Here is a 288,358-nt window from a genome sequence, read left to right as displayed (position 1 = left end):
AGTTATCCCCTCACTCTCTCCCTGGCAGCCAGAGCACATGCCCATGAGTTCAGGCCGAAGCTGAAGATACTTCTGCCTGGCAACCTGAGCCTGGAGAAGGCGCTGTGGGGCAGGGAGGTTGTAGCGATGGCTGCGGCAATGGGTGGTGGGTGATCACATCCTGCTATAGGCTTCCGGAGACCCCGCCCCCCATTGTCTCTAGTTCACACTTCAAACCTGCATCTGTACGTAGTGAATGCTTCTACTGTTTTATGAATCCCTATCCATACATAAAAGGGCCAGAGCTCCTTTCTATTGCTTGCAAGCAGGAATGCAAGTGGGAGTAAATGATAACCTTTTCTAGTTGTGGGATTGAAAACTGTTGGGCTATGAAGGGGCTGATAAACAGCACCTTTGTATTTCTTACCCAAGTTCCTGGCCAATATAATTTTACTTATTTATCTTGTTTTTATCTCTCCCAACCACAATGGTAGCACCCTAGTTCCATGAACAAGGGCGTTTTTGACTCTTTTGTTCGCGGCTGTATCCTCAGCGTATGCGATAGTACCTGCTTTATAATAGGCTTTCAATAATTATTTGTCGATTGAGTGACTGAGTAAATGAGAAAGGCATTCAAAATAAAGACAACTTTATTACAGATATAAGATTCCATCAGCAATTGAGCCAATGTATATGGTACTCTCAGTTGTTCATTTTAAAATGCGTAATTTCATGGTATGTGAATGTTGCCTCAATCAAAATGACAACAAAAAAAAAATTCTATTCTTGGCAGAATACACAGAAACATACTAATCTATTGGAAGCAGTTAGCCACCAAAGGATGTCGGGACAGACAACAGTGTGCTGAGGTTAGAAAGCCAATGCTATGAAAGCCATTCAGTTAATAGGCGTTTATTGAGCACCTACTATGTGCTAGGCTCTATTCCATGGACTTGGGACACATCAGTGAGAAATAGCAAGCAAAGTCCCTCCTCTCATGGAAACTGTTCTAAATGGAGGATTCACAATAACTAAGAGGCATTTTATATAGAATTGTCTAAGGTGATAAGTGCTATTAAAAAAAACCACAATAGTACAGTGGGGGGGGGGGGGGATTAGGAGTGCTGATTTTCTTTTCTTCAATTTTAAACAGTGTAATCCGGGTAAGTCTCATTGAGAAAATGACATTTGAGCAAACATTTGAAAGAGGTGATGAAGTTACCCATATGGATAACTGCGGAGAGACTGTTCCAAACATAAATAATATACTTGGTGTCTTCTAAGAAGAGCAAAGAGGGGAGACTGGAGTAGGAAGGGAGTCAGAAAGGTAACAGGGAGATCCAGCTCTGTCGTGTCTTACAAGACCACCATAGGTTTTGGACTTTTTCTGGAATTGCCTGGCAGTTGTTCTTTTTTTAAGCATAGGAATGGACAACCTGACATCATATTTATAATGATTACTCTGGCGAGAAAATTGGGAACAAACTAAAGAGAGGCGCAGATGGAGACAGGGAGATGACTCTGCCGTCTCCTGCCGTTGCCTTGGTGAGAGATGAGAGTGTGTAGGACCAGAATAGCAGCAGTACAGGTGGGGAAAAGTAGTCAGATTCTATATGTTGAAGATGGTACTGACACTATTTGCTTACTGGGCTGCCAGTTCGTTGTGAGAGAAAGAAAAAAGGTAAGGATGACTCTAAAGCAAGCATGTCAAACTCCTGGCCTGCGAGCCGCATGCGGCCCTCAACAAATATTTTTGCGGCCCAGCCAATGTAATGGTATGTAAGAAATGTTTTAATAAAAATTTTGTAACTTAATTTTTACAGTATCCTGTTACACATAATTATTAATAACGAACTACAACCTTCATTAATGACTGATTACTGTAATCATGTTGCATCCATTTCCCTTATGTACCTTACGCGCAGGCACACTCTCTCACTAATACTAGCAGTGAATATTTTAGCAGCAGATACCCATGTTCTTAGTCTTGGACTGACTTATTTGGTGAGCGCAACAGGAAATATTTTGCTTTCAGAGAACAAGAAAAAGAGGTTTATTTGCGTCCCGTATCTTAATTTGTGTAGTTATTCCGTGTCTGTGAAGTTAATGTTCAAGAAAAAATATTAATTTTTATTAAAATGTTCCTTTATATTAATGACTACTCATTTATTTTAGCCCTTTGTATTCAGCATGTCTCTATCAAAACAAATCCATGTTTCTATGAAAACTGAAGCTTTTGTTTTTTTGCAGTCCACATAAACTTAAACCTTGTTTATTTGGCCCGTGTTAGCCCTTGAGTTTGACACGCTCGCTTTTAAGTGTTTACTTGGAAACGGGAAAGATGGAGTGACGGTGAACTAATATGGGAAGACCATGGATGGAGTAGGTTTGGGGAGGAAGGTCAGGGATTGTGATCTGGAAGATCTCCTTTACATATTTAAAGGGAGATGTCATACAAATGCCATATGATTTCACTTATATGTGGAATCTAAAGAACAAAATAGAAAACAGACTTAGAGTTGCTGAGAACAGACTGATGGTAGCCCGTGGAGAGGAGTTCAAGGGGCTCTGTGAAAAAGGTGAAGATTAGGAAGTGTGAATCGATATGTATAAACGAGCCATGGGGGTGTGAGATACAGCGTAAAGAATAGAGTCAATGATATTGTAATCACTATGTATAATGTCAGGTGGCTGCTGGAAACACAGGAGGGAGCACTTTGTAAACCATGTGATTGTCTGACCACTCTGCTGTACATCTGGAACCAATACAAAATAATATTACATGTAAACTGTAATTGAAAAATAAAATTTAAAAAAAGCAAAGGAAGACATTGCATAGGCTGTTGGATATATAAGGTGGAAGCTTGGGAGAGAAATCTGAGCTTGGATGTATACATTTTAAAATATATATATATATATATATATATATATATATATATATATATATATATATATATTATTGATTTTTTACAGAGAGGAAGGAAGAGAGACAGAGAGCTATAAACATAGATGAGAGAGAGACATCGACCAGCTGCCTCCTGTACACCCCACACCAGGGATGTGCCCACAACCAAGGTACATGCCCTTGACCGGAATTGAACCTGGGGCCTTTCAGTCCACAGGCTGATGCTCTGAGCCAAACCGTTTTTGGCTTGATTGTATACATTTGAGAGTTGTTGGAATTGAAGTTGTATTTAATGTTATGAGACTGGATGGGTTCACCAAAGCAGTTGTGTGTAGATAGGGAGTGAAGAGCAGTGAGAGATAAGTAGGCCCCAGCTGCCCAAGGGGATGAGAAGGAGCAACCAACCAGGTAGGAGGTGAATCTCCTGGAGTTGCCGTGATATGTAGTGTAATGAATAATAGGGTGACCCAGTGGGTCAAACATTGCTGTGTGTTCAGTTAGGCATGGACTGAGAATGTACTGCTGTATTTGTCCAGGTGATTAGTAGGGACCCTTCTAAGATCAGTGTTAGGGCAGTGGTAGGAGGAGATTCTGCTCAGGTGAGTTTAGGAGAGAGATTGCAGACAATGAGTGCAAATAATATTTTGGATGAATTTTGCTACAAAACATGAGCTGTAGGGAGCAGCTGGCAAAGGAAGTGGTTTCAAGGGGGCTCTGGTGGCATACAACAGCACACACAACAGCAGTTTTTAGGAAATATTTTCTCTGAGGCAGCAGAGTGCTATTCGATGCTACTCTTTTCTCTAATAGATATTAAAGAATCTCTAATAAATACTAAAGAATAGTATCTATTAACATCAGGCACCAGGCAGATTTATATTGAAGATCTTGTTAGGGTTGTCTGAGAATAGAATCTAGAGGAAGAAAATAAGATTTAAAGAAATCAAATTACCCTGGTCCTAAGGGCTGGTTCTCCTAATTGACACATTTCTGGACATTTAATAATCTTATATTTATTCTCTTTTACAATTTACTATAACATCTGACCCAGTGACCTGAAAGATTTAATGCAGCTGCTGAATATGCCTCATTTCACTGGGCAATGGCTTAAGCTTGATGATTGCTATGCTAATGTTAGGTTGGTTTCCTTGGGACTCTCGTCTTTATCAATTAAAATCAAAGCATTATATGGCCCCTTGGGTACATCTATGATTATCATGATTCCATCGCTATGAAAATAAGAAAAGTCATGTTCTGGAACATTTTGACTATATTTACCCTGTTTTGCAATGAGAAGTGGGTTAAAGACAAACTATTAGAACTAAGAAGAAATTAAGACAGCTATTTAATTCTAAACCTTCCAAATTTCATACTGGGTCTCTTCCCTCAACAAAACAGGAGAAAACCCAGTAGATGATTGTGGTACCAAGCTACTTGATTTCTGTACAGCATCAACACTGTGACTAGTCTCTCTTCTTTGGGTTTCAAGATATTAATTCCTTCCTGATTATTACATTACTCCATTCTGGCAGCTCCCCAAGCTCATTGGGGGTTCTTTTTCTTTCTCTACTACTTATGTGTAGATGTCTCTCTTCTTTACTGATATTAGATATACTGGCCCACAGTAATACAATTTATTGTATGGCTTCGAATCTACTATTGTTCTGGCCATGTTTAAATATCTTTGTGCAGAGTTCCAGGCCAGTAAATCCAATGGCTGCTGGACAACTTTGTATCATGTTCCACAGACATCTTAACTCAATTGTTTTTGAAGCCAAGGTAACTGATCTATAAGACAAGTGAAAACTAATTTCAGTATCTACACAGAGCCAGCAGAAGCAACTCATGTACTGTGGCAAAGTCACCCATGCTAACTAATATGTCAATTTTCTTTGCATTAGTCTGGAATTATAATTAGCGCACTGTGCAAATATCATAATCCCAGTCTGATAGAACCTTTCATAGGTAGTTATGTCTTCGATGAATGAAGCTCAGCAAATGAATTAATTTATGTAATAAAGTTTGACAGATAAAAATCTTTCAAAACAGGGGAAATAGAAGAAAAGTTTTTGGTGGCAGGAAAACTATGAGAAATTGTACATAAAATGGATTTTGTACCTTGAAAGCCAGAAAAAGAACAGCATTTGCTGATTTGACAGTAATTTGCAGTTATCAGCTGGCCTTTGCCTCTCCTTTTGGATTTGGTCCTTCTTTTATGTTTGGCTTATGCCTAGCAGTGAGTAACCCAAAGATGCTCAAGCAAATCTCCCATTCATGAGCTGTCCAATGCCCCCGTCCTAACCCATACAATAACCTTGATTCCATCACCCTGAATGGCTGGGGGACTTCCCATTGTGCAGTTGATTATCTTGATAGTATGGTATGGTCAAGCTGAAAGAGAACGCACAGAGATTTGTCTGCTTGGTTTACCATACATGAGTGCCATCACTAAGACCGATAAGAGTTAACCATCTTTGGGGTCAGTGATGTTACCTTCTGCAACTGGGCCAGCAGTGATGGCCACACCAACACCGACAATGTGACCACTCACTTGTATGCAGAACAGGCTACTTGTCTCACTCTATTTCCTTCACTGAAGTCTCAAAACAGAGACTTCAGTGATAAATACAGAAATGTAGAGGAGAATTTGAGAAACCTGAGTGTTTTGGGGCTAACATTGAAAAGTGTGCTTCCATTTACCACTTGTGTGACCTGAGCAATTCGTCTCTCTTAAGTCTTGCTTTCTTCTACAGAGTAGGATTCTAACATCTATTTTGCTAGGTTGTTTTAAATCTATGTAAGTAAAGTCTCATATACAGGGTGGGACAAAAGTAGGTTTATAATTGTTTGTATGGAAAATGATACAATCATTAATAAATACAAATATAGGAATAAACTCTGTGTTTTGCTTATTTATAACTGTAAACCTACTTTTGCCCCACCTTGTATACCAGTTGGACCTTTTCATGGATTGAATGTTTGTGTCCATGAAAAATTTGTATGTTGAAATACAACCACCAAGGTGATGGTATCAGGAGACGCATCTTGAGAGCTGATTAGGTCATGAGGGTGGAGCCCTCATGAATGGAATTAATGCCCTTATAACAGCAGCCAGAGAAAACGCCCTTGCCCCTTCTGCCATGTGAAGTTACAGTGAGAAAACAGCAATCAGTAGGAAGTGGGTTCTTACCATACACTAAATCTGCCCGCGCCTTAATCTTAGACTTCCATTCTTCACAACCACAAGAAATAAATTTCTGTTGTTTTAATGCATTTCATTATAATAGTTTGATGCATTAAGATAGACCTTTTCTTAACATTCTGTTGTGTGAGTCTGCTCTCATTATGCTCCTTTGGCACGTTATCCTCCTTTATACATGCCCATTCCTTCTCCTAGCCCCATTCTATCACTAGATCTTTTCTCAGATACAAATATCCATTTCTCTTAAGGACAATGCTTACTTACTTCTCAAACATCTACTTTAACTGCTGTGATAAAGAATAATTTCAAACTGATAATTACCTATCTTCCGGTTCTCTGATGTAAGCAAAATCTATCTGTTTCATTATCCTCCTGGTGAGTTCCATTTGCCTCTCTATAGATTGCAGGTGCAATTTTTCCATTTGTGACCATGGGAGTTCTTCCTGTGAAATCAATTCAGAGGAACTCCAGCTGGGGAAGAAAAGGGTGTCGGGAAGAAAAATAAAAGCAGAGACATTTGCTCTCAAAGATGTTCTAGGCCTTCCAATGCTTCCTTGGGAAGCTTCCGTAACAATAAGGAACTCCTGGTTGGCATCAACCATAAATCTTTTTATATATTTGAGTTGTAATTACTTCATCGTTATTCCATCTTTGATCTTGGTTTAAACAAATACCACCATTAACCATCAAAAGGTTATTAAATTCGCCCAAACCGGTTTGGCTCAGTGGATAGAGCATCGGTCTGCAGACTGAAAGGTCCCAGGTTCGATTCCGGTCAGGGGCATGTACATTGGTTGCGGGCACATCCCCGGTAGGGGGTGTGCAAGAGGCAGCTGGTCGATGTTCCTCTCTCATCAACGTTTCTAGCTCTCTATCTCTCTCCCTTCCTCTCTGTAAAAAATCAATAAAATATATTTTTTAAAAAAGGTTATTAAATTAATTTGGATCACTATCTGTCTTATGAAATGGAAAAATCAAATGTTGAAGAGAAGGATAGAGGGACCTAAATTCAAGAAAACAGCGAATTACTTCTGGTTTTGTCACACAATCTGCATGACTTTAAAGTAAGTCACTTGATCTCTTGAAGCCTGAGTTTTATCATCTATAACACAAGGATAAGTCCAGGAATTAAATCAGAGGATGGATAGGAAAGTTCTTGCCTATAGTAGTTTGCCTCGAATGAAGTGTCAGAGAAACAATGGTGTGCTCAACTTTCTAATATACATTTTTATTAATAATTTTTTTCTTGCTAAAATATTTTAAATGTTGTTTTTTTCTACTTGACCACAAAGCAGCTATCAACTAAGAAACCAACAAAGCAGCTCAAATATCAGAGAAAAGCAAAAATAACTCAGTGCTTTTTATTACATCAACAACTGTAACCTGTGAAAACTAAATAAAGGCCATTTAACTTAAGAACTGATACCATTCTTTGAACAACAAACAAACCTTTTAATAAATATCAGTGCTAGTAAAAGAGAATCGAATATGCTCTGTACATAAATAGGAACCTTCTAGAATTCTTTTTGTTTTCCTTTAATTCTATTAAAAATATCTTCACCCAAAGATATTTTCCCCATTGATTTTTATTTTATTTTATTTTATTTATTTATTTATTTATTTTTGTAGAGAGAGTGGAAGGGAGAGAGGGGAAAGAAGAGAGAAACACTGATGTGAGAGAGATGCATTGATTGGTTGCCTCCCACAGGAGCCCTGACCCTGGCACTTTCCCTTCACTGGGAATCGAACTTGACACCCTTTGGTGGGCAGGCCAATGCTCTACAGCACACATGTCAAACACAAGGCCCGCGGGCCAAATCCAGCCCTCCAGGCCTTGCAATGTGGCCCGCACTGCACTGTCATCACTGCACTCCGCTGTCAGTTTATGACATTGTCAGTTTATGACTGTTCAGTAAACCATTCGGCCCGCGATTTAGGCTGGATTTTAGATTTTGGCCCCTTCTCTGATTGAGTTCGACACCCCTACTCTACAGTCTACACTATGAGCAACACCAGCCAAGGCCATTCTAGAATTTTTTTACCAGGCTCTTATTCACCTTGAGATTTCAATGTTGTTTTAAAAGCCAAATGCTTTGAATGTCCTGATATTTGCCTACAGACTTTTCTCTTATTTTCTTCAGGCTAGCTCAGTTATTTTCTATTTTAGTATATGTAAGATTTCTGTGCAGAATTTTTTTTTTTTTTAATATAAACCATGCTTTAGGTAAATTTAAGAGATTTTTCAAAGCTGTTTTGATTATATACAAGCATGGCTTTATCTCCTGAGACAACAATTAATTTGTCCAACACTGATCCCCTGCAAGCTGACCTCCTACTAAAATAACTGGTTTGCATTGAACCTCCATGCAAATTAGTTTTGTGTCAGTGCTTCACAATTAATCCTAGTCAACTGCAAGTTTGGACATCAACCTTCTATTCCCAGGTCATCATGGTAGGGAGGGGCTGGGATTACCATCAACAATGAATGCTTAAAGTGGAAAGATAGGATTGGAGCCAGGGTTCTGTCAACAGATATTGCTATTGTTTCTTGGCCCCCGATCAGCCAGGGAAGGCGCCATGTTCCCATAATCATGCAACATAAGAGCCCTAGAGTACAAAGGTTGGGGTCCCTCCCTTAAAATATTCAATACAGGCCTGCTGTTCACAGCCCAGGCAGGTCTGGTATATGTGATGATGGGCTATTTGCACTGGTTTGTGTGATACCCATTGATTTCGGATCCTCTATTCTTTCTAAGTCACAATCCCATTGAATTAATGTCTCGTCATCTGTCTGTCCTATCCCAGTGAAAGCATAACAGATGGAATAGTAAGTATAAATACATTTTATGCATTAAATACTTTTTATTTTGAAGATGAGAATTTCTCTAATTGCCTTCTTTATCTTTTCAAACAGAGTTAGAAAGGTAAGGAAGATATAAAAGCAAAACCCTAACCCTCAGTTTTTCAGTCTCTAGCCAGCACTGTTCTGCCATGTTGCTACATGATTGAAATCTAGAACTTCTTATATCTGTCATGTGATGTTTTCAGAGTGTGGTTGACCACAGGTAACAAACCATGAAAAGGGAAACCATGGGTCAGGGAGCACGACTGTATGTTCCTTTCATCTCTAGGGTGGGAGCGGCTGGGGTTCACAGTTCAGGTGAGAATAAATCCCAGCACTGTGGCCTCAGGCAGGAATTTTTACCTTCTTTATGAGAATGTGGTAGCTACATCATATTCTTTTGCCAGGCATGTTTTCCTTTCCTCATTGTGATCATTGAGCTCTCCTTTCCTGTGGAGGCCTTCTTCATAGGATTTTGTTGAGTCTGACCACGTCTCTCAACCACAGAGAGGGGCAGGTGACCAGTTCTGGCGAGAGCACTCTGTTTAGGTGATTGGTTCAGGAAGGGAGCTATGGAGCCATGCCAGAAAATCCGGAGTCTTCCTCAGGACTTTACTTCTAGAGCTGTTAGGGAAAGGGCGTCCTTTCTCTCTGCTAGATTGCCAGCTCTGAGGATGACGTTGTCTTGGATCTCTCTGGTCATCCTTCATACACACGAAGGGAGCCTCTCGGAGGAGAAAGCCAACACAGAGGGAAGCAGAGCTGAGAAATGAAGTGTCAGCAATTCGATGATAAACTTTTAATCCTGTGCACTCAAGCCAGGCCTGAAGGCAAGGCTGTAGACGTTCCAATGATTTGAGCCAACTCAATTCTCTTCTGCTTAAAATCAATTCAATTCTCTTCTGCTTAAAATAGTTTCAGTTGGATTTCTGGCAATTTCACCCCTCAGAAAATACTTATTCAAATAGATTCTCACTATGCCTTGGCTTTTTTTTTATTTGTAAAATTAGAGGTGATGAGGTTCACTACAGCATGGAGTAAGACTTAAATTCAAATGACGTGTGTCAACTGTGCGGCACATGCTACATCCTCAGCCAGTGAACTCAACAGCAGACAGCAAGCTCTCAGATTTCCTCCACGACAGGACTTCTCACTGTGGTGCGTCTCTGCATGGCTCCCCGCCGATGGCTGTTGTTCTCGACTTCTCCTGTCTTCATAGGATCCTAGAGCTGCCTGTTCCCTAGCTGATTGGTCAGGGAGCCACCTCCTGCTCTCAGAGAGCAGATGTCCTTAAGAAGTGAAGGTCTCTGTCCTGCCGAGCCCTGGAATTGTGAAAGATCTCACCTACAGAAGACGGCAACCCCCACAAGAATTCCCAAGAAGACCACATTGAGGGCACAGATGAGCTGATTTTGGTCCTGGTTCAGGAACATCTGGAGGAACAGCTGTGGATGGACCAGAAAGTGTTTACCTCCTTTGCAAAGAAAAGTAGGGGGAAGGCAGGGAGTGCAGCATGACAAAATAGAGATCTGTTCCCATGGTCCAAAGTTGGGGTGGAAAATAATTGAGTAAAAACACAGCTTGTTTTTAAATCAAATAGCTTAAAGGGTAATGAGTTGGGAGGGTAGCAAAGAGGACTAAAGTCTTTAAGCCATTAGCCCTGTGCCTCCCCTCTGCTGTACATAGTTGTTATAGGGATCTATAAAGTATATATGTGTCTGATCTTGAAATTTCCTTCACCAGCAAAACCTAAACTTCTTCCTTTTTATTGGAAGGTTAATTCCATTGGGGTATGGTATTACTGATGCCCTGAAAAAGTCCTTAAAATTTACTATACTTTCTCTAGTCAGTATTTTTTCTTTCTTTTGGCAAGATTGAAATGACTGTACTATGATTTTTTTTTTCACAAATAAATTCAATAGTTTGGGCTTGAACCTTACAAATTTATGATCATGGCTTTGAAAAGAATTTTATTGTTTAAAAAAGTGCCTGCCTCATACTTCCCAAAACTAGGAAAAACAAAACTTAAGCATGCTTGGAAAAAAGGAGACTAGTTGCAATTTTATGGTTGAAACTCTAACTATAATAACCACGTATTTTTTTTTAAAGATATACTTTATTGATCTTTTACAGAGAGGAAGAGAGAGGAATAGAGAGCTAGAAACATCGATGAGAGAGAAACATCAATCAGCTGCCTCCTGCAAACCCCCTACCAGGGATGTGCCCCCAACCAAGGTACATGCCCTTGACTGGAATTGAACCTGGGACCTTTCAGTCCACAGGCTGACGCTCTATCCACTGAGCCAAATCGGTTTCGGCTAACCATGTATTTTTTTTTTTTCCCCTTGTAGTCAAGGTTCTTTTTTTTTTTTTTCTTTCCTCATAAGCCGATGAAACTTGAAGAAATGAAGAGTTAGAACCTGAAAAAAACAAAAACAAAACAAACAAACAAACAAACAAAAAAGAAAAAACAACAAAGAACAAAACTGGCTGCATAGGCATGTTAGACTAGTTATTAAAACACGATTTCTAATAATCTTTGGGGAAACTGTAAAAAAAATCAATTCTAGAATACTCATCAATGGTAGTAGAAAAGAAAAATTCAGGTTTATTTTTAACTAAGAAATTAAGCCTTATAAAACATATGGGTTTAGCTTTATAAGAAACAATCTCTAGACAAACATAGATGAATGATTCAACAGCAGCAGGGCACCCGTTTATGTAAATACTGAGCTGTTGGATTAAAAAAAAACAAATTCAAAGAAAAACATTATTAATCAGCTTGAGTTTTTCCCCTCCTCTCAACATTCTAAAAGAACAAACAGACCAACATGAAGGAATGCTTTCAACAAGAACAACAAGCAGAGATGATGTAGAGTTGCCCTTGATAAAACTTTCCAGAAATTTCGAGACTTTCTCTTAGCTATTCTTCATTTTGGTGTATCAACTATGTGAAAATAGTCAAACATCAAAAGACTTAATGTCCTAATTGCTTTTCCTTTACAATATTGCTTGTTGAACTTTTGGTTGACCCAGCATATATACTGCTTATTAGATGAAAGTAGGAACTAAATACATACCTGGCTTAGAGAATACCGTACATACCAACATTCAGAGTACCTTACTGAACAGTGCCTGTTGTAGAAAGCCACAATTAAGAGTCTCTGTTCAGGATCTTAGAGGAACTAAATATGCAGTCAAGTGGAGATTTAAGATGTTCTTCCAATGTTCTAAAACATGTTCACATAAAATAGGAAATGGGCGGAGAATGATTTTTGTTTTTCTTGATTTTGCACCATAATTTTCTTCACTGAATGCCAAAATCAGTGCAAATATAGCTGTTCTGAGAGTCACAGGACAGACTCCAGGTACCTGTAAGATAAATGTTCAGTCACCCACATCTTACCAAGCAGGAGACAGGGCCATGGGCTCAGTTACTTTGTGACTAATCATTTTCATACTCTTCCCTTTAGATGGTTTTGCTTACACATGAAGAAGGCCATTGCAGGGTTGGGATGGGAGGAAATTCTAGATATGAAAACTGCATGTTCCTAAAGTGCAGTATTAACCATGAGGCCAATGCATTTAGATTATTGAGTGAATGATGTTAATTTGAAACTATATTTGAATATCTTCATACATGTCTTTGTTAGGGCTAAATGTGTATTTAAATATATTTGCCATGCTGAAGATGCTATTACCTTTATTCTTATAAATAAACTAGAGGCCCAGTGCATGAATTTGTGCACCAGTGGGGCCCTTTGGCCTAATCTTCGGGATTGGGCCGAAATCAGGTCTCCAACATCCCCCAAAGAGTCCCGGATTGTGAGAGGGTGCAGGCCAGGCCAAGGAACCCCACCAGTGCACCATTGGGGCTGGAGAGGGATGTGAGAGATTGGCTAGCCAGGGAGGGACTGAGAGAAGGCTCAAGGATATGTCTGGCCCAACTCATTCAGTCCTGATTGGCCGGACTCCGGCAGCAATCTAACCCACCAATTGGAGCATCTGCCCCCTGGCAGACATAGCGAGCATGTCATAGCGAGCAGTTGAGTGGCCTTAGCATATCATTAGCATATTACACTTTCATTGGTTGAACAGATAACTGGATGACTCGACACTTAGCATATTAGGCTTTTATTATATAGGATAGTTTTAAGTACATATAAAAAGTTCAGTGAGTTCTATTAGGTAAATAATTTCTCAAATACATTTAAAATACATTTATAAAAATCTAATCCATATTGGGAAATATTTATCAGTAAAAATAGTTACATAAAAATAATTTCCCAATAAGACTATTACTTTTAATAGATTTAAAATCTAACTAATATGATAGATAAATAGATCAATCAAATTTCTAGATTAAGGGCTTATATTACTAAATATTATATTACTTTATATTACTAAATATTATATTACTTTATATTACTAAAAACTGGTCATCTTAAATGTGTGTATATGTCTGGAGACTCAACTTTAGAAAAAAGTAAGCATTCTAGTTGGCTTAGTTTTATATTTATATTAAATCTTCATAACATTTAATAAGCAGTTATTTATCTGCTATTAGGAATTCTAGAAATAACTACTGGAGAATTTATTGCAAATGAGGTTTTGTAAACTATTACAGAGTAATCCTTTGGCAAATGAGATTAGTTATAAATTTTTTCTTGTATTACAAAAATTAATTAGCAATTTTCTACAAATAGCTAGTTTTTCAAAAGTGTTTTTAGTAGATATGGTCCTGTGTGCAGTTTAAAATATTGTGTAAACATTATAACAGTAAAAAAAATTTTAATTACTTTAATTACCTGAAATCTTCTCTTTTTAACAAATCAAACTGTTTTCCTATTATCTGCTTTCTTCTCCTTATCTATATGCATACAATATTTTAAACAGTTTTAATTCTATAACATATATTTATAAGGTATATGCATATTCTATTAAGTCATACTTAAAGTACACTATTGCTATCTATATATTGGCTGTTGTGTTTCGGATGAGGTTTGAATGAAGTGCTTTAGACTGTGTGCTTTTTGGATATCTACATTAATAACTGTGGAAAGCAAATGTGGGTCTTGGGATTTTTAAAAAAATTTCTTTATTGATTAAGGTGTTACATATGTGTACTTATTCCCCCATTATTCCCCCCCACCCCCAACTCATGCTCTCACCCCCCTGTTGTTTGTGTCCATTGGTTAGGCTTATATGCATGCAGCATACAAGTCCTTTGGTTGATCTCTCCCCTTTAACCTCACCTTCCCCTACCTTCCCTCTGAGGTTTAATGGTCTGATCTATGTTTCTCTGTCTCTGAATCTGTTTTTGTTCATCACTTTATGTTGTTCATTATATTCCATAAATGAGTGAGATCATGTAATATTTATCTTTCTCCGACTGGCTTATTTCACTTAGTATAATGCTCTCCAGTTCCATCCATGCTGTTGCAAATGGTAAGAACTCCTTCTTCTTCTTCTTCTTTTTTTTTTAAATTTTTTTTTTTTTTATCACAGTATAGTATTTCATTGTGTAGATGTACCAGAGTGTTTTAATCCATTCATCTGCTAATAGGCATTTAGGCTGTTTCCAAATCTTAGTTATGGTGAATTGTGCTGCTATGAACATAGGGGTGTATATATCCTTTCTGATTGGTATTTCTAGTTTCTTGGGATATATTCCTAGAAGTGGGATCACTGGGTCAAATGGAAGTTCCATTTTTAGCTTTTTGAGGAAACTCCATACTGTTCTCCACAGTGGCTGTACCAGTCTGCATTCCCACCAGCAGTACACGAGGGTTCCTTTTTCTCTGAATCCTCGCCGGCACTTGTTTGTTGATTTGTTGATGTTGGCCATTCTGACAGGTGTGAGATGGTATCTCACTGTCATTTTGATTTGCATCTCTCAGATGATTAGTGACATTGAGCATGTTTTCATATGCCTTTGGTTTTCCTTCTGTCTTCTTTAAAAAAGTATCTATTTAGGTCCGTTGCACATTTTTTGATTGGGTTGTTTATCTTCCTTTTGTTAAATTGTATGAGTTCCCTGTAAATGTTGGAGATTAAACCCTTATTGGTGATAACATTGGCAAATATGTTCTCCCACGCAGTGGGATTTCTTATTGTTTTGTTGGTGGTTTCTTTTGCTGTGTAGAAGCTTTTGATTTTGATGTAGTCTCATTTGTTTATTTTCTCTTTAATAAAGGAGCAGTATCAGTGAAGAAATTGCTTTGGCATATGTCTGAGATTTTTCTGCCTATGGATTCCTCTAACATTTTTATGGTTTCCCGTCTTATTTTTAGTCATTTATCCATTTTGAGTTTATTTTAGTGTATGGTGTAAGTTAGTGGTCTAGTTTCATTTTTTTGCATGTATATGTCCAATTTCCCCAACACCATTTATTGAAGAGACTGTCTTGACTCCATTGTATGTTCCTGCCTCCCTTGTCGAAGATTAATTGGGCATAGTGGTTTGAGATATTAAAACATTTTAAAAAAATGTTGAAGCTATATATTTTTTTGTTACTTAACCTTAAACATTACATTTTCTGACCATAAAGATGAAGGGTAGTATGACAAACAGAAAGTTGGACAACAGCAAGAATTGTAACTTCTGATCTTATGAACTTCTTGCAGTAATTGAATCTATAATAACCCAGACGTAAAATTATGTTGATACTATCCTTGTCCTGCTGATGTGATACACACTGAAGAATTTCATTATATCAATCAGCTGCTTATTGACTTTCCATTCTGTAGGGAGTCAAAAGAGAAGAGAAAATGCAAAACAGACATGCTCTGCTCCTAACTATTCATGAAGCCCAAATATATGCAATTATTAGCTCTTTTTTTATCTTTATTGATAACTTTTCTTTTTAAAAAATATATTTTTATTGATTTCAGATATGAAGGGAGAGGGTGAGAGACAGATAGAAACATGAGAGACAATCATTGATTGGCTGCCTTCTGCTCACCCCCCACTGAGGATTGAGCACACAACCTGGGCATGTGCCCTGACAGGGAATTGAACCATGGTTCATAGATCAATGCTCAACCACTGAACCGCACCGACCAGGCTAATAACTTTTTCTGAATGTAGTAAGCACTGTATCAAATACTTGGCCAATGTTTTTACTTTAAATTCTCCTAATGAGCCTACAAATTAAGACCCATTTTGCAGGTGAAGAAATTAAGATTCCCAGAACTTGAGAACCAGAAAAAGTTACCTCTTTATGGAGCAATGCTGTAGAGCCAGGATTTACCGTATTTTTCGGACCGTAAGACGCACCGGACCATAAGACGCACCAGTTTTTAGAGAAGGGAAATGAAGAAAAAAAGATTCTGAAACAAATAGTGTCCTAAAATATTTTATGTGCATTAAAACCCAACATCACAGTCATAAACACATGTAATCAACCCTGTAAAGTAAACAGCAGCATTTAGAACCATTTTAGAGCCGGGCAAGCACACAGAGACCACACAGAGCCGGGCAAGTAAAAAAACTTTTTTTTTACAGTATATGTGTAGGCTATATTTGGACCATAAGACGCAGGGACTTTTCCCCCCCCACTTCTGGGGGGAAAAAAGTGCTTCTTATGGTCCGAAAAATACGGTAAGTTCAGGCAGGCTGACTCTACAGCAGGTACATAAAACCCCTAAAATGCCTTCCACCTAAGAATGGAAAGTTTGAGAACTCCCCAGCTGTTGAAAAATATCTCATCACTGTCATTATCCAAGGATTTAAATGTCAATGTCAAGACCATTAGTCTGGATAGAGCATTCCTCAGCCTGTCTTAGAGGTATCTCATTTCTCTTACTATTATGATTTTGTGGACTTTATATACAATATACTGTGGAGCTACCTTGCATATAGGACCATGACATGGTCCTTCACCATTTGCTCAAGGGATTGAGTTCCTCTTTCTTGAAAGGCCTGGGATATATTTAGGGGGAAATAGATAAAAAATATGACTCACTCTTCTTTATGTAGATGATCTAAACTAGGGGTGTCGAACTCAATCAGAGAAGGGGCCAAAATCTAAAATCCAGCCTAAATCGCGGGCCGAATGGTTTACTGAACAGTCATAAACTGACAATGTCATAAACTGACAGCGGAGTGCAGTGATGACAGCACGGTGCGGGCCACATTGCAAGGCCTGGTGGGCTGGATTTGGCCCGCGGGCCTTGTGTTTGACACATGTGATTCTAAAGACTTATGAGACAGAAGAGAAAGTAGTACAGATATTGCCTTCTTCGTGTTACTGCCCAGCCACTATTGCAGCATACTTAGCCTTTGCCACAGATGATGGATATTGTATACTAGAGATTTCAGAACGTGTGCTATATGACATGTCTGGTACCAAGAGTCTGGAATGGCAGGGAGGGGCATGTGGATCATTCCTCCCAGGGATAATTGATAACAGTTAAATCATGATATGTTGCTACTCTAGAGTCTAGAGCCACTTAAGGGAACATTTTAGCTCAGTCTCTTGTGGAGTTAGTGAAGAAGAAAGCAGCAATTCATCTCTAACCACTGAGAATGCAGGAGTATTACTATCATAACTCCTTTCGAGAGGCATAGTACGAAAGTGTTTCCTCTCCAAGGATCAAGTTCTCTTTCAGTAAGGACTAGATTTGGCAAGTGTATTGACATTGCCTGGGTCAATTGTGCTTCTCATTTTGATATCTATATTTTGTTCTTTCTATGATATATTATTCTGGTAAGTACATCTTTTGTGGTAATATGACAGGTGTCATCCAGTTCTGTTAAGTCTGTTGAACTCTCTGTAGACAACATAATCAACTGGAAAAACGTTATCAAAATGAATACATCTGCTGTCTTACTCACAGTGGAAGTCTTTCAAGAAATAACCAGTGAAAGCATGTTCAAGATGTGTTCACGAGACAGAAATGGAGTAAAGTTAGCTAGAAATAAGAATACAAATTTCTTTAAAACATCTTCATGATATTCTGCATTTATGCATTGTTAAATCCCAGTTTGATTCATCACTCTACTTGGCTCTGTTTACATAATTTTAAAATGTGTCTGACTGAAGAAATCATAATAATTACTGGAGAGCCATCTGCCCCTTTGCATCTCCATCAGCAGAGGATGATGTGCTCTAGCATTTTAAGTTATTTAATTACCAACTAATGAGAAAATTTTAGAACTAATATAGATTTTGTAGTACAATTTATAGTCTAATTATGTAACATTGTACATAATTATGGAACATATTTTTCAATAACTTTTTAAGAATGTATACCCTGGGTAAAAGAAACTCAGATAAATGCATTAACTTCTTGTAGAGAAACTTCATTAGGAAAAAAAATCTAAGAATTTATATGACTCATTAAAGATTTATTAAGTATTTACAATGAGTTATCAATTTGATTTACTATCTAGAGGGACTATGACTTTAAATTATGTGATGAAGGATTAGGAGCCAGTAAAAATTAAGATTATAATAAATATTGTACTTGCTCCTGAACAGTAATCACTTTAGATCACTGATTGAAATATCAGTGAAACATAATGATAAGCTGTTTTATATAAACTATTAGTGTGGCATGTGTTTCACAATAGGCCTGCATTAACTTGCCAGCAAACTCTTCCTCAGTATCTTTACTAACTGGTAGCAGGGTTGTGGGAAATTACATGGAGGATAAGATAAGTTCTTTTTGCTAAAGTCTTCAGCTTTAAATGGTTCTTGAACTGGATTAGGCTGAGTAGGAATCAGGCAAATAGATAAGTTGTTTAATTTACTAGATATTCTAACGGAAATATTTTCTAACTCTCCCTGTCTCTTTTTTTCCCCCTTCAACCATTGCCATTGATTATTTCCTATGGAACTATATGTTATATCTATATTGATTTAATACAGACATGTTCATGGTCAACATTTTATTTATTTCTGTATTCCTTCTAATTTAAACCTAAAGCTTTAGATTCGCTATAGGAAGCTTTCTTTCACATATAAGAACGTATTTGGCTGGGGGGCTAGATGAAAGAAGATGAAGGGATTAAACAAACAAACTATATTCATATAATCATATATATATGATTGGTGATAACCAGAAGGAAAGGGGGTGGGGATAAGGTAGAGATGGGCAGAAGGGGAGGGAGAAGTGGGGATGGAAAGAGACTGCTCGGGACAATGGGTGCACAATGCACTGCGCAGATGATGTTTTATTGAGTTGTACACTTGAAACTTGTATGGTTTTGTGAACCAATGTCACATCAATAAATTAAATTTTAAAATAAAAGATTTTTCTCTTCCTTCATGTCTGTGTTTGAAAGTTAAAATCAAGCTATCGTATGCTGTAGGGGAAAAAAGTTAGATCAGAAATTGATGGTTTGAATTTTAGTTTAAGGTGTCCTTATAAGGAACCAATAATTAAAGAATGACTATCTGAGAATTGTTTAACCATTCTTGGTCTGGGTTTCCTTCTTTGTTGAACTGAGGAGATTGGGTCAGGTAACTGGTGGGTATTTCCTCTGGATCTTTTCCCTGCACTCACTAGTCTTCTTTTCGTTTGGATAACCCAAGTGGTTTTTTGTTTGTTTGTTTGTGTTTGTTTGTTTTTTTGCCTCAGAGATCTTGCATTTTTAATTCCTTCTTCATGGATCACTTTTTCTTTCATTGTTTCTATGACTGACTCCTTCTCACCCTTCCCATCACGCTTTGTTACCTCTTTAAGAGGACTTCCAGGAGCATCCTAATATAGTTCCATCCCTATAGTCTTTATAGCAGCATTCCTTACTCTTTTTTATCACACTAATTACAATTTATAGTTATTTTAATTATTATTTTATGTAGACAGTCTTCCTGAGGCTGAAGCTGTTAGATGCCATCTAATATCCATTACTAGTTCTTCCTTATTAAGAAGCTCTTGATATTATCAGAGTACTGTTGTATCCAGGTAAACAAAAATACCTCCTTCCCAAAGTCCTCTTCCCACCAGGAGTGGTGCTTTGATACGGAGCTGGTCAGTCAGTCGTAAGCTGATGGTTTCTGGGAAAGCACTTTTTTACCTGATATTCTCCTACTTCTAGAACTCCTCTGTAATTCCTACTTAAAATGTGGAAATTATGTCGGGAGAGTTTTAACAGCAATTTTGTAATCATGAGTATGAAAGCCATGAGCAAAGGTTGGAGGATGGGACAGAAAGAGAAAAGTCTGGGGTCCTTGGCAATAGCAACTGGAGAGCGATCAGCTGTATGAGGCTTGGTCTAACTAACTTAGATTTTTAAAAAATTAAACTTAAATTCTTTATGCGTAAGCCATTGGTTTCCAGTTTTGTTATTTGACTGTCTGCTGCATTTTTCACAGTTACATTTCTCTCCTGAATGCAAACTGAGAAGAACACACATTTCTGTCTTATAGACTCAGCATCTTATAAATGCCTGACATCAGTAAGCTCTTAATTAATATTTGTTAATTTATGGCTAGAACTTGAAACACACACACACACACACACACACACACACACACACAAAACACACATTAAAAAAGCGCCAAATCACACCTTAGGGAAACATAATTTAAGCATGTCTAATATTAATAGTGTTAATACCTTTAAAATATGAAGATTTGTAAAAAGCAATAGGAAAACCATATGATTCCAACAGAAAAAATGGGCAAAATATACAGAACACCATTTCAGGCAATAAGATTAATAAATCATCTGTTGTCTCTATCAAAGGAGTTTTGTGATTAAATAGAAAGTAGCTATGTCCTAAGTAAGTATTTGAGCAAGTGTTTTGGCATTGGCTTAGGTAGAAACTATAAGCAGGCAATGGAGATAATCAGAATTCAGTCCTCATTTCAAAGAATCCTAACTTAAAGTCATTTACATTGCATCAGAAAATATTTCTTAAAGCTTCAATAGGCTTTGATGTAAACATACCTAAGAAGTTGGAGAATATAGAAAAAGATGGAAGAAAGGAGAGTGGCTAAGTGGAATGGCCGAATTGCTAATTCTATGATGTATGAAAGAAACAAATAATTATCCGAATGACTCTCTGGGGGATTCAGTTTGGAAAGTAACGAGCTCAACACTCTATTTCCTTCCTTTGCTGTTTTGTGTTAGATCTGGTCCAGCTGAGACTGAAGTTACTGTGTTGCATTGTATATTCTCATCTGAGCTCCTGTGTTTGTCTATACCAGTCCAATTAAATGGCCCTGGTGGAAATGATAAATTCTGTCCCTGACACAATTTAATAAAAATAGCTGCCATCTGCAAAAATGCCTATTGGGTACCCATCTTCTATTGTGGATTAGCTCCGTGAATTCTCACAGTGGTTCTGGAAGCTAGATATTATTATCTCATATTATTTTTTTTCACATTTCAAGGGTAGAGAGTCAGAGGCTCAAAAGTTAAGCTATAACTGTGACAAGGTATGCTGGCCTACCTATTCCAAAGACCATGGTGTTAGCATCACACATGCAGCTTAAAATTTTTTTTCTCTCTCCTTTTGAGATTTAGCTTGCCTGTGCAGATGCGATGTGAGCTTTTCATTAAAGACAGGGGTGAAGAAGAGTTATCACACATGTATGGCACTTGCAGATTTTAGTGTCTCCGATTTAGGAAAGAATTGTCATGATGCCACTCAATATTCCACCTACCTCTGGTGAAAGGACGATTAGAAGATTAGAAAATTTGACATGACTTTGATGTGTTAAATGCTAAGTAGGGCTGCACAGGATGAAAATTCTTTGGAAGAAGACTGAGAGTATAACTACTTTTGCAGGTGTTTTAGAGCGAAAATCTGTTCACTTAGTGGTTCCACATTTTTGGGAAGGACCGCAACTAGGAAAAATTTTAGTGTTTTTTTTTTTTTTTTTTCCCATGGAGGGAGCATGAAAATGCCAAAAATGTAGAGGCAATTATTTTGATCAGGCATTTATGTTACTCATTTGATGGCAAAATCAATTTATAATTCCTAGAATCATTTGTCAAAAGCTTGGAAATATAGCACATTGATAATTGCAGCAAAAGCAATTATATCTGGATTCTTGATTAAGAAGAAAGAAAATGAGTATTACCCATTAGTTAAAATTATGTGAGTCTCAGTTCACATATGCACTTATTTTATTGATGAGAACAAGGTGATTTGACATGCATAAAATTCTGTTGCAGTTGGGTGATGGAAGTCTAAACTTTCTCCACGTCAAGGGAAGGTAAATTGAAGCTTTGTTGGTAACTCATTCAATGAAATGCATAGGTAAAAAATTAGAGTTTCCAAGAAGTAAAATGTTATTCTATGGGGACACATGAAATTATTGGGGAAAAGGAATTTGACTTAGAAATCCTTCACATAGCTTTGGAATATAGGTCCATAATTGGCTATAATCTAAATTATAAATATGTTTAATAGTTGACAACAAAAGTCAAGTTCTTAATCATCCAACAGCTTGATCCAGACCTTTTCTGAGGCACTGCTGGCCTTTGACACTCTTCCTCAATGTCTGAGTTGATACTGAGAAGCACTGAATATCCTGGGACTGCATCTGTGGCAAGTCTGCTCCAAAATAAGACTCATCTCTTTTAAAACCATGGATTCCTTTCCATGAGGCATGCAAGAGGTCTTTTGGAAACTTTCTGCGTGGGCCGGAGCTCATTTTCATTACCGTATTTTTTCCCCCCTACCACATTAGGACAATTCATTAGAAAATCCATCACATTTATTTGAAGTAACCAATTAATCCTTTGAGACGCAATAATTAACATGCAAATTGTACCACATTAAGAGTGTCGGGAGAAATGAATTAACTGCAAAATGTACAGCCTTTCAGAAATTAAAAATACATATATTGTTTTACTGTCACAGATCTTAAAAAACAAAACAAAACAAAACAAAACAAAACAACCAAAAAGCAAACAAATGATTTTTCTTCTGCGGTACATTTTATTATCTCTTTGCCTAGAAGGACCAAGACCGATGACCGTGCCTGTCCTAAATGCATTACATCAGGATATTACACATGAGAGTCAGATTGACAAAAGACCTGATGAGGCAAATAACAATATACATACAAACTATGAACTCAGAACAGAATAATTATATAAAAAAGTAAATAATTATCATTGCCATTTCCTTCTCAGACATACTCACAGGGAAATTAAGATCTGAGGGGTCATTTTGAGACCAACAGGCAAGGTCTTTACTCATGCATGCAAATTCTGTGCTACAATTAGGTTTTAATTTTTTTTTTTTCCTGACAACTGGACAATGTTAGGGAGATAGGAATATTGCCATAGAACACCTGTAAAATAGAGCTCAGTACTCTCGGAGGGCTTTCTCTATGCAGTTTACTGCTCTCATTGCCTAGCACCCCATCCAAACATCACAGCAGCTCTGTGACATGGGAACTGCCATTACTGTCTTATAGGAGACTGACCTGAGTACAAGGTGGTTTGACATTTGGAAGGCTGCTGAGAGAGCAGGGCCAGGATCTGAGCGCAAAGATTTAACACTGGAGACCACGTGCCTGGTCCCTGTGCCAGCTCTGAGAAAGGTGACAGAATGTCATTGGCAGTTCTCTGAGGTTAAATATTAAGGTATTGGAAGATGAAAGAGAGAAATATTGCCGTTTAGAAATTTTATCCTGTTTACTTCTTGCTGTTATTGTTGTACATATGCCATGGAGATATGCAGTAAGGATGAATACACTGCTGCCCTGTTTCTCCACTGAGCCTGGGAAGCTTTAAGTGTGTCATCTCATTGTTTTACCCTCCATTTTCTCAATAAGGGATTGAAAGAAGCTGCGTTTGTCTGCCTCAGGTAAATGAGACATATTGAGGTGGTTACGTAGATATTGGTGGCGGATATTTGCAAGAGAATTAATTATCAAAATTATTTTTGAAAACAGTTACTTTCTATAGAACTACCCAATACTAGACTTCTCTTTCTTTCTTTCCTTCTTTCCTTCTTTCCTTCTTCCTTTCTTTCTTCCTTTCCTTCTTCCTTTCTTTCTTTCTTTCTTCCTTCCTTCCTTCCTTCCTTCCTTCCTTCCTTCCTTCCTTCCTTCCTTCCTTCCTTTCCTTCCTTCCTTCCTTTCCTTCCTTCCTTCCTTCCTTCCTTCCTTCCTTCCTTCCTTCCTTCCTTCCTTCCTTCCTTCCTTCTTTCTTTCTTTCTTTCTTTCTTTCTTTCTTTCTTTCTTTCTTTCTTTCTTTCTTTCCATCTACCATAATTATTCATCATTATCATTATCATCATCCCTCAGTCATCATCATCCTGTCCTCACCACCACCCCACACACCCCCGCCAAATTTTGAGACAACTGCTTGGAATGCTATACTTAAGGAAGAAGTCAATTTTTACCTTAGATATTAATTAATACAGTTAACAAGGGCTTATTATGAATGTAGTCCATATAAAACCTTGCCTTAGATGCTTTGTAATAGTACTTTTAAAAATGTTCTTTCAAGAGCTTATAGTTTCTTGGGTTAATAAATCAGACACACAATTGTAATCCAAGGACCTTTGGGATAAATCCTCTCAAAAGTGCAGAATTGTGTATGAACTCATAGGTTATTTCCAAGTGGGAATTAGGGAGAGGGAGGTGGGAAATCTGAGGATGAGCATTAAGATGGGGGCTTTTGAACTGAGTTTTGTGAGAAGAATCAGTTGTCTGTGTTCATATAAATCTATGATGTAACAGCTTTGCCAAATTTCTCTTAAATATGGAATGATTATTTTCTACTGTGCTAGGTGATCAGTATAGCACAGCTGGAACCTCAGCTTCATTGCTTAGTCACTGCATCATGTTGGCCAAATAGCTATGCTTCTGTTTTCTCACCTGTGAAATGCTGATGATGGTAACATTGACCTTAGAGGTTACTCTGAGGATGAAATGAATTAATATGGGCAAAGCAATGCTGGCACTGTGTAGAAGTTAGCTATAAGATTATTATTTGAGTGGGGGTGGCAAATTCTAATCTTAAATATTCATATATATATATATATATATATATATATATATATATGAATAGGTTTTAAGGCAAGAATCATATTGTAGGTTTCACATTCCTTTGTGTTTTGTTTGGAGAAAAGTGTGATTTTTGTTTGGACTTTAAATCACTGCTATATCTTATTTATAAGGCATATTTATAGGCCAGATATAGAATGATAATATTTTTGAGAACTCATGTACATTAAATGTTGAATTCTCTACTTTGCCTTAGGTGTCTTATGTTTTAATAGGAGCACACATAGGAGCACACATATTGTCCCCCAATATTGCTTATAGAAAGTGGAAAAAGAACTAGAAGTAAAACAGAGCAGAACCTATTGAAAATTAATTGGTCCTACAAGAGGATTAAAAGTAATCATTTTCTGCTCTAGCTGGTTTGGCTCAGTGGATGGAGCATCGGCCTGCAGACTGAAGGGTCCCAGGTTCGATTCCGGTCAAGGGCATGTACCTTGGTTGCGGATACATCCCCAGTGGGGGGGGTGTAGGAGGCAGCTGATTGATGTTTCTCTCTCATCGATGTTTCTGACTTTCTATCCTTCTCCCTTCCTGTCTGTGAAAATCAATAAAATATATATTTTTAAAAGTAATCATTTTCTGTCCCACATGTTTATGTAGTAAAGAAGGCTTTTAGGCTTGGTTTTTCCCGACACTGAAAACTGTTATCAACACTAAAAAATCACAGGGCTGATTTCTATAGGAAACTTCTCATTAGCAGTTAGTTATCCATCTCTCAGCCCATCCAATATTGTTAACCCAGGCGAGAGAGTAAGTCCTTCATTTCCAGTCTCCTATTCCAGAAGCTTGTTGATTTATTTTTCTAGGGCTGCTTAGATTTTTCTAGTAAAAAGCCACTTAAAAAAATCTTGCCTAAATGCATTCAGGTGCATTCTAATTGGTTTTCTTCCTTCTATGGAAATTTGCACAACAAGAGGGACAGCTGGAGACAAAGTTTATTAACTAATTGGAAATCTTGGGCTTGGGAGCTACTTGGAAAAAGAACAGAAGGGGAAACTTGCGTGATATGAAATAAGACCAGTACTCTTCTTGACAATGAGATATAATATTATTCCATTTGGCCATTGACTACTTCCTTTGTGGAGCTTCTGGCTCAAAAATAGCCTGGAAATCAGATTAAATCCCGCATGATACTCCAGAATGGTAAATGTATGTATCTCTTGGTATTTGATATTTGCGGGCTGAGACTGCTGTGTTACAGATTTCAGAACTCTCTGCTTCAAGTGACAGTCACTCACCTCAAAATCGTTTAAGCAAAAAAGGGAATTTATTTAATTGGGAATTCCAAGTGTGGATCTAACTTGAGGGAAGCCAGGAACCCAAGTAATGTTTGGGTTCTATCTTCCTATACCTGTAACCCTCCTTCCTTTTGTGGACTGGATGCATGTTCTGGCTAGTGTTCTATGTGGCAGGAAAGAAGACCCTCACAACCCCAAGCTTACATCCTTATGGCTTGAGATTTAAAAGGAAAAGGGAATCCCTCTTCCTAAAATATATATTATTTCTGAGAGAAGAGCTCTCCTGATTGAGCTTGCTTATATCAAAAAGTTTCCTCTCTCACATACGATAAAAATCTTCTCAAACTTTAACATATATACTAGTACATATCGTGCTTATTACTTGATGCCTTGTTAAAATGCAGGTTCTAATTAAGCCCACTTTTACATTGGTTATATGGATAACTTTACTCTCAAGGCCAGGAATCAAATAATGTGATTCATACCAATGAAATAAATAGAAATCAATGAACTGTACGAGACTGTTACTTTATAAAAGAAAATGCACATGCTTGGCCAGTGTGGCTCAATGGTTCAGTTTCGACCTATGAACCAGGAAGTCACAGTTTGATTCCCTGCCAGGGCACATGCCCGGGTTTGGGGTTCAATCCCCACTAGGGGGCATGCAGGAGGCAGCTGATCAATCAGTCTCTCTCATTGTGTTTCTATCTCTTTCTCCTTCTCCCTTCCTCTCTGAAATCTTTCCAGGCCCTTCCCCAGAATCATTTAGTTAGAATTCCCAGAGATGGTTCCAGGCCTAGGTATATTCCAAAACTGACCAAATAATGCTGATGAACCACCTGGGTTAAGAACCGCCCCAGTAGAAAAAGACCCACCGGCAAATATTATGAATTTCTCCATAGAGCTATAGCAGTTAACAGTCTGGCAATGATGCAGGGACCACATGGGCATGCCCCCCCCCCCCCCCCCCCCCAGGCTCTGCCACTCAGTGGCACTCAGGCCGGACTGGAACCTCTGAAGCTAGAGACAGAAGGCAGAGGGGCAATGGTGTTTGTGATGGAAATGTTTGCCGTAACATCAAGTTCAAGAGGAGCAAGTTTACTGCGTGGCAGCACCAGTAATTCCCTCCCCAGAGCGGTTCTGCAGGATAATTTTGGGTATTTTTCCTGGAAGATAACCTGGAGCTAGGAATTCTGTGAGCTGCCCCACATCATTAAGCAAACACACACGCTTCTGCCGGTGCTTGCTCTCTCGGCGTCAGCCTCTATTACTGCGGCTACGAATTCTCCCGCTTTGCCACGGTTTCAGCTCTCCCTTTCCCAAAAGCAGAATGTGCGAGATCAGGACCTATATTTAGAAGCATATCAAATTTAGAAACAAACGAGGCAAGACATCCTTGTTCAATCTAAGACAAACATCCCTCTTCAGAAGTTCATGAAGATGATTTAAACAGAAGCTGCAGCTAAGGAGGTGGATTTGTAAAGGAGGTGGATTGCTCTTACATTTTCAAAGCGACATTCGATTTTTTCTTTTTTTTTTCTGATGGTGACTCCTGTTTTTGCAGCTCAGCCCAGTTTTAGTTTTCTTGAATAATTATTCACGTAACTGTTTAATGCCTGCCTCCCTGGGAGGCTGTGAGAAGGGCTTATCTTGTTGCTCTGATATGCCTGTACTTAGCACATAAGAAGTGATTGATAACAATATTCTGAGTTAAATGGGGAAAGAATGAATGAATAGAATATGGTAAATGCAATTTGGGGGGGGGTTCAAATTTTTAAAATAATTTTATTTTACATTCAATATTATTTTGTATTAATTTAAGGTGTACAGCATAGTGGTTAGACGGTCATATACTTTACCAAGTATTCCCCCCAATATTCCCAGTCTCCACCTGGGACCACGCCTGGTTATTACAGTATTACTGACTATATTCCCTATGCTGCATTTTACATCCCCGTGACTGTTTTGTCACTGCCCCCAAGTTAAATTTTAATATACTATTGACAACTTCTTTATCTGTTTCCTTTTTTCCATGAAATGGCCAGAGTGAAGAACTGCTAAGTTCTTTGGTGTGTAGATATAGTAGTACTGACCAATATTAAAAATGTCTGAAAAATCAGTAAAATGACCATTTTAGTCTGAGTATTTTTAAATGTAAAGAAACACTTTAAAATCTAATGTATCTGACATGATTCATTAGGAGTGAAGAAGTACATATTCTATTTTCATATCTCCAAACCAACAAAACGACTTTAGATATACAGATAGATTTAAAGTTCTCATTTAAAATTCAATTGTTTCGCCGAAACCGGTTTGGCTCAATGGATAGAGCGTCGGCTTGGGGACTGAAAGTTCCCAAGTTCGATTCCGGTCAAGGGCATGTATCTTGGTTGCAGGCATATCCCCAGTAGGGGGTGTGCAAGAGGCAGCTGATCGATGACTCTCATCGATGTTTCTAGCTCTCTATCTCTCTCCCTTCCTCTCTGTACAAAATCAATAAAATATATTTTTAAAATTCAATTGTTTCACGATTTCAAAAAATTGCAAATCCTTAAAATGTTTAAGGCCCTTTCCCAAAATTTCCTTTAAGAAAGTCATTAAATCTTCCATATTTGATGAGCAAATTAATCGCCAGAGCTTTCTTCTAGATATCTACCTGGTAGTATCTGCTCTAATACATGTTTCTTTCCTTAAAAATCTTTTTCAGTCTTTAAATAAAATTACCACTTCCTCCCAGGATCTTTTCAATTAAACAATTCATCTACCTAGACAGTGTTTATTTCTTCCTCTTCTAGATTAATAGTTATTTGAAATTTTTTACTCAAAAGCATTTCTTGATTTAAAAATATTTTCATTGGTTTTAGAGAAAGAGGAAGGGAGAGAGAGAGAGCAAAGCATGGATGCCGGAGGGCAACGTTAATCAGCTGTTTACTGAATGTCCCCAACTGGGAATCAAGTCCATAACCGATGACTTGACCTGGAATCGAACTGGCAACCCTTTGGTGCCTGACCAACTGAGCCACACCCATCAGGAGGTACAGTTTCCATTTATTTTCCTCTGCCAGAGAACTGTTCTTCACTCCTTAAGCACTTAGCTCCTTATATCGGCTTTGGTGGAGGTCATGGGGCAGCACCTGCATGTCTAAATTGGGGTGGGGATGCTCAGTCTTTGTGAGCTTCACGAGAACGATTCCTGACTCCCTTACTGTGAATGGCACAGCTCACACGGTAATGCAGCTTCACATACAGCTTGGGAAGCACATAGGTGTCGAAGACACGCGCTTCAGAGATGTTCCCAATGGCTGTGGCCTCTACTATGCTTCACAGGACAAACTTCTTAATGGCCTTGTCCTTGGGCACGCACCGGGTGCAGTTGGTGCAACGAATAGGCTGCCCATGGCCTCGGCCTTTTTTGTCATGACTGTTATTCCTTCTTTTCTAAGTCATCTTGGAAACGAGGACCTGAGAGAACAGGGACTTGATATTTTTGATACAAGTGAAATCTGAAGTAAAATATGCAGTAGACTTCCATGATTGGTGGCTTACTTTGCTGGCATTGAAAGGGATGTGTGGGGGTGGAGATGGTGAGAATGAATGAGGTGGGTCAACCTTTCTTGAGTATCTCTGTAGAGAGGCTGGCTTCCATGTGACCCCTCTAGATCTGATTTCCTCATTTTTTGTTCTTTCTACACTCCAATCCATATTTTTTAATACTACCAGTCCCTGCCTGAATAAATGACCCTTACCCCATTCCCAGGGAACAAAAGGTATGTGGGGCATTCTTCATTCTTCTTGACCTGTTATTATGTTATAAATTCTATGATTTAGCTTGCTAGTGCTGCTGTAACAAACTAGTAGGTGGCCTTTACCAACAGAAATAATTTTTCTCACAAATTTGGAGGCTAGAAGTCCGATAGCAAGACGTCAGCAAGGTTGATGATATCTGAGGCTTTTCATCTTGGCTTGTGGATAGCAATCTTCTCCCTCTTTGTTAAAGTAGTCTTTCCTTTGTGCTTGTCTGTATCCTAATCTCTTCTTAGAAGGGCACCAGTTTTAATGGATTAGGTTTATCCTAATGACTTTATTTAGCCTTAATTACCTCTGTATCTCCAAATACAGTCACATTCTGGGTTACTGGGTTTTAAGACCTCAACATATGAATTTTGGGGTGATACAGCTTAGGGCATAATACTGTACTATGGGAAACCCTTTCACATCCTGTGTGGCTCAGGGTTCTGGTTCAGGGTTTGGGTTCTGAAGAAGGGCCAAGCGCAAATTAAAGAGAGACTAGAAGAAATTTAATTTGACAATATGGGGAGCCAGATGGCAGCCCACCTCTAATGGGAGGACCGTCACTAGGCTCTGGCCTGGCTATCCCTTTTATTGAGACTATGGGATATACCCACTACCCTTAAGCAGGTTTGGGATACACCCATAGCTCTTAGGCAGGTAATAAGCGGATTATCATTCAGTAAGGATTTACACGATTACACGATGGGGAAGTTGCCTCAGTTACCATTGTCTCAATTAGATAGGGAATGGTTGGCTCTGACCTTTCAGAGCTTCAAGATTGACCAGCCTTTTACGTCTTTCTATTAGTGAGACAATGATCGGTTTCCGGCATCAGCCTTGTATATCTTGCTTCTCTGCACTCCAAGAGCCTATTGGTGAGTTGTAAGAACATAAAAATATTTGTTGTTTCTTCTTTATTGTCTTCATTCTAGAAAAAATGCCAATTTTCCACAAGCAAATGATTGAGCAATAATGTTATGTATGAAGAGAAGCACATGGATTTTAAATCCATATTTTACTGCTTCTACACTTTGCCAGGAACCGGGCTGAGCGCTTGCTACAGTTACTGCCACAGGCACTGATGGTGTCGGTTCGTGTAAACAGAAGCAGACCTGCAGAGGGTGTGGGTCGGGTCAGCCATTGATAGCAGTGACAGCACTGAGAAGCAGGAATATTTGTGTCTAAAAACCACGATCTAATTAAGATGACTTTTCAATTTAATTTGGACTAAACTGTTTCAGTGGATGTGTATACTACTAATAATTTGTACTGCTTATGGTTGATGGAGGAAGAAAGTGGAAAGAGTGAAATGGTGGACTGCTCTGAAGCTGGCCCGGGAGTAACTACCGCAGGCCAAGGCAGGCTCCTCTTATTGCCATAGAGGAATCAGTGGAGAATTAAGGGACCTGAACCTGTGTTCCTGCCCTGAGGCTCTAAGACCTTCTCTAGGGCAGGATGAGAGGGGGAGTTTCTCTGCTACACCCATTAGAGCAGAGCTCAGGCCACCCCGGTCTCTAGGTTTTAGCCCACCCCTGGGAGAAGAGGACCAGTTCCTTTGTGTCCTTTGGTCATAGTACTCCTTACAAAATAAATGACAAAGCGAGTAGGGCTAGGAAAGAATTTCAATGGATGTAGATTCCCTCCCCCTTCCCATGTTTAAGGGATAATTTTATCTGCAGAAAGGCAAATAACCAATCTAATAATTCTGATGATTATAATCATAATGACAATGAAATGGTGGAAATTATTACCATGTGCTATGTTGTAAGCAGTGCATATAATTCTATTAGTGAGAAAAAAAATCTTGACAAACTCATTGAAATGGAATAAATCACAAAATTAATTAAATCTATTTGTCATTATTCCTGGCATATTTTATTTTTAGATTTTATTTATACCAAAATAAGAAATAAGTTTATTTATGACACAGTGAGTTAGTTATGTGAACTCTAAGTCATATAAATTACTGTCTTCAGGAGTAATGCAGAAAATGTCTTTTGCCACTTTATTATTTTCTTATTAATAATTAAATTTTAACCGAGAGTTTGGAAAGAACACATTAATACAGTGGTTATTTTCTAGACCAGAGGCTACAGCAAGAGGATCATAAACTGAGAGTAAATAGAATCATGTAGGGTGTAATTGGGAGAATGTGGGAGTGATCTGAGTCTGGGGATTCTGAACCAAGAGCTCAAGGTTCTGAGACTATTAAGGAGAGATTGAAGGTTTAGGCTTATGTAACAACAGAAAAGGAGAGGTGTGTAAAAATAATATTATTCAGGAATAATACATGTTCACCATCTCCAATAGAGATGAATTAGAGATGCATTTACATTTCAGGTTTTAATCAATTTCTTCAACCTTAAAATTACAAAATCCAGGTAAAAATTAATAAAGGAAGACCATTTATTAATTCATTTAATCAACGTTTCTTGAACAGACCTATAAGCCAATGTATAGGCATTGGACATGCCTCAATAGATAAGAGAGATAATCATTAGCTTATCTATTTTAAAGCGTTATAGAAATTATATAATACTAGAGGCCTGATGCAGGAAGATTTGTGCAAGAATGGGCTTTCCTTCCCCTGGCTGCTGGCACTGCCTTGGCTCAGGCGGGAACCGCCTTCTCACTCTGGCCCGGACCCGCCTTTCTGCCTTCCCATGCTGACAGAGGCCCAGAGCAGCTGGGACAGTGCAGAACACCTGCCTTATCATTCCTGCCCCACCCCCAGCGGCTCTGCACCTGTGTATGCAAATTAACCCACCAACTTTGTTGGGTTAGTTTGCATACTCCTGATTGGCTGGGTGTTGCAAAGGTGCAGTCAATTTGAATGATACTCTTTTATTAGTGTATGTAGATTATCTTGTTTGGTAAAGAGGGATTTGTGGAATAATTCTTAATTCATCAGAATCCTTCCTCTTCTAATATTCAGTTTATAAAGACGCTAATTCTGGCTCAGTGGGGGTGTGAAGATGTTAATTATCATTAATGACTAGTGTGTGTGTTAACCATAAAGTTGGAAGCTATTTGTATTGTTTGAACAACATATTGGCCAGGTTTACCTCTTAGAACTGCAGATGACCATGAGAGAGAAGATGCTAGTTGAAAATGTTAAACATAAAGTGGAAGATGATAACCTTTAATAATAAAAACTACCTGCCAAGGCAGGTAGACAGAAAAGATGAGTGCAATTGGGCACATGGGTAAGTGAAGAGCATTGAAGCTCACCCTAGACACAGGGTCTGATCACTGGACCCACAGGCCAACCTATGGCTGTCAGAAGAATGAGAAAAGAAGTTGAGGAAGCCTCCTTAGCATGGAACAGCTCCATGGTCTGTTCCCACTCAGAATCCGTGAGGAGCAAGTCCTCCAGTCCTCGTCTAGATGGATCTCAGAAACTGCTCCGCTGTGCCCTGTGCTGCCACCTTCAGCGGTTTCTAGCCTTCCACAATTTTAAAGTCCAAGCTCTATTTTGTACCCCAGGTAATAAGAGGGAAGGAAGAAGGCAAAGGTGTCAGCTTTTTTCTCTTAAACAGCTTTGGGACCAACTCTCCTTTATGAAAGTAAAAGGAACTTCAATTGGAGTTTTGAAGTATAAATCCAACTCACCTCACTTGCTACAATACTGCCTTATTACCGGGGTCCCCAGTCCCAACTATTCCAAGGCCTCCTGGATGGCAAATTTCCGGCTTGTATTTTGGCCGCTAGTGTCCCAGACTAGTTATTATATTTTATTCATTTATTAATTCAATTGAAATTCAAAAACATTTACTAGGAACTATGTTCATTACTGACAGTGGGTGGTTCAATAAGCATAGTCCCTGGTTTTAATTAAGAAACCTAACAGATGAACTAGTAGGCGGCATAGAGTGATATAGATATATGATAAAAAAAATATCTAGAGGATAAAATGGAGGCACATGAAAGAATAATCAGATGCCATCGTTGAAATGACCTCTGGGTGAGCTTGAAAGCCCCCTCAGTCAACCCCAGTGGCCATTGATAGTCCTGGCTCTGGTAAGTTCAGGCCAGGCTTGCTTCTCATAACAAAGTCCCATAGCTTCTTAGATTAATTGTTCCTGCCTCCAATATAGCAAGGAAACATCACTGCAAAGTGGTCTTTGGTGCTTTAATTAACCAGGTTTTTGGTGATCTATCATAATCTCAAATTAAGTGTCAAAAAAGTATCACAATAGAATGGAAAGGAATATTTTTTTCTCTCCTCAGAATTCATTGAAGATTGAAAACTATAAAAAGACAGCTTAGATCTGGCTTTGTTGTGTGCTTAGACATCGTCAATTTGGGAATAGGGATGCCTCACAGCCATTTAAAAGCAGAAACAAAAACCTCACCTGCTACTTGCGTTTTAAGAAACCGGCATTCAACATGTTTTGAGGAATTGACATATGGCTTCATTTTCAGCATTTCAGCAGCTGAGAGTTGTCTGGGGGTATAGACAGCCACGGTGGCTTTATGGCTATAGTTTTAAAAAAAGTATTGACTACCGCTATCATAGGACATGTGATTCTATGGTTATGGGAAAGTCATCAGACCTGAGATTGGGAAGTGGGTCATATTTTCAAATATCGACTGCTTTTTCCCTGGCTTGGCAAAGCTTTTAGAAAGATAAAATGAAGGTTGTTACAAATAGACAAACGTTTGTCAGTGACCTAACAATAAAAAGTTTTAGGTTAAGAGCAAACTCATCTTGAAAATTTGTCTTACTGTTTCTTCAGTAGCCAAGTTTTCCAAAGATAGGCACTGTTGGCTGTTTTAGGTTAGTTGGTAGCAAAACATATTAATATTATTCAAATGCTATCATCTCATTTCACTCTCATGTGCGCTGTTTAGTAGAGGATGGATTCAAATGTAAATGAAATTAGGTGGCTTTTTAGTCTCAAAAGGTGGCATGGGGCAGAAATGAGACTTGAGCACACCAAATGCATGTGATTTCCATTATATCACTCTACACTTGTGCAATAAATGCTGACAATGTTTTAGCATTTTTGCCCCGCATTATACCAAGTATCACTCTAGGAGTGGATGGCTTGATTTCCTCAATTTTGGCAGTATTCTCTAGGCTTGTAAAGGTGACTATACCAAACAAAAGCTCAAAATCTGAAACTATAAAACCCTTCTGACCAACATATTGCTTAGAATAAAGCATTCTCAAAAACTGTGAAGGGTTGGATTTTACCTATTTGCAAGCTCTGAAGTGAGCCTGCCATGAGTTCATAGAGCCTTGTGGAAGACAGAATTCTCAAAGCCATAGCAATGGCTGGAGCATCAGCCTTTTTGTGTGCCATTTCTCCAAGCCTCAGTTCCTATAGGGTGATACTGAGGGGGCCAGGTAATACCTGCAGGTGCAATGGGTCACATTTTAGGAGGGAACCTTGAACTTAGAAAACACAAATCTTTATTTTTAATTTTTATTTTATTATTATTTTTATGCTCACCCGAGGAGTAGATTGACCCTGTACCCAGGTATGTGCCCTGACTAGGAATTGAACCTGTGACCTTCTGGTACACAGGATGATACCCCAACCCATTGAGCCACACCAACCAGGTGAAAATTCAAATCTTTTATGGTGGGTAGTAAGCATGCCTGCCTTTTACTCCAGAGGGAAATACTACTTCTATCTTTCCAAACTGTTTCCTATACAAACATCCTTAAAGATGTAGTCCAAAGCTTAGTACTGGTAAGCAGCTTGCAAGATGCTAGATAAAAAGAGGTCCATGGAGAACTGTATCCCAATACATATGCAAATCCTTTGTGTGTTAAGAGGATTCTGTGCCCAATTCCCATATGTAGGGAGGGAGGTTTCCTAAAACTATGCAACAAACAAGTCTCTGGCACCAACTGGATGTCTTATAAGTCAACCCAATTCTAATACTCTCTACCTGGAGATAGCATTCAATTCCACAGGTTAAGGGATGAGTCCCACAAGACTGATGTGGCTATTACAAATTCCAGCAGAATACCTCTCTGGTTTTATCAATTCAAAAATATAAATTATTGTATGTATTTTATCATGCCAAGAAATGAACTTACATTTGCCATTTATTTTGGAAACACATTTAAGCCACTTCCCATTTAACATTAGTTCTTTGCCTTTTTTTGTTTTTTGTTTTTGTTGTTGTTGTTAAACCTCACCTGAGAATATTTTTTCATTGAGTTTTAGAGAGAGTGAAAGGAGAGGGAGAGACAGAGAGAAAATCTTTGTGAGAGACACATTGATTGGTTGCCTCCTACATGCACCATGCCCGGGGCTGGGGCATCTGCGACCAAGGTACGTGCCCTTGACCGGAATCGAATCCTGGACCCTTCAGTCCACAGGCTGACGCTCTATCCACTGAGCCAAACTGGCTAGGATGGTAGTTCTTTACCTTTGATTTTGGTGGGTGGCAAAGATCTCCATCCCCTAGAATTGACTTTTATTTTGCTTTTAAGGACTTTCTAGGTTCCCTAAAACTACAAAGAACAATAGCTGTTAAAATGTACTTAACAACTTGGTTTTATAGAAAAATTAGAGATAATTTTGTCTATTTGGAGCCCCAGCCTTAGTGTCATGAGGCTCTGATTTCTCTCCCCTCACTGCCTACTCCCCAGCTGTATGACAATCAGATGAATGCTTGTACCCTCCTTGCCTCAGTTTCCCTACCTATGAGAATGGTAATAAGTCCCACTGCTCAGGGCTGTTTTGAGGACAGAAAACCAAATTTCATGTTTACAAGAGCCTCTCCATGGAGTCTGATTTCCTCTCAGTGGGGGAGTGAGTTGATTTTGATTCTAAAATTAATTATAAATAATTAAAAATCAACTAAAGGCCAAATACTTTATAGGGTAAAAGGGAGAAGTATTCGATTCTTCTCTATTGCAATTAATGTAGATTTTTAGGAAATTGCTCTTTTTGCTATTGGCATTTTCTTATAATTTTAGTCAATGAACCCAAATAAATATTTTTTTTAAAAGTAGAAGTTGCTGAAATGGGGCTAAAAGGGGAGAAGATTCAGATTTGGATGAACAGGGCATACATAGGCCTCAGTTTGCTTCTTAGGGGTGAGAGAGAAGGCAATGGGGGGCAACTTAGAACAGTGGTAAAGCAAATGTGGCTTGCGAGCAGCGGTTTGCTGCTCTGTTGACTAAAGAGTGTGCCAACCACCGGACTAGATTAAATGTTACCGTGTAGTTGGAAGCTGTGAGGATTAGGCCATTGTGGCCCATTGTGTGCAAAGAGGTAGAGGGTGTCTTTGTTTCCTGCTCTTGGGCAGCAGCACTGGAAATGCAATCCCTGAAGATTGCCCAGTTTTCACTTCTGATCCTAAGGGTGTGCAATGCTCAGAGCAGCCCTTTTCCATCTTCTCTCCCACGATCTCACAGGAATAATTTGCTGCTGCCCTAGGCCTTGCCAAAGCTCAGAGTCTAAACCTGCACACACACCAAGGAGGAGGGAGTCCCGGTGCAAGTTGAGAGCTGATAGCATCTTTAAAAACCTGCCTCCCTTTATTCTGTCTTTTAGACTCCACATAGGAGTGAAATCATATGGCACTTGTCTTTTTCTCTCTGACTTATTTCACTCAGCACAGTACCTTCTATTGTGTTCATCCAATGTGTGGCAGATGCACGATTTCATTCTTTTTTAAAAAATTTTTATGGCTGAGTCGTATTCCATTGTGTACAAGTAGAACAGAAACAGACTCATAGGTGCAGAGAACATGTTGACAGTTTCTAGATGGGGAGGGGGTTGGGAAGTATATGAAAAAGGTGAAGGAATTAAGAAGTACAAATTGGTGGCTACAATACAATCATGGGGATGTAAAGTATAGCATAAGGAGTACAGTCAATAATATTGGAATAACAATGTATGGTGTCAGGTGGGCACTGGATTTGTCAGGGTGGTCACTTGGTAAGTTATATAAATGTCTAATCACTGAGTTGTACGCTTGAAATTAGTATTGTATATCAACTGTACTTGAAAAATAAATTGTTTTCTATAGAAAGGAAGGAAGGAAGGAAGGAAGGAAGGAAGGAAGGAAGGAAGGAAGGAAGGAAGGAAGGAAGGAAGGAAGACTAGAAGAAGGAAGAAAACCCGCCTCCTTTGAGCTGGAAGCGTTGAGAGACCAGAGTGTTACACAGCGCGTCTTGGAGAAGGGGGTTTGTTTGTGCTTCGCTCTGTGTCCAGAGCTGTTTGTAGGATATATCCCTGTGCCATGTTGGTCTGGAGCCTCTGCTTGACAAGGGCTGCTTCCCAGGGACCGCTGCCACCTGCTCGACTTGGTTAGTGCTGTCTCCCAGGGTTCTGAGACGGCTTTGTCACTGCAGTGCACTCGTTAAGGCCCTCAGTCTGCCTGCCACCATTTGTTCAGGCTGTTCCATTTCCCTGACAGTCTCTTGTCGGAACTATTCTGCTGGGGAATGAGGTTCTTCATCTCCTGCCTGGAATACTAATAAAGGCAACGTGGTTAAAGAACCTCAAGGGAAGTCTCGTCACAGCATCTGGTACCAACCTTGAGAGCTGTAGTTAGTACCCTAGGTCAGTGTTTCCCAAACTTTTGACATATGTGTACCCCTTCTATAATTTTCATAACGCTGAGTACCCCTCGTACTCATGAGAACGTAGAATTAGGCGCAGCTAAGCACAATGCAGTGCATATCCCCACCAAACTCCGGTGCAACGCGTACCCCCACCAAACTCTTCCCGTACCCCTGGGGGTACGCGTACCACACTTTGGGAAACACTGCCTAGGTGAACGTGCTGCAAAGGTGTTTACCATTGACTGCGACTTGACTCGACTAGCTTGTGGTCTTGCTCTCACCAACACCAGGGGCCCGCTCAAGGACTTCTGGTTTTCAAGTCCCCTGCTAGCTTGGTTCAGACACTTCTGACTATTGGGATGTCCAGTCAGGGCCAAGGCTGCTAGTTGGCTTGTACAAAGAGGAGAGAGACTCCATGTCTATGGCTATAAGTTTGAACTGTTCTAACCCTCTTTCTTCACGCCTCCTGGACAATCTATATTTCTTCCCCTTTAGTCAGATTCCTTTGCCTTTTCAGCAGATCTGCTTCCATACAGGATTATAAATTTTAACTGGGCACTTGAAACTTTTTTTACAAGCTGATATTGATTCTAATTTAGCTCCCACCAAAGCCTTTTTTGTTTCTCTTTCCAGTTGTATTGATGCTTCCCTAAAAGAGACAACTTTACGAAAGGGGAAGACCACAGGCTTTGGAATCTCCCAGGTCTGGTTTCAATTCCAAGCAATGTGGACTTGGAATTAATTAATTTTGCCTGAGTCTTCTCATCTCAGAAATGGGGATAATATTTTTCTATCTCACAGGATTACTCTAAGGATTTAAAAAATGATGGTTAGAAATCACTTGAGTCCTGGCCAGGTAGCTCAGTTATTTACAGTGTCATCTTGATATGCCAACATTGTGAGTTTGGTTAGGGCACATACAAGAAGCATCCAATGAATGCATAAATAAGTGGGACAAAAAATTGATGTTTTCCTCTTTTTTTCTCTCTCTAAATCAATAATTAAAAAAATAAAAAAAGATCACTTGACATATCAGAGGCATTAGGTTTCCTTCTCTTCATGTTTGTAATGATTGCCACAATTAATCATCCTTAGAGATGATCTACCATCTGTTTTCTGTATGTGTCATGCCAAAGAAAATGGTGCTGAATTATATATAGAACAGCTACAACTCAGCAGCACTGTCTGGTTAAAAAGTGAATGAGACCTTGAATTAACTAGAATTTTTCCATTCCTGTGCTTTTGCAGATCAAGATACGTGACAGAAGTTGGGCCATGATCGTCACATCAGCTGAAATAAACAGGGAGAATTTAATGGCATGCACAGAGGCTGATGTGTAGAGTGGTCTCAATTACATGTAGATTATTGTACTGGGGTCACCAGTGAAATGTTTTCATATTGACTCTCAACACATCTAGACCCTTAGTTACCAAAAATATTATATTTATTATTGCCTGCCATGTTTGAATGAGCTAGGAGATTCTGATGATCAGAAAAATTCCAGTTGATCCAAGTGTTGTAAAATAAATAGCCAATAAGTGATAGTCACCATTGCTTCATGTTAGCATCCGAAGATTGGTTGCCAGAGGTGTATATTGACTCTTTGATAATTAATTTCAAGATCATAGTAGCAAACATCTAGAAGCTTCTAATCAGAGATTAATAGCTAATTAATCCAAGATCTCATAAGAAATTTTAGCCTCATTAGACCTCAAACTATAGATCTTTCTGATTTAAATGTCAAAGATTTGCTTGTAATTTATAGTCATCTATAGTTAAAATCTAAGTAGAAGAAAGGTAATTGATGACAAGATGCATTGGTGCATTATCATTTCTGATTCAGAGAGAGTCAACTTATTCATAAATTATGCATATATGCATAACCCATGAACACAGAAAATTGGGTTGTGAAGGCCTAGGGTGGGAGGTGGGGGGTGGGATGAGAAAGGTCAATGGGGGGAAAAGGGGACATATGCAATATTTTCAACAATAAATATTTTAGAAAATATACATAAATTATAATCACAAGTCTCATAGTTTCTTAGATGCTTTCCAATGGATTGGCAAATTCTTTAATGACACTAAAAGTCTGACTCAAGATTTAGTATATTTGGTAGTAATTAGGTTTGTATATAGAGTCTCACTGGAAAACATCAATTCCTAATACACTGTGATTCTTTTTATTAGGCTGGTCCTAAAAGATAATCTATATATATAAAAGGCTAAGCGACTATCCGACTGTCCATCCGACCAGTAGCTATGACATGCACTGACCATCAGGGGCAGATGCTCAATGCAGGAGCTGCCGAGCTGCATTGACTTGGCAGCAGTGGATTTTTGGGTGATGCACCCCGGAACCAGAGAGGAGGGAGCCCGATTCCAGGGGGCATCACCTGAGAACTGGCCTCTTGCAATCTGGGACTCTCTGGGGGATGTTGGAGAGCCAGTTTCAGCCTGATCCCCACAGGCCAGGCCGAGGGACCCCACCTGCTGGAGGGACCCTGCTCATTCTGCAGGTGCCTTTTGAGCCGCAGCACTGCCCCAGGTGTGGCCAGCCAGAGAGAACTGCGGGAGGTTGGCTCCAGGGTGTGTCTGGCCTGTCTTGCCCAGTCCCACCCCATCAGCCACCTTCTAATTAATTTCCTTTCAATGTTCATGAATCCGTGCACTGGGCACTAGTAATTAATCTATTCTACTATAGGTTGATCTTGGTCAGGGTGGTTCACTTATATATCTCATTTTTTATTGTCTATAGTCAAAATATTTTTATTGTCTATAGTCAAAATATTTTATTTTCAAAATATTGCATATGTCCCCCTTTCCCCCATCTATAGCTAAGAATTGTAATACTAACTTTAGTAAATACAATCTACAGGTGACATCAAAGTATATTTTGGTCACTTATGGAGGTGTGTGTGTGTGTGTGTGTGTGTGTGTGCTTTTTGAAATGTCATGTACTACATCTAGGAACAGGAAAAGCTGGCTCCAATATTGAAGACCAGAGCTGGTAGTGAGGAGTACTGATTTGTTGGTATAGGACTCAAACGTAGTAGAAATTCAATGAAGACTAAGTTTATTTCCTGTTTTTCTACTTTTCATGTTTTATCTCTATCCTTTTGTAGAGATAATATATCTATGTATCAGTCCAAGGGAAGAAGGAAAGGAAGGAGAAAATGACAAGAACTGTATATTCATTGAACAACCAATGTCAAAATAGTGGAGGATTAACCAGCAATTACATACATTCCTAAGCCAAATTTTGCCAAGGAGATTCTACCAGCCTTTCATATAAAAATATTTCTGCCATTAATCCTCAAGTACTGTAAAAGCCATTTGAGCCTAGAGTGTCTTAGAAATGTTTGAAGACAAGAGATCATGACTCTACACAGATACTTGACTTAATGGAGCCTGCACAAAGTCTTGCGACTTGTCCATAGATTTATCTAAAGGCAGGGATCTGGAAGTCAGTATCAAAATTAGCTCTAGCGAATTAGTTTAATCCAAGTGAATTCAGGATTCTAGCCCTCTCTGGCTCTTAAACACCCATCTAGAGTCCTGTTTTGGTTAGGGTCTCATCCCAAATTCAGGTAGGCAACGAGGAACCAGAAACAGATTATTAATGAAGAAGCCAAATCTGAAAAGCCACCATCTTGTAAGGTAGCAGATTAAATCTGAGTTGAGCAGCAGACAGCAAAGAATATTCATGTTGATTTACTTTAATTAGAGAATCATAATGTCATGATTTGGAAGCGAAGACTCTCTTTCTGTGGGATTTGTAACAGTGGGAAATCTTGAGCATCTCTGATAAATTGGAAAGAGCTTGAACATGAGTAATGAAAATGATGAAGGAGCTGGAAGAACTGACTTATGGGGGAAGATGAAAAGAATTTAACATGGATAGCTTGGCTGAGTGAAGAAGAGATCCTTTGATTAATAACTAGGCATTCTTGAAGTGCATAAGCACTAAGAAAAAAATCAGTACATTTTGGGTGTGGAAAACATGAATAATGGAATCAATTAAGCACAGTAAAATAAGCTGAATGTCAAATGTAAAATATCTATTTCTGTTTTTTTTTTAGATCTGCCTCTTGAGGTACTTTCAATGTTAAACATTTTCTAGTAAAAAGTTCTTAATATTTTCAATCTCATTTTTTTTTTACACAAAAGAAGCAAAATCTCCCAAGAGTTTTGAAAAGATACATTTTGTTCATAGGGACATAGTGGTTAGATTTTAACTGTGGTTGGGAACCAAGCCAATCAAGATCTTCAGGACAAAGTCTCTTAAATCGAATATTATTGCTCTTACCACCATAGAGGAGGTTCTGTTTTTTTCCTCTGGGAAGTTTGTCTCAGGCCTCTGAGGGAGGCAGAGGAAAACAGTTGATAAGGCTTTGACATCCATTGGTCCAGGACAGCCTGAATGCACATTGTCATCTCTTACAAGGTGTCTAGTTCCATTCAAGGTCTGGTGTTAAAAAACTTTAACAAAATGTCATCATAATTATTCTAGGGGCTTGATTGCTGAGACAGAAGCTATAATGTGCCTAACTAGGTGGGGGAGGAGTGATTCAGGATTCCAGGCAGATTGGCATGGCAGTTTAACGTTCAGACTTGGCTATCAGTCAACCCAATAAATCTTGAAATCCAGGACCACTTACTAAGTGTTTAATTTTAGGCAAATACCTCACCTTCCTAATTCTCAGTTCCCTCTTCTGTAAAACAGGGTAGTTCCAAGGGTTATTGTCAGAATTATATCAAAGATTATATGTATATAGCTCAGTATACTACCTGATTCATAGTAAGTGTTTAGCATTTGGTCTTGTAATTAGTAGCCCTGCCCTCTACCCTGACTATATTCTCTCACAATGACCACACCTCTCCTTCTAAAGTGGGGACCCATGATGGGCCATTCTAGAGGGAAGTGGGGGGCAGGAGATATTGCCATCAGTCTATGAGAAAGCATGGGGTATTTCACATCAATGAAACCCTTTTACAGTAAACCCTTAATGATTTAAACTAAAATCTGAATAGCCTGATGTCTACATTATAAATAAAGTAGAAGTTCAGTTTTATTTTATTTAATTATAAATAATGCTTATATTCTTCTTATCCCAAGTCTTGATTTGCTAGTTTGCTTTGTATTCTTTCTGTTACTCATTTTAAAATTCTCATTTATGTTTTACTATTGCTTTTGTGGTTCCTGGTTTCATTATAAACCACCCCAAATGCTTAGAGTAAGAAGTAAGAATATAGACAAATAAGTATACATAGTTGAAATATTTATAAAACAAAAGTATATACCTATATTTTAGGAATATGTGCTCATGGCATTAAAGAATATAAAAATTGTTGTCAATGAAAAAATAGCGAATTAATGATGCTAATTCACCCTGTGGGGAAGGAAGAACAATTTAGGAAGATGAATGCAGATGACTTTAACTATCCTAGCGTATTTTTTTTTTTTTTAATGGATAGAGGGAAATCAGTAGGGTGTCAGTTTCTGTTCAATAACATGCTTTTCATGCTGAGTGATCCTGGGAAGGTTGGCGTAAAGAATGACTACTGAGATGACTGTGATAGATCCGAAGGTGATGAGAACTCCAAGGCACAGCTGGCTTCTGCATGTGTTGCTTGTGCCTTGGTTCTCTGTGCTTCAGCTTGTACCTTCTGATAGTGCTAATGTTCCTCACTCTTGTGAATTTTTTCCATCCTTATTATCTTATTTTCTGGGAACTCATTGTACATACAAGGGTTCTATTAACAGCTTTGACATCTAACGTTTTTAACACCAAATGCTTTCCAAGCAGCATCTAATCTGATCACTAAATTTCTTTTTTTTTTTTTATCACTAAATTTCTTGATTCCATCTTCCTAAAATCTTTGTGATTCTACAGTCAGACTCAGAGCAGAATCAATTGCATTGAAAGTCCATCTCCTCCAGGAAGGTTACTCCAACAATGATGTCAGAAGCTAGATTTGTAGATACAGGATTTGGCTGAACTTTCCTGCCTGGGTCATTGTTGTGAGGACAGGCTATGTGTTAGAAAAGCCTAGAAAAGGACTGGAAATTAGAGGCTGAAATTGGAAATAAGGATGTTAGGCAAACCAGCTGTAGAATAGGAAAAGGGCTCAGGAACACAGATGGGATAGGTTTGCTAGGACTAATCAGATATATGGGCAAGGAATTAAGTCTGGTAAACAAGTAAACATCAGAAGTCTAAGCCAGATGAGGATATGCAACGAGGAAACTGAGACTTGGAGCGCATAAGCTTCATGCTCACGGCCACAGAGCTGATAATTGGCAGAGCTGGCTTCAAATCTAGGTCTGTTTTTTTGGGTGCTACTGTCCTTGACCTCTGTTAGACACTTTTGTACAAATTTCAAAATTCCTTTTACTCAGGTGAGCAAATATATGTAAATTCCTTCACTTGTCTATTTAAACTTTATCTCTCTCTCTCTCTAGTCCCCATTGTTTCTGATGCAAAATTTTAATTTAGTCATTACCAGGAAAACTCAGTCATGTTCAAGTCTATTGTCTGTCATTTCAGGTTTGAGGTTATTCAACGACACCCCTTTAATGCTATGCTCAGAAGGCTGTTATGCAGAAGGTGGATTGATGTTTATTTCATGACTTGGATTCATCTGGTTGTCCATTCACTGGACTCTCTGGCTCTTCTCTACAGCACTGGTACCTGTCACATTTTAACAGCATTCTCAGCTGAACCCCTACTAGACAGACACTTTGTAATTTCTGCATTAGCCCCCTGCTGTAATTTTTCTGTAACCCACAGACATTGTCTTTCAGCCAACTGCTACCTCCAGTCTGGAGATCAACCACCTTTGGGCTGAAGGACTCCTGGGTTGTCCCTAGCCCTCTTCCTTTTAATCTGTGGTGGCCCCATCACACTGGCACAACCAGCTGCTACCAAGGACTTTCCCTGAAACTTGAGGCCCGTGTTCTCCCATCTTTGAATCCAACGACTTAATTGGAGGGCTCAGGTATTTTTGGCTCCTCATGGAGACTAAACTTGAAGCAAGGGGTTCAGACACAGCGATTCCACCTGACTCATTAATGGTTAACTTCCATGGTTTGTGTCTATTCTGTCTCTCATGTCTCTCTTCCCCAGCCCACAGCATTCTCTATCTAGACTGATGTGTAGGTGGAGCTCTGATTCAGGCTGACAATATCTACTTCCTAATCCTTCAGTCTTATTCGTGGATATGAAGTGTTTGGGTTTGCTTGTCCAGTTGTTCCTTTTGAAACTCACCCTGAGAGCCATTTAGCCACTGAGCTCCCAGCCTAAGCTAAGGAGGTCACTTCTGTGGGAGGGCTGAAGTGGAATTATACTCCAGTTTCTGCTTGCCCATTATTTTCTAACTTCAGTAAAAATAGTTGCACCTTCTTAGAGCTATCCTTTTGAGAGGTGATTCCAACAATTAATCATTTTATTGTGTAGACGATGCTGATGTTAAAGGGGTTGCTTAAATACTTGGGACTTTCTAAGTTCAGTAAAAGTTGCCCAATTTGCTAATCTGCTGTTACGTCAGGAACCTTGACATTTAAGACACATAAAAGGGGATAATTATGTAAGTAATAAAGTTGACAAGTACTGTGGCAGTTCATAGAGTCCCTGAGCCAAGTCTATCTTAGTGCAGGTGTTAAGAATTCAAGGGTAAAAAAAATGGCATTGACACGGGATGCTGATTATGTGGGTTTGTGCATCTTACACTATCAATCATCCCTCTATGCACAAGGAAAACTCCTGTTACAACAATCTTGAAGCAATTGCCCAGATTCTTGTTTGTATTTAAATGGTTTTAATTCTGACCTCTTCCTTCATGTCCATATCCAAGCAGAAACCAAATTCTATCTCACAAATATTTAGCCTGACTCCTCCATCCCTGTTATTACTGTCTTAGTTCAGACCCTTATCTTCTTTTGTTTGGAATATTATAATAGCATCTAGACTTTTCCTGCTTTAGATAGTCCATGCTCTGCTTATGCACAGGTGTTCTTTATGACAAGAAGATGGAAATTCAGAGAGAATCCGCTGGTCACTATTAAAGTAATATTAAATGGATCACATTCCCTTTTTTTGAGTCAGAGTTTTAGAATATGTTGGTATAGTAGACCATTATTAATATCTGCCCAACTGTCCTCTCTACTTCTGGAATAATATTCCCCTTCATTTTGAAAATGTGTCCAATCTCTTATATTATGTGATCTTGGTGAAAGTTTTGCATCATAGTAACCTACTTTCTGGGCATGGGGGTGGACATGGAACCCAAGCTAAGCCAATCCATTACAGGATCTTTTCTAATTTGACTAAAGGAAGGACAGTGATCTCTTTCAGTGATGAATGAAGCTGTGATATGAAGTGAAGACCAGTAAACGGTTATGCTCTGACCCTCTAAACAAAGCCAGTTTAGAAAGAAAGAAGTTGAAACTCCAGAGAACCTGACTTGAGAGGTTGGAGAGCATTCTGGTACTGTTGTAGGTCTCACCCCAATTGTCTCTAAGTCCAACCATAGCCTAGAGCTAGCTGTTGGCAGCTGATTTCTTGGCTCCCAAATCCCTCCTTTTGCCATGCAAGGTTATGTTATGTTTCTAACATCTGCAGCAGAAGCTGATCTGGTGAGTTTAATGACTCAAGATCCACAGAACTAAGGACTAACCAATATTTTATTTTCCACTATCATCTACACTCGGACTCAAAAAATGCCCAACTATTTTTATGATAGTCTAGATTAGAACACCACTTCCTCAACTTCTAGGAAAAGAGGGTCATTAAGAGTTATCTTCTCCCATCCTGGGCTGAATATCAGGATCCCAGCTTTCTCAGTGTGGCGAAAAGGCATTAGAGTGTAGAAAAAAAAAAAAAAAAAAAAAAAAAAAGTCTGTTTCCTGGCAACTCAGAGTCCAATGTGCTCTTGTTGCTTTAGGTGCATCTGAGATTCTACTGAGGGACTAATGGGCCCCTGCAGTGGCCAGTTTGTTTTCATGTTTTATCTGTTTTCTTTTGGAAAATGTTGAGCTCTCTACTTTGTTTTGTGATGTCTAAGGGGATTGTGTTCGTGTGGATTTTGGCAAGTTTGCTTGACCCTGGATTCCTCCAAGTGTCGTTCTCTGGGGCAACAGAATATGCACTGAAGACTCTTAAAAATACAAGAGACTTTTTGGGGCAGCCCTTGATGGATTGCTAGAATGAATATATTATTATTTGAACATTTTGAAGCAGAAACAAAATACTTAAAAATACAGCAATGATAACTCTCTGTAATAAAACTAAGGTGTCTTTTGGTGATCTTTTTAAGATTCCTATTGCCATTATCACCTTTGTGTGAAGTGTTTATTCAGTAGAATCTAATGGAGGTAATCTTGCTGAAACTCAGGGACACCAAGATGTGTATAATATATTTCTCAACATCTAGGAGATTGAGATTTTGTAAATAAGCTAGGGCACATATTGGTACAACAAAAGTGTGCTCAGGCAATACAAAATAGCCCCCCAAAGTTAGCATGAATAGTAAAAATAAATACCAAACCAGCAACATTTCTCTGGCTTACCTGCTATGTATATTTTGGCCTATTATTACCCCTGAAATTTCTCCCAACTAGTTCAGGAAGCTCTGAGGGAGTCTGAGTTGTGCTAAGGACACAGGTTTCTGGTCTGTTAGGTGGAGTCTATGGGTTCTCATTGTGCATCACTGGGCAGGTCCCTTGGCCACCCTGAGAGGCTGCCATGCTCTCTTTCCTGCTTTTGGTTCTTCAGGGATGTCCCTTGCCAGCACTGATCTGCAGTGCTGTCCTCCCATCTTCCTTCCACGTGTAGCTCAGCTCAGCTTCCGAACCAGGCTTCCCTGGTTTTCTCCCTTATTACATGGAAATCTGCCTCCTGAGTGCCCAGCTCAAGAGAGGAAAATGCCTTCTTTTTTTAAATATATATTTTATTGATTTTTTTACAGAGAGAAAGAGGGGTGGAGAGTTAGAAACATTGATGAGAGAGAAACATTGATCAGCTGCCTCCTGCGCACTCCCTACTGGGGATGTGCTCCCAACCAAGGTACATGCCCTTGACTGGAATCGAACCTGGGACCCTTTAGCACGCAGGCTGATACTCTATCCACTGAGCCAAACCGGTTAGGGTGGAAAATGCCTTCTGTGCCCACTTGTTGCTTTGGCCTAATGCCTGGGCTAAAAAGATACAGCACTTAGTGTGTTCTGTGCCTTACAGAGATTTTAATAAAGCAGTACTTCTATTTGTTTACTTTATAAGTCTAAATCTCAGGTATTTTGGTTAAGTTCTGCTGATTGACAGCTGGGAACAATGGAAAAGCATACTTCAGGTGGGACTTCTCTCCAATACTCACCTAATGGGCCTGGATGGCCTTGTTGAAAATGAACTACTTTCACAAGATACTTCTTTGCCTTTGTAGGCATATAGCATTCATGCTTTCTCAACCTCAATGTCCCTCTTCCTATGTATTTATTTGATAAAAATATATTGTTATCTACAATGTGTCAGTTACCCTGGTAGCCATTGGGCATAGAATGGTTGATGAAATATTTCTGTTTCTATCATCATGCATCTTGGCATAAAGTTTTACAGCCTAAAACTGTCTAAATATTCAGTGGATAAATAGCTCATGCTGACTTCTACCCTCTACTGCAGAACAGATGAACGACAGAAGGTTGCATTTGTTAAATGCCAAGGAAAGAAGCCCCCGAGGACTTAAGAGGAGCAATGGATTATTAGAAAGGCTGGATTAAGCTTGTGAAAGAGATGGCAGTTGAGCTGAGACATTGAGAAAATTCGAAAACCAAGTGAATGGAAATGAGCAGGAGAGGCATTCCAGAAGGAATATATATGCAGGTCCAAGAAGAGAGAGGCAGTACAGGTTTGCACGTGTGCAAGCAAGGAGGAAGGCTCGGGACAGTTTGAACTTAGTATGGATGCATCTGACTTTGGGGTAGTTAGTTATGTTCTCTGAGACTTAGTTACTTATTCTATAAAGTGTTTGTGTTTTTTTTGTTTGTTTGTTTGTTTTTCATACGGATTATAAGAGCACAAAGTACAGAGATGTAGGTGAAGCCCTAAGAATCATGTCTGGCAAATATCTTGCCAGTTTGGTTGAAGCAGATGATGTGTGTATTAAAAGAAAGTATTTATTTAAAAATTTTACTTATTTCAGAGAAGAAGGCAGAGGGAGGGAGGAAGGGAGGGAGGGAGAGAGAAAGAGAGAGAGAGAGAGAGAGAGAGAGAGAGAGAGAGAGAGAGAGAGAGAGAGAAAGAGAGAGAAACAGCAACGATGAGAGCAAATCATCCATTGGCTGCCTCCTGCATGCCCCCTCTACTGGGGATCAAGGCCAAAAACTGCGCATGTGCCCTGACCTAGAATCAAATCCTGGCTTCCTGGTTAATGGGTTAATGCTCAACCACTGAGTGATACCTGCTGGCAGGATGTACCTTTTTGGTAATTTTTTTTTGGGAGGTTACTTATTACTATAAGATAGGTGAAAATGACTAAGGAGCACTCTGCTTTGTTACCCACAAGAGAAGAGGGGAAAAATGGGATGGAAAATAAATGAAGGAAATGGACTATTTCCTTGTACTTCTTCCAACCTCTTATCAGGTGTGTTGAGCACCTGAGTCACTCAGCCCAGTTTAATCTGTGCACAGGACACACGCTGGACCAGCTGGGGCTGGGAATGGACACTTCCGTTCTCTCACTGCTCTCACTTTGCCCAAAAAGCTGAGAGAAATACTCGTAAGAGACGATCTGACCATAGCACTGTTACTGCAACACATCAGGTTGGCTTTACTTGAAATATAAAAAGCTATTTAATAAACCTGGCTCATTTGTTTCTCTTCCCCTCATAAAACACCAGCATCTAAACACTCGGTTTTATTTGCTCCAATTTTGTCCTGTCCTTTATTTGTGGCGAAATAAACTTCCCTGACTGATTCCACTTGCTCAGTCCCAATCTGTTTCCTTTATAATTAGTTTACACCCAAAATCAATCGTGGTGCCCTATGCACTGCCGCTTCCCAGTGAAGTTGCCATTTTACATTGAAAGGGAAAAATAGATCAACCCTCACAATTCTCTTTCATTTGGACTCTGCACACACAGGGCTTGAAAGCAAGTCCTTGTTGAAACCTCACCTGAGTGGCTGTGGCAGCCACAGCTAGGTCAGAGTAGCAGAATCCTAAATAATATGTCTGGCTCTGTTTAGTTCTCAGTGTCTGTTTGCTAAAAAGAATGCAAACGCATCCCTGAAAAGTTATTGAGAGGAAAGCAGAGAATTTTCACTAGGAGGGGGACATTGTATAGTTCCGAGGAAAACTAAAACCAGGAAGACAGTGAGGGCATTTGGTAAACACAGAAGAATAAAGACAAGAAGTAGGCAAAAGAATTATCTGGGATAGGTTGACAGTTTGCAAACAAGACCAATTGCAGACTTTGGGTGGTGAGTTAAAGGGTTGTCTGGATTGAATAACATGGAAGCGATGGAAACTAAAGGATTGATTGTAAGGGGAAGACTCAAATGGAATTATAGTTTCATTCCAGTCAGCTTCTTTTATTTTGAATTACTAGCACATCGAAGAGCTCCTATCACAATTTAATTAAGCAAGACATCCCTGAATTTGTATTCCCTGTGCTTTTGGTTCCTAATATGACTTCTTAGCCTTTCTTCTGATATTAAAGCCCTGAGACCCATTACATTGCAGTTAATTGATGAAGCATCTCACAAAAGTGTGCCAGTGGGAACCCTGAGGGCTGGGATGTGTCCTGTGCCCTGCCCAAGACTAGCACATTTCCGGTGTTTCATGAAAGTGATGACATGGAGCCCCTTTTTGCTCGGTAAAACAGGCTTCCGGCTCATTTCTTTGAGTATTCTTTAGACTGACAGTCTATCCTTTTACTTCCTCTGAAGCATGAATTACCTCTGATATTGAAGAAACATTAAAAAACAACAACAACAACACACACACACACACACACACAAAAGCAAAAAACAAACAACAACAAAAATACCTGCGAAGCCATGGGACTTTGATTCCTCAGGGGTTTTCCTGCTAACACCGCATATTTCATGATGAAAGAGCCCCAATCAGGGTGGCACCGTCATGACCATAACTGACAGACTGACAAGCTGGGCTCAGCCTGATGAATCGCGGAGGGCCGCTATGTTTTCCATACCCTGACGGTATGAGCTTCTCCTGACGGATGTCTGTCAGGCTGCAGCAAGAAGACTGAGCTTCGGGGACGCCGCCGATGCTGCTGTTTTGCAAGTGTGGCTGGATGGGAAGGTTGGCCTCACTTTCCCTGCTACGTGAACTATTCTCCTGGCCTGAGCCCTGAGATATTGTCATTATCCCAATTCCTGAAATTTGAGTCACTGTCAGTCACAGAAATGCGATTGACCTTATGTTCTAGTACATGGAGGCAGCCTACTCAAAAGGGTAGAGATCCGAGAATCAGAGAGGCACATGTTAGGTGTGTGAAAGTGCTCCAACATCAATGAGTCCGTGATTCTAAATCAATTAGTGGAGACTTCTGTTCCACAAAATTGTTGTGAGAATGGAATAATGTGCCTGGAATCTATGAAACGGGACCAGCTATGCACTGAATGTTGATGTCCCACCACATTCACGTGTTGAAACCCAACCTCCCAGGTGATGGTATTAGGGGTGGAGCTTGTGGGATGGGATTAGGTCATGAGGCGGGAGCCCTCCTGAATGGGATTAGTGCCACTGTCAAGCTCAGAGAGCTCTCTTACTCCCTCCCACCGGGTGGGTGAGGACACAGCAGAAAGGTGGGCTGTCGATCAACCAGGAAGTGATGCCTCACCAGACACTGAATCTGGTGGAACCTCGATCTTGGACTTCCCAGTGTCAGAAACTGAGGAATGAATGTTTGTTATTTAAACCAGCCAGTGTATGGTAGTTTTTGTATTCACCTGCCTCAGGGGGCCTTTAACAATGTCTACAAACATTTTTGGTTGTCATGGCTGCGGGCAGGTGCTACTGGCTAGAGGTAAGGAAGGACAGAGAGACCAGTGGCATCAGGGTCAGCCGGGAATTGGTTAGAAATGCAAACTCTCAGGCCCCACCCCAGGTCTGCTGAGTCAGGAACTCCAAGGGTGGCACATAGCAATCCATGTTTCTGCAAGCCTCCCAGTGGCTTGTTAGATACGTTTCAGACTCTAGTCCTGGGGTCCCATTCTCTGAGAATTCCCTTTTGCCTTCTGAGCACAGTCACTGGGCACAGCACAAGGACTCTCTGCTGTCTGAATCTGCCAGTTCCTGTCCAGAGTGTCCTACTGTCCATTCCTTCAAACACCTTTCAATGCTTCCCTGTGAGGAAACCAGCAGAAGGTTCACAGATTCAACAACGGAAAGTTCAAATCTCTAATCATGCTCTCCCATCGAAACGAGAGCATTGACTAGTCTTCCCCGGGAAATTATTTTTCCCTGACCAGAGCTGTGACATCTTTGTCCCCAGTTGGGATGTAAAATGTCCTTTTGTGTTATCGTCAGTGTGTAAGTCCCTAATTCACAGAGTTGAAGAGCAAAGAGGGAGGGCAAGAGACCTTTTCGGTGCTTTTAGGTAAATAGTAACACTAATGACAAATTTGTAAAGTATGTTTCAAGGTATAAAGCTCTTTTATATCTTAAAATGTTAACTTCCTTATCTGTAGAGTGGGGATAATAATATTTAGCTAATAGATCTTTTCAATCAGGTGAGAAACTGATACAGAAACATTACATGACACAAGTGATCTGTCCTGTAAAGAGATAACTTGGGCCCTGACCGGTTTGGCTCAGTGGATAGAGTGTTGGCCTGCAGACTAAAAGGTCCCAGGTTCGATTCCAGTCAAGAGCATGTATCTTGATTGTGGGCAAATCCCCAGTAGGGGGTGTGCAGGAGGTAGCAGATCAATGTTGCTCTCTCATCAATGTTTCTAACTCTCTATCCCTCTCCCTTCATCTCTGTAAAAAAATTAGTAAAAAAAAAAAAAATTTTTCTTTTTTTAAAGAAGAGATAACTTGGGCCTGGTTCTTTCTGTCACTGTCACTTAAAAACAAAGACACCATCTGCAATTGCATGATACTGAAGAGTATCAGGCCAAGTGAAATAAGTCAGTGAGAGAAAGACAACTGCTATGTAATTTCACTTATATGTGGAATCTAAAGAACAATATAAATGAGCAAACAAAACAGACACAGATTCATAGATACAGAGAACAGACTGATGGGGAAGGAGGTAGGTGGGATGGGTGCAAAAGGTGAAGGGATTAAGAAGTATAAATTGGTAGTTACAAAATAGTCACGGAGATATAAAGTACAGAATATGAAATATAGTCAATAATATTGTAATAACTATGTATGGGGCCGGGTGGGGACTGGAAATAGTGTGGGGTACACTTTGTAAAGTTATATGATTGTCTCACTACTAGACTATTCACCTAAAACTAAAATCTATATATCTAAACAGGTAATATGCAAATTAGCTAGGTGTCACAACAGGCTCAGGAGGAGGCTGGATCATGATCGCTCAGGAAGAGCTGCATGCACAGATGGGCAAGGTGTAAAGGGGGGGTGAACTACTTGCCGCCCCCACCCCAGCGGACACACACCAGGGTGGGGGCGTGCTCCGAGCGGCTGTGGCACAGCTCAGAGCACGCCCCCGTGGGGGGTAGCATCGGCCGGAGCGAAGCAGCCTTGGTCCCAGATGCCTGGCAGCAGCTGGAGCAAAGTAGCCCTGGTCCCAGTGGGTGGCGGTGGCAGCCAGAGCAAAGCAGCCCAGGTTCCTGGTGCCAGAGGGAAGCCGGTGCCTGCAGCCAGGGGAAGGAAGGCCTACTCTTGCACGAATCTCCGTGCATCTGGCCTCTAGTAAAATAATATTGAATGTAAACTGTAATTGAAAAATAATAATTCATAACATTAAAAACGAACACAAAATTCATTTGTTCCCAGTTCTTAATACCGAGCAGGAATGGCCCAGCCTCCAGGCGCCAGCACATCCACCTGCTATGTGCTTAGGAAACAAATGTGCTTCTTTCCTCTTCTGCCGCTGATCCATGGCCTCACTATAAGTAACTAAATTGTGCGGCCCAGGGGGCCCTGCTTTCAATTCTCTCCGTGAATGCACAGAGAGGAGAAGCCAGAATTCTTACTCGGGCTAATTAGAGCTGTTAGAAAAAATGAGCGGTGACAAATACAAACCATCAGGGCCACGGCACGGTCAGCAGAGGGAGGACAGTGGAGGCGGGGCTGCTCGGCTGCAGATGCACTGGAGGTGAAGGTGTCCTTCCTGTGATGGCGCGATGCCTGCGCCTGAGGATCACCAAGGAAAGTCAAGCTCCGCCCACATGGTGGACAACTCCTTCTGTATTTGGATGCTGAATATGGCCTGGCTCAAAAACTGGCGGATGCAACACATCGCTGACAAATAGTTATTCAAAAGGCAGCAAAGGTAGATTTCATGGAAAAGACTGCAGGAATCTGGAAAATTCCACTGAAACCTTGATCTGGCAGCAGGATGGGAAAGAATGCGCTTGTGCACGTGTGCGTGTTTATAAATGTGTGTGCCGGCTTGTGTGTGCATGTCAGTGTATGTGCATGTGTCATTGCATGTGTGTGCATTTTAAGATTTCTTTTTTGTGCCCTTTAGAATCCCCACAGATGTTTGGGGAGACAAATGTTGAATGATGAGTAGGCATGTCAGTTTGTCTTTAAAAATACATGCATTTCTGGGAACCATGTAAATGGACATGCTCATTTTGTGAAAGTACATGCTCCTTGATATTGCTTATTTTATTGCTTAGCAATAAAATAAGCAATATTTCTGTGTTTAATGTGATTGCATTTTTTGGACCTTAGGCATTGTGTCATGGTGTGCTTTACTATGTATCTCAGAAAAAAAAATATGTTCTGTGTTTTATGTGATTGCATTTTTTGGACCTTAGGCATTGTGTCATGGTGTGTTTTACTATGTATCTCAGAAAAAAATATGCTTTATACCCACAAAGCTCATGGTCCAATAGTACAGGAGGCCTAATCTCCCTCCTCCCGGAAGATTTTATACTTTGCTTGAGAGCACATGCTTTCCTGGTTCCCCTCAAGCTCCTGGCCACTCCTTAGTCCCCTCCACTGGCTCCTTCTTATCATCTCAAACTCTAAAAGGCTGGAGCATACAGGCTCAGTGATCTACATTCCATACTATTCCCTGCGTGAATATCCCATAGCTTTTAATGCCATCTCAATACAGATTAATCCAACATTCAAATTTTCATTCCAGAATACTGCCTTTCAGTCAGGGGCAGCTCTGCTCAGCAAGGCAGTAAAGTTTGCAGTCACCTCACCCTTGACTCTTCCTTCCACACTCACATCTAATCCCTCAGCAAATTTTGCTGGCTCTGCCTTCAAAAGAGCTCTAGGATCTGACTGTTCCTTCACATCTGCACCGCCCACCACCCTCCCAGCCTCTATCGTGTCCTGCCTGGATGACCTCAACGCCTCCTCCTTGGGGTCACCCTGTTTCTGTTGTTGCTCCTGGTAGACATTTTTATTTTTATTTTTTTTAATTTATTGATTGATTTTAGAGAGTGAGGAAGGGAGAGAGAGCAACATAGATTTGTTGTTCCATTCATTTATGCATTCATTGCAAGATAACTGCAAGAGGGACCCTTTGCAAAAGCAAGCCAGAGCATGTCTCTGCTGCTCAAAACCTGCAAGTGGCTTCTCAGTCCACACAGACAAAAGCCAAATCTGTATCAGTGGCCTAAACACTTTACAGCGTCCTTTGTCCCAATCTGCCACATTGCTTCTCTGATCTCATCTACAGCTTACCCCCACCCCTGTCCACAATTCCAGTGGACTCCTTGCTTTTCTTTGCACATGCGAGGTATATTCCTATCTTGGAGCCCCTTTATTTCCTGCCTGGAATACCCTACTCCCGGGTATCTCACTTCCATATCTCCTCATGTTCTTCTTGGTGAGGCTGCCTTGACTACCCATCCTGTTTTTCAATGCATCCCTAACCTCCCTTCCTTTATTTTATCTTGACCTTTGTGAAAATTATTGCCACCGGAACTTCTGTGTGTTTATCTATTTGTTCATGGTTTCTTTCTCCTTGAACTGGAAGGTAGCTTTCCAAAGACCAGAGTGTTCATTGGTGTATCCCATGTGCTACAATGGTGCCTGATACTTAGCAGGTGGTCAGTAAATATCTTTTGAATAAATTAATGAGTAAATAAATAGGCTTCGAGTGAAATGTTTGCAATAAATGAAATAGAGTCAAAGGAAAGGTAAAACAAGTAAAGGACTGTAAATTACTAGAACTATGATGAAGAAGGCTTCAGTTTCTTGTCTCAACAAAGAAATTATAAATACATCTACATTATTTGAAATGAACATTCTATTTAATAGTGTAATGTAATGAGGAAAAATAGAATTATGCCTAGTGATGAATTTTTAAACATTGTTCTTAAAAACAATGAAAATTAGAGTTAATTTTGCGTGGGCCAGGCTTTAGTTGACTTCAAAATGTGAAGGCCACGGGCTTAAAGAGCCTTTTTCGGGAACATGACTTTCACTGTGTTGCCCTGAGTGGATGGTCTCTCAGGAGGAGCACAGCCAGTAGCCTCTAGGACCCGAGAGAAAAGCAAGTTCCAGACCCCACCCCTCTCATTGGCTGAATCAGAAAATCCTGGGGCTCAGACATTTGCATCTTAACAAGTCCTCCAGGTGGCTGAGGTGCAGGCGAAGGTTTGAGAACCAGGAGTGGAACCAAATCTGGCTAGATGGAGGACATGGCTTTCCTTCAAAGTGAAGGCTCTTTTCCAATCATATTCCTTGGATTACTGGCTTGGTGTGAATGGGGGCAGTTGTCTTCTTTATTCTTCCTTGCCTCTCATGGGCCATTTTTTCCCTCATTTCTCCAACAACACACTCACCATCATCATCATCATCAGACCAGACTTAAAATATTCGACAAATGAGTGACTACACTCTTTTATTTGTCAAATCCTTTGTCTTCTGTCCCATGTACAAAAGGTAAATATTTTCCCCATCTTAGAATACAAAACAAAAATTTAAAAGCCCTCTCTTAAACTCCCTTTCCCTTTTAGTCATGGCCCCATTCCTTACCTTCCTTTTACAGCCTAAACACTTCAGAGCATCTAAAAATAGTTCTCTAAAAATTCTCCTTTGATTTTCTTCTGAACTCACTAAATTAGACTTTTACTGTTACTGCTCTACTAAAACTGCTCTGGCCAAGGTCACTTCACTTTGCTGAATCCAAACAGCGATGTTTACTTCTCATCTTACTTGACCTACCAGCAGCATCTGATGGTTTATCACATGTTCCTCTAAATACCTTCTTTATTTGACTCCACATCCCCATGCTCTCTTGACTTTCTCCAACTCAGTCTCCTCCATTAAACTCTCTCATATACCTGACAACTAAACTCTTCCCTAGTCTATCTATACACGTTTCTACATGATTTTATTGGGTACCGTGGCTTTAAATGTCATTTATATGCTATGACTCCCAAATTCCTGTCTCTAGACCTAACTGGGACCCTGAATTCTAAAGTTCATACCTGTGAATATCTCAATATCAATTTTGTTGATCATTAACATCTTAGGATTAATATGTCCAAACCGAGCTCCTGAATATTCCCTCCCAGACCTATTTCTTTAGACTTTACTATTTCAGCTGATAGTAACCCCATTATTCCAATTGCTGAAACCAAGCCACAACCCCCGGGCATGGGCCCCAACCTGGAATTGAATCATGACCTCCTGGTTCATGGGTTGATGCTCAAGCAGTGAATCATACCAGCTGGGCTTAATGCAGTATTTTAAAAAAGTCAATATTCAAGCAAAAATCTGTGATAAATAACATATCAAGATTTTAATAAAGATAGGATTTAGTATTCCTGACTTCCTTTAGCTTTGGTCTCCATGATGGCTGCACTCGGTGTTGATTTTATCTTTTGGTACTTAATACCCATTTGTTGAGGGAGTGAATAAATGAAGGTCAGTAAAGGCATGCTAGAGGAGGAGGAACATAGGTCTTCAAGACCTTTCTTTGTGCCTTGGCTTTAATAACTAAAGCAACCAGCTCTTACTATGTGCCAAATACTAATCAAGGTGTTTTATAGTAATGATATGATAACTTATTTAAATCTTCTCCAAAGCCTATGAATAGTATTATTGTGATCATCCCCATTTTACAGATGTGGACATTGATGTCCAGAGAGCTGGGAGGACTTGTGTGAGCTGGTATAATACAAAGTGGCAGAGCTGGGCTTGATAGTGGCTGTGTCAGATCTTCTGTGGATAGGAGGTCTGATGGGTTTGCAAGGCACCAGGAGACATTCCAGGAAAAGGGAATCTAAGCAAATTCCTTTTACTATTGTACAGCAAGTTCACACGGACACCAAAATAAATCATGAAAACATAGGAAAAAACAGATGTCACGATCCAAACCCTAGGCTGGGGAAACTAATGTGGAATTATTTTACAAAGCATGTCAAACATATGGAACAAGTTACAAAGCAGGGCCATTATAGATTTAAAAAAAATACCATTGGCTTCGGGACCCAGGGTGTACTATAAAAGAAAGAAAAATGAAGGCAAGAGAGAAATTATCCTATTTTCTGCAGCAGTGGAGAGAGGTTTGCTCTGATAGGATTTTTTTTATCATTATAAACCTTTTCAAAATGATCTTTCCTAGTGAGAAATTATTTATGGGATCCCTCTGAGTATGCAAGCCATGCACTAAGCTCTAAATGGTGTGCGTGGAAAGGATGGAATCACAGGTGGGGATCACTTGCTAGAGATTACTTGCAAGTCTATTCATAGCAACTGCCTTTGGCCTCAGCCACGCTCATTTGGAGTGTATGATATAAGGGCTCTGTTGAGGGTTATCGTTGGGAAGAAGACTTGCCATTTAAAATGTGGAAACAACTTCTCAGGGAATAACATTAACACATTCAATCGAATGTAATCTCTCAACCCCCCGCCCCCTGCTTTATGTAGCCTAGGGAAGCTTTATTGCATTTTGTGAATGTTGGCGGGCCCATACATAAAAGTCTTTGGGAAATATGTTAAGGCGAACAGTGTGAGAGGGAGTTCCTATTTGTAGTCTCTCTTTTTTTAAAAATGGTATAGTACTTGAGTAGTGACATAGGTTTGAATTCCAGGCCCTCCTATGAGAATGTAGGATTTCCCTCTCCTCTCCCCAAACTTGGTCTGCAGTAGCAGGTTTCACAAGGGCCCTGGAGCCATAAGCTTTCCCTACTGTGCTCCTGAGCCAACCACCCTGGAAGCTCTACCTAGGGGAAAAAAACACACACACACACCCAGACACATCCAGCCTCATATTACAAGTGGGAATTTATATTCTAATCTGACTTCCTTTAAGATGTGTAGAAATAAAGTCAGAGTTTCTTTCCCTGCTGCTGATTTTTATGTAAATGTCTGGGGCTCTTTGAAATCCCAGAGGGGACTGACACCTGCTTTGTTGTCTTTACCAGCCCCCATGAGTGCTTGTCCATCCACTCTGTTTCCCCCCATGTGTTCCCGAGAAGCAGACACTCAGCTCTCCTTGGCTTTCCATACATGTGAGGAATGACCCCATGCTAATTCACTAAAAGTCTGGTGGAAATAACAGAGGCATTTTACTTATTTTTTAAATATATTTTTTATTGATTTAAAAGAAGAAAGGAGAGGAAGAGAGAGATAGAAACATCAATGATGAGAGAGACTCATTGATTGGCTGCCTCCTGCACACTCCCTACTAGGAATTGAGCCCACAACCCCTGGGCATATGCCCTTGACTGGAATCGAACCCAGACCTTTCAGACAGCAGGCCGACTCCCTATCCACTGAGCCAAACCAGCTAGGGCTAAAGGGGTTATTTTAAAATAGTGATTTAAAAAAAAAATAGAGCATTGACCTACTGTGCCTTTAAATTTATTTTTTTAATTTTAATTTTTTATGTCAGAGAGGAAGGGAGTGGGAGATAGAGATAGAAACATCAATGATGAGAGAGAATCATAATTGGCTGCCTCCTGCATGCCCCACACTGGGGATCAAGCCCTGACAACTTGGGCCTGTGCCGTGACCAGGAGTCGAACTGTAACTTCCTGATTCATAAGTTGATGCTCAACCACTGAACCATGCTGGCTGGGCCCATTTTTCAATGTAAAGTGCAAACTAATTTGCTGTCTATCAACAAGAAAACAAGTGAGCTGAGAATATGCATGGCAATCTTGCTAAAATCACTCTGCTCTCAATTAGCTGTATGATCCTGCATAACACACTTCACTTTTCTTGGCCTTGGGCTTTGCTTCTGTTTTTCTCTGTAATTCACTTTCTCTATATATGCAATTAATACACTTACATATACAGTTTCTTTCATTCATTCATTCACATTACCTCTGGTGCCCATGATTCAGTGTCAGATGAGATTAAACTTAATTGCTATACTCTTGGAGTTTATAGTCTAGTAGGAAGAGGGATATACATTAATAAAAAATCATGAGAATAAGAAAAAATATAAATCTAATAAATCTAAAGGGGAGAGATGCTTTCAGTTATGCAAACATTTAAAAGGGAAAATTGAATTAGTCCATCAGGGATATTTTATTTTATGCAAGTGATAGTTTAGGAAAAATAAAACATTTACAATCACATTTTTTCCACTCAAAAATAGTTTTATTGAATGTCATAGAAAAAAATGTTATGGCCTGTTTCATAATATAAAGAAAAAAAATTCAGTGACTTCTATGAGAACTTGTAAGCAGACACCCAACTTTGTTAGGAAAAGCTGAGCTTCTAAGATCTAAGTATGAATGGATCTCGTGTGTGAGAGAAAATGCAATGCACTTGTGAGCAGGCTTGAAGATATGGGATAACGAGAGGGAGTGAATGTAGTGGAGTGGGCAAGATGACAAGCTGTGAGACAGCATGAGATGTCCCTTCTCACAATCTCTTAAACCTTAAAGCTACTGAACTCACACGGTGCTTCAATGGAAATTGATGTAGAGGTTGGACTTTGCAACTCTAGACAGGAGGCCAAGAAACAGATGCTTAAAGATGTAAATTATTGGGAATCTGCAGAAAGCAAGGCTGGGTCTTTGGGCTTCACAAAGGTATAGCATTGGATTTAAGGTCATGCTTAATAAAATGACTGTGGGCCACTGGTCCGGCAACACTACAATTTAACCTGTGTGTTATGTTAGATAGGATACTCCTAAAGAGAAAATTGGCTCCACTTTTTAGCTACTCAAGTGGTATTTGATGTCTTAGATGCCTGTACTCAAATCCTCTCAGCCTCACCTGGCTGTGAGCTTCAACTCACCCCATGACAATAGCATCTTCTCTCACTGCACATTTCTTTCTACAGTGCCTGCTCTCTTATCAACAAGCATTTGTTTGTTATTAGCAGAGGCACAAAAGCAAAGCTTTGGTTTCAAGCCCCACTAAATTTAATAGAAAAGCTATTTTAAGCTAAAAATATTTTAAGATAAAAAACTTCAAGGTATTCATCTCATTTATATCTAATTTTAAGAGTCTGAAACCCTACACTCCTAAAGGATCAAAGTCTATGGCTGTTTGACAAAGTTCATATTTATTAATTCCTGTAAGTTATTAATTCCTTTTTTTTTCACTAGCAAAAAATAACAACAAAAAACATAAAAAGTAAACGAAAACTCTGGAGTTTATAAATTCTTTTAAATTGATATTTTATTTCATAATATCACCATACAGTGGTGATGTTTCTATATAATTACATAACCTATGCATCTTTATATAATTACATGACAATATTTAGCTCTACATAGAACAAAATGACATATGTGTAAGTATATATATATATGTAATATACATTATACATATATAAATAAATACAACATATATACATAAACAGATGTCTCACCTGGATTTCCTTGAAAATTGAGCTTGACACAGGCTTTAGTGCTAATGCTTTATTGGAAGAGAATCCTAGGGTAATTAGAGAGGAGGGTTAGGGAAGTGTGCAGAGAATAGTGGGAAGCAAGATGATGTGTTACCATGCTGAGCACAGCTACACCAAGGGCCACAAAGAGACATAGGCACTCCATCAGCAGTGTACCACTTGTAGCATTGTTTGGACCACCAGCATGGCAAAATCCTGCATCTAAGCAGCGCATTAAGGAAATAAGTGAGTTGACATTTATTTGCAGTTCTCTTCCATTTTCTGCTTTCTGTTGGTCAAAGCTTGCCTCATGGAAGTTGACTGCCCCCACACTTAAAAAGTTCTATCACTTGGTCCCCTTGACACCTTTGGGGAAGCCAGGTCTTACCTCATGCTATGTGTGCTTCTGGAACTGAAGTCTTGGAATGGTGGGAGGAAACAGGGACTCCAGATATGTGGCTTGCTTGGCTTCAGATATAATACTCTGCACCTGTGGTAAATAGAGTGTATGGAAGCCCCTGATTTTCCATGCTTCTCTGTATTCACATCTTTTGGAAGTAGATGCTTTCCTAACACAGACTCTGGACTTGCTTTGTCTCTTGCTTTGGCCCAAATGACCTTGACAATTTGACCTAAACAGGGGGTTTAAAATGCACTTACACATTTCCACTTCCTCTCTTGCCTCCGATTGCCTTGAAAATGTACACTAGGTGGCTGACGACCACACTTGGGCTAGCCTGTTGGAGGATACAAAAGACAAGTGAGAATTCAGGGAGAAGAGCTGAATATCTAGGCTATCCTATACCAGCCTGCAGGTAGCTGACCCCCAAACAGGTCAAAGAGCCCAGCCAAGATCCGCAGTCACTCACCCATATGCAGCTGATGAGCCCAGAGGAGACCAGGATTGTCATGCTGACCCATAAAATAGTCACCAATAATAATAAATGGCTATTGTTTTAAGCCACTGAGTTTGGAGGAGGCGGGTTACATAGCAATGGCTGAAATAGGGTCCCTATTTGGGGTGAATTTGTGATCTAGTCTTCTCATAGGAAGTCTATAAGAGAATTAAGCCTATAGGCAGAGCTTGAGCTATTATATACTTAGCAACGTACTCAGGAAATATTCTTATTGTATTTTATAGTTGCTCAGAAGGAAAGGAATAGACAATAATTGAAGGGCTGCTTTGGAGTAGGGTTATTTTTATTTGGGAGAATGTAAACACATCTCATCTAAAAATTGAACATATTCTGGGTACATTTAACCCCAATGTTTGTTTTATCATGGCATTCCAAAGCCATTTCCACATAGGTAGGGGGATCTTGGGCTGGCATTCGAAAGTATTTCCCAACAAACCATTGCGTCCACTGCTACTTTGAGGTCTCCATGCAGACATGGGAGTGGAAATAAGTGCACCGGGGACCTCAGAAGGTTTGGCAGTGCATCTTAGATGCTTATACAAGCCACCCAAGCTAGGAATCTGGGATGGAAATCTCCTCAGAATAACCATTCTCACGAAATTTCCAATCCCTCTTGTTGTTGGCAGAATTAAAAATTCCGTGGAAATGGCTCATGTCGCAAGACTTGTGTGTGGTGCTGGCCTGCACCAAGGAGAGGAGCGGCCCAGGAAAGGAAAACCAAACCACTGTGGCTGCATGTTTTCACGCCTTTCAAAAGGTTTGGGTTTGGCTCGAACCAAGAAAGAGCACTTGGGGTTTTTATTTCTGCCAGCTCCTTCAAATGCCATTCACCTGACTCATGAAGCTTTGAACATCAGCAGGAAACAAGTCGCGGCGGGGGAGGGGGGGGGAATACATTTTCAATATTCCTGATGTTCAAACATACTTTGAGCAAGACTCCTTGCTGGGAGAAAGCAGAATACAGATTACCATTGGAGCAAGATGTACTCATATCATTTTTTCCTGGAAGGTGGAGTGGCAATGCAGTTTACTAATCAGTCAGTATTTTTTGTTGTTGTTGTTGTTTTTAATATATTTTATTGATTTTTTTACAGAGAGGAAAGGAGAGAGATAGAGAGTTAGAAACATCGATGAGAGAGAGTCATCGATCAGCTGCCTCTTGCACACCCCCTACTGGGGATATGCCCGCAACCAAGGTATATGCCCTTGACCGGAATCGAACCCGGGTCCCTTCAGTCCCCAAGCCCACACTCTATCCATTGAGCCAAACCGGTCCCGGCAAATCAGTCAGTTTTTTATGTGCCAGGCATAGAGGTGGTCCTAAGATATACAAGACTTAGTTTCTCCCTTTGGGTGGTTCACATGGTTGAGTAAGATGGACAAATCTGGACTGGGATTATCTTGCTCATTCCCAAATGTCACTAGAATTTTAATAATGTATACATTTAATAATGTATACTACTTGTGTTTTTGAGAATGTTTCCATTTCTCTCGTCTCACTATTGCATAAGCTAATTCTACTGCTTGGAACATCTTACCACCTATTGTCTGCTTGGCAAATTCTAATTCTGTCCCAAATTCAGCTTGGACATCAACTTAAATCTTGCCAAACATAATGAAAAATTCCCTTATCTTTGCTACCTTTCTACTTTGTACATGTTTATATTATTGCACTTATCATACAAAATTGTGCTCTTAGCACAGTACCTGGGACATAGTAGATGTTTGGTAAGTGGAATTTCTACAATAGACCATTGTACAAAGTTCCCTTTCTGAAACACATGAACGCCCAATCAACAGGAGCCTCATCCTTATCTCAGCCTCATCATACTCATTAACCCTTTGTCATTCCCAACAGGACTTCTGTCTCAGCAGCTTCCACACACTTCCCGTCCTCCAGGCCACCCTGTCAGCCTTCTCCTAAGCAAATATAAAAGGTCAGCAGATGCTCTTGCGTTAGTTCTCTATTTTCTTTTTCTAAAGATCAACTGGTCTAATTCTAGGTTGCCAATTTAGAGGGATCTCAATTTCTGGACTCTAGCACCATTTATAGCACCAATTTACTTGACATGTAATAACATGGTAATATTTGGGCTTGAAACACAGAAACGCTAATTCCCCATGAAGTTAAAACAGGATAGGGATAATCCAATTTAATTTACTTTTCAAGTGGCCAGTGGCTGGGCACTTCATCAGATTACAGCATGAGGCAGGACTAATAAAGCCAAGGTCAGGGGCTCCCATCTCTGTCTGGTCCAATTAGTATTGTTATTTTTCACATCCCCCTTCTATTTCCTTTCATCTCAGATCTCTGACGAAGTAGTGCAACTGTGCAAAGGGATGTCTAGAAAAGGAACATCCTTTTATTTCTTTATTGCTGATAGTTTCTGTGCTATTCCTGTGCGTGTGTACGTGTGTGTGCCTGGGAGGGTCATTCTGGTAGATGCACAAGTGTCTATCCTCCTAATCTCTCGCTCTTATGTGACTTGAAAAGCATGCCTTGTTTTCGTCAGATGGAAGGATTATCTTACTTTAATGCTGGCATTTAATGTACATTATCACATTTATTATCACATCAAAAACAGATGTTCAAAATTGGGGCTAGAAATTCTATAACACGGATTGTATTACCGCAGGGCCACCCTATGCTCACTGCTCAGTTGTGTTTTGTTAGGGCTTTCACAGGGCAGTAATGTGTTTCCGTGAGTCTTGGTCTGGTATCAGATGACATGTGGAATAATTTTGGTGGGGTGAGCAGATCGGTAGGGGGTTATACAAAGCAGAGCAATTTGCTTTCCCCAACAATAAGAAAATATGTGAAGCATTAGTGTTCATAGTTAAGACATCTCTCTCTTCTTATCTCCTCTCTCTTCTCTCTCTCACTCTCTTTCATCCTTTATCTTTGTCTATGTTATCCAAAACGTATTGCCAGTTTTTCCTGTCTCCAAATATCCCTCCACCTTTATCCAGAAACAGAATCTACCTCTAATTGCTAACTCTCTTAGGTCAGCGAAAGCTACTTGAAAACTTCCTCTTATTTGCCTTTCTCACATTGCTCTGTACTGATCAAATTAAAACAAGCAGGCGTAGAAAAACTGATAGCCTTCTTGATTTGAAAAATGATAACCAATGTAATTTAGATAAGATTAAAAAAAAGGGGGGGGGGAGAGAATGAATAAAAGCCTATGTGGAACCAAGCCAGCGATTCATCTGTTTGCATTAATAGGTTCCAGCGATGATACCACAGGCACGGAAAGCCTGCTCGCCACTGCACTTAGCAAGCACACGAGCTTAAAAATAAACTTTGACAATGTAGATCTCTTTGTCCTTTCAGGAATGGAAAACATTATGTACTTCAAAGCATACTAAGCCCGTTTTTAAAATGTAGTTGGGATATTGTTACTCTGGCGATTGGGAGGGTCTTCGGGCTGCACACAGTACATGGGCGCTTCGCGGGTCATAGAACTGGACCCGCAAGCTGGTGAGAAACATGACGGAGGCAGTTTTGATCTGCGCATTTCTAAGGAAGAAACTCCTGTCTTGTAAGTTCCCTGGAATCACCGGGATATAGTTCCTCTCTTTCCAGTCAGGGACTTTTTCAGGAACCCAACTGCAGAGGCAGAGCGTTTGAGTAGCATATTTCACTCGCGCACAGCAGCGTGCGTTCGGTTTTGAGTGTTTCTGGACAGGAAATTGATCTATAGGGTAGCACTCACACACAGAAAGCAAACAGTATGGGACGATGGCTTGTTAGTACAAGTGACTCCGTTTTGGAAATTACGGACAAGAAAGCTTGGAGGAAGAACGGCGTTCAAGATCAAAAGCATGATGACTCCTGATGAAAACATCCCCAAATGATGAACCCACGCGCAAAAAGGAACTTCTACTGTGAGTAACTCAGCGATAATCAAGTATTGGGTTTGTTTTCACGACGTCTAGAGTATGTGGAGTAGATTTCCAAGCAAGCACTTGTCTCAGGGAGTTTTCATTATGGGCAAGTCTATAATTAAACTCGTTGGGTGGTTCCAACAGAGGGTTAGTTACTGAGATTTTTTTTCCATTACCTTGCCATCTGCAAGAAATTGCATTTTTTAAAAAAATGTGGACACATTTTATACACTAGGCATGATATAGCAACTTTTAATGGTGTGATGTGTTACTCTGGCAATGGGAAATTGATCACCATAAGTATCTATAAATTCCATCACATTTTTATTCTGGACATTTAAACTTTGTTTACTTTGATTTCATACTATTCTGATTTCTGTAGTCATTTTTTCATATAAAGGAGAGGGAGAGAGAGCACATTATATATAGATACATTATTTGTAATTTGAGAGAATATTAACAATTTCCTTGATGAATCTTATTTGTATAGTAGGTCAGCGATGGCTTAGAGTCTTGGAAGTGGGGAAGAAAAGATATGAGAGTTGAAACTAAAACTTGGGAACTAATACCTTTTTCATTTTTACGTTTTCATATTTATTTGGAAAGTCATTTTTTCGAAAATTGTTTAGATGTCTCTATATAAGACTTGTCGGTTCATAGGAATATTGTTGTGAACCAAGCTAATCAAGAGCGTGACCCTATAAAACATCAAATATTAAGTATAGCTAAGTCCCTCTTTAGTGCCTGGCATTCTTAACAGATAGTTTTTGATTATTGAATATATGCTGGTGTTGGGTAACAGGACAGATATCCTGATTGTACAGTAATCATTTCATATCAGGATTTTACTTTGCAGACTTATCTATGTGTATGATGGAATTCTGTTTAACACAGAGCTGTATAATAATGTGTTTACATTATATCAAATTCTAAATGATTTCTATTCTTGGTTGCTTTTCTTTTGAAACAAAAAAAGAAGAGTTTGTTAAACTTATTGTCTATTTGAAAAGATATAAAGTTTTGGGAATAATTCAGTATATGCAATACCAGCTTATTTCTATTTAGCATGTATTTCCAGGCAGTAGTGTGTGGCATTGGGACTTGGAATTAGCAATTTTGGAGCCCCCTCTGCTGAAGATTGATGGGTAAGCCAAGACACTGGCCAAACTCTGAAATCGGGGAGCTCATTTTTTTTTTTTTTTAGAGGCATGAAAATAAACTATGAAGTGTGTTTATAAAGAAACTCTTGGAGGCAAGCCAAGTATTTCTGGAGAGAAGCAGAAAATATGGAGAAAGGTATTGAGTGGGAGAGAGCTGGAGAGGTAAGATAAATTCACCAGTGATGCCATCTCTATCTCCTATGGTATCAGATAACACTTTTATAATACTCATAGATATTTGCTAAGTGCTATACATGTGGTTTTATTTCATCTTATTAGAAGGGTAGTGGGATCCTTTGGGTAGGAACAGACAGAAGCTGTAACTAAGCAACAGTTATCACCAAGGTAAAATACGTTTGGATAGTCATAAATAACATATGGAATAGGCTTAAATTATCCCTTAAAAGTTCAGTTTAGTCTCCTTCTTAGAGGTATATTTTATAGGTAGTTTATCTAGGTAGTTCTACCTAGAATAAGATATTTTACAGGAATCACTTGGAAGTTCTCGTCAAAATTAGAAGGTCGGTTCTGCATGAACACATTTTCAAGCTAAAAATCATCTGGATTTATTGTGCAGAACTCTGGGACCTCAAACAAGAAATGATGCAACATCAGCTACGTCTTAAGGCTTCCTCTTTTTAAGGAAAGGGAAGGCATGTGATTACAATATGAAAGCCAAGTAAGTAATGTATGATAGGATGATTAAGATTTTTTAGGACTATCTTCAAAGGAAAAATGTAGGCTTAGACCCCCACCAGGCTCAGGATGTGGCTACTGATGACAAATGATAGCATGAATTTTTATGACAGCTTGTAAATTTTTTTCTAGTTAGTTGTTTGACATTAGCAAGATCGGTCAGAACTGTCCAAAGATTTGTTGTGTCACGAGGAATGAGCTTCCTGCCACTGGGAGAGGAGGAGGGAAAAGTAAATACAGGAGGGCCCCAAACACATATATGCACACTCTCACAGCTGATAGCGCAGTTTTGAAAATGAAATGTATTTTAATAAACATTGCCTTTATCATTATGCAAAGTATATGTATACATTTGGGGGGGACACCCTATATTTTGAGTTAAACAAATATACGTTGGAATTCCAGGTCCCCCAATTCTAAAATGTGTGACCTTGAGCAAATTACTTAAACTCTAAGTGTCTGGCTCCTCATATATATAATGGGGTTAATAATTTTTCTGCCTTAGAATTATTGTCAAAATGAAATGAGATCATTTATATCAATAATTTGGCCTGTCACAAGTGTTCGATATGATGACTAATCTACATGACCTTTCTAACTTTGTGGTTTTAATGATTCTAGCTGTTTAAAATAAGCTATATTTTAATTTTAAATATATATGGATATATATGGACACTATCCAAAGATGTAACTCAATAGAAATATTTATTCTTCACCTAGTGGGTTCCTAATATAAGAAAATCATAAAACAAAGCTACCTCACATGCAGTAGAAAAGTATGTAAGGCAATCAGAATGCATGAATTGGAAATAATGAAGTTTCCTTAAAGATATTTTACATGTGATAGGTGATGACATCAATTTGATTGACTGTCCTACAATCCTTGATGATTAAGGCAGTGGAAATGCTGGAGTAGCTATCACTTATTAATTTTCCCCTTTCATCTTGTGTCTAATCATCTTAAGAAAGCCTCTGTAATCAGGAAAGCCATTCTCGGCAGAAATGAATGGCTTTTTGAGAGTTTAAAGACTGAGATGTTCATCTTCAAAATATTTCCTGTGACATCTTTCTAGGGTGACTACAGAAGTCAAAGATTCATGGGTGGGGTTTTTGCTGATTTATTTTATTGTGTCCGTTTGATAGAAGTGCAAAGCACTTGGCAGAACCACCATTCTTATACTACTGCAGACACTGGCTTCAGCAGAGCTTCACATCACAGACAGGAAATGACAAACCTAGCTGTTAGATTTATTATATGGAATGTCGCTATGATTAGAGAGGATGTCAGTAGTGCCTATTGACAGAAATATTATTTTGCATGTATAGAGTGTCATTTTTCTTTTCAAAACATTTCCACATATATTATTTTTTTTGTCACCCTTGAAGTAGAAAGGGATACTGCATTTATTCCATTTGCTGCACTATACGAACAATAAGCCCAGAGTTTATGCAGAATTGTCTAAGGAGAAAGTGGATTATGAACTAACGAGGCTTTGATCTAGTATAATTAGTCTAATGGTTTTATAACCATCTTGTATTTTTATCCATAAATGCTTGATTCACTCAGTCCTTTTATACTTTAGCAGGAACCTTAAACTCCTATTTTGTATTGTACCATCATCCATAGAGGCACAAATAATCAGACACACACAAAAGATATAGTGCAATGAGCTTTAACCTCAGTCAGCTGTGCAGAAAAACCTGAGCATCTGGAATTCTCTGTCTTCTCTACTATCAGAATCTCCCAGACACTTCAAGAGAGTAAATGTGTTCATATTTACTCATTTTAATTTTTTGTTTTGCAAAGGATTCAGGCTACTATTGTACTCTTGGCTGGAATGACATGGATCCAAACAATTGTATTTTACATATTTCATATCATTTATATACTAGAGGCCTGGTGCATGAAATTTGTCTATTGGGGGGAGAGGGCGTGGGGAACCTCAGCCCAGCCTGCATCCTCTTGCAGTCCGGGAGCCCTTGTGAGATGTCTGACTGCCATAGAGGTGGGAGAAGCTCCTGCCACCACCACTGAGCTCCAAAGCTATGAGCCCAGCTTATGGATGAGCGGTGCTCCCCCATGGGAGTGCAATGACCACCAGGGGGCAGCTCCTGCATTGAGTGCCTGCCCGCTGGTGGTCAGTATGCATCATAGTGACCGGTTGGTTTGCCTTTTGGTCGCTTTGCATATTAACCTTTTATTTTATAGGATTTTATATCTGTACTAATAAAAGGGTAATATGTGAATTGGTCATGACACCCTCATAGTAACAACCAAAGGGCAGGCTGGGGCGACCTGTCCAGCAGGGGGGTTAGTGAGGGATGACCAAATGACTGAACAGCAGGCTGTGTGGGGCGACAAGGTCAGCAGAGGGGGCAGTGAGGGGCAACCAGGCCAGCATGGGGGGCAGTGAGGGGTGGCCAGGCCAGCGACCAGACTGGCATGGGGGCGGGCAGTGAGGGGCAATCAGGCAGGCAAGTGAACAGTTAGGAGCCAACAGTCCCAGATTGTGAGAGGGTGCAGACTGGGATGAGCACAAATTTCGTGCACTGGGCCTCTAGTATACACATAATATTCTACACTATTATATTATGTCACATTATATGACAAATTAACCAAGTTACAATATCAGGTAAACTTCTGCTCCATGTCTCTTCAAAGGCTAATAAACTAGATCTTATAAGCATAGATTTTAAAACTTGGGGCATGACTGTGTTTGTTGATTTCAGTGTAATAATCAGAAGTCTTTCTTAGTGTGACTGATGACTTTAGCTAGCAGGTACCACAATTTACAGGTACAGGAGGAACAGAAAACTGTATAGTGGTAGGGTCCACATATCTTGCACAACTTATCCCCTAGGTGACTTTAAAATGAAATGTGTTGATTTTTTGCCCCGTATCAGTAGCTTTATCTGTGCAGTTTTTAAGAGTCTCATGCTCTACCGACTGAGCTAGCCAGGCACTTGCAATCTGTGCAATTTTTAAATGTGAAGTTCCTAATTTTCTTTTCATTGAAAATCTTAAGATTGCTGCATGTTCTGTTTACTACTTTTGGCTGGTGGCATTTCATGAAAAAGTAGGCTTAAAGGGGAAATCACAGAATAGAGGGCTTAGGTGCATTTTGATTTGAATAGAATAAAACTTAGAGAAGATCTTGTTTGTGAACATTGCTAAGACTGTATTAGACTTTTTTTTTTTTCTCCTATGAGAGAAACAGCTTCTAAGGTTAGGCTAAGTGCAGCTGAGCTAATAGAGCTGTGATTACAGGTCATTAAATAGTATGATGCTGAAGTGTTTTGTTTCCATTATGCTGTTTTTATTCTTTTGGAACTTGAGGTCAGAGGTCAAGATGAATTGAACATTCATCTAGAAAAGCAACCAGTAACTTTTAATATCTTGAGATTTTAGAATTCTGAGTGGTGTGACCCTTTCAAAGTTCTTGCTTTTTTTTCTTTTTCTTCATATTTTAAAGGTTTATTTTATTTTTGAAAAAGGTATACAGGGATTCCCACTCCTTCAGGGTAAGATAGTCCGCTCACAGAACACAAATTTTTGTTATATATATATATTATTTTTAAAATATATAAAGTAAAATTCACTAATTTTGTATGCTTAGTTCTGTGAATTTCCATATATAGAGAGTCTTGTAACCACCACCACAATCAACATACTGAACAACTCATTCAACCCAAAAATAATCTATCTTGCTGCCCTTTTGTAGTCAAAACCTACTCCATTCTTAACCCCTTGAAACAGGACCACTTACCTTTTTTCTGTCTCTATAGTTTTGCCTTTTCTTAAAATGTCATATTAGTAAAATTATAATTTGCAACCTTTTGAGTCTGTTTTCTTTCACTTAGTGGAATGCATTTGTAATTCATCTATGATGTCATGCCTATCAGCACTCTATTCCTTTTTATTGCTGGTCAGAATTTTACTTTATCAGAGTTTGCTGATTTATTCATCAATGAAGAACATTCATGCTGTTTCCAGTTTGGGGTCATTATGAATAATGACATACTTTAAGCATAATATATTTTAAACATAGTTTTTTGTGTGGGTGTAAGTTTTCATTGTTGTAGGGTAAATGAATACCTACAAGTAGGATTCCAGGTCCTGGGGTAAGTGTACATTTAAATTTGTAAGAAATGGTCACAGTTTTCCAGTGACTTTACCATTTTGCATTCCTAACAACAACATAGGAGAGTTCAAGTTACTCTGCCTCCTAGTCAGCACTTGGGATTGTTAGATTTTAAAAAATTCTTAGCTATTCTACAATGTGTGTAAAGACATCTCACTGTTGTTTAAAATGTTATCTTTTCATCTAACCTTGCCAGCTGGGTTAACTTAGGTAAGTTACTAAACCTAATTTTCAATCTGAATATCTTATTTGATAGAATATCTGTTCAAATAATTTGTCAATTTAGCTGAAATTTATTTTTGTATTATTGATGTTGAGAATTATTTTTAAATTGTGGGTATAAGCCCTTAGTTGAATTTGTGATTTTAAAGATACTTCTACTGTAGTTTTTCTTTTATTTTCTTAACTATATTTAAATATATACTGTATATATATATTTGATTTCAGAGAGGAAGGTAGAGGGAGAGAGAGAGATAGAAACATCAATAATGAGAGAGAATCATTGATTGGCTGCCTCTTGCACACCCCCTACAGGGGATCAAGCCTGAAACCTGGGCATGTGCCCTTGACCATAATTGAATCTGGGACCCTTCAGTTGTTCTGTCCACTGAGTCAAACTAGTTAGGGCTTAACGACCTTTTATAGAGTTTGGTGTTGTTCTGTCCACTGAGTCCTAGGCTGATGTTCTGTCTACTGAGTCAAACTAGTTAGGGCTTAACACCTTTTATAGAGTTTTAGTTCTTATAACTTATAGTTGATCTATTTTTCTTCTCATATGGACCAAGTTCTTAGTGTTGTATCTAAAAATTCTTTTCTTAACCCAAACTCATGAGAATTTTCTTTTGTTATTTTTTAGAATATTTATAATTTTATATTTTACATTTGGGTCCATTATCTACTTTGAGTTAAGTTTTTCATAAGGCATGGATTGAAATACATTTTTTTTTCATATGAATGTCCAATTGTTTCAGCACCATTTGTTGAAAATATTTTTTTTTAGTTTTATTTTTTTAAATTGATTATGGTATCACATAATTGTCCTCATCATCCCATTACCATCCCAAACCCCTCTCTACATATGCTCCCACCCCCCTGTTGTCCATGGCCACTGGTTAGACTTATATGCATGCACACAAGTCCTTTGATTGATCTCTCCCTTTACTCCCACCCTCCCATACCTTCTCTCTGAAGTTTGACAGTCTGATCGCTGCTTCTCTTTCTCTGAGTCTGTTTTTGTTCATCAGTTTATGTTGTTCATTATTTTCCCTAGATGTGTGAGATCATGTGATCCAAGAAATACCCTTATAAGAATCGAAACTGAGACAAGCCATAATGGTTATGTTGAGAGGCAAATGAATCAGTCTGTAGTGAGTTCCTTTCTGGGCCAACAGTTCTTTTGAGTCCCAATTTCAATGTCAAACAGTTCCTTATGTGTACATGTCAGCAATGATATTTCAGATCTGGTTGGTGGACAAATGGTGGTGATGTGTCCAACTGTCTCTGGTTTGGTCCTGGTTTGGTCCTTCAGAGACACACAGCTGCTATCTGCTAGTATGGCGAGGTGTTGTCAGTGTCTTCCATCTCTGAACTGTTTCTCTTCTGTCTTCATGGCTGGAGCATTCCTGTAAATTCCTCTCTGTTGCAAGAATCCAGATGGTCTCGGAATTGTTTTCTGAAAATATACAAACATATTCTCAACCAAAAAAGTTAATAAAGGGATATTTTCTATAAATTTGAGTTGGGATCCTTTTTCATTTTAATTTTTTTGCCCAAATGATTTTCCTCTGGCTTGTTTTGACACCATGTGTGTTGTTTTCATGGGTATTTTGCTGTTAGCATTTCGAATGAAGGTTAATTTTCTAAAGAACAATGTTGAAAATATTTTATTCATAAAATCCTTTGCACTTGTGTTCAAAATAAGTTGACTATATTTTCAGATCTATATCTGAATTCTCTGTTTTGCCCCATTAATTTATGTGTGTATGCTTTCACTAATACCATATTATCTTGATTAGGATGGCTATACAGTAAGTCTGACATCAGGTAGTGTGAGCCCTCTAAATTTGTTCTTCTCTCTCAGAGTTGTTTTCTGTCTCCTTTGCCTTTTCATATAAATAATTTTGAATCAGCTTAACAGATTTATACTAAGTATTTCATTTTCTTGAGCTACTATTAATGGTACTTTAAAAATAAATTTTGAGTGTTAAACTGCCTTACATCATTTCCAGGATTAATTCCACTTGGTTCTGAGGTTGAGGTGGTGTGTGCGTGTGCGTGTGCGTGTGTGTGTGTGTGTGTGTGTGTGTGTGTGATTAAATTTGCCAATAATTGTTGAGGATATATATATATATATATATATATATATATCGATATATATATATATGGTGTTCAGCTGCAGTTTCCTTTTTCTTGTATTGCCTTATTATTGCTTTTGTGTCAGGATAATGCTGACTTCATAAAATGTCAAAAATTCTGCTTTCTGGCTCTCAGAATGTAAAGATGTTAACAAGTGTTATTTTAATAGAGAGAAATTAGTGCTGAAGAACTGGGTGGTAATCTAAAGCATGTGTAATAAATAAAAGCAGTGGATCACATAATTCATAAAATTCAGTGAGACTATCTCAGGAAATTGTTTAACATGATAATCTATGTATGATGTAAGTTATAAAATTACATCCATCCAGATCACCTCTCATCCCCACCTTCCCGTCGTAAGGTTATGTTTATATAAGGAATCCATCTGGTAATTTTTCCACAAACTAATGAGAGTATGGTTAGTGTTTCCATGCCTATCCTGAGCAGTATAATAGGTATGTTCCACAGAGAGATGGATTTCCCAGAGGTAGGGGAAACCTGTATTTATCCTCCTGTTTTCTTGATGGTACAATTGCAGGTTGCTTTGATGGTATTGTGATGCCAAATATAAGAATATCAATTTAAGGAAGAGAGTCTAAACTCTGAGATTAGAGCAAGGAAGACTGGTTTGGTGGATGTCAATCCTTTTAGTTCAGGAACAATGTGGGAAGTCAGTATAACATAATACAATGGTTATGAACTCTGTAGTTAGATTGCCTGGCTTGACCTTGCCAGCTGGGTTAACTTAGGTAAGTTACTATACCTCTCATTGTTCATTTTAAAAATAACTAGTTTAAAGTTTCTTTCCCATTTTCTTCTTATCTCTGGTTTCCCTGGTGTGAGTTCTCTGTTTTGTTGGGCTCCAAGTCTCTGGGTTGTCTTCTGTATATTGGACTCCTGAATTTTACATTCTGGAATTATTCACTTTAAAAGGTTTAACTTCCTGCAGTAATCCTTTGTGTGAACTGGGTCCAGTAGCAGTCAAGAGCAAAGGGCTCATGGTAAAATCGAAAGGGCTAGAACAATGGCCCAAGTGGTGAACTCTCACAATCAATGAACTAGGGCTCTCTTCTAGAACGGGATGACTCCTAAGTTCACACTTTGACACACTTCTTTAAAAAACAAAGCACTTTTGACATTCAAGTTTTGAAAATAACATGTTTGTGGTTTAGTCCTTGCATTGGCATTGTTTGCAGTTGTTTTTAATTATAGAGCTCTATTATTGGTGTTTAAATTTTATTTTTATTTTAATTAGTAAAAAAAAAAGGGTGAGATGTAGAGAGCCTCCTAAGAAGACACATGGACATTCTTTTAATTCTTATCAGCTGAGCCCGAGGGCACTGGCAGAATCCTCTTATCAGTACTAATTTCTTAATCCATGTGCTTGGAATGAGGAACAAATAGGACCTGGATTCACCAAGGTCTCAATATGCTAAATCTTGTACCAAAAAATAAGGAGCTTACCCAGATTTTGATGAATAGAATCTGGGCACACCCAAAACTCCTTTAGACCTTAAACTCCCCTTTGGAAGCCAATATAAATAAATAAATAAATAAATAAATAAATAAATAAATAAAAATACAAAAAACACCAAGGGAATTAAAAAACCTGATGAACTATATTAACTGTTTAATATAATAGAATCAGAGGTATGGAAGGGGAGTGGACTGATGATTCTCAGGAAAAAGGAGTGGGGGGTGCGGGAAGAGACTGAACATAAACTGTGCACCCATGGATGAGAACAATGGGGGGTGGGGAAAGGGCAGAGGGTGGGGTAGGAACCTGGTGGAGGTTCCAGGTTCCTACCCCACCAGGGAATGAGAAACTTTTGTAATAATATGGAACAATAAAGGTTTATTTAAAAAACAAAAACAAAAAAACAAAAAAAAAAGCACTTCATGCTTTGTGAAATTTCTAAAAATTGCTTTGGAAATATTCTAAAAATTGATGAGGAGATGAACATGGACCATCTTATCATTTCATATAGTGAAGAAGTGCTTCAGACTAATAAGGCTGTGCCATTGGTTCATCAAATTTAAAAGGATACTATTAGATGAAATTGGGAAAATTTGAGTAGGATAATAATTGCAATAAACTGAAATTCTTCAAATGTTTTGATCCATGAGATTATAATGATAAGAAATAAGTTAACTGGAGATTCGTGGAAGGCCTTTTTATGAAATTGAGGGATAAGTAGGAAGAGCTAGTGATGACAATGGGGAAAGTATAAGTACACAGCTGGGAGATGGAAGAGCTCAGTGTTGTGTGGCTTGAAGATAGTGGGTGGAAGGGAGAGAGGTCAAAATGAGGTAAGAAAAATACACAGGGCCAATCATTCAGAACCACGTGGTCATGCTAAGGACTTGATCTTTTATTCTAAATGCAATAGAAACTTTTTGAAAAGTTTTATGCAAGAAAGGGATGTGATCACATTTGCAGTTTTAAAAGACCACTCTGGCTGCTAGATGGCCAATGGACTGGAGGAGTCAAGAGCAAAATCAAAGAGACATAGAGATAGAAATAGATTTAGAGATAGAGATAGGGGTAAGAGATGTGAGATGAGAAATTCAAGGGAGGAATGGAGAGAGAGAGGAAGAGATAGAGAAAGAGAGAGAGAGAGAATATATGAGATTGAGTGAGAGAGTAGGGGCCACTGCAAGTGAGAGATGAAACTGGCCAGGCCTGAAAAGCACTTAATGGAATTCCATTCTCTTTCAACATGAAAAAAGCAAACTAAGAAAGACCTATTGCTCTCTGGAGTATAATCTATGTCCTAAGTATCTAATAAAAACAAGCCCTTTCATCTTTATTCTACTATTATAAAAAACTGGATGTAGCAGGAGGATTTTGTTCAACAGGCGTCATCATAGACACATTGACTGGTTGCTTCTCATTTGCACACAACCGGGGCTGGGGATAGAACTTGTAACCTAGGTACATGCCATTGACAAATCAGTGACCCTTTGGTCCTTGGGCCACTGCTGTAACCACTGAACAAAACTGGCCAGGCTGTGAGGACATTTTAAAGGATGGTTTTGTGCTGTGAACGCCATTAATAATGTTTGGGATCAAATTTATAGAATAAGTGTATCTATTAAATAGCTTTGAAATATTAATAAGGAAAGATAAAGCCTGAATACAAAGGCATTTAGCTCTCTTTCTTGAATAGCTTGCAAATTGGCTAAAACCTAGTGACAACACTTACTTTCTTGTAGGGTTCATATACTACCTCAGAAGCCAACTTCAAAAAGGGAATTCCAAAAACATTTTCAATATTAGTATATTGTAGTGGCTTTCCAGTGTCATTATTGCAAGATGTACTCATTTTGATGTGTGAATTCCAAAAAGTTTGCTTTCTACTTTATTCTGTGTTCCTACCATCTTCACTCAAAAAAGTAATTGGGATTAAAGAATCCTCAAATAAAATGTCATACATGACACATCACTTCTTAATTTCATTTTATAAGTCTCCTGATCTGCCTAACTAATCTTCTATAAGCAAACATGTTTTGATAATGATGAAAAGATTTGACTTAAGCATTTCAATGATTTTTAAATTATCTAATTTTTTAAAAAACACAAAATGTATATTTTCCTTGATAGGTGATGGTTGGTTATTGGCTATTAAGAACATATTTTTTAAATTTACAGAAATTGTCATCTATCTTTGGACAGTGAAAAAGTTATGCTTGAGATAGTCATGTGATGTGCTTATGAGTCTTAGTCTATAAAGCTGAATGTTTAAGGAATATAATTTGATTTTTCTAGTAAGCAAAGTTGATTTTTGTTTCAAGTTTCCTATTTTACCTGGTAGAAATTTAATCATGATCAATTTGGGGGTTCTTTCATTGCTTCAGGGTCTTTTCAGTCAATTCAGTGTTTTCCCAAATCCTGGGGTTGCTTCTAGGTTCCGGAGCTTTCTGTGGTTCACGTTCTTGTCATGACATCTGCCTTGGCAGCATTTGCTGTGTCATCTCTCATCACTGAGTCCTCATAGGTGGTGTCTTCTTATCCTAAATATGAGGCCTCTTCAAGTCTGCTCGGCAGTTTCTGAGCCCCTCTCAGGAGACACCAGCAATGTGTGGAGGTTCTCTTGTGCATTCTGGGTCCACAGGGGATTCTCTGATGCTCTTTGGTGCCCTTTGGTCAGATACCGTTTGCAGTCATTGCTTCTCTAGCACCACCGTGCTGAGCGGGGCACAGGACATTTTATTTTATTTTATTTTTATTTTTAAAATATATATTTTATTGATTTTTTACAGAGAGGAAGGGAGAGAGATAGAGAGCTAGAAACGTCGATGAGAGAGAAACATCGACCAGCTGCCTCTTGCACACGCCCCACCGGGGATATGCCCGCAACCAACGTACATGCCCCTGACCAGAATCGAACCTGGGACCTTTCAGTCTGCAGACCGACGCTCTTCCACTGAGCCAAACCGGTTTCTGTGGCACAGGACATTTTAAAGAAATGTGCTGCCGTAATTACTGGGGTCTTCTGAAGCAAGTTTCAGGTCCCAGGCTTTGCTGGAATCCCAAACCTGCCTTGGGGAGACGAATCCTTCCCCTGCTAGAGCTGGCCGGGGTTCACAAGAAGTTAGGAGCATCTAATCTTTCTTCCTCTCTCTGATTTTTCTCTCCTTTTCCAGCACAGGTAACCTTTATGTTCCCTAAAATAGAAAATTAAAAAAAACCTTGGGTTTTATACATTACTATTTTTCCAATTTATGTTTACATGAGGACTTTGGTTTTTGAAACTCCAGAATCAGTCACTTACTTCTTCATCCTTCTCTCCTTCCCGGAGCCTGGGAGTCTGGCTGGAAGAGGCTTTATCACTGGGGTAGAGTCTCAGAAACACACAGGAATCCCTAGGAATGAAGAGAAAGAGCTCAGTCATACAATACTCATGTATGAATAGTATGGTTGTTTACACGTGGCTTCCCACAGCCTACAGATTTTTAAACTGAAGGGAGTGAGCCAGGGGTCTTCAAACTACGGCCCGCGGGCCACATGCAGCCCCCAGGGGAGTCTGATCCTGCCCGCCAGGTTTTTTGGGCAGTGAGCGCAGCCAAGGTGTTACAGTAGGAATTAGTAGTTCATATAGTCCGGCCCTCCAGCTCTCTGAGGGACCGTGATCTGGCCCCCACTTTAAAAAGTTTGAGGACCCCTGGGCCAGTGAGCCTTCCCTTTTAATGGAGCTATTGCTACTGTGAAATAGCTGCGTACTATATTCCTTTCAAGCGATCCATCTTGCATTATATGAACTTTCTTTAAGGCTCAGTTTGTATTTTTGTTGTATTTACCCCCCACCCCCCTCCACACATATTCTTGAAAAAAATGGGCTCTTTGGACTCCAGCCAGCCCTCTATTATAAGGACATCTTTCTTTGTCCCCTATTTGACAAAGAGAATCACTGCTGTGTGCGCCAGTTGTGCATAGCTGAACGAGTCAGTTCACTGAGCCTTTAATGAATCACCTTTTAATATCTGTCCCCTGGCCACAAATATGTCACTTCAATGGTATTTCGTAGTTTGAATTCAGTTACAGGGGAGCATTGTGAGAATGGAGGGATGACAATATTTTAGATTAAATGACTCCACCGCAGTTACAGTCAATAGTGGAGGCCCTAGTCAGTGACCGTGGCCATGTTACAGAGCTGGGATATCAGGATATGCAATACAGCTGAAGTCCATTAAGCAGCAAATGTATTTTATTTTTTTAAATATGTTTTTATTGTTTTCAGAGAGAAAGGGAGAGAGAGAGAGAGATAGAAACATCAACGATGAAAGAGAATCATGGATTGGCTGCCTCCTGCACGCCCCCCACTGGGAATGGAGCCCACAACCCGGGCATATGCTCTTGACTGGAACCGAACCCGGAACCCTTGAGTCTGCAGGTCGACACTCTATCCACTGAGCCAAACCAGCCAGGGCAGCAAATATATTTTAAGAAGCACCAAATTCCTAGATTTGTTTTAACATGTACTTTACTAATGGGAGTGATTTAAAACAATCACAGCCCTAACAAGTAGTTTTTAGTTTGCAAGGCCCTGCTTTCTAGGCGAGAGAATTTAGGTGACAGAAGTTGCTGATCTGCTGCAGCGATGTGATGCTTGTTCCCAGAGAGCTGACTCTAAATTTTATATGATGTCCTATTTTATTTGTTTGGCTTTGACTCCCATCCACTGCACCCCCACCCGCTGCCTTTGATGTTCTTGTTGTTGGGATATGGGTGAGAGGAGGGGCCAGCTGCACATCAGCTCTGGGGGGTTTTCTCATTCCGCTGCCCGGAGTGGGCGGGAGAAAAGGCATGTGGCCCCTTGTGGCTGGGGGCGGCTATTTCGCTTCTGGCAAAGTAGTGAGGGCATGAGCTTCCTAAGGCAGGTAGGTACAGGGACCTGCTGGGGAGAGTGCTTCTGCAGACACATTCCCACGCTGACACCCTGTGGGGTCCTTTGGACCCGAGGACAAGCCGCACAGACTAAAGCCGTCTCTGGATGGGGCCAGTGTTTGCAAGCTGGAGCCAAGGTGAGGGCCGTGGCAGGAATCAGCCGGCATGCGTGTCAGCTTCTTACAGCGTTAGGTCACAGTGTTAAGAGACCCATTGTCACAGGTGCTGGGTCCGCTTGCTCAGAGAACAATCCTGGCATGGAAGGCCATGCACTCCGAGGCCACTTGAGGCTTGTTAACACTGCTTTCATACAAAATGCTTGTGCGAGCCCGTGCCCCAAAACAAAGGCTGTCCAGGAGATGACTTGTGGTGTTCTGCCCTCAGCCTTTCTCACGGTATTCCTCTGACTTCTCAAAATCTGACCGAAGCAGCTTCTTCACAAAGCTTTTCAGGCCTGAAATCCCCACTGAACAAATGTCACTTAACTATCCAAGAGTCCTAAATGAGAAAAAATATCTCAGGGATTCATACATTTTTTATACCATTTAAGAGAGACAGTTGTGATAGCTATACATCACAACTGTCTCACTGTTGTCTTCCTATCCATTCCCACCCGCCAGAAGTAATATATTCGCCGGCAGACTGGCCTTCCACGTCTTCCTTCTGGCTCAAACAAATGTGCATACCTCTAGGAGTTTCTTTTTTTTTTTCACGGAAATAAAATCGTATTATACCCTTTACATGGCAAGTGTGTATTTGGCTTAATGATACATCCTGGTTAGGAGCCAGTATGTCTAGTGGTGCAGAGCAAGGCTCCAGGGTTTCACTGCCCAAGTTCAAATCCATGTCCTGGAGCTAAACAGCCCTGTCACTTCGGGCAAGTATGGTAATTCAACCTCTTAGTTTTCTCATTTGTTAAATGAGGATAATGATAGTTTGAATCTCACAGGGTTGTTGTGAAGGTTAGATAAGTTAGTATGTATAAAATGTGTAGAAAAGCACACTCAATACACTTAGCTATACATTGCTGGTAGAGGCTAGAAAAATATGCATATACACACAAACGTATCAATTTATGTAGATGAGATGACCATAGGTTTTCATTTCAGAATAATATTCCTTTTTTATAGTTCTTTTGCTTTTTTCCTTCTCCCTATATTTGCTTCTCCTACTCCAAACACTTGAAGTAGCATAAACATTATGTGCCAGCCTTCGGACCAAAGGGTCCCGGGTTCGATTCTGGTCAAGGGTATGTACCTTGGTTGCAGGCTCCTCCCCAGCCTGGGCACTAGTTGGGGTTCATGCAGGAGGCAACCAATTGACGTGTTTCTCTCACATCGATGTTTCTCTCTGTCTTTCCCTCTCTCTTCCACTCTCCCTAAAAATCAATGGAAAAATATCCTCAGGTGAGGATTAACAATAAACCAAAACAAACAAACAAAATATTAGCAAGTAAAAACCCCCTTAACTCATGTAGTCTTCTATGTATTGTTCTGTAATGTTCCTGATGATTATCAAACCAAGTCGCATATACATATGCACATATATATATATACATATACACATATGCACATATATGCACCCATAAATCATTTTCATTGTTTGCTCTACAACAGTGAGATTATATACTACACACATATTTTTGGGAGAGGGGCATCTTACCTTTCTCACTTATTGCCTTTGGAAATCCCTCCAGCTAACAGATATAAACAATTATGTTGTTTTCATGGATTATTCTCTGAATTATCTGAAGAATATTATGTTCTGTAGACTAATATAATGTTTTTCTTTGTATACACATTTTTGTCAACTTGGATGCTACAGTAAACATCTGGGCTCACATATTTTTATTTACTGATGGTTATATTGCTGTGGGCCATATACTCAGGGGAGAGATTGCTTGGTCAAAAGGTTTATGTATTTTTAATCTTAATAAATGTTGCCAGATTGCTTTCCAAAGGAGCTGTATCCATTTACATTTCCACCAGCAATGCAGAAAAGACTTTTCCACATATCCCCACTGACAGTATGACCACTATTTAAAATTATTGCCAGTCTAATAGGTTTAAGTTGGTTTATTGTTAACAGTTTCCATTTCCCCATTAGTAAATTTAAAAATATATATTTGTTGGCCTTTGCAGCTGTTCATCTGTGAATTGCCTATTTATATTCTGTTGCTCATTTTTCTCTTAGGCTATTGTCTGTTTCTTGTCAATTTTTAAAGCTTTCTTCAGATAATTATAGCTTTTAAACCCTTACCTGTCATTTGTTATACAAACATGTTTTTTAAATCTATTATTTGCTTACTGCCTTTATTTATAGTATCATCTACCACAAAATAGTTCTTTATTAGCTTCTGTCCAGGTCTTCCCTAGAAGTTCTAATAAAATATTGAAATGATATTTATATAAAATCGTTTACCTATCTTTTGTATATGACATGAAATAGGATTATTTAAAAAAAATTTAAGGATAAATATTCAGTTTGGGGAGTAGTTTTGTGAATATTTTTTCTCTCCCAATTAAATTATACCCTAGTCAAAGATTAATAGAATTCATAAACTTCCCAACTGGCATGGCTCAGTGGTTGAGCATTGACCTATGAACTAGGAAGTCAAGAGTTCTATTCCTGGTCAGGTCACATACCCGGGTTGCAGGCTTGATCCCCAGTAGGGGGCAAGCAGGAGGTGGCTGATCAATGATTCTATCTCATTATTAGTGTTTCTATCTCTCTCTCCCCCTCTCCCTTCCTCTCTGAAATCCATAAAACAATAAATAAATAAATAAATAAATAAATAAATAAATAATTAAAAATCTAAAAGATTCATAAATCGCATAGATTCCCTGCCTTTCTCATTCAATTCAGTTTATATTGTTAGTTTAAAAGGAATGTTTACTCTTTTTTTTCTGAAAGTACATGTTACCAAAGTAGAGAAAGTCCATTGATTTTAGTCTGCTTTACTGGTATCCAGCCATTCCATAAATTCTTTTATTAATACTCATAGTTTTTCTCTTTTTAAGTTCTCTAGGACTTATAGATACATAATCATGTAGTCAATAAGATAGATATAGTTTTATCTCTTCATTTTTAATACTTATACCAAATACTTAATTTTCTCATCTCATTGTTTTCACTAGACTTTCCAAACTAATATTGAATATAGTGATAACAAGATCTTTGCTTAATTCCTGAGTTTTATTTGTTTATTTATATTTATTTTTGACATTGAGAATACTTCTGACTTTTAGTTTTAGTAATATTTAAATGGTTATATTTCCTATCACACTTAAAGATTTTTATTGAGATTGGCTGGTAATATTGTCAAATGTCATTTCAATATCTATTAATATGGTCATATGAGTTGTTTTCCCTCAACTTGCTGAAACACTAAATTATGATGATAAATTTTCTAATTTAAACCTCTCTTTGCACATCTAGAATAAGCCCTACTTCATTCAAGATTTTTGTTGATATGTATCTGGATTATATTTGTTAATATTTTAGTTAGAATTTTTGCATTGACATTCCTGAATGGGATTGATCTATTTCAATCAATATTTGCTATTTAATTTATGGTTGCTTCATATAAAGTTAGGAAATTTTTCATATTTCCTGTGGTCTGAAATAGTATATATTATATTCTTTAAAGGTCTGCTAGACTTCAGCTATAAAAATATCTAATGGATCTTACTTGCCTTGTGTGTTCACTTCTATATAAATTGCCCAATAAAAGTTTTCTTTAGTTTCGCTACTCATTTACTCATATCCCCCCACCCCCACCCCCACACCCCTGCCCCCACTTGCTGGTACCTCAGGAGACAAAGGCTACTTAAGAGTTGATGGTAAACAGAATTGGTGTGTGTTAAGGTGATAACCCCTTTCATTTCAGTGTCCAAACTTCATTCTTTTAAAATATATATATTTTTATTGATTTCAGAGAGGAAAGGGGAGGAAGACAGAGAGAGAAACATCATTGAGGAAAGAGAATCATTGATTGGCTGCCTCCTGCACGCCCTCTATTGGGGATTGAGTCCACAACCTGGTCATGTGCCCCTGGCTGGAATGGAATGAGGAACCCTTCAGCCCTCAGGCCAACACTCTATCCACTGAGCCAAACCAGCTAGGGCCAAATTTTATTCTTTAAATTTAAATTTGTGAACATTGTCTAGAAGGCTCTGTTTATAGATTATCACATTTCTGTACTATAACAAACTTCAGAATCATTTCTTATTTTTTACCTCCATATATTTGATCCATCCCCAAAGGGACAGAGAAACTGAATTAGTTGATTGTCCTCCTGAAATAAGAAGCTTTTTCCTTTGTTTCTCGGTAAGTTTTAAAGAAATTGTTTGTTATTTATAATATCTAGTCAAGGGGCATGGTTATCTGACATTCACTCTCAATTTGACCCTTTATCACTGAAAATTCTGAAAAATATTTAATTCCAAGCACTTCTGCTTCCTGAATGCCACTTTGCTTCCATAACTCTTCTCTCTCTCTTCTATTATAAGGTCATTTACATGAAAATGGTATCTTAAGATGGCTTATCAATATGTTATGATTATTTTCACCTGCAGCAGAGAATACTTTCACATCTTTGATTGTTGCCATGGAAACAATTATGCTATCAAAGAAAAGAAATAAGATTTCAGCTAGGGTAGAAATTAGGTTGAACAGATAATGCAGAAGAAATGAAAAGGTGCCTACTATTTGTTCCTGAAAGAAAACAAGATATAAATTAGTTAGTAATTAGTCGTTTTGTCTTAAGACTATCTATAAGCCTTTTGTGTGCGTTTTGCCCGGACAATAAAGCTAAAAATAGTGCCATGCTATGTTTTTAAATTTATCAGCTGCATTGAGTTACATACAAGCAATTATTCTAACTTGAATATACTCCTGTTTTAACAAGCTAACCCATATCTTAGACTATGATTTTTCCAGCAAGGTGGGGACAACTTCATACGCTCATAAAATTTGAAAACAAAATTAATCTTGAAAGATAAAGGGTAGATTGATCAGCCATTTATCACAGGAGCCAATGAATTATATATGAATTTTCTTGGAGTCTCCATTTGGGATACTCTTTTCTAGTTTGCTAATAAAACCCATCCATTTTTATGTTTCTATTATCATCCAAACTAGAAATAATTTTCAAATAAGTATTGGATATTGCAGAAAAGTAAATTTATACTTTAAATTGTAAAGTATGCCCTTACTGGGGATCATTCACTGAGCCACACCAGCTGGGTGACCACAAAATTTTATTTATTTATTTATTTATTTATTTATTTATTTATTTATTTATTTGATGTTGTTTAATTATCGCCTGAGGATATTTTTCCATTGACTTTTTAGAGAGAGTGGAAGGGAGGGGGAGAGAAACATTGATGTGAGAGAGACACATCAATTGGTTGCCTCCCACACAGGCCCCAACCAAGGGGATTGACTCTACAACCAAGGTATGTGCCCTTAATCAGAATGGAACCCAGGACCCTTCAGTTTACAGGCTGACGCTCTATCCACTGAGCCAGACTGGCTAGGGCCAAACTAGAAATAAATAATTTTAAATAAGCATTAGGTATTGCAGAGAAGTATTGTAAATTGATGCTTTAAATTATAAAGTACGCCCTGACTGGGGATCAGCCCCTGAGCCATACCGGCCAGGCTACTTCAAGATATTTCAGAAATCATCGTCAGAAACCACACAGGATTCTATTTACTGGACTGTTCTGGAACTTTTCTCTTGAAGTTCTCTTTCCACAAGTGCTTTTCTGTTTTGGGGCTATAAATAGTTTAGTACTTGGATTCTTGCCATCACATACAATTTGCTTTCTAATAATTTTTTCAGTTATGCTCTGGAGAGCTCATTGACTAGAAGTTCCTGAGATTTGAGTGTTATGGGCAGAGAAAGAATGAATGAAGCTCTTTCTATCCTTGTCTGCTGCCTCCGAGGAAAACTAACTTTCGGCAGCTCGTGGCAGTAGACTAGGGACTGAGCAGTCCGGCTGAGTCACGGGGCACAACTTTACGGAATGCCGTTCTTCAGGTAAACCATGGTGTAACAGAAGAAGCTCTGAGTTGAGTGTTTAGTAAGTCCAGTTCCTCTGCTAAGTACTTTACAGTAGATGACAGCAATATGATGCTTTTGAGCCATACAGTCTGGGGTTGAATCTCCACTCACTCACTATGACTATTATGGAATGTTGGGCTAATTAACCTCGCCCTGCCTCTCGCCATTCTTGATAGGAAAAACAGTTCTCTTTTCACCTGACCGGCTTGTGGCAAAGCACATAAGCAATACTCGGTACTATTTGCAATTACCTTTACTTCTTAAAATAAACCTATAAAGAAAGTGCTGTTATTACTTACAGATGACAAAGCAGATGGTTAGGTTAAATAGCTCGTCCAGGTTTCCTATGGAAAGATTGGAGTATAAACCCAGGGCTGTTAGACTTTGAAGACATTGTACTTTCTTATTTTACCAGATGTGGCTCTGCTTCCAGGTAGAATGTGATACTGGGAAAGGCAGTTAACCCTTCCGGGCCTCCATGTACACAACTGTCTGATGGATGGGGATCCTTGGGCTTAATATAAAACAAGATGAACCCGCTCAGAGGAAGTCTCTGCTTATGAAGGGGGGAGTCACTGTCATTAGAAGTGAACTAGCATGAGACTAGGAAGCCATTTGGCGTTTTAGACACAGCGTGGTTATTGCTAGTGGTGAGGTCTTGGCCAAATCAGTGTTCTCATGTCTAATTGGGATTCAGCCAGCTGTCCATTTTCAGTGGCCGCCAGCACTATATCAGGTAAGAGTAATATCCACAGATATGTCAACCCCTGAAGGCGGTTGGAGGATCAAATAAAACATTTGATGTGAAACTGCTGATTACACAGGTCCTGTGCTCTGTGGACAAGAGGGGATGTCTTCTGGGTGGACAGCTCTGCCATCCCTCCTGACTCAGAGCTGGCCACGCAATCAGGTCTGATCAAGGTTTGGACTACTGATTCCAGGCTTGTCTTCGTGTGTGTGTGTGTGTGTGTGTGTGTGTGTGTGTGTGTGTTTTCTTTTGGTTTTGAATAGATTTTAGAGAGAGAGAGGAAAGGAGAAGGAGAGAGAGAAACATTGATGTATGAAAAAAAACATCGATTGGCTGCCCCCCAGACACCCGACTGGGAATCTAGGCCGCAATCTGGGTATGTGTCCCGACTGGGAATCAAACTGGGGACCTTTCGATGCCTGGGATGAAGCTCAGCCAACTGGGTGACACTGGCCAGGGCTTGTCTTCTTTCTATGCTTTTGCATTTGTATGTTTCACACCTTCCTTCCTCGTCTATTATCTCATTTCTAGCTGAACTGAGAAAACTATTAGATGTTCAGCATCAGCGGTCAATGCTCCAGGAACCGAATATTCAGAGGATTATGCCACATTCCATTTTGCTATCTTGTTACATTTTTGGAGCTTAAAGTAAGTGACTCGGCCACTTCTTAGGGATTTACTTTCAGTCAGTCATTTTCCTCACTAAACCTCAGTTTTCTTATCTGTAAACTGAAAAAAAAAAAAAAATAACACACTTCCAAAAGTTAAATATGATAATATAATTCAATATGAGAGTACATATAAAGAGCTTAACAGTGTCTGGCTCATACTATGTGCTAGCTGATAGTTAGCTGGTGAGAAGAGCTCAGAGAATATGAAACTTGAATGTGCAATTTTGTTTATAATTCTGATCCAAGGTGATAGGAAAGACCAACTTTTTTTCCCCTAAGAGAATGGTCTTATTTTCTGTGGGAATTCACAGCTTCACAAACAATATTTATCAAGACATTCATAGGACATAAAGACAAAGAATTAGTACTGAAAAAAAATCATTTAATTACATGTGGGCATGGCTGATCCAAAGAGGGTGTTTTATTGGAGATGCTGACTCAGGAAACAAAATTATAAAGTGAGAATAGTAATAGTTATTTTATAAGGTTGAATACTAGAAGTTATGGTTGCTTGGCAAAGTAATCAATTAATTGATTCAATTAATTGATCAATCCATAGTATCATGAAGGAGTAGGGTTACAAAAGGACACGATTTGATGGGGAGACATGAAATTGAGCCATAATTGGGGAACCTGGTTAGCCGTCATTGTGTTCTATAACTAGGTACCCAGGAGTTAACTTGTGCGTGTTTGTGTGTGTGTGTGTGTGTGTGTGTGTGTGTGTGTGTGTACAGAGTTAAAGACAAATTGGGGATTAGCTAAACTATGATGCAGTAACTACTACCAATAAGATAAACCTTTGTGGTCGCATATAAAACTCAGTAATGGCCTGGGGGAGTAATTTGTCTGGGTGTTTGTACCATTAATTATGTCCCTGTAGAAGCTGCTGGAGGGATCTAATCTCTTTTCTGAAAGTGACAAGTTTCCTTTGCAAACCAAAATTCAAAGAGCACTGTAATCTTGCTTTGTTACTGCTCATCAAAGGATGACCTTGTGAGTAATACATGAGAAAATAATTTTTAAGGATTATAAATATCTTGGGTTTTTCCTAAATGCATATGAAATGGCTTAAAATATGCATGTAATATTTGCTTAATTTAGACAGCATCTGAAATTCTGCCCTTGAATTATTATCTGAAAGTCCCTTCCTATCATCTATATGTAGTTTGGCTTTGAATAACTTTTAAAAAAATAAAAAATGCCCTTGAATCCTATTAACCAATGTCACCCCTATAAATATAATTTTTAAAAAAGGCCCCTGAATAGTTATAATAGTAATCCAAAGTGGTCTGTATGTTCCCGTAGGTTTTCCTGGGCTCTCACCTATACACAAAAATTTCCATTCTGTTGTTCCTAGTTTTGCCTCCCTAACAAAGGCATGACTTCTGCAAGTGTTGATGTGTTCCATGAATATGTCCCTTGATGCTAATAACAGTGCAGTCGATTTGTAGTAATTACCTTGTGGAAGGTCTCACCATTGGCAAAACACAAACATCCATTATATTGTAAAAAGAACTCCAAAATGTAACACATAAAATTCTACAGCTTTCTGTGTGATGGATTACACATATCAATAATTCAAGAAGTCGTGGAAAATTCTACTATAGCAAGAACTGGTTACAAAACAGGAATGACTAACAAGCATTTACATTTTACGTTATACTCAGACTTGACTTGTACATTCTAGGTCATACCCAGAAAAATAGAGCCTAATGGAATTGTCCCCTGAGGTGAATGGAAATCTCTATTAACTAATGTATTTGATTTGGAAAATATGATTTGAGAAATATAACAGCAATATATTTTATATAGAGATAGCCCTTGGTGAGAGATGGTGTGAGAGAGAGAGAGAGAGAGAGAGAGAGAGAGAGAGAGAGAGAGAGAGAATCATTTAAGAAAAATTCTTAGTGTTTTAGATATGGTTGGGAACCATATTGGACTAAAGTCAAATCTGATCTTAATATATAAAAATATGGAATGTAGGGAGACTGTTTTTTCTGATATAGAATACTCATTCTGATGTTTGTACTTTCAACTTTGAAAGATCACAGGCAAATAACTATATATAGCAACAGCAGAAGAAGCTGAGCTTAGAATAAACACATACAGGTTATGTTGAATTAGTACCACATTCATAGGCTCAGATCAGTTTTCTTAGACTTTTAAATCCTGTGCTCTTTTATATAAACAAAATATTATGTCCAGTTATATTACATAAAAATTCAAATTATATAAATAACATGACAAAAATTAGGGCTACAGGAAAGTAACATATATATCAAAAGATATATTTCTTGACTGTACCATGTGATATAAATTTGAGCCTTGACTTTGCTTGCTTGGCAATACGCTTTTTTACCCAAGGAGGTATTGAAGTTTGAGCAGTGTGGGTCAATTTCAATGTTAAGCTTGTAGCAAAAGAGAACCTAATATCTATCTCTATAGTGATTTTTTAGCAATTATCTAAGATTATCAAGTCAAACTTCATTTCCAAAAGTCTTAGCTAGAGCACAGAAAAGATTGAAAATGGCTAAGAATATGGTTCCTTACACGTTTCAAAAGTGGAAATTTCAGCGTCATGACAGAAAAATGGTGCTTGAGCTCAACTTGCAGGAAAATTAAATATAATTTCATGTTCTCCTTTAAAAGATTTTCCTCAGAATATAGACAGCTATATTGGCATCAATTCCTATAGTTGGTTTGGATGATATTAATGAAAACAATACCTTATTGAACACTTACCATGTGACTATTGTGCTGAGCATTTTGCATTCATTTTTGAAAGCTATAGAAGTTTGATTTCCAAAGAAATTAATTCTCAAAGCAACTGAGTGAAGCAACTTGGATTATTATCTTCATTTTAAGATGGGTTTAACAAGGTATAGGAATTGAGGCTTAAGAGAGATTAAGTAACTTGCCCAAGATCACACATTTAGCAGATGACAGGATCTACATTCGAACCTAGAACACTTTGATTCCTATGGCTCGACCTTGCTTATGACTGCACAATATACATAACAGTATTCAGCAAAAACAGGGCTCCCTCTGTTAATGCATTAAAACTCCAAATTGCTCTGAAAACGGTTTCCTACTCTTCTGACAATTTTTTTTTTTTTTTTTTACATTTGGAATCATCAAACTTTCCTGCTTTGCTTTAACAATGTGGAAACTATAGCTTTTACGTCACAGATCAGGGCACATGCCTGGGTTGTGGGCACAATCCCCAGGAGGGGGCATGCAGGAGGCAGCCAATCAATGGTTGTCTTCATTGATGTTTCTATCTCTCCCTCTCTCTTCCTCTCTGAAATCAATAAAAAGACATATAAAAACAATATGCTCACCTTCGAACAGAAAACACATTTTTCAGTCATTTATTCATTCAACAAATACTTATTAAGTACCTACTATATCCCAAGTGAATTATCTGGGCCAGGGACCTTATAGCTATAAACATGATGGACAAGGGCCCTCAGTGATGGAGCTGACTTTATATTAGGTAAAACAAAAATAAAAAATAAAAGGTAATATAAGTCAAATAAAGATGTACCTACAATAATAATAAGCAATGCAGGTGGAATGGCACATAGTATTTGGGGAAAGGGGGAGTTATTTACATAGGGACGGTCCGGGAAGAACCTGCTGAGAAATGATATTTGAACAAACCTTGAATACTACAAAAGAGTCTGCATTCCAAGGAGAGTGTGTATAAATATCCTGAGGTGGGAAAACCTGGCATGTGTGAAAAATAGCATCCAAGCCAGAGAAACGAGAGAACCGTGAACAGGGGAGAGCGCCGGGGGCTGAATGATGAGCAGCTCCCAACGGAGTGAAAAGCCATGGATTGGAAGGTTTGGAGAAGAGAAACGATACAATCTGATGGAGGTTTGTAAAAGATTGTGCTGACTATAGAGCCCAAGGTGGACCGAAGGGGCACAGTGAGGAGCTATTGCAGTGGTTCCAGTGAGTGCTGAGGACTTCGGTCTGGGGCAGATGGATGGGGGTTTTGGAAGAGACATTTAGATTTAGGAATTTCAGCTTTCAGGACTCGCTGTGAAGAGTCATTTGTTCTCAACTAGGAGTGATTGTCACGCTCTCCCTCCCTCCCTCCGCCCTCGGGATATTTGAAAATGTTCAGGGACATTTTCTGTTGTCATGACTGGGATGTGCTACCAGCTTTGGGGGTCAGGGATGCTACTAAGCATCCTACAGGCCCCACAGCAAAATGGACCCAGCCCCAAACGCCAACAGGGCCGAGGCTGAGAAACCCCGGATTAGATGTTGCGGGAAAGCAATCCATGATTAATTCCTAGGTTTTGGACATCAGCAAGAAATGGGTTTTTTCGCCATTAATTTTGTGACGGGAGAAGGAACAGCTCCCAGGCCAACCTGAACATTTTTTTTTTTTTTTGAGAGGTCTTCAAAGGCTGCTCTGTTTTTGGAACCATCCCTCCACTGGGAACACATCCTTCATCGTGTGATTATAAAAGGTGCTCTGTTCCGTCCATGAAGTTTTGCAGCGCGACTGTTATGTGGAATTAAGGAGTGTGCTGCAGATGCGGATAATTGCAGGCATTTCTTTTGAGTCCTTGCCATGGTGCTCGATTCCTGTCTTTCTTTTCTGTAAATGGTAGTTATGGTACAGTTGTCTGTCTGGGTAGGTTCAGGAGATAAGCCATAGGTTTTGTATTTCCCCCCAACCCAGAGGGATGAGAGCTTTTCATGGCTTCACTTGCAGGGATTTTTGGCATTTGGATTTCCGGGTTCAACCGTTTGATGATGAGCTTGAGGCTCCCATCTAGATTATGGAGGCAAGATGAATAAATCCATGGAGAGACATGGAAAACTGGCAGGAGGATGCCACCTGTCTCCTGGCAATTCTCCTTGGATAGCAGCGACAATGACATATCTTTCCTAGGCATTCTGGGTGATTTGTAGGGTGGTATCAGAAGTCAATTAGTCAACCGACAAATGTGTGAGGACGTGAGGTTAGACATTGGGAAATTTGTTCAATGAGCAATGAAAAAAATCTGTGAACAATAGAAAATGAATACAACTGAATAAATATAGGTGTGAAAAGATAAAACGAACAAGGCGAATTATAACTGCTTGCGGAAGGTGTTAAATGTGTTTTATTCAATAAAATAGAAAATTCACCTGAAAAAAAAAGTGATGTTTCATGCTTGAACGCAAATCACAATTGCCACTGGAAATCCTAGGAAATGGAAAAATAAATGGATCCTGCCTCTTCTTGTGTGGTGTTTCTAGCTTACAGCCATAGGAAGAAAGCACTTGATAGATACTTGTTGACTATTGTGCTTTGGTTTCATGTTATTGTCACTTTTTAAAAAAAAAGCATGACTTTTCAAAGATGTCTCTTCTCAGAAAATCAAAGTGGGCCTCCACCTTAAAAGGATGACAACATAGACACCGTAAAGTCTGTAATTTTTGAGCCGAAACTATGTTATTTGGAGCTTTGCTATTTCTGCTAGTTTTAATTCCGCGATTAAAGAAATCCATGGTTGCTGTGATTTCTCTCTCAGACGTTAGCTCTGACTGCCAAAGCCCCCAAGCCAGTTTGGGAAGCATTTGAGAGGTCTCAAAGCCTGCTTTGTTTTTGGCACCATCCCGCCACAAGGAACACATACTCCTTCACACGAGTGTAAAAGGTGCCATATTCTGTTCAGTGTAACTGAGCTCCCCTCCCCCCCCCCCCCCACACACGTGTTCCCAGTGCACATTGGAGGTGGTTGATTCTCCCGTGGGCTGTAGTGCCCACCTGCCAGTGTTCTGAGATTACCCAGGGGCAGGGAGGCACCAACCCTGAGTGATTGTGCATGAGCAAACGTCTGTGAGTCTTGGGTTGAGGTCCCTAGTGTGTCTTTCTATAAATGGAATGTGATATGCAAAGTGATAAGGCAAACCACAGTAATGTGTGGAGACTAGAAAAGGATTACCTGATTGAAGATATATATATATATATACACATATATTTTTTTTAAGTTAAAAGAGGGCTTTTTAGTCTTTTTCTACACAAACCAACTATGTTTTGTTCTCTATGCACATGTATTTTAAACCATTTTTCAATTTTTTTCCTAGCAAGTTCTTTCCACTAGGTTTGTTTTTACTTGTCTTTAATGAATACTGTGAATGTTTAAGAAACAATATCTTTAAATCACTAATATGGATATTGAGCATATGATTCAAGTGCTAGATTACTCATTTGAATAGTAAACACAGAATTAAAATTCCAAGGGAATTAAATTAGATGAACTGCTTACTTAAGGATATTACACAAATATCACAATTAAACATGAAATCTAAAATACAACAGAATTTTGAAAGTGTGACCATGAATGATCTGTTCACATTGTTAAGAAATGTCCATGGCACATCATCTCTTAAATTATATTACCATTATTCGTGAGTAAAACAATAGAGTGAGACCTAAGATTTATCAGTGTCTTGGTGTCTTTTTACCTTCTTCAGACAAGTGTTGTATGTCTTCCAAACACTATCTGTGATTAGAAATCCTCACTTGCCCTGGCTGGTGTGCTCAGCTGAGCAACATCCTATGCACCGAAAGGTCACCAGTTCGATTCTTGGTCAAGGCACATACCCAGCCTGCGGGTTCAGTCCCTGGTTTGGGTGCGTATGGAAGGCAACTGATCTATTGATGTTTGATGTTTCTCTCTCACACCAATGTTTCTCCTGCTCTCTCTCTCTACCTCTCCCTTCCTCTCTCAAATCAATTTTAAAATTAAAAAAGAAAAGAAATGCTCAGAATGTCTTCCCATTTCAGGGAGACAAAGACACATACCAGTTCCTCAAGCTCTGAGAAAGGACTAATAAATAAGTATTGATTGCACACTCACTGCTTTAAATAAGATACAGTCAGGCATTCCTGAAGAACTGCTTCCGTAGGAGCAGGTGTATTCTCTGGAAGTTGGGTGGTCTAGCAGAGAAAAGGAATGAGCTTGCCTCGTTGCTGTTTGAAGAGCGTTGATTTTATTATGAGGACAGACATAAAATAGGCCCCAGAATGCCCCCGGCTGTCTTTCCTATGGGTCTTACTCTCCCCTAAATAAAGAAAGATAATATTTCTAGTCTTTCTTCTCTCCAAACTTCCCTTCCACCCTCCATTCATTGAAGTGGAAATCCTTTTCCTTTTGGTTGGATTTCTGTATCTAGTAGGAATGCTGTTCGGGCAAATAGCAGGAACTCTCGTCACCAGCCAATGACTTTCTGGGCTACCTGAGCAATGGCTGCAGCAAATTCACATGGAAATCTAAATTCAGGGATCATATTTTGCACTGTCCTTGAAGGATTCCTGTTTGGCAGCTTAGCAAATTACTGGAAACATTTTTTATATACAATGACTTACGGGTTACAAATCCTAAAGCATACATTTGAAGCCTAAGGCCACCTGAAAGCTAAATCACTCTGAGTTTAATTTCTTAAACTGTGTCATGTGACTTGAGGACTAAAAACCATGGAAAACCAAGAGCACAAGGAGATCTAGAGTAGCTAGTTTCCTAGCAACCATATTTATTACTAGTGTTTATCAAAAGTGCTGACTAAACATGCAGTCCTGGCATAATGACTTTCTGAAAGTTTGTTAAGAAAAAGAGAAACAGGTTAAGACAATAATTTGCCCTAGTTACCTAAATGTTTTAATGTATAGAACTGTTGGAAACAAGTAGCATTTATAACTTGTAAATGTAAGAGGGAATGTGCCTTAAAAGCTCACTCAAGCTGTGGAGAGAACAGAACCGGATCCAACTCCCGGAACCACCTTTGCTGTCCCTGGAACTCATCCATGGAATTGGAATAATATTAATAATTAGTTAAACTTTTTGTCGTAAGAGCTAAATGTAAATGGCTTATCCCCTGTCTAGCTCAGAGTGCGTGATATATGTTTATTATCTATATCATCCCTTTTTATTTTTTTATTTTTATTTTTAAAGATATATTTTATTGATTTTTTACAGAGAGGAAGGGAGAGAGATAGAGAGCTAGAAACGTCGATGAGAGAGAAACATCGGCCAGCTGCCTCTTGCACACCCCCTACCGGGGATGTGCCCACAACCAATGTACATGCCCTTGATCAGAATCAAACCTGGAACCTTTCAGTCTGCAGACCGACGCTCTACCACTGAGCCAAACCAGTTTCGGCTATATCATCCCTTTTTAGATTTATACTCTGCTGCTCATTTCCCAGCTTGCCCTTAGCCTTTCTCCAGCTGTCTTTATGATGCAGCTGAATTACCCAGTAGCCAGATTCAGCCCGTGCTTGCAGCGATAGCAAACCAGAGGAACAAACATTTTTTTTTTTAAAAAGAATGAAGTTGATCTGTACATATGGAAGCATAGAAATGTAATAGGATAATCATAATTTTTTGAACATGGGTTATTCTTACCTTTTGATTGTTTCATTTTGAGTGATACATGGGCAATGTAGGGAAGCAAACATGATCTTTTCAGCACTTACCACCCTCGTTGAGTGTGTGACTAAGTTTCCAGAAGTGCAGGGCGGCTGACTGGAGGTCAGGCAGAGCTCGTAGTCTCCACGAATGGCACAGCTCTGGGCGTGAGAGCTGAGACAGGACCCACGTGGGCGACAATGAAAAAGGGTGGCTCCTGCCTTGGTTTGTCTTTACATGTTATAGGGTTTTGTGGAGTAGAAGCTGCATGGACCTGCTTTTTAAGTTTTGACTCTCCCACGGGAGTTTTTTTTTCCCTGCTCTAATAGTTCATGATGTGTATTTTCTATTTGTAACCGTATCCAATTTCAGATTAGTAATAGCAAGAGTGGGGCGAGGGACCAAGCAAGGCAGTCTGACGAAAGTAGAAGGAAGGAGAAGAGAGAGAAGGAAGGGAGGTAAATAGGCCAGGAGAATGCCAGCAAATGACAAGAGGAAGGAGAAAGAGAAGGAAGTGGAGGAGAGAAGAGGAATAAGAAGAATAAGAAGAATAAGAGGAAGAATAAGAAGAGGAAGAAGAGGAGGAGGCAGTGAGTGTGAAGGAAGGATAAAGGAGCCAAGAGCACTTGAGAATAGGTTGAGGACACAGCCTGTTTTCACACTTGGCCCCCCACTTTCTACCCTGCAATCTTGGGCAGGCTGCTTCATCTCTCCAAGCCTACGGATGCTTTCAAAGGGCTGATCCTATCTCCCCAGGGAGGTTTGAGAAGTAACTCCAACCATAGAGGTGTACTGGCTTAATAGTGATGATTATGATGTGATAATGACGATAAAGAGCAAAAATTAACAAGTATAAAAAGTGAAAAAAAAATTGAAAAGGAGATGAAGAAGAAGCCTGAGAAATAAAAAAGGGGGAAATGTGAACATGAACAAATGCCAGGTGAACCCAATTGAAACGTTGCCCCCAACTGTCTTCAAGGAATACCACGTGTTTCTCTTTCCCATGGCCATGTCCCCACACCAGACAAATACTTTCCGTTTGCCTGTTCACTGGCTGGCAGAGGTGCTCACTCATTTGTGCTATTTGCCCTCTTCTTTTTTCTTTCTAGTAGGGACAGGACTGCATCCTACACTTGTGCCTTTTAGTACCAGGAGCTGAAACTGAACTGATGACAGAATCTAGGACCATAGTTATGCAGAATTGGAATGCATATATGCTGACTCTAACTCTATATATCTTCCCAGAAAATGCCCAAAGCAAAAAAAATTATTTTTGGTTTCTCTTTCCCTCACCCATCATTAAGTCCCGTTCACCTTACCTCTAAAACATGCACACAAATCAATTAAAAATAATTTATTGATTTTGCCCTGACCAGTTTGGCTCAGTGGATAGAGTGTCAGCCTGTGGACTGAAGGGTCCCAGGTTCGATTCCAGTCAAGGGCATGTACCTTGGTTGCGGGCACATCCTCAGTGGGGGTCTGCAGGAGGCAGCTGATGGATGTTTCTCTCTCATTGATGTTTCTAACTCTCTATCCCTCTCCCTTCCTCTCTGTAAAAGAAATCAATAAAATATATTTTAAAAATAATTTATTGATTTTAGAGAAGAAGGGAGAAGAAGAAAGAGATCAATGTGAGAGCACAACATCGATCAGCTGCCTCCTGCATGCCCCTCACCGAGGATTGAGCCCACAACCCAAGCATGTGCCTTTGACCAGGAATCGAATCAGCAGCCTCCCATGAGACGATGCCCAACCAACTGAGCGATTGTGGCCAGGGAAAAATCCACTTTCTTTACACTGAGTAGCCAGATTATTATGATCTCTGAACAGATAATAATCTGGCCACTCAGTGTATTTGTATCTAAAATGGGTACCAAAAATATTCTAGACTTTTGCTGGAGATGAACCACCTATTTGTCCTGAGCTTTCTATCAGCCAGTACAAAGGGGAAAACTGATCAGGTGCATCATTTATAGTATCTTTGATATTAAGTAAATGAGGTACTTAAGAGAAGTACACTGAGTGCCTAGATTATTATGCGTTCAGAGATCATGATAATCTGGCCACTGAGTGTATACTATGGTAACACCATCCCAAGCCACATGGGCGACCGCCCAGATTCTACCTTTGCTTCCACTTTTGCCTTCTTCAGTCTTTCTCCAAAGATAAAATTATCCCCTTACCCCATTAAAATTGCCTAATGGCTTCCCTCTGCACTGGTGTTAAACCCAAACCCTTTCTCCTTGTTTACAAGGCTGTACATAATCACCCCTGTTGACCTTGCCAATTTCATTCTGCTTTTCTCCTTGCCATTTACCCTCAGGCCACACTGAAGATGTTTTTCTCCTGTTGCTTGAAGTTGCCAAGTTTTGTATTTCCCCCTTTAGGGCCTTTTGAATGGCTTTTTTTTTTTTTTCTTTCTCATTTTCATATTCTAGACTCCTTCTTGTCATTTGGAGTTTAGCTTAAAATCACTCTCTGAGCAACTTTAGAGTGCCACCCATGTAAAAGCCACCCAGTCTCCTGGATCACATAAGCATGTTCTCACTTTTGTTTTTCTGGTGTGTGGTGTGTGTGTGGGTATATGTGTTTATTATCTATAAATAAACATATATGTATGTCTCCTTGTCTCTAGGATTTCAGCTCAAGGAGATCAGAGACCTTGGTTGTCTTACTTGTAGTCTTTTCCCAGTGCCAAGAGTGTGTCTAGTACTAGTAAATAACAGAAACGAAATAAGAAATATATTAAGTTTATGATTCAGTCTCTGAATACAGAATCCTTGCCAGTATTTAAAATTCTTTATAGGTAGGCTCTGGCAAGGTAGCTCAGTTTGTTGGAGCATTGTCCCGATATACCAATATTGTGGATTCGATCCCCCCCGTCAGAGCACATACAAGAATCAACCAATGAATGCATCAAAAAGTGGAACAGCAAATGTCTCTCTCTTTCTTTTTCTTTCTTTCTCTCTCTCCCCTTCCCTTCTTCTCAAATTAATAAATAAAGAAAAAAATTAAAAAATTTATTTACAGGTAACCAGCATTTTATTCAAGCCATTAATTCGGAAAGGCTTTCCATCCTCCTCCTAATTATATAAGTTCATGACTAGTGAAATATGCTGTCAATAGTGAGAAAAATAACAAAACACAATTTTGAAAAAAATCCTATATAAAAAAAAGGGTAATAGGCAAATTGACCCTAACAGTGAAATGACTGGTTGCTATGAGATGCACTGACCATCAGGGGCAGACACTTAATGCAGGAGGTGCCCCCTAGTGGCGAATGCCCTCCCACAGGGGGAGCTCCACTCAGCCACAAGCCAGGTTGACAGCTGCCACCTCCGCAGCGGTGGTGGGAGTCTCTTCCACTTCCTTGTCTGTCCCCGTGGGAAGCAGGCCTAAGCCATCAGTTGGATATCCCCTGAGGGCTTCCAGGCTGCTAGAGGGATGTCTGACTGCTAGCTCTGGCCTGATTCCCCCAGGGAACGGGCCTAAGCCAGCAGGTAGACATCCCCCAAGGGGTCCCAGACTGCGAGAGGTTGCAGGGTAGGCTGAGGGACTCCTTGAGTGCACAAATTTTTGTGCACCAGGCCTCAAGTGTTTACACACACACACACACACACACACACACACAAACACATGGGCTTTCAAAGTACAGCTCATATAATATAACTTTTAAAACAAAATGTTGCCGTAAATCAGTAGAGTTAAAAGGCAGAGAAATGCTGAAAGGGAAACATTTTTTTTTAAATATCTAACAGTTTAAAATGCCGAATCTGGGCAAATTTGGTCACAGAATCTTATAGACCGGCCATCTGAGATAGACAAAAAGAGGAGGTAAAAGAAAGGCTGTCTGCTCTAGCTCTAGAGAAGAAGAAAGATAGATAATATGGAAGGCAGAAAGTCAGAAACGCATCCCTTTTACCCCGCTTTGGTCTGAACCCAAGGGCTGCAGATGGGTATGTTATAGAATCCCAGAGTTCTCTGGCCCTGCTCCCCTTCTGTGAAGAGATTTCCCCCACCCCACCCCCACCCCCCGGAAGGTGCTAATGCAACACAGAGCGGTGAGCTTGGAGCCTCCAGCACAGTTGATAGGACAAACCATCATAGTCAGCGGGGCCTTGGGGTACTGCAACCTGGACATACAGAGGGCGTCTGGATGGCAGTGTGCAACCTGGCTTCACTTTCCCTGTGGCCTGAGGCCTACAGACCCGGTAAGACTCAGGAGGTGTGCAGAGCCAGCCAGCAAGAGCTCAGGGGAGGCTAAGTAAGCAGGCAGGGCTTGACCCAAACTGAACAGAGGAGAAAGACTCAAGGTATAGAACCAGAGAGGTCAAGAGTTGATACCCCCTTTCCCTTTCCCTCCCTCTCTTTCTTTTCCTCATGCTGTGAAGAAGGTGAGGGATTTGGAGGAAGACCAGAGTAGTTTTAGAGAAAATTATGAACCTATATTTTCTCTACATAACTGAGTTACTTGAGTAACCCATTTCACAATGTTGATGCCTTAGGTGTTCACTGAATTCAAATTACCTTCTCCCGAAAATATGAGACTAACAATATTAGCACAGAATCTGATTTCTTAACTTTATCATATTTGGTGTGGATATAAAATTATGAAAGAATACATTTGGAAAGATGGAGCTCTTTAAATATTCAGTTTGAGAATATGTGATTATACAACTAGATGATTATATACGTGCATTTTAATTTCTGTGTATGATTATATACATGTATTTTAAATTTTTTATTGCGATCTGATTACAGAAGACATATGCATATTAGAAAAAGTTGATTTACATACAACCATGTATTAATACAAGTAAATCTAATACAAAATTGTTTGCATGTTGTATATTCTATTTTTAACTTTCTTTTTTTTAAGTGGATGTTATTGTAGCTAATTTGTATATCACGCTATGTACTATGCTCAATTTCTAAGCACTTTAAATATTTATTTAATCATATTGAGAACATTTCTCCATGCCATTAAAATATCTTCAAAAACAATTTTAAGGTGTAAGTAACATTCAGTGATATGTATACCTTATGATTTATTTGCCCACAGATCTGATGTAATAAATATTGTGCTTATACATAAAACTTTGTGCACAATACCCCATTAGTCAAGATATAGTAGCTTGTTAACTAGCTCACGTGAGACTGACAGTTTAGTATTTTGGACTCATCTGCTACCATCAATTATCACCTCCAAACAAGATGGCCTTTGCTTATTTTCAGAATGTTTTGAAGCATCTGCGTTAAGCTTCTACATAAAAGAAATGAGGTTGGGCAGACTTAAAATTCTGAAATTAGACATAAATGTGATTTCTCCAGCAATTATATAGTTTATTTTTCAAATTAAGTCTCAATGTTCTCGTTAAAAGTTCTTTTATATTTTTGTGTATTTTTTTACTTAGAAATATGACATCACATGTGTCTATGTTTAAAAGTATCCAAAAAAAATTTTCAAAGAATGAATTTTTCTTTTCTTTTTTTTGATGTGGGATTTTTATGATTCAAAAATTACTCATTCCGCTTTAAAATATTATGATAGTCTGTCAAATATGCAAACAGTCTTGTGGATTAAAAATTAATAAATTCACAACTCTTGGGGGCCTTCTGTAAAAATATTTTGAGTTCATTTGGATAACTGGATGGATTTAAAAGGGCTATAAATTCTTTAAAAATATCTCAGAAGTACTTTTTTCCTCTAATACCAATAACAAAAAAGGTTGTCCTTATAATTATTTTTAACTATTGAGGTTAAACCCAAGTCACTAGCTCAAGTTGTTTCCTTGGGAACAGATTACTTAGGAAATAGGCAAGGAGTATGTGAAAAAAAGAAGGCTTTTCTAGGGTTTGTTTTATTTTTTAAAAGGAAATAATCTTGACGTTTTAGGAGATTTAATTAAACACTCATTTTTAACTCTAAACATTATAAATTATAAGGCAGTTTGAAGTAATTTTCCAGCATAAAAATAGGTGTTAACAATCTGCGAGACAATATTATGAGTTTAATGGTAACATCCTGTCTTTCTGCTCTAGCCAATACATGGTTTACATTAAGTACTACACAGGGATCTGACGAAGTTAATTGTCTAAGCCTGCTCAGAAGGCCAGAAATGACTCTAAGGGAATCAAACCGTTATGCTGGAAACCAAAGACATAGATAAGCGTGTGGAACTTCAATTGAAAGAGAAGAGATGAGTTCTGGGCAATAAACAAAGAGAATTGGTAATGGTTTGAATAGCTATAACTTTTTTTTTTAAAATACCACGTCAGATCAATTTAAACACCTTGAGATATAAATATGAGACATGATCAGCTCATGAGCCCAGTATGAATAATACTTTAGTCATTCTACAACATTTATGTGTAGGTAGAACACAGTAGGAAAGATGAATATGGTATTAAGCTTCAAAAAGGGCAATTCTGAGGAGGTAGGTAGGACAAACACAGACTCTATAAGAGCCCTAAGAAATGCATAATAAAATCCTTAAGCTAGTGTTCATAATAATTAGATATGAGATGGGTTAATCCCACATTCAGCACTGTTAAGTGATTGTTGGTTAGGCAATTGTACAAATAAAATTACAGGAGACTTGTTTAAACCAAAAACCTATTTTTATTTTTTTATTTTTTAAGTGGCTCAATGATATGTTTATTACAACCCTTAAAATAGGGTTTAGTAATTTTGAAGGAGATTTTTTTTATTGTTTGAAGTATTACTAATAGTAGTACATATGTCTCCTTCCGCCCCCCCCCCCTTGACCTCCTCCTGTCCTCCCTTACCCCCAGTACATGCCCTCACCTGCCCCCTCCCCTGTGTCTTGTAACCATTGGTTATGCTTAAATGCATGCATACAAGTCCTTTTGTTGATCCAAAGACCTATTTTTAAATCTTCTGGTATTTTAAAGCAAATTTCGGTGATCCCAAATGTATTTATTCATTCTTCAAACATTGATTTCAACATTCACTATATGCTTAAATGCATGCATACAAGTCCTTTTGTTGATCCAAAGACCTATTTTTAAATCTTCTGGTATTTTAAAGCAAATTTCGGTGATCCCAAATGTATTTATTCATTCTTCAAACATTGATTTCAACATTCACTATATGTTGGACACTTGTCAGAAATTGTGGGGTACAAGAAGTGAAAGATATAGACCCTGATTTCAAAAGAGGATGAACACACCAGAAAAAACAATGACTATAACATAGTCAGATAAGAATTCTAAAAGGTACACCAAGAAATTGGACAAACTAGAAGAAATGGATACATTCCTAGAAACATACAATCTTCCAAGCCTGAATCATGAAGTAATAGAAAATCTAAACAGATTAACTTACTTGCAGGGAGATTGTATCAATAATCAAAAACCTCCCCACAAACAGCAGGCTGAACTTGGTATTAGAAGGAGGAGGAGTCCAGCAAGTTTCCTGTGAGAGAAGAAGAGACAGAGAAGGTAATGCTGAGTCTTGGAAGGAGTTCTGAGAGTTGAGTGGAAGGTAGCCAGTTGGATGTGGGTCAAAGAGTGAGAAGATCTCATGCAAATGAATTGAAGCATTGGAAACCTTGGCCTGCTGGAAGGAATATAGCAGCCATAAGGTCAGGGATAAGGGTCGTAACGCAGCAGCGAGATAGAACATGAAACTGGAGAAACATGCAAGTGAAGGGCTTTTATTTCTTGCCAGTAGCTTGAGTTTTATCCAAAGGCTGTGGGAAGCCACGGGAAGGTTTTCAGCACGATGGTATTCTGACCACGGCAACGAGACAAGATTAAAACGATATATGGTGGGAGCAAGGGCACCAACTTGGAATTACTGCAGCAATCCAGGTGAAAAATGATGAGGCAACATGTTCGTCTTGCTTAACCAGTCCCCATCCACAGGTCCATGCATGCCGGCATTTGGGATTTTTTCCATTCAACATGCCATGAGCATTTGAAAGCTACTTTTCCTACCTCTTCCAAGAGGTGCTGTGTTAATAATAATAACTCTTCGGAGAGTAACTGTGTTAAATAAAATAATTCTTATCTATTGAACTCTTACCCCAAGCAGACACAACTCTAAACCCTTTATATGTCACCAGTTATGTCATTTACATAACATCCCTGTGAGTAAAGCACTATTATTATCTCCATTCTAGAGAACAAAAAGAAAGGAACAAAACGGTCCCAAAGCAGATAGATGATAGAAACTTGATTCAGAGTCTGTTTTGACCAATTTGCCATACTGCCTCTTTGCTGGCATTACTGTCTTTAGTAACATAGCTGTTTGAGTAATTTCTCTCCTTTGTCCTGATCTCTCTCTCCAGCTTCATGTTGATTGTGTTTTGGCTTACTGAACTGTCAGTGACCCACAACAGTGTTCAAGTTTCTGCCCCGGACTTGACCCCAGTGGACCCTGTGGGTAATCCCTCAGCTGGAGTCACCTGCCTCCAGTTAAGACTTGACTGCCTATACCAGGCTGGTGTGGCTCAGTGGTTGAGCATTGACCCATGAACCAGTAGGGCATGGTTCAATTCCCTGTCAGGGCATTTGCCCGGGTTGTGGGCTCGATCCCCAGTGGGGGGTGTGCAGAAGGCAGCCTATTAATGGTTCTCTCTTATTATTGATATTTCTGTCTCTCCCTCTCCCTTCCTGTCTGAAATCAATAAGCAATATATTAAAAAAAAAAAAAAAAAAAAAAAAAGAGAGAGAGAGAGAGAGAGAGAAAAAAGAGTTGACAGCCTAAGCAGTGCCCAGCCCCACAATGGGCATGTTGGCGGCATTGGAGATCACGATGTAGCTGGCCATGATTTCTGGGCTCTATAGACCTGGGCCAAGGACCAAGGCCATCTTCTCTTTTTTCTGATTATTAATTTATGTTATTGAATTTTCACTTAGAAAGACAGGTTTATTTCCTTTTCTTCAGTTCTGTGGAGGTGAAAATGACTAACAAAATTTAAATATAGCCGAAACCGGTTTGGCTCAATGGATAGAGCATCGGCCTGCAGACTGAAAGGTCCCGGGTTCGATTCCGGTCAAGGGCATGTACCTGGGTTGCGGGCACATCCCCAGTAGGGGGTGTGCAAGAGGCAGCTGATCGATGATTCTCGCTCATCGATGTTTCTAACTTTTTATCCCTCTCTCTTCCTCTCTGTAAAAAAATCAATAAAATATATTTTAAAAATTAAATACAGTATTTCAATATACAACGTGATCGTTTTATATTTGTATGTATCGTGACATACTACTATTTACCACCGGCAAGCTAATTAACATATCGATCACCTCACCTAGTTACTTCTCTTGGCTCTCAGAATAATAGTTATGGTATCTCTGGAAATTTATTTTGGTCTCTGGGTTGTCTCTGTTGCCTGACATTTTTGGTTTTCTATTGTCCCAATCTTTTTCTGCATTAAGGGATTTCCTCTTATGTTGGATAATTCATTTATATGAGAACTAATAGCAGTGTGGGTGCGTGGTGGGGGATCTCGTGGGGAAGTGAGTCTCTGAGTGGCAGCTTCACAATAAGGACCAGGCAGATAGTGAGCTACCGTCTTCTTCTCGGGCTGTCAGCTTCTCCACAGAGGAATTCCCTGATCCTCACTCTAGGGAAGTGGCTTAAGCCTACTGTCAGCATTCTGGAAGCAAGGGAAGGGAGTGTTTCTTTAAACTACCTTAAAAATAGACAGATTCTTCTTCAATGTGAGCTGTAGTTCCTCCAATTTATTGGGATTAGTGAGACTTCTGTTCATGAGCAATTATTTGGACCATTCCTATAATCTACAACTGCTACCAGATGCTCTAAGACTTGAAAGACTCTAACAGCCATCCGTGCAGATGATTAAATCACTTTATCAACCTGCCATAATGGTTGAACATTTTACCTTTCAACGCTGTGAAGAAAGCTTCCTTGCAATGCACCTCTGTTGCCTGACAGAGGTACCCATCATGAATTAATATGCATGTCATCTAGTCAATTTTTCCTGAGGACCCACGGCAGACCAGATCCCTTTTGATTAGGAGGAGGTTAGAGAAAACATACAATGCATGATACACTAGCCTTCATTTCCCCAATGGGGCATTGTAACCGGGGTTTAGGAACCTGGAAGGAAATAGAGAAAGAACCCCCCAAAACAGGCATCAGAAAAACTCTTCCTTCACAATATTTTCAAGGGAAAACCCAGATTAATAGCTGATGAGATCTGTAAAGGTGAGAGTTCTAAGGTGACCAGAGTGGCCAGAGGTCCATAGAAGGTGTTGGGAAAGTCTCATGTATGAATCTCCTTGAGTAGAGTTCTAACATATGACAAAATAACATGCTGTAAGGAATGACATGACTGAGGTGGGCGGGGGTGGGGGGAGGGAATCATATATAACATTATCTATAATGTTTTTAGCTTTTTTTGTTGTTGTTGTCATCTAAGTAATTGACTAGAGTCCCATGTGCTCCTGCCAAGGGAATCAGCGAAATGAGGTTCTACATGAATCATTCAAGCTAAAGTTCTGCCTTCACCTGAAATAGCTGAAATTTTCTGATAAGTGAGACACCGGTATGTCAGTTTTGCATTTTAAAAGCTTTTGTGCTATGAATAATTGCCTCCGTGTGTGTGTGTGTGTGTGTGTGTGTGTGTGTGTGTATTTAATATGGATCTAACCACAGAAAATAAATAACTGGATTTCACATAGTGCAGAAAATTCAGGAAGGGGCCGAGCCTTAGACACTGGATGTTTGGCTCTATCACCTTGGTGATGAGGCTGCAGAATCCAGTGTCTAGAACAGAGCTTGCTTCCCTGGGTGATTCCAACACGCTTGGACTTGCTCAGTAATTTCTAGGGAGCGCATGGTTTGGGCACCCAGCTGCTCAGGGCAGGGATGCAGTTTACTTGGAAATCCAGGGCTTGCTCAGGTACAGCTGGGAGCCGGGCCAGGAAAGAAGAACACCAAACTTCTCCCGAGTCCACTCTCCCAGGAGGCTGGGAAACGGAGGCCACTCTCTTTTCCTTCAACATCAAGGCCAAGTTTCAGCTTCATCGAGGGCAGGCTTGTTTAATATCCAAGTGTCCAGGCTGAAGTCCATCTCTGGTAATTGTATTACTTATATTTGAATTCCTTGCTAGTTTCCAATACAAAAGGTCTAGCTTCCTCTTCCTGCTATGGTTCCCCTCCCCCAACCCCTATATCTCTCTTTTCTTATTGTGTTTGTGGGTTGTGCAGTGTTGTGGTACAGTGCTTACATATCAGCTGTGTTTTATCGAACAGAATGGATTATTATTTCATCTGGGGAAACTGAAAAGTAAAGGTGATGAGGGATCATAAATTTGCAGGTATTACAATAGGAGGGCTTACTTAAAGGCGCCTTGCATTAGCAACCCACGGACTAAGGTGGTCTGGAAGAAAAGTTGAGAGGAAAAATGTCTTTTCTGAAATGTCAAAGGAGAAATGCCCACCTGCTTTCCTTGCCAAATGCTCCACGCTGAGCGTGAGTTTGGTGACTGCTGGATTGTTCTCAGCATGAATATTCTGGCCAGTGTGCACAGATCACTCCTTGTCTGTCTGTCATTTCTAAACCCTGGCTCTTAACTCAGGCTTTTTTGACCCGATGCAGCAGTCTGTAGAGAGGGCTAGTAACGGTAGAATGACAGGGCAAAAAGGCATGAAAGAGAGTCTCTGCTCCTCTCTCTCTGCCTCATATTTATAGGACCTTCCTTCATTTTATTACTTAAGGCCAAGTATTAGTTTTAGGATAATACAGAGGACCAGGAAAATGGGTCCCTATGAAAAAGCTCTGTATAGCTCAACATGGATAAATCTTGACATCATAAGTTAAAAAATTTTTTTAATCCTTACCCAAGGACATGCTCTTTATTGATTTTCTTAGGGAGACAGTGAGAGAGGGAGAAAGAAATATCAATGTGTGACAGAGAAACATCAATTTGCTGCCTATTTGTATATGCTCTGGCCCAGGGATTGAACCTACACCCTGGATATGTGTCCCGAGCAGAACTGAACCCAGGACCCTTTGGTGAATGGGAAGATGCTCCAACCAACTGAGGCACACCAGCCAGGGTGACAGCATACCTTTTAAATGGGGAAAGAAAGCCAATTGAAAAGAATTCACTTAACATGATACCATTTATGCGAGTTTTAAAATACTTTTTATTTTTATGAGTACACACATACATTGGAAAGATATATTTATATTCAACACAAGGATGAACACCTACTCCAGGAGAATGGTTATTTGGGAAGAGGGAGACAGAAGAAAGGGACTGTATTTGAATTCTGTTTTCCCTCAAAAACGGAGAAAACTATATCTGAAGCAAATATGGCAAAATCTTAGTACTTTTAAAAATTCATGTTTTTGCTATTTTCTGTTCTTTTGGAATGTTTAATAATAAAAGTATTGCAAAATTTATATTAAAAAAAAAAAGCCTCTGAGGTTGCCGAGGTTACTTGAGTTTATTCAATAAGCCTTTATTAAGAAATTCCTATCAGGCACTGGGGACACAGACATGAAGGTGACACAGTCCTACCCCCAGGAACTCCAGCAAGGAGAGATGTAACAAATACCCACAATAAAGTGTGGTAACCACAATCATGTTATGCCTAATGGTATCAAAGTAGAATGACTGACTCTGTGATTGATGACTTTACTAGACAATGTTGAGGAAATCTGCACAAGATTAATGACAAAGAAATCATCATGAGTTGATTTTCAAAAATAACTTACTTTCTCATTTCATATTTCAAACAAATTACTAACATCGTATTCTCAGAGGTGTTCAGAATATCACTGGCAAGGGCTCTCATGTAATTTATTTAAATTAATATTTATAATGTACCTGAGCAGATGTTTCCTTTGTGGTCCCTTCCAAGTCTGCTTTATAATCTTATTTTTCATAGAGATATTGTCTTCCAAGGTAGATAATCAAATCTCTATAGACAGAGCTATCTGGTTTTCATATTTGTATTGCCCAACCTCTGGAGCTTTTAGTATATTTCTACATAAGCAATAGTGATGGTTCAATTTTTGTTCAATATCTACTATGTGTTATGGAATCATGGGAAAGGGACACTTAATCCCAAACTCAATATTTGAGGCCAACGGCAGAATGGAGACACCTGGAGTTAAGATCTACACTTTCCAAAATATGCAGATACAGAATAGAAAGAAGGTAATGCCATGGATGAAAATGGTGTGAATGACACCCATTATTTCGGGCCAAAGAAACACAACAGTTAATTACCAATAAGGTTGGCAAGGCATGTTGAAATATAAACAATATACTATTGGTTCCCCTTCTTGAGAAAATGTTAATGGAAAACACTAAAGGTTTTTTTTTTTTTTCCTACCCAACTTTCATCCAAAGTAAAACCACCACCAAACTCAGCCTTCCACTGTTGTGTAGATATTGGAAGAAAAAAAAAAAAGAAAGAAAGAAAGAAAAGAGAAAAAGAAAAGCCAGTTTGTTCTATTTATAGCTGTACTTGGTCAGCAACAATGTTAACAGATTTTCAACAATAACTGTTAAAAATAGAACGGTAAATATTTGACATCTCAGTTTGAATTAAAATGAGCATAGTGTGATATTGGGATAATAAGAGATCTTTGATAAGCCAGCAAAGAGGGAGCAGGCATAATATCTGAGTCACAATAGTGAATACACATTACACCTGTTGGCTCAATAGAAAATTTCTTTCCTGGGGCCCTTATTGTGTTTCTGTGTTATTTGCATACATCCGTTTCCATATCAACCTACAATGTGGGGTTAGCAAAAGTTTTACTTTAATTGAAAGTATGCTCTAAAAAGGAAGAGTTTTATGTGTGAACACAAAACAACATGGATAACAATAAAAGTGGGGGCAGGGAGACAAGTAAAACCAGGAGCATTTAAAGCAATCATAGTTGCTAAGGAGATAGAAAGTCAAGTCAACACAATTGAAGGAACGGTTTCAGATAGCAACTGTCCAAAATATTGGCCATAGTCAAAGGGAGAGCTAAGTATGTGCGTGGTAGAGAAAGTGGCAGCACAGGATCTATAACGGTGAGAATGGAATGTTATGCCTGTGTCTGGGCTCCCACTGTAGCCTTGTGAGCCCACATACTATCTCCTTTTCTCACCTAACTGGATCCCACTTACTCATCCTTTGTTGGCTGTATCCTGGTAGGGACTCTGGGACAAGCTCCCTGCCCAAGAAGGAAGTTTCTGAGTTGCAAAGTCCTTTTCTATCCAGAACAGAAAGGCTGGAATTTGACTTCCTTTCCCCCCCGCCCCCCCCCCCCCCGCAGCCTCGATTTCCTGATTCCTTCCTGAATCCCAATTGCTGGTTTGGTTCCTAAAAGTCAGCTTCCCTGTTTGCTAGGCCAAGCCTTAAAAGATACTAGGCCTTTTCTTTTTTGTTTCACTTCTTATCTCAGACCCAATTTTCTTCCCCTTCTCTTCATGATCAGTTGCTATCAATGGGAATGATAGTATTAATGGGGATTGGTGTTTATTGAATTCTTACTATATTTCAGGCACTGTTCTAAACAGTTTTCAAGTATTAACTCTCTGAGGTCCTTTTAACAAGTTGAGGTTGATTTTTTTTTTTCCATTCCTATTTCACACATTAGGAAGAAACAGCTAAGAAGTAACTAGGCCTGGACCTGAATCTAGGCATCTGGTAATCTTCACCAATGACTATGCTGACTTTCATGATAATAGGATGACTTGAGTAATGAAGGGCCTGGAAGAAATATGGTGACTTTCATTGTAACAAAAATACTTTGATGCGAGTTAAATGCTTTTTGATGATAAATGTCAGCGTTACCATGAAACCCTTTGACTGTCCTAAACGCTGGTGATTTTGTGTGTTGTGATAGTGGTGGTATTGTATTCAGACATTTTAATACCTAGTATGTGCTCTAAGAAATAAAAAAGAATTCAGATGGAATGCCCTCTGAGAGCTTTCAGTCTACTAGAGGAAGCTAGACACAGAGACAGATGTAAAAGGTGATATGAGCATGAATCAGGACACGTGGCAATTGTGATCAAATTTATCAGAAGTAAAGAACAGGGAAGGTTCACAGAGTGCTGTCAGGATATATGATCAGGTAACTGTCCTGATCAAATTACAATTGTCTAATTGTGTGCTTTTTGTCTTCTAAAAGAGTATGAAGAAGCAGATTTCACAGGGACTTGGGGCCAATCTTAACTTTCCTCATCAGATCCTGCTTTTAATTTAAATCACTATTTCAGGGGATTATGTATCGATAGTATTATTGCAGGTCCTACTCTGGTTTGAATTGTTTTCCCAGTTCATAGGATTATTGGCAGAATTGGTTAGGTTAGTCCTGGTGTTCTGTAGAAGTATCTTGTGACTCTCAAGGTCTGCAAGAAGCTTGTAGAGATTGTGACAACCATGAGTGAACCTTGTGCCCTCTGCTATTACCTAATGGTGCACATTCATCATCGCCTGGGGAAGTTTGTGATGATGATGGGTGAGAAGGTCTGTATGTTCAGTGGTTGCTTAGGAAAGGTCTCAGGTGCTCCCTATAATCCCAGAGAACCCACAGGAAATGTAAGTTAATTCATTACAGTGGCAGTGCAGGGAATGCTTGGGCACAGCGTGTTGAGTGGGGAAGGGCTGCTTCTTACGTCATGTAGCCCAGGACCTGGAGCTCCAGGGAAGGGGAGCTGATGCAGGGGGAGTCCCATGTGTGATGGAGCAGGGAAGGTAAGCATTCCTGAAACAGGGCAGCAAGGTAAGGTTTGGGGTAAAGTGAGAGAGACCAATACATGCAAGTGTAGGGTGAGATCGACCCTGTATTTTAAATTTTGAACTTCTGTTCACTGTAGATTTTCCCCCCATGAATATCAGTGTTTAGAACATGTATTAGAATATTTATCTGGATCATTGTGTTTTTGACATCTTGAATATTGCACTGAGGGGAGTGCTTTGCCTCCCCCCCCCCCCCCCAGCCCTAGTGCTGGGGACTGCATGATTGTACTCATTGGATTGTGTTGTAGATGTGACCTCATAGGGCTTCTGGTGTTACCTTAACCCAGAGGCTGCCATCCAGGGCCTTTGGCACCATGTTCATCCTGTGGACATGTATTATTGGCACCAACATTGTTTATTTTGGAACACTGAGCTGCCTCCATTTGGAAGTGGAAAGGTGCCTCCTAAAACAATGTGGATAATCTGACTTCTCATGGAAAATTGGACCTGTGCTTTTTCATGGCAATAATCAACCATAGCTGACTAGACCACCTCTTCAAGTTCACTGGGCCCGTTTCATAAGTTTATGTTACTGCCCAGTGCTGGAGGCATTGAGCTTCTGAGCCCTGATTAACTATATTCAATAATATGGGCTTTCATTCATTTAATAATTATCTAGCCTTGTGCCTATTATGTATAAGATGTGGCTAAGGAACAAGATGACATGGTACCTTTTCTTTTGGATCTTATTTTAATCTCTTAGGCAATGTTATAGGTTGCACTGTATCTCCCTAAAAATGTACACTGAGATCCTAGCTCCAGTACCTCAGAATCTGACCTCATTGGGCCTTTACAGAGGTAATCAAGTTACCATGAGGTCATTGGAATGAGCCCTAAGCCAATATGGCTGGTGTCTTTAAAGGGGGAGAAACTGGGACTCAGACACAAACAGAGGGGAAACAGTGTGCAGACACACAGGCAGAAGATGGCCATGGGCCTGGAGTGATGCGTCTGCCAGCCAAGAATGCCAAGGACTGCTGGCAAACACCAGAAGCTAGAAGCCACCAGGGAGGGTTCTCACCTAGAGCTGTCTGATCAGCCTGGCCCTGCTGACACCCTGACTGCCAGCCGAACCGAAGCAGGACATTTCCGGTGTCTTTAGGCACCCAAGTATTTGGTATTTTGTTTCAGCAGCCCTAACAGGCAGTTACTAAATAATGATTTAAACACGTCAATTTAATGGCAATTGTGGCCAGAATCGTGAAGGGCAAGAACAGAATGCCATGAGGGTGCATGTGGGTGGGATGGCTGGTCTTGTTAGGAGGTTATGGGGTCTTTCTTGAGGAAGATGGTTTTAGCCGAGGGCTGACAAAATGAGCAGAAGTCTTTTTCTAATAGTGAGGGGAACAGGCACAGCCACAACGAGGTGGATTGATATGTGCGAAGGCTCTAAGGAAGTGGTCGGCAAACTGCGGCTCGCAAGCCACATGCGGCTCTTTGGCCCCTTGAGTTTTTAGCAAAGGCCACCTTAGAAGTACCCTAATTACGTTAATAACAATGTACCTACCTATCTAGTTTAAGTTTAAAAATTGTGGCTTTCCAAAGAAATTTCAGTCATTGTACTGCTGATATTTGGCTCTGTTGACTAATAAGTTTGCCGACCACTGCTCTAAGGAAAGAAAGAGTAGGGTGTATTCAAGAAACAAGAAACTGGTGGCTGAACTACAGGCAGGAAATTGTGGGACCTAAAGAAGGGGGCCCCTATATAGTGGAGTGTATTGACTTACTTTGGGGAAATTATATAACTTTTTGAGAATAATAACAGTTCTTAGCATGGCTATTATGAGGATTAAATGAGATAGTAAATGAAAGAATCTTAAAAGAATGGCTGGCACATATGGCTCCATAGATGTTACCTCTTGTTTGAGTCCAATTGTTCATGTGGCTAACATCAGTATTGACAGGGCAATGATATCCAGGACCCTGGGCTGGCTGCCCTTAGCATGGTTGATCTCTATCCTTAAGGCAATGGGAAGCTAGTGCATGTTTTTAATCAGGACTTCAATTTATCCAAATTTTATTTTTAAATGATCCATCTGGCCCCAGGGTGGAGAATGGAGGCCAGTGGAGACGAGGCCACTGGAGAAAGTTCCTGAGGACGGGTGCTGGGGGTGGCAGTTCTGCCGTGGTCACTTTGTAGAATCTGGAGATCACACATCCCTCTTAAGAAAATTTGGAAATCCACAAAATTCTGCTTTCCTCTCTATTTTAGGGTTTCTTCTAGAACAAATACGCCCTGGGTGATGCATGGATTTTTATCTCAATTCTTCCTTAAACTTAGCACTTGCAAGTTTTTGGAAGAATTGTAGATACAAATAATTATAGATTCAAAACAATTATAGATATAAAGGAAATCCAGATTAATGCATGGTGAAATTAAGATCTTTGGTTGTTGAACCCATCCAAAAGTGTCTTTAGGAGCTTCTAAAATACTCTCATTCTCTATTTGCTTCTTTATTGCTTTTATGTATTATGACTTCAGTTTAGAAGAGAAATTGAACTGATTTGTTCTTTATGAAGCCACATTCACTGCTATCAGAATTTGTGATCTTAGGGGAAGGCAAAATGCTGGGCTGGCAAATGTTCACAACAAGTATGTTTTAAATTAAGTACTGGATGTGCTAAAAATTCATTAGGTAATGAAAGCAATCAAGAAAGATTGAAAATGCTCTAATTCTCTCTGGATTTATGGTTGACTTTAATACAAAGTATCCTCTTTGTTATAAGTACTGTAGTTTGCCTAATAGTGGCAGACTTAAAAAAATTATCTAATGAGTTCATTTTTTGTGGAGAACTTACCTGTGATACCAGAGGTGGAAAGTGTTTAAGGTCTAGAAACATGTAAGCAAAATGTTCATTTACAAGTGACAGTTTATGATGCTCAGCTTTGAAAGGGAAAAGGAAATTTGGAGCAGAATTTCCTCTCTGTAAACTAAGAAAATTCTAATCTTTCCTGAATTTACTCTATTATAATAGAGTGCCATTTTATAAGAATTCATTTTTTTTTACAATGCCCTTATTCATTATCTTATTCCCTGTTGAAGAAAATTATATATGAATATTAGCTTATTTTTAATAAACTCTTGTGTGTGTGCACTGATTAGAGCACTCATGTTTATATGCAAAAGACGGGTGTTTTGACTTACATGAGTTTTCAAATGAAAAAAATCACATGGGACTAAGAAATACCATTATAAAAGAGATTCTTGTTTACACTGAAAAATCTTACCTTCGTATTTTCTTTCTTTTATTGACTATTTACTTTTATTTTTATTTTTTAAATATATTTTATTGATTTTTTACAGAGAGGAAGGGAAATGGAGAGAGAGTTAGAAACGTCGATGAGAGAGAAACATTGACCAGCGCCTCCTGCACACCCCACAGCCAATGTACATGCCCTTGACCGGAATCGAACCTGGGACCTTTCAGTCCGCAGACCAACGCTCTACCACTGAGCCAAACCAGCTTCGGCTTACCTTTGTATTTTCTTATATGTACTTATTTGAAAGGATCAATGCATAAGACCATTTAAAATGGCATTGCTAAGTTATGTATTCTAGGGTGACTTTAATTTTATTTTTTACAAAGCAAACTGCTCAACTCTGGTAAATTTTGCTAAGGTTTCAAATGGCAGTTTTTCATATTTCAAGGTGAGGTGCTTTAATTAGAAATCTTTTCAGCAGCTCAATGATGTTTACCAAATAGACATAGACATAATTTTACCAGTGTCATTCTTTCCTTATTGTAACCCTATGATTACAGAAACTCAGTGTATCTTCTTTGCTTGTGTACATCCTTAAGTGCTAGAAACATACCTTCCTGGTACACGGAAGGTGCCTAATAAGTTGCTACTTGGATGAATGAAGAAATATGTTTCCTGTACCATCAATGACTTACTGCATGTAGGTGGTACTGTGAATGGAGAGAACTTCTGAACTGTGCCCCTTTGAGACTGCGAATGAATGGTGATATGTGGGAGTGCATATCACCATTGGCTCAGCTGGGGAGGATCCATTTCCATGTTCTCTTACACAGCTACTGGGGGACCTCAGGAGATCCACTGTCATGCTTACTCAGGTGAACCTCTCCTCAGGGCATGGCGGCTGACTTCCATCAGAGGTATCCATCCAAGAGGGGGTGAGAGAGCACTCAAGAATGAAGCCAAGGTCTTCCTATAACCTAGTCATGGAAGGGATGGATGTCTGCATCACTGGTGCTGTATTCTCTTCATTAGCAGCCCGCATTCAAGGGAGGGCATAACCTAAGGGCATGCATATCAGGAGGCAGGGATCATTGTGGGTTAACTTGTAGGCAAACTATTTCTCACCTGGTCCAATTCTTTGCATTGCAATGTTTCGAATAAGACTCTTGATTTCTAGTGTCAGAAATCTCAACACAAACTGGCTATCCAAACAGGAAATGTGTGCGCCTTATGGTGTGGTGTGATATAGGGGACTGGGCAAATGTCACCTGGATCTGCTCATCTTGGTTCTGCTGGCTCTGTATCAGCTCCCTTCTCAGACAGCTTCCTCTCTATTGGCACGTAAACCTCCAAGGCTCTCAGGTGCAAAGTCAGTGGCATAGGATGAAAGTCTCTTTTCCCAGAAACTCTGGCATAAATTCCATTGGCTGAACAGTTCACAGATCCTTGCCTAAACCAACTGAGAGACGGAGGAATCATGACTGCATTGGTTCAGACCCAGGACACACACTGCACCCACAATCAGGGAAGGGTTCCACAAGCTGTGAGGGGGAAGGTAAGTGCCCTCAGACCACAACAGGCAAGCTTTCACTGAAGTATTGTCTGTCTCGTTGCCACTCCCCCACCCCCCCGCACCCCCACTGAGTTTGCAGGCAACTAGAACCTCTTAGCCAGGTCTTCGCTTACCCTCCAACATAAGAGTCTATCAGAGTACCTTGTATTCTTTATTGCTTGTATTCAAGTTTGAAATTTGTATTTATTTGGCACCTTCCCTCTTTTTCTTTTTTTAATCCTTTTAAAAAAAAATAACCTGAAGATTTTCCCCCCATTAATTTTCAGACAGAGTGAAAGGAAGGAAAGAGTGGGGAGGGAGCAAGAGAAACATCAACGCAAGAGAGGCACATAAATTGGTTGCCCCCACCACGGCCAGGGATTGGACTTGAAACTGAGGTTGTATGTGCTCTTGGCCAGGAATCCAAGCTGGGATCCTTCAGTCTGCTAGCTGATGCTCTATCCACTGAGAAAAACCAGCCAAGCCTAGCAGCTTCCCTCTTAATGAAGGCAGCAACCTTATTATAGCCACAGAACTCCTGCTTGGCATTCAACAAATAGTTGAAGAATGGGATTTATTCTTCCTTATCTTAGACCTATGCAATTTTGTTGTCCAGAATATCAAAGAAATGGCAAGGTTTCTTATAGAATTGGAATTTGTTGGTGGTCTTGCTTGACCGGGAGCCCCCTGGTTCATGGGGTTAGGCCAAGCACAGGAGTGAATAAAACTCTTCTGAGTATCTACAATATTAAGCATATATATTGTCTCACTTTCATTTTTACAACAATCTCTTGTGAGGATAATGTATTATCTTTATTTTTTAGATGAGGAAACTGATGGCTAGAGATCTAAAGGGGGACTCCCTCAATCTCAGATGGTTCAGAAATGGTAGAGTTAGGATACCACAGAAGTCACTCGGATGTCAAAATTCCGGATCCGATTGGAATTATGGGAAGACTGTGGCGTGTTCATTTTTTTTTTTAATTACCCACAATACTCAGTGACTGACACTAAAAGTCAGAAATCAAAATGAACAGCTCTGAGGGCACTGCAATGAGGGCAGCATATGAGATAAGTTCATGGGTGTCAAGTGTCCTTACAGCAGAAAAGAAATGGAGTTTACTTAGTCTTTCTGTTCCACTTTTGGTGGAATTTATACGCATTGAGTAATGCAGGCATAAAATTAAACAGGATAAACCATCCCATTTCCTTGTTTCTCCAGTTACAATGATATGCAAACCAGTCTACTTCCTTTTTTGACTCTTACTCCAAAGACCATGAATAAATATGTGTTTGGCACAGAGGCTCTTAAAGGGGCAGGAGCACTTACGTGAGGGGCCTGTGCAGGGACTGCAGAGGAAAGCAGGGATAGATGACTGGTTTCTTGGTCCTTTTGAATTATTTGCGAGGCTGAGGCTGGCTTGGTGGAGTGATTCCTATTAATGTTACACTTTGAAATTTGTTTTTAAAATCTTGTTTTAATGCCTCTGTAAAGTATTATCCACCCCTCCCCACTCACATGTGCTTAATGTGAGAATAAGGCAGAATGGAACATGGAGGACAGCTGCTACATATGAATTGATGAAGAAAAGGAGAGAACGTGGCATTTCAGCATGGGGATTGGTGGCCAGTCCTACATCCCATGAGTCTGGGAAAAGGAGAGCATTCACTATACACACTGAGAGTTAACCCCCCACTGCAGTAAGCACAGGTCAGTTAGACCCAAGACCAGTGCTTGGCAAGGCGTGGTTAAATTTGCCAAAGACACAGAGGGAACATAAAAAGAATCACCAAGTTGTTGAACAAAAGGGAAAAAGTAAAATAAGCAACCAAACAACCAAAATACACATCCCAAAACACAGTACCCACAGTGTTTGGGACCATTTCCCCTAGAGAACCAATAACCTGTGACAAGGTAGAAACCAGTGCTGAGGCGGTACATTCATCTCACGTCCTATGCATGTAGGAGGATACTCTGGAGGGAGACCCGGTGAATGTCAACAATCACACGTTCCTGAGATGTCTACCAAACACCTTTTTAGTGTCAGTCACTGGGTATTGTGGGTACTATGGGGAATAGGAAGCACGACACAATGTGCCAAGTGCCAAGTCAGTGTGACCAGACAATGTGGCAAATGCAAAGATACAAGCTCAGGTTGCCCTGGGAAGCAAACAGGCAGGATTCAGGAAAAATTTTCAGACACCTGGGAATCTGAAGGATAATATCAGTGATGTCAACTAGACGAGGCTATAGTGCCCAGTTATCCAATCTAACACTTGCCCTAGGTGTTGCTGTGAAAGTATTCTTGTAGGTGTGGCTAACATCTACCATCAGTTAACTTTAGGGAAAGATTACCCTAGCTCCGTGGTCGACAAACTGCGGCTTGCGAACCATATGTGGCTCTTTGGCCCCTTGAGGGTGGCTCTTCCACAAAATACCACTGGGCGAGTCTATTTTGAAGAAGTGGTGTTAGAAGAAGTTTAAGTTTAAAAAATTTGGCACTTAAAAGAAATTTCAATCGTTGTACTGTTGATATTTGGCTCTGTTTGACAAATGAGTTTGCCGACCCCTGCCCTAGATGATGTGGGGAGACCTTATATAATCAGTTAAAGGTCTTAAGAGCAAAAACAGAGGTTTCCCAGAAAGGATGAAATTCAAGCCTAAAGTATCAACTCAACTGAGTTTCCAGAGTTGCCCTAGGAGCAGTGGTCGGCAAACTCATTTGTCAACAGAGCCAAATATCAACAGTACAACGATTGAAATTTTTTTGGAGAGCCAAATTTTTTAAACTTCGACTTCTTCTAACGCCACTTCTTCAAAATAGACTCGCCCAGGCCTTGGTATTTTTGTGGAAGAGCCTCTCTCAAGGGGCCAAAGAGCCGCATGTGGCTTGAGAGCCGCAGTTTGCTGACCATGGCCCTAGGGGTTTCCGATGGATTTGCCAGTCCCACAATCCTTCGAGCCAATTCCTTAAAATAAATCTTTCACACACACACACACCCTGTTGGTCTGTTTCTCTGGAGAACTGCACTGATACAAGAGTCTTAGTCCTGTAGGCTTGGGCCAAGGATGGGGAAGGTGTGTGAGGGAGGGACAGCACCCAGGAATCCACGTGATCAGGAAGCACATGGTATGTGACTGAGAGAGCCTGAGAGGGTTTTAAGTCTGGGAGTGAGAGGTCCGGATCCACAGTTTAAAAAAGCACATCCCATTTTATTCTTCTTGAGAGCAGAAGTGAGGCAAAACGTGATTCAATTCCGGCAGGACGGAATTCCTAACCAGCAAGTCCTTCTGACTAGCAAGCAGAAAGAGGTGCTGAGTCTCTTGGGGGAACTGAAAAACGTGCTTTGATGCTTTTAATCCCTGGTGGGCACAGCTTTGCCAAAGAATGGCATTGTTCTTTTTACAACCAAGAGTCTCCCTGCTCTGCCTCCCCTCCTTGGGGGCTTGGGGCTGGCACCGGTTTCTCACTAGGACGCTCCCCTGTCACCGGGCAAAGACTCCAATCTGGCGGAGCAGCCTCGCCTGAGGATAAACTGTCTCCCCCGGTGGAGGTGGGAGGGTGGAGGTCAGCTGGGGATTTCGGCTGCCAGAGTGGGAAGGGAGAGTTCACCAAGGGACAGGAGTTCCGCCGAGGCTTGTGTGTGGTGGGAAGACTCGCCTACCACCGCAGCAGCCCCAACTCTGCGGCTCCCGCCTCTGCAGGTTCCATTCCCGCACGCTCCCCAGGTCAGCTGCCTCCCCCAGGTCAGCTGCCCCCATGGGGCAGCCAGTCTGGGCGGGGTCTGGACCTGGATGGGGAGGGAGGTGTGCGGGAGCGCCCGGCCAGACCGAAGTCTGAAGTCTCCCACCCCGCCAGCAAAGGGGTCTGGCTCCCGAGAGCCTAACGGATTTTCCTGCCGTCCCCTCTGCATCCCTGATGCTCTCGCCCTGGCTCCCGGTGCGTTCCCCATCCTTTAGGTCCGGAACATTGTGCTCAGAGCTCCTTGCCCCCTGGGCCAAGCACCCTTAGAGAGGAGGTGTGTGTGTGTGTGGGGGGGGAGGTTTGCTGGTGACTTAACCCTTCCCTAGGCGCAGGCTTAGAAGAAGCCAGCGCCCTCGGGACAGCCCCCATCTGGGGGTCTCAAGGCGCCAAAGGGGGCACTTCTCCAGCCAACCCTCGGGGGGCCAAGGACTCCGGGGACCCTCGCCCCCAGAGTTGGGTTCTATACCCCGCACCCCGACTGGGAAGAAGCGCGGTGGAGCCCCGCGTGCCCAAGAGAGAGAGAGCGAGCGAGAGGATCGGGGAGGGAAAGGGGAAGGGGGGGGGGGGGCAGGGGCAGTGCCCAGAGGAGCGGCGGCAGCAGGTGAGTCCCCGGGCTGAGTCCCCGGGCGGGAGGCGGGCCAAGCGGGGCTTGGGGAGGGAGCCCCGGGCTGGGGCGACGCAGGCGAGGGCTGGGCTAGGAGGGGTGCGGGGAGGCGAACCGGGCGGAGAGAGGGGGTGAGGGGAAAGGGCGGGACGGGGGGGGGGGGGAGGAGGGAGTTCCGAAAGGAGGGAGACGAGCCGGCGAGGGGCGAGGGAGCCAGCTGCAGGGGAGGAGAGCCTCGGAGGGCCACCGAGCCGGTGCCGCAGCTCGAGGGGCACGGAGGGCTCGCGGGGGGCTGGGGGGAGGGAAAGGGGGGTGCACAAAGACATGCGAAGGGGGGCTGAGCGAGGCTCGGGCACAGAGACGCCGGGGCTGCTCCGACCGCCCCCCCACCCCCCGCACCGCGCCGGGGGCCGGGCCAGCCCGCAGCCCGCAGCCCGGGGCGGAGCGGGGACCCGGGCGGCCCGCGCTCTCGGGGTGCCCCGGGCCCAGCGGCAGTTGCGCGCGGGGGCGGCGGCGGGGCCCGAGCCCAGCCTGGCCCCGGCCTCGCCCTCTGCCCAGCCCGCGGGCGTCCCCTCCTGCCCGCGATCCCGTTGCTTCTTCTCACGCTGCCCCCACCCCCTCCCGCGTCCACCCCGCGCTCTGCTCTCCCCGCCGCTAAAACAAAGCCGGGGAAAATGCCCGCCCGCGCAGCCCGGAGCGCGCAGCCCGTCTCCGAATGAGAAGTGAGTACCATCCCGTCCGTCTTTTGGCACAAAAAGCATTCTGCAGGCTGCATGCCTCATGCTGCTCAGCGCCCCGCCGGAGACACCCGGCTGTAGCGCAGGAGGTGAGACCCCGGGGACCCCGCCGCCTCCCGCCCTGCTGCTCCGGGGAGAGGGGTGCTGACGCCCCGCGGGCTGCAGGCGGACCTTGCCCACCTCCCTCTCCCGTCCGGGGTGCTGGGTCTTCATCTGGGGCTGGAGGCAAACCTCAACCCTACCCCTGCGCCTCTCCTGCCGCCTCTCCCCCGTCTCCCGCAGGTGCCTGCAGGGTTTTGCATCTGCCTTGGGAATGGGTTTGGGTTTGAGACACCGTGTGTGTGTGTGTGTGTGTGTGTGTGTGTGTGTGTGTGTGTGTGTGTGTGTATGGGTGGGGGGGCAGTTTCCGAAGGAGGAGGAGGGTCAAACCCTTGGGAGCAGCAGCCGGCAGGCAGGACGCCTGGTGACCCTGGGCACACTTGTTGCCCGTGGCCGTGGCCCGTGGCGCGGTGGGACGGGCAGTGGTGCTGAAAAACGCTCCTTCCTCCTGGCACTGAGTGTGAGTGGTCCATTGACTCCGGGAGCAGAGCGAAGGAAGGCATACCTGAGTGGGGAGGGGAGAGCAGGACTGAGGAAGGAGGCTGATGTGCTGGGGGCAGAGAAGGGAGGTCCTGGCGGTGCCCAGGGCATGCGGAGGGGGCCAGTCTCTGGCTCCTTGTGCTCAGTAGCTTCTCTTGCTGATCTCACCCCGAAGGGCTGGAGGTGGGAACCAGAGGGTTTCCCATATGAGACAGAGAGAGGAAAGGCTGTTGTTGGTTTTTTAAATTTTTTTTTTCCATTTTGCTATCTCACCAGTTTCTGCCCATTCGGTCTGCCAAATGTGCATTATATGTATTTCTGTTAATTGAAGGACACGGCAATAGCTTAAAATAAACCCCATCAGGAAAGGTATGAGCTACGCACACACACACACACACACACACACACACACACACTTTTAAAAATATACCTATCTCCCTCCTCTGAAAGCATATGATGATGTTTAGTTTGGGGGCTGGGATGGAGGGCTGGGATCTGGGGAGCATCCAGGTAAATCCTCTTGGTGTTTTCTGGTTCTGCAGACTGGAAACCACTGACAGGAACAATCAGAAACAGGAGAGAGCAGAGAACTGCAGAGAGAGGCGTGGAAGCTTCCTCCTGAGAGATAATGTTGAGCTCCTATGTGATTTCGTTATTTTTATTCTGAAAAAAAAGGGGGGGCCTTAATTTTAAGTTATGACCTTTATTTTTCACTCAAACTAATAAGGCAGCATGGAGGTCTGGTGGGGTGGTTAGACAGCAGATGACAGAGATGTTAGCTATTTTCAGCATTTCTATTTAAAAGGTTTTTTGTTTTTGTTTTTTTTTGTTTTGTTTTAATGAAAATCCAAAACATATAGCCAGTTCTGATTTTGAGTAAAGTTGTCTTTATGAACACGAGATATTAAAAGTGTCTGTTAGTTTGGGGCTTTATTCGGAGCAGGTGAGAGTCCCAGGAGAGACACGTGTGCATACTTATACTTAATTGCTGCAAGGAACGTATGTGGAGATCCCTGTAACCTCATCAGAGCCCTGGCTTCCTCTCTTCAAAGTCAGAAGCATTCAGAGCTTCGCTGGTTGAGGTTCCCTCTGTTATCCGCCATCATTTCACAACACTGCTTAGCACTGGTGCTTCAAATAGCTTTATTTGCAAAGCTTCTTTTTTTTTTTATGGGAAACTGAAGGTTTAGTTTACGAATCCAAACTGTGGTAGTCCTAAATTTAACTCAGTGGTAGTCAAGAGGGCAAGGTATGTAGCCATGTGAAAATTGACACTCTCTATTTCCTTCTCATCCTCAAGTAATTTAAGTTTCCTGTAGGGTATTTGGAGGCAATTCCATTGGGATTTCCCTTATGCTTACCCAAAAGTGTCTTTTAGATTAAATTATCATTTTATTAGACTTGTATTATATATACTATTTCTACTTGTTTCTATAACAATTATGGGCAATAGGTTGATTATTCTAGTTGAGTTGGTGGCTTTTTAAAATTTCCTTTTTTGTTGGCCATTCTATTACCCCTTTTGGTTCAATGTTATTTTCCCAATCAAATATATTGTAATAGATGGCTTATTTTCCCCTTAGCAAGTAGAAGTCTGGTATCTCTTGTATTAGCTAAAAAGGAATCCATTAATGATATTTTTGAACAGCTCAGATGAATAATAAATGGATTTAGAGTCACCTCAGAGTATATGGGAATTTGTAAGGGAACACATAAATTCATTCTAATGGAGCAATTAGCTTTGCACAGAGCATGTAGGGTCCAAGGTGTGAGACAAGGTTTTAAACTTTTTTTTCCCTTGATGATGTTCACTGTTGAAATGGGAGGAACTTGTCATGTCTTGGCTGCACCAAAGATTTTGCCACAATGGGTAGCGATACTCTTGTTTTTATACACATGTCAGAGACTGAATAACAAAACATAGAGAATGCTTAATCATGAGCCCAATTTAGAAGAAAAGGGAAAAAAAAATGATTGGGCTACTGTGGTTTATTTGCCATCATCATGTATTACCAGAAAATTACTAATGTCTTACTTTGAGCAATAATGTCTGGGTCATAAATTCACTTATAATACAATTCCTTTATTACAATGAATTTTTTTTTTTTTTTTTTTAGGCAAAAGTAGAGAATGTTATTTACGTTGATTGCTGTGGTATAGAGTGTTAAGGACTTGGGAAGGGGAGTATCCGGGAACCTTCCTTATGCGTATTCAAATATCTACTTTAGCATCATCAACTCTTAGGAGTTCAGTAAGTCTTTGTTGACTCATGGTGGACAGATAATAAATTTTGAAATTAATTAGGAAGCCCTCAGACATGTCAGAGAGGAAGGGAGAGGGGCAGAGAGATAGAAATATCAACAATTAGAGGGAATCATTGATTGGCTGCCTCCTGCACGCCCTCCACCGGGCATCAAGCCAGCACCCCAGGCATGTGCCCTGACCAGGAATTGAACCGTGACCTCCTGGTTCATAGGTCAGTGCTCAACCACTGAGCCACACTAGCTGGGCGGGCATGCTTTTATTTTTTTTCAGATTCTCGGTCCAACTCCTGTTTGTTTGTTTTCCCCTCCCATCTGGATCCCCAATAGCAACAGAGAGCGAAGGCCCAGCCCCGCTTCCTTGAACCCATTTATATGCTCCCGGGCGCACTTCTGGTTCCAGCGCTTCCATCAGGAGAACAGAATCCAGTCAACCTTTGCAACCCTCTTAAACAAGCCCAACCGTCATCCCACTCATCTCCTCCAACCCTAACCCTCCTTCTCTGTTCTCAGTGGCGGCACCTGACTTGCTGGATCCAAAATCTGCCGCTCAGAACTCCAAACCGAGGCTCTCGTTTTCCACGAAACCCACCGTGCTTGCTTCCCGGGTGGAGAGTGACACGACCATTAATGTTATGAAATGGAAGACTGTCTCCACGATTTTCCTGGTGGTCGTCCTCTACCTGATCATCGGAGCCACCGTGTTCAAAGCCCTGGAGCAGCCGCACGAGATCTCCCAGAGGACCACCATCGTGATCCAGAAGCAAACGTTCATTTCCCAGCACGCCTGCGTCAACTCCACTGAGCTGGACGAGCTCATCCAGGTAGTGGCACAGAGGAATGTCCCTCTGTTTCCTCTGTGGGGGAAGGAAGACTGAGAGGTAGAGGAGGCACCTCATAGCACAGAGCTGTCCTGGTTTGCCTGTGGGGGCCCCCCGGATTTCCTTTTCTCCTTCACATGGAGTTCTTCTCTGCAGACTGTCAACTTTCTACACAGCTTCCCTCTTTTCTTACTTCTACCACCTTTTCTTCTCCTTTTTCCTTATCTCTCCCTCCCACTATGCCTTCTCATCCTCTTCTGTTCCTGCTCTTCTGTCCTGGCCTCTCCCAACTTTCTTTTCCTTTGCCCTGCCTTAGAACCGCCAGTGGACCCCTATGGACCTGGGGTTACTTGCTGGAGGTCCTTCTGGCTCAGTGGACATTGCCACCTGAGAAAGTTTGCTGAGGAAAATGTGAGGCAGGAGAGCTGGTTGATTGTGGCAGGGACCATCGTAAGGTAAAAAAGACGAGTGTGTGGTGTGATCCTCTGAGCTTGGCACCCCTGGTGGTTCACAAGTTGTAGCTTCCATCTTTCATGGAGCCCAATGTCACTGGTAACAACTAACTGCCTTTTCTGGGCACCGAGGGAGGAGTGGTTAATCATTGCTTCTCTAGATCCCAACTGAAAGCAATGTGCACTGTATGGAAAAATAGAGTTTTGGAATAAAAACTAATTTAGTTTGAATGTACTCTATAAAAGCAGAATAGTATCTTTATGGAGGAACACATTGTTTTAATATATAATCCCAAAGTGACTTGCAAGTTTCAGTTAGGCTCCTTGAGATAGCTATGTTTTTGTTGTAGATTATTTATTTATTTATTTATTTGCATGAAACATAAGCCAAACCAAGAATCCTGGTCAAGAAGAAAGCCCTAGAACTTTCTTATAAGGAGAGATCTGATTGTTTTTTGAAAACACTCTTCCTCATCTTATAGTTGGTTTTACATCATTTGAATGCATTGAAACAATAGATTGAGGAAAGAAATTATTATTGGTTTTAATCCAGTATCGTGTTCTAAGACCCTTCCTCTCTTATTTCTTTTGGCCATGGATTCCTGAATGCTTTCTCTGCCCTTTGTAGCCCTTTATATTTATAGAAGACACATACGAGTTATTATTACTCAAGTTTTACTCAAAATTCTCAAAGTTAATATTCTCTGACCCTCATTTAGCTCCTACCACATTCATACACTTCTGCATCTCACTTACTTGACTTAAATTTTGAAAGGTCTCCTCATATACTTATATACTGAATTCTCTATTATTTTCAGATGATAGCAACATCTCCAGCATTAACAGTGCACCTGGCAGCTAATATCATTCTCCTACCCATTCCCTTGCCTGTTCCTACATAAGATCTCAATCACTTCACTCTCTTTGTGCCTCATAATCTTAAGAGGTACTAAAAATCTCTGAAGAAACCCCATATACCTTGGGTATTAGAAGAAGATTTCTAAATAAAAGAATAATAATAAGAAGAAGAGCTGTAGGCTGTCTTGGAGGTAGCCCGAAGTAGTGGTAAAAGCCTAAACTTTGGGATAAATGTATTTTAAACTCCAGTTGAGTACTCTTTTAGAGGTGCCATCTTGAGCAAGTAATGTTGTTCTCTAAGCTTTAAATGATCTCTTTGGACTGAGGAAAGAATACATATAAAAGAGGTAATTCAAGGAAAGCATTTTAGTGCTTAAAAAATATTAGGTTTGTTTGCTGTTGTTATCCTCTTATTCCATATTCCTACTCCATTCCCCCCCCTTTTTTTTTTTGTTGAAATATCTGATTCTTGTCATCTGAATTGAGATGGGTTTAGTCGTGGACAGGAGAAAAAGGCCTGGGATTTCAAGACACTGCTGGAGGAAACTGTGTGAATTCGAAAATGGTCCCACTCTTCGGCACCACCCAGATTTAGGACTTGAGATCGTGCAAACAACTTGAAGGTCATGGCCGGTGGAGACCATCTGGAGGCGGAGATGGTCATTTTTGCAACATTGCTTTTGGAATGCCAACAAACAAAGCTCAGCATATGACCTAATTCTTTTCTTTCTGCCCCACAGAGGCAATCCACTTTAGCTTCATTAATATTCACTGCTGGTTGAGTATTTTTGTGCTTATTTAGTATTTTTTTTTCAAACGCAGAAGTTGCCCATTGCTTATTCTATTACTCACCTTTATAACCATATGGCTTTAATAAATTATGTTCTCTCTCTTTGGTAAAATAAATCTTTATAATGGCATGGCTTCAAGGACCAAGATCAGTGTTTTAATAGGGAGGAAGGCAAATGAGCCAGTAATCATATATTAGAATTACATTTCACTCATCTGATTTTCATAAATTTCAGGATGTTTTATTTTCCTATTTAGCCATCCTTTAAAACCTCACTACTACATATATTATTATTATAACTTTGTTCCTGGAGACTTAGTCTGTTCCTTTCATTGCGCCATGCTTCCCTGTCTTTCAGTTGTGATCTATCCCTTTGAAAAAACAGCCCCCTCTTCCATCTTTACCGACTGATTATGTATAGGGAAAGACTTTCACCAATTAGCTGCGCTTGAGAGGCCTCTCAAACCTTTGCTGTAGATTCATCTTCTCTGGACTTGTGCATGTAAATTTCCAATTAGATGGATTTGCCAGTTTCTTTCTTTCTTTCTTTTTATTTATTTATTTATTTTTTTTAAAGGGGCTTGTAATCTCTTGCTACCTCTGGTGTCTATCCGCAGTACTGCAGGTTTTCTGGAATTGCTGGAAGCCAATCAAGTCACTTTTAGTCTCAGTGGTCCCCAGGTTTGTGGAGTGTGTTGCATCTTATCAGTACTCTGTGTTGGGCAAGACAGAAACGATCTCTTTGGGTAGCCCCCCCAAAAGCCAGGATGTCGGACGCATGCTCCACTCTCTTCTTGCCCCACGATGGAGAGGCTGCCACGCTGTGTTGGCCTCTGTCTGTTGTACCGTGGGTCCTCTGGAGCAGAGGCAAGATGTCCAGTTCACTTTTGCTCTCAGTGTTTCTCAGGCATCCAGACTGTGCCAGGCCCTATCAGCGCTCTGAAGTAGACAAGATGGAAACCAGTCCCATCCAGCCAGCGTGGGTCAGTGGTGGAGCATCAAGCTATGAACCGGGAGGTCACGGTTTGATTCCTTGTCAGGGCACATGCCCGGATATTGGGCTTGATCCCCAGTGTGGGGCATGCTGGAGGCAGCCGGATCAATGATTCTCTCTCATCATTGATGTTTCTCTCTCTCCCCCACTCTTCTTCTCTTAAAAAAACAAACCAACTATATATATATATATATATATATATATATATATATATATATATATATACACACACACACACACACACACACACACACACACACACACATATATATATATATATATATATATATATATATATATATATATATATTTTTTTTTTTTTTTTTTTTTTTTTAAAGAAACCAGCCAAGACCGGTTTGACTCAATGGATAGAACATCAGCTTGGGGACTGAAAGGTCCCGGGTTCGATTCCGGTTAAGGGCATGTACCTTGGTTGCGGGCATATCCCCAGTAGGGGGTGTGCAAGAGGCAGCTGATTGATGACTCTCTCTCATCAATGTTTCTAACTATCTCTCTCCCTTTCTCTCTGTACAAAATCAATAAAATAAACAATAAAAAGAAAGAAAGAAACCAGTCCCTCAGGCAGGACCCTAGAAACCCAGAACATTAGATGCTCATTCCAATTCTTTCCCTTCTCAGGGGCTAGGAGTTTTCTTCTGATCATGTTGCGTTGAAGTAGGGGAAAGACTGGTGATCTGAAAGATAATACAGGCATACCGTGGAGATATTGTGGGGTTTGGTTCCAGACCACCACCACAAAGCTAGTATTACGATGAAGCAAGTCACAATTTTTTAAAAAATTTTATTTCCCAGTGCATGTAAAAGTTCTGTTTACAACATACTGTAGACTAACAAGTGTCTTGAAACAATAGCATTCTGTCTTAATACATCATAAATGCCTTAATTAAAGAACACTTTATTGCTGAAACATGCTAACCATCATCTGGGCCTTCAGTGAGTCACCATCTTTTTGCTGGTGGAGGGTCTTGCCAGGATGTTGAGGGCTGCTGACTGAGCAGCGAGGTGGATTCTGAAGGTTGCCACATCAATGGACCCTGCCTTCCATGGCTGCTTTCTCTGTAGCATGTGATGCTGTTTGATAGCATTTTACCCACAGTAGAAATTCTTTCTGAACTGGAATCAGTCCCCTCAAAACCTGCCGCTGTTTTTCCAACTAAGCTCATGTAATAGTCTCAATTCTTTGCTGTCCTCTCAGCAATCTTCACAGCATCTTCACCATCAGCTTGTTCTGTCTCAAGAAACCACTCTTTGCTCATCCATAAGAAGCAGCTTCTCATCCATTCAAGGTTGGTCATGAGATGTCCCAGTTCAATCACATCTTCAGGCTCCTCTTCTCATTCTAGTTCTGTTGCTATTTCTACCACATCTGCAGTGACTTCTTTCACCGAAGTCTCCCCTCAAAGTCATCCGTGTGGGTTGGAATCAATTTCTTCCAAATTCCTATTAACGCTGACATTTTGACCTCTTCTCATGGACCACAAATGAATGTTCTTAATGGCATCGAGAATGGTGGATCCCTTCCAAAGCTTTCAATTTACTTTCCTCAGACCCATCAGAGGAATTGATATCTATGGCAGCAAAATCCTTACGAAATCTATTTCTTAAATACTAAGGCTTTAATGTTGACATTGCGTCCCTGGGCTGCAGAATGGATGTTGTGGTAGAAGACATGAAAACAATATTCAGCTCACTGTACATGTCCGTCAGAGCTTTTGTGTGACCAGGTATGTTGCCAGTGAGCAGTCAGATTTTGAAAGGAATTTGTGTTTTTGAGCAGCAGGTCTCAACGGTGGGCTTGAAAATATTCTTTAAACCATGTTGTAAACAGATGTGCTATAATCAAGGCTTTGTTGTTCCATTTATAGAGAAGAGGCAGAGTAGATTTCGCATAATTCTTAACGGCCCTAGAAATTTCAGAATGGTAAGTGAACGATGGCTTCAACTTAGAGTCACCCTAACAAGAGAGTCAGCAGGTTCTTTGAACCTTTGAAGGCAGCCATTGACTTCTTCTCTCTAGTTATGAAAGTTCCAGATGGCATCTTTTTCAAATAGGAAGCTGTTGGGTCTACATTGAAAAGCCGTTGTTTGCTGTAACCACCTTCATTAATTGTCTTAGCAGGGTCTTCTAGCTAATTTTCTGTGGCTTCTGTCTCGTCATTATTGGACTTCACCTTGCACTTTTATGTTGTGGAGAGAGCTTCTTTCCTTAATCCTCATGAACTAAAATAGCTTCAAAACTTTCTCCTGCAGCTTCCTCACCTCTGTCAGTCTTCCTAGAATTGAGCAGTTACAGCCTTGCTCTGGATTAGCCTTTGGCTTAAGGGAATGTTGTTGGTTTGATCTATCCAGACCACTAAATGTTATACACATCAGCAACAAGGCTCTTTCTCTTTCTTATTCATGTGCTCACTGGAGTAGCACTTTGAATTTCCTTTAAGAACTTTTCCTTTGCATTCACAACTTGGCTAATTGGTGCAGGAGGCATCCCTTTTGACCGATCTTGGCTTTCAACCAGTAGTAGGTGGCCAATCAATGATTCTATCTCATTTTTTTTAAAAAAGATAAATCCTTATTGATTTCAGAGAGGAAGGGAGAGGGAGAAAGAGATAGAAACATCAAGGATGAGAGGAAATCATCGGTTGGCTGCCTCCTGCACACTCCCTACTGGGGATCCGGCCTGCAACCTGGGCATGTGCCTAGACTGGGAATCGAACTGTGACCTCCTGGTTTATAGGTTGATGCTCAACCACTGAGCCACACCGGCCGGGCTCTCATTTTTGATGATTCTATCTCCCTTTCCCTCTCCCTCCTCTCTATGAAATCAATAAAAACATATTTAAAAAGAAGAATCGCTGTGTCTGTCCTGTGAGAATAGAATGCAGTTGGGGATCCAATCAAGAACCCTGTGGGGAGATGGTTGATTGTCTGGGTGAGGACAGAAGCAGTGAATGTGATGAGATACAACCAAATTGGGAGATTTCAAAACTAAACTTGGCAGGATTTGATGTGAGGTATGAGAGGAAGAAGTCAAGGATGAAGAGCTAGAAAAACGAAGATGCCAGTTAATAAGATGGGGACAACTCAGCTGGAGCAAGTTTCAGGGGTGAGGTCGGGAGTCCAAATTGGTGTATGATTGGTTTGAGTTGTTTTTCAGACACTCTGACAGAGGAGCGGTCCAGAGTGAAGAATACATTTGGGAGATGTGAGCATCTTAGTGATGCTACATGAAATCACCTAGGAGTATGGATGGATGGAGAGGGACAGGACCAGGCACTCAGAGGTGAGGGCGATGAGACACTGTTCAGGGAGATTAGAGGAAATCAGAGAGTGTGGAGTTCTATGAGCCAAGTGAGGACACTTCACAAAATGGGAGAGACCAGCTCTGTCCAATCCTACTGCCAAGTCTCCCTCTCTTTACCATGATCTGTAATAGTCAATTGGTACTGTAGTCTGTAAACTAATGATAGTAATTTTATGTATAATTAGAAATCATTAAGCCCAAACATGACACAAATAATTTTTGAGCAGTTAGCTCAAACACTAAACACACGGGCTGTATATGACACAATCATAAAAGATAAGTCATGTGACCATTTGGGACACATTATACACATGTGGATAAAATAAACAGGATGTTCACCAGCTTTCAAACTTTTGAATGGATTCTTTTAAAAAATTTAATTATACATTTATGCATTACTTGGCGCCTTTAAAGTGTTTTCACATAGAAATAAATTATAAGTAATAGCTATGCCCAAAGCTATCATATAGCTGAACTGTAACACCAAGACCTGAGACTGAAACCATAATTTAAAAAAAAAATTTACTGCTTTTATTTATTTTGCTTTTATTATTTTTACTTACTTGGAGCTAGTGATCCATTTGACATCTCTGTGCCTTGGCTTTTGTGGAAGATAAATAATATGTATCTGGTTTCTGTTGTGTGATACCATATTGATAATGGTCACAGAGTTATTTTTATGAGATGGTGAAACACCTCAATCTGACAGTGCTGGTTCCAAATGGACTCTAGAGGACACTCAATAGAAGCACAAATTAAAAGTGAAACAGCGAGTGAAGTTCAAATGCTTTCAGTCGCCTCCTAATGCGAGCACTCTTCCCCCTTCATGCATCTCCTGGGCCCTCAAGAAACTCCATGTTGCTCACTGTGACTTTTCATTTCTCTCTCTCTCTCTCTCTCTCTCTCTCTCTCTCTCTCTCTCTCTCTCTCTCTCTCTCTCTCCCCCCCCCCCCCCCAGTTTAAATGTATCATGCTCATTCCACAGGCATAAACACATTGCTGTTTCGAGGGAGTCTGAGGGCAGGAGAGAAGTGAATATCACTAAGGATGTTTGGTCCAACGAGATCGATCATCCCTTAAAGATCACTCTAGCGTGCTGGCCTGGGTGGCGCAGTTGGTTGGAGTGTTGTCCAGTACATCAAAAGGTAGCTGGTTTAATTCCCTGTCAGAGCACATCCCCACGTTTTGGATTTGACCATTATTGATGGCTAATTTGGGCCGTACAAAATTTGATTTACTCAAATACAAATCTGATGCACTGGTCTCTTTGTTGGTTGTGCATGGGTGCACAGAAGCTGAGATCTTCAATCCTTGTTATGTCCTTTGAGTTACATATTTAGGAAGGGCAGGAAATCAATAATAAGACAAAAGATGGCTCTTAGAAATGGCATCTTCATAGGTTGGTTGTTGTGCCCTGAAATGCTCTTGGGACTGGTATCCTTGTGTGAATAAAGATGAATAATACAGCATCTGTGAATGACTAATGTAGAAAACACGGGGAAAGATGCCAGGCTCGATTTTGGTGCTGATGGTTGTGGTGTGACACTCTTAAGCTAGTCTGAGAGGTGCCTGAGGGAAGGGTTTAATTGCATTTTTGTGCAAGAACTATTGGACACTTGTCAAAGGGTAGCCCTGCCATTCCATTCGGCTTGAAGAAGTAAAAGAAATTCTATCATGTTCCTGTTTCTCAACCAAGTAGGTTTCAGCTAATCCGGTATTTATTTTAACTGGGGAGTGTATGGGTGTGTAATTGAGAATGATGGGGAAAACTTGGGAGGAAAGCTAAGAAGCTCAGACAGGAAGAGTATGAATCACTACATTTTAGGAAGTAATTCATACGCTATTTTTGCTGTCTTGATTGGGTGACACTGAACCAAGAAATATAAACATGTGAAGCAGTTTTGTAAGACTTTTCTTTGCATAATGTTAGCAAGTCATCAGTACATTTATCTGTGGTGTCTGAAGAAATGTTACCTGGGACCTGCAAGCACAGACATTTCTTGGAGGCTTATTTAATGGCAATGAGTCAACTCCGTGGAAGTGAGAAATACATAAATTTTTTCAGGGCTTGAAGCAGAGGAACTGTCTATTAGAATATTATTGGAATGCTTTAGCATTGTGATATTTGATCTTTATCAATGACTAAATTGGGTTGTGAAAAGTTAGATTTACTCAAATACAACTCACATTAGCTGATCTCTGATATGTGTGTGTGTGTGTGTACAGAAGCTGAGATTTTTCAATCCTCGTTATGATCTTTTAGTTACCTATTTAGGAAAGGCAGGGAAAAATTATTTAAAAATATATATTTTATTGATTTTTTTTTTTACAGAGAGGAAGGGAGAGAGATAGAGAGCTAGAAACATCAATGAGAGAGAAACATCGACCAGCTGCCTCTTGCACACCCCCTACTGGGGATGTGCCCGCAACCAATGTACATGCCCTTGACCGGAATCAAACCTGGGACCTTTCAGTCCACAAACCGAAGCTCTACCGCTGAGCCAAACCAGTTTTGGCAAATCATTTGTTCTTAAAAGCCACAAAACCTGTTTCAACGTATAGCTATTGTGGAAATATATGCTTATGTGTACTGGAAAATCAGTTGAGCAAAAATCAGTGACATTCTCTTGAAAAAGCCAACAGAATATCCAAATTTGGGGATTCTGTGGATACATGTCATTGACAGCGAAACTCCCTCGTTCCATTTTGGGCTACTTCTTTCCATCAGTTTAGAATGTCAGGCCTCAGAAACAGTGCGTGAATAAATCCTGGTTCGTGTGGTTGGCCTTAGGCAAATGGTATAAAAATGTACCATATTCTTCAATGCTGTGTCTCCTTGATCGCAGTCTTCTGCCCACACAAATCCTATTTTAAGGACAACCTCTTTTTATAGAACTTCCTAGAGAGAGTGACTGTGAGTCTTATTGATTCCCAGCTTATGCCTGTACAACTGTCTCTTCTTTGTTATCTCAGCAACCTTTATCTTTCTCCCTTCTGTATCCCCTTTTGTTTCTTTGTGACTTCTCTCTCAACCTCCTCTCTCCCTATTTTTTCCCTTTCTTTTGTTAATCTTATCCCCCAACTTATGCTGCGATGAAAGGGGCCAGAAAGATAGATGGAGATTGGAGATTAATACTCTGATAGACTATTAGAATACCATACAATAATATGGAATCTAGGAAAACTCATGAAAGCACGTACAGCTAGGGAAATGCAGGTCTTGGTATGCTGGCTTCACATGAATTTTTCTGGCTCCTTCCGTGTTGCGCTGACTCAGGGGTCCCGATCTCATGTTAGCCTGATGCCCCACTGTGTCATTCCAGGCAGGGCTCAAAGAATAGCAGAATTTCAGTGTTTCAAGTTCAGTCCTTGTTTGATATATACATCATCTCTACCACAACTCTACAACAACTTGGATGATGGTCACTCATCAGTGGATGCCATTATACAAATTCACTCAGCGATAGAGAAGTGGTTATGTAAACTGTGTTACATGTAGCTACTCAGTGACATGTCTATGAAGTGAGTTATTGATGACTTCAAAATGCCTTGGAACATGCTTATGTTATATGAAAATAGTTGAAAGCAGGTTTACTGCTTATAACCTTTAACCAGACTAAAAGTTAAATACATGCAGGTTGCAAAAAAAAAAAAAAAATCTCTTTTACAGACTGTGAGTGATTTTTTTAATTCTTATTTTTCCAAATGTTCAATACCATGCATAGTACTTTATGATTGGAAAAAATCTTCCAATGTGGATATAACCAAGGGATACAGCCCTCTACCCAGCAGTACGCCTCCTGCTTCCGGTCCACCTCCAACTAATTCTGTGGTTCCCTGTTTTGGACTTTAAGCCTTTTTTTTTTTTTTTTTCCCTAATGGGAAATCAATTTGCACTTTCAAAAGAGCAAGCAAAAGGGTGTGCAGTTCATTAGTCTGTATAAAAATAGCTTTGACATGCAATGGCGTAATCCCCAATAGGAGGAGAGACCTGGGAAGGTAATCGAGATGTTGACTTTTTGAGGTGCTTTCCAAAGACTGTTGTGCAGATACTGCTTCCTGTTGGAAATGCTACCCTTTTTACGTTATAAGAATTAAGTCTTTTAAGGTTTGTGTTTTTTTTTTTTTAAAGGGTGCCTTATAAGAATTTCTAATTAATGTGTGGTTAAACTTAGGTCATCCATTACTTGGAAACATATTCCAGGACTTTGAAAGCCTTTTAAAGAAACCATGAAAAAAATAGATTAAAAACGTTATTGCATGTTGTCTTGGTCACTTAAAAGATATATTCTGGGAAAACCTTGAAAACTTGCTCCTTTAGCAGACTTTAAATATAGCATATTTAATCTGCTGTGTTCTGTATAAAATATGCAAATGTACTACTTCATCTTTTTTTTTTTTCTCCATGAAAAGAGAAATATATATTGTAGAAAGAAAGGGATTAGTGATGTTAGATTTAGAAAAGTCTCGCCTTCTTCAATACTTATAATAGTTAATTTAACTATATAGTAATTATGGAGGGTTTTTTTTTTGTATTTATGTAGATGCCTCTATTTTTTTCTAGGCCAAAACAAACAAACAAAAACCATAAATGCCATCTTCATATAACTACAGAACTTCTGAATAAAAACGAAGTTATATGGAATGTGTGTTAAGTTCATTTGTGAAATTGGAGGTAGGGTGTATATTAGTATAGAATATTTGATACCAAAAGTTACTTCTATAAAATGTAATCATCCTAAATATTAGATAATATCCCTTGATTTCTCAAATATATGCAAAGTTGGACACAACTTGAATATCCAATAAGGAGTAAGTAATCCATGTTTTCTCAGCCATATAGGGTTTTACTTAAACTAACAGGTGTATATTCTTCAGAGTAGAACTCTAAGGCCATGATAGATTGTTTTGGTATAAAACTTCCTGCTTATGGGAATTAGCTTTAATGCTGCAGTAATAAATGCCACACTGCAATGAAATGTAGCATGTTTAACACACTATTCGTGAAAATATCAGTACTATTATTTTGCATCATAATGTGAAATTGTTATTTTATTTGGCCAAAAAGTTCTTGGGTATTGACAATATTACATAGTTCAACCCAGTATTATCATTAGCTGAGAACTGCACTGGAGTATACTTATGGAATATTATGATAATATGGTATAGCTTTCAAGAATTTGTTTGCTCTCTTGTTGGATTATCAATAGTACCAGAAATATTACCTCATGCATTGAATTCATGGGACCATTTTTATGATGTCAGTAATTTTCTCAAGTTCCAAGCCTGAGCTAGTTTCATATGATTACAAACAAATGTCTTAACAATATTTGGTGTTAAAGCTCATTATATTTCTAGAAAGACAGGTGACATTGAGACATCAACATCTTATAATTGAAGAATGCACAAATTTACAGTAGAATGCTGTGAACTTTGATTCTAAAGCCATTGTTGTCATGGAAACTAAGATTTTCATAATTTTGAGTAATTACCTTTATCATTTCTATGAGTATAAGCCTCTTAGAACTCTAAGTATAAGCTCATAATCTTGACTATGATTCAATTTTCTTTCCTTGTGCACATTCTATTATTGACTATAAACTTAAGAGCAACATTGAGTGACAATCTAACCAAGATCTACTATATCTATTGTAGATTTTAAGTTTGGAAACCCTTCAGGTAATAATAATATATAAGAATCAAATACATAGAACCCAACATTACTTCACCCTAACCTAAACAATTCAACTTATTCATCGGTCGTCAACATGACTTCATTTCCACAAAAATTGCCTTTAAATGGAAAAGTAAATTTTTATTATTGGTGAAGTGGTTGTTTGGTCACATTATATGGCATATACGGGAACAGTTCTAATGAAGGTATTTGTTAAATAATCTAATAGCCTGAATTTATGTTGAAATTGCAGACTCTTAGATCTATGACAGTGCACTTGCCAAGGGCATTCAATTTCCTGTGGATGGTGACCAAGAGAACTTGCACAAAAATATAAAATAAATTTACAAGAATATTCCAGAAAAAGGACCTCATGGTAGACTCATTCTCATAGTAATTTGACATATTCTCAGTTCCATTTCAAGCTTCTGTTGCAATAATCACAGCTCTGTGATAACTATTTACAGCCCACACATGGCCAGGCATACTGTTTATAAGTCTACTTTTGCTTATTTTGCATTTAAATAATTTGTGGCCCTTGTCCAAGTGTCTGGGTAATGTCGCACCTCATCATGGACAAGAAAAAGAACAGGCTAAAAAATCATGGTGCTGGTTATGAAAGCTATTTCAAGTTAATTGTTGGAGGAATTAGCTTGCTTCTAGTCAGTAAAGTAATTCACTTACTGTGGTGGAGTCTAAGGTTATGCCTTATCTCTTATCATCTATATCACCCATGTTTTTACTTCTCTTGTTTCCCCATTGCCCAACACCTGAAGCAACTGATTATCTTTTTGAATAAATGAATGTAAAATATAAAAGATATACTTTGGATGCAATTATAATCTATCTCAATCCCCACCCCTCTTCCTTGATTTTTAATGGAAATGTTAGTTTTTCCTGGGAATCATAAGGTTAGAGATCCCTGAGCCTATGCTTACAATGTGTGTGTGCCTATCTTAAGATATTTCCAAAGACATTTATCAATGAAATGTAGCATGTTTAACACACTATTCGTGAAAATATCAGTACTATTATTAAACTTAAAAATATTTTAAGTTTATCTGTCCTATTTTTTTGTCTGCTCATAATTATTTAATTAAGTACCACTTTCTTGCCAACGGTCAATATATTTAATGATAAAACACTGATATCATTGAGAAATTTATGTGACAAAAAAAACCAACAACAACCCCAAGTCTGTTATTATTTTTATTTAACATTGCTTTAGAAATACTAAGCAATGTAATAAGAGATGAAAAGTAATAAAACATAGTTATTGAAAGATGATGAGATAAAATGTCTTATTTGTAAACTATAAATTTGCTTACTTTGATTTTTCAGGTAGAAAATAAAAAAGAAATAAGAGCAGTGAGTTGAAGTAGCATAGATCAGCACTTCTCAAGATGTGGTCCCAAGACCATCTCAGAGGTTTAATGAGCTATTTTCTTAGTAATACTAAGATTTTTTTTTCTTTTTTTCTTTTTGCCTTTGCGCTCTGATTATCTCATGAGTTTTCTGCAGGCAATGTGTTGTTCTCTCTCAATATATTGAAAGAAGAAACATATATTAGGATCTGTTTTCTATTAAGCCAGATATTTAAGAGATTTATAAAATTATAGAATAATGCCCCTTTCTCACTGAATGTTTGTTTTGGGAAACATTTATTTTTCATAAAAGTAGATTACTTATGTTCATATATAATGGGATTCTTGTTATAGTTTTCATGAGTAGAAACATTTCAAGAATTACAAATTCAAACAAATGTAAATATCATTAGTTATAACTCACATGTACAAAAACTCATTGATGTCTTCAGTGTTTTTGAGACTATAAAGTAGTTTTGACATTAAAAAAATTGAGACCTGCTGGTGCAGAGAATGAGCAATATACTGCAATAACCAGTTATAATTTAAAATGGAAATAATAATATATCTTATAGACCTATCTGAAGTATATGAAAATAGTTTTGGATATTAAAGAGGACTCAATAAATGGAGATTCATACCATGTTCTTTGATGGGAAGTGTTATTATTATACTAATGTTTATTTTCCTTAATAAATTTATAGATTTCACATATATCCAAACAATGGATTTGGTAAACCTGTGGAAATGAAAATTTGTATAAAATTGAACTAAAGGATCTTAAAGTTTTGTGCAAGAATAATAGGTAGTAACTGCAAAAAAATTTTTTTAAAGAAGTATAATCAGGTAGACCTGTCTTATCTGATATTAAAATTATAATATAGAGTCAGATAAGGAAAATCAAATATTTAACTCAAAATTAGTTTCATTGTACTGTGAATATACTTGAATATGTATATGCTTGTGTGCATTGATTATATGATAAAGGAAATATTAGTGTTCAACCTCACTCACCATAAAGGATATATAAATGAAATAATTCTTATCAGTTTAGTGAAGATAAAATATTAGTATTAGAGGTAATAATATAGCTAAGCATTTATAAATTGTTGGGGAAAGAAACTGTAAATTGCAACAACCTTCTTGGATAACTATATATCAAATGCTTCAAAATATTCATAATCTTTAATGTGGCAACTTTATTTTCCTCTCTCGAGGAAATATTCAGAAATGCAAAAGTATTTATACACAAAAATATACATGGCACCATTTTTTATAATAAGACACATTTTAGAATGTCTACATATTGAGAAATGATATTTTCATAACAAATATGGTATTGACAAGGAAAAACTGCATCTAGAATAATGATTAAAAATAGAAAATACATTTCATATATTTTATAAATCCAACTATGTAAAAAGGGTTACAAAATACCAGGAGAAGATACCTTAATAAATTAATAGTGATTATCTCTGGATTCTGGAATTATGAATAGTTTTTATTCATAACATACCTTTATAACTTTCTGTATTTTTCTAATTTTTTTGCAATGAACACATGTCTTAGCTAATGTAAACAATTATAACTCAATTAACTTTACACACAACCACTGACGTTTTAATTTATAGATGAAAATACAATAGATGAATGAGACTTTATTCTGTATTTTAGTTCTGGATTACCTGCTTTACCATACCTGACAGTAACTTCTTGGATAGTGCTTCCAAGTATTCATACAGTGTAGTGTTTGCCCATTCACCAGTAAACTATATAATCTTAAACAAGCCACTTTACCTCTTAGGTCTTTCATTTCTTTGCCTAACAAATAAAGTTTTCTCTAATTTTAAAATCTGTAAGTCAAGTGATGAAGATTTCTAAGACTATATTTCCAACAGAAATGTCTTATTTGAACTATCTCTATGGTTTTCTTTCACTACACATTTTCTCCTAACATATTCCCATTATTTTTATTTTATTTATTTTTATTAATTTCAGAGCGGAGGGGAGAGGGAGAGAGAGATAGAAATATCAATGATGAGAGAGAATCATTGATCGGCTGCCTCGCACATGTCCTCTGTTGGGGATCAAGCTTGATGGGACTGTGATCTCCTGGTTCATAGTCAATGCTCAACCACTGAGCTATGTGGCTTGGGCTCATATTCTCTTCTATGTTTAGTGTTTGTGGAACTTCCAATTCCCATCCCCAACATCTGATGATTGAAGAAGGGCTTAAAATGTCATCATCTGTCTGTCTGTACTACTCAAGGCAGCATCTATATCCTCGTGGTCCTACGGGAATATTGTTAACTGTATCTATGGGTCTTTGGTGATACTCGTTGTCATAGAATTTATAAGAATCCGTAGAGAGTCTAAGAATCTAGATATAGATGACTTACTTAGGGAATAGTGAACTGCAGTTGCCTTTCCTGTTTCATCTTTGCCTGTTTTGTTGGACCTCATTGATATATGTTCTCTATAGCTTCACACTTCCCAGGTTTGGCTACTTATGTTTAACATTCAAAACAATTAGGACTTTGGAAATATTTGTGTTTTTGATGAAGGTGTATGTATTATTTAAATTGTAGTTTACCACCTGATATTTTAATTCTGTGATGTTTACTTAAAATGCATTGCCACAGTTATTTGCTAAGGTAAATAAGTCACTATATATGTTAATGGGTGATATGAATTCATATTGGTACAATATGACAAGCTGCCTGCAGATCCATTCACTTGCTATCAAATAGAATTATTGAATTTATTAAATCCTATAGCATAAAGTTGTAATCTATATTGTATACTTTAAGTGGAAAAGCAAATCTTAGCATTGAATCTCCTTGTCTAATTAGCCATCTGGGGTGGAATATATGCTGTTTGATGCCTCCATGTGATTCATGTGTACTGATGAATTTCTTTTTAAACTTGCAGCAAATAGTGGCAGCAATAAATGCAGGGATTATACCGTTAGGAAACACCTCCAATCAAATCAGTCACTGGGACTTGGGAAGTTCCTTCTTCTTTGCTGGCACTGTTATTACCACCATAGGTAGGAGACAACTTACTTTGTTTTTTAATTTTGGTACAGCTTGTGAGCTAAAATTCATTTGTTTGAATTTTTTTATTTTTTTACAGTCGGTCAAATGGTCTTTGTAAGGTAGAAAACTAGATTTTAGTGAATTAATTTTGGAAAGAAGGTTTAAAGATTTGAACAAAGGAATGATGGAAATGAATTAGTTACTGTTTCAGAATCCTGAGTTAAATTTAAAATGCACATGAAACTCCAGAGTAGTGCAGTTGTTATTCAACTAATGGGTAGGAACTTCATGCAATGGCTTGAAATTATGATTTGTGTGTGTGTGTGTGTGTGTGTGTGTGTGTGTGTGTGTATGTGTGTGTGTGTGGTAGGGGAAGGCAAATAGTTTTAAATTTTCCTGCATCTTAGATTCTTTGGTTTTAGAAACAAAGGATTGGAATACAATTTTGACTTTTTAAAATGATTTGATATCAACTTTTTCAATTTATAGGTTTTTAACTCTACATTTTAATAGGTTATTCCTGTTCTTATATGCATGTCTATTTTAATCACTTCAGGGCTTTCTTTTTTATAAGTGTTTCCAATAGTGTGTGTGTGTGTGTGTGTGTGTGTATGCCTAAGGGACTGGCTGACTGGCCAGTAGCTATGACATGCAATGACCACCAAAGGGTAGACGCTCAATGCACAGGCATGGAAACATGGAACAAACTGATGAATCACAGAGGCAAGTGAGGAGGGGAAAAGGCAGGAAGAGATTAGCCAAAAATCTTATATGCATACTAGAGGCCCAGTGCATGGATTTGTGCATCAGTTGGGCCCTTGGCCTGGCCTGTGGGGTTCAGGCCAAAACCAGCTCTCTGACATCCCCCGAGGAGTCCTGTGTTATGAGAGGGCACAGATCAGATTGAGGGACCCACTGGTGCACGAATCCATGCACCAGGCCTCTAGCATCCTATATAATAAAAGCTTTATATACAAATCAACTGAATAGCAGAATGACTAGTCGCTATGATGTGTACTGACCACCAGGGGGCAGGCAATCAATGCAGGAGCTTCCCCTAGTTTGCAGGCCTCAGTCCGGCCAAGGCAGAGGCCAGTGTGGACCCCTGATTGCTCCCTGCAAAGGGAGGCTACTGGTGGTGTTGGGGGCATGGCTGGGGAGCAGGGGGCACCAGGCTGGCCAAGGTGGATACCAGTGGGCCCCTCCCCCCCATCACCATGCTGGATGCCCCACAGATCGGCCCTGATTGCCTGCCAGGCTTAGGGATCCTACTGTGCATGAATTTTGTACACCAGGCCACTAGAGTGTGTGTGTGTGTGTGTGTGTGTGTGTGTGTGTGTGTGTGTGTAAAATAAAAGGCTAATATGTAAATTGACCAAATGATGGAACAACCAGTTGCTATGATGCACACTGACCACTAGGGGCAGATGCTTAACACAGGAAGCCAGACTCATGGCTGGCTAGTGCAGTGGGGGTGGTAAGAGCCTCCCTGCCTCTGAAGCAGTGCTAAGGATGTCTGACTGCTGGCTTAGGCCCGCTCCCCTTAGTCTTTTATTATATAAGCTATAAATTGGACATCCCCCAAGGGCTCCTGGACAGTAAGAGGGCACAGGCCAAGCTGTGGGGAACACATTCTCCCCTCCAAACCCCTGCCCTGAGTGCACAAGCACCTTCTAGGCAGCAGAATGGGTATGTGTAGATAACTTCTCTTCTGTTAGTCACTCAGTGCCCAAGAAATACCCAGAAGACATAAATCATAAATGCCAGGCTTGGGGACCAGGGAGAGTTATAGCTGTCTGGTTTAATGGAAAGAGGTCATTTTAAAGCATAATATTCAAGAAAAGGAAAATGATCCATTCACAGTTATAAAGGAATTTCAAGTGGAAGAAAATATGTGTGCAAAACCAAGTTCTGCCCTTCCACTTATGCCTCTCCTGGGCTCGATTTCTGATTTTGGGCTGTGAATTAAGTTTCTAAAAATTTTCATTGTATTCTTTGGTGTCATTGACAAGTGACACATTAAGTTTATAAGGTTTCAAATCAGACCTGTCATTATGAATCCACTGCAGTGCCTCTTTGTGCTGGGTCACTTGCCAGTGACATAAATACCTTAGCATGTTGATTTTTGCCTTCGTTAAGAGGTCAAGGAACGATGTTTACTCTTACTTTTCCATTAGCTAAGTCAAAAAGTTGTGTGGCTGTGAAAATCTGGAAGAATGGCAACCTTGATTTCTAACCATAATGACAGGTTAACTTTGGCGTGTAGGCATCTCAGTCATTTCTACTATGGAAATGACTGTTTATTGTGAAAACTACTTAGAGTCTGGAAGGGAAAAAAAACTCACGGACTGAGTGAGAATGGTTTGTCTCTGCCCAGTGAAAACTCAAAAGTCCAAGTTATAACTCATCATGACCACCACTAAATTATTCCACAGGAGACTCAGTCATTATATAGCCTTCCTGTTGCAGGGTATGTTTATAAACAGTCTCATTTTTTTGAATCCCAAATTCAGTAAGTTTTGCAGACATATCCTTCAACACATGAAAAAAATAAGCCATTATTACCAGCCTTACCCCAAATGATAGCCATTAAGCACGGTAACTGATTATTTAGTTGTTTAGGTAGCTGCCTGACAGCCCAGATCGCCTACTGTTCTATCTCGGGCTTCAGTCTTAGGTGAGTTAAGTCATTCCAGGTCATCCAGATTTATTTCATGGTCTTTTACTCCCAGGTCAAGGCCACCTCCTCTGACCTTGCACTAGATCAGGGAACATCTGGCCGGCAGGGCGTATATGACCGGCAAAACCATTTTATCTGGCCCTGCCACGGCATTAGGGGTACATTAATTAACTGACCAAATATAGCAGGCTAATTTTTAAACTGATCATTTTGTATGGCCTTCGAATGCTGTTATAAATGTCCAAATGGCCCTTGGCAGGAAAAAGGTTCCCTGTCCCTGGACCAGATTATCGTTTAAGGTTCAGTGAACATTTTGGCCTCTTGCATAGGTGTGCGTTTGGAAATTTAAAATGTAGTTGTACTCCTTCTCTCTCCCCATCCCCACCCCCTCCTTTGCTCGCTCAGTCTCTTTTGTTCAGCATGTGTAACTTGAAGCTAAGTTGTATTATCTGGAAATCTGACTGGAGCCACAGATACAGAATCTGTATTGTTCTTACTGAAACACAGCATAGAATTAACATTAAACTTAAATAAAAACAAACCTAAATGAAAAATGAAAAAAAAATGCAATTACTAATAATGCTAATGATTAATTGTGTGGGCCTTGAAGTGGTTTTTAGCAATCATAGAAATTGTAACCTCTAGCACTAGTTGCATTGTTATCAGCCATTTAAAAATAGAACTTGAACTGTAGCTGGTTTGGCTCAGTAGATAGAACTTCAGCCTGTGGACTGAAGAGATCCCCAGTTCAATTTTGGTCAAGGGCATATACCTGGGTTGTAGGCTCGATCCCCAGTAGGGGGCATGCAGGAGGCAGCCAATCAATGACACTCTCTCATGTTTCTCTTTCCCTTTTTCTTCTGCTCTGAAGGAATAAACAAAACAAAAACAAAACAACCTATTTAAAAAAGTAAAAATAGAACTTGAGACAGTAGTTTTGGAGAATAAATTGCAGTGGGTTTTATAAGGTGCCTGGTACAGGTAGTGCTTCAGCATTGGCTGCTATTGTCCAAGACTTTTCTATTCAATATTAGCAATTTGCCTTAGAGACCAAAGTTATCCTTACTGTTCATTGGAAATATGCCCAAGGAGAGTTCAGTTACACAAAATGGAATATTAAAGTTTAAGGACTAATTTTAGAGAATCTCTTCATATGTCTATATACTCTTTCCAAAATCACGCCATTCCAAAGCCTTCACAAATTCCATTCCATAGTTGTACAGACTAAAACCCATTTTTTAAAAAGAATTTTCTCTCTCTCTCTCTCTCTCTCTCTCTCTCTCTCTCTCTCTCTCTCTCTCTCTCTCTCTCTCTCCCCCCGCTTTCCGACTATTAACCAATTCTGCTGGCTCTGCCTTTAAAGGAGATCCACCATTTAACTATCATTTTGGTCCCAGCCAGCATCATCTCAGTGTCAGGATCCGTGCAGAAAAGAACCTTCTACTCAGAACCTTCTGTGGTTTCCTACTCAGTTAGAGCAAAAACCATACTTTATGCCTCTCTCATCATAGATGCAAGTTCTATGAGGTTAAGGGATTTTATGTGTTCGAATCTTTTCTGTATTCCCAATGTCTGACCATAGTGGGTACTTGATAATTATTTCTGGATTAAAAAACTAGGCATTCTAAGTGGTATGAAGTATGGCTTACTAGACATGATATAACGCTAAATCGATACTGATTATACTAAATTCTTAGCTCTTTCAATAGATTTCATTACTAATTTTTTGTTTGTTCATTTGTTGAATCAACAAATAATAATACAGTACCACTCTGCTACTGCAACAATAAAGATCAATTATTTGAGCTTAAGTTGCATAAGGACTAGTTGAGAGGCCAAAGGGGCCAATGATCATTTACCCTCTAGTGCAGGGGTCCTCAAACTTTTTAAAGTGGGGGCCAGATCACGGTCCCTCAGAGAGCTGGAGGGCCGGACTATATGAACTACTAATTCCTACTGTAACACCTCGGCTGCGCTCACTGCCCAAAAAACCTGGTGGGCCGGATCAGACTCCTCTGCGGGCCGCATGTGGCCAGTGGGCTGTAGTTTGAAGACCCCTGCTGAGTGTGTCAAGTTTGTTTCAGAACAATCTATGGAAGTGGGTAGGAGTGACACTTTACATAGATATCAGGGTAGACAGGTAGGTGAGGAAAGGGACAAGGAATACTTTCCTTAGTGAGCATCCTGGTTGAGACTGGAAAGATAACTAGGAATTTTCCAGGCGAGTAAAGGTGGAAAGGAAGCATTTGAGGCATTGGGAGGTCATGAAGACATGATCAGGGGCCTAAGACAGTATGTTCTGTTAGGGAATTGCAAGTTATCTAGAACTGTTGTCTGTCACTGAAGGGACTCATGCTCAGGACCATGTACATTAGTAAGTCAGTGTAAATAGCTCCTGTTGAATCAGTGCTACTTCTGCCACTGCTGGGGGTGTAAAGAACACAGTCTCTGCCTGCAGTCCAATGTGCAAGATAAAACTTGCACGTATGAAATAACGGAAGAATAGCAGAAACAAGCACATTCACATCATACATGGAAACCATGGTTGAAGTGCTGTAAGAATTGAGGAAAAGGAAATATTATGTGGGCTGGAACTGGGAGGAAAGGTTTAACTAGAGAAATGGAATGTGAACTCTGCTTTGAAGAAAAAGTTTTGGTTTGGTTGATGAAGGGGATAGAGCCTCTGAGTCTGTAATGTGGCTAAGTGAAAACACAAGGAGAGGAATGAACTTGAATTATTTTGAGGATTAGAAAAGTAAGCATTTGACTAAACCAGAGGAATTGTTTAAAGAAATAGTGGGAAATATTATTGACTGACTCAGGTGGGAAAAAAAAAAGTTAAATATAATTTGATTTTTGTGAATTTTGGACCTACTGTAAGACAGAACATGGATTTTCCTTTTTTTATTTTGGCAAGTGGAAGGACAGGTCAAAGTGACATTTGAAGATGCATTTGTCAGGAAGAGGATCTATGGAGACTGACATCTGAGAGGACAATTAGGAGGTCATTTCAGTGACCCACGGAAGGAGCAGGAGAGTATTAGCTGAGGGGATTGGAGTTGCTGTTGAAGAATGAAAGTAGGACAAAATGCTAAAAAAAACTAGATGCAAAAATCAACAGGCCTTGGTGACTAATACAATGAAGAGAAAGGAGTCAAAGTTTTGAATATTGAAGCGCATATTTAGGCAGCAAGCTTGTAATTCATAGAGAGCAATACTTGATCCTGTGAAGGGAAAGGAGGAAAAACAATGGCCAAGTCTTTATATATTGTATTACATCATGAAGCTTCATTTTAGTAGCTTCCCCCACCTCAATTTTTATTTGTTTATTTTTTGGTTCGGACAGTAGAGGAGTACAGGTGGGCAGACTCCCTCTGGGAGCTCACAGCTGGGTTGAAGAGGCCAACAATCAATTGTTAGCACATTAAAAAACAAGACCGCTGTCGATGGCCATACGCAGTGCATAAGAAGTTCATGTGCAGTGAGAGGGAGCAGATAGCAGAACTGGGTGCGGAGTGGGAGGTGTTCTAATGGAGACTATTCAAGGTATCTGGGCAGGTGACAGTTAGGCTGAAACTTGGGTGATGGAAAGAAAGCAGCTGGGTAAAGAAGAGGGCAAAGATGAGTAGAGGCAGAGGACTCAGCAATGGCAAAAACCCTGAGAGGGGCAGATTTGGGCATATTCCTGGGTTTCAGAAGGGTCCATGTGGCAGATCCCTGAAGAAGCAAGATTAACAAGAGCCGGGGGTGTGGGACTTGGTAGGTCAAGGTGACACTGAATTCAGCGGGAAGCCATGAGTGATTTAAGCAGAAGAGAGATGTGACCTGACTCAGGTTGCCATTCGGAGGGCAAAGGAGGGCAGGGAGACTGGGGAAAAGGTTATTGCATTCATCCACAGGAGAGAAGATGTTGACTTGAACTAAGGAGGGTGAACAGTGGACAGATGTATGATTAAAAGGAAAGTTTCCTGATGGAGATATACTTATTTCTGAGAACGCTGGGTTTTAATTTGTTATATTAAAGCTAATAGGAAATCACTGGTAACTGGAGGAAAGGCTATTGTCAAAATGATGCAATGGACAACTGCATTCTAATTTGAGGTCAATTGGAAGTCAGAAATAAAATGTAATGTGGTTAAATAAGGCATTACCATGATAAAAATTTTCCCTGTTGGAAAGTAAATTGGAATGCTGGGGCTGAGATCTGCCTAAACTTATCCCTTAACCACCATGATCTCTGATGGCCACATGCATAATGACAAGGGTACCACTATGGTCTACAGTAGCTTTAAGGTCCCAAAGCATCACGTTTAGTCTTACGGGAAGCTTTCCTTGGATCAACTGTGCTCACAGTTACAAAGCATTCGTTTTCTACCATTTGAGTGTAGAGATTGAATTCAGTTATGTAGTTTCTATATTTTGGACCAGCCACGGGGATTTTTAATTTGCTTCTATCCAGGCTGAATTGTGAAAGCTGTCATGACAATTGTCACAGATTTGCGAAAGCTGTCATGACAATTGTCACAGATTTACTGCAAGCCCCTATTTTGCCTGTTTAGCATAATACTTAATGATTGAAAAAACAAGACAAAATTTTAAAAAATCAAAGATTTGGAGTAACTTTATCAAACAGTTTACCTGGGTTTTTATCTTCTTCTTAGATGATGTCTATTTTGGAATTGCAGAGGGTGTATTGCAAGCAGTAGAGACTTATACATTCTTCAGCAGGGACCTTTCTGTTGGATATGGTAAAAAAAAAAACCAAAACAAACTACAACTTAGAGGGTGAGGGGGAAATTGTTACATTCTGTGATCTCAAGGAGCCACTGTCTGAACTGGGAATGAATGCACTTGAAGCGGTGGTGTAGAATTTGCCAGTTAACATGTTCCCTGGGGATGATGTCATTGTAACTTTGGTGGGTGTGTGTTATCTTATTAATTTAGTGCACTCATAATTCTGTGGCATTTCACTGGTCTCTTAGCCATTCTCAGAAAACTGCATATTGGATTTTGGAAACTCATTTTTAAAGGAATGTTAATATTCTGTGAGATAGCTTAAAACACAGGTAATTTTTCCAGGTGACTTCCAACCCTGACTATAATCTGTGTATTTTCCTTTATACTAGTTTGTCAAAGTGTGTATTTAATTTTTTCCCCAAAATATGTGACTCTGGTATTGGGCATTTGAAATACAGACGTTAAAATTAAGAAATTGTTTTGGGTTTTTCATTCCCAGTTTCTCTTCCCATCCACTTAAATGAATGGAAATGAAAACCTATCTCGAGATATTAACTACATATTTCCTACCATTCACAATAGGTTTACTTATTTTCTAAGTTAAAATGCATTTCTCAGAGAATATGTCTTATGAATGGTAGTTAAGTTTGTAGAGTTCAAAATTATATTTGACAGGCAATAAAACAGAATTATTGCATTAATAGTGTTGTAGACTCCAAAGCAATAATGAAATAGATTAGTCATCTTCTCTTCGCATTACATATGTATGTCACATCAGTCACAAGGAGGTTCAGTTCAGAGCACCTGATATTCAGAATCCCAGAATCTTGTGCTGGTTGGAAGGATTAGAGATACAATCTTCCCAGGAGTGAGAAGTTCCTTCTCCTCCTCCTCTTCCTCCTCCTCCTCTTCCCCTTCCTCCTCCCCCTCCTTCTCCTCCTCCTCCCCCTCCTCCTCCTCTCCCTCCTCCTCCTCCTCCCCCTTCTGTTTTTGTAGTAGAAGAACACAGAGCAAGAGAGCATAGATCTAACAGAAACTGGAACTCCCAGTAAGAGGAGGGCTGGCTAGGGCAGTGGTCAGCAAACTCATTAGCCAACAGAGCCAAATATCAACAGTACAACGATTGAAATTTCTTTTGAAAGCCAAAAACGGACTACTGTGCATGGGCCACGAAGTTTCAGTAGCACTGTACGTGCGTGCCCACATGTGGTATTTTGTGGAAGAGCCACACTCAAGAGGCCAAAGAGCCACATGTGGCTCGTGAGTCGCAGTTTGCCAACCACTGGGCTATGGTATCAGCATAGCAGTCATACACATCTTGAGTGTGTTCAAGTCAGGAATTGCTTGTATTCTGGAACAAAACACTATATTTCTGCATACTTCTGAAAAGTTTGCAGTAACATTTTTAATTTTCTGGAAAGCAATCACTGTCAGATTTTGTGATCAAGAAATTACCCCAAGATTGGAAGCAAAGAATTGTCATGAAGTTAATGCCCTGAACACACACAGAATCTCTTTTTTGCTTTGTCTTTTCCCCCTTCCTGACCACTGAAATCTAGCACTATTTGTCATAAATTATAGATTTTACAGGACATTGGGTTGCCCATTGGCTATGCAGGTATGGCTCTGGATGTGATTAAAACTAGGTGAGATGATCATCAGAAAAATACTGTTGGTAACCGTCTCCAGTATTTCACTTGATAAGGAAGGAATGTCATAACATTTGTGTGGGCCTGCCTGGCTCTCAGCTAGTCATTATGCTGCATATTTGTTTTTTTCCCAGTCCTTTTTAAAATAAATTTTTGGACTTGTGCAATCTCACTCTTGGAAAATTGGCATCGTTATGTGTGTGGTACTGTAAATACAGCACCATGTTTACAAAAGAAGTACCTGTGCCAAAGGCGGGTCATGTGTAAGTATTGTGGTTTATGTGCACACAACGTCCAATACAGACTAGACTAATTCCAAATGGAAAGGAATCCCTTGAAGCCAACTCTTGACTCTGACATCCCATTGGTAGAAATACAGGGAGTGGCAAAAGTAGGTTTACAGTTGTTGGTATGGAAAATAATTCCATAATAAATAAATAAATAATAATAACAATAGAATCAACTCTGTGTCTCACCTACTCACAACTGTAAGTCTTACTTCTGCCCCACCCTGCGTTGACAGTAGGAACAATTGGAATAAAAATAATGCCTATTAATTACTAATCTTAAACTTCTGCCCCTTTAACTTTATGTTTAAAACAGAAACAGCATGGGGGCCAGTTAAGTTGAGTGTCATACCGCTGCCCTATATGCTTAGGTTTCCCTTATTAAAGATGCTAACAGAGTGAAATTCCCACGGGCAATCAGCAAAAGAAGAAAAAAAGAAAAGAAGGGGTATGGAATAAGTCATAAATAACTTGTGATAAAAAAGAACACATGTTCTATTAGCTAATTGCAGTGATATCTGTAGGCTCCTTAATGGAAACTATTCTGTGACTTACTTTGATGCATAAAAAAATAGATGCAGGAACTAGCTCCCACCCCTAAATAATGTGTTATATGTACCTACTCATGCAGCCACTTAGCCTAATATTATTTAGCACAGCTTATAATGAAAATATTTCTCCCTGAGTTTTGTTTTTTTAAAGGAGTAATACAGTTGAAGGAATGTCAAATTTCATTTCAGAAAATGTAAGTTTAGGTTTTTTGTCTTTGCTGTAAGCTAGGGTTGGATTCTTGAGCAAATCGCAGTTCCATTATCTTTAATTTTATCACTTGTCAAATGGGGCTAGTGTTTCTCACAGTCAGAGTTGCTGTGCAGGTTAAGTAAGATTATGCACGTGAAAATTGTTTGTACACTGAGAAGCTGGTTTTACTGTTAGAGTCATGTTTCTTTTGTGAAAACAAGCCAATATTATCTTTTGCACATTTATTTATAGTACTGGTATTAACAAAGAAAGGAATTACATTCTCTGCAAAACTTTGAATGCCCTCCTTCAGGGTGACTTGATATTCAAACTGATTAAACATTATAAGAAAATATTTAATTTGCTTTCCAAACTTTGTTTCCTTAATCCCGTCACTGCAATCGGATATTTTTTTTTTTACTTTTCACAAGTAGTGTTGGCTCCTGTGTATTACTGAAGGAGATTGTGTCCCAGAACTACCTTCCTATAGAGTGGTTTCATCAGGGAAACTATCTCAAAGTAAAAACAAATATGTAAAGTTATCATCTTAGCCTCTTTTTACAGAGATTTTGCTGTTATTGATGGTTTTAGTTAGAAATTTCACTCTCATTTTAGTAACGATCGCTTAATAAGGTCCAAAATCATGGTAAAAAACATTCAAACCATTCAGGAAAATAAATTTAAAAACTGACTTTCTTTTTTGATGTAGAGGCAAAACACTGCAGGGGTCGGCAAGCTATGGCCAGTGAGCAAAATCCAGTCTTCCACCTGGTAGGTCATTGTTAGCGCACAGCAACACCCATTTACTTTAGTATTGTCTTTGGCTATCTTCTTGCTACAGTGGCAGAGCTGAGTAGTTACCGCAGAGACTATATGGCCTGCAAAGCTGAAAATATTGCCCTGACCAGTTTGGCTCAGTGGATAGAGTGTCAGCCTGTGGACTCAAGGGTCCCAGGTTCGATTCTGGTTGAGGGCATATACATCGATTGAGGGCACATCCCCAGTGGGGGGGTGTGCAAAAGGCAGCTGATTGATGTTCCTCTCACATCCATGTTTCTCTCTATCCCTCTCCCTTCCTCTCTGTAAAAAGCAATAAAATAGGTTTGGTTTTTTTTAAAAGCTGAAAATATTTACTATCTGGCCTTTTACAGGAAAAGTTTGCCAACCAGGGAGCAAAGAAAAGAGTGTAAGGCAAGGAAAAAGAATGCACTTTGTAAATAGAAGACGTGGATTGGGGTCTTGATTCCAATGTTTAGTCATTGTGTCATTTTGACTACATCATTGAACTACTTTTCTGGGTAGTTTCCTTCAGGTGGCTAGTTTAAAATTTTTAATAGGTGATTATTAATAAGCATGCTTGCTGTCTCACAGGATGTTATGAAAACTAAAAGGACAATATATTTAGTAATGTTTCCTATGCACATGATATTGATCCTTTTTAAAAAAGAGTTTGCTGTATTTCTCCCTTTCTCTTCATTGCTCAGTGAAGATTGAAATAAGCTTTGTGACTTAAATTTTGTAAACCCTGCAAGTTATGTGGATAAGCTTTGAGGGTTTAAGATTATGTTTTTTGGAGAGAAGCTCCAGTGTGTATCAGATTCTCAAGAGTTCACAGTCTTCAAAGGGGGTTAAAACCACTGGCTTGAATAATTATACTTTTCAGAGTGATGAAAAATGAAATTTTAGTGGCACTTCACAAACTGAGAGAAAATACCATATTGCAATATGCTCAGGTAGATGCTAGCAGTTAAATAATGACCAAGACATGAGGATAGAGCTCAAAAGAAAACCATGTGAAACTATGTTCCTAAAAATAAAAAATAAAAATCTTTTGTTGAGCTCAGAGTGACATGATAGTGTCAAGTATTTCCAGTTGTCCCAAGCTCCTGCAGATTCTGAGTTGTTTTCTGCAAACACGATGAGAAATGTTATAGTTTAGAACACACAAAAGTCCAATCTCCATCTGTGACATTCTGGCTTTAAAAAATTCAGGTGTTGGGGAAAAAATTTCAAGAAAATGAAATTTAAGTGCCAGAAAAATATGTCAACATATTCTTTGGGGGATAAATTAGAGAGTGGAAATAATGGATTTATGATTACAGGAGGTTGTTATGATAAAGACATTCTTAATTATGGGTAATTATAGGAAGAAAAATTAGACCTGATTGTAAATCACATTTAATAAACTCTTTTGTCTTTTCTACAATGTTTCCTGGTCCAGTTTATAATTATTTGCCAAAAGTCTGAAGATGTGCACTACTAATTGCCTTTCAAAATTCATGGAAACTTTGGGAAAGATATATAAATCAAGGCAACTTTAGATAGGTGTTTTGCCTATATCAATACAAAAAATTAATCAGATTCTTTTATATGGCAACATTGGGCTTGCAAATAGTGAGCAATTAATGATTTGCTTACTTAAAGTCAAGTGCTGTATAATTTTACTTAAAAATGTAATAAGGAGTACATTTATGTAATTAAACAAACAAATGAGAAACAAATAAGCAGCATAAAAAAATAGTGACAGTCCTAGCCAGTGTGGCTCAATTGGTTGAGCATCATCCCATGCACAAACTGGTTGCTGGTTTGATTCCTGATTTGGGCATATTCCCCAGGCTGCAGGCAAGGTCTCTGGTGGGGGTGCGCAGGAGGCAGTCAATCACATAGATGTTTCTCTCTTTCCCCTTCTCTCCCTTTAAAATGCAATAAAAATATTAAATATGTATATTTATATCCTATATAATAATAGCCTAATATGCAAATTGACCAAATGGCAGAACAACTGGTGGAAAGACTGGTCACTATGATATGCACTGACCACCAGGGGGGAGATGCTCAATGCAGGAATTTCCCCTAGCCGGCAGGCCCCAGGCCAGCCAAGGTGAGAGCCAGCAGGGGTCCCCTCTTCCCCCCAATTGCCTCACCAGTCACTCGGCAGAGGGAGGTGACCAGAGGCATGGGGCGGGGCTGGTGAGCAGGCAGCACCAGGCCTGCCAAATGGGTGCCAGCAGGGGCCCCTTGATTACCTGCGGTCAGCCCACAAATTGGCCCTGATCTCCGGCCAGGCCTAGGGACCCTACCTGTGCACAAATTTCATGCACTGGGCCTCTAGTGTGTGCGTGTGTGTGTGTGTGTGTGTGTGTGTAATAAATATATATATTTGGGAATATATTGGTATTCCCAAAAAATGTAATCATTTGAATGATTACAGAGTCAGAGTTTATTAAAATGCAGTTCATTTTCAAAATTGAGTTAGCTGATGAAGTGTTCTATACTTTTTTAGGGATCCCTTATATAGAGAGAGAATCCCCTGCAGCTGACCCCTAGTCTCTCATTCTCTATACAGAGTCAATCACTATTACCGTTTCATGCTATTATTCTATAAATCATTGGTGTATATATGTATGTATGTGTAATTAATATATACATGGCCCTTTCTTATACAAGTGAAAACCAGACTTTCTTACTATTTCCAGATAATAATATATTTTGAATTTTTTTTTCTTATCACTTTCTGAAGATTTGTTTATTGTTTTAGCAGTTGCATATTATTCCAACTTAAGAGCATGTCAGTTCTTCTTGGGATGGTGAACACACAATCTAAGATGTATTATAGAATTGTACATTGAAACCTGTATAATTTTATTAACAGATGTCACCGCAATAAATTTAGTAAAAAAAAAAAATAACATTTCATATCTTTATTTTTTTGGATGATCATTAGTTATTTGTCACTAAAATGCTCATTGGATATTTAAATATTATATAACATATGTAATAAATATACTTGTATTTATTTTCCTTTATCTAGTACCCCATTTTATTTATTTATTTATTTATTTATTTATTTATATATTTACTTACTTACTTATTTATTATAGGAAGAGAAAGGAAGGGAGAGAGAGCAAGAGAAATAAATGTCAATTTGTTGATCAACTTATTTATTCATTAATTGGTTGGTACTTGAATGTGCCTTGAGCAAGGATTGAACTTGCAACCTTAGAGTATCAGGATGATGCTCTAACAAACTAGCCACCTGGCCAGGGCCCAGTACCACTTTTTCATAGTCCTTTTCCTATGCTTTAAAAAAAAAATCATGATTGTTACTCTATTTTATTTATAAAATTTTATTTATCATATGTAAATTGTTTTTTATATATATGGAAATATGTGATTAATAGAAAAATCCAGAAATGTATATACAAGAATATAACTAGATATGACCATGTTTTCTTATCATGGTTTTTCTATATATGCTTGATATAGTTTGTATCATATCATGATTGCTGATTTTTAGAGATATTTAGTATAATAATACCAATGATCCTTATAGGTGTTATAAATCTGAGCTTGTTGGCATATGATATCTGTCCTTAAATGGCTTATTTGCCTTTCAATTAAAAAAAAGAACTAAAAGTAGATTTTTTAACATGAACTTCAAAGATACAGAAAGTCATTACTTAATATACTTGTCTTTTAAAATGACTACTAGTTATATCATGATCCTTTACTTTTGTATAAGGGGGAAAAAAACCTCTGTTCAGTCATTTTCTAGACAATACAATCCAGTCATCTAAATTGTTATGTAAGATCTAAAATGTGTCAGTTAAACTGGGAGAAAAATAATTCAGCATGCCATAGAAATACCTTGTTATTATGAGGATTTATCTCACAATTAGCTTATATTATTCTCAGTCAATTTTTTCAATGCAAGTGGAATAAATGTTTAGATATTTGCAATTGGCTTTCTTTTGTATACATAGTCAGGTATAAAATTCTTGGGTTGCAACTTTTTCCTATCACAACTATAGATATTTCTCTATTGTTCTGTTGTCACTTGCTGTTACACAGGAGGAGTTTGATACTGGCCTGATTTTTCTGCTTTAATTGACAACCTGTGTTCTCCTTAATTCTCCCCTCCCTTCCCCCCCCTCTCTCTTTTTTTTTTAGATTAGAGATTTTCTTTTTAATCTTGTGCTGGTTTCATTTATTTTGTCTTATTTTAGAAAAACCCTTGTTTATGTATAGTTCTGATTATCCTATATAACAAAACCCTAATATGCAAATAGACCGAATGGCAGAATGACGGGTCACTATGACTCTCAGGAGCTGCCCCCTGGTGGCAGTGTGCTCCCACAGGGGGTGTGCTGCTCAGCCAGAAGCTGGGCTCATGGCTGGCGAGTGCACTGGTGGTGGTGAGAGTCTCTCCCAGACTGCAAGAGCCCTGGACTGCAAGAGGGATATCTGACTGCCAGCTTAGGCCCAATATCCCTGGGGTCCCAGACTGTGAGAGGGTGCAGATCAGGCTGAGGGACCCCCCCCCCCCATCCAGTGCATGAATCCATGCACGGGGCCTCTAGTTCTATTATAATTATTTTGTTTTTATATATATGGAACACTGACAGTTTTTCTGCTTTCTTTATTATTATTTGCCTCTTGAAATTCTATCTTTATTTTTTTCTGTAATTCTGGAAAATCATTCATATTCTGTAAGCGACAGCTCTAATTAGACTTTCTATTATTTCAATTCCGCTCCTTAATTATCTGGAACATAGATTTTAATTTTGCAATTGGACATTTAGCTTTCGTATTTTATTATCATACACATCTCTTTTTCTTTACTTAAGGACTTTTGTCCTTAGATCCTAATGAACTAATTTTTTGTTGTTGGTTTTAGGCTTCAAATTGTAGATATGATGTTTTATTCTCTCCTTTGTGGTTTGCAAGCATATTCTGGGCTCTGCAGTAATACCATTTTCAGAGACATGCTAATCATTTAGTCATTTACTTGGCAAATATTTATTGAGTGACTACTGAATAGTTTCTAGGTGGTTGAAGTACATCAGATAAATAGACAAAAATCTAATAAGAGACTTTATAAGAAAGTAAGTTAGATAGCATGCTGTTTGTTAATTATACTATAGCTTTAGGGGAAAAGTAGACCAGGAAAATATGCTGGGAGTGGCAGTTGGGAATCTAAAAGATATTTATTTTTGAGCTTTCTACATTGCTTTCTATTTTCCATTTTGGATTTGTTTTTCTAATTTGTGGACATAGAGTGGGGGTAGGGGCCACAAAAGTTGTTCTTTCTACTTAATTCAAAGTGAACAGGATTAATAACAAACAAATACTAGCACTTAGTATGTTCCAGGTACTGTTTTAAGTGATTTTATATATATATATATATATATATATATATATATATATATATATATATATATATATATATATATCATTCATCCTTAGAAGACCTCTATAAGGTACTTGCTGTCTTTAGTCCCATTTTGGGATAAGCAAATAAAGGCATTGAGAGATTAAATAATGTGCCTAAGTTATACAGTGAGTACATGGCATTAATAGGGTATTAAACCCACAGATCCTGGCTGCCATGTTGGTGCTTGTAACCCCTGACCTGTATTGCAACATACGTTGAGAAAAGTAGGTATATGGGTTTTATCATAAATTTTAAGTGAACTGATGGTGTCTATTTATCTCTTTCTGCTAGAGACTTACTACTAAGACTTCGCTGTTCTAGGGGCTGTGCCATTGTTACCTTTGGAAAAATGTACGAGTAATTTGCACAAATTGGCTTGAAAAGCATTGGATTCTGATGTGTCCTCCAAGACTCTTTTTACTTATAAATATTGAATTAAGCCAAGTATATTTGCCTTTACACCGTGTGAGAAAGCCTCATATGATCTTGAGGCTACATAGCCTTCTTCTTATCGAGGATATAGTTTTTAAACATGTAAAATGTGCATTGTTAATTTTCTGCCATAGCATACTTTATAAAAAATAAGTCACATGAATAAATTAACTCAAAGATATAAAACCAAAGAATGCATGGGAATCTCATCTCAGACTAGAGATGAATCGGAAAGACGCTAATGGATGCTGAGTTTAAACTAAGTTTAATTGATGACCCGCAATTGGTGGCTCAGCCTCAGTTGTCATCATCAAGTTCGGTGTCTGCATATTTATGCACCTTTCAGGTAGGCTGGCTGTCACTCTCTCCACTCCTGTCTGACACTGACAGCAGTGGATGAGTTCTGAATTACTGCCCCAAGGTAATAGCCAGGGCAAGCATAGTTCCTTACCCCCAATTTCAAGTTACATTTCATTAAATATAGACACTCAACAATGGAAAACTTTGCATTTTATCTCTTCAACCTATGTTGCCTAATTATCACCAATATTTCAATTTTTCATGGCCTCAGATTTCCCTAAGTGTGCAATGAAGGGGTTAGAATTCTATTGGCCATTTCAACTTATACATTGTATAGTTTTGTTGAAAAAATGTAGGTGCCTTTCCCCCCTCAATCCTTGGTGCTTTGTAGTGTGTATATAGAAAAATAATGGGTCGTCTCAGGTACGATACTGTCTAACAATGCTCTGAGATATGTCAAAGCAATTCCTCCAAAATAGCAGGCGTGCTGGGATGCAATGATTACATTCCCCACTGGCTGGTGAAGGGCGCCGTCTTCTGCTGGAGGCCCAGCCTGCGTGGCTGTGACAATAAAGGTGAATGACAGTAACTTCCAGCACTTGCCTTACGGATCATTTGATTGGTATCAAGTAATAGCTGTTTTTGTTCCTTTGTATAATCGGCAAAGTAAAAAGCAGGAATAAGCAAGTTGGCTCGACTCCTTACCGTAAAGAGGTTCGCAGCAGCAGCACCATCACCATCACCAGCATTATTTTGATCAGCAGAGGACACATTCTCAAGCATCAGTGGCAGTGCCCGAGCCATGCTTTATTTATGGTAAAAAAAGTGACGTGAGCTGGCTAATACTCACTGACTCACCGTGTGCCCAGCACCATGCTAATTCTTTGAAGTGTATTTTTTTCACATACACATGAAGGAATTAAAATTTTATTTTAAAAATAGGGAAACTGAGTCACCAAGAGATTTTTTTTTTTAAGTAACTTTCTCAGTGGCAGAATGGCAAAGCGAGGATTCAAACCAATATATTTGGGCTCAAGAGCCTGCAATCTTAACCAATATGCTATAAAATAAATACCACTTTCTTTTTTAAAAAATATATTTTATTGATTTTTTTTTTTAACAGAGAGGAAGGGAGAGTTGGAGAGATAGTTAGAAACATTGATGTGAGAGAAACATCAATCAGCTGCCTCCTGCACACCCTCACCGGGGATGTGCCCACAACCAAGGTACATGCCCTTGACCAGAATCGAACCCAGGACCCTTCAGTCCGCAGGCTGACACTCTATCCACTGAGCCAAACTGGTTTCGGCTAAATAGCACTTGGGATGAGAGCAGGATCAGATGAGAAGAGGCAGTTTACTAGCACGTGAAGTCACAGCCATCTCTACAGGATTATTTCATTACCTCTTGGACAGATCTGTCTATTGGCTTCAGCTGAAGATAAAATAGTGGTCATTTAGTGGTCACAGCTTATTAAAAATGCACATCTTTAAACACCATCAAATCCAGGAAAGTGAGACGCTCTCACAGTAAGTGGCCTGTGGGCTTCCAGAAGGACCTTGAGATGAGCTGTTTCACTTCTCCCAGGTCATGTCTGCTGTAGGCTGTTGTCACCAGCGGGACACTGGGTGCTGGTCTGATCCTATTGAAGTGTAACTGTGACCGCTGCTCCCCTCTCATTACCTCCTTCCCTCTCCCCATTTGCCAAGCACATATTTGCATGGGTGGAAAGGGGATAGGATGTCAACCAAAGCATTGAAGAAAAAGCGCGGTAAGTTAGGGAACAATATACAGATCAATTATTATTATTGTTCTTTGGCAAAATTCCTTTGCAAGGGAATTTCCCCTCCACCTTTAACTGCAGTTGTATGTTGTTAGGAAAATATGTTTGCTAGAAGCTCATGCAATGAACAATGGCAAGAAACATGTCACTTCTTAAAGAATTGCAAATTTATAAGTGTGGTTTCGGAATTATGTAAGTTGCAACTAAAGATAGCAAGGGAGACATTTGTGAAATACTGTGTCAGTCAAGTGGCTTCTGGGCTGAAGTTTGGTGATGCTAACATTAAATTAAATATCAAGACAGCCTGGATTAGCTGGTTTGGCTCAGTGGATAGAGTGCTGGCCTGCAGACTGAAGGGTTCCCAGTTCATTTCCAGTCAAGGGCACATGCTTGGGTTGTGGGCTCGATCTCCAGTGGTAGGGATGCAGGAGGCAGCCAATCAGTGATTCTCTTTCATCATTGATGTTTCTATCTCTCTCTCTCCCTCTCACTTCCTCTCTGAAATCATAAAAATATATTTAAAAAATATATCAAAACAACTCTTTGAGTTAGTTACTTTAATGGACACATTTATTTCAATACACCTCTATATTCCTTCCCAGTGTGACTACCTAGGTAAAACAGCAGATATTGGCAAAATGCTAGGGCCATAATTATGAATACCTACTCTGTGGTTATGTAATTCAGACAATTCTTTAAGTTTGAGGAACAGTATCTATCGCCTTGATCCCAAATGCTTGCTCTTTAAATCTCAGCCTTAGCATGTAGTATGTGCATTCTTGAATACAATACTTCACTTCAATAAACCTCAGCTTCCACATCAGAGAGTAGGAATACTTAAATCTCATAGAGTGTTGTGAAAGTTAATCAAGGTGGGCCTATGAAGGGATTAGCACTGTATCTGGCATGTAGTATGAGAGAGAGTGTGATCAATAAATAATAGTATTGACCTGTTGACCCTTGTTTTTATTACTGGTAGTGAGAATTATTTTATTAGTTGTAGTGACAGTATAGTAACATAGTAGTAATACCATAGCCAATCCGGAAGAGTCCTCCAGTCAAGGTCATCCTACATAATAACTTGGCAGAGGCAGATTTACTTTGAGGCTAATGAGGGTGGAGCTTCAGGACATATGACTTGCTTGGGTTTACTCCCCTATTTTATATTCTAGAAGGAGCGAGCAACATAAAAAATGTAAGGAATCAGAAAATTCCAGCCTTTTAATTTTTTTCCAGTGACTGATGATGAGTCTGATATTCCTAGAAGTTCTAACATTTGGGAAATATGAAGTGGTAACTTGTACATTGACTTGACCTTGGAACACTTATAAAGTTACCGAATATCAAGACGAAAGCTGTGGTTCAGGGAGAATGAACTATTATGAGATGGATTGGGATGGGAAAAGACCACAGTCAGGCTATTTTGATGTCTTGGGGTGGTGGCAGTGGAACTTTCCAGAAGCCAGAGGAGAATCGAAGCATTAGGGTGGTGAGGGTGCCTCCTCATTGCCTTCAAAGTTGTATGGCCTTTGGATCTGGGCATGGGAGAGGTTTGAGAATCCTGGCCCAGTGGTGATTGATTTGAACCTAACAAGATAGTGCTGTTGAGGCCAGGAGTATTGGGACAAGGTGTTGTTCAGATGACAGAGTTCAGGGGCCTCCCCAGCACTCCTGATGTGGGGAGGTAGAGGCTGGGAAAGGGGCAGGTTATTCCACTAAGAAACTCTTTGTAAGACAACCCATGAGATATTAAAGAAAAAGGTCCATCAAAGAGAGTGGCAAGGCAAAGGGAGCTGCCACTATAATTATCTGACAGTCACTCAGCTGAATTACTGTACGGAGGGACAGGAAACAAGCTAGTCTGATTATTTTTAAAAGAACAATACTATGCAGAACTCAAACTGTAGATACAACCTATGTGCAGAAGAGATTTCAAAGGATAATGGGAGAGCCTATCAAGGGCCATCTTCTTGTAGCATCGTTTCACCACCCCACCATCTCAGTGAGGGCCACACGAACCAGCTATTGGAGAACATTTTAGGTCCATGCTCTAGAACTTCATCAGGTACTCTTGAAAACTTCCACACACCAGATAAGGAACTGCCAGAGCTGCTTTTTTTTTTTTTTTTTTTTTTTTTTTTTCTCCTTTCCTATGCTTTTGTTGGCTTGATAGTTGTTACCATTATTCTTGAACACATTTTTAGCTAATACTTTATATCGCTAGCATTTTAGCCAAACAATGCTTAACTTACTGATTGAAGTTCCTCATTCTCCCAATCATCTTGTTACTATTGCCCCTGGCTTACGTTGGTGTTTACTGTGTGTGTGTGTGTGTGTGTGTGTGTGCGCGAGCGCGCGCGCGTGCTCGCGCACGCATGGGTTTTGCAGTTAGAGTTGATTAAATTTTTCAGGCATTTCCCCCCCATTTCTGTGCCCCCTTCTCTTTCTCCTATCCTATATGTTTTCCTTCAGAGCTCTCTTTTCTTCTTTCTGAAATATGTAATTTCTCAAGCATACCTAGATAGTTATTTTGGTGAGGTTTCCTGGGTGGTAAGGTTTCTTGTACTTTGTACATATGAAAATTGCTATACTAAGACCCTCATTCATTTTTTTAATAGTAAGCTAAATATAAAATTTCAGGATAATGATTGTGTTCCACCGGCACTTCTAAGATATGATTCCATTATTTTCCAATGACTGTTATTGCTTGGGTGTTGTTCCTTTGTAACAAATCTGTTTTCTTCCTTTTATGTGCTAGCTTTCTGGTTTTGTTCTTATGTCTGTACTCTCTGGTTTCTCTATGTTGTTTCAAATGTGGATTATATGTATTTATCATATTCAAAACTGAGTACACATTTAATATGAATGCACAGGTCTTCAATTCTTAAAAATTCTTAGCTAATAGTATGTGAAGTATTGTTTGCCTAGAAGTCATCCATTTACTTCTTCTGGAACTTGTATTATTGGTTGTTAGGGTCTCTCAGTCCTCCAAGTCTCTATCTCCTAAGTGCTCCTTTATGTTTTTATTTTAAATCCCTTTTCCATTCTGTGTCAGATTCCATGTGACTTTTTCAGCATTGTCGTCAAATTCACCAACTCTTCCTTCATCTATATTCATCTGTTTCATCTATTTTATTTCTTTTAAAAAAATAGTTCATATGTTTTATTTCTAAGATTTTTAGTCATTCATTTTCTTCCTTATCTGTTCATATTTTAAACGTTTTTATTGCATAATTTTAATACAAATTCTGTTGTTTTTTTTCCCTAAGTTTCTGGATATTCTAGATCTCTTTCAAAACTTAGTTCACACTGTCCCATGAAATTTTCACTTGGAGTAAATTCCTGTTTTAGATGCTGATTTTATTTATGTTTTTTAGCAGTTGATTTACTTATGATTTTGTTTAGAGGCTCATAGTGTGTTTCATTTTCCTTGGGTCCTATGCTGAATTTCCCGATACAGTACATGGACATTTCTTGTCCAGATATAGAGTTATTTTTAAGTCTCTTCTTGGGTCTGTCCTACCTTTAGAGCTTAAATGCTGCATTTTGAGAGCAGTTCTGGCCTCTAAATAGATTCAACATTTGAATAGACCTAATTTGGCCACTTCCCAGGAGGCTGGGCTGATTCAGAGATCAAAATAAACATAGGACCCACATTATGCCAACCCAGTGCTTTAATGAGAATGTTTTTCACACACATATTGCCATCTTTGGTTTTTGGCAAATCTTTCTCCATTTGTGTGCTTACCTTCATTAATGTTTAAAGAAAAGTTGGTAGAGAGCATATTTAATCGATTTTATTAATAATTTGGAATTTCTTAAAACAGTGATTTCTTTATCTTTGTGTTTTCAGTACCTAGCACAGGGATGGGCATATAGTATTTATTGGTAAGTGTTGCAGTGAACCAAACTTAATCATACAGATTGCTCTGATAATATTTTATTTCTTCTTTCCTATGTATAACTTCATACTTTATGATATAGAATTGAACTGAGTGAAATAATAGCATGCCTTTTTTTGTCTTACCCAAATCTTTTCTTCATGGAATTGGGGTATTAGAGTCCTTCATCCTAAAGTTTTGCTCAGAATTACTTAGATTTCTAAAAAATGTGTTTAACTTCAAAAAGGTTTATGTAAATGCAATTTTAAATTATGGTTGCTTTTATTATTGCTGTTGTTAATAAAAGTAATCATAAACTCCTACCTCCACATTGAAAACTGGCTAAAAGAGTCAAAATTTTCATGAAATGCAAAGTAGACAAATAGAACCCTTCAGTCCAAAGTCTGTATGTTGCTGCAGCCAGCAAGTCGTAACAGTTGAACTGTGTTACTTTATGTAAGTCTCATGCAGAGGGTAGAAAGGCTATTACTATCCAAATAATTGCTTATTACAAGTTTACCCTGACATTTTTCAACGAAAGTGAACTTATTTGTAAAATTTGGCCATTTGACAGGTTAAATATCCCATGGACACTTAACCAATAATGCATTTTGGGTTTATCAATATGGATATTTAAAGTTTTCCATTAATAGGTATATTATTAAGTAATAATCTAAGGTTTGAGTAATTGCTGTGAAAGACTGAATTAGAATATCTCAAATCACAGGTGCAGACATGACGAATTCAAGCCACTTCAGCCCTAAAAATTAAATGGAAGCTTAGCTCTTTGGTCAAAGGAATCCTCCTAGAACTAGTTAGAAACATTTGAGTCTTTCTCCACTGACTCAGCAAAAACGTTTGGCCTTTACAGAATGATTTTGCTTTTCTTTTCACATACAGCATTCTTATATTTTTGTGTAGTCATATTTATCCTTCATTTTCTTTGTCGTTCTGTCCTGGGAGTTATGCTTAGAGAACTACTCTCCTATCTTTTTGGTATAATATTTTTGAATCATATTAAAAATATTTGATACTTTAATCAATCTGGTAATATTATAAAATATTAAATTCATTTACATGCTGGGAACCTTTCCTGTGTTTTTTATTGTTTTTATTTAGTAATTTGCCACATAATTTTTAATTAAAACTATAGATAGCATCTTTTTAATTTGACAGTAAACTTTACAGTAGTCTTCCTTTTAAATATTTATTGACTATTCATTTTATTGCAGATGCATTTTAGAATCATTTCATTAAGTTGTAAAATGTAAAAGCTAGGTTATTTTGAATGCAAAGATAGTACATTTATTTATTAATGAAGAACTTTTTAATTTTTCATGAATTCCTACACAGAAATACTGTATTTCTCTGTATATATATTTTTTAATCTTTACCCTTTTTCTAAAATATTGTGAGGTTTTTTTTTAGTTGTATGGGCCTATCAAGAAATATTTATCAGTTGTCAATTATGTTAAGTGTCAAGGTACTTGAAAAAAAAAAAAATATATATATATATGAAATCAGATAGCTATTAAATTGATTGTTACAAATGCTAAAAGATAAAGTGAGGCATATTAAAAATGTTGAGAGTCTATTTGAGCAAAAGTGGATTTGAATTGGGCCATACCAAAGGGGAAGAGTTTAGAAGCAAGCAAGTTCTTTGATTGGCTGTAGCTTAAGGGGTTGCCTTATTTGGAAAAGTGCAGTGGCTGTTTGTGATTGGTTGTCCTTAGGTTTTGGTTTCTTAACCTTGGAACATTCACTAGGTTAGGTTTGGGTTTGCTTAAGTAGGCTCCTAAGGTGTTAGAACCACCTCAGTTGAATGGCTTCCTTGTTTAATTAAATTAAGACAAGTTAAATAATTACAAATGCTTGAAGGAGGGCATTGTTTATCTGTAGTATCAATAAATTCCGTCAGAAAAATGGACTGTCCACTTGGGACTGTTCAGACAGGGTGGCAGGTAGGGGCCTCCTGCAGATGGTCCACTTACAATGGACCTACAGGAGTGGCCTACGAAGGTCTTTCCCTGAAAGTGATGCGAAGAAGAGAGGAGATGAGAGCTGTTCTGTGCGGTGTACGCATATAAATGCCAAGAGCTGACTTCAGGTATTGGCTTGGCTTCCATCCAAATTAATGGCACAGATTACTTACAGTTTCTTAAATTTGACTCTGTTTTATTCTGTAACGTGTTGGTAAATAGTAGGTGGCAAGGGGGTGGGGAAGCCCTAAATTGTAGTACATACTAATTTCTTCAGTGTAAATATGCCTAGTATAAGTAATTTCAGGTTACTAACGTGAAGTCAGCCAACTTGAACAATTCCTGAAAATTTAACAATTGGGTTTCAAGCCAACCCTGGTGTACTGTTGAACTCTACCCCTAAGCCCCCAGGTCTCATTCTCTGGTCTCTGCTCCACCCCACCTCCTCCAAGGCCATGCCCTATCCTCCCTCAGTCTGCCCTGTTCCCTCAAGCTCTTTGGAAGCTGGGTGGCTGACACTCCTTTCACTCTCTTGTTATGCCTATGAGATGCCATAAACTGATGGCTGCATTCTTGAGGAGGGACGTTTTGAGTGTGAACAACATTCATTTAGGAGTTAAAGGAAACCATAGCTTAATGCTGTTTCTTTTTATTTTTCATCTTGTTATAATAGACTGTCACACCTCTGGGCCATGAAGATGCGGCCGACTGGCCAGACAGTCACAAAGATTAAAATTTTAAAAGCTTGACAAACTATGGCTCAGAGTTAATAGACACCTTTCATCTATGGCTCATGAAGCCATTCATCATAGCAAGTCAGTTAACTAGTGTCTAGCTATTCACTGGTTAGAGCATGTGCTAAATCTTGGAGGAAAGTCTACTCTTACCTTATAGTATAAGGCTTATACAGAGAAGAGGGGAGGGGGAGCGACCATAAGAAACCTTCCCCTCTCCCCCCAATAGCCACTTGATTTTGTCACCCAGGGAAATGTGTGGGGATTGGCAGGTGTTCCCTTTACATAAGAAAACTGCCAGGTCACTCTTTGTGTGCTTTGGGGAGAGGCGATTGAAGGAGGAGATTGAATGAGAAATGCCTACCCTGAGGCACAGGCTCAACCACTCAGCCTAAGGTGCCAACACAACTGTTTATAAGGTGGGGCAGAATACATTCAGAGAAGAACCATGTCAGGTTCCTTCATTCCTGCTCCCTTCTGCTCACTTTGTTATGGAGATAATAAAAATGCAGCCCCAAGGGACTGGTCTCATTTTTTTTTTTGATCAATGAAAGGCAGATTTCCTTATATCTAGAACTCTCTTTTGATTTTGGGCCATTTTGTTGGGGATGTAAGCAGGATTCCTGAGGAAATCCTCTATAAGTTTATCAGATGGTGTCCCAGTCGCCTCCAGGCCAAATCTGAACCAGTAATGGATGAAAACCTGGAGCTCTTGTTTCTTACACCCTTTTAACTTGCATGGTGTAGGTCAAATGGAGCTCTCTGACAGCTAGGCTTTTATTCTTTAAACAATAGAATCTATTTATAGAAATGCCACAGTCAGAATTTTTAAAAAATATTAAAAAAAATTTTTTGACCCCCAGCCTTCTGGGAAGTACATTACTTCTTACGGATATAACTGAAGACATGTACCCTCTTGTGAAAAAAGAGCAAATGGGATGGAATAGGGTGAAGCAGAGGCCTGCCCTGCCTCAGGCCATGTAGTTATTCACCTGGAGAGCAATAAAGAACAGCCTTGGACCTTAGCAGGGGTCTCTGGAATAATCTGAGAACTGATGACAAAACAGTCCACCTTGACAAGTTAACAAGGACTTCCTGTTCTCGGTGCTTCACTTGCTGATGTTAGAATATAGGACAGGATTGAAGCTGTAGAGTTCCATTCTTGGATAGTGTACAGAAATAGGACACTGATCCAAACGCTAGTAGTTCTGGCTAAACATTCCCTGACTTTTTAACCTTTGGGATGGCCTTTGTCTTCTTCCTATAACATGGATGCTGTCACCAGAAAGGGCCCAGGGCCCAGGTGGGTCTGCTCCGGCATGATCTGGAATGTGTGTGTTCTTGACTTTATGCAGGAAAGATTTAAAGACATGAGTCCATGTGACTTTGAGGGTACATTTATTAGAGCCGGGGACAGTGAAACAAAGGAAGGGCTTGAGATAGAAGTAAGATCATAGCAACAGGTGTGATCCTAGGCACAGCTGCCTTGGCCCTTTAGAAAGAAAGTTCCAGAGGCAGAAGAAATGAGCCAGCTGGGCTGCATGGACTCAGGAAATAAGGTACATGGGCAAAGGAGGACTCTGGGAGACAAGTTCAGGGTATAGCCGGGAACAAGCTGTCACTGCCTACTGCTCCCCTGGTTGCAAGTCTCTTGGGAGCTTTAGAGTTTAGGAGAAAGAAAGCAAAGATACATGCCTGAGGGAAGAAGGCTGAGAGGGGGTGGGAGGGAAGAGGGTAGGGGGGAGAGAGATGCAGGCACAGGCATACTCAAGGGACAGCTCACTCTGGGTCTTTTGTCTTAAGGATTTTTATCTGTTGTCTAAAAGTGGGGCATTTTAGGGGAGGTCTCCATCAGAATATTCACCAGCTTTCCAGATGTGTTCTTTGACACTCCTGTGCATCAAAATGAGCATTTAGAGGGGTCAGCGTCACTCTCTGGTTAGTTTTACCTTCAAAGACGTCACCAGCAAGGGAGTAGGGGCAGGGTGCGTCTGCCCTAGCATGGCCTGGACGGTGTAAAGCATTTGCTTCTGAGTGTCCTTGGTTAGGGAAGACAAAATCTTGCGATTTATTAGCTGGCTGTAAATTGTTCAGCCTTCTCTTTAACTGTCTGTTTCTCCATTCCACTTGCCAAGACATTTTCCTAGCTTTATACTAACCTGCATCAATACAAGGTTTTCTGGGTCTTTTTTGCATGTGCCCTGGATGAACCCTCTATACATACTGTTCTGATATAGAACATTTCAAGAGCAGATAAGTGCAGATGGGAGATACATTAGTTAAATGTGTGGACTCCTTGCCCTAATTGGTTTGGCTCAGTGGATAGAGCATCAGACTGAAAGGTCCCATGTTCAATTCCGGTCAAGGGCATGTACCTTGGTTGTGAGCACATCCCCAATAGGAGATGTGCAGGAGGCGGCTGATTGATGTTTCTCTCTCATCAATGCTTCTGACTCTCTATCCTTCTCCTTCCTCTCTGCAAAAAAAAAAAAAAAAAAAAAAAAAAAAAAAAATCAATAAAATATATTTTAAAAGAAATGTGAGGACTCCTTACATCAGAGCCAGTTTTCCCTAGGTCTTGAGGGCCAATCATGGCAGGCTCTTTATCTGACTCAGAAGCTCCCAGTCCCTCCTCGTTCTTATATAGGAACATCTGTAACAATTACAACCCATGGAGGATTCTGAAGCCACGCCAGAACTAGACAATGGATGGACAACAACCTTGCTCACTCCTCTGATTTCTTTTTCCACCTTCTGGGTTCTGTTAGTAATTGTAGGCTTTTTTCTTCTATATGAAATTATTATTATCTCACTTACTATCTTACTACTTCACCTATCTTCAATATTTTGTTTTCTAGCACTGTTTATGTGTTTATTTCCAGATACTATAACTAATCAGTGAAAGTTTGAGGAACAAAATGTTTACATAATCTCAGTGTTTACTCCTTAATGACTTACTAATTGCAAAGGGCAGAAATAGTAACTTTTCAATGGGGAATAAAATTTAGTGGACACATTTTTAGCCAGCTACTCAAGGTCAACAGCATCCCCTAAGACAAACCATCATGTGCCTCTGGTGGTGATGCACCGAGAAAGACCCAGTATCACGTATGGGGTATTCCTGCCAAAAATGTATCACTTGAATCCTTTTGTGAGGATGTACCAGATACAATTAAATAACTGGTTTGTATTCTTTAAACACCATCAAAGTCATGAAAGACAAAGAAAGACTTAGGAACTATTCCGGGAGATTAAAAAAACAAAAAAAGATATTTAATTAAATATAATGCATAATCTTGGATTGGATCCTGCAATAGGAAAAAACAGTGTTCTAAAGGATTTCAATAGGACTGTGGCAAAATGTGGTGATGGTACTGCTCAGTCCAGAATGTCAGACAGTGCAAATAATTGCCTGCTTTGTTTAGCCACTTACACCATGTTGGTTGTAGTTACCCCAGCTCAAGCTCACGTTCTGTAGCTTTTATCCATTGCTTTTGTTCTTTCCCTGAACATCACAGCAGGTCTGTTTCCTTCCCCAGATTTTAATCGTTCTGATAGTTGAAAGCAGCTAGTCTGCATTCTTCCCTTCTCCATCTTTTCTTCAGCATAAACATCCTCTATCCTTCCGACCATCAGAGTGAGAAGTTGCCTTCCTCTCTGCGTGCTCTTTGCCAATGCTCCTTCCAAAGAATGGCAGCCGTGGTTGACAGGACATTTCCGAACACAGTGGAGAGTGTATTGTAATCGTGACGCCATTCCATTAGCTCTTTAATAGTCTGCATATCGATAGGGTTAAGTACATGATTGGCTACTTTTTGCTACTACCAGTACTATTATAATAGAATAGTAATGATGATCATAATGATCACAGCGCCTAACATAACGTATATTGAGCACATGCAGTATAATAGACTTTTCAAAGCACTCTTCATGTAATAGCTTACTTAGTATTTACAAATCAATGAAGTAGACAATGATAACAATCATACCTTGTCACCAGATGAGGAAATAATCTGCCCAGGGTCACTTATCTAGTGAGCAAAAATGGCTACAATGAATTTGAAGCTTTTCCAGGCTGTTCAACCGATTTCTCTCTCAACCAGATAACCCTAGAGTTTTAAGTAAAATGCTTTAAAAAGTCATGTTTGCATCTTTACCCTAAATCTGTGGACTTTTTATTAGATGATCAGTATTTACCATCTTTAAAAAAACATCATTAAATTCACACATTTAATTTTTATCTGATACAACATGATTTTACTTTATCAGTTGTTTGATAAAAACATGCATTTTTACCTCATATACCCAAAAAGTTGCACTGAGATGACATATAAAAATAATGGGAAAAGAAGTCCATAGTGTGGTTGAGGTCAGGGAGGTGGATGGAGGGATCCACAACAAGATGGATTTGGGGGATGGTATGAAGCATACTAGTATAGATTCAGATTGACAATGAACTCTTTTTGATCTGGGGACCCCACGTCCCCCATAGAAGCAAAACAGAGGGTTCCAGAGAGAATTTTTTTTTTTTTCTGAAGGCACCAAAATTAGAAGCAGAATGGCCATGGCCAGTAGCCTATAAATTAATCAACATTGGTGGAAATTTGCAGCTGTCTCCAGTCTTCGCCTCTGGAATAAAGCTGTGAATACAAGCATTTCAGAGTTAAGTTTAGAGATATTCCCAGAGCAGGCAGCAGGCTTGAGAGCAGTTGGTGGCTGGGAGTTGGCGGCCATTATGAGGAATAAGGAGATCCTTCTCTCTCAGGAGTTATGTGAAGTGCACACCCACTAGGAGAGCCCTCCACTTTCTGGCCAACACAACTCTACTTCAACCAGGCTCCTTTAAAGAGAATCTTACCTACACCACCAGCACAGCCATGATTCTCACTGAGACTGGGAAATCCATTGCAGCCACAAATACTAACCAATCTAGTGTTGTACTGTGCTTACAAGTATGAAAATTTTGCCAGGAATTCACAAACACTTGAAGAAATTCACCTGAATAAAGGAAGGGTAGCACTTTGCTCAAGGAATTGAGTTAATACATGGTACAAAACAAAGAAATGAATATAATTATTATTTTCATTTCATAAAAACAGGCTAATGACAAAAGGCAAAGCTCTTGAAAATTAGATACAGTAGATGAGTTGACTAGCAATGAATACCAAACTGACTGAGTAGGAAGCAGGGAAAGATGAGAATATTATGGGGAGAAAAATATGCGGTTAACGTGACCAACTAGTAGCCCATTAAAGTAATATACTCTTCTCAATAAATGGCAATGAAAACCATGTAGCTAACAGGATTATAAGTATAGAGAGACAGAAGTACATTTAATGAAAATATTTGCTTTATTACACGTGTTACCCCCTCAGTTTTCGTGGTCTAGTTTAATTGGAACAATGGCTTTAGTTTGTAGACTGTTGAAATGTTTGCTTATGAGTATTTTATATTAAAATATATTAAAAGTTTATGTACTACAAAAGGATTCTTAACTAGTTGAAATCTGTGATTGATATAATATTTAGGAATTTTTGAATCGACCTTGAAGTCATGTGTTTTAAACTAGTATTCATTTATAAACAACTGAGTTCTTTTTTTTTTTTTTTTTCCTTAAATTTATCTAGGGTTTGGAAACATCTCCCCACGCACAGAAGGGGGGAAAATATTCTGTATCATCTATGCCTTACTGGGAATTCCCCTCTTTGGTTTTCTATTGGCTGGAGTTGGAGATCAACTAGGGACCATATTTGGAAAAGGAATTGCAAAAGTGGAAGATACATTTATTGTAAGTATGATAGCCTTTTAACTACATGTGGTTATTATTTGTTTAATATATTAAAATATTACACTTTTTCTATTATCTCAGTACAGCTATACATTCATTATTAGATTTCCCATAACAATTTATATGTACTCCTATTAGCATGTAACTCACTGTATAGTTATTTTATATTTATCTGAATAAATAAATTAATGCATGAGGAAACTCTTAAAATATGCATTAAAGAGTAGAAATCTGACAGCCCTAGTTCAAATTCCAGATATATTGTCTCCTAGCTATATTTTGTAATTTATTGAATGTGACTAGAACTACTGACAATGAAACATTACTCCGAGAGTTAGAGATAATATAAGTTAAAGTTTAACAGAACTAGTAAAGACTGAAAATATTTTAATTAAAAATTGTTTTGGTATCCTTGTTCATTGCTGGTGTCACTGTGAACATATAACCCTTCTGTTAAAGATATAGAACTATATGGCAAACACAATAAAGATGACCATACAACTTAATTCAGTAATATCATTGATAGAAATCTATCCAAGGGATGTAACTCAGTAGAACCAATAGTGATATATATGAAGATGTTCATGGCCATATTACATTCAATAGAAAAAATAAAATGAAAATGCTTCTGTTACAATTCTAAATAAAAAATAATAATATCATAAGTACAAACTTCTATTCTTGAAGAAAATTATGGATAAAGAAAATGATTGTGTTAGATGATGGGATTATAAATGATTTATTACTACTGTCAGCACTATTCCAAATGTATTTTATTTATTATGAAATGACATTTTCATATTTTCGCAAAATTGTCAGAGCATTTTACATCTAATTCTATGGATGAAATAAAACTCTTGAATATGGTTTTTTAATTTAAATCATATTTCCAGTTTTTAGCATTATTATGTTTCATATTTAAGTTCAAAGTTCACTCTCATTTTTTAAATTGATTTCAGGAAGAGGAAGGGAAAGGGAGATGAAGATAGGAATATCAATGATGAGAGAGAATCATTGATTGACTGCTTCTTGCAAGCCTCCCAGTAGGGATCCAGCCCACAACCTGGGCATGTGCCCTTGACCAGAATCGAACCCGGGACCCTTGAGTCCACAGGCCAAAGCTCTAGACACTGAGCCAAACCGGCTAGGGCCACTCTCAAATATTTTTACTGTTAGAATGGAGTATGTGTGGTTATTCCCAAACAGAAGTTTTATCCTTTTTATGGCATTATACTTTTCTTACATTGATATAAAAATATCTTGTATTTATATTAATTGAGAGGTAATGTTAGTGGTGTAAACTTGATAGTACTGAATTGTTCATTATTCAACAGAGTTTTGAGCACCTACTGGAGGCTGGGCAGTCTCTTTTGTGCTGCATCTACATCAGTGCAGAAGACCAATTCCGTGCCCTGTTAGGGGATACATTCCAGTGGTCATGATTCAGCATTCAGCACTAAACACTTCTGAGAACTTGACAAATGTGAATTCACTTAGCTCTCAGATGTGTGATAAGGATGGTGGACTAGAGAAACTTTTCTTTCTATTTTCCACCCAGTGGTTTCATTGACCTTTATTTCTAGAAAAATTTCAGGCTCTACAATTCAGTGATTCTTCTATGGTGGGGCTGTGACCCAGAAAGGATAGATTCAGTTAGAGATAAAATTTCATGGTGATAAATTCCCAAAAGACCTGGAGATAAACTGCTGTCTGTACAAACTTCATTTAATGTCACACTGTGGAGATTCCTGATAAGAGAAAGAGGTGAAAAAATATGGGTACTCTGATGGCAGCTGTAGCTTAGAGGTTTGGAAGATTTTTGCTTATCATCTTTTTAAAAAAATATATTTTATTGATTTTTAACAGAGAGGAAGGGAGAGAGATAGAGAGCTAGAAACGTCGATGAGAGAAAAACATTGGCCAGCTGCCTCTTGTACACCCCCTACTGGGGATGTGCCCGCAACCAATGTACATGCCCTTGACCGGAATCGAACCTGGGACCTTTCAGTCCGCAGACTGATGCTCTACCACTGAGCCAAACCGACTTCGGCTACTTATCATCTTTGATATATTTAGTTTTATAGTTTAAGACCATAGGACAGAGAGATAGTTCATCAGGCTCATCTGGGAATCAAATGTGAGTTTTAAGTCTCTGAACATACACTTTAATCAATTAAATATTGATTGGAAATGTGATAGGAGTGAGAAGGAATAATTTGATTAGTAGTAAATATTTAATTCATAGCTCAGGTTTTTTTTTTCTTCCATTTTCATATATTTCTAGATTGTATTCACCCCACAATCTATTGTATGCCTAAAGACTGGAAATATTTTAAGAGTAGTTCAGGTTAACAAAAGGATGATGTAAATCTGAGATTTGTGATTTACTTTGGAGAGTAATTTACCTGTTGTGAGCTGTGTAAGACTAAAATGGTATCATTATTAGCATTGAATGTTTTGAGCTAGTTATGTTATACCCAATTTTGACTTTAGTTATAAGTCATAAAAATTAATCATGAAAGGGAATAAAATTCCCACTTGCTAATTTGTTAACAGTGTATATAAATTAGCTTTATGCGTATGCCAATAATCCATTAATCTCAGTCAATTTCTCTTTCTCACTCTCTTGCTGTCTTCCCTAGAAGTGGAATGTTAGTCAGACCAAGATTCGCATCATCTCAACGATCATATTTATACTGTTTGGCTGTGTGCTCTTCGTTGCGCTGCCCGCTATCATATTTAAGCACATAGAAGGCTGGAGTGCTCTGGACGCCATTTACTTTGTGGTTATCACTTTAACAACCATTGGATTCGGGGACTATGTTGCAGGTAAGTTTTTCTTGGCACCAACACTGCCCTCCTAACCCACGTCCTTTCATTGACTTTTCACTTGGGTTTGCAGTACAACACAGTGACTGTATTCGTTTCCTAACCATTCGTTGCCATAACCAGGTACCACAATCTGGGTTGCTTTAAACAAAAGGAATCCATTCTCTCTTGGCAGTTCAAAATCAAGGTGCCAGCAGAGTCATGCTCCCTCTAAGACTGTCAGAATCCTTCCTTGCTTTCTGTCCAGCAGTACTTGTTGATTCTTGGCTTAGAGACCCATCACTCCATCTCTGCTTCCATCATCCCACTGCTTTCTCCGTGTCTCGCTCACTGTGTCCAAAGGATGCCAGTCACATTGGATTCATGCTAGTCTAGTGTGAGTTCATCATACTAATTACATCTCTAAGGACTCATTTCCAAATAAGGATGCATTCCAAAGTACTAGGGGTTAGGACTCCAACTTATATTTTTGGAAGGCACATTTTAACAGTGATAAAGCCAAAGAAAGTCATTCCATGACAGTGGAGGTGAGCAGATTGGTGGAGTTGGACATTTATTTTTTATTTTATGAAAGAGTTTTAATTGCTGGTTATTCAGAATTTTATATTCCCACCCTATTTTCCAAACCCAAATATCTGCCTCTTAATTTAAAAAAAAAATTGAGTTTAACTTAGCTTTGCTCTTTTTACTTAGGCTTTTTTCATATCTTAGTTTAAAAAACACCTGCAAACTTAAAAACTTAACTTCTTTTCTCCAAGATATTTACCATCTTTAATTTTTAGTTCTCGGGAAAATATTTTAGGCCTCTGCTAAAATGTTCATTTTATTTTTATTCATTTTAAATTTTCTTCTTTTCTATATATGTTATTTCAATTGCTGTTTGCTTATTTATTTGCTGCAAAAAGCTTGATTGTTTCATTTGGCCCAATGCCTGGGAGAGGGCTTCAGGTGGTTAAAAGAATGGCCAGCAGTTTCCAGGAGAGGCAAAAGGCAGACAACCAGGGGGTGCAGTGGGGCCCCTCAAAGGCCTCCAGGCTCCACAGGCTCCTAGTCCTGCTGCAGGGGGAGCCTTTCCAGGAGCTTCTGGCCCCGCCCAGCCTGGGGGCCTCAGCCTGCGGAGGGGGGCCAGGTGTGGCCCATCTTCTTGATGAGTTTCACCTCCTCACCCGGAAGTGGCTCTGCAGGAAGTCAGAGCTTAGTATCTGCGAGGGCAGAACCAGGCTTGCAGGTCCACAAGGGCCGGGGTCAGGCTCCTCCCCAAGGCCATGGCGGCCTCCCTGGCGCCCTGAGTTCTGCTCGCTCATCCTGGGGGGCCTCAGCGTGTCCTGGAGGAGAGGGCGGCCACCGCGCTGGGTTTGCATCCTTAAGGGATGCTCAGAGCCCTGGAGCCTCTCCACCAACTCTAGGAAGAAGCGGCCTGCACTCTCCAGAGCCTCACCACCCAGAGGTAGGTAGGTGTGGGCGCCCGCAGAGGCAGGGGGCCAGGCCGTTGATGGCAGCCTCCACTTTGGTGGGATAATTCTGGTGAATTTGGGACTCATGGTTGTTCGGTGATAAGGAGTTAAGGCAGAAGCCCGTATGTTGGTTGGTCCCGGCGGTGGTGCTGAAGGTGGGGACTGGATAAGAGATGGAGGGTGGCCGCAGGCTGGGAGAAGGGGCGTCCCTAGGCTGTTCCATCCAAACTCTGTGGAAGCCAGAGGCAGCCCCGACCACCTGCTGTTGGCTTTATTGCTGTAGCTCTTAGGACTTCCATTTCTGTCGTTTCCACTCTCCTTTCTCCCCTGTTATATTATTTAATTATTATTGTTTTAACTCCAGTTTTAAGTAAATTGTAATTGTGGTAAAAGTAATGTAATGATGATCATGGATCATTTTTGACCAGCTACTGAAAATCTAAGCTATTCTTTTTTTAAAAAAAATAATCATTTGGAAGTATTAGAAAAACATGCTGAACGTACGTTATAGTAGGAATGTGCCGTTAAATTTTCCAGAGTAAACTCACCAGCCTAATTTAGTTTTAGGGGAGTTTTATACTTTCTGGCTATTTACTATTCTTTCTTGTTTCATTGTGTTGTTATTGTTTTTAGTCTTAATCATTTTTATTTTACTTAATAAATAAATACAAGAGAATGGTTGTGAAACCACTGGTAATGTGGTAAACTTTAAAGCATTTATTCAACTTCGCTCGTTTATTATATTTTTGAAATGAGAATATATATATTTTTTCACTAATAAATGCTTAATGCTTTACCATTACCCTATTTGTTAAAACTTGAAAATCATTCCGATTAAATGAAAAAAAGTGCACAAAAATTCTTTTAATCTTATAATTTAAGATATATTCAGAATAACGTTTTTGTAGCAGTCAAAACCTTTAAACATTCAGAACTGCTGTCTCATAAGTTTAACCAAGTGGCCACATTCTAATCTAATTACGAACACCTGGAAAGAATACCGTGGCTCCTAAAGAAGGGAGACCAGCAGTTGGTATAGTTTTCCCTTCTGGGCACTCCTAGTTTTGTCCCTGATCAGTATTTTTATTTCATCTGTTCAAACAGACAGTTGTTCAACTTTAAAGAACGTTTAAATGGACTCTGGGTATTTAATATCGGTGATGCTTGCTAAGACAAGACCTCCAACAATGAGAATCAGAAGATGTTCTTTCTTGACCCAAACTTCTCACTTAAATATTTTCAGAAAGAGAACATGTTGTGTTTATAGAACATGTTGTGTTCTATAAAATCTCACAGAAGGCTGGGAGTTCGTATGTTTTTTATTGATTGGTTAATTACACAAGGTGAGGATGTTTTCATGAGTGACAGGTTGCTTTGGTAAAAAATACTGTGTACGTCTGTGGGCTGGATGGAGGCCCTGAGTCAGGAGGACACCTCCTCCCCGCACGTCGGGCTGGAGATCTTGTAGTTTTCTGATGTGCTTATTGGTGGAGAGAGAAATCTCAGACATTTGTACCTCCATCTACACCAGTGTTTCCCAAACTTCTCTCATGATGAGAATCACCTGGTGGAGTTGTTAAAACACAGATTCCTGAATCCCAACTAAGAAGTGCTAAACTAGAATTTTTGGGAACATATAGGTAAAATTGTATACTTAACTAGTGCTCTAAGACAGATTTTATATACAGAGCACTAAGTTAGGTATGCAATTTTACCTATATGTTCTCAAAAATTCTAGTTTAGCACTTCTTAGTTGGGATTCAGGAATCTGTGTTTTACACAGATTCTACACGCTTCTGTCCTAAAACACCCATTTTGCTACCTCTCATCAAAGTGATACACTTGGCTTAATAAGCAGAAGTGGAAAGTGTATGAACACAGGAGAAAGTGAGACACATGGATGATAACAAAGCTTACCCTTGTGGCATGTTAATCTTAGGCTCTTGTACCACTTTATAAACATAATTAACAAGGGCTCATAACTAGAATATATATCGAATAGGTACCTATCTTCTATTTTTAGGTGAACAACATTGTGTTGTTTGTATTATTTTATTTTATATACGTATTTGTTTTTATAGTAAGGCACCGTTTATTTTTCAGCTTTATTGAGATACAGTTGACAAGTAAAATTGCAAGATACTTAAAGTATACATCATGGCATTTCATATACATAGACATTGTAAAAGGATTCCCGCCTCCTAGTTAATTAATACATCACATGTGTTCCTTATTTATTTTTTGGGGGGGTGAGAACAATTAAGTTCTACACTCTTAGCAAATTTCAATGCTGTCATACAGTGTGTATTTCAACCATTGGCATATTGTATCAATACAGTATAGGAACCACATGGTCTAAAGAAACAAAAATTATAAATGAAAGAAATGTGGGTGGAATCCTAAAATAATGTTGAATATTTGCAACCAGAGTACCAAGGAAAAAAAGGACCGATATTTTTACTTTATGGTTTTATGAAAGATGAAAAACAATTTTTTTTTAACTTTAAGAGATCAACACTCTGAACCTGGCTAGCTCCTGTGGGTTCGTTGGTGTTCAGTCTCAGCTGCCTGCAGAGTGAAGTGTGCATATCACGGGCGACCCTGAAGTTCAGAGCCGCAGCGCCGTATTATGGGAAATGGGAACAAAAGGGCATTTGCATGGCATTGAGTTTAGTCCAGTAAACATCTTGATTATTACAGAGATTTCTTTTTGTTGTAGTCCTCTTTACATTCATTATTTTAATTTGACAGGAAATAATGAAAAATGGTAGAAATACACTTTACTAATCATTAGCAAGTGCTGAGAAGGATAAATTAGAGAAGAGGCAGATTGACAGCAGTTTTTGATGTTTCTCTGCCTCCTTAATTGATGTATGCTGTAGCTATTTTGGTCTTTGTGAGTCTGTGGAGCTCTGCTCCTCGGATTGTAGTCTTGAAAGCCTTGGTCCTTTTGCCCAGGGAGCGTTTTTTGGAATGAGAACGAGAATGTGGATGAGGGGGCAGGTGTGTGGCAAAGGCTCGGTAGGAAATGTGTGCCCTTCGCCAAAGTCTTTGGAAAAACAAAAATTATGAGTTTTTTAAAAGGACCTTGGGAAAGAATTGCCTCATATAGTTCGATGTAAAAATAGTCTTTGCTTCTGGGTGCTTTGAGACTATAAAGTACAATTAGATGTGGAGTGAAGGCAAGTACCCCAGCTGGGGAATGTTGGTTGTTGACTTTTTTAGAACCTTCTCTCTTGCTATTAGATGTCACTGCAGGTAGTGTTTTCACTTCATTGTGGTATTTTTTGCTGGGAAAAACAAGAGGCACCGCTGCAACTTGAAACTTCTAGTCTTTCTCTTGGGTTTTCAACCTCCAAAGAAAACCAAGCTGGACCTCTCCTGATGCACCCTCATTGGCTGGTGCTCTTCTCAAGCCTGCAAATCCTTTGACAGGTGTTAGGGATCAATTACATTGTTGTATTGAACTTCTTGAAAGACTAATTCAAACTGTGGTGTTATGAAATGAAAAGTGAATTTTGGAGAGTGATGTATAAATGTGTAGAAAATAGGTTGTAACCTTGGTGTAACTATTAGGAACATCCCAAGAGCGACAAGTGAGCATGTGGTGTTTTAGACCAGAACTTGGAAGCAGAGTGCTCATCCCCAGGGAATGAGCAAGAAAGTCTGTGCAATAAGACTTTCTACCATGGGAAGAAAACAGGACACCTCCTGATTCTATGTATTCTTAGGCCTCATTCTTTACATGTCATACAATGCATGCTATAAGTTAGTGCATAATAGGTTTCTAATTCATAAGTAAATACATTTAAGTGTGCATGTTCAAAACCTTTGCATTGCGGTGATTATGAATCAAAAGCATTTAGAGACCACTCATCAAGACAGAACCACATAGCATTCAGGTTTCTCTGTCTCTGTGACTGAATAGAGGAAGTCAACACTTAGTAATTTTTCTGTAAGATGAGCTCTCCTAGCAAATTTTTTTTTAAAAAATGTTTTTTTATTGATTTTTAGAAAGGGAGGAAGGAAAGAAGGGAGAGAGAGAGAGAGAGAGAGAGAGAGAGAGAGAGGGGTAAAACATAGATTGGCTGCCTACTGCATGCTCCCTACCAGAGATCAAGTCTGCAACCTGGGCATGTGCCCTGACTGGGAATGGAACTTGCAACCTTTCGGTGATGGGTGACGCCCAACCAACTGAGCCACACTGGCGAGGGTGCTCCCAGTGAATTTTAATTTTATATTTATGCAAGGGGTGTGTTTTAGTGGCTGGTTGGCTACCTTAGTGATTGGTGTCTGCTTCTTTCTGATGGCCCAGTGTTCTAGAGCTCAGTGTTCTAGGGCTAAAAAGGACCTCTATGTTACTTCTGAATAAACATAGTTGGTGGTTCTTCAAATTGGAGAAAAGTCAAATTACTTACCTAACTTAACTCAATTTTAAATATTTTTCAAAACTAGTGACTTCTTTAATATTTGCTGCTAGGGTTAAAGTGGATCATGCAAGACAAGAATGTATTTCCATGAATTGTTTAGAAGCTGCCCTAAGAAGTCCTTAAAATAATCCTTTTAGTAAACCAGGTGTGTTCATAAGAGATAATATGACTGAATGAAAGCCAAATGCAAATTTATAGTTTCACCAAGCAGTGAGCTCATATTACCTTCTTTATTAACAAAAAACAAAAGTTTTCGCCAAAAATTTAGATATTCTAACAAATCTTTATGGTTGCTACTATGAAAACACATTTCCCATCGGAACATACATTTATTCAGCTATTCAAATATATCTTTTGAAATTTTGATCCATGAAATTCAGTATATTTAGTTGAATAATGACATTCTCTTCATCTCGCTTGTAGTTATGGAAAGCTCACTTTGTGTTTTGTACCCTATGTTCCTCTGTATAGAAAATATAACGGGGCTTTCCCAGGTCAGATTCTTCTTCTGGTGCATTTACTTTTATTATTTTTTTACAATTTTTCACAGCTATATAGTCATTTGGCATCACATTTTCTTTTTTTACTTAGAAAAAATATATTTGTTTATTACATATTAAGAATTAAATTTTCTTAGAATTGTGTTTTCAGAGTCATTATTGGAAAAGCAGGTTTTAGTAACCACACCATTGCTTTCCTTATAACCGAAAACATGACTCATTGCGTGGAGTGCTCAGAGCTTGCTTAATTAACGAAAGGGGATTTTTATCATGAAAACATATAAATCTCTATTGAAAAACCATGGCAAGATTTTTTATTTTGTTTAAAACAGTTTGTTCTAACAGCAACCCTGCAGAAAACAGTTGCTGATGATGCCTAAAAGCTTTGCAGCTAGGTCATAGGCCAGTTATTAAGACTGCTATTATGGAGCTGGTCTATGAATAAAAGTTTGCCAGGAATTCAGTGGATAACAAGGAAAGTACCTGATGAGGAAGAGTTCTGATAAAGAACAGTCAGTACTACCATCACCACCGCAATGGCTCTGATTGGAAAGCGAGGGTTTATATGACTGCCAAATGTATTGTATTATTCACTCATTCAGCAATGTAGTGAGCACATGTTGTATATTCCATACTGTGCTTAGCACTTAGTGATAATGATTGCCTATTCCTGTGAATAGAATGTGTGAGATCCAGGAAGAGCTACCAATCCTGGTGCAGTTATTCTGTTTGATAGTGTAGGAAATTCTACAAGGACCCGCTTCCACCCTGATTCAGCCAGTGGCTCTCAGAGAACTCATGAGAGATTGATAGCCATCTACATGATTAATTAAATGGGATTTCACCCAAATGGCTCAGAAGTCTTAGGGACTAGATACAAGAAGTTTTGTAAGTTCCTGGATTCAGAATGGATATATACAGTAGCATTGTGGAAACATATGGGGTTAAAAGAGAGAAGGAAATCATTCAATGATTAACAGTTATGACTTAGGGAGGCTGATAGTAAATTGTAGTAAATTTGATTTGAAAAATCCAAATTGCTCTATCTTGAGTCTTAACAGTAATTTCTAGACATAATAATTGTGTACGCCTTATAAATTTCCATCCTCATAAAGGCTGAGTGAGACGGTGTGGGGATCTTTCTTTCTTTAGGGTTGTGAGATGTTCTAATGTCAGTTTTCCTAATTTTAGACCAAGTGTCGAACAGGAAGTGGACAACATTTTGAATGCTGAAATTGAAATTTCCCAAAATATATAGGTTCAAATGCTAGAGAGGTTTACCTTTTGTAACCTTGTGTTTTTCTGACTCAGTGGTTTATGAGAGTGGTCGGCAAACTCATTAGTCAATAAAGCCAAATATCAACAGTACGACGATTGAAACTTCCTTTGAGAGCCATTTTTTTTAAATTTCTTCTAACGCCACTTCTTCAAAATAGACTAGCCCAGGCCGTGGTATTTTGTGGAAAAGCCACACTCAAGGGACCAAAGAGCCGCATGTGGCTTGTGAGCCGCAGTTTGCCGACCACAGGTTTATGAGAAGCTTTGTTTAGTGGGTGAGCTAGTGTTTAATACTAAAGTCATACTTCCATTTGTAAAAAAGAAAATAGAATTTATAACATTCTGAAAGAGTCCTTGGAGCATGGAGAAAACACTTTATTCAGTTAAATTGCTTTACCATAAAAAAGGAAAAGTATACCAAAGCAGGAAGTTTTATTTTCTCCCTTTATATTAAATGCAGGACAGTTTTGATTAATAAAAATAAAGTCAAGCAAACAAATAATACATACAGCATTGTAGAAATAATGTTGATAACTTAGCCCAGAATGGCTAGATGATTTCCAGGCTAGATCTTCTTTTTTTTTAATTGAATTTATTGGGGTGACATTAGTTAATAAAATTATGCAAGTTTCACATGTATAATTCTATAATACATGTGTATGTTACAGTGTGTGTTCACCACTCCAAGGCAAGTTTCCTTTCATCATTTTTTTTAAATAAGTATTTTCTGAGTCAGCAGCATCACAAGGAAAGAAAATTAAATTTAAGCAGAGGGCATGGCAAGTTCTTTAAATAGTAGGGCCAACTGTTAGAAATTGTTGGAATGAGGGCAGAAGCAAGGTGAGGAGGCTTCTAATAAAATAATGCTTATCTTCAGACTCACCTGGCTTCTAGGCAGGACCCTTCAAGAGAAGAAGCACATCTTGTTTGATTTAGTGTTTGTAGCCCCAGCGAGGTGTTTACCATTCGGTGTGGGCAGACAAGGCTGGTGGATCAATGATGGGATCCTAAGTGACATAGACAGCCAGGTCAGTGCAAAAGCCTGTCATATGGAGCCAGGCGGGCCTGGATTTGAATTCTAGCTCTGCTGCCTCCCTTCCTGGAAGACCTGACACGTTATTTTACCTGCTGAGACCCTGTCTTCTCTGTTGAAAAGTGGGGACACTTCCTGTTGAGATGTCAAGGAGCCAATACCAGAGTTCTGAACCAGACTGTGAGAACGATGGCAATTGACTTATTAGCCTAACATGGAGGGACCTGGAGAGTATTATGCTAAGTGAAGCAAGCCAATCAGAAAAAGACAAGTATCACATGATCTCATTCATATGTGGAATCAAATGAACAAAATAAACTGATGAACAAAATAGATCCAGAGATGTAGAAGCATAGAACAGAACCTCAGAGGAAAGGCAGGGGAGGGTGGAAGGGTGGGAAGAGATCAAAGAACTTGTATGCATATATCCATAACCCGTGGACACAGACAATAGGGAGGTAAAGGCCTGGGGTGGGAGGTGGAGGCAGGCTAAAAGGAGTCAATGGGAGAAAAGGGGGGACATATGTAAGACTTTGAACAGTAAATATTTAATTTACAAAAATGATTAGCGTAATTACTGTAAAGGCAGCTGAAGTTATGGCTTACATCTAAGGACAAATAGTTTTACTAGTTGCCCTGGCCTAAGTCAGTGAAAATGTCAGGAGTGGGAATGCAGCTTACCTCAAATTTTCAGGAAGCCCATCTGAAGAGAAAATGAGTCCCGAGCATTAGTGGCAGCCCACACCTTTCCCGGGCTGCATCTGGTACCTGCAGTTGAACCTGCTGGATTCGGTTAGGCTGTGGCTAGTTTCCTTACTTAAGCACCGGGGAGAAGACGCCTGAGAGCAATGGCAACTTTTAAAGAAGGCTGTCACATATCATACGCGAGTCAGGGAGAGAGTTAACTACTTGGAAAAGTTTATAAGATTCCTGAAACCTGTGTGCTTCCACCCCTCTTCGCTATTTTTATTGCCAACTATCTACTCTCCTAGAGTGATTAGCCAAAAGCTCTTAAAATGGAAGGATCTGTGTGCAAATTTTGGGTGGCAAAAAAGAAAACAGCGGTGAGGTGACTGTTCCTGCCAAGTGGGTGAGGAATCCCAAGGTGGACAGTGGGCTGTAGCATCCTGCAGACCTTGTCTCGGGACTCTGTGAAAAGAGGAGGCGGGGGAGTTATGGAGTAGCAGAGGGGACCTGGGGGTAGGGAGTGAATCCAGGACAGAGAAATTACCCTGTCCTTAACTAACAAGAGACCCATGGAAAGATTTCCTTAATGTAGCCAGATTAAAATTAATACTTATAACAGCCAAGACATTTTTTTGAATGTTTTCTAACTTAAAACAAATCCAATAGCTCTTTTTAGCAACTTAAATGCAGATAATTTAATTTTGGGTAAGATTCTTAGATAAGTGAATTGAATAAGGTGGAAATTAATTCATGTCTCAGCTGTCAGAAAGTGATCAGGATTTGGGAGTTGTTTGACAATGATCCATATATATTATTTTCCTAGATCTTTTGACTCCTTGTATTTCATCTTAAGAGTGGCAATTAAGAGTGGGAAAACACTGTCCCTCCCCCACCCCCAATCCCCTTGACCGTGGCTTAGAATCCACTGAAACTTGTGGGGTAAACATTTTACCCAAATATAAACCTTTTAGTGATTAAGCTAATTTACTCTTTTAAACTGTGACATCCTGTTTATAAGAAGGGAGATTTATAAAAAGTCATCTTGAGCTTGAACCTGACTCCTCAAATCAACATTTTGGTGAATTTAAGTGTTAAATGAGTCACAACTATTTGGATGAAGATTTTCTGGTTTTGAAGAGAAAGTACTCGGAAAAAATGTCATTTTGGTTTTATTGAAATGGAAACATTTGAAAAATAGAATTCACTGGTGAGCCTATCATGTGACAAGTTTCCACACACATTTCTAAGTCACTTCTGTGAACCGTAGAGCGGCAGCCCCCAGGGCCAAGCCTTAACCATCAGGAGATGAATTTAGCCTCCATAATCCTTCCAAGAAATGATGTTTTTTTAAGAAAAACATTGCACAAGGTAAAAAAATGTTCACAACATTTTGAAGGTAACATTATTTACTTTGAAATGTATTCTTAAATGAAGTTAACATCATTTGCCTGATAGAAAAATGGTCTCCTTTTACTCTGACCCTTTAATACTTGAAAATGTCACTGCAGGCAATTCAAAGTTTAATTTAGATAAAGGAGTCAAAATTTTATACTGGATTTAAAAAAAATGCTTACTCACGAATATGTTTCCATTGACTTTTAGAGAGAGAAGGGGGGGGGGGGGGAGAGAGAAACATCTCTGTGAGAGAAACCTTGCTTGGTTGCCTCCTGCAGGAGCCTCAACCAGGGATCAAACTACAACCTGTGTATGTGCCCTGACCAGGAATCGAACCCGAGACCCTTTGATGCATACAGTGATGCTCCAACCAATGGAGCCACACAAGCCAGGGCATTACATTAGTTTTTTTGTTTTGTTTGTTTTTTGTTTGTTTGTTTTTAATCAATAGTGGCTGCATATTAGCTGTTCTTGTGAGTGGATGGGTTGAATTTTGAGAATTGAGTACATCCATGGCCCCTGTCTAAACATCCCAGTCTATCTGCTATTGATCCTGTAAATTTAAGGATCCTATTGGGTATCTCCACCTGTTTGTACTTCAAGCACATCAAACCCATCATGTCCCAGTTTAAGTTGCTTCTCTCTTCTTTGTCACTCTTCCTTCCCCCGTGTTTCCTGTTCAGTACCTGGCACCATCTCCCACGTGAGGGCCTCTGCTCATTCTAGAGCCTTCCTCTTACTTACGGTATTACACCAGTTAACTGGTTGTCAATGCCTGATGATGCTGTCTCCAAAATGCCTCCTTTTCCATTTCAGCCTCAACTGGGGCACAGTGATTTATTAGCTCCTTTAGAACAAACTTTCTAACGGGCTTCCCCGTCAGCCCTTCCTTTCTGCCACTTGATCATTCTGTGAATAGAGTGAAACATGTACATAGGACTTACCTGTCTGTCCACTTTTACCTGCTCCCCACGGCGTCAGGAGCCAGTCCTCGCAGCCTGACACACTTTCTTTTTCTAGATTCTTCTCTTCTACCCATCTGCTCCCTGTCACTCATCCACACATAGACTTAGCTGCTACTAAAAATCTTTTGAATATACCACACATTTCCACCTAAACTTTTCTCTGGTTTGATCCTCATCACTTAAGACTCATTTTCTGTCCACTCACCTTCCTCCTTCCAGAAGTAAAAATCCTTCTTCTGTGTCCTCTCTTAACTGTAGTCGGCAAACTGTGGCTCGCAAGCCACATGCGGCTCTTTGGCCTCATGAGTGTGGCTCTTCCACAAAATACCACGGCCTGGGCGAGTCTATTTTTGAAGAAGTGGCGTTAGAAGAAGTTTTAAGTTTAAAAAGTTTGGCTCTCAAAAGAAATCTCAATTGTTGTTCTGTTGATGCTCGGCTCTGTTGACTAATGAGTTTGCTGACCACTGTCTTAGCACAATTTTATTCTCTTTCACTGTCACTGGATATACCCCATGATGGTTAATTGTCTATGTGAGGCTTTCTCAGGCTAAATTATGAATTTCTTAAGAGAGAGCTTTCTTTCCATCTCTTGTGGAAAAAAATCACTCATCAGTGTTTGGGATTTAATATGTGTCCCTTTAAACTGTGCTGAAGGAGGGGTGTGTTGAAATGTATTCACATTCTCATAGGTGCAGTTATTGTACCAAAAGGATGGAGAAGTAAAGATTAGAATGAAGCAAAAAGAGCTCCTTTGTCTTTTTTCTTTTCTTTTCCTGAGAGCTAGAGATTTAAATTTATGACAAACATGGGAATTCTGAAAAGTCAGAGAACAGCAAATGGCAGCATTACCTGCAAATTACTGTTTAAATGAGACCCACCAAGGCATTGTCTCTGCCATTTGTTATCAATCTATTGTATTGATGATTTTTAAATAAGAACCATTCTCTGCCCAGGTTAGCATTGAATTGATTGGGTAGCATGTATTGATTGGTTAGTATGAATTGGTTGGCAATAGATAGCATTACTCAATTAAATGTATACCAAAAAAGTGTCATCTCTGTCTTCTCCTTGTTAAAATAGAGGTGGAAAAAGAACTTGGAATAAAGTGCTAGACTTTAATTATAAGACACATTGTAATAAATAAAAAAGAGTCAAGGAACAAGAAAATATTATGATCTGGATAATTAATGAAACTTATTTATCTGGGTGTTGAAAAAATAGATAAGGATAGCAAGAGGGAAAGGAGGAATTTCATGTGAAGGAAATGACATGGGTTAATTGACAAGAAAATTGCTGATTTGCAAGCCATAATTTTCGCAAATATCTGTATTAACATTTAAGAATTTAAAGTTATTTTTTTTTTCTTTCTCGCAGGTGGGTCAGATATTGAATACCTAGACTTCTATAAGCCTGTCGTGTGGTTTTGGATCCTCGTAGGACTTGCTTACTTTGCTGCTGTCCTGAGCATGATTGGAGACTGGCTCCGAGTGATTTCGAAAAAGACAAAGGAAGAGGTAAGAATTAAGAAGTTTTCAAAAACACTTCTATTTAGCTAATTTAATAAACGTCAATGATATATATATATATATATATATATATATATATATATATATATATATATATATTACATTTTAAAGCGGTATTTCAACATTATTTAATTTTTAAATACTTATGTTTGATATGAGTTTGTTTTACATGGTTATCATATGAGTTATAATTCATTCACTTACCAAATACTAAACACTTCTATGTTCCTGATGCTATCTAGGTGGTTAAGGTAATTTGTGCTAAAAAGGATGTAATTAGTGTTTTTTACATTATTTCTTTTTGCTTGTTTGTTTCATTTTTTTGTTCTCTCAGAATAACAAAGTAAATTTTATCCCATAGAGAAAAGTATAATAGAAAATACTTTTGTCAAGGTATCAATAGCATGCATGAATTTAGTCAATTATTTCCTTTTTTGTTATGTCTACATAAATGTGTGGTAGTCCAGAGGTATACAAATACATAATGCCCCAAAGCTGTATGTGTTATGGCCAATTTCCTTATATACTGATTTTAGTTGCTTAAAAACACACACTTTTACATATTTTAAACAACTGTATATATAGAAATGAATATCAGAATGTTGGCTCATGACATTTTAGAAATTTTAAAATTTAAATCTGATTTTAAAATTACAGAGCTCTGAAATTTTGATTTAATGTTTTTAGGTCCAGAAGTCCTGTTAGTTTGAATGTGACAGAATAGTATGAATTTTGTGTGTTTTTATTGTGGTTGTTAGCCAATTTTACTAATTTTTTTTTCAGAGAACAAGTCTATAAAACTTGTACCCATTGTTTTTCTTTATCCCCTTCAATTCATTTTCTGCTGTTCATAGCCAAGAGACATCTGTGTCAAAATCTTTGATTGATACATGCACTGATCTTTAAACATACACCCAAAAGAAATAGAATAAAATAGGATATAAAATGAATTAATCTCTACACACAAAATAATTTTATTTGGAAACCCTTGTCATATAATTTTACATAAATACTTTAGGTACCTATGGTGATGAGAAAGAATGTAAGTTATCCAATAGTTCCCTTCATGGATACTGTATTTCTCTGTTGGGTATTCACATGTGCAGTGTGTATGTATTCATCTATATCTTAGTTGCACCATAAAACCAAAGTCTTTTTATTAGAAACAAATCAGTAAGACAATATGCTTGACATTCTACTTTAAATCATGTGAAAAGTTCTACTTTGTATATGACACCAATTTATTTGTCTTAGCCTTAGACAAGTTCCGTGTGTGAGAGAGAGACGGGGGGGGGGGAAGGGGGAGGGAAAAAGAGAAGGGAGAGAGAATGAATTGTGATTATTTTCACTACAATGTATTTTCAATGTACTTTGAAGGATCTTGAGATGCTAAGGAAAAAAAGAAATTGTAAATAGAAACTATTTTAGATGACAAGCTAAAAGGAGAACTTCTCAAACATCTACCCATAAACTGGCTTTCTTTCAAATGGTTTCTTAGAAACACGCACATGCCTTTATTTTTTAAATAAAATAGAACTGAACAGATTATATCTCTTATAGTTAAGAAAAAATAATAGTTTGTAAAATATATATTATACATATATTATAAACATACCACATATTATATACATACATACATACATACATATATATGTACATACTAATAATATTGTGGATCACAGTTTGAAAGCCACTAAGGCACATATAGAACAGATCTGCATCACACTTGCCCTATTTAATTAAATATCCAGGAATATTTGATGAATGTTTTAAAAGCTGTATGTTAAAAACCAGTGCTTTGGGGTAGGACTGATGGTGCAGAGCTGCTTCAGAGTAACGAGCTAGCCATCTGTACTGGTGCTCCAGCTGCTGTCGCAAAGCACCGCAGACTGGGTGGCTTAACTGTCAGAAAGGGATTTTCTCACAATTCAGGAGGCTGGAGGTGCCAGCAGGTTTGGTTTCTGGGAGGTCTCCCTCCTTAGCTTGCAGATGGTGCCTTCTGGCAGTGTCCTCGTGTGGCCTCTCCTCTGTGCACACGCACGGGGGGGGGGGGGGGGGGAGCGCACGGTGGCTTGCTTCTTCTTAGAAGGACACAGTGCTGTGGGGCTGGAGCTGCACGCTGTGACCTCATTTAACCTTAACCATGCCCTTTCAGGCCTTATCTCCGAACATTACAGTCCCTTTTGGGCTTCAACATCTGAATTTGTGGAGAATGCAATTCAGGCGATGACAGCATTCTTTGAAATAAAGTTGCATTTGTACATGCATTGGTTTATTTCACATGAAAAACAAGTTTGTGTGCCTACTGATGAGTGGTCTTCATGATTCGCAACCAAAAGTGTGAGATGCATCATTGTGTTTTCATGCTTTTAAACACTGAAAAGTAGTATTGTTTTTTTCTTTTTGGCTTCTCCCTCGCCTTGTGAGTAACATCCTTTCTGGTGGCTGCATCTGTGGGAAGTTCATGGGAGTGAAGGCCATGAGCAAGTTCATGTGAATAGTCTGGAGCTGCAGCTGCACCAGACAGTCGAGCCAGTTGAAATGGGACTGTCGATTTGAGCAGATGTGTGTTTTCTAATGTAAGATGCTGTTTAGGGAAGTGACGAAATCAGGACACAAATTCAACAGAAAATGTAAAGAAAGGAAGGGAATGACAATTTATAATTTATCTATAGATCATCGGGACCAAAGTCTTATAAGTGAAATACTACTAGAATTTCTACAACTCTTGAAAAAGATTATTAGATCATTTTCATTTTGAAGTAACTCACTAAAGGGCATAATTAAATAAAAATTAAATGCATCCTAGTTGTCATTTTTACATAGGTAAACCATGCCACATGACCATTCAGTCTGTATTTCTTACCTTCTAACCTAAATCATTCCAGATTTTTAAATACTCCCTACATGTTCAGAAGCAACAAGGTTATTTCTAGTTTTAAATTTTGATGAATGAAAATGCCAAATCATTTTGATAACTTGGAATCCTCCCTATTAAAATATGTAACTAATACAGAATATAAGAAAATACAAAGTAATGTATAGCATTAAATCTCCAGTTGAAAATACTAAGACACATGCTTTCCTTGAATGAAAAGATTTTGACAAATCATAAACTCCAATCTTACATAATTTAAAAAACCCCCACAAATAATCTTGGAACATCATCTAGTTAGGTTATTGTTTAAAAACAAATATGATATATTGAGTAAGTATAAACATAGTACCAATCGTATGTGCTCTTATTTCTGTTTTTATGTTAAAATACATTGTTTCCAATGAAAACGAATTTTAATGAAAATATTATGTTTAGAAATAAAACATGTTTGTATGGCTAGCCCTTCTGACATAGTTGAAGAGGAGATCATCAGTTGGAATAATACTGCAAGGCTTTAGAAGTGTCACATATAATTACAATTGATGTGCATTCCTCAAGCAGAATAGTAATGACCTCAATAATTTTTCCATGGAGACATACGGCTTTCTGTAAAGTGTTTCATTATTTTTAAATCTCTAATGGAAAGTAGGTCCATGTGCAACAATAAGAACTGATATGACTTCCTTTTTCTAAAGCCATGTGCCTTCCTCTGAGGAACTGATATTTTCATTTAGAAAATAAAGATTAGTTATTCTGGATAACACAGTGATACTAATATCTGACGCAGGAGAAGTGAAAATAAAATGTGGTCACAAAATTCAGAAGGTAAATTCCTAAGCAAGCAGGGAATAGGCACCCTTATTATGCATAAACATAGTTCAGTTTGATACCATTTGCATCCCTCAAGTGGGAAAGGCCTGGATTTTTGTACAGTTCCTGCATTGATGTACATATACCACAGTGTTTGGAAAGTTCCTGTCCATGTGTGAGACGAACACTGCCACAGCTCCTATCACAGCACGCTGGTATCCTGGCCCTATAGCTGGCTACAGTGGGTGGATAGCCAAGCATCACTTCTTTTTTTATTTCAGAGAGGAAGGGAGAGGGGGGAGGGGAGGGAGGGGAGGGGAGGAAGGGAAGGAGGGGAGGGGGGGGAGGGAGGGAGGGAGGGAGGTAGGGAGGGAGGGAGGGAGGGAGGGAGGGAGGGAGGGAGGGAGAGAGAGAGAGAGAGAAATGTCAACAATGAGAGACATTGATCGGCTGCCTCCTGCACACCCGCACTGAGGATTGAGCCCACAATTGGGCATGTGCCCTAACTGGGAATTGAATCATGGTTCATAGGTTGGTGCTCAACCACTGAGCTACGCCGGCCGAGCCAAGCATCACTCCTTACCAATAGCCTGGAGGTGTTCATGCACATGGGAATGCTCACTTTAGGACGTTGGCCTTTTCTCAGTCATATTAGGAAAACTCCCTTTGCCTGGGAAGCACCAGTGCCAAGAAGCCTTGAGAGAACTGGTACTTGGCCCCGCACTGTGAAGGAGCCTGAGAATATGGAGGGATATAGTTTTCTTCCGCCAGTTACCAGGCCAGCGAGCATTTGGTCTTCTCTGAAAGTCACTCCCTTCAGTGACAAAGCTAGGATTTGGTGACTATCATGGCTGGAGATGAGTTATAACCTGGGCACTGGGAAGTTTGCTGTGCAGCACTATGTCATTATTTCTTATGGGAGAAGTGTTTGTAATATGAAAGGCGTTAGATTTCATTTGAAATAATTCTATTCTGAAAACCCTAGGGAGTCCTGGAAGGACTTTAAGTTAGAGGAATGAATGACTTTGTCAACAATAAGGAAGATGGCTAAGAAACAAAGCTGGATGCAGGAAATCAGTTGGGACATGATTGCAAGGAATAAAGATCTACTGCCTGATCACACTGGCATAGAGATGGAAGTAGGGATTTCAAAAGTATGTGGGGACAGAAGGAATAGGATTTGAAAATTCATTAGCTCTGGGCAGTAAAGAGAAAGGGAGGCACAGCTGGCATGACTCAGTGGTTGAGCATCACCCTATGAACCAGGAGGTCAGGTTCAATTCCAGGTCAGGGCATATGCCTGGGTTGCAGTTTGGGGCATGCTGGAGCCAGCCGGGCAATGATTCTCTCCCATCATTGGTGTTTCGATCTCTCTCTCCCTCTTCCTTCTTTGAAATCAATGAGAGAGAGGGGGGGGGATGGTATTTATGATTCTATCTTTGGCTGGTATTAAAAAACACAGAAAGCCGAGACTGGTTTGGCTCAATGGATAGAGGACTGAAGGGTCCCGGGTTCGATTCCGGTCAAGGGCATGTACCTTGGTTGTGGGCATATCCCCAGTAGGGGGTGTGCAACAGGCAGCTGATCAATGACTCTCTCTCATTGATGTTTCTAACTCTCTATCTCTCTCCCTTCTTCTCTGTACAAAATCAATAAAATATATTAAAAAATAAATAAATAAAATAAAAAAATACAGAAAAATGATAGATTTTGGACATGTTTTGATTGCTGGATGTTTGGACTCCAGGTGGATAATTCAGATTGTATATACATGCCTGGAATGTCAGAAAGATGGGAGCTGGAGAAATAGTTTAGGGGCGTGGGGTGATGATGACATACATGACAGTAGAAGTTGTGAGTACAGGTGAATTCACCTAATGATTTGTACAGTAAGTCCACAAAAGAGCTACATTTGGAACTTGGAGTAACACCTTCATTTAAGAGGGTGTATGTAGAGACTATAAAGGACTGTCACAGCAAAACATTGTCTAATAAATTGATTCTTTAACAGTAGGGGTCTGTTAGAAGGTCAAAGGAGTTGAGGTCTTGAAGAAGAGAGAGTTAAACTAATGGATCCACATGGCTAAAGACTAGGGGAAGACACGGAATCCAAGGAAAGGCTGACACAATAACACAAAGTAGAGAACTAAAGTAATTGGAATTTTCAGTGATGTTATGCTCCAGGGATGCCACTTCTACAGATGTTGTCCCTGTAATTGTGCAGTGGGGTGGGTCCATCCCAAGATACTTCTCTGGGCAGGTGCATCAAGCACAGTCCCAAAGAGCAGCATTTATGCTGTATTTTCTGGAAACGGGATCCTTTGGAGCACAAGTAATAGAAAGCTGTGCCTAGTGCTCCCTGGAGATGAGCAGGCAGCAGCCCTGGCCCAGGGTACTGTTAGGCAGGAATACATGGTAAATATGGAAGGTGTGGGGTGGAGGTGGAGGGGGTAGCTGTGGAATGACTGTGTCAGAGCAGCAGGAAAAGTGCAAGTCTGGAGGCCTGGAGGTCAGTTAGGAGTTTACTTAAGGTCTAATTCATCCCTAAATCATTCAATTATTCACTCATTAAAAAGATACATACTAAGGACTCAGCAATGAAGAGGCCTGAGAGTTAAAAAGATAGGTTCTGAGAGTAAGTCTTCACCTGTGGTCATTTGGGGCTGATCTGTATCAGAAGGGTTACATGGTGATTCCTTTTCTTATGGATCTTTGTAATGTTTGCTTTTCTTTTCTTTTCTTTTAGAGATGGAAAACGGAGTTTTGAATAAGAAGGCACTTAGTCTTTGATTAGTTCTTAAAATAGCTGGCTTTTACTTATTCCCCCCCCCCCCTTTCTTTCTTTAATCTTCAGAGAGCACATCAGGCTTTGTAGTTTTTGCTTTGATTTCTAACATATTTGGGGGATGGAGAATTACTCTTTAGCTCCAAATTTTCCTTAGTATTTATTTATTCTCTTGTTGAGATAGTAAAGTAATTATGAATGATTATTTGGAGTTGGATTATGGGCACAATATGTAATGATCATTAGACTTCACAGGTATATAATTGAATGCATGTAACTCTTTTTTTTTTTTTTGTACAGTAGGTAAGAATAAAATAAAATAGAGGCAAGCCATATCACTATGGACTATTCAAAATAAAGCATATATAAAGGGCCTTTGTTTTCTTTTGTCCTTTTTAAACACCTCAAGTTTATTAATTTATTAATAGTATATATCGTATTCTTAGCCAGAATGTGAAGTTGGAGGGTTGCTCTCTCATACTGGAAAATCAACTACATAATATGGTACAGTATGTGCAAATGTGTACATTGAAGAACTTTCCAAAAGTTTAATCAAAACCTGCTTTCAGTTTATTAAATAATTTCTCAAGGGTATCCTTGTGGGAGGTAAGCAACCCAATGACCAAGTCACAGATCTCTTAGAATTAATTCTTATAAAGGCAGTTTTGAGTACGTTGATCCAAGTTATGCGGGGGTGGCATGATAGGTAAAGGCCACGTTTTATTTTCATTCCCCCCAAATGCTGTTTCATTTTGTTTATGTGGGCTTGGGAGTACCCAAGAATTATCTTCCAAAGAATTTCTGCCATATGAGCAGGGTTCCTGAAAGTCTGAAAAGTTGTGAGGAGTGGGTCTTGTGTTATTTGCCCATGATTAGAGAATTGCTTCCTCTGAAAAATCTTTACATCTCCTGGTCAGTGGGAAGATGTGGGATGACAAAGAGTTTTGCCACTTGGTGGGAGAGGAGGTGTCATTTGTATGATGCAGTGATATTCATCAAGTGCAGTTTTGTGCTGTCTTTCCGAGGTCTTCCATGAGCCCTACAGGGGCGCGGGCTTTCTTGATCGCAGTTGGGGTTTTCAGTTTTCTTAGTAGGTCAACTTGTACTTGAGTCACAGATGTAAATTAGACATTTCTCTCTCCAGCTCCTGGTGTACATTTTGCACATCATCTCTTGAAATGCTTAGTCTTTGGAGATCTCTGCTCTGCAGGTTGTGCTCCAAAGATGGATCCCTTTGCTTGGCTTTTTGAAGCTCTATTCTAAGATTGTTACATTCTTTCTTCTTCTGGTTATTGTTCTAAGCCACTGGATCTTCAGGTCACAATACTTTTCCACCTCCCAGCTTGATGAAGGTGGACTTAAATTCCTTATCACCTGCTGAGTTTCCACCTCGGTTCTTAGCTGGAGGAGTTCTACTTCCTTAGACAGCAGCTGTTCATTCAGTACTTTTCAAAGATTCAGAGTTGTCTTCTTTCATTTTATCCAGTTTGCTCTTTACGTTATCTCCATCGATGCAAACCTCTTGATTTGCATGGTAGGTCTTATTTATTGGGACTTGTTCCCGTGCCACAGAACTTGTTTCTTCCAAAAATCTTACTCTTTTCTTTAGGAAAGAGTTCTCTTTCTTTGAATTCTCGAGTCGTTTTCTGATGTCTTCATATGCAGTGACAAGGGCAAAAATAGGAGGCGATAGACTCATCTCAATGTGTGGAGACTGGATCACTGTATCTCTTCTAAGGGCTTGTTCATGGTTTAGAACGCAGCTCAGCAAGTTAGTACTTATTTAGTAAATAGGCAATAGGAAAGGAGAATAAAAATAAAAGGACAAATAATAATTGAAGACTTCAATTGTACTGTAAGGCCACAGTAACTCTCACACATGAGTGCATGTCTAATGTCCAAGTGAATTTTATGAACCGTTATTTCTGTAGACCCAGGATCCCAAGTTACGTCTCTATATAGTCTCAGTATTATGTTGTGGACTAAAAACCATTGAGGGTCAAATGTTAGGAAAGTCAAAATACATGGCAAAAATAGGATTTGAGAGTGGTAAATGGAAATATGTTTCTTCTAGAATAGACTTTATTTCTTTAAAAAACATTAAATGAGATAATGATGTAAAGTCCACAGCGGTCAAATAGTAATTGCTAGTAAGGAAATGGAAGCCTGGGGAGGTAAGTGAGGTGATTTGCTTAAGTTCACCCAGCTGGTCCTTGGTAAGAGGTAGAATTAGTAATCATCCCAGATGGCTTGACTGCCCAGCCTTCCAGACTTTTTGCTATGCTGCCTTCCAAAGGCTGAAGAAATTGGTCATGTGTTGTTGTTATTGTCATTCATTTCTTCTTATTTTTATTTTATACATAAGTAATATCAACATATTAGAAGTACTCCAGTTTAACCCATCTGTTACTATGTAGTTACAAAGAAGAGCTTTATGAATAGTCTGATCACGAATTATGTTACCATATGATCAGTGAAACTTGAAACCTAAAGTTTTAGTGTTCTTTCAATGAATAGAGACAATTTTTATGATTTCTGAATAAATGCCTGGACTTTGGAGTCCATAGATATTTAATTCTATTAACTATTTACTAGTTCTATAAACTTCATTAAAATACCTAATTTTTCTGAGTATCCATTTTCTTAAAAATTAGATTGAACCTTCTTTATGAGACTGCTTGGAGATTCAGTGGGTAGAGTGTGGGATGTGCTAACTGCTTACTATATGCTTGTTCTTTTCTTCATGGGTTTCGGAAGAAATTAGTATCAAATATTGTCCCAATTCACCTAATCCTGTAAATTCTAAGATTATCATCTCTATATCATCATACTAGAGGCCCAGTGCACAAAATTCGTGCACAGTTAGGGTCCCTAGGTCTGGCTGGTGATTGTGGCTGATCTGTTGGGAAATCAGGAGAAGCCCCCATTGGCACCCACCTTGGTGAGCCTGGCACTGCCCACTCGCCAGCCCCACCCCCTGCTGCCAACACTGGTCGTCTCCCTTGGTGGGGCAATTGGGAGGCCCCTGCTGGCACCCGCCTTGCTGGCCTGGGGCCTGCAGAAAGCTCTTGCATTGAGTGTCTACCTTCTGGTGGTCAGTGTGCATCATAGCCGACCTGGTTGTCCATCAGGCATTTTGCTGATCAGTTGATTTGCATATTAGGCTTTCATTATATAGGATATTGTTCTTCATGAGCATCAAATGCTGTGAATGCTTACAAATCTGAATATCTTATCTGGTTGAAATAAGTAAATGCAAATAAAACATTAGGTATGATATTGCTGGAAGTTCATCACAAACCCAGAAAGTCCAGAATGGCCGAGGGGGGAAAAGTAGGTATAGGAATTTTTAATATGTTGGATGTTCTGTGGACTTAAAAACTAGTTTCCACCTGAAATGTTTTTTTAAATCTACCCATTGCTCTTACCTAAGTCTTTTCCTGAGTTAGAGCCACCAATTTCCTGGTGTCTAATTGTGACTGAGGTAGAAATCCATTTGTATTTTCATTTTATGAATCCAAGAAAGAATATTTCAGTTAATTAAAAAAAAAACACATGTGGGAAGATTCCTTTCTTATCTTTTAAATTTTATGTTGAATTCTCACTAATTATAAACTATGTCTTCTTTTTGCTTCAAGTATTTCACAGAATGCAATATTTGGTAATGGCAAGAATCATTTTTTTCCGTTCATTTGTTCATAATAGGAAAGTAAGTTAATGGTTTTTGCCTCAAAGCACTTTATATAAGTTATTTCATTTTCTTTAGCTAGAAAGCACATTATAGGGAGTTAATACATCAAGATATAATGTTATGTTTCTCTCTTGACTGTTTTGAGACTGCCATCTGTTCTGAGAATTTGTATTTGAAAAAGCAGCCACTATGAACTTTGCTTTTAAAATTGTTTTTGGACTCTGCAGAAAGCCAAAGAGAGTGCTTGCCTGTATTCTGAGCTAAAATCAATCACACTGTACAAAAATTAAATAAATTAAGCCTATGTTTGATGAGAACACAAGCAAATGTATTTACAACGATGGGTCAACAAAATTAATTTGTTCTTAGTTCCTCTTCATAGATGGCTCTTTCTAAAAGAGTATTAGCTTGTTTGCGGTTAGTTGAAGTTGAGAGTAGGAGGGAAATATTGACGTTTAATGATTTATTGGATCATGTTTTACAACAAAGTAAGGGGATTTCATTAGTGTTCAGTGGATGGCACCCTATATGTAGTAAGGAAATTTAGTTCTTCCTGCCTCAAACTGATTTGAACTAAAAAACAGCTTCCTATTAATAATTGTGTATGTATATGCATGTACACAAAGACACACAGATATATAAACTCTCCTCTCATCAAGACAAAGAACCCCTGTTCTTCCTCATGAACTATTTCCATTTCTCTCCTTTTCAAGAATTGTTAGCATTTCACTTCCTCTTTCTCTCGTGGTTGGTGTGCCATATGAATAGTCCTGGCCAATGACTTGTGGGCAGAACTGACATGAGAAAATGGGAAGAAAATTGAACTGTGTCTTGAGCCCCTCAAGAGCTTCCTTGCTTCTGGCACAATGACCATAAGGAGATCAGGGTGCTGTGTCAGCCGGGGTCTCCCAGTAACCACAGTGAGCGGTACCCTTGCTGACATGCATGGGCAGTTAGCAGGAGTGAGAAATTAAGCTTTGTTTGAAACCATGAAGATTAAGGGGCTGTCTGCCCTAGATTATAATCCCTCCTGTCCTCACATTACTCAGTACACTGCATAAACATTGTTGCTGTAGTTTAAGGAAAGAATTAACATTGTCATCATCATAAAGATTTAAACTTTATGCACTATGCTCATATTTGCTGAATTTAATTTCCAAATTTCTCATAGATTTAGCTATATTATCCACAGATATGAGTCCCAAAAATGTATACACATAAAGACGGTGCTTATTACAATACATTTCATTTATAAAATTGAGCTATCAGCTGTTAAAGTGTGTATACTTTTTTGGGACACCCTGTATATTATTTTTAATATTTGCATTTATCTTAAGAATTACTAGTGGTTTTATATAAATAGAAACATCAGGTAAGAGTTGAAGTAAAATAGAAGAACCTGCTTTTTTTTTTAAAAAAAAGTATATATATATTTATTGATTTCTGAGAGAAAGGGAGGAGAGATAGAAACATCAATGATGAGAGAGTCACACCAGCTGACCTCTTATTTTAAATAAGCAAATTCAATTTTACAAAAAAGTTCCCCCAATTTCATAAGCATTATAGCTATGGAATTATTAGAAATTGTAGTTATTACTATACCAGAGGCCCGGTGCACAAATTCGTGCATCAGCAACCAACTTTTACTTCTGAAGGAAAAGAAGATAAGGAGGCTAGTAGGGGGAACTTGGAAATAGTTTCAGCCTTTGAGAGCTTGGTGATGAGCCCTGAAGATGTTATAATCAAACCGAGGCAAAAGTTCCATCTCACTCCCCACTGTTGGCACTGGTTTAACGTGAGCGATAATGAAGCTGGGTTTGCAGTCAGTATCAAATCAAAAATAATAAGTAACTCTGGAAAGATGTCTGGAGAGAGATTTGGATTTGTAATTGCATCTCCCCGCCTTTTCTCACCTTCTTGCATATTCCTTACCACTTTAGTACTCAGTGTAATGCAGGCTTCATAAAATAACCAGACCAAGGTATAATAGAAACCCACTATAACACAGCTGTCCGTTAAATGGATACAGACAGAAGTAGGTCAAATTGTGTTCTCTGAAGCATAAAGTGATATCATAAGGGCTGCATATTAAAGTCAGCCTGTCCGAGGAGACTAGTGTGGAAGGGAAGGGATTCCGTTTCACTGTCTCTCTTGATAAAGTTCTTTACTATTTGTGTCATCTGAGAAGATGCTGTGGACAGCTCCCATGTTGAAGGTGAGGGCTGGAGGCCTGTTTGCTATCATGCTGCCTTGCCACACAGTGTCAGAAGCATTTGTTGAAGGAATATTAAGATATAGTTCTCTGACTTTTCTCTCACAATGGACGCCTCCTATGTCTTATCCTTACATTTAGAGGAGTTGTTTTCCCTAAATTCTACACCTGTAAGCCATCAATCAATCAGTTGGACACAGCCGGGGAGACAGGTTCAGGGAGTGTCTGATCCTCTCGTAGGACACCGGGCTGAGAGCTAGCCTGCCTTGCTGTCACTCTCTTGGTATTTCCACCATCCCTTCTTTTATTTCCTGTTTCTTAGGCAGCCTCGTTAGAGTTTGGGCAAGTTCATGGAAATTCAATGGCATGAGTGTAAGACAGAGCAAGTCGTGTTCCTGTGGGACTGACCGGCAGTGCTCTCCTGGGTCCGGCAGAGGTGGCCCTGAGCACTTGCCTCATGTGCAGTGAACATGTTGCATTATTGAACCCTCGCTGCTGCTTTGACTTGTTGAATGAAGTGGGGGGAAATTTTTGGTGTTGCATTTATTCTTTAATAATTTAAATTCTTTATTGTTTAAAGTATTACATGTTTCTCCTTTTTTTCCCTTAATGACCTCTCCTGAGCCACTCCCACCCCCCAGCACATGCCCTCACCCCCCTACTCTGTGTCCACTGGTTATGCTTATATGCATTGATACAATTTCTTTGCTTTATCTCTTACCCACCCTCACTCCCAGCCTCCTCTCTGAGGTTGGATGGTCTGTTCAATGCTTCTATGTCTGTAGGTCTATTTTTGTTCATCAGATTATATTGTTCATAATATTCCACAAATGAGTGAGACCATGCGATATTTATCTTTCTCCAACTGGGTTATTTCGCTTAGCCTACTGCTCTCCAGGTACATCAATGCTGTTGTGAGTGGTTAAGAATTTTTCTTTTTTTTTTTACAGCAGCGTAATATTCCATTGTATAGAAGCATCAGTTTCTTAATCCAGTCATTTGCTGATGGGCACTTAGGCTGTTTCCAAATCTTAGCTATTGTAAATTGTGCTGCTATGAACATAGGGGTGCATATATCCTTTCTGATTGGTGTTTTTTGATTTCTTGGGATATATTCCTAGCAGTGGCATTACTGGGTCAAATGGGAGTTCCATTTTTAGTTTTTTGAGGAAACACCGTATTGTTCTCCACAGTGGCTACACCAGTCTGCATTCCCACCAGCAGTGCACGAGGGTTCCCTTTTCTCCACGTCCTCAGCACTTGTCGTTTGTTGATTTGTTGATGAGAGCCATTCTGACAGGTGTGAGATGCTACCTCATTGTTTTGATTTGCATCTCTCAGATGACTAGTGACTTTGAGCATGCTTTCTCATGTGTCTCTTGGTCTTCTGTATGTCCACCTTTGAAAAGTGTCTATTTAGGTCCTTTGTCCATTTTTTTTAATTGGATTGTTTATCTTCCTTTTGTTAAGTTGTGTGAGTTCCCTATAAATTTTGGAGGTTAAACCCTTATCAGATATAACATTGCAAATACATTCTCCCATGCAGAGGGCTTTCTTGTTTTGTTGATGGTTTCTTTTGCTGTGCAGGAGCTTTTTATTTTGTAGTCACATTTGTTTATTTTCTCCTTAGTTTCCATTATCCTAGGAGCTGTGTCAGTAAAGATATGCCAGGACATATGTATGATACTTTGCTACCTATGGATTTTTCTAAGATTTTTATGGCTTCCTGTCTTATGTCTAAGGCCTTTATCCATTTTGAGTTTGTTTTTATGTATGGTGTAAGTTGGTGGTTGCTTTTATTTTTTTTTATTAGACATTCATAAAAGAATAAAAGCATAATTCTGTGTGGGTCAATTTAAAGATGGCACAAACACCCTGGCTGGATGGCTCAGTTGGTTAGAGCTTTGTCCTGTACACCAAAGATTTCAGACTCAATTCCGATTAGGGCACATTCCTAGGTTGTGTGTTTGAACTCCAGTCGGATCATGTATGGGAGGCAACAGATCAATGTTTCTCTGTTACTCTTTCTATTAAAAAAAAAATCAATAAAAACATATCCTCAGGTAAGGATTAAAAAATAAAAAGATGGTACAATGGAATGGCGTTTTATGGACCAAACCAAAAGAAATATAATGCAAAACACAAATGTGCAAGCCACATCTGTAACTTTTTATTAGCCCCATCAAAAAAGTTTTGAAACTGGTGAAATTATTTAGTAATACATTTTACTTTATCCCATATATCTAAACTATTATTTTAAATACTATAAAATTTATGATTGAGATATTTTACATTGCTTTTGTAATAAAATTTCCATATCTGGTATATATTTTACATTTTTTTAAAAAATCTCAAATCAGACTGGCCCACATTTGAAGTCTCTTAATAGCCAGTGTGACAGTGGCCGCTGAAGTAGACAGCATGGCTATAGACTAATATGATAACACAGATTATAGTCTATATTACAGAATATCGACTAAGAATCTGTGGCAGTAATCTTTTTAAACAAAGCTGCTGCTTCTGTGCTACTGCTGTAGATTGTGTTTTTCCTCCCAGAATTGTATTGTCCTTAATTGATCTCATTTCCAGGAGTTAGAAAGGAGAAGGGTGAAAGTCTAATTGCAAAGGCAGTGGACTAAATGGGCAGACTGACATTACCTGCTCCTTTCCCTGTCCGAAGCAGTACTTGGAGAACATCTTCGCCCCTTACATTGCTGTTGCTCCTTCCTGCATTTCACCTTTTTCACAGCGAACAGCTATACGTGGATTGTCAATTATCTCAAACGCTTTCTGTATATGGTAACCACCCATGCAGTTCTACATGGGAGAGTTAACTCTGTGAGAGAAACTTCTGGAAGCAATTTCCACTTTGAAAACAAAGCTGGAAGTATAATTTTCCTGGATCTGTTTAGACCATATTGAATATTTTCTCACACATTCCGTTTGCAAGGTTTAAGTATGATAAAGATATTTTTAAACCGATAGAGCACATTTCCAGAGCTAAATGCATGAGCCTCTGAAAATAACAGCAACAGAGAACAACAGAGTGAAGACTTGTTCTTTTCTCACGTCCTTACAGGCAGGTCTCCTCTTCTTCCTCACACTGAACTCCCAGCCGCTCGTCCAGAGCTTGTCCTGACACCAGTGCTGGCAGTGCACCTGCTCAGAGACTGCGTTAGCCTTAGGTGCCAAAATGACTTTTTCCTTTGACTTTCATAGAATAAAAGGCTACATATCTGGCACCTGCTTGCAGTGGAATTTCCAGTGTTCTTACATTTTATGATTATAAACTGGACTTAATAGCCTTAAATTTGAAAATAATCATCTTCGGTTTACCTATTGAACTTGATTTTTATGCATAACGTATGATTTAAAAATTTGATAAATTTGGTATAATTAAAAAAACCAGTTAATTTTATTTACTATATACTTTAAAATTAATGAGTACTTTGTGAGGATGTATTTAATGACTTTATGGTTGTTCTTTTCTCTCTGAACTCTCAATTTATTATTTATTTACATACTTACATCAGTACAGACTAATGGATTTTGGCTGTAAACTATGGGTTTTAATCTGTTATAATAATCATTTATTTTGATCTTCAAGTTGCCCTAGTCTTTGCCAGTGGGAGAACCTTCAAGCTGTCTTCTGGAATATCCACAGTTTTGGGGGGCAATTTGTTACTTTCAGACACAAGATGTTTTGGGCTCAACTTACACAATTTCTCTGTCCCAGCCCTGGAATTTTTTGTCTTTACAGGAATTATGGTTTCTTTTAGTGGATGGTGGTATTTAGAAATGAAGATATGGGTGCTTGTTGCTAATGGGGCTGTCACTGCTCCCTAGTATTCCAAGTAGACAGAGCTAAGGAATATATTTTATATTCATGCACATAAATATTTCATCTACATTTATTTTATATCTATATACCTTGAAAACCTTGAGATCATACCAGTATCTCTAATTCCAATTCCCTTCTAGTTTTCTGAATTTTTATATTTGTAATTCCTTTCTCTTAACAGTGATTGATATTATTCTCATTATAGATATAGATTCCCCCTCCCCCCGTCTTCTTTTATGTAGCCAGGCTTGAACTGCCACTTCTGCTACCACCCCTACCCTGCAGGGGTGCCCTCCCCACCATGCTTGGTCCTCTCCTGGGGAGGAGGGGGGCGGGCTGCCATCCGTTGTATGGAGTCCCCTGTGCGGGTCTAGCTCTGACAGTGCACTCTGGTACTACAGCGCTGGCCCAGCCCCTCTGCAACTGCCTGCCTTGTTCTGCTTCCCCCCTGTCTTGGGGCTGACTTGTTTAGGAAGGAAAATGGGAGAGGAAAGGAAACAAAATCAATTTTTAAGTGGCCAGGTCATGTATTCCTGCAGTGAACATAAAATGGTCTTTTGTTATAGGAGAACTATTAAATCTAAGTTTGGAAATATCATTAAATGTTTGGATTTTATTCAATATATAATGAATATATTTTGTGCAGGTGTCAACACACCCCTTCATTCAGCTATTACTTTTGACGTGATATATTTTTCATAGCTATACACATTTAAGAAATGAAACAACAGGTGAATACCCCCTCAGCCCCACCCCAATCATAGAATTTCCATTGTGCTGACAAGCAAATATCTAGTTACTATAACTCAATCAGGTAGGAGTATGTGGCATTTCATAAAAAGTATATAAATTAATTTGTATTGTTTCATGAATTTTAATATCCCATCTTTACAATACAATAAACTGTATAAGTTAGCTGAGCTCCATAAAATGGATTGTTAAAGTAACCCCAATACCAGACCAGTGGGGACAATTTCAAGGGTGTTCAGTGACACAATGACAAAAGTTAAGACGTTAAGTTTACAAGTGGATGTTTGATTTTGCAGCCATGCCTCATAATACTGTGTATTTACATGGTGCATAATACTTTCAAATTTTAAAAGAAAGGTATTATATAAAATCATATTAATAGTATTTTTCTTAACATCATTTTTATTAGAACTGTTTTTGCTTAATCTTTATATAGTTATGTTAATGTGTGGCATTAAAAAGCAGAGAAATTGCTAACTAAAAAAAGCAGTTTAGATTAAGACCTTATGAATATTACATATACTTTCCTGAATACCAAAGAAAAACATCATGTACTGTTCTGTCAAGATAATGTGGCACTTAGTAATTATTTTAGTAGGGTTTTTTATTAACCTGGTCGGTAAAGAGAATAGTTTGAATTGTTCTTTCTGACAGTACAGTTCAACAATACAATGAAATGTCAATACTTCAGAAAATGAAGTAATGATAATTATCAAGAATTATAGTCTAGTTAACCACTGAAAGTAGAATGCAAAGTAGGCTTTAAATTACTTTTACAGATTTAATGTTTCCAACTCATCTCTTGCTTTTATTTTTTAAAATTTTATTGGGGTAACATTAGTTAACATTAACATACAGATTTCATTAACATACAGATTTCATGTGTGGGCTACTAAGTTACAAATCTGTATATTGCACCATAAAATGTTTTCTACCACTCAGGTCTGTAAGTGTGGTATATTTTTTTCTATGTGACTTAATAGTTTTGGGTTTCATTAATTCCATTTTGAATTAATTTTTGTATGTGGTGACAAACGGCAATCTAGTTTCATTCATTTATCGAAGAGACTATCTTTACTCCAATGTGCATTTCTGGCACCTTTGTCAAAAATTATCTGTTCATATACGTGTGGTTTTATAGCCGGGTTCTCTATTCTGTTGCATTGACTGTGTATCTGTTTCTCTGCCAATACCAATCTGTTTTGATCATCATAGCTCTGTAGTATATTTTGAAGTCAGATAGCGTGTACCTCCAGCTTTATTCTTTTTTTTCTTTCAGGATTGCTTTGGCTATTCTGGGTCTTTTGTGGTTCCATACAAATCTGGTGATTTCTCATTCTATTTATTTAAAAAAAATGGCATTGAGATTTTGTTAGTGATTGCATTAAATCTGTATTTCTTTGAGTAAAATGGTCATTTTAACTATGTTGATTCTTCCCAGTCCATGAACAGGGATATTTATCCCTCTTGCTTTTAATAGTTAACTTTCTCAGATGCTTATAAACCTTACTGACATGAAGAAAAATGAATTAAAATTCCGTTTGTATGGAACTACAGGAGGAACTAGCATTGGTCAAAGATGAGATAAACCTCAGTTTTATTCCTGGTGAAGAAAATTACTTAGTAGCCATGAAATCCTAAATGCTCAGCTTTGCTTCAGATTCTCCTTACAATGTCCCCTGGGGAAAAGACTCTATCCACATCAGAAACAATGATGAGATCTGCATATAAATAGAATATTTTTTTAAAGAAAAGTTGAAGCTCTTTCAAGTGTCAACCAAATACAGCACACCTCCCTCCTCCCTGGGGGATATGTTCTAAACCCCACAGTGGATGCCTGAAACCACAGATAGGACTGAGCCCTTTATGTACAGTTTTTTCCTACATATACATGCCTGTGATAAGTTTACATTACTCATGTCCTTTGGGACCATCAGTAGTAAAATAAGGGTTACTTGAACACAGGCACTATTTTATCAACAATCTGATAACTGAGTGTTCCAAGAAAAATCCTGGGAAAGGATTTGGGATCTCGAGATAAACTTGAACCGTGCAGGTGTTGGGACATTCAAGTAGTTGCTAGCGAAGAGGCTGCTCTATGCAAGCAGACCAAGGGCAGGCCTAGGACCAAAAAGACCAGAAACTTTCATTTCAGTTTTAAGTATGCAAAATAATTCAATTAACTGCCGGAGGAATTGCACCACATGAAACATGTGCAATTGCAAATCACACAGCACTTTATTACTCACAGAAGTTCCTGGTGCTGCGGGTATAGGCTTAGACGGAATCCCAGGGGTGCTGTCCTCTAGGGTCCGGCAGCTGGGCTGGTCCGGGTGCTGGGGGCTGGCGTTCCTCACCCGGGAGCTCAGTTGTGTTTTGATCAGGAGGTACTAGCCGTTCTTCTGTCATCTGGCAGGGAGGAGCATGGAGTGGCATCGCTTGCCAGACTGACAAAAGGATGTGCCTTTGTGGTGGTCTCGATAGGCGCGCACTGTGGTCAGCTGGTCAGGACCCATTTTCAAAGCCTGTTTTGTACCCACAGCAGTTCAGTTGGTTATCAGTGAATTACGTCAATGCACACGTGTTAATTTCAAACAGGGTGAGGGTCTACAAGTGGTTATCTAGGGTGAGTACATCACCCACACAAATGGTTATCTTAGCAAGTCACTTCTAAGTCAGTAATTGAAGTTCAAATCCTTATCTATGGGGTACACATGCTTCAGGGCAATGAAAATGGGTCCTTATCACACTTTAAGGTTCAAGAAAGATAAAACTCAAACCTTTTAAAATCTTTTTAACATTTTTATATTTTACTATAATACCAAGGCAACTACTAAGTGACTAGTGGGTGGGAAGCAGCAGCATGAAGAGAAAGAGGAAATATCGGGGCTACTACAACACTGAGTTAGAAAACAATGACAGTTGGATAGAAATTTTAGTGTACTCAAGATCTGAAAATATTCCTATTTTTGAACCAGCATTTCTACTTCCAGTAATATGTGGACTCGTGAGCAAGTTACTGGAATGGGTGCAAGAAAATCCACTGAAGTTTTATTATCAATAGCAAAAATACACCCCAATGTCAACAGAAACCACCAAAAAGTTCATCCAACAGTAGCATGCTATGCCATCATCCTGTGCAATGTTAGGCTGCTGAGATAGACTAAAATTGGTTGGGGTAGAAATTTGCAAAACAATGTGTTATAAGACAACTTTTGAAAAAATATTAATGAAAATAGAAGAGGAAGAAAGGTTGATATATGAAGAAGACCAGTGGGTGGTTTGTGTGCAACACTATTGATAAGTTTTCATTGAGGTGTGAGATTACAGAGAACATGCACTTTCATGTGTTTATGCATTTCACAGATATTAGGAGTCTGCTTCATACAAGGTGTATTCCAGGTGCTGACGATACACATAAATTCTAGTTAGAGGAGATAGGAAAACCTGCAAAGTCTATTACTATGAATAAGAAGATATGTTTAAGGTAAAAAGGGGAGGAAGAGCCAGAGAATGTCAGTGGCCCTTCCAGATGTGGAGGCAAAAGGCCGGTGACCACATCAAACCAATGCAGTAGACCTAGTTTTCTGTCTGTCAGTTCTAATGGTGCCCAGGACTTAAGGCCAGAGATTATTTTTGGTTAACCACTTGTTTGTGGGGGAAACTGAATATGGTAGCTGGTTCTTTAAAGTATAAATATGTATTTTGACTTTAGAGAAGGAGGAGGGAAAGACATAGAAACATCAATGATGAGAGGGTTTCACCCCACACTGGGGATTGAGCCTGATGCCCTGACCAGGAATTGAACTGTGACCTCCTGATTCATAGGTCAATGCTCAACCACTAAGTCATGCTGGCTGGGCCAGCCAGAGTCATATTTAAACAAAAATAATTATATTCTTTTCTGTTCCATTTATTATATTAACCTTACTATTAGGAACCATTCATCATAGAAAATGCTAATAATAGTCAAATTAGCATTTGTTCTTTTTACATTGAAAAAACCCTGAATTTTCAAACAAAACAGGTTAATTCCTTTTAATAAAATCATTGGTAAGGTGCTATTAAAGGTTAGTTGGGATTTAAATTTTTTTATTAGTAATTATTATAAACTGCAAACTTCACACTGTCAGGATTGTCTGCTTGTTGAGTAAACTAGGAGAATTTAATAACATGTTTGAAAATAACTTTTGCTCAAAATCAGGTTTTCTTTTGGTATTTGAGCACAATTTGCAATTATAAGTCTTTAAAATTCAATTGAAACTGGTAGAGAAACAACTGAATCTCTTTTATAGCAAAGGTATTATTTTAAAATTTTATAGATAGCATTCATTTATTCAGAGCAATTCAAGTTTCTACTGAGGGCGTTCTCAGTACCAGACACACCTTTGCATATGCTCTGGACTCAAACTTGTAATCTAAGCAGACAGCAAGGTAAACAAGAAAAGAATACAAACATTTCAGGGGCATTTATAAGTGGGTATGGAGTGATTCAGTGTTTTTTTTGTTTGTTTGTTTGTTTGTTTTACAGAGGATAGAAAGAAAAAGAGAAAGAGAGTTAGAAACATCAACCAGCTGCCTACAGCACACCCCCTACCGGGGATGTGCCTGCAACCAAGGTACATGCCCTTGACCGAATCGAACTTGGGACCTTTCAGTCCACAGGCCGACGCTCTATCCACTGAGCCAAACAAGTTTCGAACAGTGTTTCTTAATACTAATTGATACTGCCTATGCTTTTCTAACCAGAGTCCCTGAAAAGTAGGAAGAAACATTCAATATCTCTGCTATGCCATAGTGGGACAGGGCCCCTTACAGGAGCGGTGAGAATCTTCAGGCTAAATTGCTATAAATTTAACACCTCTTTCTCTGCAGGCTCCCTTCATCTTGCCAATTAAGTGTGCCATAAAGTTCTCATTTTTCAGAACCAGATGCAGACAACAAGCAATTATTTCTTGTTAATAGAATACAAGTAGAAAATAAAATAAAAACGTGTATATGTGATTGTGGATGGAAGAGGAAGAACTGATCTGCTGTGTGCCAGCTTCTAAGGATATTTGAACAATTTCCATTTAATTTTTATGTACACACACATCTATGATTATCTGAGTGCATGTACACATCATGTTGAAATATATGTTCGTGGATAGAGCGTCAGCCTGTGGACTGTAAGGTCCCAGGTTCAATTCTGGTCAAGGGCATTATGGGCAAATCCCCAATAGGGGGTGTGCAGGAGGCAGCTGGTTGATGTTTCTAGCTCTCTGTTCCTCTCTGTAAAAAAAAACCAAACAAAATAAAAGAAAAACGTATTGATTTTTAGAGAAAGACAAACATTCATGTGAGAGCAAAACATGGATCAGGTGCCCCCTTCGTGTCCCCCTGACTGGGAATTGAACCTACAACCTGTTGGTGCCCAAAATGACACCCAACCAACTGAACCATTCTGGCCAGGGCACATGGATATCCCTTCTTATACGTAATTCAAATCTTCAGCATAAATAAATATTTAGAAACCAGCTTAGTTTGACCAGGCTGCTATGGCAAAATACCACAGATTGGGAAGCTTATAAACAGCAGACATTGATTTCTCACAGTTCTGGAGGCTGGAAATCCAGGATCAGAGCACCAGCATGATCCAGGTAATAGCAGGACCTTCTCGCTGTGTCCTCACCAGGTGGAAGGAGCTCTCTGGAGCCTCGTTTATAGGACACTCATCCCATTCAGGAGGGCTCCACCCTCCCATCCGGAGCAGACACTAACATTAAACCATAGCAGAAACCAGCAGTTATATCAAAGTTTAAAACAAAAATTATCAGAGGGCCCCAACTGGTTTGGCTCAGTGGATAGAGCATTGGTCTGCGGACTGAAGGGTCCCAGGTTCTATTCCAGTCAAGGGCATGTATCTTGGTTGTGGGCACATCCCCAGTATGCAGCTGATTGGTGTTTCTCATCGATGTTTCTAAGTCTCTATCCCTGTTAAAAAAAAAAAAAAAAAAAAAAATCAGGTTAAAATACAAAGAAAACAGAGCTATAGTTATATGCTCACCAGGTAAAGAAGAGCCCATGTCACTTAGGGAGCCCCACAGAACTCATTTTCTAAGCTGAAAGCAAAAATGCCAGCAACAGAGGGAATGGGGGAGTTACTCCACAATAGGAGGTTATTGTAGAAGTTAGTCTAGATAGTTCAAGTCTAGTTGGTTAAGAAAAGGATTATAGCTGAAATCAGTTTGGCTCAGTGGATAGAGTGGGCAAAAAAAAAGTGTTATATTTTATAGAGAGAGAATAGAAAGATAATTCAGTCTTCCCTCTAATATCTTTTATCAAAAAATTTGCCGAAACCGGTTTGGCTCAGTGGATAGAGTGTCAGCCTGTGGACTAAAAGGTCCCAGGTTTGATTCCGGTCAAGGACATGTACCTTGGTTGCGGGCACATCCCCAGTAGGGGGTGTGCAGGAGGCAGCTGGCTGATGTTTCTAACTCTCTCTCTCCCTTCATTTCTGTAAAAAAACAATAAAATATATATTTTTTAAAAAGAAAAGGATTATAAAATTTTCCAGGGGGTTAGGCATTGTCCTTTTTAAGTCACAAGAGTGCAGACAGTTCTATAGAGTTGAAACATTGTACACAAGCTTAGGCCTTGGCAATTTTTTTTTTAATCCTCACCCTAGAATATATTTTACATGAGAGAAACATCCATCAGTTGCCTCCCATCTGGGGATTGAACCCACAACCTAGATATGTGCCCTGACAGGGAATCCAACCTGCAACCTTTTGGTGCACAGGAATATGCGCCAACCAACTAGCCATACCCACCGACAGGGCAATCTTTTTTCTTTACCCCTTAAGAGAGAAGTGCACCGTGGTGGCTCCACAGGCTCCTACAGGGGTGGCATCCTGGGAGGTGTGCACCATGGCCATGCCTGCTCTCCAGCTGAGCAAACCAGAGCTCAGACAGGCTGAGCTCCCTCACCAATTCCACAAGCATTCCCGGAGGAATGGTTCCCTTGCTCTTCCTCTAAAATGGACTTGCCAAGTCTCATTTGCTTCCCCTGAAGGCAAAAACAAGATATTTTACTGCTTCTTTAGGAAACAGACATGCCATAGATGAGCAGTATGAGGTGGACAGGAGTTTTTGCACACGCCACTTCTGGCCTCTCAAACCTGCGTTTGTATCCCGAGTAAACAGCTCTGGTGCTCTCAGGGTCAGTCAGGTCGCCTGGGTCCACACTCCAGGCTTTTATTCTGCCCTGCAGCTTCTACTGCCTATTCTACATCCAAATGCTTCTTGAAATTACAGATTAAAAATAACAAAACTCCCCAAGTTTTAAAGGTCAGAGATTGCTTTTGTTACAGCATCGAAGTTTCAACAACAGGATTCATGCACGTTTTGTACCACTAATATAATTTGATTGAAAGAGTTTATATTCATACTAGTAGGTTGCTTTTTAGAGCCATAGCTGTATAAAATGCCAACTTTGGTCAGCGCATCTTGTCTTATTACCTCCGTTCTCAGACCTCCAGCATTACAACAGGCTAGTCTTTTGTTTAACCCACTCTCCCCCCAAATCCAATGGCCAGAAGATAAAGCTCACAAAACGCTCACCCTCATGTCGGTGTCTCTCTGTCTTGTCTCTGCCTGTATGCTCCAGGTGGGAGAGTTCCGAGCCCATGCTGCCGAGTGGACAGCCAATGTCACGGCCGAGTTCAAGGAAACCAGGAGGCGGCTGAGTGTGGAGATCTACGACAAGTTCCAGCGCGCCACCTCCATCAAGCGGAAGCTCTCTGCAGAACTGGCCGGGAACCACAACCAGGAGCTGACCCCGTGCAGGAGGACCCTGTCCGTGAACCACCTCGCCACCGAGAGGGATGTCTTGCCTCCCCTATTGAAAGCTGAAAGCATCTATTTGAATGGACTGACGCCGCACTGTGCAGGGGAGGAAATTGCTGTCATTGAAAATATTAAATAGCCCTCTGTTTGGAGAGCCTTAGGCATAGCCATAGGTGAGGACTTCTATATGCTCTTTAAGACTGTTGCTGGTAGCATTTTTTTTTAAAAAAAATTGTGCATGAACTCCAAAAGGGGGGAAAATAGATATACCCATCATGGTCATCTACCATCAAGAGAATTTGGAATTCTGAGCCAGCACTATCTTTTTTGATGATGCTTGTACGGTCTATTTTCTTTGACCAGTGGAATAAAACAAGCAATGTCTGATGCCTTTCTGTGCCCAGACTGTTTTTCTCCCTTTTTTCCTAATGTGCCATAAGGCTTCAGAATGAATTATAATTGTTTCTAGTCATCATGTAGCTTCGAGGGATCAGTCCTTAACTTTTCAGGGTCTACCTAACTGAGCCTAGATATGGACCACGAATGGATGACAATGTTTCTTTTTGTAAATGGCAAGAAATTCTTACGCAGCCTTTTACCTAAGAAATTTTCTGCCAGTGCCTTATCTTATGAAGAAACAGAACCTCTCTAGTTAATATGTGGTTTTCCTTCCCCGCCCCACCCCTAGGCTCACCCCCATGACTCCCATTCAAATACCATATCTTGCTGGAAACGGCAGGTAAAATGACTGAAGTGGTGATGCTCCAAAGAAGGACTAGATGCCAAATTAGATGGATATTGAAGCAACACTCAGAAACCCTAGCGTAAAAGGCACTGCAGCAAAAGAGGTGCGCAGACGGCCCCTCTGAGTATTTATTTGTCTCAGGTACCAGTGGTACACATACACAGTGTAATGGTTACCGGGCCAGTGAAACTGGCTGTTCCCAGTCTCCTTTTCCCTGGCAGTATTAGGAATTTATCACTTAGTAACAACTACATTTTTAAAGGTGGAAGAAGGAATATATATATATATTTTATATATATATATATATATATATATATATATATATATATATGATATGACAGAAGAAAACTGTTAAAAATGGATATTATTGGAGGTAATTTAAGACAATTGGTGTGAACTACAATTCTGATGAAGAGAGCAAAACAATGTGTTATGAGCACTTGCTAATTAACATTATACTGCCAGCATCAATTTGCTTTCTGATGTATGAAAGGCTTATATGATTTCTCTCTGTGCGTGACATTTGCCAGACAAGGGGGGGTGAAGCAGCAGACAGGGCTGGGCACAGGCCTGGCCTCCCCTGGGTGTGCCTCTGGAGTGGTGACTGGAGTGGAAACTGGGATCGCTGTGATTTTGCACAAGGAAAACGCAGACTGTAGGCATAGTACATCTCTGACATTAGAGAAAAGGCTGTTAGAGCACAATTTAAATCTTGAGAGCTTTTGGTTTAGATAGAAAAGGCCAGTAATCCTTTTAGTTTCATTTCATAGCCTGTAACTTTTTGGATGTTTCCAAAATTCAGAAGAAATTCGGTAAAGGCACCCAATAGACTGCTACTCTTTCTTTTATTTTCATACTTATGTAGATCTGCTGTATATTGTATATATAATTTTTGAAAATGCAGAAAGAAAATGATTTCCCTAAATATAATTGCAAAACGTTTCTTTTACTATTGTGGGGGGTGTATCTAAATAACTGGCATTCATATTAGAGTTTTAATAATAAACCCAGGATCTTAAAAAGAAAATCTTAATAGATGCTTATTTTCCAAAATTTAAATTTAAGCTAAAAAAAATGTAAATATTCAGTTAAAGGTACTTTTATAAACTTAAATTCTAACTGAAATTTTAGAAGGTCAGGCTCTTTGAGAAAGAAAGCTACACCCGAAAGCTACACCCATTTCCTCAGTAACTGTTCTGAAAGGTCATATGGTGGACTGCACCATGTATAAACTGTGAATTGTACTGACAAATAAAGTTTGTAATTAAAGTCAGCGCTTTCTGAGTCTCTTGCTTGCTGCTGAGAATTTAGATCTGATTCTGACTACTAAGTAGAACTGCAGGATGTTGCTTTCTATGCTGAATGGCTCCTTTATTAAAAATTTTCAATAAATATTTTTGATGCTGTATTACTACACTCACTAAATATATGCAGAATTTTCTTCTTTAAAACATATCTTTTAAAAAATATTTTTTATTGATTTTTACAGAGAGGGAGAGAGAGTCAGAAATATCAATGAGAGAGAAACATTGGTCAGCTGCCTCCTGCACATCTCCTACTGGGGATGTGCCTACAACCAAGGTACATGCCCTTGACCAGAATTGAACCTGGGACCCTTCCTTCCACAAGCTGACGGTCTATCCACCGAGCCAAACCAGTTAGGGCTAAAAAAACAAAACAAAAAAACAAACAAAAAAAACACCTTTTATTGATTTTTGAGAGGAAGGGAGAGAGATGGAAACATTAATGATGAGAATCTCTGCATGCCCCCTACTGGGGATAGAGCCTGCAACCCGGGCATGTGCCCTGACCAGGAATTGAACTGGTGACCTCTTGGTTCATGGTCAACCCTTAACCACTGAGCAACTACTGGCGGGGCACCCTTCAATTTTATATCCACTAACTGTCTTTCACTGTTGCTTTGTATGGAATACTTGTTCTCCTTTTGCTCCTCAGCCTTTTTCATTTAACAAACTCCTACTTATCTTTCAGAACCCAGCTCAAGTGTCACTTTCTCTGATAAGCCTTCCCTGATACAAACTCAGGTACCTTTTTAATATTCTTTTAAAAACCCTGTTCCTTTCCCTTAGGTCGTGATTAGATGTTCATCATTCTTCTTACTTGATTTTATCTATCTTTCCCACTAGAATATAATTTATTGATTTTAATTTACTAAGTTATTTCCAGTTACTAGCAAAATACATATAGTACATGATCAAAAATACTTTTTGAACAAATGGAGATGAAAACGGAGTTAAATATTGGAAAAATCCTTGTGTATGCATATCCCAAATTTTTCCCGTTCCTCAAACATTTATCTGTTCCTCTCCTACTGGCTTAGTAGTAAATGGGATACAAACAGCAATTATTTCTCCGTTAGCTGACCAAAAAAGTTAAAGCCAATTCTTTAACTAGACAGACTTGCAGTTTGTCATTATATACTCTTGACTCCTTATAAGCAAGGGTTTCATTATTTTTATTCCCAACTTTTGGCTCACAACATATATTAGCAAAGATTTTCAAGCATAATCTAATCTTGAAAATCTACTTAGAAATTAATTGCAAAACAAATTTCCTAATAGTACTAAATGGATATCTTTTATTAGTAGAGAGCAAAATGTGCATTTATTATCCTTGCCAAATAAAATTTAGCCTTTTCACACTTAAACAAATTAATAAGAGTCTGGGAAGAAATCCATTATTAGGCACATTTTGAACTCTATCCAACAGAGAATGTTAGTCATTTACATGGTATAATTTTGAAATTAACCCAGAGAATAAACATTAGTTTTCATTTAGTTGATTCGTGACTTTGTAAACAGTATCCCTTTTCACACTATCCCATTAATACTGAGTAATATGTAGATGATTTTTATTATACTGTTTTGAAAACACTAGATTTTTAAATATTGTGGCATTAGACTGTATTAGGCTGTCCCTGTATTTTTATTAAAAATTTTAAACAAGCCTGGTTGGAATAGCTCAGTGGATAGAGCATGGCCTACTGACGGAAGGGTCCTGAATTCAATTCTGGTCAAGGGCACATACCTTGGTTGCCTGCCCTGGTGGGGAGTGTACGAGAGGTAATCAATTGATGTGTTTCTCTCACATCAATGTTTCTCTGTCTTTCCCTTTCCCTTCTACTCTCTCTAAAAATGAATTTAAAATATCCTCAGGGTAGTATTAAGAACAACAAACATTTTTTTGAACAAGCATCAGTAAGTGGTAATGTCTGGTCCATATTCAAATTCTATCATGCCCAAATATTTCAGAGCTGAAAAGGTAATAACATCAAGATACTCCCAAGACATCTAAGCCATCTAGTTTCTCAGTCAGGTGCAGCAACTCAGTCTCTACATGCATTGAGAAAGTTGACTCTAATATTGCCATGGTCTAGATATATACAAGCAGATTAGCCACGGGTATGGGTCTCTTCGATGATTACACTGTGCAAACAAATGGTTTACTAAGTCAATATTTTTCAAGAGCCTTTAATGTGCCAATCACTAGATATACTCAGCCAAATAGACATCTGCTGTCAGGGAGACAGCAGGCGTGGGCGGGGCAGTGACATGCAGCACACATGGAGAGAGTCTGCTCACTGCAGGGAGCCCTGAACAAAAGGCTCTGGCCTCTTCATGGATGGGAGGCTGAGGCAGACGGGAAGGGAGAGGGGCAGTGGAAAGCTGCTGAGTCAGGGTGGAGAAAAGTGTCCAGATGAGGTCCTAGTAAGGAGGCCTCCAAATGCTGGCCCCTGTATCTAAGCTCTAGCCTGCAACTCCATCCAGAGAGTCCCAGTGTGTCAACTGTGGGAAGGGCAATTTCCCCTATGATACCAATTTCCCTCATGGCATTGCTTACGGTCAGGCCTGAAAGATCATGTATAGGATCTTGGCCTGGAAGGATCTCCAACTTTAAAACAGGGAATAATGTGACTAGATTGGTGCTTTTAGATTTATCACTCGGGAGAAAGTGTGGAACAGATGCTGAAGGGAAAGCTGAGATGCATGGCAGAAAGTCAGAGGACCTGAGGGGTCCCTGAGAGAGGGATTTCAGTCTGAACCAGGGCACTGGGTGGATGTTTGTGCCTTTTGTTAGCATTAGGGGCATGGGCTACAGGAGAAAAAAGAAAGTTTGAAGAGGAGACTGATATTTTGAATTTAAGACACCTATGGAGTCACCCAAGTGAAAACCCTCAGTGGGCAACTAGAATACTCAAATGCACTCAGGCCAGGAATCCCATGTAGGGAAATGAATGTGGGAATTTCTGACATTAGAAGTCTGCACATTCATAATGACAAAGTGAAGTCTCCACAGTCAGTGTTGATGATGATATTCTAAGTGTTAATGGAGCCCTGACCAAGTGGCTCAGTTGGTTGGAGCATCATCTTGTACACCAAAAGGTGACTGGTTCGATTCCCAGTCAGGGCACATATATAAGTACTGCAGGTTTGATCCCTGGGTATGGATGGCAACTGATCTATGTTTCTCTCTTACATCGATGTTTCTTTTCCTCTCTCTAAAATCAATCACACACACTCAGTGTCCCCCAAAATGTATACACATTATAAAGGTGGTGTTTATTAAAATACATTTTTAAAACGTAATAGAATCTAAAGCTATCAGCTGAGTATACATTATTGGGGACACCCCAATGACTCTTAGTTTCTAGGCAGCCAATGAGAAAAGTGAAACATTTTCAGTTTAGCCCCAAACTTTGTTCAAACTAAGGAAATGAAACCAAAGAATGAGGAGAAGTAGGTAAGTTGCTTGCAATTCCTTCTGAATGGACTTGAATTCAAGCACTAGAGAGCTCCCATGATTAGATTAAATGGAATCAAAGCCATTTTTGACATTGTGGTCTGAAATTCTTACATGGTCCATCCGTGGGCAACCATCATAACCAAGGGAAGTGGTTGGATAGTAAGCAGTTCCATCTGCTCTGCTTGCCACAAGCCTGCATTAGCTAAGTCTGCATTTTGGAGGTCAGTGGCCTAAGAACAAGCCTTTCTGAAAACCCTTTTACCCTGAGATTCCTGTAAATCCTCTCTGAGCCTTCCTCCCCTAGTTCCCTGAAGAAGCCTCCACAATAGGGTCGTCACCCTTAAATAGGTCTTATTCTCATCCAAATCCAAATAGCAATTTCCTGCAATAAAATGAGGCTGAGTGTCCATGGAGGAATTAAGTCCATTTCCTATTAATTTGTGAATGTCCTCCACATGGCAAGGCTGAATTATAAAGGCTTAACATTTATAGTTTGAAAATGTCTTGCAATGGGCAGTGGAACATGACCAACATCACAATGAGGGACTCTTAATTGCCATGAGTTATTTTGGCAACGGCTCTTTGCAGAAAAAAATATCTATTTAATCAAATCTTGATAATTTTCTGCCCATTAGGTGTAGCAATGCCCTCTGCACACTGCAGGAAATGCTCCGAAGATCAAAGGCTTGGAAATGCTTTTCACTCAGTGCACTCCTCGGTCTAGTGCATCTGGGCTTTTCCAAATATCTCTAAATTGACTGCTCTGAAATTGTTACGTAACCAAGTGAATCTGATCTCTTGTTAACTTGACTGTGAAGAATCAAAGCTCAATATCAGTCTTTCCCAAAAGTATTTAGTGAAACACTACCCTTCATGATTCTTTGGGAGTGGGAGGTGGGGGGTGAGGAGGGGAGAATGTTTGTGGTCAAAAACAAAAGAAAACAAAAAAGAATACAGTATACCCAACTCACTTAAAGATCTACAACGAACATCAGTAAACTGTAACAGCTTTGAGAAGTCCTATAGTTGATGGCTAAGTGCCCCCAGACTTAGCAGCTTAAAACAAACATTTGTTATCGAGTTTCTAAAGACAAGGAATGACTTACCTGCGGTGCGTAGTCTGGCGCAGGGTCTTTCAGGAGGTGGCAGTCAAGCTGCTGGCCGGGGCTGCAGTTTCATAAAGGCTCGGCTGCGGCAGGGGAATCTGTTTCAAAGGTGGCTCCCTCACCCGGCTGTTGGCAGGAGGAATCAGTTCTTCAGCACATACACCTGCCTCTCCACAGCACTGCTGGGTGTCCTCAGAGCATGGCAGCTCGCTTCCCAAAGGAAGGGTGGCCTGAGGAAGAGAGCAAGCAGGAAGCTACAGTGCTGTTTCTGGACATATTTTGAACCACCACAAATGGTTTTAATCCATCATTTTCTTTACTTGACCACAGAAGCTTTGACCGTAATTCCTATTGCCATAGCTAATAATCCTGTTGAATGAAACATAATTGGGTAATTGCTATGTTATATTATTTTTATTTTCACTCAAGGAAATGTAGAAACATGAAAAAAATATAGATTATATTGATCATATATATATATATATATATATATATATATATATATGTGTGTGTGTGTGTGTGTGTGTGTGTGTGTGTGTATAAATTGGTAATTTGACCAAATATCGTCTTTCGGTTTATTGTTTTCTAATTTTGCAAATATATGTTGCACATTTTAAGAGCAAAAGAAATTATACAAATGTTTAAAAATCTTAATCGTTCTTCACACATAATGCTCTTTCTACGTATAGTGTGTTATGGTTGGAGGCACTTATATGGTTAACCAACATTCCAGAGTATTTCCCCAGCTTAGATATAGAATGGTAACGGTTGAAGGATGGATAAGGTAATGATCATCGCCTCTGCCAGCATTCCCTTGAACAGTTGTTGAGAAATTATAAGTATACTAGAGGTCCAATGCACGAAGATTCATGCAAAAATGTGCCTTCCTTCCAATGGCTGCCAGCACTGCCTTTGCTCTGGCTGGAGCTACCTTTCTGCTCCTGCCCGGAGCCACATTTCTGCCTTCCCACGCTGCCCAGAGGCCCCTAACAGCTGGGGTGGTGCAGAATGTCTGTGTCATCGCCATGGCAATAACGCAAGAATCCCACCCCACCCCCAGCTGCTTGGCGCCTGAATATGCAAATTAACTTGCCATCTTTGTTGAGTTAATTTGCATACTCCTGATTGGCTGGTGGGTGTCACAAACGTATGGTCATTTAGCATGTTTCTCTTATTAGTGTAGATGAATCTTATGTACCAGGAATGTACCAGGAATCCTCCTCTATCTTTTCAGTAATCTATATGTCTACTGATTCTGAAACTAAATTAAATGCAGCCATCTCAAATAAGTTGGTGTAATTACAACATACCCAATTACATCTATTCAGAAGCCATATTTCTTTCTTTGATCCATTAAAGTTAGTAAGGGAAGACTTTAATTAGTGCCGGCCTTTGAGAATGAAGAATAGGAAGATTGATAAAGCCTGGATTATTAGTGGTTTCAGAAGTCTCATTTGCCCCAAAATATATTTCCCACTGGTCTCCTACAGGAACTGTCTCTTGAAAACCCCAGAGTAAATGTATTTTCATAAGAGACATAATGTGACTCCAGTGTTTACACATTCTTCTCACTTCTGGGATTATTAGCCCGGGGAAATAATTTTAGGGAGAAGAAAAAAAAATCTGTAAATACGAAGATGTTTCAGAAGTGCTGATTATGTAACCAGATTCCCCAGTCAGATTCCCCAGTTAGATCACAGGCGCTAATGGGGCTGCATCATTAGTAAGAACTTGAAATTCTTGGGGTCTTTGCCTCACCTCCTGGCAAATGCTATTCCCAGAGGTGCCTCCCATGGGCCCACACACAAGTGTCCGGGAGAGCCTCGTCATTGCTTTATGTGTCTCACTGGGCACCACTCTATCTCACTGGGTGATACCTCTGCTGCTTTTATTAAACACTCATCGGGGACTCTTTGCTTAAGTTGTGACACCTTTTGGTAGCAAAATGGAGACCATCCCAAAAAGCAATTTTACTTCAAAACCTTAATAGTTTACTGAGAAATTGAATTAAAAAAAATGTTAGTTAGGTAAACTCCCATATACAAAAATGAGTCCACATTGCCGTACTGGGTATGGATTCTTTTTAAAAATATATTTTAATTGATTTTAGAGAGAGAAGAAGAAAGAAGAGATAGAAATATCAATGAGGAGAGAGAATCACCAATTAGCTGCCTTCTGCCTGGCTTTCACTTGAAATTGAGCTTGAAACCAGGGCATGTGCCCTGACTGGGAATTGAATGCTGACCTCCTGGCTCACGGGTCAATGCTCAACCACTGAGCCACACTGGCTGAGCTGGGTATAGGTTTTGAGTGACAGCCATCAAGCTGAACTGAAGGCAGTATTCCTTTCTGATCCTGGCATTCTGTTGCTATACTAAAATCATCCTCTCTTCCAGGCCCCACCCAGACAGACTTTGTTGGGCGCAGAACACCAGTGAGCAAGACACTAGACCCACCTAATTTTCAGCTGAGACTCAAAGTTGAACTGTTGTTACAATGCTATTATTAAAAAACTGGAAATAAGGTATATTCTTAGATTATAAGTAGAAAAGTTCAGTCAGATATGATATGAATACTATAAATATTAAAGCATTACAAATATATGGGAAAATATAAAAGTACACATTCAAATATTAAATATAAAAACTCATTATTTAGTAAGCACATATTATATACCCCCAAATTTTTAGTAATAAGCCTATATGGAAAAAGAAAACAAGCCATATAAAAACATACATAGTACATTGTGCTTATATATTACTAGAGGCCCAATGCACAAAAATTCATGCAAGAGTAGGCCTTCCGGAGCTGCTGGCACTGGCTTCCCTCTGGTACCCGGGACCTGGGCTTCCCTTTGGCCGCCGGCAGGCACCTGGGACCCGGGCTGTTTCTCTTCAGCTCTGGCCTTGTCCAGAAGGACAATTACCCTTTTATTATTACAGACATTATATTCAAGAAAAATTATATACTTCCCCAACACTATAGAGTGCAAAAGAGAAACATATATGGTAATAATCCACTAACACTTGAAAAGTCCATTAAAGAATCCCATAGGATGCCAAGGGAAAGAGAGAGCAGTCAGAAATTCTGTCATAGCCTGGAAAGTAATTCCAGTCCAGAGGACAGGGGCTGGCCAAGGTGGGAGGCCACGTGGGGGAAGGCGCTGGGGCAGCAGGAATCTTGACTGATGGGGGGAAACAGCAGGGAAAAGGATATGATGTTGGAAGGAGTACATTAATTTCTTTTGGGTTACGCCTTGGGCTGATCCAGACTTCAATATTTGTTTCCTCTTAGAGTGTCATAATGAAATGGCCAGGGGCCTTATTCAGAAGCTAAAGCAAACTTTCACAATTACGTTGATTTTTTGTGCTTGCTCTAACTTATTTAAAACCCCAGAGCTCCTCAATGCTTTAACTCTTCTCCCTGTGAATACCTGTATGTTCATTACAGCTGTACAGCATCTGGCAAGCATGCACTTATATTTAATAAATGACATTAGAGCAACCACACAGGTCCAGCTTAAGTCACACAGTCCAATAAATGTTTAGCTAAGAGTAAGAAGCAAATCCCTAGTAATCCATCTGATTGACTGAAACAACACATATTTGCTAATAGAATCCAGTTACAAGGCTTTCATAAATCTTTCTGAAATTTTAGGGAGAAACCTAAGGTTGATCCAATGCTGTTGAATGGAAAAGTTGGTGAGCTAAAAATAACTGTAGTTGGTTAAATATTTGTGACTCCATCCTAAAGCTCTATTAATCTCGAGTCTACCTTAAGAGCTGAGTATACTTAGTAATGACCCCTCAAACCTTGTCCAAAGAACAGAGTCAAGATTGATTGAGTTTCCTGTGCATAAGCCACGAGTCACTGGAAACAAGAGATGTTTATATTTGAGAAAAGGGAAAAAGATATTAAGCAATCTTGGTCTACTGATATGTGCCCTGTGATGATGCTGAGATAGGAATATCTTCTAATTTTTTCACTGAGAACATGTTTTTCTTGGAAGTCCATACAAAATTTAAATAATGTATATTTTCTTCAGGTGTTGAATTACAGTTCTTTGGAGACAGGTACTTCGTTGTTGTTCATCTACAATACACAGTGGCTTAAGCTTTTTACAGATGGAATAATTATTTGGAAATGGGGTAGAGAAGAGAGGGAGTCAGGCAGGTGGAAGAAGTAGATGTACCAGACTTTTAAAAGAGCTGATACAGACTTTTTTTAAATGATGTGCAGGAAAAAATGGTCACAAGCTATTAATTTTTGTTATGCTTCAGAGGCTTTGGAAGGGGCTTACACCAGGGTAGGCTTTTCCCAAATGCCTGTTGGGTTGAGTTTTTTCTTTAAAAGTCCAGTTTACAAATGAGCATCAGCTCCCACAGCTCAGGTTCCTTGGTAAGCCTGGGTGTCTACAGATAGTCTTGCCTGTCCTCATCCAGGATTACATTCTCCTCACTCAATAGCTGCCACCAGGATGCTAATAATGAATGCCTAAAATGCACCAGGAGAGCCACATATCGATGTCAGATCTGCCAGACTCCACACAGCTGGCTGTCCCGAGATATTATGCTAATTCCAGAAAACCCAACTGCTGAGTCATTGTACTCCTGTGGTACACCAGTCTCAGTGGGTGCCAGCAATGCTTTTTTACAAAACTGCCTCAGGGGAACTACCCATGGGGAATAACCCAGATCCTTCCAAAGCCCAAATTCCTGCTCTTTTAGCAGATCTGCTGTAGAGCTGTTGGAGGGTAGCTCTGGCTCTTCCGCACATGCAGGGACCACTCAACACGGACCACGGTGTGAAGCTTTCCTGCTACTTCCTTACTCCTGCCCTACCTCTGCCTTAGACTGAGCTTGGGAAAGCAGAGCAGGAACTTTATTCTTTGATCAAGGAATGGAGAAGGGTGACTTCTTCCTGACTGGGAGGAGCCTTCTGTACTTATGGGCTGAGACCGGAGTAATTACATCCTTTTAGACATGACAGTTGGTCTTCTGTTGCACTTGGCCCTTTTGGCACATTGTCCTTTCTGTACATGATGGTTCATGTCCATTTTGCTCTTTGCACTTGGCACCTTGGTCTTTGCTCTTGGCATCTTGATCTTTGCAGTCAGGAATCCTTTTCAGTTCATACAGGAAGCATAGCTCATGACATAGTTTAGGTATTGAGAAATGTTAGGGTCTCTTGGGTGATAGCCTGGAATTAGACCTGGAACCTTGGGCAGGGGCCAACACTCTAACCACTGAGAAACACCAGCCAGGGCTGTCTCTTTTTAAGTGTAACTATAAACCCTCTACTCAACCAGAGGCTCTTCTAAAGATGGTCATGTTAGCCACCCCAGATTTTTATGGTTTTGAAAAATTCCTAGTTCTGGACAATGCAACACTCTACTGAAGTTCCCGTACTTTTCTAACCTCATGGATTAACTGCCATTATATAACTTCTCAACTTTTACTTACATCCTGTGTTTTAATCCTCCCACAGTTATCAGTTTTTGATAACAAGTGTCCTCTACCAGGGAATCCAAAGTTTGGTTAGACTAGCTGCACGTTCATGAGGTCCATTTCAGTTGGCAAAACAGGAGGAAAACCTTGAACTTAATTATCGGAAACATGTTTGCCAAAAACCTTCTCTTTCTCTCCAGAGATGATTAATTTCTTTTTTTAAAAAAATTATTTTAATTTTTATTGATTTCAGAAAGGAAGGGAGAGGGAGGGAGAGACAGAAACATCAATGATGGGGGAGAATCATTGGCTGGCTGCCTCCTGCACGCCCCACACTGGGGACTGTGCCAGCAATCTTGGCATGTGCCCTTGAATGGAATCGAACCCGGGACCCTTCAGTCCGCAGGCTGACACTCTATCCACTGTGCCAAACAAGCTAGGGCATGATTCATTTCTTAAGAAACATAGATCTGTTGAAATCTGGATGAAAAACTAACCAGAAAAATTTACATCAGGCTTCTGAGTTGGTTAATTTACTGAACTCACAGATAACACTAAACAGTCAAATTCTGTTCTCATTACCATGCCATGGAAGCCCTGACTTGAAATAATTCTGCCTACGCAATTTGCCTCTAGCGTTCAGAGGACCATTCCACTCCATGCTGACTCTATCCCTGTTCCCTTGCTCCAAAAGTGGAGGAGCCAGAGAATGACAGTGGAAGTTCCCTCTTGGCTCAGTTGCGGGGTCATTACTGTGCCTGGGTGCCACAGAGAACAGATATGGGGTCCAATTCCCACACAGCAGCTCCAAACTATACTGTAGAGCTGTCTCATCTGCTCCGTCTCAGCTAAGTGCTGCATAGAGATGACACACGTAACCAAATGGCCAACATGAACTGTAATATAATCTTTACTGCAGCCCTGGATGAAAGGGCACAGAGAGGGATTTCAGCCATGCAGCAAAACCAGATACATCTGCCTCCTTCCTCGAAGACTTTTTAAAAATATCACAGAATGTTTACCCCAGGCCCCAAATTTCTTTCTCTCTTGCAGCTATTCTAACTTATCCCAATATGGGTCTTCCTTTCTCCCGGCTTCCCTTATCTCATCTTCCTTTCCATCTTCCCCTGCCCTTCCTAGCAGAATTCAGCACAGACTTTCTAAGGATTCATATCAATAGAGGTCCATTCGAGAGACAAAATAACAAGAGCAAAGAAAACTCAATACAAATGTTTATCTAATAAAGTGGATAAGTATGAAAATGAAAGGATGCTTTTGCACCTTGACTCAGTCTGTCCCTGCTAGTCTGTTTGTGTTCAGTGCCCTGTCCACATGCCTTGCAAATGATGAGACCATGAGTCTAACGGCCAGCGTTGAGCTGAATGGGTCTCATTCCCATTTACAAATCCAAAGCAGGAATCTGTTTAGAGACAGGAAATACTCTATGTCCAATGAATTCTATAAAATCACGTTGTTCCTACTGCAGAGGCATTGGCCATACGGGCAACTTGCTCCTCATTCTCCTGGCCTTTGCGGTGTCACATCCCCTGGCTTTTCTGTAGCTTTTCTGTTTCCTATTAGTCTCATTCACCTGGCTTTCAGCATCTTTTCCCCAAACCTGCCCTTCCTCCTGTATTTGCTATTGTATTTCAATAAATGGCATTAATTTCCACACAGTCATCCCAGGTAAAAATTGAAGAGTCGCTTTTCTACCTTATCAGCCTTGGCATCCCAATGGACACCGAAACCTGAGTGTTCTACTTACTCCCTAGTCATCTGGCACATCCCTCATTTCCTTCCATTTAGCTCCTACCTGGCCCTCATCACTGCTCATTAGCCCCTTCTATCAGACTTCCCTGCCTGTGCTGTAAGCCCTTCTAACCCTTCTACCACACTTCTTGTTTCAAGTCCTTCAGCACAATGGTTGTACCCCAGCACTGTGCTAGAATCACCAGAAGACATTTCAAAAATACAGGTGCCAACCCTGCCACTAGAGACTGCATGCCACCTGGTCTGGACAGGTGCCCAGTCTTTTATATTGGTAGACATTTCCCAGTTGATTCTAATGTTCAGCAAAGTTGGTGAGCTTCAGCTTGAGCCTTCGTATCCAGTGCTTCCTATATGATGCCTCGTTTCTGTTTCTCTAACCACATCTTCAGAGCTTTTCCCAAATAATCATGCACTCTAGTCTTCATAAGCCACTCGTTTACTTGCATCAAATATTCTCCCCACTCCCTCTCTTCCATATAAATTCATCATCCTTTAAGGCTCAACATAGGCACCAATCTGGGAAGTGACTGTTCCCAACCACTAAAGTTTGTAATGAACAGTTAAGAGCACATGTTTGGGAGTCTGAAAATTTTAATCTCAACTCTACCATTTATACAAGCTATTTATCTGTCCTTGTGCGGTTGCTTTGCCTATCTAAGTTTCAAATCCTCCCCTATAAAATGGTGGTAATATCTGCCTCAGAGGCAGTATTTTTGTACTGCCTACCATAGTGCAGTAGATATGATCTAATAATCATCATCAGCATACACATAAATTTATTTTTCCTTCCCATGAATCATAAGCACAGCATTGGCAGGGACTGTATGTCTTATTTTTGTGCCACAATCCTTAATGCAGCATTTGACACAGCATAGGTACTAAATAAAATGCCTAAGGGAGGAGGGAGGGAGGGACAGAGAAAGGGAGGAAGGAAGGAAGGAAGGAAGGAAGGAGGAAAAGAAGGAAGAAAGGAAGGAAGGAAGGAAGGAAGGAAGGAAGGAAGAAAGGAAGGAAGGAAGGAAGGAAGGGAGGGAGGGAGGAAGGGTAAGAGGAACAGAAAGAGGAAAGGAGGGAGAGAAAAAGAAAGTCCTCTGAGCTGGCTGCTTTCTCTATGCACCCTCCTCCACCATCTCCACCTTTACAAATATCTTCTTTACTCTTCATGGTGTGTTTTTTACAAAGTCTATACAATCTCTTAAGACCTATTTCAAATGTTACTTTTCCACAGGGCTCTTGTGAGCCTCCAGTTGGAATCAATCATTTCTGAGTGAATATATGATCACTGCACTTTGTGTCTGCTTTCACAGCTGCCACCTTTTCATGCTGCTGGAGACAACTGGTCTACCTCCAAATCTTCCAGCAGACCATGTGTCTTTATACTCCTCACAATACGTGCATAGCCCTACACAAAACAGTTATCCAACAACTGGTGTGTGTGTGTTTTACTGCAATGTTATTGATTATCCAGGAGTTACTGTGTGTTTTTTTTATCTTCTTCTTACCCCCACTTATTAGAATATTTTACCACAATCAACAGGATCATCATCACCCCATCAATCACTATTATTGTCACATAAGCATAAATGTTTTTATGATTAGAGAAGTTGTAAAAAATACTTGAAAAGGTGAGTTTCCTTCTTTAAACTTAATGGGGAAAAACACAACCACAAAATCACTATCTTTAAAACTTCTGCAGTGAAGGTAGAAACATGCCATAAAAAACACAACATATTTCTGAAACCTCAATTTCCTGTGAGTCATCCTTAGGGAAATACAATATGAAAAGAATCAGCACAGATTCCAGATGGGGAGGTTCCTTGAAATACCCTCAGAGTTGCATGAGGATGTCCTCTGAATTGTTTGTGATTTATTAGTTTATATCAGATCTGGACAAGAAATGTATGATTCGGCTTGGTCTCTCTCTTTCTCCAAGTCCTCTTATCTCAAGTGTCCATTGTAAATTTGCAGAAAGAAAAAGGATTTTTTGAGTTTACAGAATTCAATAACAATGCTGAGAACGTTTTAGAGTCACTTTAAGATACTTGCTTTAACAGCAATAGCAATATTCTGTGAATTAATTATATACTACTAAAAAGAAACAATACATTGTGGAGATGAAGAACACAGAATCTGGAGTTAAATTTCCTGGGTTTGAATGCTAAGTCCATTATTGAGAGTCATGTGTCCATGAACAGGTTACTTAACCTTTTTGTGTCTCAATTTCCCAATCTGACCTACCTGATAATATGTATTTGCATTAGATTAACACATATTAATTTTAGGCTAGAACAGAGTAGCGCTCAGTAAGTCTTAGATATCATTATCATCAAAATTATTAAAATGTTTATTTTCCAATCTTACCCCAGGCATACTTCCTTTCCATCTGTCCCTTCTTCCCTTCTTTCCTATCACTCTCTCCCTCCCTGCCCCTTCCTTCTTCATTCACAAACTTTATTGAGGAATTACTGTGTTCCAAGCACTCCTCTATATGCCGGGAGAAAAGAGGTGAACAAAACAGCCATCCTTTCATGAAAAGGAGCCTTTGTTTATGAGGAGAAGCCTTTGTTTACGAGAAGGAATCAGACAATAAACAAACAGGTGTATAGCATAATGCTAGAGAGCAATGACTGGTAAGTACTATGACAGAAAATAAGGCAAGGCAAAGCAAACATGTGTCCATTTAAGTACAAAGAGGAGGCAATGATATAAGGAAGTCTGAATTGAATGTAAGTGGATAACTGTTTCAGATTTCACACTATATAACACGTACTTGCTGTTCAGACTTATGCCAAGAGAAAGCTCATCAAGACTTCTCTATTTTGTTCTGCTAACTTGTATTGGGGTGTCTGGAAGTCCAGATTGGCATAAAGTAGAGCTGATCAAGAAGAAAGGGGATCTGGAGACATGATACATGCTGCCGGACCTGTATGGAATGTATGAAGCCAGGAAGCAATGATGAAAGGCAGTTCACTTTCCGGTCTACCTTAGAGTAACCCTGGTCAAATAATCATAGTAATGGTAGTATTTTATGAACTGGGAAGTTAAGTGTCTTACTTTAGTTTCATAATTGGTAAACTGGGAATTGAAAACCTATTGCATGGAGTTGTTATAGAGATTAAAGCTAATGACTAAAAGTGAAGAGTGAGTGATTCAAACCCATGATGGCCAGACTAAAAAATCCATGGTATTTTCACCAAGGAGCCCTCCTGATCCCAGCAGGCAGACTAACATCTGCATCAAGGTCGTCTTGCTGTAACAGTGTAAGTGCTTGGCTATGGAATCATGAGTGCTGTTTAAACATACAGGCCTATCAGAACAAGAAAAGTCCCTCAAACTGTGGGAACCAAAGTGCCTGGCATTAAAGTAAGACAGAAAGTTGGACAAGAGGGAAGAGATTTGGAACATAGATTTAGGATTATAGCTTATTAGAAGTCCAGTTATTAGAAATGTTTTACAAGTTGATGTAAGATTAACAGTAAATTTTTTCTAATTCACCAGAAAATCTATAGGTCTTTGTATTTCCCACATGGGGATGGAGCCAGTGCTTATGCTTAAGGTCTAGTTAAGATATATAGAGATAAAAAAACAGATAGTGTGATATTTTAAAATATGTATGTTATAGACATACCATTATTTTTAGTATGAATTAGCATTCATAATCCTTAATACTTGGGGTTCCTGATCCTTAATCTTTAAATAACAATGTGTTATTAGGTGGAAAATATTCAGAGGTAGACACTGAGTAGTAGAAAGCACACAAGTGTTGAAACTAAAATTTGAGTTTTGATTTTAATTCCAAATGAGAATTTATACTAGTCATTTACTTTTTCTCAGATTATACAACTACAATTGTCACCAGTCTTGCTCTATATTGTTTATAAAAGTGTTAAGATAATATGAATCAATATACTTAAAGAGTATGAAATATTGCTATAATATAAATGGTGATATTTTTGTCTTCCTGTACAGTTGCAGTTGAATTAAAAACAAACAAACAAAAAATAGGTTCTATACATTAGTACATTTAACACTGGGAGCTGTCATTCTTTAGGAAAATTGTGGTAATTCTTTGGCCAAAATTTCAACTCCTGTAAAAATGAAGTTTCTCAAATGCATCTATTTATAACTTTGAATTTTGTGTGTTGGCTTTACTCAAATTTGAAAAGCCAACATCTTGAGCCCACGTTATTGAAACACTTAGCCTAGCCACATGTCAGAATGGTGATGAAAGCCGCTAAGATAGGGGTTCAGGGATGACACCTAGTAGTTGCGTGTTGAAGGCTCTTCCAACTCTTCCTCAGACAGTAAGTTGAACTTACGACTTCAGAGGTGGTCCTAACAGCAGATGGAAACTATCAAGAGTCCATTGCCCCAGAATAGAAGGCAGCTGTATTATGCAGCGGACCATGGCCTACTCAAGGGACAAGTAGGAAATATGAAGAGCGTGGTAGGGAGAATCTGATTGATTTTTATGTGGGTTCATTTATGCAACATCATGAAAGTTATTCGCTTTCTTTTTTCTCCTCAATTACACATATTCTCCAGCGAGTCCTGTCATTATGAACATGCTTATTTTTTTGCTTAGAAAGGATTGGGATGGAAAGAGGTATTTGGTTCTCTGATATCAGTGCCTTGGAGACACTAGATTTTTTTTTTTTTTTAATGGACCTCAACGATATGAGGAATAAGAGAAAGATTCGGTAGACAGTTTTCAAGCTCCAGATACTCTGGATTAGTGAAGGTGCTAGAGGATCTGGACTTCTTTGGAAATGGTGGTTACTCCTTTCTAACAGTGAGAAACTCGCCACTGGTCTGTGAGGCAGGAGGAACAGCTCAGTGCTTTTCATGGACCAGGCAGCATCACCCCCTTGGTAGCCGCCTACCTAAATGTTAGGAGCACACATAACAAGAAAGTTATTTCTATAAGATGAATCTTAAAACCCCAAGTCTATAATGTGATAGTGAATGTTGCTAGTCCGTGTTGCTATACAGCCCACGAAACAAAGCCTTCCATCTCTCCTTGACTTCACTCCAAGTGTCACTTTTATTTATCAGAACCTTCTCTTGTTTGGCAGTTCGTAGCATTGTTGCACATGTCCATAGAAACGTTAGAAGTGCCCACAATAGGATTCTTTCCCTGATCAAAATTCCACCCAAATTAAAACCAGGGGTATATTTTTTTTTTGGTTTTTTTTCCCCAACCAAATTTAACTTTGCAACTGTGCTGTCCAGATGTACAATGTCTCTGACAGTTTGTTTATGGGTTGTACACAAGTACTGCTTTGGAAAAAAGAGGGGCTGTTGTTTTGGCAGTTGACTGTCAATGCACTCGGGGTAGCTGTTTGTGGGGCCTTTAATGGAAATCTGAACATCTGACTGATTCAGCGGATGGCTTTGTTTGGTTCTCTGCCAGTCAGTATCTTCCTAAGCCCTTGGACTCTTTTACACAACTTAGTTTCCTATCGTGTTCTGTTAAGATACAGCTGTAGTTCAGGAGAGTACTTGCGGCATTTCAATTATATACTTCCAGAATGGCATGTCCAAGTTAGTTAGTTATGATTCTGGCATTGTTCTGGGTGTCAATGATTTTCTCGCAGAAGAAAGGAGAAGGGATGCATGTTCTTCCCCCCCCCCGCCCCCCCCCGTTTTCTCACTGCTAATGAGTTTGGACATTGCTTTTAGACTCATCTTGTTTATTTCTAATGATTGCATCTGCAATGATACACAATAAAAATTAACTGTCATGTCTTCATAATGTCCAAGTTCAAGTACAATTAGGCTTTTTTTAAAAAATCAAATGGAGTCTGTTTTATTTGCAGAAAAATCCTAAGAGTGTCATTAGTTGAGATGGTTTAATCCATCTAAAATTTGAAGAGCTCTGTGTCTTAGTCATCCATAATAAAATGTCACAGACTGAGTGGCTTAAAAAACAAGCACTTATTTTCTTATAGTTTTCAAGGCTAGAAGACCAAGATCAATGTGCCAGCAGAGTTAGTTTTTGGTGAGGGCTCTCTTCCTGGCTTATAGACAGTTGCCTTCTTGCTGTGTCCTCACAGGTCAGGGGAAGAGAGAGAGAGAGAGAGAGACAGAGAGAGAGAGAGAGAGAAAGAGAGAGAGAGAGAGAGAGAGAGAGAGCGCGCGCGCGCGAGCGAGAGCGCGCAAATCCTCTGGTGTCTACACTTTTAAGGGATTGAATCTCATGATGAGGGCTCACCCCTCATGAACTAATCTAATCCAAACTATCTATCAAAGGTCCCACCTCCAAATACTACCACATTGTGGGGTGGGAGGCAGGCTTTAATACAATATATGAATTTAGGGGGAATACAATTCAGTCCATAGCAGCCTATTTTGTCACTGTGCATATAAACCACTTCTCCCCCCTCTGACTGATTCCAACCATCCAGACTCTTACTGTCATTTAGTTAGGGATGTGAGTGTTTCAACATAACATTGATTTCACTTCACTTTCATTTAAACAATATAAAGTAAGTAGCCTTATCCTTGTGGAACTTAAGAGATTACCAAGGTAGATAAGTTATCTATAAAATAATGGAGGGAGAGCTATTTGCAGGCTCAAAATAGGCAAGGACTAAAAACACAAAAACTTACAATATTTTTACTTCAAAAAAATGTAAGAAATTGACATAAAGAAAGCCACATCATTTGGGTGTTTAGCCATCTGATAAACTAATAAATGTTAGAAGTTTTGACAGGTTTTAGGTCAGCTGATTTACAGATTATTAGGCTTATCTCCAGAACAGCACACTGGATAGTTCAAACAAACCATTGCATTGGATCTACAATATATCATCACTTGGACGCATGGCACCTAAATGCAGGCTGTAGGAAGGACCCTGTGCCGCAACCTTTAACAATCACCACGCATCTCCTCAGTGACCTCTTGTATTATAGCTGGGCAGTCTGCAGGGACTGAGCACATTTTATCTGGGCCAAACAGATCCTATCAGGGTGGGCCAACCCTTGAATTTTTCTTAAGTTAGTCAGCCAAATCCCAGCTGTTAACAGTAGAGTTTGTTCAATTCTTTGGCTTTCTGACAAAAAATAGTTAAGGATCTGAGGTTAAGGGAAATTCGCAAGGGATTCAGATATATCATCCTCCACATCTCACAAGCTCCTTAAGCCTTATTGTGCTTGTGAAAATAAGTGGTCAAACTTATTTTAAATTATGTTTTTGTTGATTTTTTAGAGAGAAAGGAAGGGAGAGGAATAGATATAAACATTGATGAGAAAGAATCATAATTGATCAGATATAAACATTGATGAGAAAGAATCATAACAAGTCTAAAACCCAGACATGTTCCCTGACCAAGAAACAACCAGTGACCTCTTGGTTCATGGGTCAAAGCTCAACCACTAAGCAACACCAGTGCTCAAACTTTAGGCAACTCACATATTTAACTCGGAGACTATAATGACTTAGAAATAAGCCTTCACTGCTCTAAATATACAGTTGACTCTGTAACCTATTGGAGATCTGAGTTCAAGTCCAGATTCTGACACTTATCAATAGATCAATTATCTGAAAATCAGTTGTCATTCTGATTCTCATTTATTTATTCATAGTTATATTAATAGAATATTTGAGATTTACTAGTTTCTGAACAAAACACATGAGAGATTATTTAATCTAATACAATAATCATTTCTAAAAAGCATTCTAGTTACATAATAAAATTAAATATTTTATTTCAATAAAATTAACTGATTAATTTATTCAAGAGCAGTTTGACTTTTTTATTAGTATGTCCTTGATTCCTCCCCAATATAGTAGATAATTGCTTTGACCATAATTAATTGTCAACCTACTCTTTTTGTTATATTTACAAATATCATATAAAATGAAATAAACCTTGGGATATTCTATAAGCAAGGATCTGTTCTCAGTTCTTGAACTCATATTTGTTAACAAGTATCATTAGCATTTAAAAATCTTTTAAATATGTTTCTACTGTTTTGTTTTATTTTTTTAGAGAGAGAAGGGAGAGAGAAATGGAAACATTGATGAGAGAGAAACATTGATTGGCTACCTCCAGCATGCCCCCCACTGAGGATGAAATCTAAAACCTGAACATGTGCCCTGACCAGGAACTGAACCATGCCCTTTTGGTATACGGGGCAATGCTCAATCCACTAAGTCACACTGGCCAGGCAAGTATTTAAAAGTATCTCTCTCCTTAGAACCTTGGTTCTCAAAGTGTGGGCCCTGACCCGAAAGTATCATCATCATCATCTAAGAACTTATTAGAAATGCAAAATCTCACTTCGTGCACACACCATACCTAGTAAGTCAGAAACTTTGGGGGCGGGCACTATTTTAATAACCTGTATTTTAACATCCTATATTTAACATCTATATGTAAAACAATCTATATTTTAATAAGTCTTCCCGGTTACTCTGATATATGCTAACATTGGAAAACCGCCGCTGTAGAATATAAGGTTCATGAGGGCTAAGACCATCTTTTGTTCACCACCGAATCCTCAGCAGTTAGAACAGTGCTTGCATTTTTTAAATGCTAAATTAATAGTCACTGAATAAATTAATAAATTGATATCTTTATCAATACATTGGAGAAAGAATTATAAAGGCTTGCTCATTATTAACAAAGAAAAAAATAGGAGGCATAACAAATATAATCGATCATAGTATCGGGAACCAAGATAATCTAAAAGAATAGTTTGACAGATTCGGCAAGAATAAATTTAACACATTTTTATCTGTTAAATCAATTCTTATATTTGGATAAGAAAAAGAAAAGCTCCTGCACCAATACATATTAGGAATGTTATCGTTTGTACGTAATATGAAGAAGAAGAAGAAGAAGAAGAAGGAGGAGGAGGAGGAGGAGGAGGAGGAGGAGGAGGAGGAGGAGGAGGAGGAGGAGGAGGAAGAGGAGGAGGAAGAGGAGGAGGAGGAGGAGGAGGAGGAGGAGGAGGAGGAGGAGGAGGAGGAGGACTTGAACTTAATTTAAAATATCAATACATTTCACGTGAGTCAACAGTAGGTATGGTTGTGGGAAGATGCTGATGTAATCTCAAGCTGCATTACAGGAGTATGATATTCCATCCTGAACATTCCGTCCTCTATACTATACTGCTCAGATGTCATTTGATTGCTGAGTTAGTTTCTGAGAAGAAGGTGTACGCTCAAAGCATTAAAAGAGGAGTAACTGGATTCATCGAATTATTTGTTTAAAAAATAATAAAATGAAATAACTGGGCCAGGCACTGGGAATTCAAAGATCAACGACACAGCCCCTGATTCTGAGGAGATCACAGTGACAGAGGGTCCAGGCATCCAATACGGTAGCAAGGGCACCTACCAAACTAGTGTTCTCACAAGGTAGTGAGCACCAGAAGGAAGACTGAATCAACATGCTCTGTGGAGCTTATAAAATATGTTCAGACATAAATTTAACAATTTCCAGCTTCGAGAAGGGAAGGCAAAGTAATAGCTATCATAAAATGTTTGAAATAAGAAGAGAAATTGCACTTTCAGCTGTAAAGGTCTATAGTAGGAAATAGGGACAGTGGATATAACTCTGAAGAGATTGAAAGTTTGATATATAAAAAAGAACTTTCTAAAAGTGAAAGCTGCTGAAGGCTGCAAGGAAATTCTTGGAAAAGAGGGAACATAAGCTAGGGACACTCTAAAGGGTGCTTTGCTTTGGAAGAGGGTTGTGTTATAGTTCTATGTAGTTCACTGCAATTCTGGTTAGGATAGAGAAAAACCAATTTTATTTGGATCTATTTTAAAGGCAAGTGTCTTTTACACTAAACTCCTTAATAGTACACCCTGTAGGCCAAACCCAACAGTCAGAGAACAAGGGATCGTGTGAGGTCACCTTAGAGAACACAGTGGCAATGGCTGACAAGTGGAGCTTGTACAGAGCAAAACTTCACCGTGAGGAGAAGGAAGCAATCCCTGCAGATTATTTGGAGACAAATTTAGGAGAATGTGGACGGCTAGGCAAAGAAATAAAACTTGCCATCACACAACAGGGAACTATTGAAGGTTCTTGAGTAAAGGGTGATGTGATACATTAGCATTTTATCAGCACAGTAGTCCCCGTACCCATGGTTTTGCTTTCCATGGGTTCAGTTATCTGTAGTCAACTGTGATCTAAAAATATTAAGTGGAATATTCCAGAAGTAATTTATTAGTTTTAAATTGTGCATTATTCTGAGTGGTGTGATGAAATCTCATAAAATCCTGCTCCATGCCAAAGTGAATCAACTGTCAAGGTATTGCAGTATTTGTGTTCAAGTACTTATTAATGCTCCCCAAAGCACAAGGGTAGTTGAAACTTTAGCATAGGTATATATAGGAAAGCAAATATCATAGTACTTTCTGTATAGACTGTGGTACTATCTGCAGCTTCAGGCATTCACCCGTGGATGGGGGTTAGTGGGGTTGCAGTATGTCAATAGTAGAAGGATTCAGCAATTAAGTAGGACTCAGACGTGAGGTTTGGAAAGCAACGCTGGGTGAGGGCAATGCATGACACAATGACAAACAAGATTCATCAGGAATTGCTAACTAATTGCAACTGAAATTAAAAGGATTAAAAATTATAGCACAATTTGAAGCCTGTGGGACTAAAGAATTATGAGCCATTGACAGAATAAGGGAATTAGAAAAGATCTTTAAGGAGTAATGATCCTGACTCCAGTTCTGGTGGTGGGAGGGTTTCCTACACCATCAAAAATTCTCAATACCAGCTGGGTGACCTACAGTTTGACACAATTCTGACACTACCTGGAGATAGCATCTGATTCCACAGGTTAAGGGCTCAGTTCCACAAGACTGCCCTCTACTTCAGAAATCAATGGCAAGCCTAAACTGTCTCCTATGCTTCTGACTATAAATCATAGGTTCCCATAACCCCCTGCGTGGGTTCAATTAATTTGCTAGAGCAGCTCACAGGACTCAGGAAACAAGTTTACTCACTAGGTTACTTATTATAAATGGATATAATTCAGGAACGGCCAGATGGAAATGATGGAGAAAGGGCACAGTATTTATGTCCTCCCCTCAAATCTCCATGTGTTCACCAGCCCAGAACACTCTAAACCCTATCCTTGTGTTTTTTAATGGAGGCTCCATTATGTATGCAATATTGGTTAAATCATCAACCATTGGTGATTAAACCCAAACTTTAGTTCCTCCAACCTCCTGGAGGTTTGGAGGTGGAACTGAAAGTCCCAACCTTGCAATCACAGGTTGGTTCTCCTGGCAACCAGCCCTATTTTAAGTATTTTCCAAAGGTCACTCATTAACACAAAGACACCTTTGAAGTTCTCACCATTTAAGAAATTCCAAGAGTTTTAGAAACCAGTTCCAGAAACCAGACAAAGATCATGTATATGTTTCTTATCCTAAATCACAGTATCACAGAGAGTCTAGATGGAACCATCCATTTGAAAAGTTGGCATGTTAGTCCCTTAGCTCATGATTTCTCTTCTTTCAGGAAAGAGCCTTTCCTAGAGAACAATTCAGGGCCATGCAGAGTCATATCCCTAATGAGTAAAAACTTTTTCTTCCAGTAAAGATCTACTGTCTGAAGAGAAGGTATAAATTACCATTGGTTCCATATCACCTTATCTTTCATTAAATTTGTTTTTATTTTTTACATCAACAACAAGAAAACACTTTCTACATGTAGAATTTGTCACTATTTCAATGTAAAATTTGCAGCATACTTTTGTGGACAGAATGCAGCAGATACCTTGGTTGCTTGTCTTACAAAAAATTTTATGTTAGAGATCATCACAGCAAATCTACACTGAGTGACCAGATTATTATAATCTCTGAATGCATAATAATCTGGCCACTCAAGTGTGTATCCTATATAATAAAAGGCTAATATGCAAATTGTCCCCTCAACCAGGAGTTCGACCAGCAGGCAAGCCAGCCAACCACCCATGTCCCCTCCGCCTTGCCAGGCTGGCCAGACCCCACCCATTCATGCACAAATTCGTGCACTGGGGCTTTTACACACACACACACACACACACACACACACAGAGTGGCCAGATTATTATGCGTTCAGAGATCATAATAATCTGGCCACTTAGTGTATGATGACCCTTCACATCCAGAAAGACAATCCCAAGATAGCATACAGTTTTGATATGGAAGATTTAGGAAGATAAAGTTGTGGACTTGCTTTTAGAAGTCAAAAGTTATTATTCTGTGATGAACTTCATACAAAACTCAATAAAGACTGGAGACAACAGGGCACCTCTGGTCATTAAGAAAAAAGAAACTTTAATGGACAGTTTTGATGCTGTAAACTAAGTTGTCATAATGTTGTTTGTTAATTAGAATGACTACCACCTCCGTCTAATTCACCTCCCCTGCTGATTATTTTCTTTCTAATATAATTTTGCCCAAAACTTTATATTATATTAATACAAAAATTAATACTTTACATATTCATAATAAGAGAATTATAATGATATGACTTATGTCCTTTCCATTCCCCACACACACACACATTTTTCTTTGACTATCAATATACTTGTTGCATCCTGGGTTCACACGAAAGTAAATCCTACTTCTTTATACCTTCCTGCATTTAAAAAATGTACTTCTTTTATCTGAATTCAAAAAGCGTATAACTCTTATGTTCCTATGCTACTCAAGGATGGAGCTTTTAAAGCAAACACCTTCATTCTCCTCTCTTTTTTCCCCATTGCTATACCATTCTGAATAAAAGCACTGGTAAGAAAAGCACGAGCTAGCATGATAAGCACTGAAAAAATAAAGCTGTTGTTTCTTAATCATTTGAGAAGTGGCCAAGGTTTCTAAAATCAAAGAAACAATAAATCAAACAAATAAATCCCAGAAAATATTTAAATTTGGAAAGAATTTCTTTGAAAAATATTAATGCCATTTGCTCTGTTATTAAGTTGACCTTTCTCTTTAACCAGGCTATATTTTTACAATAAAAAGAGAAAGAAGAAAAGTAACCAGGCTATAGAGTGATTTTTAGAAAGGCCTGTTCATCTCCAGCAACCTTTTTAATTGTCAGTTTTCTCTTTTTGCTCTATGAGGTGTGAGAGAGTTCTCTGTAAAGAAATCAAGGAGATTAAAGATAATAAATTATATGTCAGAGAGAGGGACCAAATAAGAAACACCATCAGCAAAGTGGCCAGATGGTCTGGATAATGACATTATATATATATCCAAAGAAAACCACAGCTGTTTATAAAGGCATCTGCTGACAAATGTGCATTTTGAATGGAAACCTACTCCAATGAACCAATGAGACTATTTAATTGAAGTTTAATATGGAAGCAGAAGAAATTTAATAATAGAACAGAACTTTAAAGAACTATCAGTCTTCTGCTCAGCACGCACCCTAGTTCTTTGAATGAATTTTTATCGTATGCTCATGGTAGCTAATCATAACCAAATGTTGGGAGTCTGTATTCCGTCGACTTGGTTTCAACATCATGTGCTAAAGAATTTTCCACAGAGAACCTTAATTACTCCTATGCATGTGTGTGAGCGGACAGACTATCTATGGAAATTAACAGGTCTTCCAGTTACAGCCTGATTCCCAAGGAATAAGTTATATCCACAGGAAGCAATCAACTTTTGCCTTTCCTCTAAAAGAATAAAATATTATTTCTAATCTCACAGGAGCAGAGTTACATGTTGTTTCTTAGAACTTATAAAATTCTGCAAGACTTAGGGCTGTAAAGATTTAATAAAACAAGGTTTCTGTTTCAATGAATACTAGCTTTTCCCGATACATAGACCAGACAGACCTACAGATTCTCCACCATAACCAGGCAATTCTATAGCCGAAAGAATATCCAAAAGGTCCTTTGCTTCAGTCTCCACGTTCCTAGCCAGGTGAATGCCAAACTGATTGAAGCTACTACAAATGCAATCATAGCAATGGTTGCACAAGATGTATTTGTTCAACCATTTTTTCTATATAGGTAAGAAAAAAAATACTACATTGTTTTAAACAGCACAATAATGTGATTTCCTACACAACCTAACATTTATAAAGTAGAAAGCAATTTAATGAGTTACACCTTTCTGCTTAGATTATATTCTACTTTGAGATGAGTTTTCTGTTGCTGTTATCATTGCTGCTCACCCATAACACAGGGTGTCCCCCCAAAATGTAAACATACTTTAGCCACTGATAGCTCAATTTTGACAATGAAATGTATTTTAATAAACACTGCCTTTATAATTATTCAATTATTTTTGGGACACCCTATGGAGGCTCCTGTGTTTGTGTTTGCTGATTTTCCACATTAATGTACATCATTAATCTCTTAACCTCAAAAAATTTCCCATTAACTTTCTGCTTGATGAAGATAGTCTCACCATGAACTTCAAGCAACTGGTGATAATTTTGCAATGGAAACTTTTTCATATTTAAACACTTGGAGACCATGCATATAAGACAGAAATCTCTTGATTTTTATTATTTTTTTATCCTCACTGGAAGATATGTTTCATTAATTCTAAAGAGAGAGGAAGGGAGGAAGGGAGAGATAAATAAGGGAGGAAGGAGAGGGAGAGGGAGAAGGAGAGGGAGAGAGGGAGAGAGGGAGAGAGAGAGGGAGAGGGAGAGGAAGAAAGAGAGAGAGAGAGGGGAGAGAGACAGAGAGGGAGAGGGAAAGAGAGAGGGGGGGAGGGAGAGGGAGAGAAAGAAACATGGATGTGAGAGAGGAACATCGATTGGCTGCCTCCTGTACAGGCCATGAACAGGGATCAAACCTATAGAGGACGTCGCTCAAACCAACTAAGCCACCTGGCCAGGATGACAGCAGCCCAGATAGCATTAAATCACTAACAAATAGCTGTAGAAAATTAAAGGGCTTCAGTCATTGACTTTGTAAACTTAAATAAACTTTAGAATTTGTGTCTGAATGTATTATAAGTAAACTACCTTCATTGATTCTCCCTGGGGTTGTTCACCAACTTCTCAGTGTTGCTTGGTTTGAATAAACATCCTTCATGTAATTCTAAGCCTCTTCCCAACACCACTCAGAGAAGTGGAAACACATCTTCTTGCTTTCTTATCAACTTGTGAGTTATATTTAATTGTTCCTTATTTTTCTTTTTCAGATGACTCAAAAGCAATTATTTTGCCATAACCTTTCCTTAGCTCTTCAGATTGCCTTGGCTATGAGACACAGGACCAGAGATGTCAGCTTCAGTCATAATAACCCTGAATATAATGTTGATTCTCTCAGGTAACTAAACTGGCTTGTACACAAAAAGCATTCCAGTCATTGTAGAGCACTGTATGTGGACTTGTGCCTAGTGACTGTCGGGGTGTCTGTGGAAGTTCTTGTTGTGGGAGCTACTGACACAGTTAGTTAGAGCTAGCAGCATCAACCAGTACCAAAGCAGATCATTGTTAACACCGATTTACAACAAATTCAGATGATTTTATTGTTCTTAGTCTTACAAGGGCAATAACCACAGTTCTCACTCCTCTTTCAGCCTTTTGGTGTTTTTAATTCCACCTGGAACTCATTTTCTCAAGAAAGTCGCTTGGGCATGTTTGCTCCTTTGATAATTACCGGACACCAAAACACATTCTAACTGGAAAGTGAAAATGTATTTTAGAATCATCTGCCTGTTCTGTCTCCAGGATGCCAAACATCTGGATATTTGGGATGCCTCCAGATGATTGACTGGATTTTTCATTTTCATCCGACATGGTTTCTGGCATCATGGAAAAAGAGCATCAGGCATTGTTTACACAGTGGCCTGGAGCCCATTTCTAAAGAGGAAGCGGGTGCCTACCCACATGAGCTGCCCTGTCTGATACGGGGAACCATCTGCTACTAGTTACTTCTTGTTTTGTGCCCTAAAAAGGTTATAGGGGATGGGACAGTTGTCCACTGATAATAAGAGGTGAAATCAGAGACAAAAATAGGGACTAGATATTGAAAGGACTTTAAAACTATATTAAAACTGTAGAAAACCACGAAGTGCTATAAGCAGGGAACTAACAAATTTACACTTGATCTTAGAAATAATCAATCCAGTCACAGGTCGCCAACTAGAGTAGAATCAAGGTGACCGGAGTCTATTAAAAGTCTATTGCAGTCATCAATGAGAGGAATCAGTAATGGCCTGGATTACAGTATGGATGAAGGGATAAAGAGATTGGGAGTGAAGTTTTCTGAACATTAGTGGGAATGGTCAGAAATATACATTTGGAAAATTAATATGACAGTGCTATGCAGGAGAGAGCAGGAAGAAAAAAGCAATTGAAAGCTGGAATAATAAGACTACATGAGAACTAAGGGCCTGGACTAAGGTAATGGCTTTGGGATAGAGGATGAAACAGATATGAGAGAGATGGAGAAGTCAGAATGTCTAGGATTCAGCATCTTTGCATAAGAGTAAGAATTAAAGTATTCCAAGACCACTGATGTTTTAAGACATGGTGACTGACAATGAAAGAAACAGGGAAATCAGAAGTTCAGCTTTGCTGAAGAAGGGTAACTCACTTTGAGATGGTGGTAACTAGATACAGCTCAGTGGAGAGAGCAGAACTGGGGCTTCAGAGTGAAGCTGGAAGCAGATACGTAGATTTGAAATCAGAAAAGTGAATGAAATTACCAAGGAGAGAGGAGGGCAGAAGACCTTCTATTATACCATGGAAGAGAGAAGATGACGTAAATCAGGCATAGAAAATGAATAATTAATCTTCAGGAATGATAGGCTGAGTAATGTCAGAGAGGCCAGAATCACATGGGCCATGCAGCATGGACCCCAGGTTTACTAACCACTTACATTTCCCAGGCATCTTCAGAACTTTCCTACACACCTGAGCTGCCGGTTTTGTAAACAGAAAAGACACTCTTGGACTGTGATAAAAGAATTTCTTTCTCTCAAACAACAGACTGTCTCTGACTCAAGAAAAGTATTTTGATTATTAATGGAACTATATTCATATTTCCCTCGTGACTATTTCTTGCCGAGACTTGGGAGATTTCTCAGCTTTACTGATTACCCTCTAGTTCCTCTGGTCCATCTACCTTCTTCATCCTTCTTGTGTCCTCACCCTGTGCACTTGATCATTACATTGGTCCAATTGTTCTTCTCTGGATTGAGTCCGACAAAACTCCAGTCTTGCTGCCTACATCTCTGAGCTAAAAGAGTCTGTTTCTTTTGGGCATAGTAGTAGACTCACATTGCTTACACCTATATGTAAATTAGAAATTACCCCTTGCCCGGCCAGTGTGGGTCAATGGTTGAGTATTGACCAATGAACCAGGAGGTCATGGCTCGATTCCCAATCAGAACACGTGACTATGTTTCCAGCTTAATCCCCAGTAGGGTGCATGCAGGAGGCAGTTGATCAATAATTATCATCATTGATGTTTCTATCTTTCTCCCTTCCTCTCGAAAATCAATAAAAATATATTTTACAAAAGAAAAAAAGAAATCACCCCTCATTTCTGACCCTCTACTGGCTTCCAGTGACCCCTAGCTCCAACACCGCATTTATAATGAAGAATTGACATTTTCAGTTTGAATATATTTAGTCCAGATCCAAAGGGGGATAGGGGGAAAAATTCAAGAAGGAAAAAAGTAAATCAAATACTGTAGAATAACAGAGAAAGGATTATTGCACTTGGTAATGAATAATGAATATTAAAAGATACTAGAGTGTTGATGGCAGAAGAAAGACTATAGTATAGGGGTGTCGAACTCAATCAGAGAAGGGGCCAAAATCTAAAATCCAGCCTAAATCGTGGGCCGAATGGTTTGCTGAACAGTCATAAACTGACAATGTCATAAACTGACAGAGGAGTGCAGTGATGACAGCGCGGTGTGGGCCACATTGCAAGGCCTGGCGGGCTGGATTTGGCCCGCGGGCCTTGTATTTACTATAGTATAGTAGATAAGGAAGAATAAGTTTCTCATTTACAGAAATTAGGTCCATGTAAGCAAGTATTAATACCCACTATGCATTATTTAAGTACTAAGTAAAAAATCCCACTTAGGATGGGTTTTATTCAATGTCTTACTTAACACCTTTGATTAAAGATTTATAATAGAAATTTCAACTGGGGTATCTCTCTCCCTCTCTCTCTCTCTCTCTCTCTCTCTCTCTCTCTGGCTCTCTGGCTCTCTTGCTAACTGTGTTCGTTTAGCAGTGCATGGTTGGTGCTGATAGTACAATTTGTACTCTCAGCAAGAAGAGTTCCTTATTTAGTTTTTAACTGTTTCATTGCTTCTCACAATGAACTACTCTTTTAGAAAGTGATCTCTGTTGGTATCAAATCCCCTCCAGCTGGTCCTGCTGGACATTTATTTGAGGCACCAACTCAGATGAAAATCAAATACAGCTCTGGGGAAAGTAAAATTAGTTTATAGCAGGCTGCATTCAATAAAGAAAGAGCAAAGCTAGCATTTCCTGCCCACTTAAGGCACTATTACTACAAATGCAAAAAGGACAAGCTTCATAACAAACTCTCTCTTCCACATTGGCATCCACGTCCCACTGCCAGCCGGGATTGTGGAAACGTGGTTTGAGGGCAAAATCCAACTCAATTGGCAACAAGAAAGTCTCTGACCCAGAACTCTTGACCTTCATGGAAGATTCTGTACAACTTCTGGTTGTTTTGGGGTATCTATAATAAAAAGACAAGGTTACTTTGAAGATATCCAAGGCTTGGAAACCATCTCTGTGTAATAGTCTGGAATGATAAACATGGGAATAGCTACTGTCTACTCAGTCAGCCAGTGCTTAGAATTCATAAAAACAAAGGATCCCAGCAAGAGTGCATTTTAGAGGATAGTCAAGCGGCTTTGCAAGGTTTGTTGGTCATTTATAGCAGACCCTGTTATCAGCCCTCCCTCCTACTCTCCTTTTTTTTTTTCCTTGAGAGCAGAGCCTTGGGTTTGTTCAGGGGTCTAGCACTTCCCCCCTAGGACTCACTAGAGCACATGTGTCAAACACAAGGCCCGCGGGCCAAATCCAGCCCGCCAGGCCTTGCAATGTGGCCCGCACCGCGCTGTCATCACTGCACTCCGCTGTCAGTTTATGACATTGTCAGTTTATGACTGTTCAGTAAACCATTCGGCCCGCGATTTAGGCTGGATTTTAGATTTTGGCCCCTTCTCTGATTGAGTTCGACACCCCTACACTAGAGAATGACCCTACCCCAACTCCAGAGGCAACTCCTGATTTGGTATAAACCAGTCACAGTGAGCCTTCTATTCTTGCTAGTGACGAACTTATTGGAGGGCAGATGACCCAGTTTCAGCCAGTGAGATATAAAGGTAAGTCTGTTGGGGACTTCTGAGATGTGTTCCCCAGCCTCCTTTCTATTTGTTACATTATCTTCCAGCCACCAGGATAGCTGACCTGAGGGCAAGTCTGGCAAATCCCCAAGGGGAAGGGAGGAGGATCCTCATCCCTGACCATCTCCGTAAGCTAGGGAATGCAGTAATGCCGAACCCACTTCCCTGACAATGGCTGACTCTGGGAGGCAGTTCCTTTTGTTCTTATATATTGAATCAGATGTTTTTAAATTGTAAACAAATTCATTTTAACTGTTTTGGGATCCACCATTCAACATACATTATCAAAGAGAGACAAGAAACCATGGTATAGGTTTTAGAATCTAGTGTCTTATATAATAAAAGCCTAATAACGCAAGTCAACCGACCTGCAGAATGATTGGTGGAATGACTGGTTGCTATGAAATGCACTGACCACCAGGGGGCAGATGCTCAAAGCAGGAGCTTCCCCCAGCCTGCAGGCCCCAGGACAACCAAGGCAGGTGCCAGCAGAGCCCCCTGATCCCCTCACTGGTTGCCCCACAGATCGGCCCTGATCGCTGGCCAGGCCTAGGGACCCATGTATGAATTTTGTGCACCGAACCTCTAGTTTAGTAATATTCTAAATCAGAAGAGCTTTACTGTTCTATATGAAAAACCATAAGAGCCATATCTGGAATATAAGTTTCTCTAAAAACCACCTCGAATAATAATTTTAGTATTACTGATACCATTATGTGTCAGGTACTATGCTAACTGTTTCACATATCATCTCATTGATTGCTCTTATTAATATTGTAAGGTAGGTCTATCAATAATCCCAAATTTTCAAATGAGGGTCACAGACACTAAGCAATTTCTAAAGGTACACAGTTAGTATAATAATAAATATAGTAATAACTAATATTTATTTTGAGCTGACTGTATTTTAGGTACTTCCTAAGTACTTTATACACATAGCATTAACTCATTAATTATTATATCACCTCTGAATTAAATATAGTTCTTTCATTTTCCATGTTCTGCCACTTGGGAAGCTAAAAGTAAAGCTCAGAAAATGTAAGCAAATTTCCCAAAGTCACCTAACTACAGAACTCTCACACTTAATGCCTCCGCCGACACATGTGCCAGCAGTCAGAATTACAGCCTGTGCCTGTCTGAATTACATGCCTATATTTTTCCCTCTAGGCTGGGTAAGAATGTCAAAATATATGTTGGCCACCTGCTCTGTTTTAGATACCCAGAATAAAATTAAACCTAAAAAATCAATGTTGATAACAGGAATAACATGGCAAGCCCTCTGGTCTGGACAAAGGGAAATGGACAACTTGCTCCCTCTTTGACTCCAGAGAGCTTCTGCTGTGTTCTTCTAAAGAACAAACAAGAGTAATGGGCTTAGACTACAAGCCAGTGTTCCAGCACACATGGGAACAGAGTCCAAGCCCTTCCATAGCAAGTCAACTGGAGTGATGCTGGTGAAATCTTATCTCCCTGTTGTAGCTGAAAGGGGGAATGTAATGTAACTATTCAGACAGTGAAAATTACTAGACATATAGAAAGATCAAATACATATTAAAAGAGAAATGTAGAGGATATAGAGCAAAGAATGAGATATTATAATCCTATTCACTTTGTCCTGCTAAAGTCCTTATTGAGTTTAATAATGTGCCATTCAGTTTTCATCTTTTCTTTCCTTCTTTCTTTTTTTTTGCCATTCAATGAACGTTTACTTTTGGGTGACTCTGCTAGGATCTGCTAAGCTCTAGGGATACAGCCCTCAATAGCTCCCCATCACACTTAGGAGTAATCCAAGTCTTTACTTTGGTCTACAAGATCTTACCACGGCTGTCCAGCTGACCATCACCTTTGCACCTGCTTTTTCTGCTGAAGCCACACTTCTCTCCTGACTTCTGGTGGAAGAGGTTGGATAAGATTCTGACTTAGAGCATTTGCTTGGCACTTTCTCCCTTCCTTCTCCCAGACCACTCTTCTGCCAGATATTTGCATGCCTGCCTGCCTCACTTCCTCACTTTATTCAGGTGCGTGCTAAGATGTCACCCATATGTCATTATCCTCTCAGTTTATTTTTTTTAATGTTTTTATTTATTTCTGAGAGGGAAAGAGAGAGATAGAAACATTAATGATGAGAGACAATCATTGATCGGCTGCCTCCTGCCTGCCCCTCCCCTTCTCCTCCCCCGCCCCCATACACACACACACCGGGGATCCTGTCTGCAATCCTCGCATGTGTCCTGACTGGGAATCAAACTGTGACCTCCTGGTTCATAGACTGATGCTTAACCACTGAGCAAAGCCAGCCAGGACTCTCACTCTAGTTTGCTTCACATTACTTACTTTTTACATATTTATCTGTTCATTTATTTTGAATTGTCTCACCTGCTCCTGCTTGACTTTTATATGGTCTTTAATTCATGGCTATATCCTTAGCACATACTATACTGACTGACACATAGTTAGTCCTCAATAAATGTTTATTGAAAAATGAAAAAGTGACACATAGATTCAGTAGGAGGGAGGAGCTCTAGGGTACAGCTAAAACTCTCCTCCAGCAAACTTACAGCTCAGTACTACTAAGATAAAGGGTTTAATAGTATTACCTGTTAAGTAAACAGTTGTCTAATGTAGAGTACAGTTAAGCATAAGCCCCAAATGGCTGCCTTTCTCATTTTTACATCTAACCACGGGTTAATAAAATATTAAATAATATTAAAATAATGTTACTAGTATTATAATAGTAATAATAACATTCAACAATTTAAAAATGTAAGCTTAGCTGTTACTACGATTTTCAAAATATGCCATTGTTTTCCTGATTGTTTACAAGGAAATTGCTACTGGTTTCGGCGGAAATTGCTACTTTTGCTAGTGCTGGTAAATTAGGTCTTCCCTTGACACACAGAAACTCATGACACGATGATTAATATGGGATGGTAGCACTAGCAAAAAATCTAGAGCTAACAAGAAGGATACTGTTCTTGATTCAATGTCATACCTAGGACCAACTTAAATGAATTTTGCAATAGCCTTTGCATTTGGAAATGTGAGTTGCGTGAGCAAATCCAGTACATTCCATTTTTGTGCTGAGCATGGAGCTGGCCTGAAAATGGGTGCCAAATCCAGATGTCAGACTCTGGAAAAAGGGCATTCCACACATTCATCAACAACACTTCTTAGCAAATGCAAGGCAATGAACAGTACAGGACACATATGTGTCTCCATGATCGATAGTACAGAAACCAAGCTGGTTATTTATAGGAAGCATTGTAAAATTGGGTGTATTTATAGAAATGTCTATAAAACATAGTTATTTTTAACGAGAACGAGTTGAAGTTGTTTAGTGCAGATGCATAAATTGCAAATGAAATGATTGACTATGACACAATCCATACTTTCAGATATTATCAAGTACTTATTGCACATTGCAAAATGCTGAGGAATTGTTCAAAACGATGTAACAAGCATGAAGCTTGATCTCTGTAAAAAGTGCATGCTCTCAAAGAAAAAGGAGTGGCTCACACTTTTATGGCCATCAGCATACAGCACAGAACCTCAATCAAATCTTTGGCCTTTATGACTTATGATGGGTATGATTGAATTCTTCAATGGTAGCCCACTGTGTGCTCTTTATTACAAAACAACCATGTTCTTGCATCCTAATTGCTTATAAATATGTGAAGTCTGAGATGCAAATGATATTTTAAAAAGGCAACTCCCAATTCAAGATATTATTAATCTCCCAATGGATAATGTATAAATAAATACAAAATGATAACAATTCAAGAGAGGAAAAGGCCACTATAGGTTAAGCAATGTAGATTTTGCATTGGGCCCCAAAGGCTGGATAGAATGTGAAGAAGAGAGAAAAGAAAATCTCCTGGTGGATGGAGTCGGGAGGAACAAGTGATCTACTTTTGTGACAATGTGGCAAGATTTAACCTGAAGGAGCTGGTAGGAACAGGGCTATGTAGGAATTCTGGCCAAAAGGACAAATAGATGATCTCACATATTTGTTCACACTGTGTCTCCATAACCTGAAACAGTGAATGGCATGCAGTAGAGATTCAGCAAGTATTTCCAGGAAGAAAAAAAAAATAGCAAGCAAACCTAGGTTGAACTAACTTTGATTTTGCCATAAAAGAGGGATTACCAAGTACCCAAACACTAAACCAAGATCATGGGGAGGGAGGGAGCTTTCAAAGCTCTGTGGATAAGGTATTCTCATTTGCCACGCTCTGACCTGACACATAAATGGGAGTTGTCATTCCTGCACTTACAACTAGAAATAAGTTAAACTGAAATCAATGTCTTTTCTTGGGCGCACCATGGATCTGAGGTCATACTGCCACTCTGAAATCTGGAAAGGCAGGAGAACATGGAGAATCACTGCTGATATCTGTTTACCTGGACCTAAAACTGAAGGAGCCATAAACTGAAACCCCTGAATGGTAATTTTGTCAAATTTGTTAGAGGTTGAGAATGAGAAGCTAGTGTGAGAACAAAACATTCCTGAGGATCATAGTCTTCAGGAGGACCCACATCTTCATGAGTTTTATATTCAGGAATACCACCAGGTTCTCATGGTGAACAGCCAATAAAAGAACACACACACACACACACACACACACACACACACACACACAACAACAACACAAAACAAACAAACAAAAACAAACCCTTAGTGTTTCTGGTAGTGGGTGGTGGAGAATATGACCCATATTTGAAATATGCCCACGCCACGCTCCATAACCAAGTCCCATTATAAAGAGGAAAAGACTTTACAAGAACACTATCCCTGGGGGAAGAGGAATAACCCAACACCAGCCTCTTCTAGCCTTCCTGTCTCTGCTAAGATGAGGTGGTGTAAGAAAGCTTCTGAGGGTCACAGCCCAGGGCCACAGGCCAGTGAAAGACTGAGACTGAATCACAAGATCATAGACCATCACACTTCTTCTCCACACCTCACACCACATCAGTAGTTCCAGTGGACTTCAGATAGAAGAGTAGCAAGACCTCACTTCTTTTTTTTTTTTTCTTTTAAATATATTTTTTATAGATTTCAGAGAGGAAGGAAGAGGGGGAGAGAGAGAGAGAGAGAGAGAGAGAGAGAGAGAGAGAGAGAGAGAGAGAGATATGTTTATCAATGTTGAGAAAAAATAATTGATTGGGTGCCCCCTGTCTGACCATCTGGGAATGGATGCCAGAACCCAGGCCTGTGCCCTGATCAGGAATCGAACTGTGACCTGCTCAACAATTAAAACACACTGGCCAGGTGAGACATCACCTCTTTTTAAGAAAGAGTTTCTAGAGAAGCTCAAAAACAACAGGGGAAATAAGAAAATAAAGCCATTAAAGCAATTGGAAGTCTCAGGAACTTATAGCTGAAAATTAAATAGCTCAACTCCTCCCAGATTAACATAAGATCTCACATTAAAGAACAACTTACTTCAGTTCCTAAAACCTGATAAGTCATGTCCAGCTTTTAGGAAATAAGTATAAAGCATGTTAACAAGCAGATAAAAGCACAGTTTGAAGAAACAAAAGAATCAGCAGATCCAGACTCAAGAGTTAAAAAAAAAATTATCATTTGAAATTTTTGAAATGAATTTTATCACTTGAAAATGAATTATCAGACAGATGTTAAGTAGACTATAATTAATACAACAAGGTCTCTACTGGAAAATATAGGCAACATGCAGGATCAGATGGGTAATGTAAGCAGAGAGATGGAAACCCTAGGAAAAAATCAAAAGGAAATGCTGGAAATTGAAAACACTGTAACTAAAATTGAGACTGCTTTAAATCATCTTATTTGTAGAATAGACATGGCTGAGAAAAGAAGCTTGAAGATATGTTGGTAAAATTTTCCCAAACTGAAATACAAAGAAAAGAATTGGGGAGGTGGGGGGAGAGAAATCCTAGGAGGGAAACTGAAGAGTGACAGGTTTAAAGCTAAGAGAAGTCAGGAAATGATCAGGGAATTCAATGAACACATTTCCAAATTCAAATCAAATAGATAATAAAGCTATAGCAGGTAATAAAGGCCAAGATTGCTGAAACTGGTTTGGCTCAGAGTGTCGGCCTGCGGGCTGAAAGGTCTCGGGTTCGATTCCGGTCAAGGGCATTTACCTTGGTTGTGGGCACATCCCCAGTTGGGGGGGTGCAGGAGGCAGCTGATCGATGATTCTCTCTCATCGATGTTTCTAACTCTCTATGCCTCTCTCTTCCTCTCTGTAAAAATCAATAAAATATATTAAAAATAAATAAATAAAGACCAAGATTGTGAACTGCCTCTACTGTGGCCCATCTAGTGGGTTAAAGGACCTATAACGAGATGTAGAAGATCAAACTGAAAATGCTAGGTGGGTGAGAAAGTGGAAAAGCTTGGCTGCCAGGAGTTTATATTTATTGTGTTTTTATACACAATAGAAACTATAGAAGTATATGAATTAACTACACTGTTTCCCCGAAAATAAGATAATGTCTTATATTAATTTTTTCTCCCAAAGTTGTGATAGGTCTTATTTTCAGGGGATCTTATCTTTCCATGCGCTAGGTCTTATTTTCGGAGGATGTCTTATTTTCAGGGAAGCACGGTAGTTTTGATGGGAAGGAAGCAGATAAAGGGATGGGTGAGCTAATTAGGCTTTCACTGGATTACAAACATAATTATGAACTAAACTGATAAGGACTTAAAGGTTCCTTTGCAGTGTGGAGATGAATGATCCTCACAATAACCTGCGCACCAGGAGGGGATAACATGTAACAGAGAATACACGAGGAGTGATCACAGCTACGAGGACTACCCAGGACTGCTCAAGTGCAAATCCAAGAACCATCTCTCTGCCCAGCCTGCCATGCTTATCAACTGCCATTATTGGTTGAAAACCCATTGAGTTCCTGGTGAAATTCTAGGCACCTTGAGAATTCCCATAGCATGAAAAAGATGGCCTAATCTTTGCCTTCTATGAGGTCACAAACTAATGAAAACATTTCCTTTTGATTTGGGGCCAACTGCTAAAGCTTATATATTTGAACCCATGGACGTCCTTTTTTACAAGAAAAGCACAAAAGCAGAGGCTGAGCAATACTCCTAAAAGTCTGTTGTTATGATCTAGCTTTCCAGAAACATCTGGAATTTGAGTCTCATTATTCTGGAAAGCAGTAAGCCTCCTCCTGACATTCACCTCCAGTTGACCTTATGGTAACAATGTTTAATAGGAGACCCAGAGTTGTCTATGGCAGCAACATTTAAGACATTGCCTCTATCACCTCATGATCCAGATTGTCCAGAAGCACTCTGCCTTGGAAGGGAGATAGGAATGACGGTGAAGATGCAATTACGTTAATGAGCAGACTCTCAAGTTGATGCCCATTCTTGTCTGGACACATTTTGCTGCCCTTTATTGTCTCTAACCTATAAGACGCTGCCTGGGCTGAGTTATAGGCCTATTCTGGAAGAAGACAATCCTTACATCACAAGACACTACCACAAGACACTACCAATCAATGTCAATAAGTCTCCAAGGAGCACGAGTAAAGGTAGATTCCAATGCTGTTAATCCAACTGACATATAACATATATCTGACTGGGAAAAATTCATTATCGTATGTACTTTCTACAAGAGATTAGAATTATTTTGTGACCCAGAGAGTGGGTTAATAGTTTGCTGAGTTAAATAATCAAAATGTGGACTCAATCAGGTCCTACGTTTGTAGAGGTCAAACTACCAGAATTTCCCTTTCATGCTATAGAGAGGAAAAAGTCCAAAGCTTTCAGGAAATAGAAATACATTAGGATGAATCGAATGCATGATGACTCATTCCTTCTAGTCCCCAGTAACTACCCTGGACCTTTCCTTGTCCCTGCAGGAATGGTACAAGCTTAGCTGCCACTGCGCCCGATGCATTATCCTTTTTCGGGTTCCCTAAAGCCATCTTTGTAAATATCTCATGAATAAATTCACTTTTGAGTGCAGTATCTGTTTCTTGCTGGAATGTGACTGATATTTCTTTTCCTCCTAATTAATCCTCCTTTTCTGGAGAAGCTAAATGCCAAAAAGAAAAAAAAAGAAATGAGCCCTAGTGTAGATATAGGATTCACATGTTCAGCAGGACTAAAATTAGCCTAGATGTTTTAATCACTGAGAGTAGAAATCTATGGAATCAGCCTAAGAGGTCATTAATGAAGTTTAAATCAAATAATTAAATTAAATTAAATTAATTAAAGACTATGAAAGTCAGCAGAAATGGGTTTAAATATTTTAGTGGACAAAGAATTAAAACCATTTCCTATTTGTTGCCTCTCAACAATGACCAGATTATACCAGGTATGTCAATCACTGTGTGAGGTCATTTTTAAATAGGTATAACCTAATGTAAATAAAAAGGAATTCCAAATATCCTGGCATCACTCAAAAAAAATTAAAAGTATCCAACTTATAAAGCACAGTGACATTTTTCCAAAAAGATTTTTGCTCCCCCCACAATTCCCAAACCCCTTGCCAACCAAGTCTCATAGTCACAGCTGCTCTGCATCCTTTCAACCTGGAGAATTCCCCTAAATTCTCTCCAATGCTTAAGACTACCCACAACTTTCCTGTATTTTGTCCTTCTTCCCAACTTTTCAATGTAAAAACAAAATTAAACATGTCTGGATTTTTAAATATTTGTTTCCGCTGCTTCATTAATTTCCCATATTCTTTCCAAGAGAGAAAATGCACTCACTTGAGAGGGAGGGAGAAAAGAAAGGAGATGAAGGAAGGAAGGGAGAGAGAGACCAAGAGAACACTTGAGAACTGATCGAACAAGCAAGCAAGAATAAGTACGAGTGTGTTCCTTCATCTTTTTGTCCATTCTCTGTATTCTGCATTACCAAAACAAAACAAAACTGGCAACAAGCAAAGAAAAACAAAACAAAACTGAGAAATTATTTGACAAAACAAAAATCACTGAAATAGTAAGGAAGATTACAAATGCAATGCTCAGTGATTAAAGAACACCAGTTTCCTATGCCCAGGGAGAGCAGACACGATTTGGACCACTTTGGCATCTTTGAAAGCGAAGTTTTCATCATAAAAGTTGGGATTTGAAAACTTCTTCCATAGAAAGGTTGACTATTAAAGACTTTGTACTATTTCGAGTATCATAGCAGTCACCATCCAGTCGTCTGAATAATGAGTGAATGTCCCAACACACTTGACTTTTACCCAGTCAGTGTATACAGTTGTGGATGAAAAGGCTCATGAGCCACATACTCAGTCCTATGTGACATGGAAAATCCTGTCACAGTGCCTTCTGCTATTTTGACCTCCTAGACTGAGTTTTTGGATTAATGGAAAATACCTCTCACTTCTAGATTACCTTCTATGCACTGTGTACAGTATCTTCTATATATATGAACGGTTGATATGCAAAATATCTCCTTGGGAGTTCTAAGGGAGACTGAGAATTTGATCACTTGCTATGACATGTGCTGATCAGCAGGGGGCAGCTCAGAACAAAGGAAGGCCTGGGCCGCAGCCAGAAGGCCCCAATTGGCCCTGATGGCTGACCAGGCCTAGAGACCCTACCTTTGCATGAATACTGTGCACGGGGCCTCTAGTATGTCTGTGAGATACTTGGGTGTGACTCTCTTAAAGGTTTTTATTGCATTTTATTTCACTGAAACACAAAATAACTACTTGTAGCTCACTCAAAGTTGTTTATGAGAACTATTATTTTCGTTTTGTGGGATTCCTTTTTATTGGGTGCCTGGCTGATTCATCAGCCACTGCTCTCCCAGCAGCCCTTGCTCCACTGTGTTTTTAGATAGCACGATTCAAGGTATTTGCAATTTCAGAGGCAATAAAGTTTTCTTTTTGGTCTCCAGTTATCTCCATGACCTCATACCTGACATCTTGAATTTAAAAAACTGTGATGGTTCTTAGTAAATATTGCACCAAATTATAAGCTATAACTCGGCATTTTGTCTTCTCAGTAGAGGTCATTTCTGTGATCTATAGTGAGGTCTTGGAGGGAGTCATTGTAATACGGTTAGAAAAAATAGGCCAGCAAGAATTAGACCACAATGGAAAGAGCCTCGTGGTAAATAGCTTCCCACTAAACTGAAAAATAGATAAAGGCACTTTAATTAAAACAGCTTTGAAACAATGCCAGCTCTTTTGCATCAGTCAGTAAAGAGGTATTTAGGGAGCCCTCCTGCAGAGGGTTATAATAGTTATAATAGTTTCCAAGCGCTTGGGATGTTCCCACAGACAAATCTGGTTTAGAATTCATAGAATGACTACCAATACGATGGTTTATAGTAGTAGATAAAATATTCTTGTGGAGCCGAAACCGGTTTGGCTCAATGGATAGAGCGTCGGTCTGGGGACCGAAAAGTCCTAGGTTCGATTCCAGTCAAGGGCATGTACATGGGTTGTGGGCACATCCCCAGTGGGGGAAGTGCAGGAGGCAGCTGGTTGATGTTTCTCTCTCATCGATGTTTCTATCTCTCTATCCTTCTCCCTTCCTCTCTGTGAAAAATCAATAAAATATAATTTAAAAAAATATTCTTGTGGATCTTGGATTACTTCCTCCTCCTTAGAATGGATGTACAATTCAGGGGGGGCTCAGCTCTGCTATTTTGCTGATCTAAGTCACTCGTGTTTGCAGTCAGATGTCATCTGGTTAGGCTTGAGGCTGGCTAACAGTTGGCTGGGGCATGTACAATCTCCTCCACATGGTCTCGATCTCCAGGAGGCTAGCCTGGGCATACCCATAGTGGCAGAGTTCACGAGCAGCAAGGCCATGTTTCTCAAGTCTCTCCTTGTCACAGATTGTTTTGTTCCATTGGTCAAAACAAGTCGAGCGAGTCATTATGGAAGGGTGCTATCAAAGGGCAAGGTTATAAGAATTAGTGAAAAAACTGGGGCCATTATTGCAATCAATTCACCACACTTAGCATTTTCTTTTCTTCTGTCTCCTGTAACATCTTCTGAACAACAAATTGCCCCTGCATGACACTTTTATCAGTGTCAAACATAAGGAGTCAATGATTCAACCAAAATGTCTTCTGCTCTATGACATATTGACCTTGAATGTTCTGTAAAGAAGTAAATCAGAGCTCACAGCTTCTCACAAGATCCCAAAGGTTAAAGAGGCTCTACTAGAACCACAAACGATACTAATCACACCACAAATAAACATTTTCTCAAATAAATATTTTGATGTCTATATTTGTCAACAAATCAAAACAAAAACACACCAGATGAATGGTACATCTGTCCTTCCCTGATTTTATTCCTCCTCAACTAAACTTCTTATCACTCGCTGGAGTTGCTATGCTGATCAAATCAAACCCAGAGGAATTTGGCACCAAGTGAACGAATATAGGAAATCGACTGCCACCCACACTCTCTAACTTGGGAGTTGCCAAGAAAAAACAGGCTTTTAAATGTATTGTTTCAGAGTTTGGAGCTTCATTCAATGGTAGTAATATAACACCCACCCCCACCACCCGGTCCTATCCCAAATCCCAAAGAAGAGATCAGAAAACGCTATTCTCCTGGTTACCTCACATAACCCCAAATTACTATTCATACATATACAAAAGGTCATTTTAAAATATAGTTTCATACATATACAAAAGGTCATTTTAAAATATAGTTTCAGTGTCTTGAGTTCAACCTAATGGGTTCACTTTGTATAATTTTATGTCTTCTGAGAGCCAGTCAGGACCTTCCTACACTGAAAATTAATTATTCCTTCATAAGACTATTTGCTAAAGAAGACATTGGAGGGTTGTAAGCCCAAGAGAGGAGAGTTCTGATTCATGTTTTTAAAGGTCCTCTCTAGCTGCTGTGTTGAGAATGACAGGAAATGCAAGAGTGGAAACTGGGCGAATGAATAGTGAGGAGACTACTCTAAGAATTAAGGCAAGTGGTGATGGTGGTTTAACCCAGGAAAGAGCAGTGGAGGGGAGAAAAGTGGACATATTTTGCAGATAGATTCAAATCACCGGTAAATTAATTTAGTGACTCAGAGGAGAAGCCAGATGTAATAAATATTAAAATTTATTTATATATAAGCATGCATGTAAATTAGAATTTATGTAAATAGGGAATTATCATTATGTAGATGGTAATAAAGACAATAATGGAAAACATACTTTAGAGAGGTTTATTAGGGAGACTATTACTCAATTCTGAGCCTAGGAAAATGTCAAAATCTGGCCACTCTTCTTTCTTAAATTCTCTTACTTTAGTTTTTAAAAAAAACAAACAAAAAAACCCACACATTATTACTTTTCTTTTCTCCATATTTTTGGGGTGATTTCTTCCTCTTCTTTAAGGCATCTGCATTATTACTATTTTATTACACCCCCCCGCCCCCCAGCCATCCCCATCCCACATTCATCCCCCCACACATAGTCAAACACTAAACATACCCTAGGGATAATAATCTTGTGTACTTTTACTCTGTACATTTCAAAATTATTAATATTTTGGAAATCTGGTCTACATTTGTAGCTCACTTGTAAGCGAATTATCAGGTTCTTGGGACACAGCTCTGAACTAGACATGTTCTGGGTATCCACACATAGGGTTCCGGTTCCTTGCTGGTGGTGCCATTCTGTGGCCTACACCTGCACAGGCAGTGCAGGCCTGAATCCCACGTGTGCGTGAGTAATCCTGCTCCTCCTCCTGCAGTAGAATGGAGCCTCATATCTTGCTGTAAATTCGAGCATCTGGGCATGGTTGTTTCCAGGCAACTAATGCTGGCTCCTTTTCGCAAGGTGTTAGATCACACTTCACCTGATGCCCACCTGCAGAGAGAGGCTCCACCTACACAGACATTGAGACCCTAGTCGTGATGCTACATGGATGGCATGCATCCAGTACAGCCTCCCTCTGACCTTGAACTGTTGTCCCTGTCCCTGGATTACCTTTATGGGTTCCCATTTGTTTGTCTTTTAAGTTTTGTTTGTTGTCAAGACTTCTCAATTTCTCATATGCAGAGACTCCCCTTTCTTGTTTTTAAACATTGCTTTTTTTAAAAAGGAAGGAAGTAATTTTATTGAAATATAATCTCTATACAATAGACTGCATCCATTTAAGTTGTACAATCAGATACATTTTTGATAGATTTATGCACCAATGAAATCACCGCTCCAGTCAAAATAGATATTGATCACATGTACAAGGTTCCTCATGGCTCCTTGTAGCTAACTCCTCATGTTTCAACCCCTTCCCAATCAAACACTGATCTCATTTTTGCCACTATAAATTAGGTTGATTCTCTAAGATAAATAGAATCATGTCTTATATACTCTTTGTGTCTTGCTACTTCACTTCTTTCCCTCTTCACTGCTGAGTAGTGTTCACATTTTGTTTATCCATTCAACCATTGATGGATGTTTAAGTCATTTTCATTTGGGGTCCATTATGATAAACTACTTTAAACAATCATCTCCACATTTTGTGTGAACATACACTATTATTGCTCGTGAGTAAATACTTAATAAGGAAAGAATAAACACTGGTCTACGGTTTTCTCATTGTAATAACTTTGTGTGTGGTGGTGGGGGGGGGAGGGAGAGTTGTTTTAATAGCATTTGTGCACCTTGACTAACAATTTCATTCCCTAGGAAATCCAGGCATGTACCTTCGCTGCACTGTCAAGTCATTAGCAGTAGAAAATGTTATAAAACTATAAAACAAATACAGGGTAGGTAAGCGTAGTTGTCTCTACTACTTAATAGGAACCGCAGGATAAACAATGAAAAGGGTGACTTGAGTTCCTGTTAATAGTCCCAGGAAGAGCATGTTTCCATTCATTTCGAGGAAAGAATTTCTTAAAAGCTGTTTAACACTTTAGAAGCAAAACATACACATAGTGGAAGAACTAGAGACCTTTTAATATAAATTTAGTGCCAAACAACAAACAGGTCTATGCTGGAGGAGTAATAGAAATTAAGATGAATTTGTTTAAGCACCATTAATCTTCCTGGTTATTTCCTTGTGTAACAATGAGCTCATGTCTCTGTCGATGCTTTAGCTGAAAGTAGGACTATAAGTTAACTCTTCTGAACTTTTTAGTATAGTTGTTGCAGAATGTTTACTGTCACTAAAAAGTAGGGCATTTTTACACTTCTCTGTTGACTTATTGTTCACATTTTCATGCAGGAAAATAACTACTGATATACCCACAACATGAACCAATATCAATATGATAATGTTCAGTCAAAGAATTAAATTAGAAGGACTTCATTCCACAAGATTCAATTTATATAAAATTCTAGAACAGGTCAAATTACAATGATAAAAAGTGAGTAAGTGACTAATGTGAGTGTGGGGTTGGAGAACACTGAAAAGTTTTGGGGATGATAGATGTGTTTTATATCATGTTAGTGATGGTGACTACACAACTGTATATATATTTTAAAATCTTTAACTTACATATAGGCAATAGGTAAGTTAAACTCCCAAGAAATGACATAAATGTTAGAAACAAACAAAAAACCCAACTTCCAATTATTTTTTTAAAAGACTATAAAGCTAATAATAAAATTCTTATTAAAATAAAAACAAAATCATTTAAAAATCTGTTTGGACAATCAAAGGCCGAGCTGAAAGTATTATATACTTTGTTTACTTATTTGAGATTGCTGTAGTGCTAGGATCTCAAAAGCTTTTTATTTACTGTATGAAAAAATGAGAAGTCTGATCCTTAAGAAAGAGTCCATGAGCCACTCTTGGTCCACGAACCATTTTTCAATACCTCTATTTAAAAAAAAAAAAAATCTACATAGCTTCCCTGACTTTGTGAAAGCCTTCTTTTTTTTCTTGTGGAAAATGCTTAAATATTATAATTCTGACAATGTAACCCCCGCCCCCCACTTTATCACATTAGCTCACAATTTCATAAATATAATTAACTTGAATAATTCTGATGATGCCATATGTTCAAACATTTCCAGAATTAAAATTTATTTTTCAATTTGAATGATGGTACCAAGCAAAACAACAATACACCAAAAACAACTATTTAACAAAAACTGCAATTCAGTTGTCATAATATTTTTAGTCTCAAAGTAAATAGTTATTTTTGAAACATGAATCAAAAAAGTGAGACTAACTATATCTACTGAGCTAGTCTGATTGGTTTTTAGGCTAGATATATAAGCAATTAGGTAAAACAACAATTGTAGATTATCTGCTTGGTGCCAAAAGTGGAATGAAAGAAAAGAAGTCTCTACTTTTAATTTCCTGCTTAAATATCAAATTAAATTATTAAAAATTAAATAAATCTAATTGGCTAGAAAAAAAAATCCTATCTAAAACAGTAAGATCAAATACTATAAAACCAAGATAAAAATACAAAATAAAGAATAGGAAAAATAAATACAATGTGAAAAATAAAAAGAATAGTAAAGGACAATGAACTGAGATTAAAATGTTAAGTAATATAAAGTATTAATATTCAGGATAAAATGCAAGGAAATTGCATTATCAATAAAAAGTAGCTATAAGTGTAGAAGAATAAATAAATAAAATCTAAGAATAAATGATCAATAAAACTTATGACTAAAGAACAAGGCAAAAATAAGCTAAAAGATCTTATAGTTGTGAAGAAATAATTTAAAGGACATTCCAAAGCAGACTAAGGGGAAAACATTCAAATGGATCAAACCCATTCCCTTGGCCTGAGGAGGAAGCAGGTAAGAGGCCTGTTTTTTATTTAATTTCAAAAATGTCAACAGGATCTCTCTCAAATGATTCCTGAGAATGAAAGTCCTCTGAAAACAGGTCCATCATAGAGAAAAAACCTAACCTTCTAGTTCATCAATTTGAACTTTAAGATGTATTTTTATCTAAGACAAGACAATCTCCAATGGAATTCTCCAGAATCAGGCAAGAGGCACTTCCAGGAGAGGTGCGCTATTTCCTCAAGCTGGCAGGCTACCTTTTGCTGCTTCACAATAAAGGCACTCCAACCAATTTTATATAACCTTAAACCGCCCACACCGCAAATACACACCACATCACATCCCTAGAACCATGCTGAGCTCATCTTTTCCACTTCTGGCTCTTCCAAAACAAAGACACATCCCTATTCCTTATCAAGACTAATCACAGTTTCCAGTGTGCATTTTACAAATCATAGGATACAAATGCCTATAGCTGTTTGTATTTCCGGATATCATACTACACTGTTTTCCCAACAGCTAAGGTTAATTTCATAAGAGGCTTCTAATTTTAATTGATTACTAAACATTATAAAAAACAGATATACAAATAAAATCAATTATAGTGATTGACTTTTCTGCCAAGATTTAGTAATTTCCTGTTATCCTGTTAAGTCAGTTATTTCCAACTGTGTAATTGCTAAGAAGATAATGTTTGAGGTTTGTTTTTTGTGTGCTTTTTTAAATAGAGAATTGTTCTTTTCTTTATAAAAATAAAGAAATATATTTTCACTGCTAACGGCAAGATATTTTCTACTTCTGCAATATTTTTTCTCTCCTACACTTACTAGAAAGCAACATTTCTATAAAACAAGTTGAAAAAGACAAAGTGAGTTGTCTAAGCATGCAAACAGGTTTGTGTGAATTCAGTTAAAAATTGGTTAAGTTTCAGAATTCACTTGGGAACAAAGTGGAGCTAGGAATTAGGAAGATGGGGGAAAGATTTCGCTGTATATTTTTGTTCTTATAATGAAATGAATGCATATTAACTACTTATTTAATTAAACAAATATTTCAAATGATTTAAATTTAATCAAATAATTTATTTTAACCTATCTGAGATTTTCTTCGAGTTTTATGATTTGCAATAGCAAAGACATAGCTAAAGTAACAAAAGCTAGGACACACCGGCCATCACTTAACAGAGCTAGGGCTTGGTGTCCCGTTGGAAAAACCACCCAACCGGCCTCAGCTTATTATGAATGGCTGACGTTAGTAACCAGCAATTGGCTTAGCTCAGATAAACAGAAGGGTTCTATTACTGGAGAGAACTCAACCTGCTAGGGATTCTGTTTGTTCTTGTTTGTAAATGCTTGCATTGGTCAGTACTTCTTCTCATAAATTGTTACTAGCACATTCTGTAACCGTCTTCTTGTATAGACTGCATAAAGTTAATCAGTTCCATGTTCCTATTTTACAGAGAAAGATGGCACCAAGACCTAAGAATATTTAGCTATACTTAGGACAAATTGAGACTAATTTTAGAGATGTAATGAGGTTAAGTGTTTTTTCCCCCCCTGATATTTCATTACAGCTGGCTCAAAGTCCATTAAAAACATATATCTTTTCTAAAAAAAACACTTACAGGAGCAGATTTTTTTAATCCCATTTCTAACTCAGCGTGGCCTCCCGCAAATGTAGAACCGTATCAGTTGTTTTGGTTCCGTGTTACATTTTCTATACCAGTTTATCTGCAATTACCACGGAGCTAAAAATAAGTAAAGAAAGGAAGAAAGAAAGATTCCTAAATTGCCATAATTACTCATGCCATTTTATAATGAATTCAGCTGCTGACTGGGTAAACAACTATTTTTCTTAAGTATTTGTCACATGATAGAAAAGCAGCATTTTTTTTCTTAATGATAACAGTACTTCAGTTTCCAGGTAATACATATGATTCGAACAGAACAGTCAGAAAACAAGGAGGCAGATTTAAAAAGAAATTGTACTATATTGTTTGAATCCTCTCTTTATAACTTTGCCTCTATGGAGAGGCAAAAAGCATATTAAATAGGACCCATTTAGAGCCAATCACAAGGCCTTTATCAGGGATCCTGGGTCTCCTCTTTCCAAATATTTTGCTCCTTCGTGTACCTGTAGGGCACTAAGGGGAAAATTCAAAAATAACTTCAGAACAAATATGTTTTCATTAAGTCTGTTTTCTGGGAGCTTTCTTGTTATCTGGAAAGAAGTAACCTCATAGCATTTTAGAGGTAGAACATCTTTTTAAAATTATGTAGTCCAGCCAGGCCAGTGTGGCACAGTGGTTGAACATCAACCTATGAACCAGGAGGTCAAGGTTCATTTCCATAGTCCACAGGAGACAGCTGATCAATGATTCTCTCTCATCACTGATGGTTCTCTCTCTCTCTCTCTCTCCCTCTCCCTTCCTCTCTGAAATCATTTAAAATTTTTTTTTTTAATTATGTAGTCCAAATATCTCATTTTACAGACTTTTTAGTAAGACCCAGAGACGAGAATGGACTTGCCTGGCAGCTAGTTAATTGCTATCAGTAATGGACTGCAAGTGGCCCGCTTCAGCTCAGAGCTCCTTCCACTAACCCCTAACTCTGGCTCCAGACATTTTCTGTTCACTGCTCCCCTTCCTCCCCCAACAAGATCGTCCCTAATGAGACAGGATGCTACAAATCAGAATCCTCTGGAGAAGATGATCCTGATTCCTGGCACTACTAGAGAGAGCAAATTCTGGTGCTCCAAGCAGGCAACCTATGAGAGCTGAGAAACAACAACTCTTGATCAATCGTGTTGAAAGCAGGCAGGACTAGATCAGTAACTTGGTCACTTAATGTGAATTCTTGGTGGAGGTAGCAAATGAGATCACTGGGGAGGAAGGAAAGGAAAGGAAAGGCTGGTTCTGATGACAGACAGCCCCTAAGCAATATTCAGAATAATTTCCTCCTAAACAAGAGGAACACATCCCACAGACTCAGGTGAAAATGCAATTTTGGAGCGGTTGATAAGGGTTCTGTCTCCGACATGTGTTCATTTTGAAAGAACCGGGGCATCTGTTTGCTTATTTTGCAGACAGTGTGTGCGATCAGTGGGGAGATCCGGGGCTGGCTGAGCCTGGCAGTGGTAGGGGCATTCTCTTGTCCAGTCACGAAGGTGCTTTGAAAAGGGCAGGAAAGTCAATCCTGATCGGGCAGGGCAGCTTGGGTGAGATGACATCACTCTATATCTGCAGCATGTCAGTCAGGAACGATAGGGGTGCCAGCACCAGGCCCAGGGAATGAGGGAGCTCTGTCTGGCTTAGAACATTCCTTATATTTTCCCAAATGACTAAGCGATGGGTGAAATTGACTCCTCCACTAGTCATCTTTACATGCCATGCATGTGCCTCTGTGCCTCTGCACATGCAATGCCTCCACCTAGCAAAACCGTGCCCCTTTTCTTGCCTAATGCAGACTCCTGACGTCGCCAAAAGAGGATTCACATGATACCTCTACCAGCGGTCTTTCCCTCACTAAGTCTTTCTTATCCCAAGTCAGGTGTTTATTATGAAGCCTCTTAATATGCATGTACTTGGACTGCATTGTTTTTGATAATTATAGATTTCCAAACTTCCTTGAAGTTTTTTTCTTATTTGCTTTCCACTTTTCACTGAAGAACTTAGCGTATTGCCTCATATGCAGTGGATAGCCAATACTGGTCTTGATTGATGCTTCCAAAGGAAATCAGTCAAGTTTTAGAACATCACAACTTTTTGCACCAGTTCACCACTAGGTATGTTGAGGAACCATAAGGAGAAAGAATTAAAAAGCCAACATATTTTATCTGATTAATTTTAAAAAAGCAAAACCATAATTTTCATAAACATATTGAGCATGAGAGAGGATTAAATATCACCTGCCTCCACTTAATATAGAGGGAAAACTGAAACTATACTATTTTATACTATTCTATGCTATATTATACTACTAGAGGCCCGGTGCATGAAATTCATGCACTCAAGGGTGGGGGTGGGGGTCCCTCAGTTCCACATAGGTCAGCCAGAAGCCCTTGGGGGATGTCTGGCTGGTGGCTTAGGCCTGCTCCCTAAGCCATCAGTCAGACATCCTTAGTGCTGCAGCAGAGTTGGGAGAGGCTCCTGTTTCCATCACTGCTGCTGCATTTGCCAGCTGTGAGCCCAGCTTCTGGTTGAGCAGTGCGCCCTCTGTGGGAGCACACTGACCACCAGAGGGCAGCTCCTGCATTGAGTGTCTGCCCCCTGGTGGTCAGGGTGTATCATGGTCGTTCCACAGTTTGGTTGATTTGCATATTTGACTTTTAGTATATAGGATACTACACTATTCTATACTATTTTATGCTATACTCTACTCTATTACACTATACTACACTATGCTATACTTTATTACACTATTTACATTATGCTATGCTGTGCTGTTATGCTATACTATGCTTACTTCACGATACGACATACTACAGGAAAAGCCAATTTAGGCACTTTTTTAATGACCTGGTATTGTTCTGGTGCTGTTAATATGACAGAGTCCCTGTTGTTAAAAATCTTTGTGTAGCTATTCCACCAGGGCTTTTGTTTTTCAGCCCAGTTGCTGCAAGCTAGCATTTTGATTAATACCTACATGGGCCCTTCTGGATTCAGATCATTAATTCTACTATAATACTACACCATAGGACTTTTTATTTGAAATATTTATAACAACAGATTTTAGGGAAAATCAATCATACCATGGGTAAATATAAAAATGTACTAAAAATTATAATAAGTTCGCTATAGTCATCATTCCTGTTTAGAATCAATTAATCATTATTTACCAATTCATTCAATAAGTGTGCTTTAAGTACTTGCTATATACTCAAAATTGCTCAAAACATTTGGAGGAGGATAAGGATAATTGAGATATGACTCCCAACTCAAGGAGCCTGGAACCTCTTTTGAAAGATGCACCAATAAACAGGTTATACATTCAAGTTTCTCTGGGAACTCATCACCTTTTGGGAGTCGAACTCTAACGACGGAGATTAAGTCAGTGTCTATCCCTTCACTGTAGGTAAGCCACATTGTAAATGGAGGGTTTAGGTTGGGAAGATGGAAAGTACCTCATACATAACATTCAACATTACCCTCAAGGGTCATTAGGATGGGGCCCCCTTGCCATTGCCAGGGGCTGGTCATTCATTCTGTAGTCCAAATACTGAGCTGCACCAATACGAGGCCATGTTCAGAGTCCTGCTTGTTTCAGCTCTTGCCATTTTTGCTCTCATCTATTCTGCAGATATTAACTGTTGCATCTGTATTGTGCACTATGCAAAAACTCAAAGATAAATAAGAAGACTCTTGAGTTCAAGGCATTTTCAGTCGAGAGGCACCATTTTCATGGTAATTATTTTTTCTTGCTTTTTTATCTCTAACCTTTTCACAATTTACATCTCACTATATTATTCTGGGCTCAGCTCTCCCTGGTACCACAAAGCTGCCATACTCACTGCTCTGAATTGATACTTTCTAATACAGGTCCGGGTCATCCACATGTCTCTCACAGACATTGTCCTCATCCCCAATCGCCAGGAGCCAACCAGGTGGCAGCAGAATCAGTGACCTTCCTTCCTAGTCATGTCATCTTCCTTGCTACCTTGATTGCTGGGGTCAAGTTGTTCCGATTAACTTGCCTTTACAGTAAGGCTGCCCTGCTCTCTGCCTTGCCTTCTGCCTAAGGGCAGGGACTATTTAATTCATGGATCTGAGGGGAGCAGGACGAGGTGCCCTGCTGAGAACCACTATCCTCATAGCATATTTTAAAACCCTGAAGCTGAGAGGTTTCATTTGCCCCATTTCTATTTCAAAGCTTTCCCCTTTCTGCAGCTAAATCACACCACGACCCTTCAAAAGATGCCTGTTCACATTTAGCTGCAATAGTTCCAGAAATTAAAAAAAAAAAAGTCTGTTGGCTATGTAACATTTTTCTTGCCTACTGCATGTAAATGTGAGTATAATTTAAAGTAATGTCACTTCTAGGAAAATTCCTTTCTGGAAATTCATTTTCCCTGAAAGATCTAGCTTAGCATTTGAAATTATTCAAGCCAGTCTAAGGAGACCTCATCTGGTTCTCTCTGCCATAGACTTTTTTAAATTTTAATTTCTTAAAATATTTTTTATTGATTTCAGAGGAATGGAGAGATACATCAATGATGAGAGAGAATCATCTACCAGCTGCCTCCTGCACATTCCTATGGGGATCAAGCCCACACCAATGTATGCATTCTCACTGGGAATCAAACCATGATCTCCTGGTTTATGGGTTGATGCTCAACCATTGAGCCACACTGGTCGGGCATAAACTATTTTTTTTTTAAATGTTGAATTTATTGGGGTGACATTGGTTAATAAAATTATATATGTTTCAAGTGTACAATTCTATTCTACACCATCTGTATACTATATTGTGTGTTCAACACCCAAAGTCAAATCTCCTTCAATCACCATTTATCCTGCTTTACCCACTTCTGCCTCCTTGGCTCCGGGTGAGGGGAGGTGACCTGAGTGATTCTGGCGCAAATATCACCAAGGAAACCCTTTCTGATCAACAAACAGAATGGAAAGTTTTCTGATTTAAAAAACAAACAAACAACATAAGATATTCAGGAGCAACTATTGAGAGATTTTTCTCCAGGTAGCTACAAAATGTACAAACCTATGAGGAATGAGTTGCTATTCTTTCAATCCAAGCATTTACACTTTTGGGTTTCTTTTATTGTCCTCCTCTGCTAGCTCTCAGTCTGTTAGCCCATCAGAATCACCTGTGGAACTTTAAAAACATGCTCTAATGCCCAAGTCCCATCCCTATCTCATAGTGATGTATTTGGGTGGAGTGTGGTTCAGGCACTGGATTTTTTAAAGCTCCCCAGATGATTCTCCTGTGTGTCTAGGGCTGAGAAATTTTGCCCTGCTCCATGTTTTGACTGAGATATATACTTTATCACAGAAAATATATAATCATTTTTCTTACTTCTACAGTTGTATGTATGCATACTTTTCTTCTACCCTATGTTAATCCTGCATTCCTTCGTGGTCTCCATGAATATACCGTCTGCTTCCTGACTTTCCTTCATGACCATTCTGACTTCTTGCAAAACATTTAAAAACAGCCTTTTCAAAAGAACTCTAAAATGCCACTTGCGCACATAAATACACACGATGTAGATATCCAATTTTATTCTATTTTGGTTCAGAAAATGACTCTCTCAACAAAGAAAAAAAAATGTCAACAACAAGAGGTCCTTTAAATAATAAACACTGCTGAGATCACTTCGTTGGAATGTTAGCAAATCTGGAAGAGGAGTGAAATCACTGCCTCATCTTCAGGCATCTTTTTTTTTTCAATAACTCCTCCCCCCCTCTTTTTTATTTTTTTTTTTATAAATTACCTCTATAGCATCAAAAAAAAAAAAAAAAGGTTCTAAAGCCAAAGCAAAGTAGGAGCCTCATTTATTGAGTAGTGACAGAGATGTAGTTCTATTGAAAAAAATGTTCTTTTTTATAAATAATTTAACTTATCAGCAGCTTGCCTTATACATCTATAAGATGAAGAGTATGGAATATTTCAACCTTAATAGTCCATAAAAATGTATTGGATAATTGGTACCATGATAGAATTATTTGATTTTTAAAGAAGATTAAAAAAATAAAACTAGAAGTTTTCAAAGCCTTCTAGATCAGCTAGTCTGACTAGAGTAAATCAACCCTGGCTGGGCGGCTCAGCTGGTTGGAGCATCATCTGTGTAGCAATGTGTGCTCTGAAACAGTTACGGCAGATTTAGGGATAGATCGGCATACCAACTTTCTTTCCACGAAAATAACTTTCCATTAATAACTTATTTAAAGTACAACTAAAATTAAAGTCCAAGGAACAGAAGAGGGAGCTGGCAAAACTTCTGGGACTTGGCTTGAGATGGAATGGTTAACAGGTATTATTAAGAGAGAGAACCATCCAAAAGCACATTGGAAATTCAACAGTATAAAAAACCAAAATCTGGCAGGATTCCTACCCTTTTCAAGGTACAATAAACGCTTTTATGACACGAGTTAGTGCCACAGTCCAGGACTAAGGAATGAAATTATTCTTCATCTGTGATTTTTTAAAAAAAATAAGCATTGTCCATATGTGTAAAACGAAAATGTCAATAAGAAAAACCTTCTTAAGATTCCATTCCTCTGGCAAGAAGTGGGTGGGGTGTGGAGTTGATGGATACCACGTGAGGACTAACTTGGGAAACTGAATGCAATGCAATGAACACTGCATACTTTGCCTGGAGATGCTTGGCTAGTATATGGTAGCCACAGGAGGGTATCATGATGAGCAGATGCACTTGTACTTGTAAATTTATTTGTACAAGAAAAACCTTCCACTAATAGTAAATTATTTTGAATGTGTTTTCCTATAATTGGCTGAAGTAAATTGTTTTTAACGTGTTTTTCTATAAATGGCTGAAGAATAAAATAGGTAAAATAAAAAAGTTGGCAAGCTGAAATGATTTTTAAAACATCATTTATTATTGATCACTCATAACCTCTAGTCTCAAGTTCAACTCTTTATTCAGTCTCTTCACTTGGGATGCCTAACAGGTATCTCAAAATGGACATATCCTAAAACTCAGCTACTGATCTTCCTTCATAACTTTTCACTCCAGCCTTCTCCATTTTGGTTCATGGCAATTACATCTTTCCAATCGCTGAGGACAAAATCTTAGAGTTCTTCTCTTTCTCACTCTGCACTCAATCAGATAGCAAACCCTTTGAAACTATCACTCTTCACCACCTCCAACCGAATCTACACTATTCTAATCCCTCACCAAGTTATTTCAAGAGCTTTTTGACTGCTCCTTCTGCTTTTGCTTTGCCCTTCCTGTTATTATAACATGTTCTCAACACAGCACTGAGTGAGCCTAGTAACTGTAGGTCAGATAACTTTCTCCCTGCTGCCCCCGTACCTTATAAATGGCTTCCCATTGCAGCCAGAATTCTATGTCCTTGTGCTGACTCACAAGGTCCTACACAATCTAGAATCATGCTATCTCTCCGATTTCATCTCTTTCTACTTTCCCCCTTGCTCTTTCTGCTGTTGCCACACTGGCTGGTAGAGGTCCTCAATGTTAACCAGGCCATTTTGCTATTGCCTCTGCCAGTAAACTCTGCATCTTGTCTGCATGCCTTATTTCACTCACTTATTTCACTCACTCTTCAGGGTTTTGTTGTCAAGTCATCCTCCCAGAAAGACCTTCCCTGATCACCCTATAAAAAATTATGTACATACCAACATCGAGGTCCCCAAACCCCTTTAGATATTTTTTTCTCCATAGCCTTTATCACATGATGAAATACACACACACACACACACACACACACACACACACACGAGTGGCCAGATTATTATGATCTCTGAACACATAATAATTTGGCCACTCAGTGTGTGTGTGTGTGTGTGTGTGTGTGTGTGTGTGTATGATATATATATACACACATACAGTTTTCCACATGGCCATTGATTGTAGTAACCCCTAGTGCAAAGCAGTTTCTCCTCTCATAATTCAGGTCCAAAATACCTGACTCACTTTAATTCTCTGTATCTACTTAATATAGTAGGGGACATACAAACAGGGTGTGGCAAAAGTAGGTTTATAGTTAATCATATGGAAATTGATATAATAATAAATAATAATATAAGAATAATATCTGTTTTGCATGCTCACAACTATCAATCTACTTTTGTTCCACTGTGTGTGTGTATACACATATACGTATATATGTACATATATACGTCTTTTTAAATATTACCAGTAACATGTTTATTATAATGAAAGCCTGTATCTTTCAAATATTAAAAAAGGCTTTCTTTAAAGGAGTGAAATGATATAGTAAAGGAAAAAGAAAAAAAGCTATGAACATTAGCCCAAGATATCAGCAGAGATGGTTGTGAACAGTAACTAGCTAACTATAACAATGCTATTCTAAAATAGCTAGCCAATGGAAATCCCTGTGGAGAAGTGTATAATGTTGTTAGCTTCAGTTCCAATGCTGGCATTTGGATATATATAATTTTCCTCTCACTTTAATAACATTGCTCCAGCTGTCCTCTATAAATTATATTATGTAAATGTACTTCTAATGAATGTAATAAATCCTAATCACATTTCAACATATTAATATTAAGTTTATCATATTACACTATAGTTGAGACAAGTTAATTTTTAGGTCTCATTCTTACTCATGTTTGTAATCAAAATCAGCTGCCACTTGTGTGAAGTCATAAATTTTCATTTACAGTTTCATATATCATTAATTATCTAATTTTTATTGATTCCCCTTTAGTTTAATAAATTGACATACTATGTGATTCTCAATAGAGTAATTAAGAAAAGTAATTTTATCGATTAGAAGAACTCACTATTCAAGGTAAAATATATGCCATTTTTCATCACTCAATGGTACATCTTGAATAAAACATTAAAGTTTTAACTTATATTAAAACATAAAGTGAAGTTTTAAATCATAATACCAAGTCAATTTTACTTTCAAAGATTATTAAATCAGACATACTTTGAAAATGCCTAGTGTTTAAACTATTTAATGATAAAATTATGTAGATGTGTTCCTTTAATGGACATTAAGTTTGTGCTAAGAGCTACCTTGTGTAGAACTCCAGAATTTTAAAGGGTTCTTGCCTAATTAGGAATAGATGTGCTCTCTTAGAGTGGGTATTTCTCCTTGGACATCCTGAAAACTTCAGGAACTTTGAAGGAAGGCTTTCCTATATGGGCTTGCTTAGTTTTCCATTGGAGGTTAATATATCGCAGGCACTCCTCTATTTAGAACCTGGTTGAACTTCCTGGAAGAATCAGAATAGAGCCCCACCTCTTCAATATCAGAAGCTTCAATCTCAGAGACCTCGTTGCCTTCTGGGGCCAGTCTTTAAAAAGACCAATTTTAGACATTGCTAGTCATTCCTAAATACCAGTGTTCACACTTGCGAAATCAAATACATCTTGGGAAAGTTTTTAACAATATAGTTTAAAATACATTTTCCTGGGCTCACCCTCAGAGGTTCTAATTCAGCAGTTCAAAAGTAGGACCTAGAATTATATATTATTTTAGTTCCCAGCTGCATTTTTTAATGTATAATTTAAGCTTAAATTGCACAATGTTACAGATTTCTTTTGCCAAAATCAATTAATAACCAAGTTATATCCTTCATGCAATCACTGGTTAGCAACATGCCAGGAGATGTGGTGCGTACAAGAAAAGTGAAACAATTCCTAATTCAAGTATCTTACAATTTCATTAAGAGGACAAAGATAACATATACCAAACAACTAGAGAACAACTAACTGCCAAATCAGAAGCTACTAGTGATAGATGGATAACATGCTCCAGAGACACAAGATCACCAGGGGAAGTGGAGCAGATATAATTTGAGTAAATCATAGTAGAAAGATTATTTGAAAATTAAAGGAGGAAACATGGCGGCCCAACTCTAATGAAACCAGCACAGAATGAGCCACTCACATGGAGAAGAGTAAGAATCACCATGAATAGAGGGGCGAGTCCATGAGTGGCTGGGAATCAGGTTAGTAGCCTGGGTGAGATAATGAAGAACTTCAAGGGGAAAAAAATATTATAGGAATATGGCAATACCGTAAGAAAGGTGAATTGAAAAATGGAGGGCAACTAGCCTGGGGTGGGTGCGGGTCTGATTTAATAATTTCACGTATGAGGTGATGAGAGCCTAAATTGAAGATAGATATAGAAATGGAAGAAAAGTGTGATGGTTAATTTTGTGTGTTAATTTGGCTAGGCTATAGTACCCAATTCTTTGGTCAAACATCAGGCTAGAGTTGCTGTTAAGATATTTTTAGATGTGAGTAACACTTAAAACATTGACATCATTAGGCTTTGAGTAAAGCAGATGATGCCATAGGATGTGGATGAGCGTCATCCAGTCAGTTAAAGGCCTCCAGATCAAAGACTGAGGTGTACCAAAGAATCGTCCTCCAGCAGGAAACATAGAAGCTGTGCCTGGCTTTCCAGCCTGGTACCCTATGGAATTCAGACCCAAGGCTGCAACACCAACTCAGACCTGAATTTCCAGCCCACTGGTCTGCCCTACATGTTTGGGGCTTCCCTGTCCCCACCATCACACAGTTGATTTCTTAAAATCAATTCTATGTGTATACCATATTCGTTCCAAGTCTGGAGAACTCTAATACAGAAAGGATGAACACCAGAGCTATTATGAAGGGGGGAGATCTAAAAATAAAAAGAAGATTTAAAAAAATCAAAGGTAACTTCAAAGTTCCTAGAAGACTGAAAGCAGCTGCAGCTTCAGAAGCTGGCTGTGATCTATTGTCTTCATGTGCTTCCCTCAAAGGAGCTTTGCTCCCCTGAGTGTTTGATGGTGCTGGTAGGCGGGCTGTATTATATCACGGTGCTGTCAGCGATTCCATTGACCTTTCAATGATCTGGTTTCTTTTATTATCAGTACACTACACAACCTGGGCTTTTCTTCTTTTATTTTATTGATTTCAGAGAGGAAGGGAGAGGGAGAGAGATAGAAACATCAATGATGAGAGGGAATCATTGATTGGCTGCCTCCTGCATGCCCCCCACTGGGGTTCAAGCCCACAACCCAAGCATGTGCCCTTGACTGGAATCAAACCCAGGACCCTTCAGTCCATAGGCTGATGCTCTATCCACTGAGCCAAATTGGCTAGGGCTCTTCTAATTATTTGGTGTTTTCTAATTTTAGCATGTTTTAAATATTCCATTCAACTTAAATAGGTGCTTAACTACCTTGGAATTTAAGTTTTGAGGTTCCCTTTTTAACATCTAAAAGCACCAGGAAGAACTATTCCCCCTTGGAATTTAGAACAGGACAGTAGACCCAGAAGGTAACAAATTCTCTGCTACCATCAATGAGAGGTGACCACAAATGTAACCCTGTAGTAACCAGTTATTCTTATTTGAAATTGTCATTCAGTTCTTCTCTAACACCATTCTGCCTCAGATCCACTTGGTATGCATTTAAATTCTCTCCTGTTTAGGCTGACCTCTGATGACTAAGTTTCCAATGATGGAAAGTCAAGGGGGGGAAAAAAAAACACCAACAACTCAGAAGGCTTGCGAAGTGCTGTAATTTTCCTTAAATATGGCACTCGGTGCCTACAAAGTGTTCTGTTGTGTACTTGTTTCATCTAATTCAGCACTCTGGCTAATTTCAGTTCAATTCCACTAACCACTTAGACTCATTATGCACCTTATTATTCCCAGTTCTGTTTAGATTAGCCAACAAAACTTCTTAAATTAATCAGCTATACTAAATCTTTGCAACAATAAAACCAGCAAAATTACAGCTTAGCTATCTGAACTATGTAATATCAGAAATAGCGGGGGTCAGAAGCAGTGGAATAATAGATTCAAAGACTGAGGGGGTGGGCACACTTCTAGACTGTAGTTTGTAATTCCTCAAAAAGCTAAGCATACAGTTACCATAAGACCTGGCTATCCCACTCCCAGCTATATACCCAGAAAAAATTAAAACATATATCCACACAAAATCTTTTACATGAGTATTCATAACAGCATATTTCATACTGCAGTCATGGGTTGCTTAACGATGGGTCTATGTTCATCATGGTGTGGACATCACAGACTGCACTTATAAAAACCTAGGCCTGACAGCCTACTACACACTTAGGCCATATGGCGCAGCCTATTGCTCCTACGCCACAAACTTGTAAAGCATGTTACTGTACTAAATACTATAAGCAACTGTAACACAATGATAAATATTTAAACACAGAAAAGGTATAGTATAAAAGAAAAATAATGGTACACCGATGTACTGTATAAGAAACTGGGGCTTGCCAGCCTGGAAGTTGCTCTGGCTAAGTCACTGAGTGAGTGGTGAGTGAAGGGGAAACCCTAGGACAACACTATACACAACTGTAGACTGAATAAACACTGTGCCCTTATGCTACATTCAATCTATAAAAAAGCATGAGATTACTAGTAAATCAAGCATAAGAGAAAATGATGCAATCAGGAGATGTATGAGCTGTTGGTGTAACACGGCCTACTGTTTTGCAGCAGACTCTTATGTAGAAAGAGTGCACTCTAAAATAATGATAAAAAGTATATTTAAATACACATATCAGTAATCTAGTCATTTATTATCATTATCAAGTACTAAATACTGTGCATATGATCTGTCGTTGACCAAAATGCCATTATGTGGTGCATGACTACCTAAAAACTAGAAACAATGAGACTGACTTTGGGTAATGAGCACAGAAAACAATAGAGATGATGAATTATAGAATTGTACACTTGAAATCTATATAATTTCATTAACCAATAGAATTCAGCAAATAAAAAAATAAAAATTAGAAACAATGAAAATTTCCATCACTTGATAGATTTTAAAAAGTGATGTCTCAAATAATCCTATATAATCTTATATAATAAAAGCATAATATGCTGGGTGTCCAACCATTCGGATATCACTCGACCAGTCGCTATGATGCTATGGTATGCACTGACTACCAGGGGATAGACGCTCTGGTAGGTTAGCTTGCTGCTGGGGTCTGGCCGATCAGGACTGGACGAGGGCTGGACATGCCCTGGAGACCTCCCACAGTCCCTCCCTGGCCAATCTCCCATGGTACCTCCTGGACAACCATCCAACCTCCCTCAATCCCTCCCTTGCCAGCCGGCTCCTATTGGCCCCTGTTGGGATTGGGTAAGACGGCCCCAATCACTGGCCAAGCCAAGGGATCCCATCTGTGCATGAATTTGTGCACTGGGCCTGTAGTGGTTATATAAAAAGGAAAGAAATTTTTATATATTCCCCAAGATGGATAAAACTTGTAAACATCATGGCAAGTGAAAGAACGTTGTCACAAAAGGCGGTCTGTTGCATTGTTGCATTTACATGAACTATCCAGGATAAGCAAATTGAAAGAAACAGAAAGTAGATTAGTGGTTCCCAGGGGTTGGGGAGCAGTGGTAATGGGGAGTGACTGCTAATAAATATGGAGGTTTTTAGCTTAGGTGTGAAGTGGACTATCGGGCTTAGGTTTGTGTTGAAAACTAGAGAGTGATCAAGTCACAAGTTTATGAATATACTAAAAACCACTGAATGGTACTCTGAAGATGATGCACTTTGTGGTATGTTATTATATATCAATAAAATTCTTATTTTTTAAAATGCTGATAAGGGAGAACTGCCACAGAAGAATTCTGGATAGCAAAAGTACTCCTCAAAAGTGAAAGCAGCCCTCTCTGCCCCCTGCCTTGCAAGGATACAACAAGGAGGCCATCTCTTCACCAGCACCTGACCAGGCCGGCATCCTGGTCCTGGACTTCCAGTCTCCAGACACGTGAGAAATACATTTCTGTTGTTTATAAGCCAAGAAAAAAAAAATAACAGTGAAAGAAAATATATTCCCAAATAAACAAATTAAGATAACTTGTTGCTAGCAGACCTGGCTTATAAGAATATTGAAATTAACCCTCAAATCCTCAAGGAAGTGACACGAGATGGTAATCTATATGGAAGAAATCAAAGTACTAGAGATACTAAATATGTAGGTTGTAATAGAAAACTCAACAAATATATTTCCTTAATTTCTTTAAAAGATATATGTAAATCAGTGATTGTGATGCTGTATTATTGAGCTTTTAACACATATGGATGTATTATATAATAATAGTTACTGAAAGTTGGGGAAGATATCTTGTATTAAAAATGTTTTTTAATCAGAATTTAGTATAATTGGAATCATATTTTGTTAAGTCATGATTCTTACTGTAATCCCTAGAGCATTTAGTAAGCAAATGGTTCAAATTATATAGTAAAGAAATAAAAAAGGAAGTCAACAGAGTAACTCAACAGTGAATACACTAAGAAATATTTGCTTAACCCAAAGAATGTAAAAAAGAACAGAACCACAACAAAAGATAAATATAAAACAAATAACTAATCTCATTGAAGTGCTATAATGGGTAATTTTGCAGTTTGTAAAAATACTCCATTAAAACACATATGCAAAAATTTTCATCCAAATTCAATATTTCTTCCATTTTCATTTTAACTGCGAATTGCCAATTGAAAAACTGCCTAAATTTCAGAAAATTGCTAAAATCAATACTTCAAATACATAGGTTAATTAACTATTCGGTTTTTGATTCAGGTTTTATAGTAACAAAAATATTCTTTGAAAGATCCGTCACTAATGACAAATTGATTTGACATGAAATTTCCTAATTATAATTTTTCCTACATTGTATATATAAAATTTATATTATTGTATGTATGCATTTTAAATATATGCAAGAATCATAACATAAAACTATGATGTGACTTATAAAATAAAATGTAGCATATTTTATTTTATAAGTTATCTTTTTTAATAGCTTCAATGATCTATTGATATTCAATGAACCTAGTTATCTTTTTAAATAGCTTCAATGAATTAACCTATGTGAATATTCTATGATATAATAATAATTACACCATGTGCTAATATGTTAAAAAGTCTGGATAAAATTCACAAAGGTTTGAACACTGAATTCCAAATATCATTAAAGCACCAGAAAGCAGAAGCATTCATGTGATTTGGTGGAGTTAATCTATTGAGAGTTTCCCAGATGAGTAATCCCAGATGGAGGAAGGCTTTGAAGAAGGAAGTAGATATTAATTGGTGGAGAAGACTGGATAAAAAGGACAGCATGTTCAAGGTAAGATAACTCGGTTGTTTGGAGATCATTTGGCAAGTAATTATGAAGAAGGGAAGGAGAAGGTGGGGATCAAAAAGCATTGAAAATTAGGATAAGTTCTCTTTTCCCTGTAGTTTCACCACAATAAAAGATGGCATCTACCTAGTCCAACATCATTTATAGGAGGTTCAAATGACACTAAGGAACATTTACTTAATTGGTGTACACTACAGGTGTTGGAAGTAATTCTGTCATCTGTAATTTTTCTCGCTTATTTTCAAAGGAAAATTTGCTTTGAGATTTGATGTTCTTTAAAATCTGTGATGTGAAGCCAAATTGTACAGTTTGAGGTTCACTAAAATTATTTAGACAAGAAAATATTTTCTTTAGGAGTGCTCTTGATTACATAAATAATTAATTTAGCACAATCAATAGGACAGAAAAATGATTTGAAATAATAAATATTAACATATTTTTCTCTCTCCTTCCCCCCTGCTTCCATTCTCTCTTTTAAAAAAAATGAATTGAAAGAATATCCTTGGATGAAGATCAACACCAACCAACCAAAAAAAAAGGAGTCATGGGAGAAAATGTATTTTTTGCATACTAACACTGATTTATGGCACTCCACTCATAAAAGTAAAATAATTATAAAATTCTCTCTCAGTGCAAGTACATAGATCTAAGTGTACATCATCATAAATTAATCTGTATATCAATAGAGTGGAAAATATACTGAAATAATTTCATGTGCATTGTAAATGAAATAAGTTTATTATCCAGAAATCTCTTCAGGGGTCTTCAAACTACGGCCCGCGGGCCACATGCAGCCCCCAGGGGAGTCTGATCCTGCCCGCCAGGTTTTTTGGGCAGTGAGCGCAGCCGAGGTGTTACAGTAGGAATTAGTAGTTCATATAGTCTGGCCCTCCAGCTCTCTGAGGGACCGTGATCTGGCCCCCACTTTAAAAGGTTGAGGACCCCTGCAGCTTTTCCTCACCAAAAACGAAACAAAACAAAAAAATCCTCCCAAACTCACACTTTCCTTTGGATTTTCAGACTGCATGTTTCTCCTCCTAACAGACTTTTCCAAGAGTTTTCTACACTTTCTGTCTTCATTTCCTAATTTTCAACTCAACTTTCACTATAATCTGATTTGTCTTTATACAATTCCACAGAATCCAGTCTCAACAAGTTCTGCTAAGAAGACATCTTTTTTGCTAAATTCAATCAACACATTTTATTAATTATTTAATATCTCAGCATCTTTTGTTGCTGTACCTCATTCTTTGAAATATTTTCCTCCTTCCTTTAGGATGTCACAACTACGTGTTTTTCTTTCTATTTTCTAAAAGCTTCCTATAGACGTAAGCATACTTTGCAAGTACATTTTTCTATTTTTTTTAGCAATGCGCTTATCAATGCACATTTTAATTATTTATTTACACATCGAGCTTATCCCACTTGTTTCACAATCCTACACCAAGGAGATTGTGAATCTTGTTCACCACTATTCCAATAGCTAAGCATAGCTGTTTGTACATAATAGTTGAGTGAATGGCAGAAACCGGTTTGGCTCAGCGGTAGAGCGTTGGTCTGTGGACTGAAAGGTCCCAGGTTGGATTCTGGTCAAGGGCATGTACCTTGGTTGTGGGCACATCCCCAGTGAGGGGGGTGCAGGAGGCAGCTGATCAATGATTCTCTCTCATCGACGTTTCTAACTCTCTCTCTCCCTTCCTCTCTGTAAAAAAATCAATAAAATATATTTTTTAAAAATAGTTGAGTGAATGGATAAACAAATACATAAAGAAAATTTAAAACTTTACTATTTCATTCTAGAATTATTAGGAGTTCATTGGTTGACAGTTGCACCTATGCTAGACCAGTACCATTGGATTTCCATTTTAGTTTGTAATCTATGCTGTAGAAGAGAAGCCGTAAACACAAATGGCAGCGAGGACCAGGTCTGAAGCATAAATGAATGGAGGCAGCGGGGTGGGAATATAGTAAGTAAAACCAGATTCTTTGACTAAAAGGGAGTAGTTTACTTCTTAGCCACAGTTGACTGCTATGTGGAAATTAGAGCCCAGTGTTGCTAGATTTTAAAAAATAATTAAAAATCTTATCTTTATGTTAAATCTTCATTATTGTGTGAATGTTGGGGTTAAAGAAAAAGGAGTGCTGTAAAAAAGCAGGGCTATAATGGAGTATTTCTCAATATTAGTGGGTTCCAGCAACCACTCAGAACCCTGTTTCCAACAAATGAGCTGTATTTTCACAGGCAGCAATTGGAGGGTTTGAGATTAGCATTTAACCTAGCATACAAATTCAGAATGGAAGCTACACTCTTTGAGGTATTTATCAGAATTATTACCTCATTGAAATGAAAATGAGTCACTGAATGAAGATCCTTGAACAATGGAAGAGACAGGAGCTTTCTGCTCCTAACCACTTACAGGAAGAAGTCCTAGATCAACCTGAATAGCTTCAGGAATAATTTCAACTCAAGAGCCTTCAGGACTGAGTTTCAAATTGAACAGTAAGTAATCAGACAGCTGCTGTTTTAATACAAGAAGAAAAAATAACAATCCGTCTAGAGATCCTTTTCATTGCAGTTGAGTAGGCTGTGCTCATCTCACCCATAAAGGCACATAGCACTAGCCTTCCAGTGACCTATCCCAAGAGATTGAATTGTGAATCCAAAGAGTTACAGGGAGAGTATGCTACTCAGGATGTGTACAGTGGCATTTTCCTGAGCCTTCCATTTGTATAGATCCTCAGTGGGCACCCCTGCTGCCTACTGGGTTCCCCTTTTTTCTTTGAGGGCTGAGGACCTGTGAAGGCCAAATCAAAGAAACACAAATGAAATAAAACAGAAGATGCTAAGAAATTTCACTATTGCGCTAAAATGAAAACCTTCAGAAATTAGAGGATTGAGAAGCAAGAGCAAGAGACTGGGGGGAAAGCAAAAAACCATCCAAAAATGCCCTGGACATTTCACTCCTGAGTCAATAAAATAAATAAATAAATAAATAAATAAATAAATAAATAAATAAATAAATAAAAACACGATTAAGTCTTTGTTGAATGTAGGATCTAATGCCATAAAAAAGACCTGGCAAAGCTTTCAAAATATTTGTAAAAACAATGCAGACACAAAATAAGGAAACGTTGTAGTTGGTCTGGAAATATTAGCCTTTGGGAAGAATCATTTGAGTCGCCTTATCTAAGCTCCCCGTTTTTTGGTTGTAAAAGCCAAAACCTCTTTGAAGTAAAAGGAATTGCAGGAGGTAAGACAGGTAAGCAGCAGGTGAGCCAGGATTAGAAACCCCCATTCCTGATGCCTGGGCTTCTACTCTGCTCCAATGCCGTTGTAATTGCAATGGTTACGAGTGTTTAGTAGTAGCTATGAGATGATTATACCAATAAAAATGTTTAAAGATAAAATATAAATCAGTTTCTGGAAGAAAACAGCCTCTAAGGCAGGGGTCCTCAAACTTTTTAAAGTGGGGGCCAGATCACGGTCCCTCAGAGAGCTGGAGGGCTGGACTATATGAACTACTAATTCCTACTGTAACACCTCGGCTGCGCTCACTGCCCAAAAAACCTGGCGGGCCGGATCAGACTCCTCTGAGGGCCGCATGTGGCCCGCGGGCCCTAGTTTGAAGACCCCTGCAAGGAATGAGGAAGGCACTTGTATTCTTGCTTCTTTAAAATAGTATATTTCAAATTCCAACAGAATCATACAATTAGAAATACCAGTGTCACAATTCTGAGTTACTAAGACCTCCTAACATGTTGCTGTTTTCAGAGAAACACATTTTCCTATTTGCTTCTCACACTATAAAAGCTGCCTGGTCATTTATATTTCTGGACCTAGAAAATAACCCAATGTCTTCTTTCTCCTGCCTCTAGCTTTTCTTTATTAACTTCTCCTCACACTGAATAATGGCCCTGGAGTGATAAACAATCAAACGCCTATCTTCTGCAAACGAGTTACTTAAAGTGAAGGAATTGATGAGGTGGCTTTACGCACAATAAATACATTATCCGGACTTGGCTCCAACTAGTCTTTACTGAGGGCCTAAGAGATGGCCGGCACTGGGTCAGATGCTTTTCTGTCTATTAGCTCATTTTACTGTCTCAGCTTCTGAACACACTGTGTCTGCATGTATATTTCGGTGAACTATAAAGCCACAGTTGAGTTCTGCTTCTAAATATGCTTTATTGGTTCAATCTCAAGTTCCCCAATCCAATGGGCTTGTAGGTAACTCCCTTAAGTCTTTCTTTTGTTTGGCAGATATTTTGCTTGAAAGGTATAAAATGCACAGACGATATATAAAGCAATGATATCATCGGAAAAAGGTTAATGTTTGAGATTCAGCCCTACATCTTACCAGCTGTGGAGCCTTGGGGAAACCCTTCTGGAGGGCTTAGCTTTCTCATCTATAAAATTAACCTATCCACTTTTCTCCCTATGTCTTAGGTAGACTGCGGAGAGCAAGTGAGATGTCAGTAATAACCCGCTATTCAAAGCCAAGGCATAAAATTTTCTCATTAGGAAGAATAAATGAATTTAATTATCATCAAGTATTTTTATAAAACTTAAAAAAAAAAAAAAGCCCTGTGTGCGGTTTATAACAGGAATCTTAATTTGATTAATTTGGACCCTTATTATTGAAATTGGATTTCATCACTAAGATTTTATTGATCATTAATGATCCTGAAAGTTGATTCTATTATGCAAATGAGTTTTGAAATGACCTCATCTTTATATGTAAGTACTGTCAAAATCATGCTGGCCCTGAAAACACTTCATGGGACAAGAAAGCACATGGAGAGTTGGACCGTCACCCTTTACTTTTTTCCATGACCTGAAGATCATACTCTTGAGAACGAATAATCACTTTGTTCCTGCTCATAGCAGACATGTCCAGCCAAATACAAGCTCAGGCATGTTGAATTGGGTTCTTTGGGAACACATTATACCATTCTCATATTAAATGCATGTTCTGTTAATCCTTAACCATCATTTCACTATCACTGACCTAAAATGTAACAGAAGCCTCTAAAGAGTCTGATAAAGCCTCAGGAAGACAGCAATAGGGAATCAATAAGGTAAATTTTATCTCCTGGAAACAATGATTTCTTCTCACTGTCTTTTAGGCTAGTCATAGATTTTATCTTAACTAGTTTCTTTATCTAGAATGTCCCCTTCTATTTTGTAATCATTACGGTAGCCTATATGCTATAAGGAATAGACCCTGAAATGAATAATGACTCAAACACATTAGAGGTTTTCTTTTTAATTAATGCTCACATAAAAGTGCTCAGCTGATAAAGATTCTGGTGGTGTTGCCCCTTTTCTGATAGCTATTCAGGGGATTATTACCAAAGCACATAGTGTCTTTTGATTTATTAAAAACATAATTTTGCCCTAACTGTTTTTGGCTCAGTAGGTAGAGATCAGCCCATGGACTGAAAGGTCCTGGGTTCGATTTTGGTCAAGGTCATTTATTTTGGTTGTAGGCTCAATCCCTGGCCCTGGGGGAGGCAATCAATTAATGTGTCTCTCTCACATCAATGTTTCTCTCTGTGTCTCCCCCTCCCTTTCTCTCTAAAAACCATTGGAATAAAATGTCCTCAGGTGAGGATTAACAAAAAACAAAACAAAAAACCATAATTTCCCCTTGTTCGCATAAGTAATTGTATTAGTTTGCTAGGGCTGCCATAACAGTGTTCACAGACCAGGTGGCTGAAACAACAGAAATATATTGTCTCCCAAACCTGGAGGCTGGAAGTCTGAGAGCACAGCGCTGGCAGGGTTGGTTTCTTCCCTGTTTCCTTACATGTCTTCCCTCTGTACGACTCTCTCTTTATAAGCATGCCTGTCGTACTGGATTAAGGCTCACTTAATAACCTCATTTTTATTTTATTACCTCTTTAAAGGCCTTATCTCCAAATATAGTTACATTCTGAGTTACTGAGGGTTAGGGTTCCAGCGTATGAGTTTGTAGACACAACTCAGTCCATAACAGGAATGCTTGTTGACCTGGCCTAAGATGCGTTATTTTATCACTTATCTAAGACCAAGTAGAAATGTATATACCTCCATAGTAATCTTGATTTTGACCAGAGGTTAACAATGCATTTCAGATAATATTTCATGAGTATCTAAATCAATCTAACATATGTAGTAATTATGGATCATAAAGACATCGAATTTATTCCTACTTTCTGTAGAATATATTAATACTCTATATTAATATGTTCTGCATTTATATGGACTTAGAACCATAGAAATAGAAATAGTTGGTCAAGTAAAAAATTTTTTCATTTCATTTAATAGAACTAACCTCTAGGAAAGCAAGGACTTTATTTAAACACAAGTACGGATCAGGCCTAAACCGGCTTTCCGACATCTTAGGGGTCCCAGATTGCAAGAGGGCAGTTCTCGGGTGATGTGCCCCGAAATGGGGCTCCCTCATCTCTGGTTCTGGGTGTGTCACCCGAGAACCGCCACTGCCAAGTCATGGCAGCTTGGCAGCTCCTGCGTTGAATGTCTGCCCCTGGTGGTCAGTGCATATTATAGCTACCAGTAGGAGGGTCACTTAAGCTTTTACTAGTATATATTTATAGACTTGCCTTCCTCTGGAATAAGCTCTTTAAAGAAAGAAACTGTGTCATACTCATTTATTATCACTATCCCCGCCCCCCAATAGTATGTAGTGCATTTGCACTTAAAAAATAATACAATAAAAGATTTATTGGCTTAAAGACATCCTGGACACAGAGCAACCCTGTATTAGTAATACACAGAAGCCATTTGGGAGGTGAAACTGAGTTCATGGAAGCCCCCGGATGGAGTTGAGTTCATTGATCCAACATCAACCAGATCCCAATTCCTCTCTAATAGATTTACCACTGGGGAAGTAGGGTAGGAATGCAGGTGGGCTA

General features: G+C 39.1%; 1 protein-coding gene and 2 pseudogenes across 7 annotated transcripts; 1 reads left to right on the top strand and 2 right to left on the bottom strand.

Moving 5' to 3' along the window:
• Positions 1-29,250: 29,250 nt before the first annotated feature.
• On the bottom strand, positions 29,251-51,860 carry LOC311613056 (small ribosomal subunit protein eS26-like; annotated as a pseudogene). Its single transcript has 3 exons — positions 51,688-51,860; positions 50,649-50,736; positions 29,251-29,589 (listed from the first exon to the last, which is right to left on the bottom strand). The product of its transcript is annotated as a small ribosomal subunit protein eS26-like (transcript).
• Positions 51,861-67,023: 15,163 nt separating this feature from the next.
• On the top strand, positions 67,024-215,977 carry KCNK2 (potassium two pore domain channel subfamily K member 2). 5 transcript variants are annotated; one of them, XM_084865523.1, is made up of 7 exons: positions 67,024-67,268; positions 126,864-127,174; positions 143,557-143,674; positions 174,708-174,868; positions 177,511-177,697; positions 190,814-190,953; positions 215,581-215,977. In XM_084865523.1, the coding sequence occupies exons 1-7, from the start codon at positions 67,235-67,237 to the stop codon at positions 215,896-215,898; spliced, it is 1,269 nt and encodes a 422-aa protein (XP_084721649.1). In that variant the 5' UTR covers positions 67,024-67,234; the 3' UTR covers positions 215,899-215,977. The 5 variants fall into 5 exon arrangements, with proteins under 5 accessions (XP_084721649.1, XP_084721647.1, XP_084721650.1 ...); XM_084865521.1 differs by lacking the exon at positions 67,024-67,268 and adding an exon at positions 122,205-122,364; XM_084865524.1 differs by lacking the exon at positions 67,024-67,268 and adding an exon at positions 123,074-123,495.
• LOC311612327 (5-azacytidine-induced protein 2-like) lies at positions 197,940-198,930 on the bottom strand (annotated as a pseudogene). The gene has a single exon. The product of its transcript is annotated as a 5-azacytidine-induced protein 2-like (transcript).
• Positions 215,978-288,358: the final 72,381 nt, after the last annotated feature.

This window comes from Pipistrellus hanaki (assembly GCF_964339955.1).
Source record: "Pipistrellus hanaki genome assembly, chromosome: 18".
Classification (NCBI taxonomy): Eukaryota; Metazoa; Chordata; class Mammalia; order Chiroptera; family Vespertilionidae; genus Pipistrellus; species Pipistrellus hanaki.
The sequence above is the reverse complement of the archived record's forward strand: the minus strand, read 5'-3'. Positions and strand labels throughout refer to the sequence as shown.

What these genes read in the sequence shown, in the direction of transcription:
- KCNK2 (XM_084865521.1), top strand. Translation starts at nt 122,220, where the DNA reads ATGGGGAGGGAGGTGTGCGGGAGCGCCCGGCCAGACCGAAGTCTGAAG. An exon ending in AGCTGGACGAGCTCATCCAG is followed by an intron (nt 127,175 to 143,556) that starts GTAGTGGCACAG and finishes TTAAACTTGCAG; the next exon opens with CAAATAGTGGCAGCAATAAA. An exon ending in CGAAAAAGACAAAGGAAGAG is followed by an intron (nt 190,954 to 215,580) that starts GTAAGAATTAAG and finishes TGTATGCTCCAG; the next exon opens with GTGGGAGAGTTCCGAGCCCA.